Source organism: Danio rerio, chromosome 20 (genome assembly GCF_052040795.2).
Source record: "Danio rerio strain M-AB ecotype USA chromosome 20, GRCz13ab, whole genome shotgun sequence".
NCBI lineage: Eukaryota > Metazoa > Chordata > Actinopteri > Cypriniformes > Danionidae > Danio > Danio rerio.
Window position 1 is genome coordinate 9,373,127 of NC_141040.1, and position 244,374 is coordinate 9,617,500.

The 244,374-nt window shown below is 36.8% G+C and overlaps 7 protein-coding genes and 2 long non-coding RNA genes across 39 annotated transcripts in view; 5 read left to right on the forward strand and 4 right to left on the reverse strand.

The window, feature by feature from the left end:
* Positions 1–13,307, forward strand: part of kcnk5b (potassium channel, subfamily K, member 5b) — a 15,341-nt gene extending 2,034 nt beyond the window's left edge. The window contains 4 exon segments of the mRNA NM_200633.1: positions 2,139–2,250; positions 6,047–6,213; positions 6,305–6,473; positions 11,517–13,307. Of these exon segments, the coding sequence (NP_956927.1) occupies positions 2,139–2,250; positions 6,047–6,213; positions 6,305–6,473; positions 11,517–12,229 (1,161 nt within the window). The 3' untranslated portion in view covers positions 12,230–13,307.
* Positions 13,287–57,686, reverse strand: syt14b (synaptotagmin XIVb). Of its 27 annotated transcripts, none has more exons than XR_015517774.1 (11): positions 52,911–52,942; positions 40,043–40,090; positions 34,957–35,106; positions 24,472–24,612; positions 24,159–24,382; positions 22,715–23,152; positions 20,650–20,830; positions 20,431–20,487; positions 15,777–16,900; positions 14,667–14,750; positions 13,287–14,609 (listed from the first exon to the last, which is right to left on the reverse strand). XR_015517774.1 is itself a non-coding variant. In XM_087297287.1 (10 exons), exons 4-10 carry the CDS (start codon positions 28,635–28,637, stop codon positions 16,584–16,586), a joined length of 2,217 nt encoding a protein of 738 aa, XP_087153413.1. In that variant the 5' UTR covers positions 28,638–28,671; positions 34,957–35,106; positions 40,043–40,090; positions 52,911–52,942; the 3' UTR covers positions 13,449–16,583.
* Positions 35,154–38,223, forward strand: LOC147839033 (uncharacterized). Its single transcript, XR_015518167.1, has 2 exons — positions 35,154–37,754; positions 37,801–38,223. It is a non-coding gene; the product is annotated as an uncharacterized LOC147839033 (long non-coding RNA).
* LOC147839034 (uncharacterized) lies at positions 44,383–47,206 on the forward strand. 2 transcript variants are annotated; one of them, XR_015518160.1, is made up of 7 exons: positions 44,383–44,427; positions 44,989–45,061; positions 46,018–46,075; positions 46,165–46,258; positions 46,384–46,541; positions 46,637–46,732; positions 46,907–47,206. It is a non-coding gene; the product is annotated as an uncharacterized LOC147839034 (long non-coding RNA). The 2 variants fall into 2 exon arrangements; XR_015518159.1 differs by lacking the exon at positions 44,989–45,061.
* Positions 57,311–76,187, forward strand: nt5c1bb (5'-nucleotidase, cytosolic IB b). The gene is made up of 6 exons (XM_087298036.1): positions 57,311–57,497; positions 57,609–57,776; positions 63,775–63,904; positions 64,139–64,261; positions 70,154–70,338; positions 73,803–76,187. The coding sequence occupies exons 1-6, from the start codon at positions 57,375–57,377 to the stop codon at positions 74,166–74,168; spliced, it is 1,095 nt and encodes a 364-aa protein (XP_087154162.1). The 5' UTR covers positions 57,311–57,374; the 3' UTR covers positions 74,169–76,187.
* Positions 76,188–115,480: 39,293 nt separating this feature from the next.
* Positions 115,481–196,667, forward strand: si:dkey-174m14.3. Of its 3 annotated transcripts, none has more exons than XM_087297437.1 (7): positions 115,481–118,299; positions 135,861–135,889; positions 162,685–162,846; positions 175,110–175,176; positions 188,006–188,113; positions 188,229–188,309; positions 194,108–196,665. In XM_087297437.1, exons 1-7 carry the CDS (start codon positions 117,382–117,384, stop codon positions 195,488–195,490), a joined length of 2,748 nt encoding a protein of 915 aa, XP_087153563.1. In that variant the 5' UTR covers positions 115,481–117,381; the 3' UTR covers positions 195,491–196,665.
* LOC147839035 (uncharacterized) lies at positions 176,057–183,541 on the reverse strand. Of its 2 annotated transcripts, XM_087298034.1 has the most exons (11): positions 183,485–183,541; positions 183,309–183,354; positions 181,699–181,791; positions 181,460–181,624; positions 180,897–181,048; positions 180,665–180,801; positions 180,499–180,592; positions 180,013–180,336; positions 179,541–179,709; positions 179,281–179,402; positions 176,057–178,859 (listed from the first exon to the last, which is right to left on the reverse strand). In XM_087298034.1, the coding sequence occupies exons 3-11, from the start codon at positions 181,781–181,783 to the stop codon at positions 178,545–178,547; spliced, it is 1,563 nt and encodes a 520-aa protein (XP_087154160.1). In that variant the 5' UTR covers positions 181,784–181,791; positions 183,309–183,354; positions 183,485–183,541; the 3' UTR covers positions 176,057–178,544. The 2 variants fall into 2 exon arrangements, with proteins under 2 accessions (XP_087154160.1, XP_087154161.1); XM_087298035.1 differs by lacking the exon at positions 183,485–183,541 and having other exon boundaries at positions 183,309–183,359.
* A 185-nt stretch (positions 196,668–196,852) lies between the features above and the next one.
* Positions 196,853–203,256, reverse strand: rdh14b (retinol dehydrogenase 14b). Its single transcript, NM_001047190.1, is given in 2 exon segments — positions 196,853–198,240; positions 202,877–203,256. Coding segments are annotated over 2 exon segments (972 nt in total). The 5' UTR covers positions 203,231–203,256; the 3' UTR covers positions 196,853–197,622.
* A 932-nt stretch (positions 203,257–204,188) lies between these two features.
* On the reverse strand, positions 204,189–242,874 carry crip2l (cysteine-rich protein 2-like). Its single transcript, NM_001005968.1, is given in 8 exon segments — positions 204,189–204,707; positions 204,828–204,885; positions 208,917–209,011; positions 209,160–209,228; positions 214,267–214,392; positions 214,653–214,710; positions 227,786–227,880; positions 242,711–242,874. Coding segments are annotated over 8 exon segments (609 nt in total). The 5' UTR covers positions 242,754–242,874; the 3' UTR covers positions 204,189–204,642.
* Between the last annotated feature and the right edge of the window lie 1,500 nt (positions 242,875–244,374).

Sequence of the window (244,374 nt, forward strand, 5' to 3'; positions counted from 1 at the left end):
TGACTTTGGTAAACCAAATATAATAGTTTGAAAACACTGACAGACATTTTTGAGTATTTTTAAAGTACTGTAAAATACTTGCTTACACAAAAAAATTTCCGAATTTTGGTGAAAACCTTTTTTTCATGGCAAGATTGACATTTGTATGGAATTAATCCTATGAAGAAATATTTAACACTGTTAATCCCAATAGTTTTGTAGTTTTTAGCAAAAAATTAATGGTAAAACTTTATTCAATCTATAACTGCTGTAATGATATTCATATCTTTCAAAATAGCCATAAGCTGGCATGGCATTGATAACAAACATTACGCCATGTTGTTTTATATCGATCACTGCTTTTGATACAGTAGGCCCATTTTGCTAACTAATATTACACCAATAATGCTTTAATTTTGTACATTGTGCACTTTGTTTAGAGCCTCTTGAAGGAGTTTAGCCCTACCCACCCCCCAATTTTTTTTTTTTCTTTCTGGTGAAAAACTAATAATTTTTTGCAAAATGTTTGAATCGGGTTCCCAGGTACAAATAGGTTAGCACTTCCCAACATTTTTCATAATAACTTCCTTTTGTGCACAACAGAAAATAAAAGTGCAAGTATACGACATGCATATGAACTTTTTCTTTGGTTTGGTTGAACTAACCCTTTAAGTTTGATTTGAAACGTATGGCATCTTTCAAAACTGAATTAGCTGATTGTTTATTGTCACAATACAGGCGAGGCGATTGCAAAAAATGTCGAATCATATAGCCATTGCAAAAGCAATCAAACTTGAGTTTATTGGAGTGATGCAACATGATATTGCAAGAAAACCAGTTATTCAGGTTTGTCTTTGAGAGAGGGGAAAAAACCCTGCTACTTGTTACAATTATTACATTTCTGGTTTCATATTCTTAAATCATGTATTTTGTTTTTCACAAATCCCATAAAAAGTCACAATTCTAAAATATAAACCCAGAATTTGTTTATCTTTTGCAAACTTCTTTCTTAGAACTCTAATACAAGGAAACAAAATGTTTTATTTTATTTTTAGTTATTTAAGGAGAAAAGAAAAGTGCATTCTTAATGTAGTTTCAGAGACATATTGAAAATAAAACTCCTCTACATTCAGTTTAAGTTGGGTGTGTTTGTTTAGTCACTAATTTGGGCATTTAAATAGCTGTGTTTGAGGTCTGCGGAGATACAGTATGCTCACTGCAGCCATGCTGACTCTAACTAGCCTACATTAAGACAAGGGTTTATTTTGCTGATATCTCCAAAAACTCTAAACACTCTTCCTCTTTTCCTGTTGTTCTGGCTGTCTGATCTATTGAAGCCTGTTTCCGTCTTTTAGTTTAAAAGTAAAGTAATCATGAGATGAGGTGTAAAGTAAAATTGCAGTTTTGAGTGCAAAAAACATACAAATGATGCGTTTGAGTTTTAAAAATGACAACAACATGGAAAAGTTTAAATCATTTTGGTTTATCTGGCATCTGACTGCCTTTTAAGTATTTTTCCCAAAATAGTGCACTGTAAAAAGTGATTAGTTGACAACTTTTAAAGGGAAACTTTTTTTTAATTTTTTAATTTTTTTTTTACACATTTTAAAAGTCCCCTAGAGTTTTGAACTTGAGCTTTTACCAATTTGGAATCCATTCAGCCGATCTTCAGGTCTGACAGCTGCACTTTCAGCATAGTTTAGCATAAATCATTGAATCAGGCTAGGTAGCAGAGGTGTAATCTTTTTGTGCATGCTCAGAGTGAGTCTATTAAAAAAGTGGAGAGTTTCTTTAAACTATGAGTAAACCAGTTGCTTCAACCTATTTGTTGACTTTTAAAAAAAAAAATGAGTAACTCACTTCCTGAAAATTATAAAGTAAATGACTATGCATAATTATAAAAATCAAGTCAACTAAACATTCCAAGTTACAACAGGTTTACTCACTTTAAGTAAAGTCAACGTGACGCTCTTAAGGCAATGGCTTTACTCCTTTTTTAAAGTAAAGAATCTAATCTCTTTGAGAATTAGTCTTTTCTTCTCATTTTATTCATGCAGACATTGTGTATTTGACTTCTAGTGCCATGTGCTGAAATGTGAACATTTGCCATTTATAGTTGCATATTACAGTTTATAATTTGTTTCATGTTTCCACAACAGGTAGTGGCGGAGGCAACTGGACAAGGTGTGACTGTAACAAAAGAAGTACAATTCAACAATTGGAATTGGGAGAATGCTGTTATTTTTGCTGCTACAGTCATCACTACTATAGGTATGTTTTCCATAGAGGTGTTCTGACTTTTTTGTTGCAATATTGAATGTGAAATATTTAAAAGTCATGTGTAATATATAAAGAAAGGTTATTAGTGTTGCATTTTTAAAGTAGTTTTTATTTTGACAGTGTTTTTGTTATTTGCTGGTAAATTCAGTTTAGTTTTATTTGTGTGAGATGAAAACACTTCTGTTTAGTTATTCTAGTTTAGCAAAGGTAAAGGGCCATGATACCCCCCACTTTCGGTTCAGGTCTACCTCAGAATTTTTTCAAAAGATGCTTCATATTGGACATATTGGACAGGGAAGAATGAGGGGAGCGAACAACTGTTGACAACCGTGAGGAGACGCATGATTTTATAGTATACAAAGTGCAAAATGCAAAGAAATAAACAGTGATTTAATGCCCTGCTACATTTGTTACTTGTAATTTCATATACACACAACCACAATTCATATCATTATAAAGATAATCGTGTTCATATAAACACTATAAATGAAGACTTTTCCCTCAATCTCCGGGTCTAAATCATAGGTCTGAATGCTTTCTCAATGCTGCAGGTCTCTTGCCCTGTCTATTTTAACCATTAGCCCTGCTGGTAATCTAGAGGATTTAGGCAAACACAGCAGCACGGCGATTTGTCTAAATGTGAACGAACTCCTGATAAAAGACAACGTCCGTCATTTTCCAATTCTCATTCTGCTCTCCCGACAAATGCTTGCTGCACACAAACAGCTTTGCTGTATCGGCCCTGACAGCATCGCGGGGAAGAACATGCAACAAACCCCGTGAATCATGGAAACAAACACATACAACCCTTCATGAACAGCTAAATACTGTGTGCCATGGGTCGTGGGTCTGTGTCTCACAGCTTGGCACTGGCAGGTCTGTGTCTTGCCTTAGGAAAGCACGTGCTCTCATGAATAATTAAGAAGCCGGCTCTTCTCATAGGGTAAGAAAACTCATCTATGAATAATAATGAGAAACCGACGGGTTATCTCTGCACTTGCAGTTTGCGCTACGTCTCCGATTGTGATCCCGCCTTAAAAATAATTTTAAACCCGTAAGCTGAAATTAGCTGACAAAAGCTCAGAATTATTCAGTTTTTCCCACAATTAAAGCTGACAGGTGCTAGAATGGTCTTAACTGAAGCTTAACACACACAAATCTAAAAAAAAATACTTGAGGGTTTCGTGAACCCTAAAACACATTTCTAGTGTCAACCAAGGCAAAGTTTAGTGTTTGCAACGCTTACATTTCTTTAGATGCTACTTTTAAGTGTCACAGACTTGCAAAGGTCATTTTTCCACCACAGAATGAGTGCTTAATAACAATTCTGAAATTGATGATTCTTATTTTAGTTACTCTTTCAGTAACTTGTTAGTTAAGTTTCAGTTTTCTTTTTTATTTTAAATTTTTTTTCCTTTTTTTTTTTTTTTTTTTGTCCAACAGTTTTGGGCTGCATTTACCCTGCAGATCCTGATGGTGAATTCCGATTTTGTGACTGTTTCCGTTTTTTATTTCATTTCATTTTATTAGAATTTGTTTTATGACTTTCTTACATCATCTTTTAAAGGTGACTCGTATCCGATTGTCTGCATTTACATAGCACACAGCAAAGGTGCAATGTGCAGGAAAAAAAAGAGTGGCCGTTAACTGACGGCTGATAATAAAAGAGCACTCTTTTCTCCATTACTGTGTCCTCAATCTGTTCGCATTTTTTAGTTGTTTTGCTATAGTTTATAGCAGAAGAGTTCTTATTTGGCCTTCTTATTTTAATCTAGGCCTTTTTAAACCAGTATGCATCTTAATGTAATGAAATATCCATGGTGTGATTTCTGTTCATGGTGTATGCAATAGTTTTAGTTTATATTGGTTACGTGGCTCTCCCTCTCGCTCTCTCTTGTTACCATGCTTAAATACTTGTGCTACATGACAATATAAGGCTTTTTTTAAAAAAGCCTTCATGCCTTCTTATACATTATTAGGTTTGGGAATCTGCTGAAGTCTGTACTGAAATGTACATTTCAGTACAGCTGAAGTCTGTACTGAAATGAAAGCGTCAGACTTGATGTCATTCGCTAGGGTTTTTAATGACACGTGACTTGAATTGACAGGTGGAAATCTGATCTACCTGCTTACACTGCAGACATGAGGGCACAGATCTGATTCATATCAGATAAATTTCCACGTATGAATTGGAAACATGAATTCCATGTGTGTTTTTTTTTTTTTCCTGTTTACACGTACGTGGGCCATATCTGATCTGTGCCAGATGAGAGAAAAAAAAAACGGAATTGAGTCACTTGAAAAATAACTGCATTGTAAATGCAGCCTAGGCTTTATTTTAATTTGTTTTATAGAATAACATCGATAGCAGATAACCCAGTCGGCATGTAAACTTTATTTACAAGCAATTAACTGTGGTATTAATAATGTCACTGTTGAAGTAGTTGCTTTGTCTCACTTCTACTTGTACAACTTCCTAAAATTCTAACTTCATTAATAAAGGGTGTTTTGAGACACCCTATTGTTATAATTGTCTTTAACTGACTGTTTTGTCACTATTATTATTATTATTCTGTCACCTGTCATCCACATTTAATGCAGAGAAATCTGCTCATATGATTGCATTTTATGTATTTAACAGTTAATGTTTATATTATATCCATTATAATGTATTTTTAATCACTTTTTGTGTTTATTTCTAATCAAACCATCATGCAACTGGGTTCCTTTAAGATGCTCACATCATCATGCTGCATTTTGTGGCACATTCATTTTAATAGCAAATACTACTCATTACAGATAATTTGCAAATTGAGACACAGCAGATATTTTTCCTGCAAGCCCCTTTTCAGCTTAGGATAAAATGGAAAATTGCTAATTTTGCTGAATTTTCTCTGTTTATTCATGGATATAACCAATAAGACCTTACTGTCTTAGTTTACAATTTATATATATTTTTATTATTATCATTTATTTATTTATTTAGTTAATTCTAAGTTTATTTTGTGTGATTTTTGGCTTGTTTAAATGCCTGCTTACTCGCAATACTACCGACTTCTCACAAATTTGGCCTCTTTGTTCCAATCCTGACTTTATTTCTTAACAATTCTGATTGTATATTTCTCTGACTTGATTTATCAGAATTTCAAGTTTGAAACAGAAATTTAAGCTTACATGATGGAAACAAGCTTCTGTAGTTTACTAATAAATGGCTTTGATATGGTTAACAAATATTTAAGAATCAAGTTTTTGAAAGAATATTGGTCAGATTTTTAGATTCATCAATGACTTACTTTACATAATGATGTTGATTTGTCTGTGAAAATGTTACAAAATCATGTATTTTCTGGTAAATGAGGGTTTGGTCCCACTTTAAATTAAGTGGCCTTAACTATTATGTACTTGCATCAAAAATGCCTATATACAATGTACTTACTATGGTCATAATGTATTGCAGAACACTTATGGTGCTCTTGAGGTGGGTTACAGTTAGGGTTAGGGACAGGTTTAGTGATATGAGTAGGTGTAAGGGTGGGTTAAGGTGTGTGGGATGGTCAAAAGTGTTATTACATCTGTAATTACATGCCAGTATTAAATCAAGCATTAGTACAATGGAAAAACATGCAGTTACACAACATTGTAACAAATTATTAATTTCAGTGTAAGTACATTACATTAGTTAAGGTCACGTAAAATAAAGTGGGGCTAAAGATTTTATTAAATAATTCATATATTACTATTATTTTAATAGTAATAGATTTCCTAATTTTTTACTCTATGATTTCAGGTTATGGTAATGTTGCTCCAAAGACAACTGGAGGTCGTTTATTCTGTATCCTCTATGGTCTCTGTGGCATTCCTCTGTGCCTCACCTGGATAAGTGAGCTGGGTACATTTTTTGGCAGCAGGACAAAGCGTCTGAGTCAGTTGCTCCTCCACAGTGGCCTCAATGTGGTAAGAATATCATTAAGATCAGCGCCTTCACCCTTATAAACATGAAAAAGCATTTTTTAAAACATTGTTCTCATTTTCTCTTCTTTGACAGAGAAAAGTTCAGTTCATCTGCACAATTGTGTTCCTTTTATGGGGCTTCCTGGTTCACTTGATCATCCCAGCCTTTGTGTTCATGTTCTTTGAGAATTGGACTTACTTAGAAGGCCTGTACTTCTCCTTCACCACCCTGACGACTGTCGGTTTTGGTGACTATGTGGCAGGTAACTTTAAAATTGCCAAATGGATTTTTACATTTGTGCTGGGAAAAAAGGGAATTTGACACTTTAAAATGAAAACACTAAAAGTACTTTTATGCATTCAGCAACAGGACATAAAAACAAAACACATTTAATCATAGGTCTCAAACTCGATTCCTGAAGGGCCGCAGCTCTGCACAGTTTTTATTCAACCCTAATCAAACACAGCTGATCCGACTAATCTAGGTTCAAGACCTGATTAATCTGACTAATCTGTTCAAGACTAGATTGTGAAGCAGGTGTGAATTGGAGGTGGTTGGAACTAAACTATGCAGAGCTGTGGCCCTCCAAGAATTGAGACTGAGACCATTGCATTTAATCGTCAGTGCAATTTTTGAAGTTTCATAAACTTGTTTTTCTGCAGCCCAGATTCAAGGTGCAGTAGGTGATCTGCCAAAATGCTAACCGCTTAGCATATTATCTTTGGACGGCGGGGAGGGACTGTGATTCAAAGCCACGCCTCCAGAAATTGCAAACATGCGCACCACATCACAACAGCAGACAACCCACTAGTTCATGTCATTCGCCAGTTAGTTAGTGTTAGGCCGGGGGCGTGCTGGAATTACGTTTATTACTAAGCCACACGTACATGCTATTTCATAGCAAATATTCAGAGTAGCATGGTAAACAGTATAGAAAGGCTGTCATTGTTCAAAAATGACCCAATGTGAATATAAAAGCAACTTCAGCTCAATGAAGCAGACTAGTTGGAATAGCGCTATTTACTGATGTTTTGTAGTTAAACTAAATATAAATCTACATTATCGATGCTGTCAAAGGTCACATATAAAACTGAAAATAGTCACAACAATCTTTTCTCTGGGAGATTTCAATGGCTGAACAACACATCTGTGCATATAAGTCATTCACAACACACTCTAACATAAGCTTAGCCTGACTAAAATAGTTTTAAAACAGAACATTACCTGTCTAACAGTAATACTTCAGCCATGGTGTCGTCCTTCCTCCAGTGTGCAAAAGTAACTCCAATACTTATTCAGGATTTTCAAAAGTATCAATTCAGCATTTGATTTCACCTCGTCTGTGATTGTCTCGTGAACGTGCGGCGCTCATGCAGATGCGCAGAAGTCTGAATCTACATTTGCTGACAGACAGTTTAAGCTACAGATCGGAATTATGGGAGATGTCGGCCTGACAATATGTAATTGGATGAACATTTTTTAGTTTTATGTACGATGGCCAGGAAGTGCAAATTAAACAACATTACAAAATGTGAAACACTTTTACAGTACAAAGCTCAAGAAAAATTTAAATTTTGAAAAAACATTTTTACCTATCATCAGACACAATTACATAGGACAACAATTTTACAAAGGACGAAAAAGTTTACATTTTAGAAAAAAATTAACAAGACTCAAAACACTTTTACAAATCCTGAAACAAATTTACAATTACAGATTCCTTACGGAAAGGGAATGTACCACACACCGCACCGGGAGTGACCCGGAATGTACCACACACACTGGAAAATATCAGCTCGTGAGTGACTTTGTAGACACAGGTTTCCATGAGTCTACAACTATAAAAATCATGGTTTGAACAACTGCGATTAAAACATAGTAGAGCTATTCTGTGATAATATCAGCGTGAGAGTATGTAGAAACATGTAAACGCAAGTACATGGAAACAATCATAGCACAGCATTTGTTGACTGATAAAGATATCAAAACCTATCCCAAACTGTAGACCCGAGTAGCTCAGATAAGTCGGTTGATGCATAACCTTTTAACTTGGGTTCGAATCCCATTGATGACATGTCAATTATAATTATTTTGTTAATTTAATTTTGGATTATACTGTTCTGCTACACAGATATTAAGAATCAATAATGTTTACCCTGACACCAAGTAATAAAAATATTTATTTGGTATGGCCATGTTTTGTTGCTGTGAAAAAGTGACGAATCTGCCAATTTGCAAATGTGAATAGTTTACATCTGGAAAGGGGCCTCAGTTAACATGCAGTTTACTGTTAAGAGTCCTCAAGCAGATGTTTACATTGTGTAGGCTTGACATCATATCCACCATTATAGAGTACGAGTGGCCCTGGTTAAAATATTGAACACATTAATGCAGTATGTCTGCTGTTTCCGTCTGCTCCGGGTCCTTTATAAACTCCAAACACCGACCACACGTAAAGCAAAACTGCGTTAAGCTGCTCCTGTGTTTGCCACAAAACGGGCAAAACAACCCTCGACCGCAGTCCATGTTCGGTCACCATAAACTAGAGATCTGCGCGGGACTAAATTTTGAATCCCGCTCCCGCCCGCACCCGCCAGGTTTTAGCCCGAACCCGACCGCTCCCGCTTATATTAAGAATTGATTGTACCGCTGCCCGACCCGCCCCGTTTTCTGGCCGCCGCGCCCGGAGCGGGGGAGAGAGCGGGGGAGAACAAAACCGAAAATCCCCCAGCTATACAGTCCAGACAGCCTGTCTGTATAAACACACACACAGACAAATCTCTCTCTCTCTCTCTCTCTCTCTCTCATACGCGCACTAACACACACAAGCACCAAGCAGACACACAGGGGTTTGCTGTTATATCAACTCAAAGGCTTGTAATACCATGTATCAAGTACCAATGTAATACCAAAAGGTTTTATATAAAGGTATATAAATACTGAGTAGCGCCAGCTCCGGGCCGCAGCGCACATTACTCTCGGGCCGATTCCGGCGCCGATTGATTCGGGCCGGAATCGGGGCAGTGAGTTCACAAGCATCCGGAGTCCGGCAGCCGGAGCCGGGCTGAGTGATAAGTCTCCGGCAGGCGAGAATCTAGCCGGAACTGGCCCGAGTGTATTTTGCTATCTGGGAAAGCTCTCTCTCTCTCTCTCTCTCTCTCTCTCTCTCTCTCTCTCTCTCTCTCTCTCTCTCTCTCTCTCTCTCTCTCTCTCTCATTCGCGCGCGCGCACTAACATACACACACAAGCACCAAGCACACACACAGGCAAAGCTCGCTCTCTCTCTCTCTCTCTCTCTCTCTCTCATTCGCATAGCAATATCCACGATATTGCTAGACAGCCCGCTCCCGTCCCAAATTAAACCCGTTACCGACCGCTCCCGCGATTTATTTGAAAATTTATTCCCGCGCCGCAGAAATCTGGTCTGGTCCTGCGGTGCCCGCGGGACAACCGTGGGAATGCAGACCTCTACCATAAACTTTGTTTACACCATGTACTCCACAGCACAAATTTACCACACACGTCACTTCCGGTGTGTGGTACATACCCTTTCCGTAAGGAATCTGTAATTGTAAATTTGTTTCGGGATTGTAAAAGTGTTTTGTGTCTTCTTAATTTTTTTCTAAAATGTAAATTTGTTTCGTCCTTGGTAAAATAGTTTTTCCTATGTAATTGTGTCTGATGATAGGTAAAAACGTTTTTCAAAATGTAAATTTTTTTCGTCCTTGGTAAAATAGTTTTTCCTATGTAATTGTGTCTGATAATAGGTAAAAATGTGTTTCAAAATGTAAATTTGTCTCGAGCTTTGTAAAAGTGTTTCACACTTTGTAATGTTGTTTTGCATTTCCCGCCCACCGTATTTATGCCTCACCCAGAATATAAAAATACAAATAAACGAATTTAGATCATTTACTTTAATCTTTACTATTGGACTGTGAAGAGAATTTCAACCAGCACAACCAAAAATGTTTCTGAAGACAATCACCTACTGCACCTTTAATTGGAAATAAATGCCCAGCCAACATTTTTTTTTGTGAAATGTTCCAGGTTTCGTTGACCGTTTCAGATGACAAACTGACTAGAGAGAGCTGTCTAAATCTATTCAATTACAAATCATAGACAGTAAGTTGTTTTGTGGTATTTATTTGGTGTTGTGCAAAGAACTGCACAAAAAGAAAGCATTATTCATTAATAATGTCACAGTAAATGTCATTGGTGTGAAAAGGATGAAAAGTGGTTGGCATCATACTGTCTCGTGTGGTTGCTTGATACTGGAATTGGGTAACAATCGATACTGAAATGTTAAAAATGTCCATTTCTTGCTAGCATTTGAGCACGTTCTTAAATACACTGGTTTGTCATTGGGTTCACATGCCTAACAGAAATGACTGTGATTGGCCGTGAAGGTCATGAGTTCACCAAACTCACCGCTGTTTACCAAGTGTAACCACAGATTCAGGGACACTGGAATGTTTTAAAGCCGCGATTCATCAGTAGATCGCTCGGATGTCCACTTATAGACAAACCATCTGATCGACTTGACTTTAAAAACACTCCAGTGTCCCTGTACCTGTGGATAACCTCAGTAAACAGCGGTGAGTTTGGTGGACTGATGACCTTCGCGGCCAGTCACAGACATTTCTGTTGAGCACGGGAACCCAATGGCAAATCAGCGGTGTTTAAGAACGTGCTTAATAGCGTTTAAATGTTAGTGAGAAATGGAAGTATTTAAAACTTCAGTATCGATTGGTACCGGATTCAAGTATCATGACAACCCTACTGTCCCACTGCATTCCTTTTATCTAGAAGCTGCACTCAAATCTATATTGAGGTAAGTTTTTGCGATGTCATCAAAAAATGTAGGCTGAAACATGCATTTCCAGTGAGCTTGTTGCTTTTCTGAGTGCTTGTCATGCTTATTATACTTACTGTTTTCTATACAAACTATGACATTCTATTTATGTACATGAAAATGTATAGTTGACTGAACTGTCATCAAATTTAAAAGTCATTTAGAGGTCAGAAAACCTCTGCCTGCTTTTGGACCCCTGTGGAAAAGAGTTATAGTTTTAAAATACGAGTTTGATTGTCCTCTGTTAGCCTGAGAGTGCAAATCTTGGGTTGCGGTCGGCTCACACGTGAATCTACTTGCAAGTGCTTGATGCATTGCTTCCTGCAATTGTGACTCTGTAAACATATGCAGCTTAAAAACAGCCTCCACGTGGTGTAAAAATAGTGCTAGATAGGCAAATCAAACTGGTTAGTCTTGTTTTGAATAAAGATAAATCACTTTGTTTCCATACAGGGGTGGACCCATCCGTAAACTACCCCACTCTCTACAGATTCTTTGTCCAGCTATGGATCTACCTGGGCCTTGCTTGGTTGTCATTGTTCTTCAGTTGGAACGTGCATATGGTGGTGGAAGCTCATAAAGTTTTAAAGAAAAGGAGGATGAGACGCCACAGGCTGCCCACCGATGACGTGCCAGAAAAAAAAGAAGTGAAAAAAACACCGAAGCCACCTCCTCGCTCTGGAGTCATTGACATCTTTGAGTTCATGTCCGAGAAGGTCGAGGACTACAGCGATGTTATACGAGCTATCGGAGCAGACGAAAAGAGAAGGAAAAAGAAACAGGAGGAGGAACTGGCACGATCCAAGAGCTGCAGTGACCTTTTGCAAGGCCTGGTCATCCCGCTTGATCACTCTCCTCGTCTGCAACGGCGGTTCAGTGTTAGCGCCAACATGTGCATGGCCATATCTGATGAGTCTGTGGATGGCCTCAACAATAACAATTGCAAACAAGAGGATGACACACTAACTAAAGTGCGCCATAAAGACCAGAAGGTTAATCGAGAGAGAGCGGAGAATCCTGCACGTTGTGCATGGGACTCTAGATCATCTGATCCATCAATCTTTCAAAGTTCCACTGTTACCAACAGCACTAATAGAGGATCAAGATTCTCAGTGTCCAAAGTTTCAGAAGATCGTTCATTAGGGAAGAGGAAAAGCTTTGGTTGAAGGAGCTAGTGGACCAAAGCTGGACCAAAAACCAAAGCTCTCTGTGTCCAATGTACTGGAAGAGCATTTAGAGACTGATCTGGAAGATTGTAGAACATAACACTAATCTGGAAAGATTTCAGGAATGGTTCTACTTTTTATGAATGAGGGATGAAGATTCCCAGTGTCTAGAGTTTCAGATTTTAAACATTTTTAAATGTGACGTTCACTGATCATTTCAGAAGAGAAACCAAGACCTTGGAACATTGTTCCCATATGCAGCCAGGTGCATCCTTTTGTTAATGAAAGCTGCGAAAGCGTTCACTTGCTTTTCACAGTATCAAAAGACATTCAGGTAGCACGCAGGGCCTTGTAGCCGTCTGTGACCAAGATAAGGATATGAGGGTTGGCAGAGGAAATGATGCCGGTTTCCTTCCACGCAAGGACCTTCACAGACGTTGGACAGTTTGGGTGCGGTACTGTGGTTTTTAACCATGCTTATTTTTATTCTTTCTCTGGATTATGTTACCAAGATGACCTTTAGGCAAGTGGTGGGATATCTTTGGAATTAAATTATTGCACACCTCCTGACTGTGCAGTATATACTGAACAACAGACTATTTCTGTAATGTAAGGCAACTATCAACCAAATGAGTTGCAGGAATTACGATGACTTTTAAAGCAGTTTCCCAGCATCCATATCATCCTGCACCCAAACAATATTGGTGTTGGGAAGTCAATCAAATAGAACAATGTTTATAGTATTATATCTTCAGCAAAACTAGAAATGAAAGGTCATGTTGAGCACACTGCAGGGCAATATATCCCACATTGTGTTATTTGATTGTACTGAATGTCTTAAATGCTGTTGCAGGTCAGTGGTTTGGAAGCATTTAATCATTTGCCTTCTGTAGAAACGCTTAACCAGGCTTCCAGAGAATAGCCTTTTCATGAACGAGTGGTTCGGGCGATTGTATGTTACTTGATCTTATCACTTGACTGATTACAGATTTTCTTGAGAAGTTCGTCTTGGCTTCTTTATGTATTAGTTTGAACACTTGTTTTGCCATTTTTTTATATAATAAACTATTTTTTTACAGAATGTCTCAATCTGTTGTTGCCAAACCACATCCGGACGCTGACAGAAGTGATGAAATGTGACTAAAAGTACTTTTAATCTAAAAAAATATAGGTATGGGAGAATACATTTGGATGCCATTTTAAGTTTTTTTTTTTTTTTTGTTATAGTGTTCAAAGATTAAAAATGAACCTGAATCAGCAATAACATCTGCATAATGCACCATTTGCTTCCACAATATGAAAACAGATGACAAAAATGTTACATTACTCAAATTTGCATCAGTTCGATTTAGACATCTGATATATATTTAGACAGTCTTCAGCAGCCCTACATGTTGTACATTTTTGCATTTGAAATGTTTCGCAACATTGCTGGTGTGATGCACTCCTTACATCTCTTCATCAAACAGAATTATGTATGTGATCTTGCGCTTTGGTCCTATATTTATGCTGAGCATTTCTCTTGATGCTTTAGCCGTTACCATGCAGTGCATATTTGTATTTGCATAATTGCAAGTCAAGTACAAAAGCTAAACCTCAAGTAGTTTGAACGCTTATGCAACTGACAACAATGCAGTACAGTTGCAGTTATGCTCTGATGTGAATAAACAGTTGGTTCTGATGGCAGTGCCAATGGCAGTTTGTCAATGTTCTGTTAAATAGTCATAAGGCGTCTGTTCAGTTGGTCATCCATAATTCCACTTCAACACTGCAAAAAACAGCAGGTCTGCTATCCTGAGAAACACAGTCTCAACAGGTAAAAGGCACCTCCAACATGGAGGATTCCTCTGTGGTACAAATTTAGGTGCAGTCATGTTTACCCTCATGAGAAATTCTGTGGGCAGTAACTGGATAAATTAGCCTCCAAAGGGAGCATGAGCAACCAATGGACATCACATGAAAGGGGTTGTTCGAATCTGAACTGCTCAAAACTAGCCACTTAAAAGGGCTCATTTGGGAGGGGTGATGAACATTTTCCCCAAGATAACTCCCATGAGTCTTTATAGGGTTGCAGGGGACCAAAAAAACTATTGACTGGAATTCATGTCTGCGTCATGTGTCACAAATGTTATATCCACAAACAATTGTGAGTGTCTATCAATTGTACCCTTCGGAAATCTTCATTCCAAAAGAATCTTTTGAAGTGGGCAGTTTTACGCACTTTGGTTTGAAACAATTCTTCAATACGGCAGCAACAGTTGTTTATACTCTGAAGTATTCTTTAGAAAAGGGGCCACCATATTTGGTTCCGGAGCGCTGGTGTCCTGCAGCATTTTCCTCCAACCCTAATCAAACACACCTGAACAAAATAATCAAGGTACTTTTTGCCCCATAGACTTCCATTAATACACATGCGAATAAGGCAGACTGGAAACACAAGCTCATGCGACAAGTTTCACATTTTGCTGAGTTCTAAAGTTCAAGAATGGTGACCTGCGAAATTAGACCAGGGGTGTCCAAACTCGGTTCTGGAGGGGAGAGCCGGTGTCCTGAAAAGTTTAGTTCCAACCCCAATCAGACACACCAGGGCTAGTTAATCAAGTTCCTACTAGGCTTTATAGAAACATCCCTGCAGGTGTGTTGAAACAAGTTGGAGCTTAAATCTGCAGGACACATGCCCTCCAGGACCGAGTTTGGACATCCCTGCGTCAGAATGATAGAACAGGGGTGTCCAAACTAGGTCCTTGAGGGCCGGTGTCCTGCAGAGTTTAGCTCCAACTTCCTTTAACACACCTGTCTGGAAGTTTCTAGTATACCTAGAAAGAGTCTGATTAGCTGGTTCAGGTTGTGTTTAATTGCGGTTGGAACTAAAATCTGCAGGACACTGGCCCCCCAGGACCGAGTTTGGACACCCCTGTGATAGAAGATCAAAACATGATCTCTCTGTACAGAAATGTAAAATACAGAGCAATTGCTCACTTATATCAATGTCTAATTGTTCTGTCTTTGTGCAACGCCGTATAGCAGAATTTCACATGCTCAAACTTTAGTGCAGGGGTCACCAAACTCAGTCCTGGAGGTCCGGTGTCCTGTAAAGATTAGTTTCAAATCCAATCAGACATGCAGGTGTGTTGAGGCAAGTTGGAGCTAAAATCTGCAGGACACTGGCCCTCTAGGACTGAGTTTGGGCACCCCTGCTCTAGTGTGACAGCGGCATCACTAAGTAGACTTAAAATTTCCAAGCAGGTCTGTTGAGGCAAGCTGGAGCTAAACTGCATGACATCAGCCCTCCATGGCCAAGTTTGGCGACCCCTTCTTTAGAGGTAGGTTTAACCAACATTCAGGATGCAGCATTGTACCTGACATAATTCATCCCTTTAATGCCCTCAGCTGACAGTCCTCTGGTCAGATTTATGCCCTAAACTGCTAGTCCTAGAATGCTTATGAGTTTAGTACACCTTGCCTCAACCTTACTGCTTGGAAGTTTCAAATATACCTAGTGCCTTAACTAGCTTGCTTTGGTTTTTGACTAGAGTGACATGGTGGCTCGGTGATTAGCACTGTCACCGCACAGCAAGGTCACTGGTTCGAGTCTCAGCTAGGTCAGTTGACATTTCTGTGTGGAGTTTGCATGTTCTCCCCATGTTTGTGTGGGTTTCCTCCGGGTGCTCCGGTTTCCACAATAGTTCAAAGACATGCAGTATAGGTTTGGATTGAATAAACTAAATTGACCGTAGTGTACCATTGTGAATGGATGTTTCCCAGTACTGCGTTGCAGCTGGATGAACATCCGTTGTGTAAAACGTGCTGGATAACTTAGCAGTTCATTCCGCTTTGGTCCCCCTGGTGAATAAAGGGACTAAGCCGAAGAAAAATTAATGAATGGTTTTTGACTGGGCTTGAAGCTAAACCCCGCCTGACACTACCCCTGACCCCTGGCATAAGGGATGAGCCCTTCAGAATGAAACAAACTCTGGGGCTTTGAGGGTTGGAACACATAACGCTAACATTTCCCCACACTAATTAGATGTAAGATTTTAGTTTGTCAACATTTCAACACCCATATTTAATTATATACTACAATCCTTATTGTTTTAAAAGTGCTAAGCAAATTTATGGCCGCAGTATTGAGAGTGAACAAGGGATTTGTTTTGCCCTTACCTGCCCAAATTTCAGTACAGAGACTAACTTTAAACCCAGTTTTAGAATAGCCAATAGCCATTTACTCACCCTCATGCCACTCTAAATTTCAAATGACTCTGGAGTGACATGAGTCAGTAAATTAGGACACACCTTGAAACTTAGCAGTAACTCTTACTCAAATTTGTAAAACCACATTTTTAAACTGCTTCCCCTAGGAATCGATGAGTGTGTGCCAATGGCAGACTTGCTGACCCTCTGACTCCTTCATTTGAGTCCAGTGCTCCTCTTGCTCCTCTGTGGTGCTGTTGAGGCCCAGAGCCACCCAACCTACCCGCTCTCTCCTCTTCATGCTACTCCGGCGACTGTACACAGACACCTGGAGGGTGACCTCAGATAGCTGAAAAAGTGCCACCTGGAAGACAAATGTCTCTTTGTAGGTTGGGTTGGGCTGGCCACGGCAGACAGAGGTCTTACATTTAGACATCTCCTTCCCTTTGGAGTCCAGCATTGTAAGCTTCACATAAGTGTCTGATGGAAGGCGAGAGGAAAAAGGGAGTTAGCACCACCTGGTGGTGAAGATGATCTCATGCACTACCAAATGCATGTGTTACAAGCTAATACAAGAAATGTAATACTAGCTACATAACTTTTACTACATGATATTTTTAAAGTTGCAGGATTATATGATTATTTTAGTGTGCTATATTCTATCCCCACACTATAAACTCTATAACAGGGGTCACCAACCTTTATGAAACTGAGAGCTACTTCTTGGATACCGATTACACTTCTCAAATAACAAATTTGCTCAATTTACTTTTAAATATACTTCATGTTTTTGGTAATAATTAATGATATTAGACACTGATCATGTTAATGATTTTTACAAATATTATCAACAATGATTTAACAGGGTAGGAAATACCCTGTATTTAATGTATCAATGTGCAACACTTTATTTTTATATATCTCTGCAAATTTTAAATTTTTTTTAATGATAACTTCTATATTAGATGAAGCTTACTGGTAAGTGGCGCTTTGATGAGCTATTTTTAGAACAGGCCTGCGGGCAACACATGTTATCCCCGCAGGCACCATGTTGGTGACCCCTGCTCTATAATAAATACAATAAGAGTAGCATAGTGAGATTTTCCACCACAGAGACACTGGATTAATCATAATTTGCACAAAATGTAAACTTAATAATATTCTAGATTAAAACAAATACTGAATTAAAGCACATTGGCACATATGTGACCCCTGACCACAAAACCAGTCAAAAGTGTTTGATATTTTAAATTGATATTTGTGCATACTGTGAAATCTAAACAAGACATGTGGCTGGGATACAACTATTTGAAACTTTGAGAGTTAAAAACCCCTTGAGAAAATCATCTTTAATATTATCCAAATTTATCCAAAATTCTTAGCAATGCATATTACTAATCAAAAATAAAATTTGGATATTTTTTAAGGTTGGAAATTTACAAAATGTCTTTATGGGACATGATCTTCACTTAATATTATTTTTATTCATAAAAAGAAAAATTGAGTCCCAAAAATATTCCAACAATTTTGCCTGTGCAACTTAAGAGGTTTTGTGGTCCAGAGTCACATACTGTATTCATAAATGCATTTTGAGCTAGCCCTGAATAATTTCATGTGCAACAAAGAGTTTCCAGAGACTTGTGATCACATTTTGTGTTGCTGAAAACTGATCAGTAAATGGCTAAGGGCTCTATTTTGACGATCCATGCGCAAAATGCAGGGCGCAAACGCATTTAGGGCGTGTCAGAATCCACTTTTGCTAATGTAAGGACGGAAAAATCCGCTTTGCGCCGTGGCACATGGTCTAAAAGGGTTGAGCTTATTTTCTTAATGAGTAAACCAATCAGAGTCTCATCTCCAATTCCCTTTAAGAGCCAGTTCCATCGCGCCATAAGCGCATTTGCTATTTACTTGACAGACTTTGTAAGTGGAAAAACTAAGGCGTTTCACTAGCAGGAAAACAGTTAAACAGAACATCTGCAGCGCGAGAATGAGAGATAAGGCCTCTCATATCTACTTTCACTTTCGCTATCGTGGATAGGAAAACTTCTTGTATGTACAGACATCAATTAGCCTATGAATATTTAATTTTGTTTGTTAAGCGCAAAGATTTATTTCAAAACTATTTCTAAATTCAGTTCTAATTTCCAGCAAACGAATAAATAAACAATAATAACAAAGTGTGTTCAAAAACCTGAGTTATATCCAAATACACATGCTGTGCCCCATATGGTCTGAAATCTGACAGGTGGACAAATCTAAGCTTGTTTTTAAGAAAACAAATATAAATATGCATATAATAAATAATACTGCTACAATTAATAACATTATACAAAAGCAAATTGTTATGAATAAACTAAAAGAGCCCCCTGAGATGAAGAAGGCATGAAAGTATGGTTTTATATTCATGTAGGCTAGAAAATAATAGGTTTTGTAATATTTTAATCCTTTATATTTATATTCCATATATATATATATATATATATATATATATATATATATATATATATATATATATATATATATATATATCCCTAATATTTTAATTATTTTTCATTTGTAAAGATTTTTGCGTATTGCTCTACATCTTGTGTGTATTAAGCAGTGTGTAAGCGAGGCATACAACTAAAGCGTTCTGCGCTGGACAATAGACCGGCTTTGTTCCGGTCTATTGAAAAATCTAGTATAGTTTCTCAAAATAGCAACGCGCCAGCAATAGCCACAGAATGCATTCCTTTTTAGATCTGAACGCATTTGCTATTTAAACAGCATGGCGAAAAACGTCAAAATGACTCTTGCGCCAAGCTGAAACTAGCAAGCAACAATTGCGTCGCGCCTTGCGCCACATTGCGCCGGGTGTATGATAGGTCCCTAAGAATTAGCAAGGTGCCAACAATCAAAATGGAATTTTAATACATGACAGTTTGATGTCAACCTTGTAGTATGCAAATGGCACCAGATGAATAACTAGTTTGTATATAAATATAGATTTCAACACTGGTAATTTAACCACTCTGATATAAAAATGTCTCTAAAATTACTGTGAATTGTTAAATCCTTGAGGTCTTATGCTATTCTTCTCCTCTCTCTGCTCCTGACACTTTCCTGTCTATACTCTCTACGGTCCTATCATTTATACGTGAGCTCTTTGAATGTGGCGTGGTTGTTGGTGCCAGACAGGCTGGTCTGAGTATTTCAGAAACTGCTGATCTACTGGGATTTTCATGCACAACCATCTCTAGGGTTTACAGAAAATGGTCAGAATAAGAGAAAATATCCAGTGAGTGGCAGTTCTGTGGGCACTATTGCCTTGTTGCTGCCAGAGGTTAGAGGAGAATGGCCAGACTGGTTCGAGCTGATAGAACAGCTACAGTAACTCAAATAACCATTCGTTACAACCGAGGTGTGCAGAAGAGCATCTCAGCACAACACGTCGAACCTTGAGGCACATGGGCTACAGCAGCAGAAGGCCACACTGGGTGCCATTCCTGTCAGCTACAACAGGAAATTGAGGCTACAATTCACACAGGCTCACGAAAAATAAGTCTAATGACTCTCTCTGATGAGTCAGATTTCTGCTGCAACATTCGGAATGGTAGGCTTAGAATTTGGTGTCAACATGAAAGCATGGATCCATCCTGTTCAAGTTCCTTAAATTGGGTTGAAGCTAAACTGTTGAAAAGTGGTCCTCCAGGAAGTTGTCTGGACACCCCTGCTGTACATAAAAGCTTGGCCTAGAGCAAGGGCGTTCAAACAAGTTTACGAAGTGTCTGAAACCTAATTAAACCCACTTTAACCAGCTAAACTCTGCAACCCAGACAACCCAATGTAGAATACATTCTAAACAATTGTACCTGTACATATCTCTGCACATCTTACTGAAATAGTACAAATAGATCTGACTGAATAAACAATGGAAGTAAAATGTAGAGGACACTGGGAAAGCAAGGTAACGAAAAAGACTCTGTTATATGGGTGGTTTTGATCTTTCGGCATGACAATAAACTTACCTCTCATGATATATAGTTGCCCACTAATGAAGTGTTTTACACAACAAAACAGGCCAACTACAGGACACCGAAAAAGGAATATGACAGAAAATAGAGTGAAAGACAAAAAGAGAGTAGTTCAAATACAAGCAGAACACAGAAAAAGGAAAGAAAACATTACGACTGCACATGCATGAAATATGTTTGCTTGTAAGAAGATTTTGCAGGTGGATGTCTTACTGGGCAGTTTATCAGAGGCAGAGTTTTTAAAATGGCTGCCTTTAATAACCTCGGCGGACAGTCTTCCTGTGGTGGAGTTGTAGAGGAGACCCAGCAGAAGCTCCGGAATGGAGGATTCACCAGTGGAGCGGCAGGATAGAGCTCCTGCACTACGAGAGACACTCACAACTGATCCGCAGCCCTGAAGAACAGTGCATAACAGTATTACCATTTATTTAATGGTTTATGTTTGTTAAATCTATTGGCTAATAAGAAAGTATCATGCAAATGTGTTAAAAAATGCTCCTGAAGGGCTACTGTTCTGATTACCTACAACCCTAATTTAACACAACTTAACTAGCTAAACAAGGTGTTCAGGACAGCTACGTAAAGTAAGAATTATCCTTAAATAAAACTTGTATCAGAGCTGGAGCTAAGGCATAGAATGGGGTTTGTTAGGAATGGCAGATGCCACGGGTGTAAACCATAACTCAAAAGGACCAGGGTTTCTGCAAATGTGTTAGATCAGGAGTACCCAAACTCGGTCCCTGAGGTCAGGTGTCCTGGAGAGTTTAGCTCCAACCCCAATTAGACACACCTACCCCAATTAGACACACTTAAAGCAGCTAATCAAGCTCTAACTAGCATACTAGAAACTTCCTGGCAGGTGTGTTGAAGCAAGTTGGAGCTAAACTCTGCAGGACATCGGCTCTCCAGGACCAACTATAGGCACCCCTGCGTTGAATCAAGGTCAGATCATATTCATATCTCAAAGGAACCACACCACAGTTCTTTCAGAATTGGACAAGACCACCTTTAGCTAGGTCTTGGCACATTTGTTTGGTGTGCACCAGAGTTTTGTATTCAAACCTTCTTAAAAGATCCGCATCAGAGGGAATCAAGCTTGACTTTAATTTACCCACACTATTGTCGGTGTGCAGGAAAGAGGCCATAAAAAAGATTAGATGAAGCGCCTTCACACTTTTTCAGTTTGAAGTAATTCAGACCCTAATCGTTCATCACTTTTTTCAGTGTTAAGTAATTCCGACTCTAATCATTCATTGCACTTTTAAAATAAAGATGCGATAAGGAGGCAAAAAGGGTTTTCACAGAGATGCCATAGAACATAGGTCTCAAACTTGCCATAGAACCTTTTTTGTGTCAAGAACAATTTTAAATTCTAAAGAAAACTTTTCAACTTTAACAAACTTTAAAGAACCTATCCATCAATGATTAAAGTTCTTCATGGAACTTTTGATGCTAATAAAAAACCTTTATAGACTGAGGATGCTTTCACACCTAGACTTTTGCTTCGGAACCTGTCTCATTTGCCCATTTAGCGAGGCTGGTTTGGTATATATGAATCCAGCAATCGTGCTCGGATCCACGCCAAAACAATCGGTTCAAAATTGCCTGAATGAGGTGGTCTCGGCTTGATTGAAACGAACTCTGGAGTGGATCGATTGTAGAGAGAAAGCAATACTATCTGAGCCCGGCAATATCACAGTGTTTTATGGATATGTAATAGGCATACGGCTATATAAAGAGAGAATTACGAGTAGGGCGGGAGGTCATTCCAGACATCCCAAGTCTCCCGAAAGTTCAGGGAGTCTCTGTGCATTTGCGGTAGACTCCCAGATTCTGCCCACCCGCAAACGACTAATAATCTCCAGTAATCGCGCGTCTCCCTCCCAGTCTTTAAAATCTCACCCCTCTCCACCACATCCCTCCTCGTTCTTCAGACACGTCGTGCACATCCTGTCAGACACCACCAAACCATGCTGAGTGGGACCCTGCACAGTAAACCGTGAAACTTTGACCAATGTAAGGAGAGTTAACTCACACATGATCTGTTTTAGCTATTTTGGTCCGTTTAGAAACTTTGCCGTGTGAAAGCGAACCGTCCCAAGAACAATGAGCAACAATGTAACAATTGTAATCCCTGATTCGGAACAAATTAATCGATTTATAGCTGTTAAAGCACCCATAAAAGCAAGTAGGCAGGCTAGAGCTAAACCCTACAGGACATTTGCCTTCCGAGTGTAGGATTGGACATTGTTGAGACTATGCATGCACACACACTTACAGGAACTGATGTGCCTGGCTCCAGCGTGACGGGCAGTGCAAGCTTGCCCTGCAGATTGAGTTTGGTTAAATAGAACACCTTCTCCCCAAGGACCTTCTCTTTCTTCATGCGCCGCACACTGTAGAGACGGAACCGGACAGCATAATCCCCCAGTGCATCCTCCTCTACACACGAGAACCGGAATGTTTCTGTAAAAACAGGACAGGGGCCCTTCTGAACTCCTGTCTTGGCCCTCTGCTTCTTGGTGGGCAGTAGAACCAGGTGGACCTGCCAGGAAATGTTCCCTGTGCTTTTAAGTGTTGGAATATCTGTGGCAGCAGTCACTGTCACCGCAAGCCGTTGCTCGCCAGGGTCATATTCGAATGCCACATCCAATGTGCCGTATTTCCCCAGTGCCTCTGGTTCGTATGATTCTGGAAGGGGTGGGATTAAGCTATCCTGTCGGAGAAAGGGAAATACAGAGCAGGTGTGACAGAGGAAATGTTTTTTAGAATTTGTAACTTGTGTGCAAAAAAAAACAAAAACAAGAACAGATCAGATCTCTTGAGGTGCCTGTGTTGGTGACAAGGTGGTCCATTAAGTTATCTGCAGTATAGGGTGTCATATCCTAAGGAATCACAACTTAAGACACTTTTCTTGGTAAGAAATAAGAAGCTTTGCTAACTTTCCATATTACTTTTTAATCACCACATAATTGATATTGCTATGTAGATGGTCATGTTTTTAAATGTATTCAGTTAACATCAGAAAGTTGTAGGCATTTTAAAAGTGCAGTTTTAGCATCTTTTGTAAAATGATTGCTGTTTTTGCACTGTAGAGTAAGCTTTAAGGATAACAGGATATATAACTATTTGACTTTGACTCATCATCATATGGCACCTATTAAAGAAGCCAGGCTTCAATAAGAAGTTAACATCCAGGCTTCCGGTGTGTCTTCAATCACAGGCAAACTCAAAGGAAAACTTACCAGATGTGGCCAGAGTGAACCAACCCCAACCTGAGAATCCACGAATCCATCCTTGCTCCTCATATATAAAACCATCAGTGATATGACTTATTAATGTGACAATGAAATGATACTTTAATAAACAACTGAAAACCATACTTTACAGTGGTTTCTTAAAGTGGAGACACCAGTGAATGGGAAACAGATAAAAATGGGGGGAAATGCTAACAAGAAGAAACAGATGACAGGCGTCTCGGTTTATCATTTTGGCATTGCAAAAGCATCATCTATGATAAACAAACTTTGACTTAATTAAAACATCATGGATGAAAAACAAATATTATGTCAAAAACGTGATGTTGGTGATAATAGGTGTGGTGGAGAGCCCTCTTGGAAAAATAACAACACTGTTGGTGGATTTCAGTAGTTCCATTGGTGATGGTGGGGCCGTGATTCTCATAGCAGAACACATTTGAAACGACGGGCTGAGGTGCTCACCTCCGGGCCCAAAACAGCAGTGCTGTCGCTGGGTGCGTCCTCTTCATAGCCCTTATTCAGGTAACTCTCTGTGTCCTCAGGGTCTTCACTGCCCTCACTGATTTCACTTCCACTACCCTCTGCAGAGTCACTGCGGCCCCTTGAACCACGCTTTACATCATCTTTGTCCCGATATGGTGGAGGCTGAAGTTCATTCAAAGAACTTGAACCTTTTTTTCTTTTAACTGAATTGCGAGAAACAAATGAACTGTGTTTACATCCTGAACGTGGCACAATTAGGAATATTTCATCATTCACAAAGCACAATGTTTACCCAGCTCAGCCGAGGCCTCACTGCTGCAATCTTCATTCTCTTCATCCCTGTTTCTCCATCCACTCCTCTGCTGATGAGAGTCTTTGTGTTTTTTCTGTGTTTCATCTTCACTTTCTGATCCTTTTTCTGCACAGCCCCCATCTGAAAAAGAAGATCTACATTTAAATTCAGTTTCTATAAACAACCTATTGTATACGTCTTGCAGACCACTTTTTGTGGAATAGGAGCAAGAATCATTAATAATTCAGAACCTTCTTCCAATTTTAAACTCACATGCAGCTATTTTAAGACAAAACTGAAAGAACTAAAGAATATGAAATGACTTCATTTGCATCCCGTGTTTAAAAGTCCCATTTTATGTTCCAGCTTTAGGTTTATGTATGCGTGTCACAGTTCTTGCCTCTGTTGCACAGAGTCCGCAACACAAGATCGCCTCGCCCCGTCATATTTAATGAATTATTTCACTGTAATAATAATAATAATCATCATCATTAGGGCCTGACCAGCCACTGTGGCTATACTTGCGTTTCCAGTCGCAAAAAGGGAGCGTGCACGTGTTTTAAACAGTCGCGCACATCACAACAGCTTTTGGCACAAGTGATCATCCTCTCATTTGGTATTGACATAAATTATTTAAAGAATAAACTTACAAAGCACACTTAGAAATATAGCCTTGCAAAATGTATCTTGTGATGGGGAGGAGCGCAGGAAAAAAGGCAGTTTTTCAACATAACCCCTGGCCTTCTTCTTGACATCAGCGAAGACTGACATACGCAGGATAATTTTATCTTGGTCCACTTTTGTAGCGTTTTTATACACTTTTGTGAAGTTGAAGGCTACATCTTCCTCTAATAGTTTGTCGGCATGACACAGACCAACATTACTCTCATCATGAGCAAACTCGGAGCACTTCACCGGCGATGACTCTCTTCCCAGGGGATGCTAAGCTTGCGCAGAATCCTGAACATTCTATAAATGTTATATCACACTTTGTAAAGAAACTGGTCTGGCGGATATCGCGTTTTGTGAAAAAAAAAAAAAATTGTATTAGGCCTAAAATGTACATTCTTAAATGTTATTAATGGCAGGATTCACACATAGATTAAGGTGCATTTGAACAGTGATTTCCAATAATAAAATACAAATGTCAAAAAATGGCGTTTATCCCGTTTTGCAACCAAACTCTTCATATATACACTTCCATTGTTGAAGCACACAGGGAGTTTTACTGCAAAACAGCCACCATTTATTTTATTTTTTTTCCACATCTTTTGCTAAATCATTTTTACTATTTGAAAACTCTTCTAATAAATGCTTCATTTTATGTTGCCTCTATGTGTAAAACAGGATTTACAGGCTTTCTACAATTAACAAATTACACACTTTACATATTAAAAAGAAAAACACCAGTAAAGGCATGGCCATCACTGAAAATAACCAGGACTAGGACATCATTCTTGGAGCTCTCTGCCATATGATCCATAATTCCAATGCTTATTCCTGTTCATGAGCTTCTTCCCTCCCAAAAAGATAAGTTCTTGGCCTGGATCAATGCAAAAGTTTTCGATTATCAGGTGTTCCTGTATTTGAGTAGATTTGGAGGTCAACTTTTTAGGAAAGCAGTTATCCAGGTATAAGGCGGTGCAAGTAGGCTTCGTATCCCACAGAGCAAGGGTGTCCAAACTTGGTTCGCATGGCCGGTGTCCTGCATATTTTAGTTCCAACTCCAGATTCATTCATTCATTTTCTCTTCGGCTTAGTCCCATTATTAATTTGGGGTCCCACAGTGGAATGAACCGCCAACTTATCCAACATATGTTAAACCCATCTCTGGGAAACATCATACACAGTTATTTACACTAATTCGAACAACTTAGCCTACCCAATTTACCTCTACCGCATGTCCTTGGACTATGTGGGAAACCGGAGCACCCAGAGGAAACCCATGGGAACACAAGGAGAACATGCAAACTCCACACAGAAACACCAACTGACCCAGCCGAGGCTTGAACCAGCGACCTTCTTGCTGTGAGGTGGAAGCACTACCTACGTGGCCACTGCGTCGCCCCAACCCCAAATAAACACACCTAAACCAGCGAATCAAGCTTTTTCTCAGTGTATTAGAAACTTCCAGGCAGGTGTGTTGAAAAAAAAGTTGGAGCTAAACTGTGCAGGACACCAGGACACGAGGCATCTCCTCATTTAACACACATGATTCAACTCATTGGAAAAGACTGCACAACCTGGAAGAGAGGGTGGGTGTGACGTATCGAGTTACAGATATGGCGAGCCTCCAAGACCAATTTTTTTTTAAAACACCTCAAACATACAGAAGTAGTGGTTCAATATTGGCTTATAGGACACCCACAGCTCTGCTGCACATGAATACTGTACGAAAGGAATTCGGACAGACTACATCCTCCCAACAATGGGTTAGTAAAGTTGTCTATTCAACTCCTACTTCAGAATCTGGCAAAAATTAGTAGTAGGTCATACTATACAGTAGAGAACAATGTGATTTCACAACCACTGTAAGAGTGTAAATGTGTATGACAGAAAAGGGAGTTATTCAAATGGATACAGCTGAGGGTATTCTAAGACCAGGGTTGGGAAGCGCTACCATGCAAGACTTTTGTAAAGAGATGACTAACCTTCCCCTTGAAGGACTATTGTCCTGCAGAAATTAGCTCCAATGCATTTATCTAAAACAGAGCTAGGCAAGTTCAGTCCTGAGAACCGCAGTCCTTCAGAGTTTTTCTCAAACATGTAAGCAAGTCAAGCAAGTTCGAAAACTACAGGCAGGTGAAGTTTTTTAAGGCTGCGTAGAAACTTGCTACTACTGTCTAGATGTTTCTAGTGAGGCTGAAAACCTTGATTAGTTTGTTCATGTGTGTTTATTAATGCTTAGAATGAAACTCAATATAAAAGTGATACTGATGTGATAAATGACCCCCCCCCCCTTCACCCCCAGGAGCATGTTTGAGCACCTCTGCACTATTGAAAGTCTGTCTAAACCTGCTTCTTGAGGGCCAATGCACTGCAGAGATTACCTAGCTGTTCTAGTACATTCTAGAAGACCTTAAAACATCAATAGCTTTGCTGAATCTGGTGTGTTTAATTGGGATTGAGGGTAAATTCTGCAGGACAGTAGATATTAAAAAGAAAGAGAAAGATTCATAAATAAGACAGCCCATTTGTGTTTAGGTAAAACCTTGGAGATTTTAGGGAACAGTGAGGAACCAAAGACACACAACCACCTCATCAAAAGAGCAAAGCACAGCACAGCAAGTCCAGCGTACGGTCTCACCTTTACATTCTTTATTCTTTTTTGCCTTTGATTTTGCCTTTGAATTATTTGAATCCTGAACGCCTTCCTCTTGTTCTTCATCACTAAAAACTTTACCTTTCTTCTTTTGTGTTTTACCTTCTTCATGTGACACCTCGTCTTCATCTTCTTCAATTTTTTCACTACAGTTCTCTCCATTTCTGTCAATATTTGATGTAGATGTGTCAGGATCACCAGACATTTCCTGAGAATCCTGCTCTTCCTGACTATTACTTGTGTGCATTCCGTTAGCGTTTTCCTTGTGGTGGTCACCTTCTTTCTTGTGTTTGCCTGACAAAGAGGTACTCTCTTCTAAAGTCCCTACCTCTTTTGATTCTTGCTCAGTGTTGCTTGTTTGGTTGTCTGGGGTCTGAGATGGCTGGTTTGGGTCTTTCCTTTTACGATACCAACCTTTGGAGGGTGCATAACACCACTCCCACTCCTCCTCCTCAGCTCTCCTTGCTTCCTCCTGTCTTTCTTTCTCTCTCTGGATTTCCGCTTCATCTACTTCAATAGTCCACATGGAGTTCTTTTTTGATTTTCGGCTTCTCCGACTTTCACCATCACCATCTGCTTCCGTATCCTGCCGTTTTAGCTTCCTATCCTTTTGGACATCATCCGAAGAGCCTTCAGCATCCTTGCCGGATTTTCCATCCTCTTCTGTCTGTACTTTGTTGATAATTGTATTGACCTGCTCTGTTAGTTGGTCACTGACAGTGTATGTGACATCACTGACCGCAGTGGACAGATCATCCACAGCAGTCGAGACGGTGTTTGAGACGGAGTCCAGGAGGGAACTGACAGAAGGGAGGTTCTGTTGGAAGCTCTTGAAAAAAGCCATTGCTTTGTGTCTTTGGTGTGCTTCTGCTAATTGACTGCAAATTATGTTGAAAAGTCAGCTTGTATACATCAGTCTTCAGGATAGGTATTTAAGTAGGGCTGGACGATTAATCGAAATAAAATGCAACTGAGCAAAGCTGTGATTATCATGCACATCTTGTCAGGAAAGCATGGTCGTGAGATCAGTAATAAATCTCCTCCGAAGGCCAGAGGGGGCTCTCGTGCAAAAAGTCTAAACACCCATCAAGAAGAAACACAGGTAATGCCAATACGCTTAATTTATGCGGCCACATTTTATAACATGAAAGTGAGGCTGTGGTGGGAATAAACCCGGAAGTATAGGATCAGCACTGTAAACATTGCAACAACATGCTGTAGACTACAAACTTCCAGCTGTTGCCGCAATTTTAAAATGCAGTCATGGTGTAAACATCACTTGGTCCCACTTTATATTAAGTGGCCTTAACTAATATGTACTTACACAGGAATTAATAGTTTGTTAAAATGGACTTATTGTGTAAATACATTTATTTACTGTGTACTTATGCTTGATTAAATACATGTATGTAATTACATCTGTAATTAACTTTTGTAATTACATTTGTAAATACACTGTTGACCATCCTCTACACCTTAACCCACCCTTAAACCTACCCATGCCACCAAACCTGTCCATAACCCAACCTCTATCCCAACTCAAAAGCACCACAAGTGTTCTCAAATACATTATTAACACAGTAAGTACATTGTATTTATTTGTTGATGTAAGTACATAGTAGTTAAGGACACTTAATATAAACTGGGACCCTATTAAAGAGTGTCCTCCATGGCTTCAGTTCATGGCACCAGGTAAACACCGTGGGAGCTACCCTGCTTCAGCCTATGTAACCCGGTCAGCAATAAAACAATGCAGTCATCTGTAGCACACCGTCGTGTTGTGTGTCTATTTTCTGCTAACAATTAAGCACAGATGAGCGGGTTCTTAAACGCTGCAGATTTGCCATACTATTCACCAGGGCTCAACAGAAATGACTGTGATTGGCCATGAAGGTCATCAGTTCACCACTCTTCATCGAGTACAAACCGTTACAAGCACAGATACACAGACACTGGAGCATTTAAAGCTGCAAAGATCAGTCGACTGCTTGTCTGTGTTTGCACTCGGTAAACAGTGTTGGAGCTTCACAGCCAATCACAGTCATTTCTGTTGAGCACTGGTGAATACTATGGCAAATTAGCAGTGTTGCATTCAACAGCGCCTAAATGTTAGTGGGAAATTTTTATTTCAGTACCAAAATTCAGTATCGTGACAAGTCTAATATATACTGAAAGAATCAGTTCATTAACTTGAGTTTGATAAATGGCATCCAAAACACGAAAGATAACGTTAGCTAACTAGTGCTATTTCCCTTAACTTGAAAATTAGGTCTGATATCCCTTTTTATTTTCACTCTCCATTCAGAACAGACCTTAGGGTCACTTAAAAGGTGGTGGAATTCTAAATATGTGTCGCTTTCTTTTCACTGATAAGATATACAGCCAGATACACAACATTCCTGTGTGATACTTTCGGGTTTCTTCCCACAGCAGCCTAGATTTCGCTTTTTAAATGGCAGCCACACGAAATCAGTCTATAGCACTGCATTATGAACAGAAGATTTAACAGTTATCACTGATTTAGCACTATGAATAATCACTGTGTATTCATTGCTATTCTTTGAATAATTAGATGACTACGGAATCACCTTACCAAAGGATTTACTTTAAACACTTGACCTAAGTGATGAAGTGAGTTGGGAGTAGGGTTGTAACGGTATGAATTTTTTACGGTATGATAATCGTCTAAAACAATACCACGGTTTGACGGTTTCGCGGTATACGGTATTAAATAGTAATTCTCATAGCAAAGACCCTGAAAAGAATAAGAACACGTTTTCTGACTGAACAAAGGTTTTATTTCAACAAACTTTTGAAAGAACCATTTTAATAGAACTATAGAAGTCTTTTATAAAAATAAACTGAAAAATTTCCCATTTTAATAAATTAAATTAGAAGGAATAAACAAGCAGGGTCTTTTAAGATTAGACAAAAATAAACTTAAACTGTCCTTCCTTATAAGCAGGATAAATGGGAGACCAAAAGTGCAATACCAAGTTTATGGCTGTAAACATGTATTTAAAGCGTTGTTTTTTTCAGTCTAGGTTGTGATGAAGAAATGTAAGCATGTTGAGATTTTCAGGACTTAATCTTGACCGCTGAGGTGAGAGAATGTGTTCACTTGTACAATGAACAAATAAAAAAATAATAAATAATGTGTCAAAGTCCAAATAAACATGCTATACTATACTATAAATAGTTACATAACGAAACTAGATTCAATATGGAACATCCTTAGGTTTTTATGTGCCAGCATGGATATGGTTGTCTGTGGATATGGATTTGGATGTGGTTGTATGCAATGCAGACAAACAGCTGCACCTTCATTTGTGTCCTTTGAAAACAGCAAGAGCAGCAGTTCGTCTTTGCTAAGTCACTGTTTTGTCATGTTTCTGTGCTGCTGTGCATGCAAAAGTACTTAGTATGAGAATTTCATGCAAAACTTTTTTTTTTTTTTGCGTTTTATTTAGCCGCGCATAAATGTATGCCTATCTCTCATTCTGTGTGAACCAATCTGGGCATGGAGGAGGGACAATGCATCAATGTATCATGTCTGGTTTGTCCGGAGACACAGTGACGAGCGTTTCTGTCAAATCAGCGTTGTCAAATTTTGATGACGTAACCGCACTGATTCCGGAGCCTCTGAAAGTCCGCGAATGTTATGTGATCACTGGAAAGCTGAGATTCTCTTCTTTATGCCAATCTTTGAATTTTATGAATCGGATCAGCGGATCAAAAGTTATTAAACATTTAAGAGCAATACTTATTTTTAGCCGCGGGCGGCTGTCTCGGTCTTTAAGGGTTAAAACCGTTGATATGCAATTGTTCATGGTATGATAATCGTGCACGTTCAAATCGTGGTAGACCGTCATACCGGTATATTGTTACAACCCTAGTTGGGAGTAAAAACATCTCCATAAATGTGGTATTTTTACACGTAGCATATACTACAAAACAGCTGCAGTTCATGAAAATAGCTGTCTGTATCCCTGAATGATTATCATAATTTCACTATCATCAGTTAAAATTGATTTTCTATTTTGAACGTGATGCTTCAGTGTACTACAGCTCTGTTTAGTAAATACTGCTCCATCTGAAAGTATGATGGAGATTTATTAGAACTGGCTTTATTGACAAAATGCACATGAAAATTACCTTTGATTAATCACCCAGTCCTACTCATAAGCATTTGATTCTTAATAAAAAAGCATGACATACAAGTCTTGTAGAACTTAGTGAGCTTGCTTTAGCTTTAACCTCAAAAGCAATGATGTCCAAACTGGCTCCTGTTCTCTCATTGTTTACATTTCAAAGGTTTGCAAATCTTTTTTTTTTGCATGGATCAAGATGGCCAGAAATGGCAAAAAAAACAGTGCTCACTAATGCTGCGTTCACACGGACATGTAAATTTACATGTAAATAGATGCGTGAACAATTTGAATTCACTCGAGTCATTCGTGCGTCAAATTCGCATCATTCACACCTGAAATTCACTTCCCAACAGACACAGAGGCTTTACCCATGGGTCCGCCCGGTGACTCTAGTTTCGTTGCTAATCGGCTAACATGGATTTGATTGAAAGAGTAGCTGTGCTTTATGTGCTTTAGGAAGGCTGAAAAACAGCATAGATTTATTCTGCGCCGTGTCTGATTCCACTACATCCGTTCAGAGGTGCACCCAGCTCTGTGAGTTCATCAACTCCTCCAGAAACTGTATCTGGATGATGGAGGCTTTCAGTGGTGCTTCCGACTTCCCAGTTTGATGAACTGTTGTTCGGTGTCAGAGGGAGTAATTACCCTTGAGATGCCAATAACAGGCACTACGTCAGTGGTGCTCAACCCTGTTTCTGGAGATCGACCTTCCTACAAAGTTCAGCTCCAACCCTGATCAAACACACCTAAACCAATGAATTAGGACCTGAACAGCACTTGATAATTACAGGCATGTGTGTTTGATATAGGTTGCAACTGAAATCTGCATTAAAGGGCCATGAAACCCCCTCGTTTCAGCAGGGTGTTTTCACACCTCTACTTTGGAAAAAGTCAGAAAAGTGGGCGTGTCCAGCTCTGTTTAGGGGGGAGTGTCGGAGGAACTAAAGTGGGATGGTGTGGGAGTGTCTATTTGTGCACGTGCGAGTTTCAGAGTCAAAATACACACCCACACAGACAGGAGAAAGTGATGGTGTTTAACCTACATGGACATCTGTAGTCGAATTATTTGCCAAATTATTAAATGTTGGACTTTAACTGCAGTTTGGCTCTTTCATTCAGGGAATTAATTCATGCCTCTCGCGACAAACGTGATATTTGATTCGAGGAACTGCTGCAAGCGTGTATTTTTCATGCAATGTTTGATACCGCACGGCGAATGAGAGAAAAAAAACTCTGCATTTCCCGGAAACTTAGATGCTCTCGGCAGGTAGCATCAAAAAGCCGCGTGTGTTATTCCGGTCACAAAATGCGGTGCTAACATTTCTGCACTCAGTGCAATAGTTAACTTAATTCGATACGAACAAACTGAATAAACAAAGAGCACTGGTCGCTCACTTACCAAATCTGTAGAGACAGGACAATCACCAGCAACTAGAGCCGCGTCTTTATGGAGAGAATACTTCAAGCGAATCCAGATTTCAGCGTTTGCAGATGAGAACAGCTCTCAGGTAAACAATAATCCCCCTTAGACACGTAAGTTATTGTTGTCGAGCGCCGCGTACACTGTTAATCCACACGTGATCCAGATGAGCTCTCACAGAGAGAAAATGAAAACGAAACTTAACGGCAGCAAACTATAAAAGCAACACTTCACGCTTGTTTTGCCAACACAACGTGGCGTCTTAGTGGTGTAGACACGGTGACACTAATGAATATTAATGAAGTTGCCCAATAGAGCGCGCTGATTGGTTTGAACCAAGCCTTACTCATGCATTAATGTATCACACTGTAAGACGTAATAAGACTCACTCAGGCACAGACGCCCAGTCTGCACGCTGGAATACACGCTATTATGTCATGACCGTGACGCAGCTTCAAAAATTTGTTTCAAACAGGAAGTACAAATTTGCTTGAAATAACGCAAAAACAACCAATTTACACTTTTTAGTGAAATATAGGTGTCCTAATAGTGTTTTTAGCAGTGTGGGACACATATACGACTGTCAACAGCTCAAAAAATGTGTTTTGGTGTTTCGTGACCCTTTAAGGGCGATCTCCAGGAACAGGGTTGGTCACGCAAATATCCTTTAAAGTTCAGATTTTTTAGCTTGAGCGATATGGGCAATTCTCATGTTAAACGTGCAAAACGCTCAATAGCATGCCTCTTCATTCACACGCATGGTGTCATTCGTGCTGCAGATTGTCTATTCGCATCTTTGCATTGACTTAACATGTAAACCACTCGAGCTTGACACTTCATCCACGCCTAGTGTGAAGGCAGCATAAGGCTCAATACATCGCTAAATATTCTACATGCAGTCAAAGCTATTTAGACACATTATCAAAGTTTATTTGCTATAGTTTCGAAAATGGTTAACTGTCAGAACAAATTCATCTCGATATTGTCAGAAGACTTCCAACGGAAGGTGCACTATTGATTACAATAAACCAAAATGAATTCAGACAACCGTATGACTTTTTTTTTTTACCCAACTATCAATCCTTTGTTGGTTTGCCCCTTAGCTCTGTCAATGTCTCTCCATGTAAACCTGAATATCAATATTTTCCCAGACTCCCTGCAGCAGCTTTTTCAGTTTCTACTGATTTTTAGTCCATGGTATGCAAATTTTTGTGTGTAATATGTCAGCATTTGAATTAAATGGCTATTCTCACTTATATAAATGTACTAAAGCGTAAAATAGCGTATACTATACTGTATCTCATGTGGATGGATGACCACCAACATAGCATGTTTTGGATATCTCCTTTGTCTATCACAGGTCTTTCAATCGCTGCTAATGAGCTGATGAGCTGATGATCTGAATCAGATGTATTTGGTTAAGGAGACCTGGAAAAATGTGCAGGGCCGGTGGTCCTCCATTAATGTGGTTAAGAAACACTGTACTTTAGTGTCCTATAAATATCTCAAAAATGATATCCAGTGTCTGAATCATTTTGGGTTTCTCTGCATAACAAGTTTACACATGAATTGAAAACGCTCAAGGTGTTTACCTTGCAAGCTCTTGTCAAAACCTTCAAAACGTGGCAGATCACTTCTCGGGCTCTCCACTGAAAGCTTGCTGCTGAGGTAAAGAAAAAACAGAGCGATCACGGCCATGAAGACAGCAATGGAGGACAGGACACCTAGCAGCTCTGGAGATACTGGAGGAAAAAACAGAAACAGAGAAATAGAAAGCACAGGGTTGGACGATAAAAGCTGAGAAAGCAGAGGTCAGGAGTTGAGAACTTGATCTACCTAGATAAAAGATAAGCAATGGAGATTGTGGTGGATGCTATCATGAGTTACTCTAGTAATGATAGAGTAACAAACCTTCCAGTGCTTTTGTTGGATTGGAAAGTTGGCCTGAACATAAATATTGCACTAATCTCATGCTATTTAAAACAAATACTTCCAGACTGTTTGATAACCGTTGGAAAATGACCGTTCCATAAGACCACTACATGTAAGAGCAAGCTTATAAGAGCAAATTAGATACAACCTACATTGGACACTAGACTAAATGCAGTCTTTCATGAACAGTAATTAAGCTGTTTGTACATAGAGCTTTTCTAAGTAGTCTATGATAAGATGATCTGATAGTAAACCTCTTATGTGTAGCAGAAATCTGAACGTAAAGCACAGACTTTTTCTTCACCTCTTCAACACATCATGAAATACACATTGATCGTATAAACAAATCTATGCATAAAGGTCAGAAAAACAGCACTCAACACTTAAATATTACCACAACTTCCGGAAAACAACAGTCTGGTGACGTCTCCTAAATCTAACAATTTCTTCATTCAATCAGTGTATGGTTATCTATACCTTTATATCTCTTCTGCCAATGTTCTTTATTCCTCCGAGATCAGATTAATCCATGATATTTAAAAGGTTTTGCCCTCCATCTCTCGCAGCGAGTGAATCTATAGCGCTCGACTTCAATCTATCTCTCCCAGTGCTGAATAATTCACCAGTCTAAGGTAATTGGATGCCCCTTCACACTTTGTGAGCACAATACCATCAGACCTTCCACTGGAACCTTCCCTACATTCATTTTGAAGCTGGCTTGACGGGGATATAAGTGGTAAACACATGTCTGTATGCTAATTGCTCCATATATAGACCGAGATATTGCGAAGCTGAAAAGTTCTTGTGTGAACTGTTAGGATGTGGCCAGTTTTTACATTAAAAAAAATGCTTTGAATTACTCCAAACAGCATTTAGCTTGTATGTGTCAAGAACAATTTTTATATGTGCACTTAACAGTAAGCTTCTCAATTTTGCAAGTTACTCCATAATGAGAAAATGTAAGCAAATGTAAGTTTTCCAATGGAAATCATTTTCATTTTCCACATTTCACCCCAAATCTTTCACTATCGTCTACTGTTTTGTAACCAAATCTTCCCCTTTGCTCTGTGGCTCTGACAGAGTGAGACAAAGCCATGGTCATTTAAATATCAGTGGTTAAGTAGTTTTAGAAATTGTGTTGTTTACACATAGGTCTTCCTGCTCATAGTAATACGATCCTTTGGTGTTAATTAATAATGAGGCTTGTTTTTGTTCACCAGGCCTGATAGGTCATTCATAATTGATAGAAGTATGGGACAAAGTAGGTTAAAGAGATAGTTCACCAAAAATAAAAAATAAAAATTCTGTCATCATTTACTCACTCTTCCCTTGTTCTGCTTGAGTTTTATTTAACTCTGTAGAACACAAAAGAAGACATTCTGAAGAATGTTGAAAACCTTTAATCTGACTTCCATAGTATTTGATTTTCCAACAACGGATGTCTGTTGTTAAAATTTTCCAACATGCTTCAAAATATCTTATTTTGAGTTCAACAGAACAAAAACAAACTCAAACTGGATTGAAGGTAGGGATGGCTGACGTGAAACTGACGTTTCGACACAGTGTCGAGATCCCAAAGCGCAAGTGTTTCAAAACACTGCACCGAAGCATGATCTGAAGCACCCAAGTCACGTGACTAAAGTGTTTCGAAACACCTGTTCACGTGACTAAAGCGATTCAAAGCATGGATCAGCTTAGAAGTGTTTCGAGACCTGGCAAATCTACATTTGGCTGCCAAGGCCTGGGAAATTCCCCGTTTCCCCGTTAGTGGACTGTGCGTATGCACACTGTTACTATGCTTCGAATGACTTTTTGGGTACGAATCCCGACTTGTACAAATACTCCGAAATCATGGTTTTATGTATTTTAATCATGTTTCTGTTTTGTGTAGCCTAAATAAGATACAGCTGCAGTTACGCCATCAATTTAGCATAATTTTTGTAACACTAAAACAATAATTAATATTTTACAATACTGTGATAGTTGGGTTTAGGGTTTGGGTAGACGTTAATAAAATACAATAAATGGGATATTTAATGAATAATATAAATAATTCTTGATAACTTCAGGCCACAGTTTCTGATCTAGCAACAACCCTGTTTTAAGACCAAAACAAGACATATTTATTCACAAATTGTTTTTTCGGATATCAGACCAATGTTGAAACAAAACGATTCAAGAGCAAAGCATTACCAACTGGTATTAAAGCATTTCAAAATAGCTATATCAGCCTGGATTTAAACCCACCATCCCCGCATGGTAGTCAGACACCCTAACCGCATCACTAAATTTCTTGAAGATTCAAACATACAAAGTGGGGTTTAATACCTCAATCTGCTCAACTGTTGTTTGCTGAAGCTGTTTCAGTGCAATACACAAGAAATGACCACTAGATGTCACTGTAGAGGGGGGTTTCGAAACGTTTCGAAGCTTCGACACATTTGCTTCGACTGTTTCAGTGTTTCATGAAGTCTCGCTTTGCCCACTACTAATCGAAAGATGAGTAAATAATGACAGAATGTTTGGGTAAACTATCCCTTAAAGGGGTTCTTTTTTATTTTAGTATCTTCATATGCTACGCAGCAAAATCCTGAGTAAAATTTACTTAGTTTAGAGTGTTTTTGGTCCCTCTCTAAATTCAGTGAAAATTACTCAGTAGCAGAGGTAAAGTTAATGTGACAATAAAGAGATTAATTAAGTGATGACTGAGCCCTGATGATGAACACCTGCTGTTGATAAGCAAAAACAGAAGAGAACCACAAAACTACAACTGACTTCAAACAGCAGCAGCAAATTCACTTATTAGTAACCTGTTTGACTAACTGCTTTCACTTCAATGTCCACAAAAATCTTTATGCGATTTATTGAGAATGAACTGTTTAAGTTTTTTACGTTTTACAAAAAAAAAAAAAAATAACAAAAGAAAACTTTTTTACTGAAGTCACCATCGTGGAAAACAGTAGTCGCGTTTACTTGGGCTCTTTGACATGATTTCTAATGTTTGTGTGTTTTTTAGTTTGTTATGATAATTATAAAGAGGATGAATATGATCAGATCAAATGATCCTGCATTGATTCCTAGGGCGCTATTTTTCGGTCCTTAAAAGAGCAAAAGTGGATTCTGACACAGGCTTTTACACCCTGTGCTTTGCACTTTGCGCCTGGATCGTCAAAATAGAGCCCTTATTGTTTATAAGTTTATTTATTAATTTTCTTGTCGGCTTAGTCCCTTTATTAATCTGGGGTCGCCACAGTGGAATGAACCGTCAACTTATCCAGCAAGTTTTTACGCAGCGGATGCCTTTCCAGCCGCAACCCATCTCTGGGAAACATCCTCACACACATTCACACACAAACACAGTCGTTTTAGCTTTTGTAAGTAATATGTTTTATAATAGAATATGTAATGTTCAACTTCTCAATAATATTATTAAAGCAAACACAGGTGCCATTTACATATACTTGATTTGATTTATTTATTTTCAAACAAAAATTTAATTAACAAAAAGAAACACATTTCAACATGGAATGAAGCAAAAGCTAATGGCTAATAATTCTGACTTCAGTTAATATGGAAAGCGAGTGCATGTTTTTACCAAATATAATATTTGATTTTATTTTAAATGCATGTTTGTGTAAAACCTAGTTTAGAGCATCATTATGGGTGTTTTACGTTATAACTAATGTGGTTCAAGCGATTGACTTGTCACAGAGAAACTACAGGTTTTGGGAAACTACATAGTTCATTTCCCAATCGATGCATCATTTTATGATAGTTCAGCCATGAGTTACGTCGTTGTTTGGGAAACGCATCCCAGGTTGGTAAAAAGTAAAGCTGCTGTTTGTGGAGTTGCTCAATGATCCTCTGCTGAGACTTTGAGAGACTCAATGTGTTTCATTTCAATTTATTTAATCTAAAACTGTAACTGAAGGTAGATGTAGTTTTGGGTTTCTCTTCTGTTTCTGCTTATTAGCAGCAGGTGTTCATCATCAGTGCTCATTCATCACATAATTAGTCCCTTCATTGACTTATTAACTTTACCTCTACTGGAGAGTAACTTTTACTCAATCTAAAGAAGGTCCAAATACACTCTAAACTGAGTAAATTTTACTCAGAGAATTTTGCTGTGTATCTACAGTTAAAGTCAGAATTATTAGCCCCCTGAATTATTAGTTTATTTTTCCCCCTTAATTTCTGTTTAACTTTCTTACCTTAATTTCGGTCAAAATTTAATCAACACATTTCTAAACATAATAGTTTTAATAACTCATTTCTAATAACTGATTTATTTTATCTTTGTCATGATGACAGTAAATAATATTTTACTCGATAGTTTTCAAGTCACTTCTATACAGCTTAAAGTGACATTTAAAGGCTTAACTAGATTAATTAGGTTAACTAGGCAGGTTAGGGTAATTAGGCAAGTTATTGTACAATGATGGTTTGTTCTGTAGACTAACGAAAATAAATAGCTTGAAGGGGCTAATAATATTGACCTTAAAATGGTTTTAAAAAAATAAAAAACTGCTTTTATTGTAGCCGAAATAAAACAAATAAGATTTTCTCCAGAAGAAAAAATATCATCAGACATACTGTGGACATTCCCTTGCTCTTTTAAACATCATTTGGGAAATATTTAAAAAAGAAAAAAAATTCAAAGGGGGCTAAAAATTCTGACTTCAACTGTACACAACAGGTCACACGGCAATCTGTGCATGCTCTAACAGAACAGAAAGCTTCTCTTACCTCTTCTAGCACAGATGAGTTCATGAACACCACAGCTCCGCCCCCCACCTGAAAACAGGAAACAGCTCTTTTAGGAAAGAACTTGTGATGAAGAAAGTGCCTGCTGTACTGACTTTCATTGACGTCATAGCTATGCATTTACGTCACCGACTTGACAGTTCATATATTACACGCATGCTGCAGACAGAAAAAAAGAGCTGATAAATTGTTGCCAGTGACACTCCGATTAATGATGATGCATATCTCCCTCTTTCGTGCACATACTTTCAGATAAAACCGTATCGAAGAAGCATCGTTTTGTACACAGTGTGCTGGCAAGGAAAGCATTATACCTTTCTGGCTCAAGCTCTTCCATTTTCTTTCCATTAATATTGCCGCATACCACTCTTAAAGGTATAGGTCTCCCAAAAAAATCAGTCTTTATTTGTCATGTAATCAACAAGTCACCTTAATATTCTAACTTTTTTAAAACACAAACGTGACAAGTAGCAGAATATCAGTTTTGGACTTTTGCAATGAAAATGCATTCCCAAATTACTACTAGACTAAGATTAAGTGTTTTTCTTTACAGAGAGCATGATACCAGTTTCTCTCAGGCATTTCCACTGCTAATATGTGTTGCACTGCTCAAGCTCACACAGGGTTTTAATAGGTTTCATCAAGTCAAATTCAAGACTTTTTTAAGACAAATTTAAGACCATAATTATAAATAGTTGAATAAAGATAAAACAGAAATTCTTATTGTGGGCAAAAAACCTGAGCGCGAGAGGATTGAAGCAGAATTGTGTTCTTTATTACAATCCAAAAAAGAATTAAAGAACCTGGGTGTTATTTTCGATCTTAATTTTAAATCTCATATTAATCAAGTTACAAAAACATGTTTTTATCATTTAAGAAATGTTGCCAAAATTTGTTCTTTCCTATCTTTTGATGATGCTAAGAAATTAATACATGATTTTATTTTCTCTCGGCTTGATTAATGCAGTGCTATTTATACTGGTCTACCTAAGGGTTCTACAATGAAGTTACAATTGATACAAAATGCAGCAGCCAGAGTTTTAATGAAATTGAAGAAACGAGAGCACATTAATTACACCAGTATTAATATAATTGCACTGGTTACCTGTGCACCAAAGGATAGATTTTAAGATTCTTTTATTAGTTTATAAAGCACTACACAACATGACACCTTCCTACATTTCCGACTGTTTAACAAAATATAATCCAAACCGTTTGCTACTCTCTTCTAGTGCTGGACTTTTAGAATTTTATCCTGTAAATCTGATGTGATCTGGTGGCACTTCTTTTAGCCATTATGCCCCAAAAATTTGGAACTGTCTCCCTCTTGAAGTGAAAGAATCCCCCAGTATTCATGTTTTTAAAAAGCGTGTTAAGACACATCTTTTTAAAGTTGCGTATGAATAAACAAGTTTGTATGGTGTACGCATTTTATCTATTTTGTTGTAGGTTTATGTATGTAATGTATGGTGTGTGCTTGCATATGTAAGGACTATTGTGTGTGTGTGATCATGTGGATATATACTTATATACTCCATGAATGCTTTTATTACAGTATATGTGACAAGTTTATGTGGTCTATTTTAATGCTTTTGTTGTTGAGGCACTTTGAGTTGCATGTATGTTGGAAAAGTGCTATACAAATAAAGTTTATTATTATTATTATTATTAGAATGAATGAAAATTCAGACTTACACAAGGCTAAGCCCCAAAGATTTTTTAATGGCCAAGGTAAAACGTTAAAAAACATTAAAAACTAATGTTATTGTAAGGAAGATAATTTAACCATATTTATAAGTAAATAAAGTTAGTAAATAAATGTTTCTTACATCTTTTATTGAAATATATTTTTAGTGACTGGATGGGTGTTGGCCCGATTGGGCCGCATTACATGGACATAGTACAATTAAGACCCGTTTAAAATGATTTAAGACCTACAACACAATATTTCCCTGGATTTAAAAGTTTTTAAGGCCTAAAATTTGGTTTTTGAAATTTAAGGCATTTTAAGACTTTTTAAAACCCTGCAGATACCATGTTACAAGATTTTTATTGTCTTAGTTTAGTTATATTTCTGACCACGTAAATTATTGTTCTTTATTAAGACGCTTGTATTGTAATCCATTGTATTGCCATGTTTTTTGAAAACGGTATGGTAATCTGTAAAGTAAGCTTCTTGAATTCAATCATTTACGAGTTCAGCTGCTTAATCAATTTCATCAAACATGGTAAACGATTTTGGCATGAAATCTCACACCCCTTTTTAGATGTTTTGTAACACAAGGAGGAGATGGGGAGGTGGATGGATGCCAGAACAAAAGTTGAAACAGTGAAAAGGCTGATACTTATCCAAAATTACTTAGGAACTTCAGTTTACCCACAATTTGTTCACACTCAGGTGGTTCCAAACATTTAAAGGGTTAGTTCCAACAAAAAAATGTATTCTGTCATTGTTTACTCTTGTTGTGGAAAAAAGTTTCTAGTCTGCAAAATATTTTAAGTCTCTGAGTCAAACTATTAAAAAATGACAAAGTCTGACATCTCCGAAGTCCTTAGGCAAAGCAGTTTATTGTTACAGAATCAGTAACAACAGAGACAGGTTGTTCGAGTATCTGCCGAACATAGGCTTGCACACAGTTTAAATGGAAACACTTTACAATAAGGTTCATTAGTTAATGCATTTACTAACATGAACTAATCATGTACAACACATGTACAGCATTTATTAATCATAATTGAACATTTACTAATGCATTATTAACATTCAAGTCCATGCTTGTTACCATTAGTTAATGCACTATGAGTTAACATGAACTCACAATGAACAACTGTATTTTCATTAACTAACGTTAACTAACATGAACAAATACTGTAGTAAATGTATTGTTCATTGTTTGTTCATCTAAGTAAATGCATTAATTAACATTAACTAATGAACCTTATTGTAAAGTGTGACCGTTTAAATACATTTCTGTGTCCTAATACTCCACCCAAAATTTACAAATTACACACCTCTATCAGCTTCTCCGCTAATGGGATCTTAAATCTCTCAGGTGCCCGGCACCAATAGAATCTCAGGGTCTTTCAGGGGTCTTACCCATGTCCAGTTAAGGTCTTTCCTTCCTGTTTCAAAAGTGATGACTCAGCCAAAAAACAATGCTCACCAATATATCTTGTTTACTGTACAGTGAGCACTGTCCACTTGAATTCATCAAGAAACAATGAATTCCCCAACACTGCCTCCACTTGCTTCAAACCTGTTTCAGTTTCTTTTTTTGTTGAATTTATAAGACAATCTTTTGAAAATGCCAGAAACTGGTAACCATTAGCTACGTTTCCATTTTCAAAGAGGAAAAAATCGTCACTTGCTGAAAAACTGGTGAAAATATACAGTCAAGCCCAAAATTGTTCATACCCCTGGCAAATTCTGCCTTAAAGTAGGGGTGTAACAGATCATGGTTGATCCTTGATTCGTACGGATTACAACCCATGGTATGGAACACACTCGGCCCGCAGATTTTATATATTTTTTTTAACTGATATTTAAATCCTAATATTGTAACGATCACAGAGATATCGCCTCTCGCATAATTGAAATCACACGCATAAAAGCATTTAGGCTTTTCTGTAAAATGTAATAATGGAAGAAGTTGTGGTAGGTTATTCAGGATATGGTGGGTTTCTTACATTATTAAAGGTGTTTTCTGTCGCTAGTTTAGCCTGCATCACTGCATTCAGTGTTAACTGTACAATTAATCATTAAAAGATCAGGATGCCAAGACTCATTCATTCATTCATTTACTCTTCGGCTTAGTCTCCATTAATTCACCACAGTGGAATGAACGAGGCTCGGATCAGCGACCCAGTAACCTTCTTGCTGTGAGGCGACAGCACTACCTACTGCGCCACTGCGTTGCCCCTGTCAAGACTAACATTACATAAATTATAAATGATAGTGACTTGCATGTGTTTATTATTCCTTCAAATAGCTGCATTCAAATCTGAAAACGCAAAAATCAAGAAAGAGATTGAGTCTTTAGTCTTAAGTTACACTGTAAACCCTAATGCTGTAACTAATTAATTGAGTTGAGTTCTATTAACTTAAATCATTAAAATTCGTTTATCTTAATTAACCTTGATGAGTATTTAGAACTTTTTCTTATTTTTGAGTTTGAAAAAATTTAATCTTTCAAGTAAGGTGAACAATTCTGCTGGGTTTAATCTATACAAAATGTCTCTTTAAAGTTTCATTAACTCAAATTCTGTCAGCCTAGTGATTTTGCGTCTGACGTCATCCAGGTTCACGTACGTGCTCATGCTTCATTCATTTTTTTCAAGATGGCGGATCGGCCTCGCTTCACACTACAGTAAGTAAAATATTTACAAATCCTAGAAATATTAAATGTATGTTTTAATTAATATAATCACAGTAACAGTTCAATGTAATGTAGAGTTAATCAGGGTGCGTTTACATGTCGTACATTACAGAAAACATGTTTAGCCTCACTTGTTGCTAACTAACGTTAACATTACTGTTTAAAAAGTTAGAATCAGTGCAATGTTAGCGTTAGTTGTAATGTGTTAACTCTGAATTTTAACAGAGTGTGATAAAGACAAAAATATTTAAAATCGGCAGATTACGTTTTTCAAAAAAATTTAAATCTTGGCGCGAGTATGCCTTTTCTCAGCCTGTGCTGAAGTTGTCATGGAGACGTGCGCTCTCACAACCGCATGTCATGGCGCTGCGCCGAACTCCATCCAGTATGTGAATGTGGTATTATCTTCGCGATCTGTAGGCACTTCGGAAACGAAAGGCGCAAGAAACGTAACGTTAATCATAACTCAAATGATCTCAGCCTAAACACTTAACGGTATTTTCTGATGACGCGCAAAAACGTAGTCTCAAAACTTAACTCTGTCACACGCAGCTTGTTGCTTGCTGATCCATGCATGGGGAGAGCCTGACGGAGAACATTTAAGCTGCGCTCCTCACCTGAGCAGGTACAGAGCAGAGCTTCATTTTACACTACCACATTGAGGTAAAGTTGGTTTTATATTCATACATTCATTTAGTAACAACTTGTGACTCGCTCCATAAATTGTTTACCATGGTACTTTGTCTATTCGTTCTGAAATCACATGCAAGTATGACATGAAAACAACATTACACTAAATGCACTATTTTTTTTGACTGAACAATGTTGTACTTTGAAAGTCATTGGCTGCTAATATGATTTCACCATTAAGAATATGCAAAAATTACCTTTCTGAAATTATATTATTAAGGAGAAAGTCTGAATGTGTAAATATAAAACTAACTTTACCTCAATCACCAGCACTGATCAACACTTAATATTTCCTCGCGCTTAAGACGACATCTCTGCATATCAATGATTACCTGATTAATGCGATCAGTTAAATGAGTTTAAATGTCATTTAGGTCAAATGTATTCTAAAGGTATGATAAAAGTTTTTTTTTTTTTCAATCTATTTTTTAAAATGTCTACTCTGGAGAGAATATAAACAGCATAAAAAACAAAGTATGCATATCTATAACACATTAATACAAAATTATGTTATTAAATAAAATAATAACAAAACAAAATATTCAAGACGTGGTAAAGAAGACAGTTTTCTGATGTGCAAATTTTGTAGCTTAAAATATATTTATATCTTAAAAATATAAATATTTTAGTCTATATATTTTTACATCATTAGACAATAAGGTAAGTTTTGTTATTTCTAGCTTTTAAAATCAGGCCTTAAATTTCTTTGTCGTCCTATTCAGTTTTAGAAATTTCAATACTGTTTAAATTAAATCTGTGTTTATCGAATTAAAGCAACTAACATGATAATCAGCTCTATTGCTAACCGTTTTGGAGGTTAACGTTAGACATCAGGCAATTGTACTACTTCCACTCTCAGCTAAATGACACTGTGACTTTGTGTACATACAGAATTGAAGGTCAGGTGTTGCTGACTACAGAAAGGTTCTTAAATGGAGGCATGTGAAAGGTGGGTAAAATATTTATTTTGTACTACTATGCCTGGCATATCCAGATAAAATAAATATTACAGTGTATTTATCAATGATACTTTTGCAGCAAGGAAAGTGAAACTTCAGCTAGACCTTGAGTTCAGTTTACAACATGAAGATCCTGCTTTCAACATCTGATCAACACCTGATTTTCATCTGAGGTAAAAAAAATAGATAAGTAAATGAAACATAATAATAATATTAATACATTTTTTCTAGAATTGTATATTTTGTGGTGTGGGTTTGTTTTATGAAATTCTCTCTTGTTTCTTTTTGCTGTTTGCAGAGTACCAACATGTTACAAATGAGAATTTTCCCCACAAATTCTTTGCAAAACTGGACCACCACCTATTTCATTTGATGACAATTTTAAGGCAAACAGCATCCAAAACTGGCAAGACAGCAGATACCCTGGCTAATCTTTTAAAGGTTTATGATGAGCAGGTATGTTTGGGGTCACGTGTTAAAGTATACATTAAAATATAATTTGAATTATTATTATTTTTTTAATTTTTAAAAAATTGATTCTTGATTTCCAGGAACTGAATGATGTCAGTTCATGACGGACTACTGTTATCAGAGGTCTTTTGGTCTTGCTGCGTGAGCGTGACTTAAGATTCTTTAGGAACACCATGGTAAGACTTCATTCATTCTTTTCACAATTAGGCATGTTTAATGAAAAGATGAAAGTTTTGAAAACTTTTACTTAATAACATATTTGTAATCAAGAATAGTTGATGAATCATATAATATTGGCTCAGTCATTTTGATACTGTCCTTACATTAATATCCTTGAATTATGTTTTTAGATTGATAATCCTGCTGACTGAAGATGCTTTATTGGCCCTGCATTCACTGAGGGTCTCTGTTGTCCTGAAGAATGAATTGGACACCACCCACAGCACACTTCCAGACCTTTCTTGTCTTGTATGGATTAATGTATGCTCTTCACATAATATATAGTAAAGGACTTTTAACTTGTGCAAAAAGTTTTGCTTGGCATGGATGATGGAAAATAAAAAGTCTCGTAGCATGGAAACCTTAAAGAATGAGTTGATGTAGAGCTTTTTTTTTTTTTAACTTAATAAAGACTGTCTCTGGGGTAGTAACTTCAAAACATTTATTTACCTTTAATTGGTAAGTATGCATTTTATTATATAAAGGGATAGTTTGTCCAAATGTAAAATTCTGTCATTTACTAACTCTTCACTTGTCCCAAACCTGCTTGAATTTCTTGCTTCTGTTGAACACAAAAGTTAAGTAAAGCTGACAACCTGTAACCACTGACTTTCTAATAGGAAAACAAATACTGTGGAAATCGGTGGTTACAGGTCTCAGCTTTTTTTTTTTTTTTGGTCAAAAATAACCTTTTAAGTGTTCAACAGAAGAAAGAAACTCAAACAGGTTTGGAATAAGTAAATGACAGAATCATAGTTCAACCAAGACTGAATATATATATATATATATATATATATATATATATATATATATATATATATATATATATATATATATATATATATATATATGTAACGGGCGCACACATGCCACGTCGCCCTGGTCGCTAATTCAACCCAGCTGGACCATCATCAACACAGGATCGTTCACAGCTGGACGTCATCAAGTGGAGAGGCATATAAACCAAGCCCACGCAAGGAGAAGATGAGCTTCATTCACCCAATGACTCCATGCGCTAACGCTTGTCTCTCTGTCTCTCCACAGCAGACTTCAGCTCGTGACGATCCCACATCCGACTACTCACTGTCCTTCACTTACTTCCCGGAGCACCTCACCTTGAAGAAGAGCACCGTTTACACCCCATTCACGTTGTAAATAAAGCACCCTCCGGGGACTTGTCTGTAAACTTATCCAACTGTGTTGCTGTTTTCCCTCTGCCTCGCTACAATATATATATATATATATATATATATATATATATATATATATATATATATATATATATATATATATATATATATATATATATATATATATATATAAAATCTGCTCTCCGTTAAACAGAAATTGGGGGAAAAAATAAATGGGGGCGAATAATTCTGACTTCAACGATATATATATATATACAGTTTCTGTGTAGTTTACACTAAACGAGTCACTTCACAGAAAGTGCACTTATTATTTTTTTTAACGAATGCCTTAAGAGTAAGTTTTACACTTATTAATGTATTATTAAATTTTATCAAACTTATAGTTGTTTTTTCTTGAGGCTCTTATGTCTGATATCATATTTACATTGTGGGTAATTCTTATTAATTTCAGAATAGTGTTCATTTTCAATCTCTTTATGTCTAATAGTTTTTATCGTTTTAAGACATTTGTAATTGCATAGGAGACAAATTTGAAAGTACTGTTGGACATTTTTTTCTTTAACAATAAATGTCTAAAATGGTATTGTCTGTGTGTTTTAAATTACAGATTTATGGGGTTTAAAGATTAAAATAATGGCTAATTTTATTTGGGAAACTGACGATGGAGAAGTTAATTTTAAAAAATGCTATCAAAATGTATGAGCTGGGTGACTAAGTATGTAAAGGTGAGATAAATAATTAAAAATAAGTTAATTGCTATTAAAATGTATGAGCTGGGTGATTTAAGTATTTAAAGTTGAAAGAAATTAAAGCAATTAAGTTAATTGGTATTAAAATGTATGAGCTGGGTGACTAAGTATTTAAAGTTTGGAAAAATTAAAACAATTAAGTTAATTGCAATTAAAACGTATAAGCTGAGTAACTTGGGTATTTTAAGTTAGGTGAAGTGTCTTGCATGAGTACAACAAACTCAAAACTTAATGTTTCTGTTTACTTAAAATAGATAATTTCATAACTTAAAAAATTTGACGTAACTGATTACCTCAAATTTTTTGAGTTTTGTCAACTTATTCGGGATTACAGTGTAGTTATGAAGTTACAAACAGTCAAAAAACACAGAAATACTGAAATAGTGCTTTATAGTTCAGATAATCCACTGATGTTTATGTTAAAATCTCCATCATATGCAGGTAACAATGCCCAGAAATGAAAGTTGTAGGCAGCAATGATGTTAGTTAACCAAAAGGTGGTGACAACAACCAGCCATTAAAAATATTCATTCATTAATTTTCCTTTTCTTTCTTTTAGTCCCTTTTATTAATCTGGGGTCGCCACAGCAGAATGAATTGCTACTTATCCAGCATATGTTTTATGCAACGGGTGCCCTTCCAGCAGCAACCCTTCAATGGGAAACACCCATACACACTTAATCACACACATACACTATGGGGAATTTTTTAGTTTACCCAATTCATATAGTGCATGTCTTTGGAATTGTGGAGGTAACCGGAGCACCCGGAGAAAACCCACACAAACACGGGGAGAACATGCAAACTCCACACAGAAATGCCAACAAACCCAGCCGAGGCTCAAACCAGCAACCTTCTTGCTATAAATGATAGCCACTGCGTGACCGCGTCACCCAAAAAACAATATGACGCTGAATAATTCTTCAAAAATGACACATCTAGCAATGAAACATGAAGTTTTATAAGTGAATAACTGAATCATTTACTGAAAATGACACTAAAAATAAATATGAATTGTACAAATTATGACGTTAGCTTTCTACATTTATCATTATCAGCAACATGAGCGAATTTTTCTCAGTTTTGAATTTTTTACTATTTATTTTTATTCAGATGATTATTTATTTATTTTGTTTTAAATAAAATTACAGGTTTTAAGTTCTGTTTGTTAAAATTAAAAGTTTCTTGCAGTGATGTTTTTGTAATAAATGTAAAGCAAATTACATTTGTTTCTTCCCCTTTTTGAGTGATCCAAAAAATGTTCCGATCATTGACTAAAAAAACAATGTGATTCGAACTGTGAGAATTGTGATCCGTTACACCACTACCTTAAAGTATATGTTCAAATGTAAATAAAAGCTAATAAATGTATTTTTTTTCCCCACAATGATGCATCTTGTACATTGTCTTATGATCTTTTGGAAGACGCCAGTGTCATTTCCAGTTTATAAAAAATAGGGGACAGTGGGGACAGTTGCAACACTTTTTGCATTTCCTTCAGTTTCTCAGAGTGAACCCAAAATCTTAATATAATAAACCACATCTGTTGGACAAGAGCACAGGGATGGTTGCTACAACCCATAAGGACAGTTGGATTTTATTTTTAAAAAATGGGTAAACAGACTAAATGTAAATAGGATAAAATGTTAAATGTGTTAAATTGACCATATAAATACAGACTATCAAAAGAACAGGCAACAGCCAATAAATAGGGCCAAAATAAAAAATAAATAAAAAAACAACAAAAATATCTGAATCTTTACTAAACTGCTTCTTTGAACTTAATTTGAATTAATTCATTAATAAATAATTCATTCTTTTTCATTAAAAATACATTGAAACTGTAATTAAATTAAACATTTTTTGTACATTGTTAATATGGCAAGCTTTTAAATGAATTTTGTCATTCATTTTGTCACATGCTGTTGCAACTGCCCCAACTCTGTCAATCGTGATTAAACTGTCTATGCTATGTATATACACTAGCTTTACCGCTTGATAGCTACACCTATTTAAAGCTAATAAAACAGTGATTTAAATAATAAAAATGAATTATATTTCACAAAAAAAACAGATTAAGTAGTATGAGACATTTTCTGAACATAATAAACATAATAAAAATACTTTTTTTTTTTTTTTTTACCTCAAAGTGGGTTTTACCGAAGGAATAGTCACATATAGTTGATGTCTCTCAGATTGAAGGACGGTTTAACTGAAGATATGAATATCAACACCCTAGCTCAGTGGTTCTCAAACTGTGGTACATGTACGCAGGCTTACTTCTAGTGCTATGCGGAGGAATTGCTGAATAATTCAAGAAAAAAAACTAACACACTTTTAACCCTTCGACACGTACGATTACAACGATTTGATCAGGAAATTAATTTTTATAGGCTAAACTTTTTATTTTATTTTCATTTTTCTAATGTTTATTATGTATTCTATCATTTGAGGTTATTTTCCTTCCCTTGTAGCGGTTGAGGGTGTGTTTCATTTTTTTTATATCCCAATGTTGACAGGTATAGTTTAATCACTTGCTTCTCTGACATACATAGCCTACTCTAACGAGCAGTAAGCAGATCTAATTTCCAATTTAAATATGTAAGTCCAATTCATATATTTAAAATACAAGTTAATGTTTAGATTTCAATATAAGTCAAATATACATGCAACATATTTTTCTAAATTTATCAAACAGAGTTATTTATGAATATTATGACATACTGTATAACCTTTATTTATGTGGTCCAAGAAACATTTGCAGGTTTTAATGAATAGGCTACTTTCTAATAATACTTTACATTTTAGTACAGTAGTTTTCTTTTAACTTTTAAACCACAGAGCCATTTTCAAATAACTTTTAAAATCACATTTTAATTTAAATGTTGACGTTTGATCTTTTTTTTTTTTACCTAAGTGTATTAATGTTCAAACTGTTTATGTTTAAAGTGGCTGAAAATAATAATTATTCATAATAAGTAGAATTAATCTGCCATGTTTGTGAACTGTGCAGAGCGGTAGCCACTTAATTAGGCCTATTATGTATTTCATTACCAGTCATTATGGTGGTACTTGGACAGACATTTTTTTTTTTTTCTGAGGTGGTACTTGGTGAAAACAGTTTGAGAAACACTGCTCTAGCTCATTCCTGAATGGTGGAATGAGTCTTGTTGCAACTGACCCATGTTGCAACCCTTCCTACTCTCCCCTAAAAATAATTAAAAAAGGTCATTGGTTAAATAAAAGTAACATTAAGTCAGAATTTGCCAGGGCTGTGAGTAATTTCGTGCTTGACAGTATCAATTAGAATACAGTCAATTAATGTCTGTATTGATCAAAATCACATGATTCTGTTGATGCACTTGCTGGAATTTTTTCAGTAAATGTGTTTCTATCATGTAGTTTATCCACAGTTTTTAGATAAAAAGTGTATCCTACTTGTTGTAGTTGTGTAGTTATTCGTTATTTAGTTTTCTTAATAGTTTATAAAGTTGTTTTTTGCATTTTCAAAATATATGCACATCTTTCCATTATCGTTACAAGCATTGTTATGTAATATTCCAATCTGTGGGAATTATAGTAGGAAGAACAAATACGGAAGTGGAAACTTGCAGGCTTCATCCTTCAAAACATCATCTTTTGCATCCAGTGGAAGAAAGAAACTGAAACAGGTTTGAAACAATTGTGAATGGTGACAATTTTTCATTTAGGGTTAAACTAACCCTTTAATGGCAATTTTTTTTTCTTGTTTACTCATGTCAACACTAGAGGACACTCAGTGACTGTCATCTTGTACTAACAACTTCACCTGACGGGACAAAGACTAATGTGATGGAGACCTGCCAGGCTGCTGTGCACAATTGCGATTTCATAACGCGACGACAAAATACTACAAAAGCAAACTCGCACACTATTTGCCATTTCCTTTGTTTGCACGTGCATTTGACTTCATCACTGTCTAGCCTACTTGTTTATTTAATGTGTTGTTGTATTTAGCAGTCATTTCGACAGCACGTTGATCACTCTATGGCTAAGTCCGCATTGATGCAGTAACAAAATCATATGACCGCGTCATAAATGCACCTAAACTTACACTTAATAACAACACCGCTTGCGTTTCCTTACATTCCTCAGCGTCTCGCGCTAAACTACGTCCCCGCACAGTCAGTGTTATGTAATGTTAGCGATAAAGATCACGGTGTACTTTACCCACGCTGGTCAGTGATGCTACTCACCCTCAAACGCCATGATGCTGTGTGTGAATGGGACGTGATGAGGTGCTGTGGAGAGAAAGTGTTTCCACGCTGAGAGGAGGGGAGGAGATGATGTACTGGCCCTGGGACAGACGTGATGCTGCGGCGCGCGCGCGACACCGACAAACTGTAAACAGTGGCAACGCGCAAAAGCTATTTATATCACCGATTTTACATATAGCCAAAGTCTAAAATTATGAAATGCACATTTTCAACAGATCTGTGAAATCGGTCGGTTGATGCACAAAAAACAGATCAATCGGAAAAAGATCAATCGGTTGATGCATAAAAAAAGAACTTTCATATTTTAATTAGCCTTTAATTTCCAATGCACTTCTTTTGAGTCAAATGTTGATGAAAAACGTTTACAAGAAAGTCAAAAGGCATAACAATAATATTAAAATAATAATAATAATAATAATAATAGTTTTAATTATAATAATACATTAACAATTGTCAAAAATATTATTTAAAATACTTTCTGTTGACTTTTGCTATGTAGTGCTTCACATTAGTGTTCTGATTTATTTTATTACCGAATTATTTACTTATCGTTACTTTTAAAAGTAACATTCAGTATGTATTTACTTTGATCTCATATTATTTTTATTTATTTATATAATTTTTTTAATATTATTATTTTTTCTCAGTGGCTTTGGTGCATTTCTCACAACACTATTTACATTTGCACAACAGTTAATACATTTCTCACATGATCACATTATAGTAGCAGTTTCTCATTCCTTCCGTCAACTTGCGAATGCTTTTGGACATGCATCAATTGCTTTCATACAACTCTCTGCTGTTTTATAAAATTATCTTTTGCTTATGTCATGTCAGTCAAAATAACCTAAACTTGTGAATGCTGAATAGTCATACCATATAAAACTAATAGTCCTCATTTCATTACTTGAGTTATTACATACAAAAATGTTGAACTAGTTGTCAAAATCTGTCAAGCTAGTTTTATAAAAAATGTTTAATAATTTTTTTCCTAAAAAAGGTCTTCTAAATGGAACAATTTTAATGAATGATTTACAGACCTATTGTAGGTTCAGTTACAATATGTCCTGCAATATTGTTTACAGTTGTGTACAGCTCTACCCAAAGGAGGTTAATGTTTGTTGTAAATAAGGCTGTATTTATTCTTTTGCACAATGGTGTGAATAAATTAGAATTGTAAAGAGCAAATGCACAAAAAATGTTAAACATATTCAGTGTCTTATACTCAGATATCCTCACTAAATGCAGTAATATCTAACTTTACAGTAGTTTTCAAATGGCTGTGCAAATATAGAATAGCGCTGTCTTGAGCATTTTCAGGAAGTGTCACCAAAATCCGACTTTTTTGCATTGGAAAAAATGTACAGAGTAAACTGTCATATGATGAAAACATGACAACACCATTTGACTGTCTTGTTCATAAACAATGGTGTCAGGACTTTTCATCTTGATGACACAGACACTTTTGTTGACATCAATACTTGCTTTTGAGGAATGAGTTATCCATTTTAAGCAAGTGACGCGCTTTTGCAGGTTATCAACTAGGTTTTGCAGTTTGTACTAATTGTTTTGAGAAATGCATTAACTGTTGTGCAACTGTAAATAGTGTTGTGAGAAATGCACCAAAAGAACTGAGAAACACTGTATATATATATATATATATATATATATATATATATATATATATATATATATATATATATATATATATATACAGTACATACAGTTTTTCTCAGTTCTTTTGGTATATATATATATATATATATATATATATATATATATATATATATATATATATATATATATATATATATATATATATATATATACACATTTTTTTCTATAGTTATTATTTTTTTCGTCTAAACTTTTTAGACCACTTGCATTCTGCTTCACCTCCTAGGGGTTTCCGGACTACAACTCCTGCCCTAGATGATTAGTTACTGGACCAGTGACATTGCCAATGTGTAGTATGCACCCTCATGTAATTTTGTCAGAGATTTGTGTTATGCAGTCACTCTAATAACTGCTGCCATTTAAGTAGGATTTAAATACAGTCATTGGACACTGTCAATATAGGGCTCACTAAGTCACACTTGATGGTATTCTTTATAATGATAATAGTTTAAAAAATAATCAACAGCTGTTATTTGTCATTTTGGCAGTGTTTTAAAGGCTGACTGAAATAATGTTTCCTCAATTTTCTCAATTTAACAGAGCAAGGAATTTTTCACAGTATTTCCTTCTGGAAAAAAAGTATAATTTGTTTTATTTAGAAGTGAAAGACATTCCTTCATTCAAGACAATGAAGAGCACTTAAAATGACTTGAACCATAACATATTATGGGGCAACATTTTTATTGGGATGGAATAGTAAACATTGTTGTTAAAGTAAACATTGTTGACTTCCAAAAAAAAAAAAAAAAAAGGGGAGGACAGTATGCCATTGACAGATGTATAACAGGCTGTTATGTTGTAACTGTTGCCTGTCATGTTTTTGGAAAGCAAATTCTACCTGTGCGCTTTGAAGGACAAGAAGATCTTTAGGAGGAAAATTGCTTTGGAACAGGATGACATTTATTTTCACAATGGTACTGCAGTGCTAGATAGAGCTTGAGATTCATTGCTTTCTAGTCGTTTATTAATAACATCCCTAGTAAAACAGTGAATGCAGTGCAAAATAAAAGCCTCTGCTAAAACCCCGCACATCTCATCTCTGTTCTTTTATGGAGTATTATGATGTCTTTAGGATACAGTATAGGCTAAATTGCTATCAAAAGTCACAGTTGATGTTGCTGAACATAAATTTCATCAGATCAAGCTGATCTTGTAACAGACAGTGTCGTTCTTTACAGTATGGAAGAGAAAAAACTCAGTCAAAACTGGTTTGATCATCCAAATCAACAGCATGTTAGATCCTGTACCTGCCAAGTTATCAAAAGAGATGGGTCTTGGACTTGTACCTAGTCTAATATAATAATAAATTATTATTATTATAATACATTATTGTTACTTAAGTCATTAATCATTATATAGTCATTAATTTAAGGGTATTTTCCACAAAAACTGTTGTTAAAGAGATAGTTTAGGCTAAAAATTAACATTCTGTCATCATTAGACCTTCCACCCTTGACTTGACCCAAACCATTTTTTTCTTCTTCTTTTGAACACAAAACAAGAATGAAAAATGTTGGAAATATGGTCACAGATGGCTTCAATTGCATTTCTTTTTCCTACCATCCCAGCAGGCACAGGACATCAACTAGATGTCAGATATACGTTGTATACCCAAAATCGTGGGGATGCTGTATTTTTTTTTGGAAATGGAAATTGGGTTAATGCCAGAACCCAACGTCAGGCCAACGTCCAACCTAAAATCAGCCAAATATTAATGTCTAATTATACAGATTGACTATCAGATAGTGTCTATCAGACGTTGTATTTTGGTTGCCATACCTGATGAATAAATGTCAGTAGTTGATGTCAACATGTCGTTGCTTTAAGGTGTTGGCTCGACATTAAATTTTGGTCCCTTTCCAACAACCTAATATCAACATCATTGGATGTCAAATTAGCTTTGTCCTTAGACGCTGTATTGAATTTTGGTCTCCTGATGTCATGACCTATATCAAACCTAAAAATAACATCTTATGACGTTGTGTGCCTGCTGGGATGGACCTCAAGAGTCAAGGTTGAATAACTGATCAGAGAATATTTAATATAGACACATTACAAATCTGTCTTTTCGATCAGTTAGATGACACAGACCCCCTAAATATAATCATCCAAAATATTATTTGGAAAATATTTATTTATTTCAATTATGTTACATTACACTTCTATTCATTATTATTGATCTGCATTTGTTTATTTACGCATATATGCACTTATTTATTCTAATCTAAATTATGTAATATTTTTTTTATCTAATTTGTATTTATTTGCTTTAATCAAAACTTAATTTGTATTAGTTGTATGTTTTTGTCTTGATATACATTTTTATAATTGTAACCTAATAAGATCTTTATTTCTTGGCTTTTTATACTAAATACTGTGTTGTTAATCTTAAAAAAAAATATTGTTTGTTTTATTTATTCTTATATTTTATTTATAAATTATGTGTTCATTTTGTCTTTTTTTTTCATATGTTCGAACACCAGCTATAGAAGTTCTGTTCAGTTTCACCAAGATTATAGTTACATTGTCCATCAGAGTTAAACATTTAAACACTGCATAGCCTACTTAAAAAGGCAAACAAGGAAAAACATCCATGCTCACCGACACCGTTTATCTCAAGTGAGCACAAACCTCCTGCGTCAAACGGGGCGCCTCCTCCTGTGCTCAGCATCCAACCCGTACACATTTCCGCGATGTCGGATATCCAGCCCAGCCTCTAGGAAGTTCAACACACACTACCATTAACAGACCTCTCAAAAACGCACAATGAGCGAAATAAAAACGACAGAAGTGGCTTCAGCTGAAATAAAAGCAGCTCCGTCCGAAGAAAAAGACTGGGCGGCCGCTAAAGCGCATTATGAAAACTTGAAGTCTAAGAAACCGAGACCCGTAAGTAACGTAGCCTGATCTGTGAAGTTCAACAACACGACAGTTTGCGAAATAGCTGCTGACAGATGTTTGAGTTTAACTTGTGCTGTTTTTGAACGTGTTTTTAAACAGCCCAAGCCGAAAAATGCAGTCACTATCGCAGTTTCTTCCCGGACATTGTTTGACTTGACGGCGGAAAGGAAGATCTTTGAGGAAGAAGGTGTGGAGAAATATGTTCAACATCAGCAGGACAACGAGAACCAGCCCCTCAATCCAGGACCTGCCTTTCCTTTCGTCAAAGTGAGAATAACACTAATTAACATTAAAGTATACCACAGCCACAAAACTGTGTCCATTAGACTTAATTTTTTAACGTATTTTCCCTTTATTTAGAAAGGTTATATCTTTTATATTGCAAATAAATAACATGACAATCAATGCCAGATGTGTCAGCTCTTCTGAGGGTCACATTCCTGCAGATTTGGGCATCAATTTAAAGGGATAGTACACTCTCAATTTTACTCAGAAACATTTAACATCAATATTTACAGTTTTTCTCAGTCACTTTGGCGTGTTTCTCACAACACTAGTGAATTTTTGCACAACAGTTAATGCATTTCTCAAAACAATTAGTACAAACTGCAAAACCTAGCTGATAACCTGCAAAAGCGCGTCACATGTTCAAAATGGATAGTTCATTACTTAAAAGCAAGTATTCATGTCAATCAAAGTGTCAGTATCATCAAAATTAAAAGTCCTGACACCATTGTTTATGAACAAGATAGTCAAATAGCTTTGTGATGTTTTCATCATGACAGTTTACTTTGTACATTTTTTTCAATGCATAAAGTCTGATTTTGGTGACACTTCCTGAAAATGCTCAAGACTGCACTATATACTGTTTGCACAATCATTTGAAAACTACAGTAAAGTTAGACATCACTCGTTAGTGAGGTATCCGAGTATAAGACACTGAATATTTATGTTTTACATTTTTACTGCATTTGCTCTTTGCAATTCTAATTCATTCACACCATTGTGCAAAAAAAATAAAATAAACACACCCTTATTTACAACAAACATAAACTCCCTTTAGGTATAGAGCTGTGCACAACTGTATAAAATATTGCAGTACATATTGGAACTGAGCCTACAACACACACAGGTCTGGAAATCATTCATCCAATTGTTCAATTTTAAAGACATTTTCAAGAAAATAAAGGATTTAAATTTGTTTTATAAAATTTGCTTGACAGATTTTGACAACTAGTTCAACATTTTTGTATGTAACGACTCAAGTAATGAAATGAGGACTATTAGTTTTATATGCAATGACTATTCAGCATTTACAAGTTTAGTTAATTTTGACTGACATGACATAAGTAAATGATAATGTTATAAACAGCAGAGAGTTGTATGAAAGCAATTGATGCATGTCCAAAAGGATCTTCAATTTGTTGGAAGGAATGAGAAACTGCTACTAGGATGTGCACAAATGACTAATTGTTTTGAGAAATGCATTACCTGTTGTGCAAATGTAAATAGTGTTGTGAGAAATGCACTAAAGCGACTGAGAAAAACTGTAATCACCCAAGTGGTTTCAAACCTTTATGATTTTTTCTTAAAAATAAAAGAACATAAAAAATAACTTCACTATACTGACATTTATAATAATAATAATAAAAAAAAATAGTATGGAAGTCAATGGCAACAGGTTTCCTTTGGAAAAATATCTTCATTTGTGTTCATCAGTTAAATGAAGCTGAAACAGGTTTAGAACAAGTTGAGGAAAAGTAAAAGATGACATTTTCATTTGTGGGTGAACTGCTTCTATAAATAACACACCAGATCTGGCCAATCAAGTCCTTCAGGCTTTTTCAAACTGTGAAATCATGGCCCTTCTAAAAAATAAAATAAAGGTTCTTAAATTGAAGCAGTGCCTTAGAAATATGAATATGAGTTTTGAATCCCAAAGAACATTTCATTAAAATTTTGTTGATGGAACCATTTATGTCTTATTGTGAAGCCCATCTTAATGACTTCTAAAATAACTGTATCACTTTTTGTGATTTAGAAAAGATCTGTTCATATTAAAAGTTCTTCATGGAACTGTTAATATCAGTAAAAAGAACCTTTATTAAAATTTTTAACAATGTGTTAAATGTTTAAAAACACTATATTTTAAGGTGTCCTTGTTACACTTTCCATGAACTCACTTGTAATAACAATTAATTATTTTAGTCACATTATTTCAATGTAAAATTCACTATTTTAAGGGTGTACTCACACTAGGCATGGTTGTCTTGATTGGTGCCCAGGCACGATTGCCCTCCCCCTCCACTCGTGCTCACATTGCATTTTTTGCCTTCCAAGCCTGAGCATGCTTACATCATCGATGATGCAACTGCTCTGTTTAACAGAAGAGACTTGCTCTCGATCAGTACAGTGGATATTGCTTTCGTTATATTGTTTCGTATTATTTTAAGTCATTTAATATGCAGAGACCCACAGTAAACATAAATGTTTAGGAAAGTCATCGGGCTGCAGGTATTAGGAGGCTTCCTGCAGGTGGAAGTTGTTGTGCAGCGGGGTTTTGTATCGATAATATGACAGTTTAAGAATGATAAATAAATCCATATGAAATAGTCCCCTAAAAATTACATCGGGTCTTCAGTTTTGTACTCAGGCACACTTTGCACTCAACACTACAAGCATACTGTGCCAAAGCCCAACCTAACCATACTCTGGCACACCTCTTCCAACCGGGTCAGAGCCGGCAAACTAAACTGCTCATAGGTTAAATTCGGAGCACTCAAACTTGTCAAACGAACCGGGAAATGGGGGTCAAACGTGCCTCGGCACGGTTCAGATCCCCTACTATGAGTACACCCTAACAAACCATTAACTAAACCTTTTACCTCAATAAACTACTAATAAGCTGCTTATTAATAGTTAGTAAGGTAGTAGATGGATTTAGCTAAAATTAAGATAAGTTTATAAGTGCTAATAACCATTTAATACCTTTATAATAGGCAGGCAATAAGCCAGTAAATGGTTTGGATTGTTGCCTAAACTAAAGCATTACTATTATGCCTAATCTTCATAATTCATAACCATATAGTGAGTACACATCACTCTGTACACTGTATCAAGAACACCTTAAAATTAAGCGTTAACTAAATTTTTACATTAATTTTTTAAATTGCAATTGCAGGATGAGAGGGAAGCTCTGAGCTCAGGTAGGTCTCGAGAACTCTCCCTTGTAGATAAGAGCTGATGACAGAAAATGATTGCTATGAAGAGATGTGCTGCTGGATTAGAGTTTGATTGTAGTGCTAAATTTAGATTGATCAATTCACTTGTAGTTAGGGGTGTCACGATTTCGATTTTTAATCGAAATCGATTGGAATTTATGCTCAATTTCGATTATCGAATCAAAAAATAGAATCGTCGATGCTGCCACGCCCCCATGTTACGTCAGCTTGGCTTGCCAAGCGGGAAAAAACAGGCTTGTTGAAGTGCTTGTTGAACTGCAGATCCAGGAGACCCGTCGACAGAGCTTGAATCCTCTCCTCTTTCAATGAAGTCGACGGGGTGTTAGCATTTTGGATTTCCAGTGAGTTATGTTGACAACGTTCGTGAAAAAAACACAGTTTTACAAGCTCTGCTATGTACGTATTAGGGTTCGTCCGATAGACAACACCGGCATCGCGTAAACAAACATCGGGTAAACATCGGGTAAAACAAAGACCATGCAGGTCAGGTAGTTTAAACGGTAGGCTACAAATAATTAATTGGTCATTTATTAATTAATTATTCATAATCGAAAATCGAATCGAATCGTGCCTTTAGAATCGAAAATGTAATCGAATCGAGGATTTGGAGGATCGTGACACCCTTACTTGTAGTGCATGTTTTTGGAATGTGGGAGGAAACTGGAGAACCCGGGGGAAACTCACGCAAGCACAGGAAGAACATGCAAACTTCACACAGAAATGACAGCCGGCCTGTTATAGGACTAAAACCGGTGACGTTCTAGTTAGGGCAACCATGCCGCCCTATGAAGGGAAAGGTGGAGGAGTAGGGGTGGAAGAGGGGATTCTTTAAATCAAAGATGACTGTAGTGAGAAACCCCGGCTCTTTATAGTGGGTTAGGAATCGTCTGATTGGTGGATCATACATAGTAAATGCCGATCCATCCCTATTCAAGTCATAATCACGTGATTCTCTCGAAATTAGTTTAAAAATAAACTTCACTTCATATGCAGACAAAGGCCATAACGGTCTTGCGGTGGGAAATTTGTTTTTATAGTTTTCTCGTTTTTAATTATTAGAGTGTTTAGGTAAACTAAGAACAATGAGGTGTCATTAAAATAAACTCAATAAAATTAACATATTTTATTCACCAGACATGGATAACATCTTATAACAAGTCTTTATAGCACAACATTGCAGTTGTATTAAGTATTACTGTAGTGTACGACATACAGGCAGACAACACCTGTAATATAGAGGAAAAGAAAACAGCAGTCATAAGGGGATTAGCATTAGATCTGATTGTGATACTAATGTCATGCTAAAATACCTAGCTTAACATTATTTGCTTAATGGGAATATGAACAGAACAAAAGAAAATATACCCTGTCATTCAGTTTTTATTATATATATGGATTAGTTGCAGGAATTTGAAAAGGTTTCTTTTAGTTTGTAACAATAGACGTTCCTCAAACAGAACAGTGCAGCATGTGATCAAAAACACAGTTTGTAAAAAGGAGAAATATAATAATTTTATAAGTTTATAATAGGCTGTATAAACTGTATGTGTTTAAAACAGTGCTGCGAGCAAAAATAAATCATGATTAATTGCATACAAAATAAGGTTTTGTATAATTGAAGTACAGTAGGAGCACTGTGTATATTAATTATGTTTATAAAAATAAACACACATGGATATATTTGAGAAAATATTTGTATATACTGTATTTGAGAAGTTCAGTTGCAAAAACCTTTAAGTTCCATCTGAAATTTTTATCTAAAATAAGAATTTTTCAGCCTCCCTTGTTTAATGTCAGTTATTTCACTTAAAAAGCAATGAAAATAACCGGTTCCTTGCCATAAAAGTAAAATTACTGAACCTACTGTACACACAGGAGCCTGAAGTAAGTGCTTCGTTTAGAAGTAAATTTCAGACGGCATATCTTCTCTTCATTTAGATATAAAATATATATGTATATGACATAAATTATATCTAAATATAATATCTATGTAAATATTTTTGTTTTGTATAGTTTGTATGAGTGTGTATTACAAATCCATAATACATATATGAAATACATAATCACGATAAATCTTTGCCCAGCAGTAGTAGAAAAGATCATGACAATAACAATTTTATTTATATAGAACATTTTTACATCTTTCGTTGGCCAAAGTGCTTTCCAACAAATCAACCACAGACTAACAATAACGATCATACCTTCTAACAGCCAAATGCCTTAGAGCAGTAGTTCTCAAATTTTTTTCATCAAGTACCACCTTAGAAAAAAATTGTCTCTTCAAGTACCCCTAAAATGAGCAGTATTGAAATACAGTAGTGTATTAGGCCCAGTAAAGCAGCTACAACTTTGCACAGTTAAAAAAAACATGGCAACTTACCCCAGAAATATAGGCTATATGTCATATATGGCATACTATATACATAATTTTTCATAAATTTTGAAATATATGTAGCATGTACATGCCATATTTCATTCCTCCGCGTACCACTAGAAGGAAGCCCACGTACCACAGTTTGAGAACCACTGCCTTAGTATGAATAGCATTTAAGCTGATATTGGAAGATGCTTGTCTTATAGCCTTGTAGCCTTGGGGCTACAATGCAGAAAACATTTAAGTCTTGATTTGGGGATGCACAGTCGATCCTGACCGGAGGACCAAAGGGATTTGCTAGGCAGGTACAGTGTCAGTAACTAATGGAGGTAAACGGGAGTCATACAGTTTAGAGAAATAAAATCGAAAAGTACAATTTTAAACTCTAAGATGAACAGGCAGCCAGTGCAAAGACTGTAAGACTGGAGTAATATGCTCCATTTTGGACAAGTTGTAGCCTGGAAAGGACTGACTGGGTTAATCCAAATTAAAGTGAGTTGCAATAGTCCAGTCTAGATGAGCCAAAAACATGTCTCAATCATACTACTCTCGATTTACGTGCTGTGGTAAAATATGTTGAAAAGTAAATAACTGTACACAGGTTTTGGATTTGTTTATCATGAGTATTATTCTTGCGATGTGCACACAGGCACTGATGACTGTAAATGAGCGGCTGAGGGAACTTTATCCGGAAAGTGAAGAGCTCTTTGACATTGTTCTCATGACCAACAATCACGCCCAAGTTGGGGTGAGGCTGATGAACAGCATAAATCACTATGGTAGGTGTGCCATTTCTTCCTACACTAACATTGTGCAAGTCTTGAATTCTGAGCAACCCTTAGAAGTTTACAACTGAAGTTGAACTCATTGTTGACTTTACAAGTTTATTGACTAATTAGGAAGAAATTTGTCTTTGTGAATACACCAAGCAGTCAATATCAGTTGAAATACAGTCAATAATACACAGTGGAATCTTGTAATATGGTGTTAATAGAAAGATTCTCTTCTTCCAGATCTGACCATAGAGCGATTCTGCATGACTGGAGGTCAGAGTCCCATCGGCTACCTCAAAGCCTACATGACTAACCTGTATCTCTCCAGAGATTCCAAGAAAGTCGGGGAGGCCATCGAGGAAGGTAAGCTGATAACAAACTCACAGTTGTTACATGACTACTACAGCCTGTATGTTGAATGAAATGAAAGTGCCTCAGTTTTATGCTTTAGGTTGCTCGTTTTTATTTTTCTCAGCACTGGGGGTTTAGGGGTTAGTGTTCTCTCAGTGCTAGGTTGCAGCTGGAAGTGCATCTGCTGCATAAAAATCTATTCCAGAGTAATTTTTGGTTCATTCTCCCAATGAAATAGGGACTAAGCTGTAGGAAAAGTGAAGTTTTTGTTTTAGAGGTCTTCTACAATAGGTTTACTAGCACTGTGGTAAAAAAAAAATCATTTGATAAATCAATTCTGCATCAATCCTGAGATTTTCAAAATGCATTTCTGTTTTCTTTTTAATTGATTCTGAGGTCAGTTTTTAACAGAAGATGGCGCTCTAAACTAGGAAGAACAGTTTTGCATTCGGCTGTCATGTTAAGCCTGGTTTAAGCCTGATTTATACTTCTGTGTCAAGTGACCGGCGTAACCCACGGCGCAGGCAACGCGCGTGGCTGTGCATTTATACTTCTGCGCGCTGTCTCTGTCGGTCTGCATTAACACTTCCGAAACACTAGTGGGCAGTGAGGTGTTAATGTTCCTCTGTGTCGAGTTTCTTCTCTGCTGTTTTGCTTTTCCTGAACACTTCCGGGATGTACAAGTGGCTCAAACTCGCTCATTTTGAGGCAGGAACCGGCGGACGTGCAACAACTTTAACTATGAGGTAAACACAAAACAAAACTTTCCATCCGGAGCTCCTTCACGGGACTCCACACTTGTAAACAATCGCTACATTGGGTTCGCGCCATTCGCGCGGCTCTCGGTCCAGCCCAGACTCGTCAGCGCTACCAAGCCGACCAATCACAGACCTTACGCTACGCGTCGTTGCGACGTGTAGTTACATTTTTTGAGAGGTGCACGTCAGTGACGGCAATGGCCACGGCGAAGGGCTATGTTTGACGCAGAAGTATAAATCAGCCTTTATACTTCTGCGTCAAGTGATCAGCGTGAACCACGGCGAATGCCTTGCGCTTTTTCGTGCATTTATACTTCTGTGCGCTTTTTGTGTTCCTCTACAAGAACACTTCCGATGATGTTGTTTTTAAAGGCCTATTGGGCCTTTTAAAATGTAAAATAGTTACATTTCCTCGTCAGATCAGGCTGAACAGAACAGTGAAAATCTCAGAATTGATGACGAATTGATTTCTTGATCGTTTTGTTTTTGCCATAGCTCTAAGGTTTACACGCATCTATAGTCAAAAAAACGCTTTTAGTTTTTCAGTAACACATTTCACATCAACTCATTAGACAGTGAGTCTTAATTGATTTGTTTAAAGATTAATCCTTTCTAAACCTCTCTTTTCCACAAGAATCTGCTTTAATGGGTATATTGGTCGAGTCTGTTGTGATTGGTCAGGCAGGCTTTCTCACTCCTCAGCAACTGCACACAACTGAAGGACAGTAATGATGGCACTGAAAAAGCTACATTAGATGATCGATCCATATCTCCTTGGCATACATGGCTCGAATAAAAAATTTCTTAGTGTACATTTTTAATTTATTTATGATAACTATCAGATGCTTTTACTAATATATATATATATATATATATATATATATATATATATATATATATATATATATATATATGCTTTGCCTTTAAATCAGCATTAAAGTGATGGTTCACCTAAAAATGAAAATTCTGTCATTATTTACTTATCTACCACTTTTTTCAAACCTGTTTGAGTTTCGAGATGATGTTGGGGACAAAAGCCATTGTTCTAACTGTGGCTGCTTTTTTCTAACATTCTTCAGAATGTTATTTTGTGTTCAACAGAAGAAAGCAATTCATAAACTTAGAACCATTTGAGTGTGAGAAATTTATTAGGATATTCATTTTGGGTGCACAATTTTACAGTTGGAAATTGAAGTGGATTTATGGCAAAAATGGTCTCAAAATGAACGTAAATTCATACATACTTAAGATAAGAGATTCATTTCACAGCTTCAGTCATTGTAATGGGATTTTTTTCTGAAAGCATGCTAGTCATTCTAGAGTAGATCTTTTGTGTCAACATTTGCTTCTACTCAACATGACGTCAACAACAAAAGCCAAAAACAGCCTTTGAGGGTCAAAGCAGATGCTGTTTGTTGCTGAGGACCGAGCTGGCAGATGCAGTTTGTTATGGATCAGTAATGAAGTGAAACTGGAAATGCTGACAGCTCATTTCATCAGTTCAGAATACATTCTTTCATCTAGGACACAATCTCTTTACTTTGAAACTTTGCAGATCTTTTACAATCATAAACATCTACATTACACACTGCATGAATGTTGATATTGAAAAGAAAAAAAAACACAATCGGAGCACTTTAAAGGAATAGATAGACAATTCTGTTATCACTTCCACCCCCTTCAATTGTTCCAAACCTGTTTGACTTTCGTTCTTCTGTTGAACACAAACAAAGATATTCTGAAGGAAGCTGGAAACCTGTAACCATTGACCTTTCATAGTTTTTCATTTTTCATTTGTTTTTCCGGTCACTAATGTATATGGGATTTCAGCTTTTTTTAGAATACCTTTTTTTTGTGTCCAACAGTATAAAGCAACTCATGAAGTTTTAGATCCACTTGAGGGTGAATAAAAAGAGAGCAGATCAAATTTTTGGGTGAACTATCATTTTAGGGGTTCATAAATTTTTCTGTGGCTTAAACCCCCATTTATCAGGGGTTGCCACAGAGGAATGAACCGCCAACTATTCTGGCTTATGTTTTACTTGGCGGATACTTTTCCAGTCACAATCCATTATTGGGAAACACCCATAAACACTCGCACTCACACTCACACACACACACACACACACACACACTCATACCCTACGGCCAATTTTGTTTATTTAATTCACCTATAGTGCATGTCTTTGGACTGTGGGGGGCAACCAGAGGAAACCTACTAGAACACAGGGAGAACAAGCAAACTCCATACAGAAATGCCAACTGGTCCAGCTGGGTCTCGAATCAGCGACCTTCTTTCTTTGAGGCAACAGTGCTAACCACTGAGCCACCATGCCGTCCCCTTTTAATATCTAACCCTGTAAATTGCACACAACTTCTCAGATTGCATATCTCAAAGGCTGGAACACACTAAATAACTTCTGCCCAGAAATTTAGATTTAAAGTCTGAAAGAGTCAATGCTAGTTGCCAAATTCATTTTTTAGCTTAAGACGATGATTCCATCTGGTTGAATAATTTCAAGCATGTTGATTATTGAACACATTGTTTTTAATTCATCATGCATCTCCTCACTCATTCCCTCAGCAGCCATGTGATCACAAGTGTTTTTAAAATGTAGTCAACTTTAAGTTACGCAGTGTGTTCTAGTCTTAAGATTTATCATTTACAGTACACTGTAAAAAGCAGGGTTCCACATAACTAATTAATGTTGTCCCAACACAAATTGATTAAGTTAACTTGACACTTTTAACAAATTTATGTCGATTGAACATAAAAAATTAAGCTGTCCCAATGAAATCTCAAGAATTGATTTGTTTCAGCTCATTTTAAATAAGTAGTTTGAATGAGCAAAAAAATATATATGTATATTTTTGAGTGTATATTTTTAGTAGGGCTGCATATTATTGGAAAATCTGACATTATAAAAAAGTGCTTTTCTGCAATATACACTAACCGGCCACTTTATTACGTACAACCAACTGCTCATTAATGCCAATTTCTTATCAGCCAATGACATGGCAGCAACTCACTGCATTTAGACATGGTCAACACAATCTTTTGCAGTTCAAACCGAGCATCAGAATGGGAAAGACAGGTAATTTAAGTATATTTAAAGCTGGCATGGTTGTTGGTATCGGAAGACCAGTATCAGAAACTGCTGATCTACTGGGATTTTCACACAAAGCATCTCTAGTGTTTATAGAGTTACAACCAAGGTATGCAGATGAGCATCTCTGAATGCACAGCATGTCAAACCTTGAGGCGGATGGGCTACAGCAGCAGAAGACCACACCGGGTGCCACTCCTGTCAGCTAAGAACAGTAAACTGAGGCTACTATTTACACAGGCTCACCAAATTTGGACAATAGAAGATTGGAAAATTGTTGCCTGTCGCAGATTTCTGCTGTGACATTCAAATAGTGGGGACAGAATTTGGCATCAACAACATGAAAGCATGGATCCATCCTGCCTTGTGTCAGTCGTTCAGGCTGGTGGTGGTGGTGCAATGGTGTGGGGGATATTTTCTTGCCACACTTTGGGCCCATTAGTACCAATTGAGCAATGCTTCAGCCTACCCGAGTATTGTTGCCAACCATGTCCATCTCTTTATGACCACAGTGTACCCATCTTCTGATGGCTACTTCCAGCAGGATAACGCACCATGTCATAAAGTGTGAATCATCTCAGACATTTTTTTTTTTTTTTTTAACATGAAAATTAGTTCACTGTACTCAAATGGCCTCTACAGTCACCAGATCTCAATCATATGTCAATATGGACCACAATCTCTGAGGAATATTTCCAGTAGGAAAAAGGGAGTCCAATCCTGTACAAGTAAGGTGTAGCTAATAAAGTGAATGTATGTTGCAATAAGTTTACAATACCAGCAACTTAAATAGCTCTATTTGGAATTATTACATTTAGATTGATTGGGATGATTCTGAAGGGTGCCGATTCATGCATAAACTATAGTAAACAAATTAGAAGCATAGATAAATGCAACAGAGCAAAGGTAAAAGTGAAATAAACACTGCTTTATGGATTTTCAGACAATCTACCAGTATTCAGGTACAGAAATTGAATAGGCAATGTTTAAATAAAACTGCATCGTCTTCATTATGTAATAAGTTTACTACAATTTATTCTTAAAAAGTTACAAATAATACAATTTGAATTTTAAACTTTCTAGAAATACACACACAGGCCTTAAAAACACATGCTGATAATAAACTTTAACTCTAATGGTTCAGCTTTACAAATCTCATGTGTTCTGAACTGTGGCTCACTGTACTCAAATGGCCTCCACAGTCACCAGATCTTGACATTAGCATATCTTGCGATGTGACTATTGTGGATGACGTTGCATCAGAAACGACTCCCGCTTTTGACGTCTTCTTTGCAGGAATTACACGTTGTATGCATCACTGCAGCATTTGTACAATGCTTTAAATGAATGCTGTTTGTCTAACAAATTCACATAATAAAGAGCACGATAAAATAACGTTATTAACCGGTTAACTGTAAACGTTTCTGTTCAGAATGATTAAAGTTGATTTCGTTTTATTTTTTTTTTTTTCTGTTCCTACAAAATGTCATTCGTTTCAGTTTTTCGTTTTTGTTCCTTGAACCGGTTCAAAGCCCTGATGAAAAAAATATTCTTAAACATACATGGTAAGAGTATATTTATGTATGGGGACATTCATTTGGTTGTATTGTACCTTTGTTATTTGCAAAATAGTCTTAAAAATACAACTTGAAAAAGAACCGTGATAAAAATCGTGAATCGTGATTTCCCCAGAAAAAATCGTGATATACTTTTTCCATATCGTCAACACCTACATGTGCGCAATGCTATATTGATGCTGAAATGATATATTGTGCAGTCCTAATTTACAGTTATGGTGGCTTCAAAGAGTGTTCCTCATTCAGTAGCCAGTATTTTAACGTTGTGCATTAACCCTCCTCATGACTTACAAAAATGACCCGTGACCATTCTAACAGCAGGAACAAACCCTAAATAATATATATATTTTTTTTATCTTGAACAACATTATGAAAGTGATGTCTTTTCATGTGTCCACCAACGCTGTACACACATAGGGTATAACAGTAGGCACTGTTGTAATACTGTGTTTATTGTGACAGGTATCGCAGCAGCCACCATGTTTAAGTCTGATGTGGAGACTCAGCTGTCAGAGACACAGCTGCGTGTGGCGTTTGATGGAGACGCTGTGCTCTTCTCGGATGAGTCTGAGATCATAGTGAAACAGCACGGCCTGGACACCTTCTTTGAGCATGAAAAGCAGCATGAGAACAAACCACTTGCACAGGTACTGACGGGAATCACATGAACTTGGTGGAGCTTGTAAACAGTTACAATGTTGCTGACTATATTTGAATTTATGCTTGAAAGATAATACATCCAAAGTGCTTTGCATTTAACAAGTTTATTTTCTGAAGTGCACCAGTGTTCAGTGTGTCCAATGCTATCTTGTGTAAATTCAGAATGTTTTGATTTAGACTGATTTACATGTTCTCATTCATTTTAGTTTAATTTTCTCATCCCCCAATGAGAGGTAGGTTTTAGAGTCTGCTTTGGGAGCACATCTCTCCTTAAAAATGTCAAGTTTTTATATGAATTTGAATTAGTGACTTTGACAATACATAAAATAGTTACTTTTCTTCTTGCGGTCCGGCTGGGGTGTCATAATCAGCTGCTAAATTCAAATCTGCTTTTGCTTGTAGATTTGCACCGAACCTGAGAGACTCGCTTAGTTCTTTCTCATAAATCTCACAACGGTTTACTGATTTTTATCCTCATGTTTATAGTTTCAGATATTTAAAAAAATGCAGGTGCAGTTTATGCTTGAACGCGACAAACCATGTATATCATGTTGATGTATATTTTCAAGTCTGAAAAAGTCAGGGGTAACGATAAAGTGTTCAGCTAAACTTGAGGTTTAGTTTTGAGTTCTGAAAAGTGCAGTACATTTTTATTGCAGTGTGCAGGAACATTTAGGGTACATTTCAATCAGTTTTCTAGCTTCCAAGGTCATTCATCAGTAGGTCGTGTGCACAAACTCAGGCACTGGGAAGGACTGTAAGGAGCATGGTTCACTATACATTGGAACACACTGAGTGTTACGGCCCAAACTCAAAACTGGCTCGAATAACAACAACATTCAAGGTTTAAGCCGAACATATGGAAGACACAGACGTTTGAATTTTTAAATTGACGTTCCGTCAATACGTTTAATTTTCCATAAATCATATGTTTTCAAAAGAGACAAAACATTAACAAAAATCAAGTAGACAGTTAGGGCAGCTAAGGTAAACAGGTCTCTGACTATACTGCTTTAAATGGACAGATCTTACCTAACTCCCGTGAAAGGAATAAAAATAGGTGAGTCTTCCGGGCCACTGCTTACCTTCGCTAAACTAAATAAATAACAAAACGTGACTATAAAAAAAAAAACCCTACCTGCTACAAAACAAAGTATCAAAATAAACAAACTAGTTAACATATTACGAACTAAAAATCAAAAGATTAACAGGAACAAAACACTAAATGGAGCGGCATCTAGATGATCGCCTGGCTTGCAGAGCACCGCCAGCCAGACTGCCTGAGCGCAAGCCACCACCGGGCTGTGGGAGGGCGAGAGACTGCAAGACAGAGAGAGAGAGAGAGAGAGAGAGAGAGAGACGCCATTGCTGTCAGCCTTATATACTGGGAATCCCCAGTGACGTCACGGGCGTTATCCAATCCTCGATAAGCCGGCTAGAAACACTCCTCCTAGAACTCGATCGCAACAAGCACAAACCGGCAATACATAAATAGATTAATTAAATAACACAGACCTACGTAACACTGAGTCTGAACTGAGAACATCCTCATTGCACATCAACAAAACTTCAACTTTGAAACAACAACAGAACTAGTCATTTTCATATATGATGTTTATAAAAGTACTAGATTCTTTCTAGCCTGTCACGCTATGTTCGTTTATGTTAAAAAAATAATTGAATAACGAATTCTTTTTAGAGAAACGTCTCTCGATTGTCATTTTGTTGAATTATTCGAGTCATGTGATTCATATTTTGTGCTTTTGAACATCTGTTAAGGTTGCATTGTGTGTATTGATATGTATTGATATTTACGATGCATTATTTAAAAAAAATCTTGTTTGTCATTATGTTAAATGATTTGGTCACATGACTAATATTTCATTCTTCTGAACTTCATCGATACACTGTGAAGTTTATTTGTAAACTAATTTCGAGAGGATCACATGCTTATGATTGTTCTCAGCTGGTCCTGCATCAGCTCATGATTGATTCTCCAATCAGATGATTCCTCACTCACTATAAATAACCAGAGTTTTTCTTGTCTCAATATCTTTGTCTTGAAGAATCCCACCCTACCCACCCCTACTCTTCCTCCTTTCCAGATGGGCGACATGGTGGCCCAGTGATTAGCCTCTTAGTGGATGTTTGGAAGCACTAAATATGATTCATGTTACCCAAATCTGTTGTTGAATTTGATTGCATCTTGGGACCTTTTTTTGTGAATTTTGTGATTGATACACCATTTAAAATGGTTGACACCCTGATCAGTGCACTGACTACTAAAAATAATTCGTTATTCACAGCCATGTCACCCTGCAGCCCAAGACAGGTTACTCACTGAAGCTAAGCATGGCTGAGTCTGGTCAGTACCTGAATAGGAGACCAGATTTGAAAACTAGGTTGCTGTTGGAAGTGGCCAGCAGGGGGCGCTCAACCTGTGGTCTGCGTGAAGCATGATTTATACTTCTGTGTCAAGTGACCGGCGTAACCCACGGTGCATGCAACGCGCGTGGCTGTGCATTTATACTTCTGCGCGCTGTCTCTGTTGGTCTGCATTAACACTTCCGAAGCGCTAGTTGGCAGTGAGGTGTAAATGTTCCTCTGTGTCGAGTTTCTTCGCTACTTTTTTGCTTTTCCTGAACACTTCTGGGATGTACAAGTGGCTCAAACTCGCTCATTTTGAGGCAGGAACCGGCAAACGTGCAACAACTTTAACTATGAGGTAAACACAAAACAAAACTTTCCATCTGTAGCTCCTTCACGGGACTCCACACTTGTGACATGTAGTTACATTTTTTGAGAGGTGCACGTCAGCGACGCCGACGGCCATGGCGAAGGGCTATGCGTCAGCGCCGTAGCATACGCCGACGTTTTACGCAGAAGTATAAATCAGCCTTAAGTCCTAATACCCCAGTAAAAAGTGAAGGGGACGCTATACTGCTCAGTGAGCGCCGTCTTTCGGATGAGACGTTAAACCGAGGTCCTGACTCTGTGGTCATGGCACTTCTCGTAAAGAGTAGGGGTGTAACCTATATGTCCTGGCCAAAGTCCCTCTATTGTGACAAACGATAATGGTTTCCCAATCATCCTCATCCACCGAATTGGCTCTATCACTTTCTCTTTACTCCACCAAAAGCTGGTGTGTGGTAAGAGCGCTGGCGTCATTGTCCTGTGGCTGCCGTCACATTATCCAAGTGGATGCTGCACACTGGTGGTGGTATGGAGAGACTCCCCTCATGATTGTGAAGTGCTTTGGGTGTATGGCCATACACAATAAATGCGTTATAGAAATACACATTACATTACATCACATTACATTACTAAACCAGAGTGCTGATTGAGGAGTATCCATTGTTTTTTTTCACCTTTGAGATTATTAACTGACCTGCAATGGACAGCTGTCAATAATAGATCTTCAGACTCAATGCATCCCTTTATATTTCTTCAGGGTCCTTTAAAATGCTTCCTGGAGGCTCTCGGGAAGCTCCAGAAGAAATTCTATGCCAAGAACGAGCGTCTGAACTGCCCCATCCGGACATTCCTGGTGACGGCGAGGAGTGCGGCCAGCTCAGGGGCCCGTGTGCTGAAGACGCTCAGGAGCTGGGGCCTGGAGATCGATGAGGCTCTGTTTCTCGCCGGGGCCCCTAAAGGGCCCCTACTGCAGAAGATTCGCCCGCACATTTTCTTTGATGATCAGATGTTTCACATCGAAGGGGCAAAGGAGATGGGCACCATTGCTGCCCACGTGCCATATGGCATCGGACAGAAATATAACAAAGGGAAGCTGATTGAACCAGAAAAGCAGCAGAAATGAAGAAACATGATCAAACAGGTCAGCAGGAGTTCATTATGCTGTTGAGATAAAGATATCTACATGTACTTGTAATGTTTTTGTTCTTTTACCAACACTGTTGAAATGTGTTTTATAGGACATCTATAGTTTTGCTTGCACATAACCATCGTTAGTTTTAGCAATGATGCAGGAATATTATTTGTAGTTTGTTTGACAAGAAAAAGGGCTACTGATCTATCTATCTATCTATCTATCTATCTATCTATCTATCTATCTATCTATCTATCTATCTATCTATCTATCTATCTATCTGTCTGTCTGTCTGTCTGTCTGTCTGTCTGTCTGTCTGTCTGTCTGTCTGTCTGTCTGTCTGTCTGTCTGTCTGTCTGTCTGTCTGTCTGTCTGTCTGTCTGTCTGTCTGTCTGTGTCTGTCTGTCTGTCTCTGTCTGTCTGTCTGTCTGTCTGTCTGTCTGTCTGTCTGTCTGTCTATCTATCTATCTATCTATCTATCTATCTATCTATCTATCTATCTATCTATCTATCTATCTATCTATCTACCTACCTATCTACCTACCTACCCACATACCCACCCACCCACCTACCCACCCACCTACCTACCTACCTACCTACCTACCTGCCTACCTACCTACCTACCTTATACTGTATGTCAGTTGTTTTATATAAAAATTGTCTGTGTGCTATATTTATATGGAATATTGGAGATCAGGGTGCATATACAGCACGATTTGCTTAATACATTACTATCCCAAGCATTCTTTTTTTTTTTTTAAAGATGTCTAATAGATGTCTAATAGACGTCCTAACATAGTCGTCTTGGCTAAAACAAGGCTAAATTTGGGCTGTCAGTGAAAATCTAATGGACGTCTAAAAATAGACTAGTCATTAAATAAACAGAAATGAATGACTACACATATAAAGTCTGTCTATTTGATGACTAGTCTAGTTTTGGACTATTCTTAAATCTCTGTTAGATTTTTTACTTGCAGACAAAAGTTTACTCTTCTTTTAGCCAAGCTTTTTATGTTTAGATGTTTATTAGATGTCTATTAAACACAAAACTGTTTGCTGGGATAGGTCTATTTAAAAAATAGGAAATTAAGTAAATAAAAAAACGTTTTAAAATCAATAGAATAGTGTTTTATATGCATTGTAGATTTTGTCAACAGTGTAAAATATATTTTTAGGTAATACAGACTTGCACAATAATGCTGGAATATTCTTTGTCCAATGTGTCTATTAGACAAAGAAGGCTTGCCTTTTTTACTTTTTACACTTTTTATAGATTTATATCAATATATTGGGTTTACATTTTACACATTTATAAATTTGATTACTATGATAACAATTAACATCTGACTGTTCTGAGGAGGAAACATACTTTCAGAATTCATTAGTGGAATATTCATTATGATCACTGTTTGCTGTGCAATTCAGACTGATCCTCTGCCTATTGGGCTGTTTTTGTGGTTGCGAACTGTTACTGTTTTGAAATGTTCTCATCAGTGTTCTCCAGGGTTAATTTACTTGTTTTGCAAATGGCAGTTACATAATGTGTTGATGCTGCTCCACTTATATTAAAAAGATCAGAAACACTATTGATTGCCTTTAAGGTTATGTTGTCTGTCGCTGAATTTGATAATCGTTTAGTAAAGCTGTTGTATATCATGTCTCGGTAAGCTCCTATACCTTCGGTGTAATTGCACTGCAGTTTGTATGTTTACAAACATGATCAGGGCAGGTTCAGAAAATGACATTTTATGCTGCATTGGTTTTGTTTTGGTTTCAGGCTGCTTGGTAAAATTCAATTTCATACTTGTTAGTGGGATAAATAAAGGTTTGTAGGTGCAAATTTTTTGAATGTCAAACCTGTAATGTCCTACGAGTTTCTACTAAGGACCATAAATTGACATACTTAGAAATGTAAATTCCACTCTTTATAATACATTGGATGTATATGTCAACATTATTATGACTTTTTCTTTCAAATAATAATAAAAAAGTCTGCTGTACACAAAATAATCAACATTTGTTGTTTTTTTTGACAACTGATGTGAGCAATTTAACTCTTTGGGGGCACATTGAGGTTTTATCATCTCCAGAATTGAAGCATATAGGACCAACAAGATACCAAAAGTATAGTTTGTTGAAAAAAAACAAAAAAGCATATTAATATATCTTCAAAACATACCAACATTTGTTCTTCAGCAGTGGTATCATAATCATAAGAATATAATAATCATAAGAAACCGCAGTGCTATATAGCACCAGTAATGGTTCTTTGGGGTGGTTAAGGTGCTACATACAGTATCAGCATCTTTAAATGTATCGGTGCTATGTAGCACTCAAAAAGTGGTTCCCATAGGATAAAGTGCCAAAGAAGCACTTGTACTCTTTAGCACTTTTTAGAATGTACCTCTTGAGCTATAGGTGTGCAAACTTTTTTAAAAAATCAATCCAGTTTTAAATAGTCACCACATACACAATGCAAGAACAACTGCTGAAATCAATATTTTACCAATAGACATATCAGTCTACATAAATATAGCAATTAATCCCTCTGAAAATCTGATAACTTTTTTTCATAATAAATAATTGTGCATAATCCAGTAAACTTACTGCCACAAGTCTTATAAAATAGCTTTCTGTGATTCCTTTCAAATGTTTTACATTCAGCAACTTCTGACAGGAACTTTTTAACAATGAAAGAGGTTTGCGTGTTGTTTAGTCTGTTCCCAAATTCACAAAACATCCTAAGGCTAAAAGATTTTCCTAACTTGCAGACTTGTAAAAACAATGGGTGTGTCAGTCCAAAATTTTAGACATTTGCTCTAAAAGTATTTTAACAAATTGCTTGAACTAAATCAATTAAACGTTAAGGGTAGTGGAGAGGAATTACCAAGACCAAACCACAGACTATCCTAAAAGGTCTGTTTTCAGCAATATTAGCGTTTAACCACAATGTGAGAAATGTGACCCTGGACAACAAAACCATATAACTGTCTTTTTTTTCAGGTCTGATATCTAATTTAAGTTATTATTATTTTTATTTTTTACATTTTTGGGATAATGTAAGTACACCAGTCAGGAAAATATACACTAACTATAAGACAAATTTTACACTGTTAGCTATTTTCTGTAGAATCTACAGTAACTTACTGTAAATCAGTTACAGCAAAAATACTGTATTTACATTAACAGTATCATTTATCTTGCTCTCTCTCTATTGTATATCTTTATATATGTATTGTATTACTGTAAAATATATAGTAAATATAACTGTCCTACAGTAAAATACAGTTTAGATTACAGTGAAATACTGAGTATTTTATAAAAATGTTAACAGTGTATAACTTTTGCATTTAGGAGTGAACCTTTTTTTTTTTACTGCTATTTAGGGGAATACTTATGTAACATAAAGGCAGGTTTATCCTTCTGCGTTGAGTGATTGGCATGACCCATGGTGCCTACCTTGTGCGTAGCCATACATAATACTTCTGCGTGCTGTTTGTTTTGCTCTGCAATAACACTTCTGAAGCGCTAGCTGGCAGTAGGTTATGTAATGTTCCTCTTTATCGAGTTTCTTTCGAGTTTTGTTTTTTCTGAGCGCTACCTTATTGTCAGGGCCGGTGCGTCCATAGAGGCGACCTAGGCGGCCGCCTAGGACGGCAGTACATATAGGGCGGCGTTCGCGACACCTCCCTTACCACCGGCATCCTCAGATATATTTGCGCATAGGGCGGCAGAATAGAGGTCAGCGACACCTGCGCGTCCTCAGTTATATCCGCACAAAGGAAAAAACTAGTCCTCAGTTATGTCTTTACAATAAAAATGAAAAAAAAAAAAAAAATTCAATTAGATAGGTAAGGATCAAACTCAGGTCCTGCAGTGTGGTAACGCATCGTGCTGACCACTGGACCACAATGGCGCTATTGTTAAAAACATGTCTATTGACTACTTAATCTTTTTCTCCCCTTTCTAGATTTCTTATCAATTTATGTCAGATTTATTAATGTAGTGAATAATCTGATTTTCATTAAGCAGGTGTAATATTCATTAATATTAATTATTCGAATTCTTAGATTCACTAAGGTGCCGCTGTTTGGGGTCGAATAATAGTTACGTCATCATTAACCTGCAGGCTGCATTTTGCTCACGGGGCTGCGAGAAAATAAATAAAAAGCGCGGAGCTGCCGCAAAATAATTAATAAAAATTAAAAATAAAAAAATGAAAAAAGTGCGACTTCTGAGAGTGCAAGCAGCTAGGGACACCGGCCCTCGCGGCCAAAAAACGGATCGGCCCACCGGGAATTCTCCCGTTCCTCCCAATTAGCCAATCCGGGCCTGCCCGCGCATCCTCAGTTACATACGCGCAAAGGGCGGCAGAATAGAGAGGGCAGCGTCCGCCACACCTCCCTCCCTCAGCAGCACCCACACGTCCTTAGTTATATCAGCGAAAAGGACAGCAGAATAGAGAGGGCAGCGTCCGCAACACCTCCCTCCCTCAGCACCCTCAATTATATCTGCGCATAGGGCAGCAGAATAGAGGTCTGCAACACCTCGCTTCATTTTCATAACCGGTCACTTTCGTTTTTACATTGGGGTTGAGGGCGGCGAGATCGTCCTTTGCCTAGAGCGGCAGTTCAGCTTGCTCCGGCCCTGCTTAATGTACAAGTAGCTAAGACGTAAAAGTTTCCAGCTGGAGCTTCCTCATGAGACTCGACACTTGTAAACACTTGCTCCATCGGGCTCGCGGCTCTCAGCATCACCCACACTCAGCAAAGCTACCAAGCCAACAAATCACAGAGCTTGCAGTATGTGTCGTTGCGGCGTGTAGTTAAATTTTTTGAGAGGTGTGGGGGTCAGCGTTGGCATCAGCCACGGCGAGGTCTAGGCGCCCGCACGAAGACTGTGCTGGACCAGATGCGTGCGCTTATCGATGCAGAAGTATAAATCAGCATGAGTCAGAGTGATAACAGAGTTTAGGGTCTAAATGCAGTTGCTTAGGCAGGCAATGGTCAAACAGAAACAATATCATGAGTGTCATCCAATAGCATTGTTGTGGTCATAGGCAGAGGTCGGTGCAGGTAGAAGACAGGATAAATAAAGAAACAAGGCAAGGATCTAAAGGCATGGTAAGACTAGACAAAGAAAACGCTTACCAATGTTAAAGTTAAACACAACAAGACTCAGCAATGAGTGTGAGAGGTGAATTTCTAGTCCATGTAATCAGTCTATGATTCATTTCCATTTTATGTGTTTGTGCAATCAGGGAGAGAACTGGTGTGTGTGTGTGCGCGTGCGTACCTGCGTGCATGCGTGCGTGCGTGTGTGTGTGTGTTTGTGAGAGGTGCATGATGGGATTTGAAGTCCAGTTCCATGCCAGATTTGAGATTGTGAACTCTCAGTGGTAACAAATGTTTTATGAATACAGGCGCTATGGGGACTATCAGTCTCAAAAATAATACAGTTACAAAATAAAATTCATACATGCACATCTCAGTTCACATTTACAAAATCCAAATAGTAAATTTAAAACACATTTCATAAATACAACACACAATTTGTGAATTCAGAAGTAAATAGATATTTTCATCAAATTAATGCGATTTGTCCATACTTTTAGGGTGCTTTCACACTTGGTTCATTTGCCTGGACCGTACCCAAGTTCGATTGTCTCCCCCTGCCACCTCCTCGGTTGGTTTGTGTTCACACTGTCTTTTTTCCTTCTGAACCCCGGTAAGCTTGCGTCATCAAGCTGCTGTTTTGTTTACGGCCGTTGCTAGGTGACGGTCACGAAAGCAAGCGCCAAAATGGAAAGACTTCAGCACATGGGGGGCATTCAGCTTTTACTCAAGCTTTTGGTTTCAGACATACAGAAAGCGACTCGCGTCCATCTGCCGCAAAAATATTATAAACATTCAGAACATCACACAGTGTCTGCAGAAGCTGTTTTTGGAGGAGACAAGCAGACATCACTGTGTATCACTGTGTTTGCCCTATCTCAGTCCTGCGCGTGTCATCAAGGTACGAAACGTGACACACATAAACAAGAACGAACGTTATGAAAATGATAGTTTGTTGTACAGTTGGCGGTTCACTTCCGTGATTTGGTACAATTGCATTCACATCAGAAGTAAACCGTACCAGAGTTCGCATGAACCGGACTCTGGTACGGTTCACAGGTGCGCACCCGAGTTCAGAAGACACGTTCACACTAGCTAAACGTACCGTACTATGACGTCAAACGAACCTGGGTGCGGACCAAAAGTGCTAGTGTGAAAGCACCCTGAATCGTGTTTTAAACTTACAAATTGCATTTGAGTATTTTTGAATCATGTTTTGAATCTACGAATTTGATTTGTTTACTTTTAAATCGTGTTTTAAATCTACGAATTTGATTAGCATATTTTTAAATCGTGTTTTGAATTTACAAAATGGATTTGCTCTTTTATGAATCGTGTTTTCAATTTATGAATTGGATTTGTTTTTTATGAATCGTGTTTTGAATTTACAAATTGGATTTGCTTATTTATGAATCGTGTTTTCAATTTACAAATTGGATTTGCTAATTTATGAATCATGTTTTGAATTTACGAACTGGATTTGTGTATTTTTGAATCGCGTTTTGAATTTATGAATTAGATTGTGTATATTTTCAAACATGTTTTGAATTTACAAAAATTATTTGTGTATTTTTAAAAGGTGTGTTGAATTAACGATTTGGATTTATGTATTTACGAATTGTGTTTTTATCCTACAGACTGGATTTTGTAAATATGTATTTTGTTGTGAATTTATGAATTATATTTTGATCTGGCTCCATACAGGCCCTGGCCCATAATGTGTGGCATGTTCCATCAAAGTTTTATGAACTAATTTTGAAAGGAGCACATTGAGATGTTTTGAAGAGGCTAATTCATCATAAACAATCATTCACTCATACAGTACAATCAGCGCAGGACCAAACTCCTATAAATAATCAAACATGTCCTACTCCAAACATTTCTTCACCATCCCTTTAAACCCGATTCCTACTTAAATTGGAGCATGGACATTTTATGAGGCCAGGCTAGACAGACCCCCATCTCTCTCTCCTGACAAGTGAAATAATACCATTTAGGGTGTCTTTCAGAGTCCTCTCTTCAGACAGCATGGTAATTACTCATACTCCTTATTCTAAATCATAACTCATGAAATAATGAATGCCTGACCAAGGGTTACATTTCAAACACTGCAAAAGTCTCAGAAACAACAGAGTGACAAAAGCAGTGAAAAGTTTGAGCAACACAACATTTCTTGTCTCACTTTAAGCAGTTCTCAAAATGAGCACAGACTTAATGAAAATCCCTGTACTAATCAGAAGAGGGCACTATGAGACTTCAGTATGTTTGTGCCATTAATGCGAAAGCCTTTTATATCACCACAGAGCACATTCTAGTTCTTCAAAGGCTACATATTATGAAAAATCCTTCATGTTTTGTGAACTATTTTTCATTACAATTTAAATTCTATTGCAAAACAGTGCATATAAGCACTCCGGGCCTCAGACAGACAGCGTCCCTTCCCGGCGCCTGCAAGCGTTTGTCCATTCTCTTTGTGTTGGGCAACAGACCGCTCTCTTTATGAGCTCTGCCTGTCCTCCAGTTTCCATGGATACTTCAGCTCTGACTCCAGCAGAAGTGAGTGGGCTCAGTATGTTTGAGACATAATTAATGACAATGGATTACAGTCAGCGAGCACCCTGAGCTCCTGCAAAAAAAAAATAAAAAAAAAAAATGAAGAAGCTTAACCTCACATACACTATAATTAGTGTTCATGAAAGAGGACTAAACATAAAACATAGACTGACGGTTGGAGCTGAATTGTGCCATGCCTTCAGTCAGAGGTGATATGGTGATGTGTGTATGTGCCGGTTTGCACGTTCTGGGTATTGGGAGAAGTGTGACTGCGACACGCGTGGGTGTAAAATAGCATTAGAAAGTCATGCTCGGGAGCTCGGATGTTTCAGAGTGTAACCGAGAGTGGAGGTGAAACATGAATTTTAGTTTGGTGGTGACAGCGTATGTTGTGTTAAGAAACATGATTGGATTTGCTAGTCGCCAGATTGAGTCTTGTTGATAAGTCCCAAAAAGTCAACGTCAAGTCAATCAGAAATGGAAATTTCTTGAACCTCAAAATTATTTTCAAAACGATGAAACGAAAATGCAGGCACCTTGATGTCAAATTGAATGTCAAAAACACATACAAAAATAATCAAATCAATTGTTGTCATTAGTACGGTGGCAGAAAGCTTAATGTGCTGCAATTAAAAAAAACAAAGAGCAAGTACAAAAAACATCAACTTCAAAAAAGATCTTCATCCGTTTGACAGCACACATGCTGTCACAATGCATAGACATTTAAAAGAAAAACCTGCTGCATTTTCTCACAATGCAAACAAATTAAAACGTGCTGCATTTTCACACAATGCAAACAAATTACAAAAACGCACTGGATTTCTTGCAACACTTTCGAATCTAGGTTATAGTTATGGAACAAACTCACATTTCAAAGATCACCTTCAACTTTAATGAGCAGTTACGGCACAGCGGCGACCGACACATTTTTTTGGTCACCGTAAGCATTTCTGATCCGTTGCGATGTTGATGCATTGTGAGGAAATGTAGCACATTTTATTCATTTGTTTGCACTGTGAGAATGCAGTGCATTTAATTCAATTGTTTATGTTGTAGGAAAATGCAGCATGTTTTATTAATTTGTTTACGTTACGAGAAAATGCAGAGCATTTTATCAATTTGTGAGAAAATGCAGCACGTTTTATTATTTTGTTTGCAATGTGAGAATATGCAATTTGTTTTCATAATTTGTTTACGTTGTAATAAAATGCAGCACGTTTTTTATTTTGCTTATGTTGTGAGAAAATGCAGAATGTTTTATTAATTTGTTTACGTTGTAAGAAAATGCAGCACGTTTTATTATTTTGTTTGCAGTGTGAGAAAATGCAGCATGTTTTAATAATTTGTTTACGTTGTAATAAAATGCAGCACGTTTTTTATTTTGCTTATGTTGTGAGAAAATGCAGAATGTTTTATTAATTTGTTTATGTTGTAAGAAAATGCAGCACGTTTTATTATTTTGTTTGCGGTGTGAGAAAATGCAGCGCGTTTTATTAATTTGTTTACGTTGTGAGAAAATGCAGCATTTTTTATTAATTTGTTTGCTTTGTGAGAAAATGCAGCGTGTTTTAGCAATTTGTGTTGTGAGAAAATGCAACATATTTTATTCATTTGTTTGCGTTGTGAGAAAATGCAGCACATTTGAATAATTAAATACATTGTGAGAAAATGTAGAGCGTTTTATTAATTTACTTGCGTTGTGAGAAAATGTAGCACATTTTATTAATTTGTTTACATTGTGAGAAAATGCAGCACGTTTTATTATTTTGTTTGCGATGTGAGATAATGCAGCATGTTTTATTAATTTGTTTACGTTGTGAGAAAATGCAGCCTGTCTTAGCAATTTGTTTGCGTTGTGAGAAAATGCAGCGCGTTTTATTCATTTGTTTATGTTGCAAGAAAATGTAGAGCGTTTCATAAATTTTCTTGCGTTGTGAGAAAATGCAGCACATTTTAATAATTTGTTTTCGTTGAGAGGAAATGTAGAGCGTTTATTAATTAACTTGCGTTGTAAGAAAATGTAGCACATTTTATTAATTTGTTTACTTGTGAGAAAATGCAACATGTTTCATTCATTTGTTTACGTTTTGAGAAAATGCAGCATGTTTTTTTTATTTGTTTGCGTTGTGAGAAAATGTAGCACATTTTATTAATTTGTTTACTTGTGAGAAAATGCAGCACGTTTAATTATTTTGTTTGCGATGTGAGATAATGCAGCATGTTTTATTAATTTGTTTGCGTTGTGAGAAAATGTAGCACATTTTATTAATTTGTTTGCGTTTTGAGAAAATGCAGTGCATTTTATTCATTTCTTTGCGTTGTGAGAAAGTCCAGCATGTTTTATTCACTTGTTTGTGTTGTGAGAAAATGCAGCACGTTTAATTATTTTGTTTGCGATGTGAGATAATGCAGCATGTTTTATTAATTTGTTTGCGTTGTGAGAAAATGTAGCACATTTTATTAATTTGTTTGCGTTTTGAGAAAATGCAGTGCATTTTATTCATTTCTTTGCGTTGTGGGAAAGTCCAGCATGTTTTATTCACTTGTTTGTGTTGTGAGAAAATGCAGTGCGTTTTATTAATTTGTTGGCATTGTGAGAAAATGAAGCATGTTTTAATAAATCTGTTTGCGTTGTGAGGATTTGCACACAACTTTTCTTAATTAGTTGGTGTTTTTTGAAATCGCATGTGTTTTTTTTTTGTTTTTGTTTTTTGCTGCTCGCTAATTTCTCTCAGGCATCTTACAATTTACTACTATCAGGTCAAAATGACATCTAACTTTGACATGAAAAACCATGAGAAAAACTGACCTGTACCTTAGATGGTTGTAATGAAATCAATGTGTGCATTTTTAATTTATATATATATAAAATAGTGAAATACTCAGCATATATACTCCCATGATATTTGATGTGAAAACAACACAAAAATAATATATATATAATATATAATATATATATATATATATATATATATATATATATATATATATGGGATGTTTTGAAATATCATGGATGTATATATTTCACTGCAGTTCACTGTTTCGTATATATAAATTCAGACTATTGTGGCTGGGGTCAAAATGAACATTTTCACTTAAACACTTGATGTCTGTACTATTATGTTTTTTTTTACACAAGATGTTTAGGTCTATTGGTAAGATAAGTAGTTTTAGCAGTAGTTTTAGCTTTAGCAGTCTTTGGTGCATTATATGCCAATGTTGATTGCTCAAAAATGAGAAAAAGGCCATTGTTCTCTCCCACCCTATAATATACCTTCTTATTGTTCTCCTTATATCAAAATCCTAAATTTGTATTAATTTCAGAGAATTTGTTTGTGTTTTACTGGTTTTATAAATTTTTTTTAAATCTGATTAAATCAAATTTTATGAAAATTATGTACGATTTTATTGTATTATATTATATTATATTATATTATATTATATTATATTATATTATATTATATTATATTATATTATATTATATTATATTATATTATATTATTCATTCATTAATTTTCTTGTCGGCTTGTCATTTTATTAATCCGGGGTTGCCACAGTGGAATGAGCCACCAACTTACCCAGCAAGTTTTTACGCAACGGATGCCCTTTTAGCCGCATCTTATCTCTGGGAAAAATCCAAAAAACACATACACTAAGGACAATTTAGCCTATCCAATTCACCTGTACCGCATGTCTTTGTACTGGGGGAAACCAGAGCACCCGGAGCAAACCCCCATAAACGCAGGGAGAACATGCAAATTTTACACAAAAACGAGCCGAGGCTCAAACCAGCGACCTTCTTGCTGTGAAGCGACAGCACTACCTACTGCGCCACTGCTTCACCCCCTATATTATATTATATTTAATACTTAGCGTTATATTTAAGACTGAATGATTTTACAGTCTTAAGAACAGTTCATGAAAAGAACGTAAAGTTATATCAAGAAATGTTTAATATTTGTGTTGCAGACTTGTAAACTTTTTATTTAATTTATTTTTTGTACATTTCATTATATTTTTAGTTTTTAAAAGACAATTTTTTTATATTTATATGCAAAATGACTCACATTTGTTTTTTGACAAAGAAAATTATTGAACAGTGTATTCACAAAATCACAAAGAAATTCCTATATGTAGAACTGAATCATATAGCACTTAAAATTTAAGATACCAAAAGAAAAGTTTGTGATCTGCGCAAATAACTGTGTTTGTTAACTACTCAACAATTATGACTGAAATACTTTACAGCATATTACAATATAGTTAGCAAATTATATATATATATATATATATATATATATATATATATATATATATATATATATATATATATATATATATATATATATATTCTACAAAGAATAAACTAATCCTGGAGAAAATATAAATATCTTACATATAAAAATATGTAAGCAGATGTAAAAAGAGAATATAAAACTTATGTGTGTGAGAGAAAATAGAATTAATAAAATTTAGATGGACACATTTAGCTGACTTTTAATAGTTCAAACTGTTCAGTTACCAAACTGGTTTAAATCTGAAGCTGTTGTTGACACTTAAATAAAAGAAGATGAGGAAACATTGTGAAACAGATCTGAAATACTATTTCTGTGAGCCCGTGAATACCGAGTATGTTTACACTGTAAGCCAAACCCACAGAGAGAGCAGACTAGAGTTTTTTTTTTTTTTTTGTAATGTAATGTAATGAAATGCATTGAGGTCAGACCCGCCCTCGTCTTGCCTCTGGGACTCCCAGAGCACAATGCTTTCCAGGTCAACAGGAACCAAAACCAGTAGTCAGTAAAACACCATGACAGCATGTCTTTTACAGCGAGGCATTTAAAAAATTCATAAAAGAGTAACTGACAGCTTTAGTTTTCAGCACTTTGTGGGTTCTCCTGAATTAAATTTAAATCTGTCCCGTTGCGACACACTGAGTGTCATTCATGGAACATGGGCAGAACAAATATTAGTGTAAATTGTTCATAATGTTTTTCTGAAGTAGGCCGGGATTTTTGGATTGATGAGAGCATTCATATTTTACAAATAGTAGTTGATACGAAAGCAATGTATCCCAATATACATTTCTGGAGAGCGCCAAATATATCCCAGGAGGAACGCTTTTTTTTTTGTTGCAGTTTTTGTATTCATGAATCCACCAGAGGGCACTGTGTACGCTTTTTGAGATCTCAAATTTCTCTCCGATTGCAATTCACGCCTGCTGTTCTCAAGTAATTCCACATGTGGCCGCTGTCGAATGACTGACTGACCGATGCTCTCTCTTTCCTATACCCAACCAATAGTGTTTTCACAAGCACTGATTAAACAGCGGCCACACACTTCCCCAAACGACAGTGTTTTGGATAGCAATCAAGAAAAAGAAAAGCCCTTGCGGCTGCCTGATTTTTTTTTTACCATGTTTTCAGATATTACCACATTCTCACTCTGTTATTTACTTGTTTATTTTATTTTTTTGGTTTCTGTTTTTGTCTTACCTGCATTCTGGAATCGTTCTTCACCAGACTCGAACCCCGTCGCCATGGTTAACTCCTATAACATGGTTGTGTGCTACGTCTCCTTTTTTAAAATTGTAAAATTTTGTATGACGAATTAGCCACTAAACTGACAAAATGTAAAATACTTATGTTTCCTCATGAAATCAGGCTTAAATGTCAAAAGATGGAATTTAAACTTACATTGGAAGCATTTAACATTGAATAAAGCACATAATCTGTACCTGAGGTAATGTTTTTCATAGAAGTATATAGGTTGTTGTTCTGCTGTGACGTCACAAAACGGTTTTTAAAATAGAAATTCAGCGCATCGCTCTTACAGAGTAGGTTAAGACAAAAACACCTTTTAGCATGAAAAACATACTGCGGTGCCTTGTCACATGTAGTTAGGACATGGTGTTAGGCCAGGGATGGGCAAACTTGATCCTCGAGGGCCGGTGTCCCTGCAGAGTTTTGTTCCAACACTAGTCAAACACACCTGAACAAACTAATCAGTGTCTTCAAGATCACTTGAACTCTATAGGGCGAGTTTGAGCCACTTGTACATCCCGGAAGTGTTCAGGAAACGCAAAAAAGCAGCGAAGAAACTCGACACAGAGTAAGATTTACACCTCACTGCCAACTAGTGTTTCGGAAGTGTTAATGCAGACCAACAGAGACAGCACGCAGAAGTATAAATGCACAGCCACGCGCGTTGCATGCGCTGTGGGTTACGCCGGTCACTTGACGCAGAAGTATAAATCAGGCTTTAGTGTGGGTTTCCTCCGGGTGCTCCGATTCTCCCTACAGTCCAAATACATGTGGTATAGGTGAACTGAATAAGCTAAATTGGCCATAGTGCATGTGTGTGAACTAGTGTGTATGGTTGTTTCACATTGGCGGTTCATACCGCTGTGGCGACTCCTGATTAATAAAGGGACTAAGTCGAAAAGAATGTGTTGCCATGGAGACAGCCCCATGTGCTGATCAGCAACAGTTGAAGCCCTTCAGGAGAGGGGAAAATAAGCAGCGACAGAGGAAGAAACTTTTCTCTCTTCTCTCAAGCATGTCTGCCAAAAGCACAGGTTAGTCTAGACTCCATCCAGCCATTTATTATTAGACTTTTCTTTCTATAAGCTCTATGCTTAATTGAAGACTTAGCAAATTATTACAGCTCAGATAAATCATTTGTTTTATTTGATGTGTACTTAGTGGGTTAATGTACATTTAGCTGGTTCGAGCCTCGGCTCAGTTGGCGTTTCTGTGTGGAGTTTGCATGTTCTCCCTGCGTTCGTGTGGGTTGTCTCCGGGTGCTCCGGTTTCCCCCACAGTCCAAAGACATACGGTACAGGGGAATTGGGTAGGCTAAACTGTCCGTAGTGTATGAGTGTGTGTGTGTGAATGAGTGTATGTGGATGTTTCCCAGAGATGGGTTGCAGCTGGAAGGGCATCCGCTGTGTAAAACAAAAACTTGCTGGATAAGTTGGCGGTTCATTCCGCTGTGGCGAAGCCGGATTAATAAAGGGACTAAGCCGACAAGAAAATTAATGATTGAATGAATGTACATTTAGCCTGTTGTTTTTTAAAAATAAAGTTCTTTTGTCTTTTACATTATCTTTCTGCTGCAAGAACAACTGGCTGGATGTACATTATCACTTATATACAGCCAAGCTTGTAATTATTCATATGGCTGGGGTAAAAGTTCCTTGACAAGGGCCTTACAAGTCTAAAAAAAATGTGATACTCTTTATGTGTTACTGCATACCTGCTAACATTTGTCTCTGAGACTGGGAGGTAGGCGGTGTTCGGCGTTAGGTCTCTGAGAACAGGGAGAAGTAACTGTACTGTGGTGTTTGCAACTGTATTATGCACCAAGTTTTGGGCAGCCGCTGCAATTTGATACTGTACCAAAGTTGGCGACCCGGGGGAGTTACAGACAAATGGGATGCTTGCGTGAGATTGGTCTGAAATACAGGAGACTCTCAGAAAAAACGGGAGTGTTGGCAAGTATGCCTTACTGTCTTGGATTAATTCAACAAAAAGTGTCTCAGCTGTAAACAAAAACAAAACTGTGCCATCAAAATGATCAAGCACCACCAGCTGGACACTTTTTAAAAGAGCTGCTGCCGATTTGAAGCTGGCTTAAAATGCCAGACACACATTAATTCATTATTTTGCATTTACAAAATATACTGGAGCTAAAACCTAAACTTTGTGTCAGGGTGCATTTCTGTGAAGAGTTTGCATGTTCTCCCAATGTTCTCCCTCTTTCCACCATGTGGTTCAGTTTCCAACACAGTTCAAAGACATGCTCCATAGGTGAATAGAAGAAACTAAATTGTCTGAGGTGTGTAAATGTGTGAGTGTCTGGGTGTTTCCCAGCACTGTTTTTTTTTTTTTTTTTAATTTTGAAACAGTTTTTTCATTTTACGGTAAAACATAAGCTATAATAAATGGTGGTTCATTCCATTGTGGCGATCACTGATAAAGAGAATGAACCAAAGTGAGTGAATGAATAATCCCACTGCATTCCTGGACATATAACGTGATGCAGTTGGAATTAACAGGTGAGGATTATGCTACATGTTTAACTATTAAATTGAATGTTTAAAAATGGATCACACTTTATTTAGATGGTCCATTTGTTGAATTGAAATTGCATTGTATCTACATGCCAACTAATTCTCATTAGATTATAAGTAGACTGTTATGTTGGGGTTAGGGTTAGTGTAAGTTGACATGCACTTGCAAAGTTTAGTCAGTTATGTCTGTTGAAAGAGCAGTATCAACAGATATTAAGCAGACAGTCTACTAACACTCAAATAGACTATCAAAATAAAGTGTTACCAAATTGTGAATCATATTTAAGAGTTTTTGGAAACGCCTGTTTTACACACAAATTACTTAGAGCTTACTAGTATATTTATGAATGTTTCATGCATGAGGCCCATATGCTGCTTTATGGCTCACAAAAGCATCATGCCTGGTCCAGTAATACCATCCAAAGCACAAATCCCCACCCATCTGGGAAAGCCTGTCTTCTGTCTGTTATTATACAGACATTTCTTTAATGCATTTGTTTGCAACACATTCTTAGGTAAAGGCGATGCTGAGAGCGATGGAGCCCTAGCGGGGGGTAGTGATTTACTGTTTTAATTCTCTCTCTATCACTGTTTCCCACAGCAATACCTATAATAATTCAGCCTGCTGGGGTTTTTGGATGCAGACATCTAAAGATTGTGTCTGCGGATGATAAAGGAAGGATTAAATGTAGCACTGAACTAAAAAAACAGAAGAAGAAGCACACAAATAATGCATTAACTGAACAACCTTTATTTTTGTTTTTGTTTTTTAGAGCATTGCCATTATAGTGTTTGAAGAACGCAACGGGTTATAAAAGTAATTTTATTTTTACTTCATGTTCTTTGTAAAATATAAGACGAGATCTTTTGTTTTATTTCTCAGTATTAAATAAGCATTTTCTTTTTAGTTAAATGACCTGTTTATGAGTGGTAGGAGTGTAACAATAGATTAATTGATTAAATGGCTCCGCACTTTAAAATTTCAGTGTTACATGTAATAAAAAATTTACACCTACATACATTTTAAGTACCTTAATATTGACAATTGATTTGGAGTCAGCTTCATGACAAAATAGTCTCTCTTGATTATGAGGCATTGGTATTTAAGGGTTGAGTTCAATGGTTGGGATCAATTCCATCAAGGGAATCATTAAAAAAAAAAGAATTGATTCATTGATTCTGAGGAGTTGGGAATTCAATTAAGAGTCAAATCCAAAGGTATTTAGAAGAGTCCATCAAGAGGTGATGATTCTAACTGATTACATACCATTTTTGCAGTTTTTGTTTTCGCGAATCCACCAGAGGTGCTGTGTGTGCTTTTTTAATATCAAATTTCTCTCATGAGTGAATCCACCTGAGGCCATTGTCGACTGACTGACTGACTGATTTCCCAACCTAACCCATTCCCTAAACCAGGGGTGTCAAATACAAACTTGGTAAGGGCCGCACTGAGTGTTGTGAGTAAAGTCAGGGGCCATACACATTTTTTTATTATTTATTGGAGAAAATAAAAGTGTATTAACAACTGTATAACATCTCTTACACTTCATTAAACCACATTTATCAAAATAGTAAGGGTTTACATTTAATTTGTGCCACAGCAGGTTTTATCTCTATCAAAGCATAAAATAGGGTCTCTAACCAACATCAGCATAAAACAGAACAGTAGGCTTGCATAGAACAGTAATCTACCTTAAAAACAATTTCATCTTCAGAAAAAACTGATGAGAAAACAAAAAGCCAACAACCGATTTACCACATTGTAACAAGCAACAGATGGTTTCCGGTATTGAATAATTGAACTTGTTCTTTTAGCTTTAAAAAGGCAACCTAATCATGAAATGATTCATGCCACCTGTCGATGCCTACAACTAAACTTGTGGATTTCAGATGAAAAAAAAAAGGAAGCAATAGTTATTAGTAGGTTAATTATATTATTTTGATTATTTTGCTCCAAACAACCCTTGCACTCGGCTTACATGCCAAACCTAAGAAAATTAGGGATTTTTTTTAACTCTTACCAGACACCCTGCATCTTCCCCTGCATTCACCCTGCATGTCCTTTGCCATGGGTATTTTCCTTACAGAATAATATGGTGGTCTGTGAGGTGGGATCTGTGGGATGTTTTGGTCAGCTTCATTGTAGAGAACATTTACTCACATGAGTATTTCACCTTGGTTGAAATTGACGATATTCGCTGTCCACTTTGCAATTTTTTTGACATTGTGCTAGTCCCGGAAATATTTTACCTTGTTTACATTTAGTATAACATTAGGCTAATGTCTAAATTAGTGAGTAGGGTAGAGCGCAACAGCATCACCAGCATCTCAATATTGTAATTGTCACAGACCTAATATTTAAAGCGAGCATGCCAGTTGAACTTCATTACCAAAACAAGTTGTCGGGCCTGATTAAATGTTTTGACGGGCTGCGTAATTGACGCATGTGCCCTAAACCCAACCATTAAATGTTTTAAATAATCACTGACTAATCAGTGCCCACCCCCTTCCCTAAATCCAACTCACAGTGTTTTGAAAAGCAGTACAGAAAAACAAAAGCCCTCATCTGATTTTTACCACGTTTTCAGATTTTACCACATTCTCACCCGGTTACTTACTTGTTTATTTTATTTTTTGGCTTTTGTTTTTGTCTTACTGGCTTTCTTGAATTGTTCTTCGCTGAACTTGAACCCTGTCATGAAGGTAAATCTGATCTGCATCTCAAATCCTCAAATGTACGTGACAAGCCACTGGACAAACTGGTAACAGTGAAAAAGCCATCCACGTGGAGGTAAGCAGTCAGCTGATAAGCATGAAAAGGAACAGCATCATACTACTCTGTAGCATTCTTTTTAAAGACGTAATGCAATGAAAAGTTCCTCTTGCTACATAATTCCAGAAATCTACAGAATCCCCAGAAATATATACTGACTTGTTAAGTGTAACATTACGTAAAGCATCTTCCGAGTCCAATCGATATATAAAACTGTATAGGGAGACTCAACAAATTGTATTAATAAACGTTTACAAAGAGACTGTTGTGTAAACCATGATTTTATATAAAATTTACTTTAATGCGAGATATGACTAAAAAGGATCATAAACGAAACAGAACAAACTCCTTACGTTAAAGACTTAACAAGTGAATTGGGCTTCTGCTATATACATTTTTGGAGAATTATGTAGCTAGAAGTACGTAAGGCTGCATTTCGTCTTTAAAACAAACGCTATGGGGCTGGTATGATGCCAATACTTTTTTCGCTTACCAGCTTTCTCGCTTTTAGCAATGTCGGCGGACTTGAGACAAAGAGAGGTGTTGACCACGACAACAGGGTTTAGGTCCAGAGAAGAGCGGTTCCAGAAAGCAGGTAAAGCAAATACAGAAGCCAAAAATAAAATATACAAGTAAACAACAGGGTGAGAATGTGGCAAAATCTGAAAACGTGGTAAGAATCAGACAAGGGCTTTTCTTTTTCTGGATTGCTTTTTAAAACTGTCAGTTGGGTTTAGGGAAGTGTGAGGGCAGCTTCAATTGGTCCTTTGGAAAACACTATTGATTCTATTATTCATTCTCCAGTCTCTGGCTTAGATTAGACTAGATTGCAGCTCCACACAAGAGTTTTGGCCAGAGGAGAAATGGTAGTACCCATATGATCCTGATTTCACTCAAGGTTTTTTCCCTTCACTTTCGTTAAGTTTGGTCCTCGCCACTGTCGCCACTGGCTTGCTTGGTTTGGAGCTGCGCATCAATAGATTTGCTCTTCAGTGTTTAGACTTCAGCATTGAAAATTAAACCACAATGAAGTGAACTAAACTGAACTTCAACTCTAAAAACTGAACTTACAGTTTCAATTTACTAGATCTTCTATGCTAAGCTGCTTTAACAAAATCTACATTCTAAAAAGTGCTAGAGAAATAAAGATGAATTGATTCTAATTGAATTTTGGCTGAACTATCCCATTGACTAAAAGGTTCTTTGTGGAACCCAACACAGTTCTTCCATGGCCTTCCTGTAAAAACTTGCAATTAAAATGTTTTGCAAGTGCGCCGCAGAGAACACTTTATAAGTAAAGTTTATTTTCTCATATTTACAATCTGTGAATTAAAATTTGTCCCAGATTCCCAGACTTGCCGTTTTTCACTGTATCTCCCAAGCTACCAGGGTTTCCTGACGGTGAACGATTGGACTGTCTATTGAAGAAAACAGCGAGCACGTTTTTGCAGAGCCATCACCAATTATCCCCGCTTGTGCTGATGTAACAGGAATCAATTTCACAGCCACGAGCTCCCAAGGGTCCCATCAGCCCATCGTCTTCCTGTCAGAGGGTGCGGAGCTAAATTTGCCTGTGGCACCATCGGAATACAAAGATTATTAAAGGCATTTATCATAGTGGAATCTAATGCTTTCCACTTATTATGAAGTACAGTTCATATAATAGAGATCTGCAGGGGCATGTGGGATGAAGATTCTCTTTTTGTGGGCTTTTCCAGTACTTGGCTGCGAGATGGGAGCCCAGAAGGAGTTGTTTGCCTGAACGTGTACAGAAGGCTGCGCTTGAAGCACAGCACCAGGGGGAACTCATGGCTTTGCCCTCAAGCCAATGCTATATTTAGTAACGTCCACAGCAGTAAGTAGCACCATGAGCCTGGGTTGGTTTTCTGGGTAATTATGGCAGGTTTCTCAAAGGGCTCCGGCGTGCATCTAAAGAGTTACATTCTGTCACACTAGCTGTTTCCTGCTGGAGTGCCATTTTATTTGGTGCAACAATGAAAAGGCTTGAGTCAGTGCTAAAAAAACCTGTTATTTTCAGGGTCGGTTTATATCCGCTGACAGCATGAGGACTGTGTAGCACGAAAGGGTGTACAGAGCTAAATCCTTCGACCGTAATTGGGATGTCAAATCTTTTATTCACTTAATAGCCTTCAGAAACATTGTGATTTGCGCACATGGATCTTGCAGGATTGTCTGTGGTTGTGCAGTGTTAACCTTCATGAATGCAGTTTGCAATAAATGCATATTGTGATGGTTAGACACATTGCATACACCAGTGCTTTTGCATTAACTTGCATAACTTTCATGTTACACACAGAAGCTCAGCATTTGCTTGCAAAACGTTTTGTGTTCTGTATTGTCAAGCATTAAAATCTACTTTCTTTCTATCACCATGTCCATTAAGGCACTCTGGATGTATCTGCTTTAACCTTGCAGCGCAGAATAACTTACAACAGCTGGCAGATGGAGAAAAAGCAATACATGAAAGATATTCATATAATATTGGTATTTAAACTACATTGTAAAAATCCGCTAATTAAAAGTTGGCCATGTAGTGTATTCTCGAACTTTTCAGCCTGCGACCCCCAAAGTAACAATGTCAGTGACTCGTGACCCCCATTTTTCAAGGTGGTTATACTGTAAATATACAAATGTTGCACACACAACTACCCACATAGCAAAATACCTCTGACCCAGCTCTGGCCCAATCAGCTTTTGCTTGGCCTACATACTGCAATGAATAATGGTACATGACTGGATCAAACATGACGAGGGCCAAACATGGACCATATCTGGGCCAAGTCTCAGCCAAGTTAATAAGCCATAACTGAGCCTGAACTGGACCAGAAATGTTGGTGCGTCATGACTGCAATTGAAATTGATAAACCCATGAATCATTGTGTTTTAGGCACACTATAGGCGTGCTTTGTCTTGAAGTGACCTGATTGGTAGAAATTATTTTAGTTTTATTTGAAAATAATAAAAAGTTTTTTTTTTTTTTAATTTGGGTCAAGATAAGCCAAGCTTACATGGGCCACATATCAATTATTAACATCTGGGCCAAATGCTTCAATTTATATCTGGCCCAATTATTGTGTGCCACCTTAAAGACGGTGTCACCTCTGCCAAATCAGGGCCATGTTTATTCCACATGCTGTATGTCAGTGCTGGATAAAGGCCTGCTGTGCCAGATTTATGCCAAACCTGTGCCAGAATTCTTTGCTACCTGGGTATAGGCATATATAAACCTGAGCATATTAACAACACAAAAATGCAATAGTCTAATAAACATATAATGTTTTATAGTCATTTTTTTTAACCTAATTTGTTATTATTCTAAAAAAAACTGAAAGGCTAATGGCTAATTTTTTATGTTGTTGTTTGTTGTTTCCTTAACATAACTATTAACCATCTTCTGTGGGTTGTTAAAATTAAAATATGGTAAATCTATTCTATTAGTTATGGAAATCACCAAGCGACCCCTTGTCATTGTCCTGCGACCAACCAGAGGGTTCTGACCCCCCCTTTGAGAACCACTGATCTACGCTAACAAATTGCATTATGGTCATATTTATCTGTTCTGTTCATTTCATGACTGGACTTTGTAGTTTAACAAAGTGACTTTTATTGACATTTCAATGGTTTTAAACATTGACAAAACATTGAGGAAATAATGAATAAACACAGAATGCATTGAAATTATACAATTTATTGTTTCAAACTACTAAAAATGTCAATTAAATTGCCTTTAATCTTTTTTTTTTATGTAAGTATCAGTATGCTAGTCTTAAAGGTGCTGTATGTAAAATTTTTACTCTTCTAAAGCATATAAATACCATATTATGTGTGCAGATATTTAAGAAACATCCTAAGTGAACATACTTGTTTAACTGGAAAACAATGCTGAAGTCAGATATTCTGCTTTGAAAATGTTTTTTTTTTTTCTGTGTTGGAATGCTGTCTTTGTTTAGGTCATTTTAACCCGCCCATTGACAGTTATCCAATTATATTTCAACACCACAGGTTGCCTTGTTGGAAAACAGCGTATTTGATTGATTCATTTTGAAAGGCTCTGAAAGCATGCGTTCGTGGCCAAAATGTGACCTCCGGTGGACAGTATCAGACATCGAAGTGAAACAGATTCAGTTCCACGTGAGGTTATTAAAGGTGCAGTAGGTGATTGTCTTCAAAAACATTTTTAGTTGTGTTGGTTGAACGTCTCTTCACAGTCCACTTGTAAGGATTGAAGTAAATAATCTAAATGTGTTTATATGTATTTTTATATTCTGGGTAAGGCATAAAACAACATTTTTCTTCCAATTAAATATTGTCAGGCCGACATCTTCCATAATTCCAATAAGTAGCTTAAACTGTCTGTCAGCAAATGTAGATTCGGACCTCTGCGCATCTGTTCACGCAGATCTGCCATTTGCGCATGCCCGCCTGCATGAGTGCCGCGCGTTTACGAGACAATCACAGACGCGGTGAAATCAAATGCTGAAATGAAACTTTTGAAAATCCTGAATCAGTATTGGAGTTACTTTTGCATCCTGGAGGAAGGACGACACCATGGCTAAAGTATTACTCTTAGACAGGTAATGTTCTGTTTTAAAACTATTTTAGTCAGGTTAAGCTTATTGTGTTGTGTTATGAATGACTTATATGCACAGACGTGTTGTTCAGTGATTGAAATCTCCCAGTGAAAGATTGATGTGACTATTTTCAGTTTTATATGTGACCTTTGACAGCATCAATAATGTAAATTTATATTTAGTTTAACAACAAAACATCAGCGCTATTCTGTCTAGCCTGCTTCACTGAGCTAAAGTTACTTTTATTTTCACATTGGTTCATTTTTGAACAATGACAGCCTTTCTATACTGTTTACCATGCTACCCCAAATATTTGCTCTGAAATAGCATGTAAGTATGGCCTAATAATAAATGTAATTCCTGCACATCGCCGGCCAAACACTAACTAACTGGCGAGTGACATGAAATAGTGGGTTGTTTGCTGTGTGACGTGGTGCGCGCGTTCACAAATTCAGGAGGCGTGGCTTTGAATCACAGTCCCTCCCTGCCGTCCGAAGATAATATGCTAAGCAGTGAGAATTTTGGCAGATCACCTACTGCACCTTTAATTAGCAAATTATATAAATATTACAAGCCTAAACATTAGGCTAGCAGGTTACATTGTAATTCCGTGTCCTAACAACACGCTCCGTGACGAGATATGCAGTGATGAGCAATTTGGCTGTTTGCACAAGATGAAACACGACAGAAATTTAAATATAGCCATTTAGAAGCAAAGAATATGCACTTATTCACAAAACGGTAAGGTTTATAATCTATTTAATACATGTTAACCCTTATTATTTAACACATTGTAACCTCTTCGAAATTATTAAATGTACATGCATGCTGAATCACTCAGAAGTGTTTAGTATTTAGTTATTTTATTTTAAGATCTGAGGTGAACTATCTGCTGCTGCTTTCAGTATAAGGCAATAAATGTCATGTAAAATGGCATTCAAACTCACATTGTTAGCATTTAGCACTGAAGCACATGAGGTGTACCTGAGGTGATCATTGTCAGTTTTCTGTTGTTCACCTCTGAGAAATAGAAGCCGTTTTTAATATGTCAAGTCGAGGTGTTGGTCATAACAAAAATTTATTTTAATATAAAAAAAAATCACACGTTGTTGCTTTTATTTAGAACACGGTTTAAATCACTCGCTCCTGTACTCAATCTGGCAACACGCGCTTGTTTTGATCCAGGACTGCAATTCCTAGTTCAACCACTGGGTGTCAAACTTACATACTGCACCTTATGCTGCGTTCACACCAGACGCGTCACGCGCGTAAAGCGCGAGTGATTTACATGTTAAGTCAATGCAAATGTGCGAATATACATCCTGCGGTGCGATACGCGCGAATGACGCAAATTGCGCGAATGGCGCGGGGCGAATTGAGCGTTTCGCGCGAATCTCTCGATTTCAAAAATCTGAACTTCAGCGCACATTCACGCAGCGTTAACCAATCAGAAGCTTGCTCTTGGGGTGGGCGTGATTGTGACGTAGAACCTGTTGTCGGTGTTCCGAGGGGAATCCTCTAGCCTTCACGGACAACAGTTCATCAAACTCGGATTGGCTCAGTCAGAAGCACCGCTGAAAGCCTCCGTCATCCAGGTTAAGTTTCTGGAGGAGTTTATGAGCTCACAGAGCTGGATGCACCTCTGAAAGAATGTAGTGGACTCAGACACGACCCTAAACGTATCGACGCTGTTTTTCAGTCTTCATAAAGCACATAAACACTTTTATTTTTTTCATAAAATCCATTAGCCATTTAGCTATGAAGCTAGAGTCTTCGGGCAGACAGAAGCCCTGCCCATCACGCGAATCAGCGTCTGTTCTGATGTGAATTTGACATGCGAATGAAGCGGGGTTTGACGCGCATATGAAGCGAGTAAACACAAATGTTCACGCGACTATTTACGCGCAAATAGCGTGATTTATCCGCGCGTTCCGTGTCTGGTATGAACACAGCATTAAAGGATATTTTTAAGCAAGTGTGCTCCAAAAACAGACAAAATTCACATTACCAAGATATAAACATCCAAAGCTTGCTGCCACTTCCGCCTCAATGGATCAACGTCACCTCATACTTCAGTTTCTCATCAAATAACCAATCAAAATCTCTCTAGTAGTGCCCCACTCCTTAAAGTCGCTTTTCATTTGATGGGCTTAAGCTCAACCACCCTCATTGGCAGAGTTGTGATAGTAAAACAATAAATAAAACATCATTATTAATAAGTGGTTTATTTATAAACAAGTTTCGAGAGGATCACGTGCTTATGATTGTTCTCAGCTGTTCCCGCATCAGCTCATGATTGATTCTCCAATCAGACGATTCCTAACTCAGTATAAATAACCAGAGTGTTCTCAATTCAATATCTTTATCTTGAAGAACCCCTACTCCCTACTCCCCCTCCTTTCAAGATGTGTGACACAGCGGCCCAGTGATTAGCACTGTTGACTCACAGCAAGAATGCCTTAGGTTAAAGTCCCTACTAAACCAGATGACATTTTTGTGCGGAGTTTGTTCATCTCCCCGTGCTCACGTTTGTTTTTGCCCGGGTTCTCTAGCTTCCTCCCACAGTCCAAAAACATGCAACCTAAGTAGATTGAGCATACAAAATTGATACAAGCTCTTAGTGAGTACACCTCTCCTCAGTCATCCATGTCCGTCATTTAGCTAGAAACAAGCCGGGGGGACTTCATCGAGATCTACCTGAGCTCAAACTCTCCTCTCGCCCTGCAAATGGGAGTGAGCCCAAGGTTCAAATATCTCATAAGCTCAGTGCTCTCTCCCGGGACAGCATGCCAAACAAGCTTTATTATCAATCAATCAATCAGACAATACTGTTAGTGAAGTTTATTTTGCGCGGTGACACAGTGGGTAGTGCTGTCGCCTCACAGCAAGAAGGTCGCTGGTTTGAGCCTCGGCTGGGTCAGTTGGCATTTCTGTGTAGAGTTTGCATGTTCTCTCCGTGTTGGTGTGGGTTTCCTCCGGGTGCTCTGGTTTCCCCAGCAATCCAAAGACATGCGCTATAGGTGAATTGTCTGTTGTTTATGTGTGAATGTGAGAGTGTGTGGGTGTTTCCCAGTGCTGCAGCTGCATTCACTTTGTAAAGCATGCTGGATAAGTTGGCGGTTCATTCAGCTGTGGTGACCCGTGATTAATAAAGAGACTAGGCTAAAAAGAAAATTAATGAAGGAATGAATGAATACATGAAGTTTGTTCCTTGCCACTGTCACCACTGGCTTGCTTGGTTTGGGACTAATGAATTATATTTTGCATGTGATAATGTATAAAATATGCAAAAAACAACAACTAAAATGATAAGTGCTTATGTGGGGAATAAAAATCTCTGCTCTATTTTAAACAAGTAAAAACACATTTTTTCTCATAAACCCATGAAGTGAAAAAGTGCTCAAAGAGAATTTTTTTCTTTCATTTTCGGTGTCTTTTTGCACAATGAGAATCCCTGTTTCTGTAAATTCTGTCAACGCGATTATAGTTTGAAATGCTCTGTGTTCGATTGTGCTAAAATAGACTTGAGTGGTTTCTAACTGCTCTAGTTTGAATTGAACAGAGCCATTACACTCAACTGAATTGTTTGAGCATTATATTCGAACACCGCAGAGACATCTTTGCCTGTGTCTACTTCACACCTAACTCGCGTTCTCACTTCAGCATGTCTCAGGACTCTGCATAACCATTGCCATATACTTCCATTTGTATGAGATTTAATGTTTTTTAAAGTATGTTTTTACCCTGTGGTCTGCAGATGAAGCTTAATTATGCATTGAGAAGATATCCATCACACATATACAGCTAAAAAAATATATACAGGTGAAGCCAGAATTATTAGCCCCCTTGTTTATTTTTTTCCCCAATTTCTGTTTAACGGAGAGTACATTTTTTCAACACATTTCTAAACATAATAGTTTTAATAACTCATCTCTAATAACTGATTTATTTTATCTTTGCCATGATGACTGTAAATAATATTTGACTATATATTTTTCAAGACACTTCTATACAGCTTAACATTTAAAGACTTAAGTTAATCAGGCCAACTAGGCAAGTTAGGGTAATTTGGCAAGTTATTACGATGGTTTGTTCTGTAGACTTTCGAATTAAAAAATAGCCTAAAGGAGCTAATAATTTTGAACTTAAAATGGTGTTTAAAAATTTAAAAATTGCATTAATTCTAGCCGAAATAAAACAAATAGGTATATTCCAGAAGAAAAAAATATTATCGGACATACTCTGAAAATTGCTTTGCTCTGTTAAACATCATTTGGGAAATATTCAAAAAATAAAAAAAGTTAAAAGGGGGCCAATAATTATGAATTGAACTGTAGTATGCAAGCTGCAAGAGAAGACTAATATTACTAGCTGCACCATACTATTTTAGAGGTGTCAAAGCTAACTGTATTGCGGGATCAGTGTTTTTGTTTGCAGTTTCAGTAATTGAAGCTTGATTAATCTGATTATTAATACTTAATTTTACATAACTAACAAATGAATGCCAAATGACAATATAATGCATTTTGAAGACAAAGGGGACATTAAAAGTCTTTTTGAAAAGGCCAATGAGGCGTCCATTACAGTAATCCGCCCTGCTGCTGATAAAAGCATGAACAAGTTTCTCTAAGTCTTCACTGGAGACAAAGCATTTAATTATTGCAATGTTTTTGAGATGATAGTATGCTGATTTAGTTACTGCTATGACATTACTATTGAAACTCAGATCTGACTCCAGAGTCACACCAAGATTCTTGACCTTATTTTTTGTTGTTTGACCCCTCGAGTCAAGGTAAGCATTCATCTTGAGAACCTCATCTCTGTTCCCAAACGCATTGACTTCAGTTTTATTTTTGTTTAACTGAAGAAAGTTTGGCAGTTTTGAGGGTGTCAATGGTGCTGTAGTCATTAGGCAGTAAGGCTATGTAGATCTGAGTGTCATCAGCATAGCTGTGGTAGGAGATTTGGTTCTTTCTCATTATATGGCTCAGTGAAAGCATATAAATGTTTTAAAGGTTTACAGTTTTAAATAATTTTACATTTAACTGTGTAAATAAAATCAAACATTTTAATCTTAACTCAATAAGTGCAAGCACCAAAATAAGACATCGTCTCGTTTTTAAAAACTGCAAAAAATGCAGGCATCCATATGATTCACTTTTGTTATTCAAACAAGTAGGTGGGTGCTGGTCAATCGGTGCTTTTGAAAACACTATTGGTTGGGATTAGGGAAGGAGGAGGGGGGGTTGGTGGATCGGTCAGTCAGTCAGTCAGTTGACAGCGGCCTCTAGTGGATTTACGTGAGAACAGCAGGTGCGAATGGCACTCGCCAGAGAAATTTGAGATCTCAAATAACATACACAGCGGCATCTGGCGGATTCGCAAAAAGAAAAACTGTAAAAAAAACTTACCTCATGGGACCTATTTGGTGCTCTCCAAAAATGTATATAGAGGTAGGTAATCAGCATGAGCCTGGGTTGAAAAAAATGCAAGAATTGTGATTTTTCAGCTAATTTTTCATAAACTTTTTGAACAAGCAGCAAAAATGTCTTTGAGTGAAGGAACAGTTCAATTCTGTCATAATTTATTCATCCTGTACTCATGTACTATCCAAAAACAAACCAAATCTTTATTCTTTTAAAGAGCCCATATTATGGGTTTTTGAAAATTCCCCTCCATGTAGTGTGTAACACAGCTCTAAGTGAAGTGAAGTATCCAGCTAAGGCTTAAATCTGTAAGAATACAGTGTTTAAAACGTTCGAGGTTACGGAAGTAACCCTTCGTTCCCCGAGGAGGGGAACGGAAGTGCCATGAATGGGAGGATTCGGATCAGAAGCCGCTTATCTGGAGAGTATTGAACGGGCCAATGAATGAAATTAATTGGCAGCGTAAGCTTGCGCAGGTGTGCGACATCTGCAATCATCTCAGCATATAAGCACACCTGAAGCCAGCAGACGCCATCCTTTTAAGCTGAAGAGACTTTCAAACAGCTAAGGGACAGTCATCATGGCGACGGAATATGGCACTTCCGTTCCCCTCCTCGGGGAACGAAGGGTTACTTCCGTAACCTCGAACGTTCCCCTTCGGTTGGGGAACTTCAGTGCCATGAATGGGAGAATATGGAAAGCGCCATAATGACTGCACCTTACCAACACCCCCGATGAGGAGATAGTCAAGCAAGCGTGACGCACCCACATCATGGGGGGCGCGGTCCTCCAACGTGTCCCTGGCCCTAATTTATCCTACTTCAACAGAAGTTTTACGGATTTAGATATATTTTTTGGGAAGTCGTGAGCATCTAGATAATTCTAGGAAATACGACAGTACGTTGGGAAGCGTGCAATCCCGATAGGGAGGACGCTGCGGAGGCCATCCGTTACCCAAGGGGGGGATAGATGGCAGAATTTACCTATGGACTAGCCCTAAAAAGGGGGAGTACGCATAGCAAAGAGTGGTTAGCGGAGAGGGAAGACACGGGTCCGCCCAGGGGGGGGACTTAACCGTGGCGGAATAAGCATATGGGATCGCCTAGTGGGGATCACGCATAGCAGGCACCTATACCCAAAACGCGGGCTGACCAGCGGGCAGACCTACAACGTAGTGGGCCAGCAAGTGACTCCTCCGCTGAGTCAGTGCTGGGGGCCACGGAGGAATCTGCAGGGCTCACCTGACGGGGAACTTTACTGACAGATAAAAAAGGCGCACGTACCTCCGTGTTAGGGAGAATGGCGCAGCAAGCGTGTTTCAACACCCTACCGAGTTGTCTCCTCAATCACCAAAGGGTTACCTAATACCCTTGAGGAAACCGGCTCCACTCGCAGATTGTAAAACCTTGCAAATGTGTTGGGTGTCGCCCAGCCCGCAGCTCTACAGATGTCTGTTAGAGAGGCGCCGCGTGCATGCGCCCAAGAGGATGCAACGCTCCGAGTGGAGTGTGCACGTACTCCCGGGGGACACGGCTGACCTCGACTCGAATAAGCGAGTGAAATGGCATCCACAATCCAGTGGGATAATCTTTGTTTCGATACGGCACTTCCCTGCTGCCGACCGCCATAACAGACAAAGAGCTGCTCAGATGATCTAAAATTCTGAGTACGGTCCACATAAATGCGCAGAGCGCGAACTGGACAAAGTAAAGAAAGGGCTGGGTCTGCCTCCTCCGGGGGCAGCGCTTGCAGGTTCACTACCTGATCTCTAAAGGGGGTGGTAGGAACCTTGGGCACATAACCGGGGCGGGGTCTCAGGATAACGTGAGAGTAATCCGGCCCGAATTCCAGGCACGAGTCACTGACCGAAAATGCCTCCAGGTCCCCGACCCTCTTGATGGAGGCCAACGCAACCAGCAGAGCTGTCTTCAGGGACAGAAATCTTAGAGATACTGATTCGAGTGGCTCAAAGGGATCGGATCGCAGACTCGTGAGAACGAGGGCGAGATCCCAAGAGGGCATGAGAGGGGGGCGAGATGGATTAATTCGCCTAGCACCCCTAAGGAACTGGATGACCAGGTTATGCTTTCCCACGGTGCCGCCAGCTACCGCGCTATGATAAGCGGAGATGGCGGCCACGTAAACCTTGAGAGTGGAGGGCGACAGCCTGCTGTCCAACTTCTCTTGAAGGAAAGAGAGCACAACACTAATCTGGCAATTTCGGGGGTCTTCTCTGCGAGAGACGCACCATTCAGTGAATAGACTCCACTTCAGGGCGTAGGCGCGCCTCGTGGAGGGGGCTCTAGCCTGAGTGATGGTATTAACCACCGCAGTCGGTAGGTTACCTAAGTCTTCCTCGCGTCTAGGGACCACACGTGGAGGTTCCAAAGATCGGGGCGAGGGTGCCAGATGGTGCCCTGTCCCTGAGAGAGTAGGTCCTCTCTCAAAGGGATCCGCCAGGGGAGGGCCGTCGCGAGGAGTGAGAGCTCTGATATCCAGGTCCGGTTGGGCCAAAGGGGCGCAACTAGCAGAACCTGTTCCTCGTCCTCCCTGACCTTGCACAGAAACTGCGCGAGCAGGCTCACTGGGGGAAACGCATACTTGCGCATGCCCCGAGGCCAGCTGTGGGCCAGTGCATCCGTGCCGAGAGAGCCCTCGGTCAGGGAAAAAAACAACTGGCAGTGAGCGTTCTCGGGGGAAGCAAACAGATCGATCTGGGCCTCCCCGAATCGCGCCCATATCAGCTGAACAGACTCGGGGTGGAGTCTCCATTCTCCAGGGCGTAACAGCTGTCGTGAGAGCGCATCGGCTGCACGATTGAGCGTGCCTGGGACGTGAATGGCGCGCAGCGATTTCAGCCGCGGGTGACTCCAGAGGAGCAGACGGCGGGCGAGCTGAGACATGCGGCGAGAGCGCATACCCCCCATGCGGTTGATATACGCCGCCGCCGCCGTACTGTCCGTCCTGACCAGCACGTGTTGCCGCTCCAGCACCGGTAAAAAGCGGTGGAGAGCGAGGAACACTGCCAACAGCTCTAGGCGATTGATATGCCAATGCAGCTGGGCACCCTTCCAGAGGCCCGCAGCCGCATGCCCGCGACACACGGCCCCCCAACCCGTGTTGGAAGCGTCTGTTGAAACAACAACATGGCTGGACGCCTGTCCTAGAGGCACACCGGCCTGTAGGAACGAGGGGTCGTTCCAAGGGCTGAGGGCGCGGCGACACAGCGCAGTAACCGAGACCCGGTGTGTGCCCGCGTGCCATGCGCGTCTGGGGACCCGATCGTGAAGCCAGTGCTGAAGTGGTCTCATATGGAGCAACCCGAGCGGCGTGACGGCGGCTGCGGATGCCATATGCCCCAGGAGCCTCTGAAAGAACTTCAGTGGGACCACTAGTTTGCTGTCGAGCTCCCTCAGACAGTTCAGCAACAGGCGAGCGCGTTCCTCGGAGAGGTGCGCTACCATGGTGATCGAGTCCAGCTCCATCCCGAGAAAAGAAATCCTCTGCACGGGGGCGAGTTTGCTCTTTTCTCGGTTGACCTGAAGCCCCAGTAGGCGGAGATGCCGAAGCACCTCGTCCCTGTGCATAATCAATTGCTCCCGCGAGTGGGCTAAAATCAGCCAGTCGTCGAGATAATTGAGTATGCGAATGCCCGCGAGCCGAAGGGGCGCTAGGGCACCCTCCGCGAGTTTGGTGAAGACCCGCGGAGACAGAGAGAGCCCGAAGGGGAGGACCTTGTACTGCCACGCTCGACCCTCGAACGCAAACCGCAGAAATTGGCGGTGGCGTGGAAGAATGGAGACATGGAAATACGCGTCCTTCAGGTCTATGGCTGCAAACCAATCCCGAGGACGAACGCATTGGAGAATGCGCCTCTGCGTGAGCATTCTGAACGGCAGCTTGTGCAGACAGCGGTTCAAAACGCGCAGATCTAGGATTGGCCGTGACCCACCGCTCTTTTTGGGTACGATGAAGTATGGGCTGTAAAACCCACTCTCCATCTCGGCTGGAGGAACCGGCTCGATTGCACCCTTCGCCAGGAGGGCAGCAATCTCCTCTCGCAAGACAGGGGCGGACAGGGGGTTGACCCTGGAGAAATACACGCCCGTAAACTTGGGGGGCCGTTTCGCGAACTGAATCGCGTAACCGAGTCTGATTGTGCGTATGAGCCACCGCGAGGGGCTGGCCCGCGCTAACCAGGCAGGCAGAGCCCTCGCTAATGGAGTCATCGCTACAATCGCTGACGTACCAGCGGTGGGGCAGCGCGGAGTGGGTGTGCTGATCCGGGAAGCACGAGGGTCCCGCGGAAAAGCTGGAGGAGAGCGATTCGCTCTGGCTCCGCACCCTGACTCCGGAGAGGGGGCTGGAGGGCTGAGGGAAGGGAGACCGTCCCCCCAGCGCTCGTGAGCCACTGGCGAAGCACGTAGAGTCTGCGAGCCGGAAGGCAGCGCGTCCCGGACTGGCAGAACTCGTGCAGTCACATCCGGGGAAGGGAAAAAGTGCTCTTTTACTGATGTTTTGGTGGCACTGAAAAGTACCGTTGTTATCGGGGCCCCGCCCTCCAGCGGGGAAAGAGCAAGTTTCCTCTTCTCCGGATGGCCTGTCTCAGGGACGCTTCGCGGTCCGTTTACCGGACTTAACGGCGCCCTGGGCAGGAGGGGCTGCCTGCTTTCGAGGTGAACGCCGCGCCCGCTTGGCCGGAGGCGCAGGCGGGGGCGGGGCAGCACTCGTTGGCGGGCGCCCTCGGCGAGGAACAGCGGAGGTGGATGGCTCGGCGGGCGGAGCGGGCTTACGGCCACGCCGATAGATGACATTGCCCATCGCATCCGACTGCTCTTTCACCGCCTTGAATTCCTGGGTGAATTCACCGACGGTGTCGCCGAACAGGCCAGCCTGGGATATGGGCGAGTCAAGAAAGCGAACTTTGTCAACGTCGCGCATATCGGCCAGGTTTAGCCAGAGGTGGCGTTCCTGAACCACAAGTGTGGACATCGTCCTCCCCAGCGCACACGCGGCGGACTTAGTAGTCCGAAGAGCATAGTCGGTCGCGGTGCGCAGCTCATGTAATAAGCTTGGGTTGGACCCGCCCTCGTGCAGCTCGGCCAGCGCCTGCGCTTGGTAGCGCTGGTAGGTGGCCATCGCGTGCAAAGCAGAAGCAGCCTGGCCCGCAGCCTTATAAGCTCTGGCTCCGAGGGAGGCAGACAACCTACAGGCTTTGGACGGGAGGCGGGGCAAACCCCGCCACGTAGAGGCGCCGCGCGGACAAAGATTGACCGCGATAGCGCGCTCCACTGACGGGATCGCCTCATACCCCCTGGCAGCTCCGCCGTCAAGGGCGGTGAGGGCGGAGGCACTCGCAGCACGGGCAGAGAAAGGTGCCCTCCAGGACTGCGTGAGCCTACTGTGCACTTCCAGGAAGAAGGGGACGAGAGGCTTCGAAGGCTTCGCCTTCTGGTCCTCTACGTAGCACCCATCTAGTCGGTCCGGCCGCGGAGCTGGGGGATAAACCATCTCCAACCCCACGGCCGAAGCAGCCCGGGAAAGCACGGCTAACATGTCCGCTTCAGGATCCGATTTGACAGCGCTCACCTGCCCGGAGGGGGCGAGCGGGTCCGGATCTTCGTCGGACAGTGAAAGCCCACCCTCCGATGCCGCGGAGGACATCTGATCTCCGGTGTCAGCGAGTGTGAGAGCTACCATCTGGTTAGACGGATCACTCTCACCACCCGAAGCTTGGATGGAGCGCCGTGAGGAGCGAGAGGTCCGCGAGCCCGTGGGCGGCGGATTAGCTCCCGCTGAAACCCTCAGATCTGCCCGAGCGCCCGCTGCTTTTTTAGAACAGGAGGCAACTGGGGTGGCTCGCTCTCTTGCGAAAGTTAGCCGCGATCTTAGCTGTGCAACGGTCATGGCATCGCAATGACGACATGAACCGCCCGCGAGCACCGCATTAACATGCTGGACCCCCAAACATGCAATGCAGTGATCGTGTCCATCATCCGGAGACAGGAAACCCCCGCATCCAGAAACGCACAGTCGGAGCGCCATCCTGAAAAGGACGTGCTGCACGACTGTGTTGCTCTTTTAGGAAAGTTGCAACTATACGCACCGCTCTGGAGGACCGGACCCAAAGAACCGCAGGCAAGGGAGTAACCCAGCTCGACCGTCTGCCACCGCGAAGACCCACTCTGGACCGGGAGACACACTCGTTCGCTCTGAAGTGCTGATCAGCAAGAGGAACCCTCATCGACTCACTCAGAAAGGATCTGAAGCGAAAAGGATGGCGTCTGCTGGCTTCAGGTGTGCTTATATGCTGAGATGATTGCAGATGTCGCACACCTGCGCAAGCTTACGCTGCCAATTAATTTCATTCATTGGCCCGTTCAATACTCTCCAGATAAGCGGCTTCTGATCCGAATCCTCCCATTCATGGCACTGAAGTTCCCCAACCGAAGGGGAACTGTTGATTCATCTATAAAAGAGTCGAATCATAGTGCTTCAAACGAGTCGCCTTGATACCGACTCATTAGGTGTTTCGCCATGACGTACGAACGAAACAAAGTTTTTCACGTGCACGCGCAAACCCGGGAGATTTCAAACCTGAGGCCCCGCCCTCTGACGCAGTAACCCAGACACACACACACACACACCCACAAACACACGCACACCCACAAACACACGCACACAAACATGCCGGTCGATTGAAGTCACACTGCAGATGGATATATTGAGTCTCTACCCAAAGATGAAACATCAGCATTATAACCAAGCAGTTGGAAACTTCTGGAAGCTACATGCTACAAAGAATACTTCATCTGAGTTTGTTAAAGGAAGGATCAGTAAAGAGTAACTGATGGACGTCAGGATGGGTTTCTTCCTACATTTCTCAAGTGTAAGTACGTGCGGTTAAAGTTGTTGCCTCGTTTACTCTAGCTTGCAAATGTATTTAGTTGTGATTTGTTACTTGTAACCGCGTGTACTGTATCAGGTTAACTGGATATATTATCTTATCGCGTGCAAAGTCACGTTAAAAACGCGACGCGTGCTGTTTGTTTATGGAGCTCCGTGCTAGAGTTCTGCTCCCGCGATTTATTCGGAAATGTATTCCCGCGCCGCAGAAATCTGGCGCGGGGAGAGAGAGAGAGAGAGAGAGCGAGAGAGAGAGCGAACGAACGAACGAGCTTTGTGTACTTTGTGCTGTGTGTGTGTTTTTATACAGTCTGGACTGTATACTGGGTGATATTTGGTTGTGTTCTCCGCTCTAGCGGGACCGGGCGCGGCGGGCAGAAAACGGAGCGGGTTCTCAGGCTAAAACCTGGCGGGTGCGGGCTGAAGCGGGAGCGTTGTCATCCGGAGGTGTGTGTGTGTTTTTGTGTGTGTGTGGTATGGCGAGTACACGACTGTCTCCTTCGTTCGGTTATCCGTGGCATTATCCACTGGCCATAGTGTGGCAGCTAAAATCCACGTCTACACTATCGAGCGTGTATGAACTGTGATTACTTTTTAAATTGCTGATTAGCTATTGGCCATTTCCCTCTCTGACTGAAGGCAGTCGACCAATCGCGACAGACTGTCATCGGTCCAATCAGCGCAGATTAGCTCCGCGCTAAGGAGGGGTTTGGGAACAAATGAATCACTGGACGATTCATACAGGAGTCGCTGGGATAATTAGGTAAAAATAAATGCAGATTATAAGACCATGAAAGTGTTTTTTGACCTTGCATGCATATTAGACTGTTGTTGGAGACCCTTACAACCAAGATATGACCTTATTTCATGTATAATATGGGCTCTTTAAACACAAAGGAAGATATACTGATTAACGTTGGGGGAAAAAAAGCATAGTATTTTTTGTTCCTACTCTGGATGTCAATGTTTGGAACCACTTGAGTGTGAGCAAATGATAAGGAAATACAATTTTTTGGTTGAACCATTCCTTTAACCCAAAAGCATGCAATATATTAATTTAACCTCAGCATGATCTGTTATCTTGTGATAGTGAAAATTATGAAACCTCTGTTAAATTTATAGTTAACAATTTCAAGCTTTGCAGGCTTTATTTTGTATATAGCTTTCCCAGCAGTGTTAATGCTAATAATGATGAAGTGTGTGAAACGAGTCAGCAGTGATCAGCATCACTTTTTTATTGTGTCCTCTCTTCTGTAACAGTTCTGCTCAATAAAATTAAAATTACTTGAGAACAAGCCCTCTGTAATCATCTAGCTGTTTTAATGCCATTATTTCCCTCACTCCTTTATCAAAGCTCCTCTAGTCCTCTTCTCTCCTGCTCTCATTTAGATAAACATTGATTTACATAGCATCCCTGAATGTTGTTATACTCTTAGATCACTATTAAGCTTTAAGTCTGATTAAATACACATCAAAGTGAAAGTAATGTGTGTGCTGATTCAGATAAATGCATGTGAACTTGCAATTTTGAGACCTTTGAAAGAATATTAGTTTGGTACCACAACTTACAAGCCAAAATCTTTGTCTGCAGTCCAATTTTACTGAACTATTGCTTGCTTTTGCTATGACTTTTAACCACTAGATTTAAGTATTTAGTCAGGCAAGCCAGCTAGCATTTGCTACGGCTGTAGCTATTAGAGGACATATTCTGCAAATGGATCAGTAATCATATTCATAGAAAATTCAACTAAACAAAGATTAAGTGCATATTATATTAAACACAAACATATGAAGATGGTGTATGCGGTAGATGCAGATCTCATACAGTAAGTGAACTAACATACACGACAACAGTAGTATGTTGGTAGTTATCTAAAGTGCGCTAGCATAGTTAGCCAATGCTAGCAAGTGGACAGATACTCTTTTCAGTGGTGAAAATATATAACTTACTGAAAAATTAATTGAACATGTAAGCGGTAAAAGTTAATTGAATATGTAAGTGGTTAGCCATGCAACTACTAACATTAGCCTACAAACAAAGCTAAACACCTTTCTGGTAAAACTTTGTTACAGCTTGGAAATAGATTTAAGTAAACCAAATTTACAGTATACTTAAAAAAGTGTATCATTTACTATTGGCTATATATAAGGGAGTACAACTAAACGTTTGGGTGAAAGAGGAGTTTAAAAGCACTTTACTTTTGTGGTTATGTGCACTGAAATATAGCGTTGTAGTACTTACGGCGACCTGAGTTCCCACCTAGCAAAATTCATAAATCTGGCCCACTCCAAACACTTACATCCGGCCAACATACCACATGGAATGATGGCACTTGGGCGGTCTGCTCCTGTTTGCCAGATATGGGATACAATTAAGCCACAGCAATACCACATATTAGCCAGAATTCAACCAAATGAACCAGAACTGACCCTATTCCGGGCCACAGTTTGCTTTTATTCTGGCCCAGATCCAGCCTAAACCTTACACTTGCTGGGTGTGGCAAAGTAGAAAAATCTCAGCATACATTGCAGTATGAATACATTCTATAGCTTACTGATGCTACATTTTTCATTTTTTTGCTGTTGATTCTGCTGTTTATGATGACATTGTTGATTTTGTCACTTTTAATATCCTTTTTGTGATGTTTGTGAGTGTGTTCATTTTGTTTATTGTCACCGTTGTTGAGGTTCATGCGTTGATTAATGTTGTCTCTGTGAGCAGAAGTTAAACCATATACTTTTTTGTAGCTAAACCTTTATAAATCTGTGGCATTTGCAAGTGTAACGGAGGCCAGCTAGTAAGTGCTGTGCAAGTAAACCTCACTCGGACGCTAGGGGCCATGGTCTTTATCATTGTTAGAGCAACCGACTCCCATGCGGTAGGACGCCAGTTCGATACCAGCTCGGAGCGAGTTGGGTGGCGTAGGACCGGCGGGGTTACACAAGCATGTTATTACGTTACTTTTAATAATGGATTAAACATTGGTTAACATCAGTAATTTATATTGTTTCATCACAGGTTGTGCCTCACTTTATTTTATAGTTTTGTTTTTGTTTTTCCTTACTTGACTTGTTTGCTGTAATGAATAACCATTTCAAGCAAAGTTCTTAAAAGTTACAGCAGCCCAAAAGAAAACTTAAATTAAGAGGTTTAGGGCTATGATCCCAACTAAAGCAAACATTTTTCTCCATGATGGTGACTTTAGTCTCTGTGGTCCACATATGTTTCAAAATAACTGGGCCACATTTGCAATATCTTCTCTGGGCCGATTTAAGCTCACAGCCACATAAGCCAGCGCTTACTGTACCGAATATTCGCCAAAAGTGGCCCACATATGTTTTAAGATAACTGGGCCATATTTTCCATATTTTCTCTGTGCCACTATAAGCTAATGGCTGCATTAGCAAGAGTTTTAAGTGCCGAATATTAGCCAAAAGTGGCCCACATATGTATTAATATAACTGGGCCACGTTTGTCATATTTTCTCTGGCCCACATTTGGCTCACAGCCACAATAGCCAGAGCTTACTGTGTCAAATATTTGGCAAAATTGGCCCACATATGTCTTAAGATAACTGGGCCACATTTGCACCTATACATGTTTGAGTCACTTTAGATTTAGACCCAGATTACCCTTAAATGACTATGCCACATTTTTGCCAATTGTGGCCCACATTTATCCTCCATCATTTGGGCCAAATTGATCATTTTCCACATAGGCCACATTAGGCTCACATTCGGATTACATTTTGCCATAAATGCCAAATCTTTGCCTTAAATGGACTTTATATGAATTGGAATTTATGTGATCTCTGGGTTTGAATCTCAGCGCCAACTACTCTCTCTGCTCCCAAAACTTTCCTGTCTGTAACCTCCACTGCCCTATCTCAATAGGACTACAATTTACAGCCTGCAGATATCAATTTTACCCTGTAACTACGAAAAATTTACTGCCAAAAAGTGGCTAATTTGTAGGAATTCCAACCCAGGCTCATTCTGATTATGTGCCCTAATACACGCTTCTGGGAATCGAATTGTTTCTTAAACCCAACCAATAGTTTTTCAAAAGCAAAGATTGACCCATCCACATCCGTGAACCCAACTGACAGGGTTTTAAAAAGTAATCCAGAAAATAAAAAGCTCTAACCTGATTTTTACCACATTTTTAGATTTTACCACATTCTCACACTGTCATTTACTTGTTTATTTTATTTTTTGACTTGTGTTTTTGTTTTACCTGTTCTCTGTAACCATTCTTCACTGGACTCGAAACCCATCATCGCAGTCAACTACTCTCTGCATCTGAAGTCTGCTGATGTAGATGGCGAGCTACTGCACTGGAAAAAAATCCTGGTTGCCCTAAATTTTTAAGCTGAATCCAATTAACATTATGAGTCCATTGAACATATATTATTTTAAACTGACTGAAAACAGCTTGTGTAACTCAAGTTAGAACATGATTAACTTAGTTTAGTAGGTTACAATGACCTAAAAACATATGCTGTCAGGACTAATTGATCATATAATTTTTTACAGTGTGGACAAAATGGTAACAGCGGGAAAGCCGCCCATATGGAGATAAGCGGTCAGCTGTTAAGCACAAAAAAGAACAGCATCATACCAACTCATAGTGAAGGACGAAATGCAGCCATACCTACTTCTGGCTACATAATACTAGATCTCCAGAAATGTATATAGGGCTACATTTTCAGAATGAGCATATGTTAATGAATTCATATGATTTCACACCTATGAAAATGTATGACTTTTATAAGAAGAAATGCCCTCAAATCCCACACCTAACCATACACTGTAAAAATTAATTAGTAAGTAACGTGAGTAAACAAATTTAAAAGCAACAAGTTGAATAAGTAGAAAAAGCAATAAGTTGAAGTTAAAAAAACAATGTAAGTGAACCTATTGTAACTTAATAACTTATTTTTTATAAAAATGGCAATTTTACTTACTTATTTAAAAAAAAAAGTCAACAAATCTCTTTTACAGAATGCCCCTCTTTGTGTGATAAGCAAATATAAAAATGTACAATTTAAAAATAATTAGGCAGTACACTGCAAAACAAACCTTACTACTTTAAATAGTTTAGTTGAATCGAATAATAGCTTTGAGTATCTCAACTATGTTAGTCAAACTGGCTTAAAAAATTAAGTTACAAATAGTTGAAACCTGATTAACTGAATAAAATAAGTTAAAGTAACACAATAACATTTATTGCCATGCCTTCATGACCTTTGCTTTTTGCTCATACTACTTATTTAAAATGAGCCGAAACAATACAATTCTTATGGGTTTTCTTGCCGCAACTTAATAGTTTTATGTTCAATGCACTTACATTTGTGAAAATTAACTTAAGTTAACTTAATTCCTTCATGCTTTTGAACACAAATTGACTGTGTGGAACCAAACATGTTTTAGAGTGTGACTTTTTATCATATATTTTAGAGTGAAAATCTAAAAGTTATCAATTTTCATGGAAATCAGATATCTGGAAGCCCCCAAAATAAGTTAAAGTAACATAAAAATATTTGTAGTCATGGCTTTTTGTCATATGGTCTTTTACAATGTTACTCAAAATGTTGAATGATGTGCTGTGAATGGCATTCTGTTACATAAAACAGATCTCGGGGGCCTCAAAAATGCATAGGGTCTCATAATAGACTTACCCTGAGTTTTGCAGCTTGTTCAAAGTGTTTATATGAAATTGAGGTGAAGCAACACAATTCTTGAGCTTTTTTGAGACAGCTTAACTGTTTTATTTTCAACTCATTTAAATTTGTTCTTAATCAGTTTGTGTTGGGACAACATGAATGATTTATGTGGAACCCTGATTTTTTTTTTACCGTGCATTTGTTGGCTCCTCTGGACTCAACAGAGGCTCTGTTTTAGTTCAGATCATTTGTTCGGCCTGCATCTGGGCTGTTTTTTTGCATGAGAAACTCCACAGATGTATCATCGCAAAGGGCCATCTTTCATTGTGTTGAACTTTTGGCACACTTATTAGCCACACAAGCAGCCTAATTAAAACTAGTCATCAGTGACTCATTGCTTTGCCCTCAAACAGACGACAGAGGAGCGCCGATAATGTGTAATGGTGATATTATCAGGAAATAATGAATTCGCACCTAAACAACAAACATTCTCAACATTCTAAATGAAAATGTTGGACTCTCAGCGTTAAAAGTGGGTCCCTGCGAGGTTATCTGCTTATTTGTGATCAATGTGTGGTAATAAGCATTGGCCTGGAAGAAAGACGTTAAAAAACACACGCACACACACACCCAGTCTGTTGAGCTATCAATAGATGTCCTAATTAAGGGCGAACTTCTAAAGCAATTTCCCTCGTGACCTCACAAACATCACTTCATAAAAATGAGCTGGATTAAGTATGTTATTAAAGTAATTCATTCATAAAATGGATCTGCAGTGTAAAAGCAGTGTACTATATGTACTTGAATCAAAAAAAAAAACATGCAGTAATGTTTGCTTTAGTCTTTCCAATAGTTTTGCCTCCAGATAAATTATTTTCTAGACCTGCTGCTGGGGATATGGTATTTTTTTATGCCATCACAATGATCCGCCACTGCAAATCGGTATTTAATACACCAGTGATGGGTTTTATATAAGAGCAGCAATTGCCACCTCATGCCACCCTGGTAAATCTGGATATAAAGTCAGAATATGAAGTTGAAAGTTAACCTTTAATTCAACAATTTTATACAGGTAGCTATGAGCCACTTTTATGAAAATATTTGAAAAGCCTGTCTACCAAATCATATCATAATGAGGACACCCACACACCCTCACGACTATAAAAGGTTCATGAGTAGCTTAAAATATAAGATTACTTTAACTTTTTATGACATTTATTCATGACATTGAACTTGAATAATATTTGAAATTGGTAAAAATAATAATAATAATAATCACAATAATATGATAATATCACAATTTTGCTGCGTGACAATTGTGAAAGAAAGAATATGTCTGCTTTTACATATACAGAGAATACATATTGAGCTCATGTGTTGAAATTTGGGTAAAAAGTTTTTTAAAAAGTCATTTTTAACCCAAATGTTCTTATTTCATCTAATTAAATAGTAAAAGTTTTAATTTCTTATTTAAAAATTTAAAATGTCTCATTGCCATTGCTTTTGTCTGTGACCATAGTATTTTCATAATAAAAAAGAAACTATCAAAACCATCACAGATTTTTTTAATGACTTTCACTACAATTACTATTCATGTTTAAACATCACAAACATCACATTTTACACATTAAAACCAGTATATTTTATTGTTTCTCACTGGGATTTAGGGACAAAATCCATTAGGATTGATTGGTTTTAATATGCCACCAACAAAAGAGAAAACAATTCAGGCTGAGACCTTTGTTGTTTCTCTTCAAAGCAATATAATTTCCATTTTGAACAATAAAACCATTACAAATTATATGATGGTTTCTACTGTTGTTTGTTTCAGTAGCAGTGTATAATACTCTCTCATTTTCTGTTAGTAAACTCCAGTGGATTCTAGGTGGAAAAACTTCCACATACGTAAATGCCAGACAATGGACTGAATGATTCAGTGGCCTAAATATTGAGCTGCTAATGCAGATGGTGGGCAGTGATTGGGGCTAAACGCTTTAAAATCTGGGTTTCTGGCTCATTCGCTTGTGCAGCCATCAGATCCTGTAGGACATTTCCAACCTGCGGCTTCAGCCAACAGGATTACCAGGCTCCCCCGCTGTGATGGATCCCGTTTGCGGCATGTACCACCAGCTCCAGCTGAGAAGACGATCATGTAGCTCCACAACCTCCTCCAACTCGTCCACCTCACCCCAGATCTTCTATTCATCCCGGGGTTGTGTAGGCTGGTACCTGGCAGCTGGAAACAAGAGCTGCACGTCTCGCAGTCTCACCTCCAGTCCCAGCGGAAGAAGCACCAGCAATAGCAGTGGCTCACGCCGCTCCTCCAGTTGGGACAGCACTAGCAGCTCGGAGGCGACAACATGCTTGAAGCTGAACACCAGCAAATGTTATGAACAAGAGCAATGCGGTGAGCCATTGAGAAGCCTCAAACTCAAAAGCTTCCAGCAAGGGGCGCTACTGAGCAGTGAAAGAATGGGAGTCAATGTGACCTCCAGTCAGGACGTGTCGCATCCGGTAGTGTTACAGCATCAGCTGGAGCTAAAAATCGAAGCCAAACTGAAGTTCTCCCAGTTCCTGGATGAAGTAAGCAGCCGAGTTCTCCGTCCCACCAATCTGTTTGTGTCATCCAGGCAAACCGTATCTTCTAGATCCAGTTCTTCAATCTCCATTCGCAGCAAGACACCAGAACCTCAAACTGAGGATTCAGCAGGCCTTTCACAGAGCATCCAATCAGGGGAGGATATGCAGGAGGAACAAGGTGCACTAGAGACTGTAGGAAAAGCCTACCTGGAGACTGATATTGACTGTGTGCGAAGGGAGGATGAGATAAAGGAAGTAAAGATAAAGAAAGAGACAGCCATCATCTTTGAGGGCAGTGAGAGAAAAGAGGTTAAGGCTCCAGAATGTCATCTAAACCTCATCCAGAGGATGAGACCCGTGAGTCCACTGCACTATAGGGAGGAAAGCCCTTCTAGATACCCATACAGATCTGTTTCTCTGCCCCGGGACATCAATATGGTAAGGCACTTTTCATTTCATTTTCACTATTTTTATAGTTCCACTGCATTTTAATCAATACAGAGGTCAAAGAGATCGGGTACTCGCATCAAATTAAGTTTGTAAAAGTGAGTTTCTGGAGAAAGCACAATGAAAACAATGATTCATTGAATTTACTACATTTTTAAGGTATGTAAGTGGTTGCAAACATTCATTTATTCAATTTCTTTTCCGATTTGTTCCTTTATTAATCTGAGGTCACCACAGCGGAATTAAAAGCACATGTTTCATGCAGCGGATGCCCTTCCACCCGCAACCCATCATTGGGATGACTCATACACACTCATTCGCACGCATACATACACTATGGATAATTTAGCTTACCCAATTCACCTGTACCGCATGTCTTTAGATTGTGGGGGAAACACAAAGGGAGAACATGCACACAAACGCCAACTGACCCAGCCGAGGCTCAAACCAGTGACATTCTTGCTGTGAGGCGACAGCACTACCTACTGTGCCACTGCATTGTCTGGTTGCAAACAGTTTATATATATTTCTAAATTTAATGTTCAACTTGGGTGGCATGGTGGTGCAGTGGGTAGCACTGTCGCCTCACAGCAAGGTCACTGGTTCGAGTCCTGGCTCATGTTTCATGTGCTGCTCCGGTTTCCCCCACAATTCTAAAGACATGTGCTATAGGTGAATTGGGTAAACTAAATTGTCTGTATTGTATGTGTGTATGTCCTGGTTCCCACCTCGTAAAAATGTCAAAAATCAACATGTTGCGGCTAAATAAACAGTCCTGGGACTGTTTATCTGATTAAGGGACTATTTATCTGATAAAGTGTCACCAATGCAACTAATCAGAAGAAGTACTAGTAGTGCAACAAAATTAATGGGAAACTTGTTTTGTATTTTTAAAACTATGGATTTAATGGAAACCACTGATTTTACATCAGCCAGCCAGAGTCAAGAACTCAACAGCCCTGTAAAATACTAATAACATATAGATTTTATAAGTCATTGAAAAAACATCAATGTAAGGCTCACAAACAACATTAATTTAACACCTTTTATATGGTAACTGTCAAGTTTGACAGTGATTTAGCCTGTGTAGATCACTGGGGAACTACACATATGCCAATTTAATGAACTACAACTCCCATCATGCACCTCAGACACACCAATTCCTGATTCCCCCTGATTACTCACACACAGCTGGAGGCTCATGTTGGACTGATGGACCATATAAGCAGCACTCACACAGGCACATACTTTGCTGAGTCTTGTTTAATTTAACAATGCTCATGCTGCACATCAGATGCGGATGCAGTGTCAATTGTTCAAGTTGAAAAATTTGAATTTCAGTGGACATTTGCGCCTATTTAACCAATCAGGAGCTTTCTCTTGTAGGGGCGTAATTATGATGTAGTGCCTGTTGTTGGTGTCCTTGTGGAAAATTCCTTGCCGACACAGACAACAGTTCATCAAACTGGGCTTAGTCGGAAGCACCGTTGAATGCTTCCATCATCCAGGTATAGTTTCTGGAGGAGTTGATGAACTCTGGGTGCACCTCTGATAGTATCTAGCAGACTCAGACACATCGCCGAATGAATCTACGCTGTTTTTCAGCCTTCATAAAACACATAAACACAACTATTCTCTTATTAAAATTCATGTTAGCCATTTAGCAATGAAGCTAGTGTCACCGGACGGAAACCCTGCCCATGGCGCAAATCTGCATCTATTGTGAAGTGGATTTGACGCGTTAATGAAGCGAGTAAATTCAAAATGTTCACATGTTTATTGATGTGAGAGTAGCGTGATTTATTTGCGCATTCCGCGTCTGGTGTGCACACAGCATAAGCGTTCCCTTGTCTAGTGTTGCCGCGCTTTTGACTTGTTTTCACTTGTTTACTTGTGTATGATCTTTTGCCGCCTGCATCGACCACTTTGGCTGTTAACACGACTACACTTTTGGATTACTCTCATGCTTCTGTTTGCTCCTGCTTTGACCATTACCTGCCTGACTCAAAGTTATTAAACTGCATTTGGACACTCATCTCCATTTTCACCCTGACTTTCTATGTTACAGTATCAATATAGCCTCAAGTGATTTTCGATTTAATTTCTCCAATAGAAATATAGCAAAAGTTCCACAATCTGTTTAGAGGTTTGCAAGAACAACCTTCTCTGTTTCTCTGTAAGTACTTCTGCCATCCAAAAAAGAAAAAAAAAGAAAAAACCTTTTTCAACAGCTATCTCAGCAGACATTTTAGAGATATAAAGCCTGTGTAGGATGCGCTATCATACAAACCGTAACAGTAGTAAACAATACAGTCTGTCCCTGACTCATAAATACATCAGAAGGCATTGCTATTGAATCAAGCGTTTAGTCAAGCTGAGCCCTGGAAGGATAAGAGTATCACAAGTGAACCAGCGCACTTTATTACCCACGTTAAAGTAAAACCCAGGCACATATCATAGAGAGTGTTCCTAAAACACAGCAACCTCCCTTATGCTCTCGCTGCATGCATTGATAGTAGTACAGTACATTAAGGGGTAAACAAGATGCCAGCATAGCCCTAGTTTGTTATTGTGTGTTTACAGTTGAAGACACTGTATTCGTGAATCAGATCAATAACTAATCCGGCACAAAGGGAGCCAAGTTTCTCATTATTTTGTACGGACCATATACAGTATCTGCCAACTAATTGGATCGATTGTAGTTTTACGTAACAGCATAGTGTTGGTAAACATGTGTGCGGTTATATCATGTTGAGCTGATTGGCTGTGATTGTGCACTTTTTGAACGACTAATGGGATGTTATTCTGCAGGTGTCATTATTCCAGATGTGAACCTGTTAGCTTTTAAGTGCTTTAAACATGTTTACCTGTTCCATTCGCGAAGCATTCATTTGTAGAACACACACAAAATCGTTGCCTTAATTTATTATCTGATTAAAATTCAGTCTTTGCCGTCACCTTAGCAACTGCTTGAAAAAAAGGTGGGCGGTGAGGGGGCAGAGAGACAAGTCTGTGTGCCTGAGAACAGAAAGAGAGAGAGAGAGAGAGATAGTGTGTGTTTGTGTGTGTGTGTGTGAAAAGTGAGAAAAAGAGAGAGAGAGAGTATTTGTGTGTGTGTGTGTGTGTGTGTGTGTGTGTGTGTGTGTGTGTGTGTGTGTGTGTGTGCCTGTCAAATGAAACTCGCAGTGCTCCCTTGCCATTTGTCGGAAAGTGAGATTTCCAGTCGTTGCCAGAAACAATCTTCATTGGAAAGTGGAGGCTGATCTTTATATTAGTTGATTGAGTCAGTTTCCTGCTTTAATGGACACTGCAGATATAATAAGTGAACCTTGATGTCATCCGCTTCAGTGCCAGATTTTCATAGGAACATCTCTTAAACAGAACCTCTTGATCAGAAATGTATAGGTGATTATAATTATTTTTTGTTGTAGTAGTAGTAGTAGTAGTAGCACACATTTATTTTCCCAGTGTATTGATTGTGAGTGTATACACTAGGGCATTTAACGCTGATCTTAACTCCAGGTTATTGTCCTTCCAAAAACATCTTTGAACCTTTGGTGAAGTATTGGTCCCACTTGTATTTTTTTTTTAAATTTGTTACTGTGCTTAAAGGGTTTGTTCACACAAAAATGAAATCTCTGTTAATAATTACTCAGTCTCATGTAATTCTAAAATCAACTCAAGTTCTTTCCATTTATGTACTCCTATATGCATTTTTGGAGAGTGCAAAATACCTCCCAGAAGCTACGCTCTGTTTTTTTTCCTGTTTTTTAGCGAATCCACCAGAGGGCACTGTGTACGCTTTTTTCAGATTTCAAATTCTCTTGCTCCTTTTGCCACTAGAGGCCACTGTCAACTGACTGTCTGACTGACTGACTGACCAATAACCCCACTCACGCCCTTCTCTAAACCGAACCGATAGAGTTTTTAAAGGGTCACGAAACACCAAAACACATTTTTTGAGCTGTTGACAGTCGTATATGTGTCCCACACTGCTAAAAACACTATTAGGACACCTATATTTCACTAAAAAGTGTAAATTGGTTGTTTTTGCGTTATTTCAAGCAAATTCGTACTTCCTGTTTGAAACGAATTTTTGAAGCTGCGTCACGGTCATGACATAATAGCGTGTATTCCAGCGTGCAGACTGGGCGTCTGTGCCAGAGTGTGTCTTATTACGTCTTACAGTGTGTTGCATTAATGCATGAGTAAGGCTTGGGTCAAACCAATCAGCGCGCTCTATAGTGCAACTTCATTAATATTCATTACTATCACCGTGTTTTCAGGACAGAGACGCCACGTTGTGTTGGCAAAACAAGCGTGAAGTGTTGCTTTTATAGTTTGCTGCAGTTAAGTTTCGTTTTCATTTTCTCTCTGTGAGAGCTCAGACTCACGTGTGGATTACAGTGTGCGGCACGCGCGACAACAATAACTTACGTGTCTAAGGAGGATTATTGTTTACCTGAGAGCTGTTCTCATCTGCAAACACTGGGATCTGGAATCAATTGTAGTATTCTCTTCATAAAGACGTGGCTGTAGTTGCTGGTGATTGTCCTGTCTCTACAGATTTGGTAAGTGAGCGACCAGTGCTCTTTGTTTATTCAGTTTGTTCGTATCTAACAAACTATTGCACAGAGTGTAAACACGTTAGCACCACAACCAAACTTTAACCTCGTGTAGGGTTTTTACCGCATTTAGTGACCGGAATAACACGCGCGGCTTTCTGACGCTATGCCGTGTGCATCTAAGTTTCTGGGAAATGCGGAGGTTTTTTTTCTCTCATTCGCCGTGCGGTATCAAACATTGCATGAAAAATACACGCTTAGAGCAGCTCCTCGAATCAAATATCTCGTGTGTCGCGAGGGGCATGAATGAATTCCCTGAATGAAAGAGCCAAACTGCAGTTAAAGTCCACCATTTAATAATTTGGCTAATAATTTGACTACAGATGTCCATGTAGGTTAAACACCATCACATTCTCCTGTATGTATGTGTGTGTGTGTGTGTGTATTTTGACTCTGAAACTCGCGCGTGCCCAAATAGACACTCCCACACCATCCCACTTTTCTTCCTCCGACACTCCCCCCTAAACAGAGCTGGACACGCCCACTTTTCGGACTTTTTCCAAAGAAGAGGTGTGAAAACACCCTGCTGAAACGAGGGGGTTTCATGGCCCTTTAAAGGAACTGATTGACCAGCACTCATTCACTACCCTAAACCCAAACAAATTTTTCAAAAGCAATCCAGAAAAAGAAAAGCCCTATGCTGATTTTTACCACGTTTTCAAATCTTCCGAAGTAAGCAACAAGCCACTGGGCAAACTGGTAACATCAGGAAAGCCATTCATATGAAGGTAAGTGGTCAGCTGGTAGTGCTAAAAGGAACAGCGTCACACCACCCCATAGCATTCCTTTTAAAGACGAAATGTAGCCATACGTACTTCTGGCTATATACTTCACGATCTCCAGAAATATATATTTTTTCAGAATGAGCCTATGTTGTCCAAAACCCTGAGAAACCTTTGTTCATCTTCAGAACACAAATGCATATATATCAGATTGAATCAGAGAGCTCCCTCATTCTTCATAGACAGCAAGGTTTAGATTTGTTTGCTATCGTCTGCTAAACAGAATGCTATCAGGTTACAAGAATACAGTTATGTGCAACAACACAATCTCACAGCAATTCTGAAATTTTTTATTTAATGGCTAGTTCCTGTAAATTCGTCCAATCTCATTTGTTTAATTTAGTATGATTTGCTTATCCCTCAATGACTTTGGTTTATGGGTGTGGTTCTGTTTGAGCCTTCTTTTTAAAATTGTACAGTTTCGTACGACTGAACTTATATTCATTTGTGCAAATTAGCCACTAATCGGACAAAATGTCAAGTAGTTATGATAAGGCTGGATATTTTCCACTCAGTGTCAGTATATTGCGCACATTCATGAGCATGTTTATTTGTATTTTTCTGGACTGTGGAACTCGGAGGATGTCTATGGATCTAAAATATGTACTAAACTTGTATTTAAATGACAAACGAATGTCTCAGGGGTTTGGAATGCCACGAGGGTGAGTAGTTATTAACACCATTTTCATTTATGCATGAACAAACTATTTAAGTACATTTTTTTCAAGTATCTGCACTTGAACTGAGAAATTCCATTTTATTATTAACATTTTTATTTCAATTAAGCAATCCAAAGCTTTTCCTTTTCTACACAGTATTTAAGGGTTTTTAAGAAAAACATCGATTCTGGGAATCAATAGCAGTATTTGTGAACTAGATTTTTTTTTTACGTTACTTTGTTAAATTGATGAATTCTACAAATCCTATTGCATTTTTTCTTAAGAAAACTCACTAATTCAAATGATCCAGTTCAGGTGAGTCTCCAGCTAACGACCCAAATGATCTGTTCACAGTGATGCTGCATTGCATTCAGTTTTCTCCATCACTATTTTGGGTGTAGGAATGAACCTTTTTGAATGGAATACAGCATGTGACATCAAACAACTTCCCTGCAAAAAGGATCACAGGGACTGAAGTGTCCATCAGTTGTAGCCTTCAAAATACTTCATTTCAAACAGCCCTTCAAAGTGGCCAGTCTTGAGAACTTGAGCTTGGAATGGCACTTTAATGTGGCAGCCATGTGTGTTTTCTCTCTGACGTGCCCTTTGGAATACAATTTACTCACTTTGGAATGCACTGTGAATCTGCAGTTAATGAGTCTCAAGTTCACATCAATTCAAATGATCTGTTCAGAATGACTGTATAGTTAGCCATGATCAATTCACATATTGTATCTGGTCAGAATAAGACTCCAGTTAAAGACCCACTGTTTCAGATGATACAGTCAGAGGGAATCTTCATGTAATGATTTGCTGATTCACTTATTCAAATAATACAGACCAAGCAAGCCTCCAGTTGTGTGCTGGGTTCAGTAAATGACATTGACAGTACATATGCAAATAAGGACATTAATCCAGGTTTGTGAAAGTACAGTATGTACCTACTGTGGCTCAGCGGGTGCTATCAAAATATTATTTGTTGTTGATGTTTGTTTTGGTCTAATACGCTAAGCAGGCATTAGAACGAGAGGGAGAAAGCCTACGTGTATGTGCTAAGGGTTTAACTAATGCTGTTACTCAGCCACTTTTACAGTATGTTCTCATTATAAATTATATACTATAATATGTTTACAAAGGGCAGCATGGTGGCTCAGGGGTTAGCACTGTTGCCTCACATCAAGAAGGTCACTAGTTCAAGTTTCTGTGTGGAGTTTGCATGTTCTCCCTGTATTGGTGCGGGTTTCCTTCTGGGTGCTCCAGTTTCCCCCACTGTCCAAAGACATGGGCTATGGGTGAAGTGAAGAAAGGTAGTGTAAGTGTGTGAATGTGAGAGTGTATGAGTGTTTTTCAGTACTGGTTGCATCTGGAAGGGCATATAAAACATATGCTGGATAAGTTGGCGGTTCATTCTGCTGTGGTGACGCCTGATGATAAAGGGACTAAGCCAAAGAAAAATGAAGGAATATGTTCACATTAAAATGAGTGAGATACACTGAGCGAAATCAAACCTTAAACATTAAACACAGGCTCATTCTGAAAATGTAGCTCTTCATTCCTGGGGATCGCGATCTATGTAGTGAGTACGTACAGCTCCATTTCGTATAAAAACGAAAGCTACAGGGTGATGATGCCATTTCTTTTCACACTTACCAGCTGATTTCTTACCTTTGTGTGGACGGCTTTTCTGCCGTTACAAGTTTGCCCAGTAGCTCGCCATGTACGTTGGTAGACTTGAGACGCAGAGAGGAGTTGACCACAATAATGAATGTCAAGTTTGGTGAAGAACGATTCCAGAAAGCAGATAAAACAAAAGCTAAAAAATAACATAAACAAGTAAATAACAGGGTGAGAATGTGGAAAAATCTGAAAACGGGGTAAAAATCAAGCGAGGGCTTTTCTTTTTCTGGATTGCTATTGAAAACTGTTAGTTGAGTTTAGGGAAGGAAGTGGGCGGATAAGTCTGTGCTTTTGAAAACACTATTGGTTGGGTTTAGGAAAGGAGGAGGGGTGGGTTAGTCCAGTGGTTCCCAACCTTTTTCTTAGGGGCCCCCCCCATGAACATATACAAACATTGGAGCCCCCCCACCATTTAAATACACACGCACGCACACCCATATATATATATATATATATATATATATATATATATATATATATATATATATATATATATATATATATATATATACACTGAATGTGTGTGTTTGTGTAATATTAATATATAATATGTATAGAAAATATAAATTAATCAGTTTTAACTTGTCTTGGCCATCAATAAAACCAAAATTTAGGTAGTCTTTGTCATACTGTCTAATCTTTTTCTTTGCCTCTGAAGAATCACTGCATTTACGTTTCTCTGCCGATTTTGTTTTGATTTTACCTTTACGACACGTTGACAAGCACATTGCGTGAGTGAGCAAAATTTAAATAATTATTTAAAGTTATTTATTTTAATTATTTTTACTATTATGTTGGAATTTTAAGCATGTGTTTTGATATATATACATTAAATATATACATATTTAATAGTAAGGCTGCTCGATTTTGGGAAAAATCATAATCACGATTATTTTGGTCATAATTGTAATCACGATAATTCAAAACGATTATCAGTTAGAGTCAATATTATTAGCGCTCCTGAGAGTTTTTTATTTTTTTTATAAATATTTCCCAAATTATGTTTAACAGAACAAGGAATTTTAACAGTATTTCCTTTAATATTTTTTCTTCTAGGCTTATTTGTTTTATTTTAGCTAGAATAAAAGTAGGTTTAAATATTTTGAAACCAATTTAAGGTCAATATTATTAGCCCCCTTAAGCAATAAATATTTTTGATTGTCTGCAGAAGAAACTACTGTTATACAATGACTTGCCTAATTACCCTAATTAAGCCTTTGAATTGCACTTTAATCTGAATGCTTGTATTTTGAAAAATATCTAGTAAAATATTATGTACTGTCATCACAGCAAAGATAAAAGAAATCAGTAATTAGAAATGAGATATTAAAACTATTATGTTCAGAAATAAGTAAAAAAAAAAAATCTTCTTTCCATGAAACAGAAATTGGGAGGAAAAGGGTTGCTAATATTCAGGAGGGCTAAAAATTCTGACTTCAAGTGTATACATACAGTTATTTTCCACCCTGCAAAGGAAAGAGAAATAAATACAATAGAACAAAAATATTAAACAAACCTTGCTTTATGCATCTTCACTGTAAGAAAAACACTTTAGCTACAGCAGTCCTTTAGTTAAGACTAGTGAGGGATTTTCTCGTTGTTTGATTAATAATTATAAAAACAGGCGGCAGTAGGAATATTTCTCGCTGTCTCTTTGGTTTCTCTTTCACATGTCTTTTGATCCTCAACTCGTTTGTTTATTACACAAATGATGGTTAATATAAATAATCACTAAACATCGCGTTTTGACACCTATTTGACCATTAAAGCGCTCACGTTAATGACTTTAGATGTCTGCGCTCCTCTGCTCGTCTCAGAGTGCGAATGAGAGCCAATGCTGACCGGCCGCATGCTTCTGGCTGCGTGTGCGTGCTGCACACACACATAAGCACGCGCTCCTTCGCGCTTTTTAGAGCAACAGGTGTACAACTGTAAAGGTGGCGGTATATGATGCAGTAATCCTTTATCTCGATTAATGCTTTTTTATAATCGTTTGAAATCGAAATCGGATTTTCAATTAATTGTACAGCCCTATATAATAGTGGAGCATTTTTTGCCTTTTTCTACCTCAACACTTATCCTCTCCCGCGCCCCCCTTGTGAACTCTGGCACCCCCCTTAGGGGGGCGCGGATCCCAGGTTGGGAACCACTGGGTTAGTCGATCGGTCAGTCAGTCAGTTGACAGCGGCCTCTGGTGGATTTACGTGACATCAGCAGGCATGAATAACACATTTGCCAGAGAAATATGAGATCTAAAATAGCATACACAGCTGCCTCTGGTGGATTGTCGAAAAAACTAAAACTGCAAAAATCTCCTCTGACCTATTTGGTGCTCTCCAGAAATGTATATAGTGGTATGTTTTCAGAATGAATGGTCGTTAAATAGGGGTTATATTTAGATATTTCCTAGACCCAATGTCCCATGTATCATAAAAACCACCTTCCAAACATTAAAATTACAAAGTATGCACACTATGTTATTTCTAGCACAACAATCATTTCTGCCTCTTAATTGTTTTTTCCAGATATATTTGTTACCAAGGAGACAACATTGTCTGTGAAAAGTGTCAAATCTGAGAAACGAAAAATCAATGTTAAATTTCACTTGCAAACTGAATGGTTTAATCAAGCTGCAAATATGCAAGAAATCAGAAAATATGAATTAAATGTGCACTAAAATGTCAGCTTTTCATTTTTTTGTCTTACAAAAACAAATATATATATATATATATATATATATATATATATATATATATATATATATATATATATATATATATATATATATATATATATATATATATATATATATATTTTTTTTTTTTTTTTCTATCATTATTATTTCTGTCTCATGTAACCAAATATAATTCCGGATGGGGCAGAAATAACTATAATTATTGGGAAATAAATGTTGAATTTATTGTTGTATTGTTTTTTTAAAAACATAAAATACCACAAGTTAAAATATTTTATATATGTATATGTGTATGTTTGTTTATTTATATACTTACTAATTTATTTAGATAGCTAGATAGTGTTTGTGTTAATTTTGAGAAATTAAAAAAGGCATTCACTTGGTATAGACATTTAATATCTCACATTTATAATGTACAATAATGACAAATCTAATAACTCTCTGGACAAAAACAGATGTTAGTTTTTTGTATGATAACAATACTTCAGAAGTGCTTATGAATCAATACAAAACTGTTTATTCATCTATTAGAATATTTTTAGACTACATAAAAAAACATGATACAAAGATACCATTTACTTAATACATTTGTTATCTATCTATCTATCTATCTATCTATCTATCTATCTATCTATCTATCTATCTATCTATCTATCTATCTATCTATCTATCTATCTGTCTATCTGTGTCTGTCTGTCTGTCTGTCTGTCTGTCTGTCCGTCCGTCCGTCCGTCCGTCCGTCCGTCCGTCCGTCCGTCCGTCCGTCCGTCCGTCCGTCTATATGCACACACCAGTATTTTAGACTGTTTCAGTTAATGTATGAATAAAACTAAACATCAAATAGCAGATCTGCCATCCAATAATTGCAAGAAGCTTCAAGTTTTGTTACTTCCTATAAATCTTAATTTTAGACTCAATTTAATATGGTGATTAAAACAATGAATGCTGTTTTGACTTCTTTTTGAGTGTGGCGTGACAGATCAATATATCGACTCTTCAGTTCAATCAGCAGCAGAGCACGAGTGAACATGATCGATCATTCCTATTTACTTGAACAACACATGAATGAACATCTCTCTTTGCATGTAAATGCTCGATAATAAGTGTCTCATCCATAAAAAGGTGTCAATAAAAAATGTCACATTCACATTTAAATCCATTGCATTTCCCTTAGACAAGCCATTAATTTTCCATTATAAATAATGATAATTGAATTCATATTAAGACACAGCCACCATTTGTACAGTAAAACACTACTGTTCATTTGCCATCTTTTCTGTGTGACCAGACAGGTGGTGATGAGAACCAATGCTCATCACCAACAGCTTTTCCACAAGCAGAGAAACATGCTAAAATTACGGTGTTATTCACACAACTTCCAAACACTATTACAGTAACACAGAAGAAACTAAAATAATGCAATGAACATTATTTACCAAAATTAGATGTAACACACTCCAATGTACATCGTGTGATGAGATAAACTCAAACAATATCATAGCAATAAGGATAAAAGTAAAGTGGTGTACAGGGAATTCTAAGAAAAGTCAATTCAGGGTTATTTACTGTTTATATTAAAGTCTCTGTGAACTGGAACTTGCTAAGAGTTTTAGTTCATGATATTGGTGTCAATCCAGGCTTATTGTAGATATTTACAGTGGTGGGGACATTGAAATATGGAACTAGCTCGCAGTTTTTGTTTTTGCAAATCCACCAGAGTCTGCTGTGTACACTTTTTGATGATCTCAAATTTCTCTCACGCGTCCTCTTCTCTTGTAAATCCACCAGAGGTACACAATATACACTTCAGCCAGCCAGGCTAGCTTGCTGTCAGCTGACTGACTGACCGACTGTCCTTCCCACCCCCCCTCTTCCCTAAACCCAACCGACAGTGTTTTCAAAAGCGATCTAGAAAAAAAAAGTTGTCTCGCCCACATGATTTCAGCACTTCGTTTTCAGCCTGTTGTTTATTTATTTATTTTTTTAAGCTTTTGTTTACCTCGTTTCTGGAATCGTTCTTTGCTGAACTCGCGGTCAACTGCTTCTCCCAAGTCCACCGACGTATGCAGAGAGCTACTGGGCAATCTGGTAACAACACAAAAGCCGTCCGTATGGGGATAAGTGGTCAGCTGGTAGCGTGAAAATTAACAAACACAGTCATAACGCACCGTATCGTTAATTTTAAAGATCTGCCTCTGGCTACATTTTTCGCAATCTCCAGAAATGTGGACAGGGGTACATATCCACAATGAGCCTGTGTTGTTTAATGTACTTCCAACTGAATCTGAATACTTAGTAAGGGCGGAGCTTTTTGTGCATAATTACACTCATAGCAAACTAGGGCTGTACAATTAATCGAAAATCCGATTTCGATTTGAATTTAAGCTTCTAATGTTTATGAAAAACCATCAATCGAGATAAACGATTATTGCATGATATACCACCCCTTTTCCAGTTTTACACATTTGTTGCTCTTAAAAGCGCGAAAGACCGAGTGCTGCTGCTGTGTGTGTGTGTGGGGCGCGCACACATACAGTCAGAAGCATGCAGTCAGCCTTCAGTCTCATTCGCACTAAGACGAGCAGAGCGCACAAGTCTAAAGTCATTAGGTTTAAGACTAAAGGCACTTTAATGGTCAAATGGGTGTCAAAACGCTGTGTTTAGTGATTATTCATATTAACCCTCATTTGTGTTATAAATAAATAAGTTGAGAATCAAAAGACACATAAAAGAGATACCATTAAAGTGACAGTGCGCAATATTCCTGCTGCCGCCTGTTTTTATCATTAATCAAACAACTACAGGACAAAATCCCTCATTGCTCTTGACTGAAGGACTTTTGTAGCTAAAGTTTTTTTCTTACAGTGAAGATGCTTAAAGCACAGTTTGTTTCATATTTTTATTCTATTGTTTTATTTCTCTTTCCTTTGCAGAGTGGACAATTACTGTATATATGCAGTTAAAGTCAGAATTATTAGCTCTCCTTAATATTAGCAATCCTTTTCCTCCCCAATTTCTGTTTAATGAAAAGATTTTTTTTCTACCTATTTCTGAACATAGTTTTAACCGCTCATTTCTAATAACTGATTTATTTTATTTTTGCTATGATGATAGTAAATAATATTTTACTAGATATTTTTTAAAATACAGGCATTCAGATTCAAAGTGTGATCCAAGGGCTTAATTAAGGTAATTAGGCAAGTCATTGTATAACAGTAGTTTCCTCTGAAGATAGTATATTGCTTAAAGGGCTAATAATATTGACCTTAAAATGGGTTTCAAAATAGTTTAACTTCCTTTTATTCTAGGTAAAATAAAATAAATAAGCCTTTATAGAAGAAAAAATATTAGAGGAAATACTGTTAAAATTCCTTGCTTTGTTAAACATAATTTGGAAAATATTTAATTGAAAAAAAATTCTCAGGAGCGCTAATAATTTTGACTTCAACTGATAATCGTTTTGAAAAATCGTGATTACAATTATGACCAAAATAATCGTGAGTATGATTTTTCCCCAAATCGAGCAGCCCTATAGCAAACTAATGGAAACAAGGGGTATGGTTAAAAATAAGTCATCGAATCCTTGAAACTGACATCAACAGAGAAGGTCCGCCACTCTGAGAAGGACCTGTATTGATTAAAGAGTACCAAAACAAACTTATTTTTTGAGCGGATTAACTTCACGGACTAAATGTAAGAGTAAACTTTAAGAATAACAACATGAGCTACCAAAATAAACATTGTAAGTTTTAATTTCTCACAGACTTTAAGAAGCAGGTTATAGAATTTTACTAAAGAATTCAACATACATTTGCAACATATCGCAACAACAGCGCAAATGGCACTCGCAAAAGAAATTTGAGGCATCAAAAAGCAAACACACTGTAAAAAAAAACCCTAATTCTTAAGAAAATATCTCTAAATTTTCTCTGACATTTTTGTTTTTATACAGGGAAATTACAGTATTATTTTTACAGCATTTTTTCTGTTATTTGAAATTATATTCAAAGTCCATGAAAAAATTACAAACAATATCTTTAAATGAACAGCTTGACTGTGATTTTATGTACTATATTATTAATGACAAATTACAGTAATTTACGTTTTATACAATAAAATTGGCATATTATTTAGTGTTTTTTCCTGTTTTTTTTAAGTACATTTAAAATAATTTAAAATTAAATTAATAAATTGTAATTGCTTGCTCTATAAAAAAAAATTAAAAAGCGTAAAAAATTTTTTAAAAAAGTTGAAATGACTGGCAGCTACGGCTGCCAAACAAAAACCATAAAATTACAGAAAAATTTCTTTGTTGAAATAAAGTGCAAAAAATAATAAATCTACAAAAATTTTCATTTAAATGTTTACAGAAAAACAGTTATTTTACAGACTTTTCCTAGATTATTACGATCAAATCCGCTCACATGCACCAGTCCAGATTCCGCTGAACGAGCGAGCACACACACACACGCACACAGTCGGAGGATCATTATGAACTGATTGCATGGACTTTAAAAGCAGCACAGATGAACGCACCAATTGCAAAGTCTTGTTATACTGCTACTGTGAACATTATGATGTGTTTCTCTTTTTTTGCCTTGCTTTGTTTGTTAATTGTTTACGTTGTTTGCTGCCGGGACTGACCATTTGCCTGTTATTTGACCATGACTCTGTATTCCTTGCACACATTTGTTTCCCCCTGTGTTGACGGTTGCTTGACCATTTCTGTGTAATAAACCTGCATTTGGATCTACACTTTGTCAGTGTCCCCTTCACGTTACAGTTCCATTTCATTTAAGATTTGTAACTGATCCATATAACTTAAACCTCTACATGTTTTACATAAATACTATTCAATAAAATGTATTGACTGTAATTTTAAAGCTGTGAGAATTGTAATCAATTGTCTCTCGTTTGATGTTTTTTTCCAGACTTTTTTGATCCAAAATAAAACTGTTAAATTACAATCATGAGCATGTCTTGGCATTTTATTAAAGGTGTTTACTCGTAATGATTTAGAGAAAAATCTTTTAAATAACATTGCTTTCTCTTGAACTTTTCATGCAGTCACTTTATTGATGGTGTTCGATCAGAATAATCTAGGAAAAGTCTGTAAAATAACAGTGTTTCTTTGTAAAACTCTTAGTGTGTAACGTTATTGAACGGATTTGATCATAATAATCTAGGAAAAGTCTGTAAAATAACAGTGTTTCTTTGTAAAACTCTTAGTGTGTAACTTTATTGAACGGATTTGATCATAATAATCTAGGAAAAGTCTGTAAAATAACAGTGTTTCTTTGTAAAAGTCTTAGTGTGTAACTTTATTGAACGGATTTGATCATAATAATCTAGGAAAAGTCTGTAAAATAACAGTGTTTCTTTGTAAAACTCTTAGTGTGTAACTATTAAACGGATTTGATCATAATAATCTAGGAAAAGTCTGTAAAATAACAATGTTTCTTTGTAAAACTCTTAGTGTGTAACTATTAAACGGATTTGATCATAATAATCTAGGAAAAGTCTGTAAAATAACAATGTTTCTTTGTAAAACTCTTAGTGTGTAACTTTATTGAACGGATTTGATCATAATAATCTAGGAAAAGTCTGTAAAATAACAGTGTTTCTTTGTAAAACTCTTAGTGTGTAACTATTAAACGGATTTGATCATAATAATCTAGGAAAAGTCTGTAAAATAACAGTGTTTCTTTGTAAAACTCTTAGTGTGTAACTATTAAACGGATTTGATCATAATAATCTAGGAAAAGTCTGTAAAATAACAGTGTTTCTTTGTAAAACTCTTAGTGTGTAACTTTATTGAACGGATTTGATCATAATAATCTAGGAAAAGTCTGTAAAATAACAGTGTTTCTTTGTAAAACTCTTAGTGTGTAACTATTAAACGGATTTGATCATAATAATCTAGGAAAAGTCTGTAAAATAACAGTGTTTCTTTGCAAAACTCTTAGTGTGTAACTTTATTGAACGGATTTGATTGTAATAATTAAGGAAAAGTCTGTAAAATAACAGTCTTTTTCTGTAAACATTTTATTGAAAATATCTGTAGATTTATTATTTGTTGCACTTTATTTCAACAAAGAAATTTTACCGTAATTTTATGTTTTTTTTTTTTGGCAGCCATAGCTGCCAGTCATTCAACCTTTTTTTTAAAAGATTTTTTTTTTTTTTTTTTAAATGCACAACAGCCTCTGGTGGATTTGTGAAACAAAAACTACCGTATAAAAACTTACCTTCTGGGACATATTTGCCGCTCTCCAGAAATGTATATAGCTGTACGTTTTCAGAATGAGCCTGGGTTGGAAGCATTTGTACTTATTTTTAACAGTGAAATGACATTTAAAGTTTCCAAACTGACCATAATGTACAAACATAACACATTGGCTTCATGATTTTTACACATTGGCCCATGCCATATCGAATAAGCTTGAGCGTATTATACTACGCTAAATCACCTGCATCCTGTCTGGTGTTAAATTAACAGGACTGCTGGAACGGCCCCTGGTCACTGCTGCACACTAAATCTGAATGAGAATGTGAATTCCTCTGACATAATCTGACTCTTGCATTATTCATGGAGTGGCAGAAAGACAGACCGAGTAGGAAAGAAAGCTGTGGCACGCAGTGGATCTGCGAAACCCGAGTGCCTCCCCATCCCTTTCATCAACAGATGAGCCCACCTGTTTCCCTCCTCAACCTCTCTCTCGCTCTCACACCATCTCCCTCTCTCTCTTTCTCACCCTCGGTCGTTCTCTCCACTCTGTTGTCTGTTTTCACATCCTGTGGATCTTTTCGATGAGTGAGTTTCTTTCGTGGAGGAGAGAAAGAAGAAGAGGGGGCGGCGTGTATGATGTTGTGTATCTGCATTCTGGCTGCGACTGTGCTTTCCATTCGCACTTAATCTGTCAAGATTTCTCCCCTCCTCGCACATGAGAACGATGCAGAAGTGTACTGGCACTGTTGGGTAGAGAGAGAGAGAGAGAGGGAGAGGGAGAGAGAGAGAGAGCTGTATGTGCTTCAGACTGCGCAGTGATGTCTTGGCAGCTTCAGGAACCAGGCGCATGTTCGTTTCAGTAATCTCCTCTTCTTCCTTTTCTAGGCTTCGGACGAGGAGATGCAGACCATAAGGTAAGGAGCTTTCTTCGTTTTCTGTCCCTCCACCCCTGTCTCTTTTTGCCGTCAATTCGTGATGCTCTTTAAAGCGGGACTGCAGCAGGAAAAACCCTCGTGATGATGTAGGAAGCAGGAGTTGCCCGCGTTCTCCAACACAATTAGGGGGGTTTATATGAGCTCCTGCTTCTCCAAGAAGGGTCAGTTGTTTTGATTGCGAAAGTGTAATAGTTAAAATGTGTGTTCTAGATTATATGCAAACTGATACATATTGAGTGTTTTCCCATTGAAGACCTGTAGATAAGCCTGATAATCCCCAAAGTGAATGCCACCTTTCTATTGGCTGAGCATGTGTTGTCATCAGATCGTTTTTTTTTTTTTTTTTTTTCCGCCTTATGGCAAAATCCGAGATGGGGCTTTGGAAATTATTTATGAATGTGCTAAGTGTTCACTGCCGCTGCTGTAGATTATATTATAGAACCCATGTGGGGGGAAAAAAAGGTATGACTCAAGCTCTGTGCGGGAGGCTGGACGGATTTATTGGGGGTTTCCCCTCCTTCACATGCATTATTAATAGATTACAGGGCAAAACAGAAAGGTTTCAGGTCATGTTGATGGATTTCAGGCTGCCTTGACTTTATGTTGCTGAGAGAAATTATGGATAAATGTGTTTTCAAGGACTCTGTGTTAAAGAGGACTTTTATAGTGGATTTTTGTGACTGACTGAAACAGTGGAACATTTATTACCTATAATATTTTCTGTTCAAACATGCGTGTCTAGTCTATTTATGATTAAAAACAAATAGACATAATATCTGTTATTGACTTAATCATACATGTGTAATAGGGATGTCCCAAGCGGGTTTTTTGCCCTTGTGTCATTTGATTTAGAGTATCTACCGATTCTGAAACCCGGTCCGATACCTCAATAATACATGAAGAGAGAATAAAGAAGAGCAAGGAAACAAATGCAGGATGTTTCTTATGTTTTAATTTGATTCACCATTTTTTAACATTCAACAACTCTGTTTGTTTGTTGAGTTAAATGTAGTCTTTTTCTTTCCACCTCTTGCAATCCCAAGTTTACAATGGCAATCTCAGTTTGCAATGGCAATGTTGTCGTCATCAACTTTTTAATACTTCCAGACTGCAGAGGTTTAACTCTACTGCATTATTTTACTGGGGATTTTTTCCGCTGTAAAATTCGTAAAATAACAAGCGTTAAAGACAGATATTTACTGTAAAAAAAAAACACATTAAATGACAGAAATGACCTTAAATATGAATTTCCGGTAAATTTCTGTAATTTTTTTAATGTCTGTTATTTTACAGTAAATTTCTGTAATTTAATGTCTGTTATTTTGTGGTAAATTTCAGTAATTTAATGTGTGTTATTTTATGGTAAATTTCTGTAGTTTAGTGTCTGTTATTTTACGGTAAGTTTCTGTAATTTAATGTCTGTTATGTTATGGTTACTTTCTGTAATTTAATGTCTGTTATTTTACGATAAACTTCTGTAATTTAATGACTGTTATTTTACGATAAACTTCTGTAATTTAATGTCTGTTATTTTACAGTAAATTTCTGTGATTTTACAACCATTACTTTATGGCAAATTTATGTAATTTAATGTCTATTATTTACAAAAAATTATGTAAATTAATGTCTGTTATTTTACTGTAAATTTCTGTACTTTAAGGTTTGGTATTTTATGGTAAATTTCTGTAATTTAACATCCATTATTATATGATTATTTCTGTAATTTCACAGGCGTTATTTTACAGTAAATTTCTGTAATTAACATTTGTTATTTTACGGTAAATTTCTTTAATTTTGCAACCATTATTTTACAGTAAATTTCTGTAATTGCACAACCGTTATTTAACTTTTTTCTGGCACCCCAGCTATCGGAAAAAAAAACTTAATCGGGAGGTAACGTCCACTTCTTATCAAGTCTTAAACTGCATGTTCTATCACGTGATCGCATCTGAATATCCCTAATGTGGAACTATATTAAATGCAGTATTTTGTGTGGAATCTACTATACAGAGATGTTTTGAAGTTAATATTGCGCCAAAAATAAATCTGTCATTTCAAGTGATTATATGTGAAGGGATTGGTGGATACCTTTTTAATAATAGTGCCATAGCTGCTGCCTTCCCAGCAAGCATTTTTTGTTTTAAAAAGATGTCTAATAAATGTCTAATAGACGTCTAAACACAATAGTTTTGGCTAAAACAAGGCTAAATTTGGGATGTCAGGGAAAATCTAATAGATGTCTAAGAATAGGCCAAGACTAGACTAGTCATCAAATAAACAGAAATTAATGACTACACATATAAAGTCTGTCTAATCTGTCTATTTGACGACTTGCAGATGTCTGTTAAATTTTCACCGACAGCCCAAGTTTAGCCTTGTTTTAGCCAAGCTGTCTATGTTTAGAAGTCTATAAGACATCTTTTAAACACAAAATTATTTGCTGGGTTGTGTGGTATAAGCATATGCAAACTACAGTCTGAATCGTTAGGTCAGCAGTGATACTGCAAAGGTGATGCGTGAGGTGCTGATGAACAAAATATGCAAACATAAGGTGAAACACCAATTATGCTTCCAATTTATTGCAAACTGCCAGCGTGGCCTTGACCTCTCGGTGCAGCAAATCTGATGTAACACGCTGAAATCACGTCTTCTTGGTGCTTTTCTCTTCTTCCGCACAGAAAAATGCACTTCGGGTGCATTCATGTTAATTTTATGGATTATATTTCAAAGGACAGGAAGCAGCTTTTGTGCAAGTAAACGCATTATTTTATTTGTTTAAAAATAAATTCAGAATAAGTGTAAAAGATAAGGATTTTCCATTATTAATTAAATGTGTTGGGGTAGTTCACCGAAAAATTTAAATTTTGTCATTGTTTACTCACTGTTCACTTGTTTAAAACCTCTTTCGAGATCCTTCCATCTGTTAAACACACAAAAAGATATTGTTTTTTGTCTTGAAATTTTTATTCTTGCAAATAGCATTTTACATTTTAGAACAACCCACTAAACAATCCCCAAATAAAACAATCAACATCTGCAAATGAATAAATAAATAAATAAAATAAACAAAATAATAATCAATAAAATAAATACAAATACAGAAAAAAATATATAATAACAAACCAGATACATACACACATATATATTCACACCTAAGGTTTTTAAGTGATTAAAGAATACAATAAATTGTTGCCATTTTTCAAAAAACTGTTTTCCTCTACCTCTGATAATGTATTTATTTTCTCAAGTTTTAAAAAGAAGACCAAATCTTTGAGCCACAATAAAATAGAGGGGGGTTGTGGGGAGGTCCAAGAAAACAGTATTCTGCGCCTAGCGAGAAGAGATGCAAAAGCCACAATGTCAGTGTGTCTCCGGTTTAAAGGTTGACACTGAGAGGGAACACCAAACGATCGCGATTAAAGGGCAAACAGCTAACTTGACCCCCAGAACATCAGAAACAATTTTAAAGAAAGTAATCCAATAATTTTGCAATTTGAACAAAACAAATGACTAAGGTTACATGGTGAAAGTTTACATTTATCGCACATATCTGAAATATTGAGATACATTTTGGAAAGTTTGGCTTTTGAGAGATGAGCTCTGGTGAGATGAGTCTAGCGCATGAAGTGGAGGCGCACATTGTCCAATACTGCACTCCAGTAGTCATCTTCAAACTCTAAGTCAAGTTCCTCTTCCCAGGCCTTGATAGTTTTAATGTTATGAGAATTATCCTTTGACAAAATAATTGCAAATATTTTAGAAATGATCCCTCTCTTAAGAGCATTTAGTTTAAATACCTCTCTTCCCATGGAGACTTTGTAGGCAGGGAGGGAAACTCAGAGAACAGAGAGGAAGCACAATGTCTAATCTGAAAATAACGAAATAAGTAGAAGGGGTGCAGATTAAATAATGATGATAATTCAGAGAAATTTACAAACACATTGTTAATATAAAGATCTTCAAAGCATTTCAGACCTTTCTTTTCCCAAAAAGAGAATACAGAATCTAAGAAAGGAGGAAGAAAAAGATCAGTATCATGTATAGGAGCCATAGTCGATGCAGAGGTACATTTAAAGTGACACCGAAGTTGACAAAAAGATATTTTGAAATATTTTGACTTCCATTATATTATTTAGTCTTTTTATGACAGTGGTTACTGTTTTCAGCATTCTTCAAAATATCATCTTTCGTGTTCAACCGAAGGAAGAATAAAACCACATGAGGGAGAACAAACGATGAGGTAGTTTAAAATTTTTGGGTGAACTTGTCCCTTTAAGTAAAACTAAAAAAAAATATATATATATTCATCAACAAATGTAGCCCTGAAATTCACATTATCACAACACATATAGATGTTCACTGTGGTTATTTTGCAATTATGGTTCTCATTAGATTCTCATTAGTGTTTTAAAGCCATTAAATTCATCCAGTCTGGTCACAATCTTTCTTTAATATAAATTAGTGCTGGTAAAATGTATTCTTTGATTATCTTTCTTCTTTTTTGTTGTTGTTGATTTGAGTGTAAAATAATTTATAAAAATAAAGAATTTAATGTCATCAATTTCAAATTAGATAATATTGTAGTTGTGCAATATGACTAATATTAATACTATATGAATAATGGTTGCTGACACCATTTAAAAGTATTAATGCAGCAAAAAATGACTTCTGTTTATCCAAACGCACAGCTGGTCTGCAAAATATCCCCAGACTGTTTGTTTCAGCCATTTTTTTTTTTTTTTGTGTGTGTATTTCCTTCAATAGTTGAACCATATCTGCAATGACGAGGCTGAAAACAGTCCATGTTTCAACCTTGGTCTCTGATGTTCTGTCTGTTCTGAATAATCGTTTATTAACATGTTTCCAATCAATCGACGTTGCTTTTTTTAACGCATATGCGATGTGTTTTTTAACACATATTGCTGTTGTAATCCTGCAAAAGCCTGCATGTTCAGAAATGTCTACATGCCGTTCAACCTAAGATGAAGGCTCAGTATTTTAATACTAGCTGTTTTTTTACTGTGCCCTTGTCTTGTTACACTTGTTTAATCCTTTTATTATGTTAGATTTCTAGGAGCGATTGCAGAACAACATTTTAATTAAATATACAAAAATAAATAATCACATTATGAAAAAAAAACAAAAAATTAATAACAGTTATCTTTTCACATTAATGCTTCATACTCAAAAAAAAAAATTGCAAGAGCAAATTTATTTTAAAACTGTATTTAATAACTTTTTATTTATATATTTTTTACCTGTTACAGTATATGGATGTTATAAAAATGTGTATATTTTTTGGCAATAGACAACAATACTCTGTGGGTCAAAATTTTAAACTTTTATGCTAAAAATGTTTTAATATGCATTACATCTGAACAACTTTAAATCTAATTTTCACATTATTTTTAGATTTATTTATAGACTTTTATTTAGTAAATGTCCTACCGTAAATATATCAAAACCTCTTTTTTTAATTTTAGCAAAATCTTAAAAATATTTATTAAAGATCATGTTCCATGAAGATATTTAGTAAACGTCTTACCGTAAATCTATCAAAACCTCTTTTTTGAGTTTCATATTACTATTTGTTGATAAGTATTACAAACTGAATTAAATCGGTACAACTTTAAAGCAGATTTTCTAATTTTTATTTTATGCCAAAAATCATTAAAATATGTATTAAAGTTCATGATCCATGAAGATATTTAGTAAATATTTTAATGATTTTAACATTAAAGTCTATAAAATCTAAATTAATTAGAAAATCAGATTTAAAGTTGTTGCAATATAGTTCAATGCAAAAATCCTGCAGCAAACACCATTAAAATATTTATTAAAGATCATGTTCCATAAAGATATTTAGTAAATGTCCTACCGTAAGCATATTAAAACAATTTTTTTGAGTTTTATATTACTACTTTTTGATTAGTAAAATGCATTGAACTAAATCGGGACAACTTTAAAGCTGATTTTTTCATTATTTTAGACTTTTATACACTTTTATGCTTAAAAATCATTAAAGTATTTATTAAAGTTCATGATCCATGAAGATATTTAGTAAATATCCTATCGTAAATATATTAAAACATTTTTTTTTTAGTTTTATATAACTACTTTTTGATTGGTAATATGCATTAAATTAAATCTGAACATCTTTAAAGCTGGATTTCTCATTATTTTAGACTTTTATACCCTTTTAAACTAAATGTCATTAAAATATTTATACTCAATTCACCTATAGCACATGTCTTTCGACTGTGGGGGGAAACCGGAGCTCCAAACAAACATGGGGAGAACATGCAAACTCCACACAGAAAAGCCAGCAGACCTAGTCAGGGCTCAAACAAGCAACTTTCTTGCTGTAAGGCGACAGTGCTAACCACTAAGCCACCGATTAGCCCCGTATTGCCTTTTTGTTACTATATTAATTAAAGTTATTTTTGAAGTGTGATGTGAAACGCTGTATGACCCAGACATGTTATTTGAGAGATGCTGATATGGCCTGTCAAGCATTATTAGCTTTGAAAGCTTCAAGCAGCAGGCGATAGGCATTGATAAAAGCCTTAACTCAACCGAAACCTTCCTCCGGGATGCAGCAATCCATTGTCATTTGGTGCCATGACAAGATCTTGTCCCAGCAAACTTTCTATCCTAGTTTTCAAGCAATCTTCCAACAAAAAAAAAAATAAAAAATTAATCTAAATCCTGCAGCAAAAAAAAAAAAAAAAAACTCCCGGTTGATTTGTAGGGCATCATGACACATTTTAACATGGCCCTCAGGGCAACGTGTTGCTGCTGCTTCCTGGAATCCCATTCCAGCCATCAGATTTCTGTAGCTCATCCTCAATTCTGCCCGGATCGACTGTCCCGATTCTTCTCCCTTTTCGTTTATCTGCCATCTGCAGGCCGCATAATCCACTTAAGCCATAATTATTCCCCGCTGTTTGCAAGTGGGTGGCTGGTGGAAGGAGGGATGATGTGAGATTGAAAGTGAGAGATCCAGGGTGAGAGACATCGAGAAAGTAACAACAAATCAAGTCTGCGCAGATAAATGACCGTATTGTTCTGCTGTGCACTTAACTCCGTGCACGACGTATTGTTATGCATTTTAGATTACGACATAATATTTACTGAGAAAATTGAAAAAGTAAAATGCAGGGCAGGACTTGATTGCATCCACTGGGAATTGAGCGCAAAAAGTGGGCGTTTTGTGCCAGAAAGGAGCCAGACCTGAATGTATTTGTGGAGGAGTGTTTCCGTTTTGACTTTTGAGGAGGCTTCACCGCCAGGAATGTGGAGACTGAAGGTTGTATTGTGCAAAACAGAGTAAAATAATACGCAATCGGGTATTTACCCTTATGTACTGTAGCACTCACTGACGGTTGATGTTAAACAGTTGCCTCTGTATTTCATTTCTGCCCAATAAAAGAGCGCTTCAGAGGTATAGTGTGCAATATTTATCGTCTAAAATAATGTTTTCTAAAAATGTAATTGTTGTTTTTAAGAATGCGTCTGCTGACATTTGAATGCTGCACAGCACTCGCTTTGAAAAAAAAAAATAATAATAACAAAATGCTTCTTGAAAATCCAAAAACACAGATTGTGTGATGAAAATGGGTATATTGACCCTATAAATAAAGCATTGTTTATTTATACATAAATATTTATCAATATATTACACTCTCAAAAATAAAGGTATAAGAGCTGTCACTGGGTTAAGACCTTTTCAAAAGGTACATATTTGAATCTGAAGAGTCTATATTGGTACATCAAAGGTACATTTTAGGTGCATTTTTATGTAATGATATGTACCTTTGAGGTACCACTAAGGAGTTTTAGGTACAAATTTGTACCTTTTGAAAAGGTACACTGAAAAAAAGTGTTGCATGCAAAACTGTTGCAAACAATTTATTTGTGTTGAATTTAAACAAACAAATTAAAAGTAATAATGTTCAACTTAATTTGTTTGTTTAAATTCAGCCCAAATATTTTTTTTGCAACAGTTAACGTAAAAAAATTGAGTAAATCCAAGGAATCATCTTTGAATCATTTTTTTCAGTGTACTGCCCCAGTGACAGCTCTTGTACCTTTATTTCTGAGAGTGTACTGTATTTTTATTGATACTACACTCTCAGAAAAAATGGTACAATGATGTACCAAAGAAGGTACAAACCCTTGTCACTGGGGCAGAACCTTTTTATGGAACTGAATTGTATCTTTTGAAAAATAAACAAATTTGTACCGTTGCAGTTTGTACCTTTAAGGACATGATTTGTACCATGGGAAACCAAAACGTACCTTTTTTTTTTTAAAAAACCTGCAGAGACAATATTGTTTGCTCATCAAAGGTACAAATCTGAATTTACCACCATAGTGACAAGACACTTTGTACCTTATCAGTCAAAAATTCTTAGCAAACCTTTATTTCAAATGCCTTAAATGTTTAGATTACAATACATATAGTTGTATGTTTTACCAGTTGTTTTGTATTATTGTTTTATAGAACCTAATAATTAGTGTTTATAAGTTTCATTAAAAATATGCTTTTAAATGATGATTTTTCTTTAAATATGGAAATTATTCATAAAATCACTTTGCCTTTCCATAAATATTTAATTTCAGAAATACTGTAATAAAGAAGGAGTTGTTAAACACTTTTGTATCTTTTATAGGAACAATTGAGTACCTTCATTTTAAATGTACCAAAACAGTATCAAAAAGAGGTCTTTTCTGTACCAAATAAGGTACAATTTTTACAAAAGGTACAAAACTGTTCCTCAGTGAACATTATTTGTACCATCATGTACCTTTTCTTCCGAGAGTGTAGGATGTAAGTCAGTGGTTCCCAAAGTGGGGGTCACAGAATAATGGCAGAGACTCACTTGGTGATTTCCAAAAGTCAAATAAATGTTATTAAACTATCACTATTACAATATTTTGAAGATAAAAATAGTCGTTTTTAATAGTAAAAAACAACAACATGAAAATAAAAAGCCATCAGCCTTTAAATTATTTTCTTCATGGGTTTACATTAGATTAACAACACAGCAATAATGTTAACTGTAGCAGATTTATTTTATAGCATCAGGTTAAACTTTCTGACACATTTATGGCAATCAAACATTAAAAATAAATGTAGGCCATGACTGAACATTTAGAATGATCTGAGTGGCGGTCTCCAAAATTAAACCTAATCCTAAATTTAACAATCGCACAGAGATCGCCTCTCGCGTCATTCGAATCACATGAAAGCATTTAGGCTTTTCTGTAAAATGTAATGATGATGAAAGAAGTTGTGGTAGGTTATTCAAGATGTGGTGGGTTTCTTAGGTTATTATAGGTTTTTTTTTCTGTCACTACTTGTGTAGCCTGCATTAATAGTTTAGCGCGCATTCAAACGCACTAAATTTATTTAGCTAATTTGTAGCTAAATCAATTTGTATGAATTCTTATGATCTAATTCATACAATTTAGTATGATTTGCTCATCACCCAATGACGGTGGGTTAGGGGTGGGGTTGGGAGCAGACATCCAAAGTTGGGAAGTCATTTCTGGGGGATACAGAGTTGATTTGCGGGAGGTAGCGAAAGAGTGGGTGGGGATGAGTTGCGATTGACGTACCTGAAGAGCGGTGGGGGTGAGTTGCGCTCGACGTACCTGAAGAGCTAGGAGGAATGGGGTGGAGAGAGGTGTGCAACGTATTCAAGGACTGAGCAGGAGATGCCCGATTTCCGGGAGATTATCATTCACTTATGGGCATCTGGGAGTCTCTATGCGTTTGCGGGACTTGGGATGTCTGTGGGTGCCACGCCTCCTTTTTAAAATCATACGTTTTGAACTGTACGAATTAGCCACTGAACGGACAAAACCTAAAATACTTACGTTTTCTCATGAGATCAGGCTGTGCATTCAGTGTAAGCTGCATGTTTAATCATTCAAGAGATCAGGATCTCAACACTCACGCAACATAAATTATGAATGATGGTTATTTGCATATATTTGCAAATAAATACTGGGAGAACAGTTTATAGTATAGATAAAACCACTGATGTTTATGGTAAAGATTAAAATCTCCATCATATGCATTTAACGACACTCAACAATTAAAGTTGTTGGCAGCAATTAAAATAGTTAACAAATAGGTGGCGAGAACCACCCATTAAAGATATGCCACTGAATAATTCTTCAAAAATGACACATCTAGCAATGAAACATGAAGTTTTATAAGTGAATAACTGAATCATTTATTGAAAATAAGACAAAAAATATGGGTTGTACAAATTATAACGTTAGATTTTTACATTTACATTAACAGCGGTAGTAACAGTTAATTTTTTTTACAGTTCTGAATATTTTACTATTTATATTTAGCTCATTATTTCTGAATAAAAAATAGTCAAATATTCAGTACTGTGAAAAATTCACTGTTACTTCTACTGTTGCTGATAACGCTAAATGTAGAAATCTAATGTTACAATTTGTACAATATATATATATATATATATATATATATATATATATATATATATATATATATATATATATATAAATTGTACAAATATATATATTTCATATATATATATATGAAATTCAGCTAATTATTTCTGGAGACGCGGTGGCAAAGTAGGTAGTGCTGTCGCCTCACAGCAAGAAGGTTGCTGGTTCGAGCTTCGGGTGGTTCAAAAGGTCCAGAATTTGTCCCGTACACAAACTTATTTATCTTATTTTGACTGCTATGACATAATAAATTGTGAAAATAACCATCGAAGAAGGCAAGCAGAATCCTCTTTTCGCTGTCCCTTCAGCGTGAACAAGAAAAGTTAAATGTGCTGGCCAGTTTGTGTTTGTCTAATACATGACAATAGGCTAGTTTTTTATTTAAAACTTAAACAGCATCCTTTTTTAAAATATTATATGATGTAATAAAGTTGGATTTGAAAAATAAGTATTATTCTTCTGTTCTTTTCTTTTAAATCTTTAGGAAATGTTTTGGTACATCAAAAGGTGTGGTTGATGACCATTCAACAAGCCAATCCGACAAAAAAATGGTGCTTAAAAATTATTTATACCTCATAATTAAATAGAAAATGAGGCTAATTGTTGCAAAATTGTCTATATTTTAAGAAAAAAGAACCACCCTTTTCACCAGGTTGGCTATGGGCCTGAAATATAACAACATTTGAGCACACACTCTTAAAGGAGTCATACAGTTTTGTCTTGTAACAAACAAATTTTCTGTCAGTTTTAGTACTCAAAGTGAGTCACAAAAGAGTCAAGCTTTAATAAATTGATTTTAACCAAGATGCTAATGGTCTAATCGGATATAAAGATTTATGCTAAGCTAAGCTAAAAGTGGCCAATCAGCTGAATGGATTTAGAAATGTTAAAACTCAACTGTTTAACTCTAGGGCACTTGTTAAATTTCCCCCCAAAAAAGTGGAGTCTTCCTTTAATACCAGTTGCTATTTGTTTTAAAGCAGCTGGTCCTTAAATACTAGCTCCAGCTCAGGACCAGTTTAAGCCATGCTTCAAATCATACCTAACCAGCATGTGCTGACTTTCTGATTTTTCAGCTAAATGCTAACAACGCATTAATACCAAACAGTGTCTCCCATGGTTTGACTGCTGTTCGGTTGATCCATAGGCTTCTATGTGTGTATGTAGTGGATCATGGGCTCTGTGACTCTGCAGATGTGTGTGTGTGCGTGTGTCTGAATGAGGGGTTTTCCTGAGGGATTATCTCTCTGCGTCAAGAGGCACAGAATACAAAGTGGAGATGAGATGAGAGTCGTTTCACACCTCTCTTTTTCTGTCATTCTCGTTCCTTTCTTCCGTCTCACTCCTGCCCCTCTAATCTTGCAGCTCCACTTGTCTTTCATTCCCTCCCTCGCGCCTCTGAAATGTCAGCTTCTCTTTCTGAAAGATCAAATGCGGCCAATGCAGCGGATGCAGCCCCCCGTGCTATAAGACGCATTGACTTGCGTGGCCTGCCGTGGGAGTGTGTTTGCCCCTCGTGATGTGGTAAATGTTCGTGGGTGAGGATTTAGGGAGATGTGTTATATTGACACCCTGTGGTGATTCAGACGGGAAAGAGAGAGAGAGAGAGAGAGAGAGAGAAAGAAGTGAGTGCGCGATGAGTCATAGGTGGGGGAAACCAAAGAGAAATGCATAATCAGTTGTCGCAAAAATCTCTCAATTCTCAGCTTGATGGACTGGATGGAAATAGACAACAGGGAGACTGGAAAAATTAGGTCTTTCATTGCAGGTAATTGTTTAAAAATATATATGAAAAGATGGGAACACCAAAGCTCCAAAAATATCAAATATATATTTCATATATTATTGCTAGTAGCTTAAGATTTATTTATTTTGTCTGACCTGTTAAACATGTTATTTATTAATATTAACAGTTTTTTTTTGGTGCTTATGAATATTGCATGTTACACGTTACAATGCTGTGTTAGCATTTTTAAGTAAATGTATTTGATATTTCTGGAGCTTTGGTATTGCCTCCTCTTCACATATATTTTTGTAATACTTTTTGTTTTACTGAGCACCTATTTAAAAGTAATATGCATGTTTTTGTTAAAATGAATGGTTCAAACAATGTATAAAAATAAAGCATTTAAGTAAATAATTACATACAGTTTAAGAAAATGTGTAGCATTTTCTATGAATAGGATGAAATTTGGTTTGCCATTTTAACTGTCCCACTAAGAAAATCTATTTTGGATTGCACATTCTAAACTCATTGGGCTCTATCATACACTGGAAGCAATAAGGCCTAGATGTGTTTGGTGCAATTTGTTGCTATTTTCATACCAGCACAACCCAAATTTTCACGTTTTGCACCACAATGTTTAAGTAGCAAATCTATTTGCGCCACTTTGTGGGCTCATGGGCGTGCTGGTCTAAAAAGGAGATGTGTAAAGGCTTATTGTTGGCGCGCTACTATTTTAAGGAACTAAAATAGACTGCACCATTGACCATCTAAAAGCTGATCTAAAGTCCAGCTCAGAGCGCGATAATTATTCACCTACAGTATGTGGGTCTTACACATTGCTTAATATACAGAGGATGTACAACAATACACAAAAATTAAGGGATTTAAATTTTATAAAAATTATTGAACATAAATATAAAAACCCCTGCCTCCATACCTTATCTCAGGGGGCTTTTTTAGTTTATTCATAACAATTTGCATTTCTATGTTATTATTATTAGCAGTAGTATTTATCATATGAATATTTATATTTGTTTTAATAAAAACTAGTTTAGATTTGTCCACCTGTCAGGTTTTGGAGATGCATCATCATATATAAGAATACTTGGATATAACTCTTAGATATAACAATTTTTTGAGCACACTATGTTATTATTGTTCATTTGTTCATTTGCTGTAAACTAAACTTAGAAATAATTTTCAAAAAAATCTTTGCGCTTAACAAACAAAATTAAATATGTAGTTTAATGGATGTCTTCAATGGAGTGCGTACAACACCGTTGCCTTATCCACAAAAGTAAAGGAGTAAAGAGTAAAAGTAAAGAGAAAGTAAAGAGGCAGAATTTAGGAGGCTCATTCTTTATCATCGTGCTGCAGATGGTTTGTTAAACTGTTTTTTCACTAATGAAATGTTCAGTTTTCCACTTACAAATTCAGCCATTTAAAAAGCAAATGCACGATGGCGCAAGTGACTATTAAAGGGAAACATAATCAAAATAAAACATTCTTGAATACTATACTAACTTTTTGAAATATGCTATAAAATATTTCAGATTCTCATTTAAAAATCTCATTGATTTTTGTTAAGCTACAATGCTGTGTGTGTAAACCATTATTTTCATTCATTTGTTTTCTTTTCGGCTTAGTCCCTTTATTAAACCGGGTTTCACAACAGCGGAATGAACCGTCAACTTATCCAGCATATGTTTTTACACAGCGGATGCCCTTCAGCAACCCATCTCTGGGAAACATCTATACACACTCATTAAAAGTCACACACTACAGACAATTTAGCCCAACCAATTCACCTGTACTCCATGTCTTTGGACTGTGGGGGAAACCGGAGCACTCTGAGAAAACCCACACAAACGCAGGAAAAACATGCAAACTCCACACAGAAACGCCAACTGCCCGACAGGCGACAGCGCTACTTGCACTACTTTGCACTAAACCATTTTTTAAAACAGTCAAAATATGGTCAATTATTGGGTAGAGCAAACAGTCAAAGGGTTAAAGCACCAGAGTTTTTTTTTTTTCCAATTAGACACGGTATGTTAGACTGTCTATCAAACAGTAGGAGCTGCAAGCAGTGTCAGTTAAATAAACCTAAACAAAATGAAACATTTTCATTGTGTAGTAATTAAAAGATGAAGAAATGTAATAAAGTAAAATGTTAACAAAGAAAATATTGTTATATATCAGTTATAATAAAATAGCTGGGTCTATTAGATACAGGAGCAGGAGATATGTAGCAGATTTACTCTACCTAGAACTGTAATCCACAAGGCACAAATTAATCCATCAGCTTCATGAAAGTAAAGTCGATATAGGACAAAATGAAGAATCCAACTGAGGGTTTCATTACATGTCTACCTTAGAGCCTATTTAGTGCAAAGCTGCAATCTTTAACCAAATGAACAAAAAAATAACAGTTCAAGCTAATGCTCTAGCTTTGCAGGTTTGTAGTTTTTTTTTTTTTTTAAATGTACGGCAATATGGAAGAGGCTTCGAAATGCTGAATGAACTGCTTTTGTTGGAAATCAGCTTTGCAGTTTAGGAATCAACTGCGCACTGGATAACCTTCAGCACTTTTGTACTTACACGTTAGTTCTGGGCTAATATATTAATTTTTTAAAATAAACAGGAAACCTTTTGTTTTGGTAGGGAAGTCCTTGACAATTTTGTGCTAAGATACAGAGCGAAGCACTTCTCATTCATTTCTTTGGTCTCCTAAACAAGAGACTGACTGTTTCACAGAGAGTCAGTAAATGTCATAGTGATAGGTTAAAAAGGCACTCTCGATCTGAGTCACGGACTTTTCCATCTTTCAGATTCTAGATCAGATTAAATCTCTGGCTAAATGAGGAACCAAACCAGGCACAGGTGAACATAATCAGTTAACCTTACACATGTACAATCACGATCAGTAAATGTTTCTTTAACATTTTATAATTTAAATTTTGTATGATGGCTGTGGTTGAGCTAAAGATGTGCATAGTGCTTGTCACAAAATAAAACTTATCTGTTTCTAATCAAATACTGCTTGTTTTCTGTTGCACACTGGTTTCCATGGGGGACGGCAATAATATGTTACACATAATATGGTAATGTGCGTTATTCACAACACATAGTCATAGTTCAACTAAAACATTTACACAATTGTTCGTCAAGTTTAACAGCCACTTAAAGAAGTTGATGAATGAACGGGTTGTAAATCCAGCAGCTCTAATCACTCAAGAGAACATTTATCACCCATGATAGATCAACTAATATTGTCATTATTACGCTGTTTAAATTATGAAATACCGTTACTGCACATATTTGAAAATCTAAATATTGGACATTTCACAATAAAATTATAATTAAATTAATTAAAGATGAAAAACAATACATGATTAAAACATTCAGTGCAAAGTGATACTATTTTAAATAATTACACATAAAAAATAATTAAAAAAAACTTGTGCTGGAGAGTCAGTTTAAGCATGTAAAACTTATTCTGGGAAAGGGTTGAAGCCCCCAATCAAAACATCTTTATCTAGTGCTATAAATATGTTAGATTTAAAATCAACTAACAATATAATATGCTTAAATCAACAACAATCTGACATTTAAAAAATATAAGTATAAGCAATATAAGCAATAAATAAATTAAAATATCTCACTTTTGCCAAAAAACATGCACTGTTTTGATAAAATCACTTTGTGTTTTAGCTTGTTATCTTCCCTGGAATACATTTTTCAACGGCTTTAGAATTTTACTCTGATTTAGTTTAATTTAACCCGTACACATTCACAATCACACCGGTGTGATCAGTAAATGTTGCAGTAACATTTTCTAAATGAAACTTTCTATGATGGTTGTGATAAACTTTTCTGTGTTTCTAATCAAACAATACTTGTTTTCGGTTGCACGCTGATGTCTATGGGAAACGGCAATAATATGTTCCACATAATCTAGCCATGTGTGCTATTCACAACACATACATAGTTTACTCACAGCAATATCTTAATTCGGAATATGCATTGTATCTGGAAACAGATGAAACACCATTTTAAGATAAAGTCACTTTCTCTTCTCTCATTGCTAAGATGGGACTTTTACGCAATAGAAGGAAATGGGTGCACATACTTTAAGTAGATCTTTTTGCTGATGGAAATCTAGCTTCATTTAAGAAATTACAGCAGAAATTTTAATTCTCTCAGAATCTTTTTTTTTTTTTTTTCAGATTTTTACAGATTAGGAATTACATACTTGCCCATTTGTCTTCAATGGACAGTACATCTCCTTCAGTCATTGACAAATGCCTAGAATGGTGTAATGTTAGTAAAAAAAAGCATTATCAATAATTTATAAACAACTACATTTTGGGGAAATTTGGGAGGAAATTTGGCAATTAGGTTTATAGGATATTAATAAACACTCTATTAATTCTAGACATTGCCTTATTCAATTTAAAATAATTCATAGGTTACATTATTCAAAGAAAAAATTACATAGAATCTTCCAAAATATTTCACCTCTTTGTGACAAATGTTATTCATCAGATGCGGATCCATCTCACAGCTTTATTTTTTGTTCTAAGATACAGAGTAATTGTAATGACATTTTTGAAGTTGCAACTACAACTGGATCCAATGCTTTTAATTCTGAGATTCTCTAAACGAACTCATTTGTTGTCAAATACACAACATAAATTGCTCTCATACTGCTTAACTACTGCCAAGAAACTACTGCTATGGTTTAGGGAAAAAAGGAATCCCCTACATGTAAACTGTAGCTTGGAGAAATTGCCTCATTTGGAGCGAATTAGATACTATTTGAAAAGAAAACTTGAACAATTTGACAAAATTTCAAACCTTTTATCTGTTACCTTGAAAAAAACCCTCTCATAATAATGCATAATTTCTGTAATATTTTAATATGCTCTATCATCATACTCTGTTGTTCAAACAGGTCTTTGTAACAAGTTTGCTTGTCATTTGGGTGTTTCTTTTTTATTTTATTTATTTATTTTTTTCATTTGCTTTTCCTATGTTATATATATATATATATATATGGACAAAATATGTAAACAGAATTATTTTCCTTTTGAATCTGTGTTTTCAATAAAACTTATTTGTCAAGAAAACATTTACTCAATTGTTCTCCTAGTTTAACAGCCACTTGAACAAGTTGATGAATCAAAGGGTTGGAAATCCAGCTGCTCTAATCTCTCAACTGCCCATCACCTGTAATAGATCAACTAATATGGTCATTATCACATTGTTTAAATTATGAAATAATATAAATATTGGACATTGGACACAATAGCTGAAAAACAATGCATGATTAAAACATACAGTGTGAAGTGATGCCATTTTAAGTAATTACACATTAAAAAACTTGTGCTGGTGGGTCAGTTTAAGCACTTAAAACTTACGTGATAAAGCCCCTATGTAGTCAAACCATTTTTGTCTTCTTTACCTCAGACTTAAGATTAACTAAAATCTAATATGCTTCAAAACAACGACAAATTGACATTTAAAAGATATAACCATGAAAAAAAAAGTAAAATCTCTCACTTTTACCGATAAAGATGAACTATTTTGATGAAATCATGCTGTGTTTCATCCTTCCTGGAGTAAGTTTTTTAACAGCTTTAGAACTTTATGTATTCTGATTTAGTTTCCATGGCAACTGGCAACACATCAATTTAAGAAGAGTAGCCGATTTTACATTCTGATTTGAAATTCTGGCAGTTCTGTATCAGTTACATCCTAAAGTCTGAACATCTAAATCCTATGTAGGCGGTACTCCCAGGGGCACAGAAATAGAAATCCCACATTGGACCATACTGCTCAAAGGGTTAAAGTTATACAGGGGATATTAGGAGGAGAAACTGTTAGCATTACTTTCATACAGTGTCTGTCATATGTGGTTTTACTAAACTCAGCTGTTCTAGGCTGTAAAATACACAAAGAGCTATTGGCTATTTGTAAAAAGGAGAGTGGCTGGCTATTTAATATATATATATATATATCTTCTGTGTTTCTAATCAAACAATACTTGTTTTCGGTTGCTCGCTGATGTCTATGGGAGACGGCAATAAAATGTTCCACATAATCTAGCCATGTGTGCTATTCACAACACATACATAGTTTACTCACTGCAATATCTTAATTCGGATTATGCATTGTATCTGGAAACAGATGAAACACCATTTTAAGATAAAGTCACTTTCTCTTCTCTCATTGCTAAGATGGGACTTTTACGCAATAGAAGGAAATGGGTGCACATACTTTAGGTAGATCTTTTTGCTGATGGAAGTCTAGCTTCATTTAAGAAATTACAGCAGAAATTTTAATTCTCTCAGAATCTTTTTTCTTTTTTTATCCAGATTTTTACAGATTAGGAATTACATACATGCCCACTTGTCTTCAATGGACAGTACATCCCCTTCAGTCATTGACAAATGCCTAGTTACATCCTACATCCTAAAGTCTGAACATCTAAATCCTATGTAGGCGGTACTCCCAGGGGCACAGAAATAGAAATCCCACATTGGACCATACTGCTCAAAGGGTTAAAGTTATACAGGGGATATTAGGAGGAGAAACTGTTAGCATTACTTTCATACAGTGTCTGTCATATGTGGTTTTACTAAACTCAGCTGTTCTAGGCTGTAAAATACACAAAGAGCTATTGGCTATTTGTAAAAAGGAGAGTGGCTGGCTATTTAATATATATATATATCTTCTGTGTTCCTAATCAAACAATACTTGTTTTTGGTTATATATATATATATATATATATATATATATATATATATATATATATATATATATATATATATATATATATATATATATATGACTCAGTTGGAATTTCTGTGTGGAGTTTGCATGTTCTCCCTGTGTTCGCGTGGGTTTCCTCCGGGGGCTCCTGTTTCCCCCACAGTCCAAAGACATGCGGTACAGGTGAATTGGGTAGGCTAAGTTGTCCGTAGTGTTTGAGTGTGTGTGTGAATGTGTGAGTGGATGTTTCCCAAAGATGGGTTGCAGGCAACTGGAAGGGCAACCGCTGCGTAAAAATGTGCTGTATAAGTTGGCAGTTCATTCCACTGTGGCAACCCCGGATTAATAAAGGGACTAAGCCAACAAGAAAACTAATGAATGAATGAATGAATGAATGAATGACATCAAGGAATTTACTTCCTTTTTACACTAATAATATTTATAGGGACATATTAGAGAACATACAGTTCTGTGCACAACACCAAATAAATGTTATAAAACAACTTAAACCCAGCCAAAGTCTCTTTAAGCAAGTCACTCTGTGGCCATCTTTGAAATGCCTCTCAGGCAGTATGATTGGGCATTCTGTCTGAATGGGGAAACATCAAACTCTCCAAAGCTGTTTGCCAACCTCATTTATGGTCGGTCTGCATATTATCATACTCTGAATAATGCCTCGTCTGTTGTGTTGGTCTTCTAAGAAATTCCCAACTTGGTCCTGATGGTGAATCTCCTTCAGAATTGATGGTGACTCTTTGTTTACAAGTTTGTGGGCGTTTAGGTAGTTCCTGCTGTTATCTGATGTGCCTTTGACAGGACGAACTGTACCTTGCGTTCGTTTCATACAAATTACAAAACCAGAAAACATTCATTTTCAAGTGTAGTGTGTAGTGTGGTCATTTAAAAGTACACTGCATAAAATACTTTTCTTGCTTAGATTTTTTGTCTTGTTTCTAGTCTAAATATCTAAAATTTCTTATATCAAGAGGAATTTTCTAGACAAGCAAAACATATCGTCTTGCTTTGAGAAAAAAATATGCCAATATTAAGTGAGTTTTTCCTTAAAACAAGCAAAATAATCTGCCAATGGGGTGAGCAAATTAATCTTGTTTTTTCTTTTGACTTAAGATTATATTGCTTACCCCATTGGCAGATTATTTTGCTTGTCTTAAGAAAAAACCCACTTAATATAAACATATTATATCTTAAAACAAGACAATATGTTTAGCTTGTCTAGAAAATTCCTCTTGATTTAGGAATTTTTTGATATTTAGACTAGAAACAAGACAAAAAATCTAAGTAAAAGCATTTTTGCAGTGTAGCGATTTCAAGCTTTATGGGGATGCATTTCTTATTTATGTGAAGCAAGTATTCGCTAAGACTCCTGTGTTTTTGTTGCCCACATAAACTGTCATGAAAGCACACGTCTGGTTTGAGCTTCTCTCCTGGAGAATCGTCAGTCTATAGCGATCAATGATTGGCTCCTGTACTAGTAGGCAGGGCTTCATTAGCCATATTGACTGTTACACTTTTCCCCATTCAAAACTATACGAGTGACACGTCTTGTGTATTCTTTTTGACCCAGCTAACAGGCAATGTTCTAAGAACATTTAGTAAAATTAGAATTCTTAGAAATCTTTAGAATCATTAGAATCTTGTAAATTTCTAATCTTTAAAAGTTAGAACATAATGTCAATGAAATGTTGTTTTTGGAACTTTCTTGCAATGTTGATAGAAAAATTTTCTTAGAACCATTTTCTTGGAACATCTAAAGTACGCTATATGTTCTTAAAGCATGTTTTCATAATACTGATAAAAAAAACATTCTTAGAAGATTGCTATAACGAGCCGATTCAAATGTTATCACTTGATTGAACAGACATTATCAGTGGTTATCAGCTGATGGATAGAGACCTCCTGCCTCTATTGGTAGGCTCAGAAGGCTGCTATCATCCATCAACATGGTTATCAGCTATAGATCACATACAGCTGCAGCCGGAAGTTAACGAGAATTATTTATATTATTGATTACCCATTAATTGTGTTTTATAAATGTCTATCCCAAGCTCAAACCAAACTGTCATAGTAATGTTAAAACAGAACTGGATCTGGAGTCTTGTTTATTATCTGATTAACCATGTGGATGAATGATAACCATTTCCGGCCCTTATCTATAACCACTGATAGCGCCCATTCAATCGAGTGATGACGTTCGAAGCGGGTGCTTTAACATGGAGAGAAGGTTTTTTAAAAACATTTTATATACTGTTCTGAGAACAGTAATACATGAGACTGAAATTCTGTGAAAATGTTTTGAATAATGTTATTAAAACCAAAAAATATCATTAATACATCGTTTAAAGAATTACATCACTTAAAAAATAACAAAAGAACATTCAAATAACATTCGATAACTCAATTGAATGTGAAAAGAGAAAGTTTTTAGTTTCTAAAACTCCTGAAATATATAGACTGGGGTACATATTTCCAATGGAATTACACATTTGGTAACAGGATTGCAACAATTACAGACCTCCCAGCAAATGTATAGAATAAACTAGCTCATCTAAGTTAGATCGACAATGCTGCTCTGAATTTTAAGCACCTACATCTCAAACTTTATAAAAGTTTCAGGTCTTGGTTGGAGCCCTATTAGCAGAGAGTGTCATGAGTGTGCGGTATAAATATTCCCCGAGCCTCGGCGCTCTATAGATTAACTTGGCACGTCTCACACATAAGGCTCTGCATGTGAATGTTCTTTTGATGAAGTCGCAAGCTGTCTCATTGCGTTCCCACCTTAATTCATCTCGTTGCTTGCGAAATCACCTGTGTGCGGGACCTCCAGTCATAGCGAAACATCAGTACAGTGCCATCGGCCTAGAGAGGTTAATTATGCCTGTCGCCGTGCTCCAGTTTCATGCATGAAGCTTCAAGTTGGATGACACGTCCTTAATTTGCTGTCGCTGTTATTTTGTAATGTGATTTCGAGCACCATCCGCCACTCTCTTTGCTCTGTTGGCAGGATCTCCAGCGGTCTGTCAGGGCTGCAAGGGAAAAATAACCTCAGACTCGAGCAGGAATAAGTGGACCCCCCTGTTAGGGAGCAGAGAGTTAACACACAAACCTTCATGAGAGGTGGCCTACTGCGAAAAACCATGAAAAAGATATACATCGGGAAAACGGCCCTTAAAACCTCTCGAAATGGTTGTAAACATCAGAAAAAGAGGTAAGGTGCTCTCTTAACCCCGTCGTCCGCCCACCACCGTCATCTCATCCACCATGTGCATCTCCGTCGAGTGCTGAACCCATGATTTTGTAACTGATTGGTCAATCATGAGTGCCGCCGCTGCAAGTGTTGACCAATGAATGTGCTATTGGACTCACTACATAATCATCTGCTCTCCAATGCACTTGTGACTATGGAAGTGTTATTGGTTTGCTAAATGAGGCTGTTTGAAGAAATTAGCAAACTAATACATGAGCCAAACACTTGTCGATAGGCAACAAGTGGAAGCAATTACGTGCTGTCATATAGAGACTATCAGCAGTGTAGAGATCTTTTCTCATTGTGTTTGTTCTTATATGGCAATTTGATATGTGGAAAGACACTTGAGAGAGTTTATTTGTTGCTTTATAATGTATCTCGATACGGTTTCAAGGCGGTAAATTGGTGTATTTGCTCAGAATATAGCCAATTATGAGGTAAAGCTTAATAGACTCTTTTCATAGTTCCATGTTTGCCAGCATTGGAAGTTGTGGTAAACTTGGGGAACCGTAATTGGACGATTTGCTCTGTTAACTAAACAAAAACTCCAGGATAGTTTTTATGATTTTAAAAATTGTGTGGGGATAATATTGGTCAATTTACTGTCCCACCCATAGACGCTTCATTAGAAACACTTTGCACTTGCAATTTGATGCAAAAATGATAGAACACAAAGAATAGATTTACAAATGATTGAAATAAATTAAATAATTTTTTGAGGATTTAAGATGATGACGGCTGTTCAATGCATCATCACTGTATTGTGAAAAGGTATCTATTGAGTTAATATGAAGCCAGACTGGTTTTAAATATAATACTTTTACAAAATATAACTAAAACATCCACAACTCAATTCACATTTACAAAATCCAATATGTAAGATCAAAATTCAAATTCATAAATACACAAATCCAGTTTGTAAACTCAAAATACAAAGTCAAAAATACACAAATCCAATTCGCAAATTCAAAACACGATACAAAAATAAGCAAACCCAATTCAAAACACAATTGATAAATACACAAATCCAGTTAGTAAATTCAAAACACAATTCAAAAATACACAAGTCTAACTTGTAAGTTTAAAACTCGATTCAAAAATACACAAATCTAACATGTAAATTCAAAAAACAAGCTATAAATACACAAATCCAGTTTGTAAACTAAAAAAAACAAGTAAAAATACACAAATCCAGTTTGTAAACAAAAAAACAAGTCAAAAATACACAAATCTAATTCGTAAATTCGAAACATGATACATAAATGCAAAAAAAAATTTGTAAATTCGAAACATGATTCTAAAATATACAAATATAATTCGTAATTTCAAAAAAACAATTCATAAAATACACAAATTCAGTTTGTAAACTCAAAATGCAAGTCAAAAAAACACAAATTCAATTTGCAAATTCAATATACGATTCAAAAATACACAATTCTAACACGTAAATTCAAAACACGGTTGATTAATACACAAATCCAGTTTGTAAATTCAAAACGCGTTTCAAAAATACACAAGTATAAAACGTAAATTCAAAATCCATTTCATAATATATACAAATCCAGTTCATTTAGCTAAAATATTTATTTTTACTTCACAAATTGTGTTGCATTTATGAAATTTGTTTTGAATATACAAACTAGATTTTGTAAATGTGAATTCTGCTATGCATGTATGAATTTTATTTAATAAATTTATTATTTTTGAGACTGATCTGGCTCCATAAGTTAAGTGTTCTAACTTAAAGTGTTGTAATGTGTGTTTTTGTGTGTGTTTTTATTACACTTTATAAAACTATTCATTGAAGAAAAAATGACTTGCCTGTTTGCGGTTTTAGCTGTTCTGACATCCATATTTTGATTAAACACTAATCTCGCTACATTCATTCATTCATTCATTCATTCATTCATTCATTCATTCATATGTTACCTTGTTCTTGCTGGAAACTGATGACAATTAAATTTGAAAATTCATTCTGGTTAATTCTCATCTACATTTCCACATGTGAAAGTAAATGTCCAATAAACAATATTTTTATACAAATTCAGCTAAAAAAAAATAAAAAATTGACAATTTGTCTCTTAATTTGACTTATTTAATTAAAATATTTATTATAATTTATTTATATACACTACCTGATAAAAGGCTTGTTGTTGATCTCAGTTGTAAGAGCAACAAATAATAACTTGACTTCTAGTTGATCATTTGGAAAAGTGGCAAAGGTAGATTTGCATTCCAGTCATCACAAATACTGCAGAAGACCTATTGGAATTCGTATGGACTCAAGATTCTTACAGAATTAGTCAAGTTTGGTGAAGGAAAAAATCATGGTTTGGGGTTACATTTAGTATGGGGGCATGTGAAAGATCTGCAAAGTGGATGGCAACATCAACAGCCTGACGTATCAAGACATTTGTGCTGCCCATCACATTACAAACCACAGGAGAGGGCAAATTCTTCAGCAGGACAGCGCTCCTTCTCATACTTCAGCCTCTATATCAAAGTTCCTGAAAGCAAAGAAGGTCAAGGTTCTCTAATAAACTGCTTTACTTAATGAAAATTCATCTTACTTTTAACTCAAAGCAAATTCCAAAAACTGTACTTGGTGGTATCAGTATCTTAGATAAAAAAAAATGTAAAAACTTCCATATTAGAAAATGTCTAATTCAAAATAGTAGTTGTTTCCCGAAAGCCATTTTGAAATGGGGAAAAAAAAAAAAAAATTCTTTACCTTTTATAGATGATATTTGGTCAACAAGTAATAAGTTTTTACCCCCAAATAAGGTAAAATAAACTCATTTCAAAATATTACACAGGTATTATCCCTGCAATATATTTATTAATAAAATTAAAACTGATATTTCACCATAATGTTCTTTTTGTAACACTGAGCCTGAAAGTCTTGTACACCTTTTTTGTACTTTTCTGATTATTTTTGTAATTTTCTGATGATTTTTGGAAACAGGTTTCAGGGTTGATTTTGATTCATTTAGCAAAATAATTAATTTTGACGAATGCATGATTCTTTTTTTTTTTTTTCTTTTTGAATTGTAAAACTGGCTATGATACACTCGATAAGGCATTGAAGTTGATAATTTTTTTTTTATGAGGAAGTTTCACATACACAAGGCAAAAGTAATGTCTATTACTACCTCCTTAAATTTTTTTCTGTAAAGATTTAAAAATATTTTATAATTCTTTAACCTAAATTCCAAGAAACAAGAAAGCTATAAAAACCTCACTAATAATGAAAAAATAAATCTGTAAAATCTTATAATTTAAATATGATGGATCCCCTCATAGATATGTTACACTTTTTTGATTCATGCATGTTCTGCATCACTAAGTTTTGTATGACTGTTACATATGTTATCATATAATCCAGTATGCTTGTCAGTTATATGCTTCAATAAAAAAAAAAAAAATAAATAATAAAAAAGGTGCTACAGGACTGGCCAGCCCAGTCACCAAACATGAACTTTATTGTGCATGTCTAAGCAAAGTGAGACCTTACTGTCTTAATTAAATAATTATAAATCAAGCCATGATCATATTTTATATTGGTAAAATAAGCTAAATCTGGAGGTCTTTGTCTTTTATATAAGCCACTTCTGATACCAAATGATCAACTACAAGTCATTATTTGTTATTCCTAAAACTTGGATGGGCAACAAGGCTTTTGTCAGGTAGTGTATAATACAATTCATAATAGAATAGTATAATTTTGTAAGTGGAATCCAGCAGTCAGGCTTAATGTTAACTTAACGCCATGATGATTGTGTATTGTGACAGCACAAGTGACATTTGTGTGTGAATCTCTTTGTGTGTGTGTTCTGCTGCACATGTGGCCTCATAACAACTAGCATGTGTTATCTTGCCTGTATGCTGTCTTTTAAATCCACGTGTGCATCGATTACCAGTACAACATTTCAGATTTGTAGCATTCTCATTGGTCCAAACACGTGTCTGATAAGACTCAGTTTGTGGAGTTGAATGGGCCAGCTCTATCAGCAGCCAGGAAAGTCATTTACGTTCTCCCCACATGTGTCCATCAATACCAGACCATTATCAGCCCTCAGCGGCTCTCTCGCGTACCATAAAAAGCAGCGTTTGGTTCCATCCATCTCTCTCACCCCATCCCCGCCTGTGTGCTTGATCTATAAATAGACCGTCTCTCTACATGGCATTGGTCATGTGACTACGGATCAATGTGGGAAACGGGGAAAATGAGTGTTGGGGATTAAAAAGGTCAGTGAGAATGATTTATCAAAACACCGTTGAGTGTGTTCGGATTACACTAAATATGACTGGCTTGTTGTTTGACAGTTATCGATTATGCCGAAGCAAAATATAATATGCTGAGATTCATCCTCAGCAAACGTTCAATCAAAACAGTTGTTTTTGTTGTCACATTCCCATTATTGATCCAAAGTCTCTGTCTGATCTATGAAGATAGATTGAGGTGTGTTTTGGTCATATGAAGTGAATGTAATGGTCTGTCTGCAGCTCTCTGCAGGAGCAGAAGGAGGACCTGCGCAAGCGTCTCTCTTACACCACTCATAAGCTGGAGCTGTTGGAGCGGGAGTTCGACTCTACAAGGCAGTACCTGGAAACAGAGCTGCGCAGAGCTCAGGAGGAGCTCGACAAGTTTACAGACAAATTACGCCGGTAAGAAGAGTGCTCACAATAGAGTTTTGCATCCACATATGGTTACTAACTGAGCAATTTATCAAACAGGATAATGGACCTGAAATCTTCTACAGCCCAATTCCCATTCTTATGTTATGGAAAAGGACATACATTTTTCATGCAAAACAGTGCAGTGCACTCTCAGAATTTTACTTTTAGGGTAGCAATGTGAACATTTAAGGTACAAAAGTATATCTTTTGAAAAGGTACTACCCCAGTTACTGATTTTGTATGTATTTTCGAGTGTATGTACTGTAAAATCCCCAATTTGCAGTGCTAAATGGAAATTTAACAAAGTGCTTTGGCATTGTTTTGAGCAAAGTGTCTGAAAAAGGTTATTCCAGGTTGCTTCTACCATTAGTTTATTGCAAATTAGACATGAAGGCCTTTTTGGACCTATAACTACTGTCATCACAGGAACTGGGAATTAAATTACCTCCACTGCAGTGTACAGAGGTAAGAATTTCGGTAACACTTTATCATTGCTGGGGAGTAACTAGTTACATGTAACGGCGTTACATAATTTAATTACAAAATAAATGTAACAGTAATTCGTTGCAGTTACTAAGAATTTTTTTTATTATTAAATTACAGTTACTTATGAAAATGTTAAAGATTATTAATTATTATTAATAAATAAATTATTATTATTACATCTTAAAATATAAAAATTCTGGGATATGTTGAATTAATCTGTTGCTTTGCCTGTTTTTGATATGCACGATGCCTTCTGCTAAGGCCATTCATATACTTTTGATTGGTTTTCCGGTTTGAATTTGCGGCACTCCACGTCTATCAATTACGTCGTTAATCCTCTTTGCCATCGCTACAAGTAGTCACGCTACTAGCTATGCTATTAATCAAATTGTTTTTCAGTAGCAAAGTTATTTTATTAGTCAAGTAGCGGAGTAGCTTCCACACAAGCTAGATTTACCATTCACGGATCAATAAGTGACAGCACTGATATTCACAGAGCTGTGAGGCCGGTGTCTAGCTGATGAAAGTAAATCCTTATGATGGCAAGAATGATGATTTCTTCTTCTACCTGTTTTTCGGGGGTCTAAAACTCTGGTTAGTGAAGTCGCCAACCAGTTAGGCTAACACGAGAAATTTGCTTGATGGAAAGATGACTGAGGGAGAGGAGGTCAATATATGTAGTTTACTATAGTAAAGGCTAAAGCATACTATGGTAATGAATATTAGTTCACGATAGTTACCAATGATACTATGTTGTGTAATTCATTAAAATATCCATTAGAAATTTAAAAGCAATCAATAAGTAATCGGATGTAATCAGTTACTTTACTTTTATAAAAGTAATTGAAAAGGTACAGTACTTATTACATTTTAAATAGGGTCATTTTAATCTGTAATCTATTACTTTCCAAAGTAACCTCCCTAACATATGCACTTTATTTTTGATGGTCCCTATTGAACATTTTGTTGATTAAAAGTTGCATTGCAACTACATGTATTAGTAAACTGTCTGCTTAATATTCGCTGATACTATAAGAAACTTTGCAAGTGCATGTCAACTTACACTAACCCTAACCCCAACCTAACAGTCTACTTATAATCTAATGAGATTTAGTTGGCATGTAGATGCAATGTAACTTAAATTCAACAAAATGCTTTTTCAAGAGTTCACACTTAGCTGATGATTGTTTATAAAGCTTGTTTGGCATGCTGTCCCGGGAGAGAGTCCTGAGCTCATAAGATCCTCGAGCCCAGGGCTCCCTCCCGTTTGCAAGGCGAGAGGGGAGTTTGAGCTCAGGTAGATCTCGAGAACTTCCCTGCTGTAGTAGCTACTGAACAGATAGAGATTGCTCTTAAGTGATAACCATTTACTAGGAGCATGTCTATGATGCCGATTTGGATTAGTCAATTAACTTAGGTTGCATGTTTTTGGATGGTGGGAGGAAACCGGAGAACCCGGGGGAAACCCACGTGAGCACAGGGAGAACGTGTAAACTCCGCACAGAAACGTCGGCTGGCTTGGTAAGGACTAGAACCAGTGACGTTCTTGCTGTAAGGCAACAGTGCTAACCACTGCGCCACCATGCCACTCATTTAGGAAAGGAGGAGAAGTAGGGGTTGAAGGGGAGATTCTTCAAAACGAAGATGGCTGTCATACGGGACTTGGGGTACTTATAAGCCCCTTTCACACATACAGACCTTTCCGGAAAATTACCGGCAATTTTCCGGAAAGGTTGTATGTGTGAACAGGTCCTTTTTGAAAATACCGGTAAATTCGTTCTGGCTATTTTCCGGAAAGAGAAGTTGTAACATTACCGGCAATTTGCCGGAATGCTGCGCTGTGTGAACGCAGAAGGAAGATTTCCGGAATAAGCTCGTGCACGTCTAGAACGTGCTGACGTAAGACTTCTGCTTTAGCCAATCACAACAGTCAGACGCATTTACGTCCGCGCGGTTTGTGAGAATAAAAGCCTTTGAATATTTTTCCAGACACATTTAGCTGCTAGAAGTTAGTCAGATCACGTTTATATGTTCTTCTTAATGCCAACTGTGCAAAATAATCATCGATAAGATGCTTATGCTAAGCCGTTGTTTGTTTACCTTCAAGCTTTGCGTGTGCCTGTGAAACAGCCTGTGAGCGTCAGCACACGCACATATTATGAACATCTCGACATGCGAATATGATCCAGTGAAAGTTGTTTACAATATTGATCATCAAAAGAGTTTGTAATTTAGTCAAATGTTTACAAATACAAGCGCAGCCGTTTAAAGCTCATTTGTGGTGAATGATGTCAGAATTTACCGGTATTTTGGAATGGATGTGTGAATGCTCTTTTCCGGAAAATTTCCGTAACGTCCTCGCCTGTGTGAACAGCGCTTTTTTTTTTTGAATATACCGGTAAAGTCGTTCCGGAAATTTTCCGGATATTTACCAGTATCACTGTGTGAAAGGGGCTATAGTGGCTTAGGAATCGTCTGATTGGTGAATCATAAATTGAATAATGCGGGGCCGGCTGCAAGCAATCATAAGCACATGATCCTCTTGAAATTAGATTAGTTTTTTAAATAAACTTCACAAAGGGACCATCAAAATAAAGTGATGCCAGAATTTCGGCACTGAAATATCCCACTTTGAACTCAAAATGTTCCAGTTTGTCTTCATAGTCATGTTTTCATCACATGACATTCAAACATTTTATAACAGTTCTTATTATTGTGCCTATCATGCCTGAAACAAAAATGGTTTTCTAGCTGTTCTTTGAATACAGCTAATTAACAACCAAAATAACATTCTATATTGCACTATCATCTCAAAAATAGATTTTTTAGCAGGGTTCCCACTCATTTTGTACTATAAACATACTTAAAATGTTTATTTATATGTTTTACAGTATGTGTAACTGCATTAATCTTACAGAAGCAGAACTAGCTGTCAGTGATATAAAATAACAGGATTCTGCTCCGAGTTCACAAGTTGGCATTCTTGATATTATTTGTACGTAGGAAGCAGGAAAATCCCAATTCTGTGCTGTCTGGATTGTAGCACAAGAGTAGGCTCAACACAATGAAAAGTGACTTCAGTTTACATTGTTTGGGCAAATGCATGCCATGAAACAGTGGCACAGTATTTTAAAGTGCTACAAGACATGAAAATACAAAAAGCTAACATGTGCTCATTTTCAAACCACCTTTGCACTTTTAAAATTAAAGTACTGGAATTAGTGGTTAGAATAACAATCTTTATCTTGCACAAAACATTTCCAGTGCACAGGTTTTTGTTGTGTTAAATTATTTTCAGCGCTAATTAACATGCTTTTTAGACCAAGAGAACGATTGTGTGGCGAGTTAAGCCATTTGTTTTGTTCACTGTAATAATGGAAGAAGGAAGCGGAGAACCGACGCAGTTTCAAATTATTAATAATAACAGATTAAACAAAAACAAAGGTCAAACTGAAAGCAACAGTCAAATAATAGGTCCGGGCCCAGTCCTCTCTCAACTAGCACTGGCAAATCTCCTCCTTTTAGCTTCCAGGCCTCCTCCGTGAGACTCGAGGCAGGTGATGCCTACAGATGTCTCTGATTCACTCATCACATTGACCTTTAAGAACTGTTCACTAAAATTATGCACTGAAATTATACACTGAAAAAAATTGCTTCTTTATAGCTCATTTCCACTGACTGGTATACTACAGTAAGATTTGGGTCGGTATGGGTCACCTTTTTCAGGCTTGCATTTCCACTACCAAGGGTACCTTTTTGGTTAGCAGAGTGTAGGCTATGACAAAGTTTCAGTCGACGTCATTTTCGCTTGAGAAAATGTCTACAGTAAAGCTGTACGGGTAGCTTACATGTCATATGAGAAGCACTTTTCACAAAACAGATGCTTTATACACAAATACTTCTGTATAAATGTTTATTACTAACTTTTTAATGAACATGATTGGATTGTAACTGCAGATCAATGACATTAGCCTACTGTAACGTCTGTAATTGTATTAAATAAATAAATAGATAAATGCAACATATATTCAATTAAATTCTTCAGCTTTATTTGTATAGCGCTTTTACAATGTAGATTGTGTCAAAGCAGCTTCACATAAATGGTCATAGTAACTGGATCAGGGTAGTTCAGTTTTTAGTGTTTAAGTTCAGTTCAGTGTGGTTTGAAATCATTACTAAGAGTCCAAACACTGAAGAGCAAATTCATTGATGCGTAGCTTTACAGATCCTGAACCATGCAAGCCAGTGGCGACAGCAGAGAGGGAAAAAAAACTTTACCAATAGAAGAGTGAAGAAAAAAAACCTTGAGATAACCAGAATCAGTTCGGCATGACCATTTTAATTTATCCACTGGTCAGAAGTCTTGTGCAGAGCTGCAGTCTCAGCAGTGGAGGCTGGAAGCTATGAACACATACAGCCCCTTACAGTCTCTGATATGCTACCAACTACAGAAGAACTACACACAGCATACATTTAGTCCTTATTAGGTTCAAAAATACAAAAAACAGCCTTCAGTCAGATCAAACCTCTCATCTGTGTCTTTAATCTTCAGCCGCACATGTAGCCTCTGTTAGAGTCATTCCATCATACTAAGTTCATAATAGTTAAACAGTTAAACATGGCAGTTTGTTCACGTTTGCTGAAAAAATAATGTGCTCCTTTTTTTCTGTCTTCTCCTTTGTTTTTTCGTGGGTCACTCTTGCGTTTGTCAGTTTCTGACAGGATTGGGTTTCAAAAGCACGTCAGTAACCAAGCGCATGTTATTACCATCAGCTCAAGAAGTTCGTTATTTCAGATATAGACGCCTGGCGAGCGCAAGCAAAAAAGCAAAACTGCTCGGGCTTCAGACTGGCTTGTAAAAAACTAAGGGGCACAGGGTAAATTTGCTCTTCTTTTTGGATTTGAGGCTGTTCATCAAGATGACGACAAGGTTTGTTTGAGCCCGGGTCAACCATGGCATGTTTTTATATGTATATATATTTACGCTGTAATCTCTCTTGGCTGTGTATTTTAAACATGGTAGTTCTTTTGTTTTCATTCTGGCTTGTCGCGTAAGCGAATGACGTATCTTTGTAAACCAATAGCGTTCAGCTGAGCGTCAAGTGGTACGGTGTGGTATGCCTTTTTACAGTGGAAACGGCCATAAAAGTGTACCAAACCGAACCGTACTTTACCGTACCACTCAGTGGAAACGGGCCATTAAATAACCCAAAATGGTTTTTCAATGCGCAAAAGGGTTCGTTTAAAGGGTTTGTTCACTTAAACATAAAAATTCTGTTATTAATTAGTCGCCCTCAAGTCATTCCATTTGCCTGAGACTTTCTTTCATCTTCCGAACACAATTTATGATATTGTAAGAGGGTTTTTTTTAGTTGTTCTGTATCTTTAGTCGCGGGTAAAGAGGTCCATGAAACTAATGCATGCATACACAGTTGTAGAACATTCATTCATAAATGAATTATACACAGAAGTTACAGATGGTTCTGCCGGCTCTGTCTTTCCTCTCCCCACTTAGAACTTTGCATGTCCCTCCCGCGCATTTCTTTTTTTCTTTTTTTTTAATTTAAACCCAGGTTCTGCAGGTTGCAATGTTGCTAATTTTGCTTGCCAATAATAAGCCAATTGTAATCAAGTGTTTTGGTTCAATTTGGAATTTCCCTAACCAGCGCAGAGCTTGGGGAACCAGAGTACTCCGGCTGCGTCTGAAGCCGCATACTTCCATAATATATAATACGCTAAAATCAATATGAGAGCTGAGTAGTATGTCAGAATGTATAGAATATCAGTATGCGAGAAGTACCCGGATGACTTACTACTTCCAGCGAGATTCTGGAGTGCGCATCCCAAGCATGCTGTGCTATCCCATGGTGCCTCGTGAGAGAATTCATGAATGGGAGGGAAGCAACGCAACTGACGCAGGTAGGTCACGTGACCATGATAAAATGGCGGATGTAGTACGTCCGAATTCCATTCATACTTTTCACATTCATACTGTATAGAACGTACTTTTCTAACGATTTTTCGGAGTTTCGGACGCAGCCTTGCCTCCCCTCCCACGCATTTGCATTTCTTCCCATCATTACGCTCTTGCGCCAGTTCAAGCAACCACCACCATAATATTTACAGAAATTAATTGTACATTAATGCATCTCACAATATTTTAGATGGAATCAGAGAGCTCTATTAACCCTCCTTAAACAGCGGAGGTCCCATGAACATTCCAGAAAAGGAACTAAAAACGTTGCCAAACATTCCATGTGACTTCAGTTGAACACACACACACACAAACACACAGAAAACGGTAAAGATGACAATGTCCTCCACATCAGTGTGTGTGTTTACTATTGCCAATATGACGTTTGTGTGTTGCGCTTCTTACTCTAAAAGCAATATGTTGTACTACTCATAGTAAACACACACACTCATAATGCACTGGATAAACTGATTTACTGATCTAAGTCATATATTGGATGGGAGACCACATGGGAAAGCTAGGTTGCTGCCGGAAGTGGTGTTAGTGAGGCCAGCAGGGGGCGCCCAACCTGCGGTCTGTGTGGGTCCTAATGCCCCAGTATAGTAACGGGGACGCTATACTGCTCAGTGAGCGCCGTCTTTCGGATGAGACGTTTAACCGAGGTCCCGACTCTATGGTCGTTAAAAATTCCAGGATGTCCTTCGAAAAGAGTAGGGGTTTAACCCCGGCATCCTGGCCAAATCTGCCCACTGGCCTCTGTCTATCATGGCCTCCTAACCATCCCCATATTCAATTGGCTTCAACACTGTCTCCTCTCCACCAATCAGCTGGTGTGTGGTGTGTGGTCTGTCGCAAAATGGCTGCCGTCACGTCATCCAGGTGGATGCTGCACGCTGGTGGTGGATGAGGAGATCCCCCCCATTGTGTAAAGCACTTTGAGTGCCCAGAAAAGCGCTATATAAATGTAAGGAATTATTATTATTATTATTAATTATATTTATATTTATTTTATTTTGTGCTCTTGGAGCTTGGAAATATTACAGTTAGACCAATAAAGTCACATGGAATGTTTTGGGTTGCTTTTCTAGACTTCTGGTTGTTGTCTATAAGGGAAGAGGTATTTTTTTAACAATTCATTGTGCTCTGAAGATAAACAAATGTCTCGGGGTTTTGAAACAACACGAGGGAGAGAAATTAATAGCAGAACTTTCATTATTGGGTGAACTAATCCTTTAAGAGTGTGTCTGTGGTGTTCTGTTCTTTGCAAAGCCTTGATGATATGAACTACAAGCTGTTGTTAGCAATTTTATCTCTTAGCCATCCTAAAATACTGCCAGAAATTACATACATCATTTTACAACTGATCAAATGATAAAATAGTGCAAGTAATCAGGCAAAACATTATCACATCCCTCAGAAAAACATTCGGAAAATGATCAAATTTGGTGTATGGAAGTGTTTCTGAAGTGGAGATTTAAGGGTCAGCACAAGAGACAAATAGATATAAATAAATACATATGAATAACCCCTAAAAGTGTATTTTGGATTTTTTCTTTCAATTAGACTGAAAATAAAACTCTCCATGAAAGCCAAATGCCACAGATCTATAAATTGGCAGTTGCTAGAAAAACTGTTAACTTTTTAGTTTAAGTGGTGAGCGAAATAATTTCCTCTCCCATAACTTCAAATGTTTTGAAGCATGTTTCTCTTACATGTTACATTAAACAAAAAAGTACTGTATGTCTGAATTTCTCTTTTTGATAAAAAATAGGGGGGAAAAGCCAGATTACCTTCTACTTCTTTTATGTTACCTGCAATGTGTGAAATCGACACTGCTCGCTGCAGAGCCACTTGAGCTTCAGCAAGGGGGAGCTTGAGCTCCAACTTCTCCAACACCAAGTGACATCACCTGTAGAAGTGAAAGGAAGGAGGAGCTGGAGCTTAAGCTCCCCCTTGCTGGAGCTCTGCAGTGAGCACCACTTGGTGAAATCCGGATTAGAATGCCTAAAATTGAACGTCAAAGTATGAAGTGCTTGCTACTTTATACATTGCCTAGGTATTCTATACAATTCAGTGTTCCCGTGCGGCAAAGTATGTAACTAATCTACCCCTGCCATTTTTCTCACCGCTGACGCTGGTGGTGGCGCTTGGGTCGTTGTTTGATGATGGTGATTAAAGCAGGTGTGTTGAATGTTATTATTAGACAAGCGTATTACTGGTACAAGATTCCACAACCACATCACAGACAATATTGCCATAATTCTTCTCATGATGTCAGTGTATGTTATACAGCTGAGATTCTTCACTAATTCATGAAATATAAACGTACAAGACCAAAGTGTCAAAATATTAAGTGTTTTTGTGTGAAAGAGGAAAATGAAGTACAATTCTTAGTGCCATTCCAGTCTTACCTATATAGGTGTACTGTAATGAATACTTCAGTTCTGCTGTCATTGTTTTTCCGGTAAGAACATCATGTGCTTTATTCCATATTTCTTCCACTTTAAAATACGCAATGATCAATAAAGGTTTTCATTATGCTCTTTTGACACTGTGCCTAAATGAAACTATGCCTAAAACCATCAGGCATAATATACATTTCCTAGGCATTCCATACAATACTGGAATTTCATACATTGAAAATAACATGTACATTTCTGAGGTGCACATTTAATGGATACTTTAGTGCCCACTGGAGAGTTTCTGTTATTGGCTGTGAAGCAATGCAACTAGACCATGTGACTAATAGCAACAGTACATTTGTGTAAAAAACCATCATTCTTGTTCTCAAAGCTCTGGCTAAATTCACGATTCTGTGCTAACCTGAGAATTGTTTTTTGACAAATGAAGAGTTCAGATCCAAAAACCATCTGAAGTTTTCTTCTAAAATTAGTATTTGTCTCATACTCCTATGTTTATGCTCATTTATTTCATTTTGAAATTAACAAAAATGACTTATTCTTTGTCATAAAAGTAAAAAGACTAAACTCACACAAAATCCTTTCAAGAGTTCACACTTAGATATTGCTTGATGCTTTTTGCAGGTTTGGCAAGCTGTCCCAGGAGATAACCCTGAGCTCGGAGATAATTAAGCCCAGGGTTTCCACCTGATCAATTAGGATGTAAGGGGGTCAGAGATCAGGTAGTTCTCATTCTTTCTTCCCTAGAAAGAATGAAAAGGAGGAGATGGGGTGGAAGGGGGGGATTCTTCCCAAATAAAGATAAGGCAGTAGTGTAAAATCGGTCTATTTATTATAGGCTTGGATTAATCTCATTGTATTATTGCTGATAATTAATTAGAGACATGCGTAATCAGTCAAATTATGTGCTTGAGTTAGTAAAACTTCACTGAAATAATTGCAGATGTGGGACCTAAACTCAAAATTGTGGTTGAAAAGTCAGACTTGTTCAAATTGTTATATAAATTCAGTACAAAAGAAGTCACAATAACTTGAACAGGCTTTCGAAAACATTTACTGAATATAATATTTTCTCACCCTTAATCTATTTGAAAACAGAAAAAAAAATTTGGCATTGTAGTGTCACATTATGTCTTTTGTTTGTTTTTACTTTGGAAAAAATATGCACAACTGTTGAAATAAAACATTGACAAGGTCTTTTTCCCACAGTGCAATGGGTCGTAGGCAATTTTACAGTTTTTACAGTACACACAAAATCTTCTCTTGTCACGCAATTTCTAAAACATCTCACTTAAAATGCAAAACTACACCTCAAATCTCCAAAACTAGAAGCTGTTTCTCAGCCTTGAACTCAGTTTTAAATAGCATAAAACACTTTTTACATAAACTCTACACACAACTCTCTACCTAAAACACACACATCTAAGAGGATTTCACTTGATTTCCTTTTCCAAACACAAATGTCAAAATGTTACACTTATTCACCATATCAAACACAAACACATGGCTCAAATGTGGAAACCCCTAATTTGTTAACTGATCTCTAATCAATTACTGCTTTACTCTAGTAAAGGCCTATAAATAGAACAAAGGCTGTTCTGGTCCAAAAACCAACAAACAAACAAATCAAACAAAACTGGTTTTCCACCCATCCACTATTTGTAGTTTTGAATCTACCCCATATTCACTTTTTCTAAATTCTAAATTTCTCTAGAAAAGAATTGAGAAATTCTTCTCAGCCTGGCTCTGTAAAGTGTATGATGGGAAACCCTTTATATACACAGTGTTTACATGGTATATCCAAACATTTACTATTGTGAAAGAAGTGTTTGCCATTTGATGCAAATGCTTCATGGCTTTTGTGTTTGCAGTTTTGACAGTTGTATGTAAAGTTTTGAAAAATGAAGACATTGTTTTGATAATGTGTGTGAGCAGTTGGAAAAAAACTGTAAAAATAAACCTGCATGGTAATGCACTTCAAAAAGTACTATTGTTAGAAAAACAAGGCACTATATCCTCCTGAGATCCCGCCCATTGAAAATTCAGCCTTTTTAATGTTTTTTTTCTATTATTATTACATATATATTTGTTTATTAAAGTGTCAGGAACAATACATTTAGCTTTCAAAGCTGTTAACTTGTTTTTGTTTCAAAATATCATCCTTTTTTAAATGTCCACTATAGTGGACACCAGGACCATCTTAATGTAGTTAATGACTGCATGTTGTAGAAGGCAGAACTGAAGCAGAGAGGATTCTTCATAAAACAGTTGGGGGAGACTCTGATTTAAGCTGCGGTCACACTGGGCTTTTCCTCCCATAGACTTTTATTCATACACACATGTATGCGTCAGACCGGAAAATCAGGGTCATGCGTCAAGGTTGCTGCGGTGCAAAGTTCTAGCTTGGTGAACTCTGACCTGCGAAATCGCATCAACTGACTGCGTGAGACCAATCGAGGATCAAAACATGACCTCTCTGGACAGAAATTTAAAACATGGAGCAATCGCTCGCTTTATTAAATGTCTTATAAGCTTGTTTATTCCTGCCCGTTTTTGCAGCGCCGCACGACAGAATATCCCATGCTTAAACTCTAATCTGACCATAGCTTTAGAGTCGGACAATCAGACAATTAGAGGATTAAAGACAATTAGAGAATGACAATCAGTTTTAAATCGCTTTTAAGTTCAATTTGTTTTGGATTAACATCACTTTTTTGTTTTTGTTTTTATTGAGTTCGGCTCTATTTCAGACTAAACTGTTTCAGGAATTTCAATACAAAAGGGAAAAATGGCTTTTGTTTTTGTTACATTAATGTTGTATTAATATCCCTTTACAGCCTTATCCTGTACAGTTTTGTTGTCTGAGTGGCGGTCCTTTCAAACTAAAATGGTCCTGTGGTCTACTACAGTGGACATGCTGTAAAATTAAAAATAAAATGTAAAAACTATAGATTTTTTTTTACCCAAAGGATGTAGGAAATCTGGAAGAAAAAAAAACATTTTGTTTGGGTCTCAGGAGAATATAACTTTGTGTACTGTTTTAAAGGAATAGTATGCAAATGTTTCACTTGTGCCTTTTGTGGATGATGCCAGGTGTGTAGGAGTCAGTAGTACAGTTATAGCTTGCCCATGTGTTGGGCTTCTCAAACCATTGTATATATGTGTATTAAGCATGAGTTTTGAATTGATATCACAACAGAAGCCATAATAAAATGTGGAAGATGAACAGGTGCGCTGGCAAGAGTTTTGGCAGCAGACTTTAAAAAAGCAGCTTTATCTAGCAGATGTCTAAGCAAACAAGGAAGCCGTTTAAGACCTTTCTGTACACGCTGGATCTGAAGCAAGACGTTTTGTTCATGTGTTTCCCACAGAATACAGAGCAGTTACTCAGCACTGCAGAGGATCAACCAGGACTTAGAGGATAAAATCCACCGAAATGTGAGTGCGCACTTTGGCAATACACTCCAAAATAAAAAAAATAAGGTGCACATGCACCCCTTTTTATTTTGATGTGCGAATGGTTTTGTTCACATGTGTTTACGAGTACTCATCTCGCTCTTTAAGTGTTTTCCCTTCTAAATGGGATTTCAGGAGAAAGTGTTTACGCCGCTGTCCACATATGTGTGTGCGTGCGTGTTTTTATAATGTGACAGATTGGTGAAAGTGTTAAACATGTACAATAGCGCTGAATTCACTAAGAGTCTATTTGAATATCAATACAGTGCCACTGGTGCGCCTGACGTTAATTATAGTCCATTACAACAAGCCCGTCCGCCTTCATGTGACAGTGTGATAGTGAGTCTATTATATGCCGCAAATCTGCATCACAGCCTGTTTGTTAATTTGAAGTCGCAAACAATTAAATTATAATTAGCCTGCCTGCCGCAGTACATTGCGTGACCATTACATGTCTGTATTAGGAGCTTACACAGCAAATTTCGAAGTGTTATTTTCACTCTCAAAGTGTGAAAATTAACACTTCTTCAGTGTTTATATAGGTCCACACTAAATCGAGTTAAATTTACACTTGAAAAAGAGTAACTTTTTTTACACTTGCATAGTGTTAAAAAAAGCACTGTTAGTGTTAATTTAACACTGCGTTTTAAACTCCCCTTCCATATTTGCACGGAATTAATGTGTTAAAACTACACTCTCAGTGTTAATAGCTTAACACTAACAGTGCCCTTTTTAACAGAAATAAGGTTCATTGTAGTGTTCATATAGACTTAGGTTTTTATTTAAATGTATTTTAGCCATATAAATTGTTTTCTGCATAACAGGAGAGTGCATTGATCATTTAAAAAAAGTCAAAACAATGTACAAGTTGAATTTTTTTTATTTTTAACAATGCATCTTAAATGTAAGTTAAACCAACATAAACAAAGGTACAACATATTCACTATTATCTGATCCATATGAACTCTGCAGATCAAATGGCCTGTAGAACTTCAATTCACTTGCTTTTATAAGTTCACCCAACTCACAGTATCTCTGTACTTTAAATGCATGATGATGCTCTGAGAAATGTTCTGTCAAAAGCTTGTCAGCAATGAAATATACGGTGTTGTTAACTAAAAGTATTTTCCGAATCTGACTAAATACAGGAATTTCATTCTCAATTTCATTGCATATAAGGAGGTCCAGCCTATATTCAGTCCCATCAATCTTAACCCAGTTCATGGAACACATGCTTGTTTCTATGGGGTTTTGCATCATTCTAGCCAACTTCTCACCTTCATCAATTTCATCCCAACAGAATTTTTTCATTGGGCCACACTCAACTTGGTTTAAAGGAGTTGTTTCCCAAAGATAGCCAATTGACATCTGATGATTTTTTGCGAGAGATTTTGTAACATTTTTGAAATTTTTTAACATATTTTTAAAAACTTTGTGTTTTGCCTCAAACCTCATACTCCACATGTGCACTAACGGACCAATTTTTCGAATGCAGGCAGGGTAATGCGTCATAAAATGATGTTTGGGCAGCAAGTTTTTGTGTGGGTACAACTCTTTGAATAATTCATGGTGTTCAGATATCAAATATTTTAAAAGAACAGTCATGCCTTCTGAAATGCTAGGGGAAAACACTAGATTTAAAATCTGAAGTAAGAGCAAAAGTAAAAGCCAATTCTTGTCTCCAATAGGGACAACATCACCAAATAGTAATGGAATGTTTTTGATGAGACAAAGAGTCCGATGCTATTTCCGCTGTGCTCCAAGTTCACTTTTGTAGGACGATTTTTTCTCTCCAAATATCCATAGTCAAATGAATATATCCTAGACAGCAATTCACTTTGGGTTACAAATTTTTCAGACAGATTCTCAAACAGCAGTTTCATTTCAAATTGTGCAACTGCTTCAAGGAGATCATGCATCACATCAACAGAATAGTTGTGGCACACATGAAAATACCGTAAACTATTCAGTGTTGAGCTCCTTTTGAGGCCATGTGTTGACTTGAGTTGAGGGTCAGATTCCAACTCTCTGCAGTGCTGTTCATAAACAGCACGATCACGCAAAACAACCCTATGATCATCCTCACTGTAAACAAACTGCACATCATCTTTTTTAGTCAAACATAAACGACAAAAGTAGTGGCCACTAAAAGATTCTGTAAAACCAAGGATTGAGTGCATCCCCAAGTTGTCTCCAGTGACTTGACATATTGTGCCATAAACTCTTCTTGTGGACATTGGCAATTCAATACCATCTGTCTCTAGTATCTTTATGTCTCGAATCAGTGGTTCCAGGATTGGATCAAACCCATACCTTTTCAGGTCTTGTGCATGAAACAGCGCTATCAAATGTATATTCATGAGTCTTGAATTCACTTTTGGGGGCAAATTTCTCACTACAAAATAAAGAGCACCAACTTTTTGTACACCACGTTTAGAGCCTAGAGGGTTTGCGGTTTCAAATTCGTCAAAGTACACCTGGATCTGTAAGGCATTTGGATATTTAGAGAACAATGGATGATTATGGAAGTAACTTCCATCACAAAAGTCTTCAAAATGTGATGTCTGTCTTCCTGTAAATTCCTTTAGCAGTTTACATACATCTGCATTTTGACACATGAATTTCATCGTTTCCAAAATTGGGACATAAACATATGTGTCTTTTACTGGGACCTGATCATAAAATCCTGTTGTTTTGTTTCTCCTATTGTCATATCTCATGCCAAGCATAATTTCTACAGGATCTACAACACCCCATTTGTCAGTGAAATAACTAGCTCTTTTAGTTTCCGTGTTAAACAGGGTAAAGGGGTTTTCAAAGTTATCCATACTATTTTCGACTGCTGATCTGTCAGGGTTATTAAGAGGAATTACAGACATTACATCTTGACGAGTTTGGTTATGTAGTTCTGTGGTGAGTTCCTCAAGCTCTGAAACAACCGATGCTACCAAGCTATTGGCTACTCCGCTGCACTGTAGTTTGGCCACAATAGATGCACATATATCTGCCGTCTCTCTCCTTGAAACAGTGAAATTATTCTCAACAGTCTCAATGAGATCAACTTGGGGATCACTCTCTCCAACAAACAAAGAACTTGATTGATCGGGACAAACATTTTGTGCTAACATTTCACTGGAAGGTGAATTACATGCTGCACTAACATCAGTAACATGAGTGCTGTTCAAATGCTTTCGAAAACCAGAGTATGTACAGAACTGTCGACAACAGCCTTCCTGTGCACATAACAACTTAAACTTCAGTGAAGGATAAAAACTGTGTGAGAGTCTTAAATGAGAAATTAAAGAGGTGCTGCTTGCATGCAAGCTTTGGCAACAAAAACACTTTAACATTTAGTTTAAAATCTTTGCACGCAGTTCTTTTACCCTGGGTGACTCGCTGGTAAGTCCAACATCAATGTTGTAGACTGTAGTCTGCAAAAAGGTGAAGATGTTGACAAGTGCTTCCTCATACGTCAAGTTGAACACGTAGTGGATTTTAAAGAGTTCATCAACGGCACTCAAGGAGCTGGTTCCTGCACAAGGAATGAGATGTTTGTCCATAACCACATAGAAATTGTCGATCCTCCCCTTGATCCTTCCTGTTCCAAGTAGATATGGCTGGTGGCCTTCCCTCTTACTGAGATGGCCTTCAATACTGGTGCAAGACTGCATTAAAACAAAAAACAACAATAAATGCAGGAAACCAGTTAGGATATTTTCATTCAACTTTTGTTAATAAAAAAACACACTAAATATAAAACCAAACCACAAAAAAAAACTTCACCCAAAGTGCAAAAATAAAAAAAGTCTCCATATCCCTCATTGTGTAGTAGTGTGAAACGAAATTAGTTATTTTTTACCACAAAGAATTAAAAAAAGATTTGAATACACCAAGTCAATCCAAGATATAACTTACTTTCTTTATCACAATCTAAACGAAGAATTGTGTAAAAATCCAAGTGCTGCAAGTTAACAGCATTTAAGTGAATGCACACATTTTTATAAGTTTAAAAAAATGTAAGTGTGACATTATGGTTAACAAAACTAAAAATAACAATTAAAAGACTTAAAGTCTTGTGAATTTTACCTTATGGAAATGCACAAGTCTTTCAACGGCCTCTGTTGGACTAATCTTAGTCCTCTTTCTCCCTGAAGAAGGAGGTAGGAGATGCAACAGGAGTAGGACAGCTGACATATCACTATCCCAGTCTGAATTAATGATAGTAAAACAAATAAGACATTAATATTACAATACAACATGCACACATATGTTCTTAAGGCCCCCAAATACAAAAAAAAAAAAAAAAAACTAAAGCAAATTTAAACTACAAAATCCTCAAATTGTACCATTTTCAGATCCTTGTCCCTCTGCTGAATTGATAAGACCACGAATTTCTGCAGTTGAAGTTAGAGATTTGGCCTCATTGATGATCTTGTGCTTAAATGAGGTCTCCCATCTCTCAAGCAACTTGTTGGATGTTTCAGCATTGAACAGCAAACCAAAGTCTTGATTTATCTATAGAAGAAGATATTAGATTAGAAGCTGACTCGTCACACTTTAGATTCTAACACCAAAGATTTTTTTGTTGCTTGATAAACTTATAAGTCATGATCATGCACAAATGTAAATGTTTTTGACGTAGTTCTGAAAACTACTACAATGATGTTTAAGGGGTAAGTGTTAGCATGTATCAAATCTGTGACTAAGGCCAAATAGCAATAATGTGCAGAATTAATTATTTACACTTGATAAAAATATATATATAAACACTCATTAACACACAAACACATTTAAAACCAAAAAATAATTCATATTTACCAATCCTTTCACATCCAAAAATCTTGGAAAGATGTTGAGGATGTCAGCTGATTTTTTAGGATCATGCACCAGTTCTTGTCTACGCTTAAAGGTTTCCTTCATTTTTAGCAAAACTTCACTTTCATCAGCTGTGTGGACAAGAAAAGAAATTGCCTCCCTGCATGCATCCCCTTCAAGTTGTTGCCCAGTGTCTATCCTTCGTTTGAGACTTGGTCCTCCAACTTCAGATACCTCCAAGCGAACACGTTTTGGGTTCTTCCTTGATAAAGTTTTAAGGCGCCAGGCAATGAAACCTGTTCCCTTTTCCGGATCGTAGAAATGTTCCTGTAAGAGACAAGAAAAAACATTTAAGATGTGTATAATCTTAATATATAATACAACATTTAACTGTATGACATAAAACACTAAATAAAAAAAGCTACAAACCTTTAAATAATTAAAACAGACGAACATGTTTGTGTTAAGTATACTAAGACAAATTCTTACATAGCCTTTTGCTGAAAACGGGTCTCTCAGGCTGGGAAAGAGAGAAATAATACCCAAGGCATAAGTCTCCCGTTGCTTGCGGGTGGGAATTCTCCTAAAAATCAGTAAAATACTTGATTAAGGACAGTACTTAACCTGCTAAAACAATGTTTTAATGAAATCTTACCCATGAATCTCTGTCATGTGACTGACAACAATATTAACCAGTTGCCGTCTAGTGCTGTGCTTTAAAGTTTTTGTGGCCTTGTATTCATCAAGCACTTCATCACCACCAGATTGCTTTTCCAAAGCATCTTGGACAATCTGATAAAGTGACCACAAAATGTAATATTTGTGAAATAATAAAAGTGAATTTTTATATCACCAAATTAACTATAACAAACAACATATGCATATACCCGTTTTGCCCTTTCAGCATCTACCATCAAGCACCTGCTGGCCCTTGTCATTTGATTCTGCATTGGTTGCTCTGGATCATCATGATCCGTAGAAGAGAGTGAAACTGTATCAGTACATGTGCTGGCTGTTGATGATCTTGTGGGTGAAATCACTGAAAAAAAATTATAAATTACCCTTTACAGTATATTTCTTTTATATTTCCTTAAATCAATATACCTTTTATTTCTATGTTATTAAACAGCGCTTTACAAATAGCCTTTACTGTACAATCATTCTAAATGTTTTCTTCCTTTTTAGACAGACTATTTTGACCAACTTTTCATCACTCGGCATAATGTGAACTCACTGTTAGGTTCAAATATTAAACCAGACAAATGCGTGACAATATTCAAGAAATATATAAAAACCCTTAATTTCTGTACACAATTCACTGTACAGTAGGCTCTTCTATGGGTTTTACAGTTCTCTTTTAAGTCTTTCTACTTAATTTTCCCTGTTCTAAACTATAATATTGCAAAATAGAGGGCTTTAAAGAATGTCCATAATTTAATTGAATATTTACCCTCAGGCAGGCCAGCAGACATATTTTCTTCCAAGCATCTTACAGTTAAGCATACATGTGGACTGCTTTCCATTAACTCGTGGAAGATGTCCTCTTCTACATTAGTGTCCGTGTCATCAAAAACTTGAAGATCTGCAGTTGTTGGTAATCCAAATTTGCTTTTCACTGAAATAAATAAATAAACTATAGACTCAAAACTTTAATAAGCACATTTCTGAACTGCACAATTTTAAACTTACCTTCACTGATAAAATATTGGAATGTAAAATCAGTAAGCAATTTTACATATTTTTTCACTCCTTGATATTGAACTTTCACCAACATGATGGAAGCTGTATAAAATACATATATCACTTAATTAATCAAGAGAACCCATCTCACAAACTAGACATTAGTAAAATGAAATCACTTTTATTTCAATGTGATATAGAAGCTGGTGTTATTATAATTAGTACATAGAGAACACATAAGTTTTTTAATCACATTCAATTTTTTGATTGATTTTTGTTTTATTTTTTGTATTGAGGGTTTTGAATACAATGTATAGTTAGACATTATAGTTAGCAAAGTAGTAGTATAGAAGAATTATAAGTTACGTCTACAAAAGCACATTGATTAAAAACACGAGAATAACAATGTTAAGTCTAACTTTAAGGAGTTCTTACAGTTCTACTTACAAATGTCAGGTCTTCATACAATGTAATATTATATTGAACAGCATCACTTTTGCATATTTATACTATGCGACTACCTTAAAATCGAAAACCGGTGTCTCTCGTTCGTCTCTTCTGAGTTTAGCTGCTTCGATCGTTCTCACTGGAGCTTAGCTTCCTCTTATGGCGAAGATATCACTATTCGACTCGTGCTCATCATTATCAGTCCTTTACACAACAGTTCTGTCAGTGTATTGTTACAGTGACTGAATAAATCGAAATACTGTTTTGCCTTCAACCAGACGGCGTGTCAGACAGGTTTTAAAGTAAGCAATTTGTGGATTTGTGTTTACTTGAAAAAGCGAGCCGTTCAAATGATTCAGTTCGGTTAAGTGAACTGAATCGACCGGTTGAAAAGACTCATTTATGCATCATCGGCTATCCCCTCTTGCTAACAATCGAGACTAACTCTTTTACAGCGACTGTATTTTTGCGTACAAATCGAAATACAATTTTACTTTGAATCAGACAGAGTCTCAGACAGGTTATAAAGAGAGCGATTTGTGGATAAGTTTTCAATGTTACCGAATAAGCGAGCCGTTTTAAATGATTCCGTTCGATTAATTGAACTGATTCGATCGGTTCACTAATATGAGCCGGTTTAAAAGATTCATTTGTAATCCGGCTACCCCTCTTGCTAACAATAACCTCTGTTTTTACAGCGAGTCTATTTTTACATGTTTTAAATGTAATATGAAAATCAGATCTGTTCACTTGAAACGTATATTCGCTGTTTCATGTAAAAGAACAAAAGAAAGCGAGTGCATGCTGCCCGCGACTCCATGCGGCTCGCGCCACAAATCACTGAACATGAATAATTTAGTTCATTAACTTGTTACACCGAAGCTATGAAGTTCAACTAAGCCTTCACAGACGCCGCTTTACAGCTATTTTTTTATAAAGTTAAATTCTAAACTACATAGGTTTGGAGAATGTAAGATTAACGGTGCTAACGTTAAATGCTCATCTGGCCATTCTGCGTTCATTTCTAGCGCACGTAGGCTAGCCACAACAAAGGGAAACACGATGACAGTTAAATTATCAGGTTAAATTAAGTATAACCGCAAATTTCTAACAACGCAAAACCCCGAATCAAATGCAAACACTGGTTCAAACTGTTAAATGTTTGTCTTTACCTTTATTTTCCTGCTAACCAACTTGTCTCGTGGCTCCCGTGATTGTCTGTCGTGTAAAAATTGACAAGTGGTTAAAATTAGAACTTGAAAACCCGGTTAAAAATGTACAATAGCTAGTTAAACATGAAGCAAGTGTAGAATTGTATTGAATATTTGTGATTAAATAAATTGTATACCTGTTTGAAAACTGCTCTCCATGTGCTGTCCGCCATTAATCAAAAAGGAAGTAAAGTGAAGCGACCGGAAATGAAAATAGCACTTATCTAGTGTCAATTATATCAACTCGCTGTAATAACACATACTCTGACCACAGAGTTACACTGCAGGTGTTTATGCCATGTAAATCAACTCAACAAGTAACACTTTTTAACTCAAAAAATTTAACACCTTAAAAACAACTCAAAACAACACTGGAAATTTTGCTGTGACTACTAGTAGGCTATGTGAAAGTAAACAGGCTTTTTTAAGCAACAGGTTGCGTCCATTATGACGTCAATGATGACACTGAAGGTTATGGGTGCAGGTATGAAAGGAAAATAATCTGATATCAGCCTTCTTTTGATATTTCTTTGAGTAGGCCTATTAATTCCCATCTGACACAGGAAAATGCTACTGTAGAATGGCTTAAAGTCTGCTGAAAGCATTTCCTAAAAGGATTTGTGAAGGCTTTGTTGAAGCGTCATGAGCCAAAATCAACCTACAATCTATGAGGAGAATCAATCGTATAATAAAGTTTCATTTTAAGCAAAGTACATAAAAATCCAAAATAATATTACAGTAATTAACAGCTTTAAGCAAGGTAACAACTCATTCAAATTAAAGAATTGTGTAAGACAAACAAATTAAAAGTTATTCTTTAAGTTGTTCATTTATTGATTTTCTTTCAGCTTAGTTCCTTTATTCATTAGAGGGTAACCACAGCGGAATGAACCGCCAACCTATCAAGCATATGTTTTACACAACGGATGCCCTTCCAGCCAGAAATGGCACAAACTTACCTGGCGCTCTAGGCAAATGACTAACGTGCCGCTCTCACCGTGTTTATGCCGCCTTTTACGAGTTTAAATTTACAAGTTAGATTTGTGTAGTTTTGAATCGTGTTTTAAGTTTACGAATTGACTTTTTAGTATTTCTAAATCGTGTTTTTAATTTTACGAATTGGTTTTTGTGTATTTTTAAATCGTGTTTTTAATTTTACGAATTGGATTTGTGTATTTTTAAATCGTGTTTTTAATTTTACGAATTAGATTTGTGTATTTTTGAATCGTGTTTTGAATTTATGAATTGGATTTGTCTATTTACACATTGTGTTTTAATCTTACATACTGGATTTTGTAAATGTGAATAGTATAGAGGATGTATAAATTACATTTTGTGTAAATGTATTATATTTGAGACTTATCTGGATCCCTAATTATATATGTGCGGGCGCAGTCATTTGAATCTTTTTTGGCTCAAGACTTCCGGTCTCATTCACTTCCATTAGTTTGTAGAAATTAAAAACAGCTCATCATGCTGCTTGATGTTGCAAGCTAATATTTTTTTTTTATAATCTCCTACTTAGTCTGCATAGTCATGATCACACTTGTTTGTGAAGACCATTTTCTGTCGATTATTATTTCTAGTCCTTTCTCCTATAGGCAACGCAAAAACGAGCACACTTCCATATCACAGAATAAGGTCAATACATCAGGGATGCAACAGAGTGTGACATGGATAAAAAGCTCATCACCTTCATGAACACTGGCCTCATTCTGACACTGAGGAACTGTTGAATAAAGTCATTATTATTTATTTATTGTGCACAGAAAAGTATTCTCTTAACTTTGCCAAATTCAGATTGAACAACTGAAGACAAATGGTCGGTTTTTGGACTTTGAAGGAGTAGGGAGTCTATGGAGGTCGAGGTCTCAGGGGTTTGGAATGACATGAAGAACAGAATTTTCATTCTTGTATGAACTAAATCTTTAATTAGCAAATAATAATAATAATAATAATAATAATAATAATAATAATAATGTTTAAATTGTTTATTGTGAAAAAACAAACACTATATCAGTACAAATAGTTACATATAATTATCTTTGTTGCTTTTTTTCTAAAGAGAAGAAATTATATATATATATATATATATATATATATATATATATATATATATATATATATATATATATTTAAACGGGCAAAATAATAATGATAATGATAATAATAATAAAAGAGGAAAAGAAAAATTCTAACAAGAGTAATAAGTGTACAGAAAATTACAACCAACTATCACAATCAAATGTTCAGATACATTATCAATGTTAAAAGTAAATATTTACAATTAAACAGTTTGAAATAATATTAGATAAAACAAATAAATTAAATTACTACAAAATAAATAAATTTAAAAAGGAATGAAATTGCATCTATTAAATGGAAGGCAATACCTTGAGAGAGTTAAAGTAAGTTATAAAGCATAGCCACTTTTTAAAGAAATTAGTTTTCCCAGAGCATTTAACCTTTTCCAGCTTTAGAAAATGCATGGGATCTACAAGCCATTGGGATGTAGTTGGAGGCTAATTTGATTTCCAGTGAAGTAGAATACGACGCCTGGCTAATAGTGAGGCCAAAATATCTAGTTGTTTGGAACTGAATTGGGACCAAATCTTTGGAACCCCAAAATAGCAACATCAGGGGATGGGTCTATATTTACCTGCAACACCTTGGACATAATTGTAAAATAATTAATCCAGTAATTCTGTAACAGAGGGCACATGAAGAACATATGACTTAAACTACACCTTGCTGCACGACATCTGTCATCGATATTGGGAAAAATTTCAGATAGCCTGGTTTTTGAGAAATGGATTCTATTAAAAATACATTAAATTGTATAAAGCTAAGGCGAGCACAAATTGTTATTCTCTGCAGCGCACCAAGCCACCATTCTTCCTCAAAACAAAGCCCCAATTCATTTTACCAAGATTTTTTTAATTTGGTAAGAGAACAATCATCCAAGCTTAAAATGCACCCATAGATTTTAGAAATTTGTGATTTGTCTTGCGGGTTTAGTTGCAGTAACTCTTCCCATAACTGCAGCTTAGGCAGAGATGGGTAATAATTATAATAATAATAATAATAATAATAATAATATAACAATAATTATTATTTTATACAGACCTATAAATAAACCATTTTCAGTTTCAAATCATCTCTACTCTTGCCTATATGAACAAAAATAGTGGGGTATTTTATTTCTGCTGGTATAGCGACTGTGGCTGAAAATGTGTTGACCAAACATGGCATCAAAATGGCTGCTTTTAATCAAGAATCTCTAAAAGTGTGATAATCAGCATTAGCTGTTTCCGTCCAAAGGCACAAATTGAAAGTGCACAAAACTGCAATATCAGATAAAACATTTGTGAATAAAGCATCATTTCCATCCAATGAGAATAAAACTGGCACCAAATATCAAAAAGAAAAATGGAATTTTAAGAATTTTAATAGCCTTATTAAGAAAAAATATGCCAAAATTAAGTGCATTTCCCCCAAAAAACAAGCAAAAATAATCTGCCAATGCATACCTGTCAACATTGGGATGTTAAAATAAGGGATATGCCCACCATAATAAGGGACCTCACCCCCCCCCAAAAAAAATTGTTCATTTGGAGCTGTTTTGTTGTTAATAAACAAAAAAGGTCAGTAATGTTTTGTATTATTTTTATTTACAAACGAAAAAATAAATATATACATTGGCAGCAAATACATTAGCAGTTTATAATAAAGTTATCAAATCTCATTAGCTGTTCTTTCACTGTATAACTTACACATTTTGATTAAAGAGCAACGAATGAATCTCTTATTTATTTAGATTTTTTTTCGTGTGATTACATTAATTAACAGATGTGTCACTTTTAAAATGCATACATCTAACAATATAATGAAAGCATTCGATTGCTTTCCTAACTGTTTATGCTCATTTAAGATGAAATTAGTTGTGTTTGGAAAAAAAAAAACACACCAAGATTGACATCTTTAGATGTTATTATTATTGATTATGTGTATATGTCTGTTTAAGGACGCAATTTGACTGTTTTGAGGATTGCATAGAAGGGGTGACGGCACCTGTAATGAAAAGAAAGGGAATCGCACTGTTTTTATATTTATTTCAAAGTGTTTTCTTGCCTAAACAAATCGAAGACACAGAACAGACTCATATTTAAGAGCGAGGGGCGGCCCCTGGTGGTTCGGCGGTATGGGTTTTGTATGGGGAGGATCGGCTCTTTAATGTCTACTTGCCACCCTTTAGAGAAAGACTGAAAATATGGGAGAAATACAGGAAAATACCTTTACGGGATGATAGCTGGATAGAACTGTAAAATATGGGAGAATCCCAGAAAAAATGGGAGAGTTGACAGGTATGCCAATGGGGTAATCAAAATAATCATGTTTTTCTTTTAGACAACTGATTATTTTGCTTACCCCACTGCCAGATTGTTGTGCTTGCTTTAAGAAAAATTCTCACTTAATTTTGACAATATTTCTTAAAATGAGACCTAATTTTTAGCTTGTCTAAGAAATGCTTATAGATTTAATTTTTTTTAGATATTTGGATTGGAAAACAAGACAAAAAAATCTAAGCAAGGAAAGCATTTTTGCAGTGTATCTGTCATTTTTTTTCCTCACCTGAAAACATTCTCCTTTTCATCTAGTCCCAGCACCACGATGATGAGAAACGGGCTCTCAGTCGTGAAATCATCGTTCTTAACAATCATCTCATGGAAGCCAAGATGACCATTGAGAAGCTCAGAGAGGACAATGTAAGAGAAATAATGACTATGTGATTTCCCTTTGCACACAGAGGCTTAGCGGCTACACTTTGGAGGATGGTTTGCTTTAGATTACCTAATGTTCCTTTTCTCCCGCTCTGCTCAGGACTTGTACAGAAAAGACTGTAACCTTGCTGCACAGCTTTTGCAGTGCAATAAGTCACATTACAGAGCCCAGTTATCCGAGGTAAGTTAACAAAAACAGTTTTGTACATTTTCTGACTGCACTGGTTAGTCCTGATACGTGGTGCATTTGTATTTCCCTAGCATATGCATTTCCTCCTGAAATCAGTATTGAAGTTTTAAGATTATCTTTAAAATAATATGCTCCAAAACAAGGACACAATTCTAATTTAAAAGTTCACCAATATAGTTATGGTTTTGTTTTGATGACATCATCCTACATTTCAGCTTGCCAGTTTTTGTCCAATCAAATACTCACTATTAGTGTTTGATTTCCGCTATATTATAAAAATATGCTAAAGGTAAGGGCTAAAATAATTCACACAGTTACTATTTCTATGTGTTTAATGAGAAATTGTTCACTAAACAGGGAAATAATAATTCAGACAAGTGTTATAATGCTTTTCATTGGAGTGCATAAAGTCTGTTTTCTTGTTAGTGTCATGCAGTGGTGGAAAGAGGACTGAAAAATCATACTCACATAAAAGTACCATTACTTGCCTAAAAATGTAGTGCGAGTAAAAGTATCTGTAGTAAATATAACTCAAAGTATTAGTAAAAAGTAGCCCTTTTAAAAGTAGTGAGTATTACACTGTTAACAGCTGATGCGATAACATCTAATTTGTGGATGTGTGCAAACGTAACATTCTGTAGTGCATCTAGTTAATGCCCAGACACAACACCATAAGGTGTTAATATTAGGTTAGATTTAGACTGTGATGTCAGGTGGCAAAAATTCAACATCTAGCCAGCGTCTAAGGATGTTTTTTGATGTGCATTATGATGTCAAATGATGTTGATATTTGGTTGATTTTAGGTTAAGTTAGAAAGTGACAAATTCAACGTCGAGCCAACATCTTAAACCAACTTCATATTTACATCAAATGATGCCATTTATTCATTAGGTATGGCAACCAAAATCCAAAATCTGATAGATGTCATAGTGGTAACGTCCACACAACGTCAAGCTGTAATATCATTAGACTTTGATATTTGGTTGGTTTAGGTTGGAAATTGACGTTGGCCTGACGTTGAGTTCTTATTTCAACACGATTTTCATTTCCAGTCTGACGTCATGTTGACATCTTGTGCCTGCTGGGTGTTTAAGGCCATTTCGATTATCATACAGTAAACATCTGTTATCTTTTCATCAGAGACATGCATCTAAACAGTCTCTGGGTCAATGCGTGTAAAGATTTTGGACATCTTTTTGGAGACTTTTGGTGCTTTCAAACAGTTTGCAGAAATTATAAATCTCCCATGTCTTGAGGTAGTTCATTATGAAGTGATTTACCTTCTGTGTGCGCTCTGATTGGACAGGAATCACAGGACTGATGTTTCTAATCCCCATAGACAAGAAATAATAACGTATAGTGACTGCAGGTTGAAGCAAAGTAGTGGAGTAAAAGTACAGATACTGCACTAAAAAAACATACTCAAGGGAAATTAAAAGTACACATTTTCAAAACAACTTAGTAAATTACAAATCCTGAGAAAAACTACTCAATTACAGTAATTTGAGTATTTGTAATTTGTTACTTTATACTACCTAAGGGGAGAATCTGGTTGATTCAGTTTGGTTATGTTGAATTTCATGGCACACTGAATAAAATATTACATATCTTTTTAATAAACATTTCGCTACTTTTGATAAGATACTATTAAGTGGAAAAAACTTTTTTTTAAATTAATCCATGGTGTGACAGTATGAAATAATTAAAAAAACACTTCTTGGAAGATTATGTTAGATTATGATAGATTTTTATGTTTTCTACCCAAAATATTTAAAATGAAATATTATCTTGGGGCTTTTTTTGTTTTTAAAATGTTAATCAAATGCATAACTGCCAACACTCTCGTTTTTCCTGGGAGACTCCCGTATTTCAGACCTATCTCCCACCACACTCCCATGTTGTTATTTTTACCAGAAAACTCTTGTAATTTCATCCCACCACCAGTCCTCAGCTTTTTGGTACAGTCTGTAACACCCCTGGGTCAGCAACTTTGGTATAGTATCCAATGGCAGCGGCCACCCAAAACCCAGTGTTCTGACAATTTTTTCTACCTTTTCAGATTGTCCTACCTCCCATTTAAAAAGTAGGTACACTGTAAAATAAAATTAGTTTTATGTTACGTAAAAATAAATAAATAAAATAACAACGGTAAATTTAAAGAAATTATTTTAACATAGCATCCGTTATTTTACAGTAAATCTCTGTAATTTAATTCATTTGAATCATTTTGATGACGCAATTTGCTACCCACCAGATTTTGCTACCAGTGTAAATTTTAATAATGAGTAGTGTGATTTGAAACTAATATCGCTCTAACCTACCTAATCCCTAACCCCAACCTTTCAAATACAGTGTTGGTAGCATAATCTGATGGGTACACTCTCAGAAATAATGGTGCAATGTTTTACAGACGAAGGTACAAACCCTTGTCACTGGGGCAGAACCTTTTAATGGAACAGGATTGTACCTTAATACAAAGAAACATATTTGTACCGTTGCAGTTTGTACTTTTGTACCATGGGAAACCAAAATATACCTTTAGTTTATGAAACCTGCAAATACAATATTGTACCTTCAAAAAAAAAAAAACTAATCTGAACCATAAAGGTAGGGCCACAGTGACAAGACACTTTGTACCTTAACAGTGTCGAAAATGTTGACCAAACATTTATTTAAAATAAATTTAATGTTTAGTTTACAATACCTTTAGTTTTATGTTTAACCAGTTGTTTTGTTTTATGGAACTTATTAATGCATGTTTATGAGTTTCTTTACACATATGCTTTTAAATGATGATTCATGTTTTAATATGGAAATTGTTCATAAAATCACTTTGTCGTTCCAGTCATATTTATTGTCATAGATATGGTAATAAAGGAGTAGTACCTTTTTTATGAGAACAATTGTGAACCTTCATTTCAGTTGTATCGTAAAAGGTACCAAACAGTATCATAAGAGGTCTTTTCTGCACCATACACTCTCAGAAATAAAGGTACGCGTGCTGTCACTGGAGTGGTACCTTTTTAAGAGGTACAAATTTGTACCTGCAAGGTTCATATTAATACCTTAAGGGCACATATTAGTACCTTAAAAGTACAAAAGTGTTCCTCTTAAAATTTTTAGGTACTAATATATAGGTACCAATATGGACCCTTTAAGTACAAATGGGTACCTTTTGAATAAAGTTCCACCCCAAGGTACAGTTTTTACAAAGATACAAAACTGTTTCTCAAGGAACATTATTTGCACCGTGTACCTTTTTACCTGAGAGTGTATGATAAAATGTCAGGACACCAGTCCACAGTACAGTTACTAACCAGGTTCTGTGTACTCATACAAACACACAACGCCACTTGTCTTCCCCTCCACCCTCGGTCTTCCAGAGACAAATGCTTGGCAGGTATGCATTTGCATGTTGGTTCTTGCTATTGATGAGCGTTATTAATAACAATTAGCAATAATATTTGCAAATAATCCATTATTTGTAATTAATTTAGTGCTTGAACTAAACAAGAGAATATTTGTAAAATGATAAACCAAATTCCCTGAATTACAACAAAATCATTTAAATAATTTAATATAATTTTGCACAAATGTTGTATCATTTTTAGATGGATTTTCTTCTTAGGGTCAAAATAAAATGGTTTAAGAGTCAAGGCACATATTTGATACAGTGTTATGAAATTTCTAATATACAGTAACTAAGAGTGGACAACAAATTCTGAAATATAATTGCATGTCTGTATAATAATAACAAAAATAGAGCATAAAGGAACATTTAGACCTAGTCTCAGGGTAACAGTTATTTATAGTACAACATCTTGTGCACATATATATGTCTTCATATAGCCTATATTATTGATGTGCTGTTTCCAAGATACAAAATGTCATCTGTTGAAACCCAACTAAGGGGCCAGATCAGTCTCAGAAATAATACATTTTCAAAATATAATTTATACATCAACACAATTCGCATTTACAAAATCCAACATGTAAGATCAAATCTTGACTCATAAATACACAATTCCAATTTTTAAATTCAAAACACGATTCTAAAATACACAAATCCAGTTTGTAAATTAAATTTTTTTTAAATTAAAATAAATTAATAAAAAAAAAACACACAAACAAGTTTGTAAATTCAAAACACGATTAATAAATACACAAATCCAATTTGTAAATTCAAAACACGATTAGTAATATAGACTAATTGGATTTATTTAGTAAAAATATTAATGATTTTTACTTGTGAATTCATAAAATATGTGTTGTTTTATGAATCATGTTTTAAATTTACAAATTGGATTTTGTAAATATGAATTGTGCTGTGCATATATGAATCCTATTTCTTAAATGTATTATTTTTGAGACTGATCTGGCCCCATACAACTGCCACAATTATTATTTAAACACCATATAATTGAGGTCTGAACCTGCATATATTAAAGTACCAAATCATGATACACAATTATTGTTATTTAGTGAAATCAGCAAGGCAAAAATAGTAAATCAAGTTCTTGTTTTTTTTTAAATAATGAAGTTCTGTCCAAATTAAGAACAAGAGATTGTTCTGGCAGGACAAATGTGGGGGTGTTTAAGTAATAATAGTATTTGCCAATAAACCTGGCAATTTATTAATCTGCTCCAAGCCTTAAGCCGGTCCCATGATGTCTAGTGCAGACCTTGTGTTGGCATGCTGCCTGCTGTAAAAACCTGTTTATATTTGGCAGATACAGCCGAATGGAAACATCAATGCGTCTTATACAACGCGTTTAGGGAATTAGCCCTTTCATATTGTTTTTTTCGAAAATGCCAAAGAACTGGCACTAAGCATTCATTAAAACAGTCAGTCAGAAAAAAAGGTCTCCTGCGGTTATGAAGAAAAACTGAATTTTTGTATGACCACTGCAAGATTTCTTTAAAAGCAGCCAACAAAAGCCTTGAAAGCAAGAACACTCGGGTCAACAGATGTCCTGCGAGTTACTGTAGATATCAAATGAGATTTTTTTTTAACAGGTATCAACCCTTTTTCATTTTTTAAGAACTACACTTTTTGTTTTATCTTTGCTCCTCTTTTGCTTCTATAATTAGCCATGTTCCGTTAGCTAATTAGCTGCAATTTACTTTCTTCTTGTTGCTATGGTGAAAGAACGGAGAGGTAAAAAGAGTTGTGATATTGGACTGATGCCTAGTACTCTGTGTGTGGTGTCAGTAGCAATGAAATCTGTGGTTCTTCCCTCTGGCCAATTTTCACTAAATGGAAAAACTAGAGCCATGTACTTGTGTAGACCATTAGCACAGACTTAATATTGGCTGTTAACAATATCTTTGGATGCCTGGGTTTACTGAGAGCTTCAGTTCCATTCATTTTTTGTGTGTTTTTCTTACTGCCTGTAAGGACACTGACCTGACTAAAGCTTTTATTCTCCCTCTTATCCCTATCTGCTTTCTCTGTGGGTGTGATTTTGCCAAGTAGGATGCAAACCTGGATTAGCATCTATGTTGATCCTGGAACATCACTCCTGTTCGAAAATGTAATCCACACCTAATTCCTACCCGTAATCTTAACGCTAACTGTGAATTATTCTCGATATCAAAGAGGATTAAGAGTTGGTAACAATGATATAGAAGCACATAACCCCAACTGTAAGCCTAAATACATAAAGCACAGATGTTGATCCAGGAGCATGTCTTGGTGTATTCACATTAACATTTCTCCTCCTGTGTAAGTCTTTCAACTCTATTGTTTATTGATTCCATCTAATGGATGTCTGGTTTTCTCTCTCAGTTACCTGCAGAGTTTCAGGAGCGTGTGAGCTTGCACATGGAGGGTTCTTCCCTCTGCCACTCCCCATATGCCGACACAGTGCCTGCCTCTGTCATTGCTAAGGTCCTGGAGAAACCAGAAGAGGCCTGCAGCAGTCAAGCCTCTCGCTCACCCAGCCCACAACCCCAGGAACGCCAGGGCTTCCTTGTGGGCACCAGCCTTGTGGGTAGCACTGAGCGCCTTGGCCTCCGAGCTACTTACAAGTCAGACCTGTACAGCAGTGACACAGCACTTTATTGTCCTGATGAACGGAGACGTGAGCGCAGACCCAGCATGGACCTCCATGGACAAAGAAAAGTTTACGAGCCCCAGAACTCCACGGATAGCAACCCAGAAGAGGGATCAATGTCCCTACAGCCTGGCTTCTCGCAGGACCACTTCCGAAAGTTTACAACCTCTCTGGGAGGAGGCTCCAGCTCTTACTCCAGCTTTAGTGGAGGAGGATCGGAGGACAAGGGTCAAGATCCTCAGAGTAGTGCTGCATCTTCTCCACGCCACCCTGCCCTTTATATGGACTGGAGGGATGGGGGTGAATACGAGCACAAGAGCGATTCCTCCTGGGAGCGGGAGAGTCCAAGCGCCTTCACGAAGGCACATGCTTTTCAACCGCCTGAGACCAGCCACCATCAGAATGGTAGCTCACCCATTTACAGCAGAACAATGTCCTCCTGTTACAGTGAACCTTATGAGCCCCTGCCACCTTCCACCTCTCCAAGCATCACCTATGGTGACAGTCGCCGCGGAAGTGCTTTTGCTCCTGAGGAAGAAGAGCTGATTGGGCGGTGGAGGCAACTCAGCGTGGAGGATCTGAGTGCCCATTCATACCGCAGCCCTGGGCGGGCATCACCCTACAGTTTCTCAGAGCAGCACTTCTCTGTCCGGCCTGCAAAAATTCGCCTTGGTCCACTCTACAGTAGCTTCCAGGAGGGTACTGATGTATACCATCATGCTGGGGTACTCGACCCCTTCTCCAGCCCAAGCCCTGACTGCAGCCCAGGTTTACGACAACAGCAAAGCCAACCACACCTGTACCGCTCCAAGGAGGATAGCCAAGAGTCTGAGCATAGCCTCTACAGCCCCAAGGATGGTGGGGTGGCAGCTGGGGGCCAAGCAACTGAATATGTTGATGTAAGTCCAAATAGCTCAAATGAGTCACTGGACCATGGATCTCTGGAAATGGGTGCTGAACTGCAGCATTATCAACCCGAGAGGCACAGCGTGTCCCCTCAGGGAACCACCCCACCGCCTCCTCCACAACAACTGTACCAAAAATTTGGCACACTAGGGCTGTCACGTAAGGACAGTCTCACCAAGGCACAGCTCTATGGTACTCTACTAAACTAAGTGTGGGGTTTCTTGGTTACTCTTTTTTGCAGCTCTATGGTACTAAGAGCAGGGTTTCCTGGTTACTCTCTTTTGTTGGTAGGTTTTGAATGTTAAGCTACAGTTTGAGCCAAACACTTGATGGGATTTTCTGCTGAATCTTTTCATTCCATCAGCTCTCTTATCTTTTTTTCCCTCTCGGTTTCTGTATCTGTTAGTGTTTTCTAAACATCAAACATGAATTGCTCATGTTTGTACAGTTGATATGAAGCTCGGCACTATTTGTATAGCCTATTTTGAAAGTTTATTAATGGTTCTGTGTGGTTTGTGAGAAAGTATTTCAAGTGCATTAGGTGGTTACGGACTTTTGGAAACAAGTCTTCGAAGAGAGAGAAAGAGATTAATTTTGTTTTACCAAAAGCCTTCGGCTCGAAAGGGTTTGTGAATGGACAGCACATGCTATGTAAAAAGAATTGCAAATTTTGACAAGAAATCTGATCTTTTATTATTTAATTTATGAATAGCTGTATTTATTGTTAAGTATGCTATATCTATTATTGTTTAATAAATGTAACACTATGGGAAGGTTGAACAATCTATATAATTGTAAATTATTTATATTGCTATAAATAAGGCAATCAGCACAATTATACAAGCTGCAAACGATTAAAGATGCCTCAAATGATTAAAGTCATGACAAGGATTTGAGATTTCATGACAATCCATTGATGGATCCTTCCAGAGGTTTGTGAGCAAGACCTTGCGCAAATATTTGAGAATAAAGTCTGCATGGATTCATATTACCCTAAGTCAGCCCTTCAAGATCAAGTCTCAGCCAAAGCGATACTTCTAATCTATTTCTATTCCACATAGGTTTGATACAGCTCAAATCTATTGCTCTATTGCACCATCAAACGAGTACAATATCTTGGAAGCACTGGGCATTTTATTAAAGTCCTGATGTGTTTTGTTGGGCGATGGAATTTCTGAGGTGATTGTTCTTTTCAGTGTTTTCTCTATTTTGTTCCTCAGTGCTGTAAGCCCCCCCGCCCCCTCCCTCAGGCCCTCTCTACCTCACGATTCAATCCCTCTCTTCTTTCTTAATCAGCTGGGATCCTGTGTCAGTTGACACAATGATGCATGACTCTGTTTCTTGTTTTGCTTTCTATATCTAATAAAGCACAATAGTTGCACCATGTCCGTCTCTTTAGCTCCCTTTTGTTTCTTGCACTGCTCCTGTCGGAGAGCCAGGTTTGCTGCTGAGGTGTATTGAGGAGAATTTATAATTCAGAATTCTGTCTCCAGTACGAAATGTTTCTTTGTACAGTGCGAATGACAGCACACAAAAGAAGGACCTTGGTCCTCCTCCACAAAACAACCAACCATTTTTGTCCATTTATTCAATCTTTAGAGTATATCCGAAGCACTGCATTTACAATCAAACCATATCATGTTAGTGCGTGTGATTAAAGACTGTAGTTAGTAAACTCCCTACAGCACCGCAAATGAAATATATCTAATAATGGCTAATACACAGCAATTTATAGCAGAGGCAATGCAAAATACACAGCCAATATGCTGGCTCCTTTTTTAAGTCCACTATCCGCAAAGCAACAGCCTACTTGTTTCCTTTTTGATTATGTGCCAACTCCGGAATGGCACAAACATATTTAAATATATCGTGAATAAGTCACAGGGTGGCAGTTTACTCCACGGCATTATGAAAAGATGAGATTCTGAGAGGCTGAAATGTAACTAGTTCACTTCATGGATGAATAGCTCTGCTCAATTAATTGCAGAACAACAATCCGCACTTGGTTAATCTACGTCGAGATATATGCAGTGGTCCTCTGTGTTCTTGTTAGCACGGAGCCACATGTTTCTTAGGCACGTTGCTGCTGTCATTTGTATTCAAGGGATATGTTGGACTCGATACTTTCCGGCTCTCATTCACAGAGAAGAGTGAGTCACAAGCCCAAGGCCATCTCTGAAAACACTGCAGCAAAGATACGGCGAACAGATGGACATTTTAATTTCCTGTCTCTTATCCAGTAAGTCCCTCAGGTACTTGGCCAAAAACACAACCCAAAAAGAATCGACTGCATTGTTTTTCCAAGGCTTAAAATTGCCACAAATGTGAAGGGATCTTTCTTTCACCTTCTAAGGCCCACCATGCTTTCACTCAGGTCCCATAGCCGCTTAGCCGCATGGTCATCGGTGGCCTTAGAAAGCAATTGTTCTTCTTCGCAATTAGCAAAGCATTTTCCAGACACACCTTCAACTTCAGGCGAGCATGCCAGGTAGAGTGGGGTCTGAGCACCCTCCAGTGGGCTTTTAAAGAACAACCAGGAGACCAGCCAAAAAAGAGGCTTAATCAGCAGGGGGATGTTGACATGCCGGCCCAATCTGGTTCTTACGATACCCGGAGTGAGGGCGTTTACAGTTACCTCAGTGCCATCCAGCCTGCGAGCCAGCTCGCGAGTGAAAAGCAGGTTGGCAAGCTTGCTCTGGCTGTAGCAGAAAGATTTGTTGTAGCTCTGTTCGCTGTTCAGGTCCTCAAAGTTGATGCTCCCATACTTGTAGAGTTTGGAGGAGACCACGACGACGCGGCTGGGAGACGACTGCTTCAGGAGGTCCAGCAAGAGGTTGGTCAGAAGAAAGTGACCCAGGTGGTTCACTCCCAGTTGCATTTCGAAGCCCTCTTCTGTTTTACTGTAGGGACACTGGTAGAGGCCAGCGTTGTTTATAAGAACATCAATCCTTGGCTCCTCCTAATTTAAAAACACAATGAAGAGTTTAGGAGTTCTGGCCACAATTTTTATACTGTACAGATTACTTTAATGTGGTCATGTCATTATCCCATGAACATTTCCTTCTTGTTTTCAAATTATTTCATAACTGTAACAAGAGTTATTTCAATCATAACTTAATGTTAAAACTGCTATCATAACATTATGTATCAATATGGGGCACTTTTTGGATTCTCAGAGGCTATATAAATTAAAAATGTAAAACAGGAAATACATTGGGACCGTTGTTTTGTTTACATCCCTCAAAATGGTCTATAGACTGCATAAATGCAACACAGAAAACGGTCCCACTTTATATTAAGTGTCCTTAACTACTATGTACTTACATCAAAAAAATAAATACAATGTACTTACTGTGTTTATAATGTATTTGAGAACACGTGGTGCTAGAGGTTAAGTTATGGACAGGTTTGGTGGTATGGGTAGGTTTAAGGGTGGGTTAGGGTGTGAGGGATGGTCAACAGTGTATTTACAAATGTAATTACATACATGTATTTAATCAAGCATAAGTACACAGTAAATACATGTATTTCCACAATAAGTACATTGTAACAAACAATTAATTCCTGTGTAAGTACATATTAGTTAAGGCCACTTAATATAAAGTGGGACCCAGAAAACATTGCTTACATATTTTTCTCTTAGGTAAGGCAAGATCTTCTCTTATGGTTCATATTTAAAGAGAAAATGTTCTTAATCCATTATAAAGCTTTAAGCATTAGAATCGGAGCTCAGTATCACCCGATCACCATGACAAGAAATCAGTACTCAATATCAGCAGCAAAAATCCTGATCTGAGCATCTCTAGCTTTGACCCAACTTGGCTGTCAGAGCAGCAATACTCCTCCTGTCTTTACTAGACTGATCTTGGTAAGTCAGTAACCGCACCCTTAGGAAAAAGAAGTATTCTTAAATAAAGGTCAAGTATAAAAGTATACTTTATTTCGTAAGTAATTACGCCCAAGATACCCTGCAGTGACAAGAGCTGCACACTTTGTGGATAAAAAGATATAAAAAATAAATGCTAATTTTTAGTTTGTACAGTTGAAACATTTGTTCAGCATTCCCTGCTGTGTTGTTGTTATGCCCCATGTTCAGCATAATTGCTCAAGATGATTTACGGGTAGTCGTGTCAGGAATCTGACCACAGATAAGCATGTTGTCCTCGGAGAAAAAGGCTCAGCCATCACATTAAAACAGGTAAGCTGTATTTTTATGTTTCAATGTAATTAATTAAGAGTGAAATTGGATAAATTGGGGGCGAGTGTGTCCTAAAAGTTTGAAAACCCCTGGCATAAAGCACATAATTGGCTCCTGAGGTTATCATTGTCATAGCAGTCTATGTTGGTGTTCCAATCGCAAAAATAAAAACAATTTGGGATAGAACAAAATTAATTTTAACATAGAAAATATATTTTTTATAGTGTGTTGCAGCATCGCAGTGTTTAGTTATGTTTGAGGGTAGCAAATAGGTTTGTATTAATTTATAAATGCATGTAAGTCAACAGCGGTGACAGTGAAGGAAGCTATCACATAAACAAGTTTCTACACGAGGTGTCCTTCAAGTAATGCAGACTCACTCCTGCTTCATACAAATGCAGCTGTTTTGCCCCTCTGTTATATTGAGCAGCTGTATTGAAAATGAAAACAGATCATTTATTAATTGTTCTGTAATATTCATTCATTCCTTTTCCTTTGGCTTAGAAACTTTATTTATCAGGGGTTGCCACAGTGGAATGAACCGCCAACTTATCCAGCATATTTTTGCATTTGCAGCGGATGCTCTTCCAGCTGCAACCCAAAACTGGGAAACACCCATACAAACTCATTCTCACACATGCGCTACGACCAATTTAGTTTGTTCCTATAGCGCATGTCTTTGAACTGTGGGGGGAAACCGGAGCACCCGGAGGAAACCCACGCGAACATGGGGTGACCATGCAAACTCCACACAGAAATGTCAACTGGCCCAGCAGGGACTCGAACCAGCGACCTTCTTGCTGTGAGTTGACAATGCATACCACTAAGCCACTGTGTGGCCTACTGTAATATTGTAACTGTTTTTCTCCTTCACCGTATGGCTCTTTTGTAGACCTTATTTGATCAGATATTGAACAGGTAACAATTTAAAATTACTACCTTTAAAGCAGTGTTTCTCAACTGGTGGGTCGCGACCCAAAAGTGGGTCGTGGAGTGTGTGGTCAAAAAAAACAACAAAAGTGTAACTTTTTTAATAAAAACTTATTTTGACTTTTTTTTTTTTTGAAATGCGCACGTGACAACTCTACCGTTTGACATGTGAAATTTCATTTAATTATAGCAACAAATATGTTGAAGCGCAAGTATGACCATGAATATGTAAGTATGGATTTACATATATTGACGACAAAAAATCCTCAGTTTGTCATAAGTAGGCCACACGGAATCTGTGCGCGCAGAATCCCGCAGATTTTCAGCAGAATCTCGCAGATTTCTGCAGATTTTTAACCCATCATTAATTCTGTTTATTTACTTGAGTAAATGTGTAAATCTGAATTTCTTCAGTTTTTATTTAGTAATTTATTACTTTTTATTTCATACATTGAGGTTTTAGTTATGATACTCTGCTGGATATTCCCAAAATAATTCCGCAGAAATCCGCAGATTTTAACCAAAATTCTCTGCAGAAATAACAAAAAACGTTAGCAGATTCCATCTGTCCCTGGTCATAAGTAGTGAGGTGCTCTCACAAGAGAGCACGAAACCTAAATAAAAACGACATTTAGAAACGGTTTTATTAACAGTTCAGTTTAGTTCATGGTAACTGAACCTTTCCTTACCCTAACCACTGTTTACAGTTTTTTTTGTTTTTACTTTGTAATATTTCTAATTTCTATATTGTGATACATTTTGTTAAATGATAGCAATAAAATATAGTTTATTTGTAGGTCTTGGTGATTTTCTTATGATTTATCTGTCACTACTTGTGTATGTTAACAAATAAATACTAATTATTTATAATTCCAAAAATTGTATTATAGTTCCTAAAAATTTGTGTCGTGGCTTGATGACCATGTCAAAATGTGGGTCCCATGGCCAAAACGGGTGAGAAACCCTGCTTAAAAGTTTGCATTCAGTGAACTAATAAAACATTTTGGTCCCACTCTATATCAAGTGGCCCTAATTCCTACATGCCTAATTTAGATTAATCATTTGATACTTATTGTACACATACACTCTTTACACTGTACTTTTTAAAATATTTTATATTGTATATTTTAAAAATCATCTGTGTGTAAATAGAGCTGTAATTACTCATTCATTCATTCATTTTCCTTTGGTTCGCCACAGCGGAATGAACCACCAACTTATTCAGCATATGTTTTACACAGTGGTTGTCCTTCCAGCTGCAACCCAGTACAGGGAAAATCCATACACACTCATTCACACACATACTGTACACTTTAGCCATTTTAGTTCATACAAATAATCTGTTGAGCCATCCATTTTACTGTACTGTAATTTTTGAGTAAACTGTCCCTAAACATACCCATTATACCAACAAACCTGTCTCTAGGGGTATCCCATAATACGTTTTGTGCAATGCAATACATTATACTTTTTGACGCAAGTATCTAGTAGTAAAGGCCACTTAATATAAAGTTAAAACAATATTCAAAATAATTATTTGGAATCCAACTGTTTACTAATGTAATATTAAAAAGCTCACAAATGGAAATCATAATAATAATAAAATATATATTCCCTAAATTCATTCAAGCCCCTTTAATTCTATAGGCCTTTGTTGTTTTGATATTGTGTAATCTTAATCTGTGATAAGAATAACAACAACAATAGGGAATTGCATTAAAATGTTCTTTTCAAACATGAAAGACTAATGCCCTGCTGAAACATCCAGCTTAAACCAACCTAGGATGTTTAGCTGGTTTTAGCTAGTCGACCAGCCTGGTTTTAGAGGGGTTTTGGCCCCTTCCAGGCTGTTTTAGCTGGACAGGCTGGGAGATGACCAGCTACAAACTGCTTGTCCAGCCTAGCCAGGCTAGAAGCCAAGCCAAAACCAGCTATGTCCAGCTTAAACCAGGATGGTCAAGCTGGTTTAAGATGGTTTTAGCTGGTCACTTTCCAGTTTGACTAGCCAAGACCAGGCTGGAAATGGTCAAAACCCCTCTAAAACCAGCCTGGTTGACCAGCTAAAACCAGCCAACCATCCTAGGCTGGTTTAAGCTGGATTTTTTTTTTAGAAGGGTGTTGTTTATGATGACAGTGGTGATTAAGTTCCTAAAGTAAATATCTATAGTTACCAAGCTTAGAAAGATTAATGAAATAGCATCAAATGTGTCATATTTTTTCAGGACACTGGATAGCTCACTTACCAAGAAACACGTGCTCACTGCTTGACCTTTTTAGAGTTGCACAACATGTAGGCTAACCATTAACATAGCATATAATGGTTGATTAGTTTGCTTATTCTGCTAATTGCTAAATTTGTTCTATAAATGTGCTATTTCTGCGTTATTGATATGTTATTTATGCAATTTTAACGTCTATATGACCCAAACACATGAACTGAAAGAGAATGAGAGAGATGTAAACAAACCCTGATCACTTCCTCGCAGAATCTGCGCACAGACTGGAGGGACGCGAGATCCAAGTGTTTGATGACGATTTCTCCCTGACTTGCACCGGCCTGATTCTTGATGTCCCGGGCCGCGTCCTCCGCCCTCTGCCCGTCCCGACAAGCCATGATCACGCGGGCCTGCAGCTTCAGCAGCTCCGCCGCGGTCGCCTTCCCGATGCCGCAGTTCGCCCCGGTCACGATCACGGTCTTTCCGCGCATCAGAGCCGGGGGGTAGCTCATTAATCTCAGCGCTTTCCGCCTGAATATGATCCTCCGGGCGATGAAGAAAACCCCACCGCCAAGGACAGCGGCTAAAACCACCGCTGCCGACATCAGTGCAGGAGTAGCGGCCGTTGAATGACAGCGCGCGACGGCGTGTGTGTGAGCGTCGTGGACCACATTACCCAGAATGCATTGCTTTGTTATTGTACCGCAGGCCAACTTCTTTATCACACGAAATGCGGTTGTACTTGATTACTATCATTTATTTTCCTGACGAGCATATTAAGTTAAATGTTTGTTAATGTGATGTTTACATAAGTAGATTCATGTCAAGATTATTTTAAAGTAACTGTATTTATTTTTAGATAAGTAAATAAGCATGTGTATGTAATGTTAGCCTAATGCTAAATAAATGCTATAAATAATTGTAGTATAGCCTAAATATATACACACCGTGTTTATTTATATGTGTATTTATTCAATTAAATAAAACTAAATAATCTTCTTATTGATTTTATATAGCTAATTTTCTAATTTATACCTTCATCAGAGTTCCTTAGCGACGGGTTGCAGCTGGAAGGGCATTCACTGCGTAATACATGTGCTGGATAAGTTGGAGATTCATTCTGCTGTGGCGATCCCTGATTAATAAGGTGCTTAAGCCGGAAAAAAAAAGAATCAATGACCTTTACCAGATCCGTGGTTGATTTCCTATGACATTTTTAATGGCATTAAGATAAAAAAGATTCGATTTTTGACAAACACAGACTTTTAAAATGTTTTATTCAAATGTTATTTGCATTTTCTTTGTAGCCTAATTAGTTACGAAATATAATAGCATTTCTGAATAAAAAATTTTTATTTTACAATTTATATATGTGTAGGCTATAAACATTTATGTTACATGTATTTCTAACCATAAATTCATTAAAAATATTTGCTTGCATTTCTATAAATTTTTCAGTTTAATATTTTTTTCGTGTTTTAGAATAATTTTCTTCTAATTAAACTCAAAGAGCTCGAAGAGTAATGTGTACGCCAAAAATGAAACGAAAAAAAAACATTTCAATACACTTGACAATACTTTTTTAATTAGAAATACAAACATATTTTGAATACATAAACATGTTTTAAGTGCAAATTTCAGAAAACATATGCTGTACGTTAGTAGACTATAATATATAAGTGCGCTAAAATGCTACACAAAACTAATCGTATATCAGAACTAAGGTCAAAAATTCTGAACTAATGTTTTTCTGTACCTGTAATATAATGTCACAGTCAAAAACAAAAACTACATTCTTAAATATATAAAAACCATATATAAATACAGCAAAAAGGCTAGACACGGATTCATGTTAGTAAGTATTAATACTAGCTCATTTCAGTAAGTATGTAAGTGGCACTCGTAGATACGTAGATAAATATCAGTTCAGACTCGTGTAAGAGAGGATGTGGATTAAAAGTAAGCAGAGAATAGGATTGATCTAGGATTGTTAATACTGCTGGTTTGATCGTGGTTCTTACGCCTGGCCCTCAGTGTTTGGGTCCTCATATATGTAACTGCCGACACCTCCGGTATTAACTCCTAAACAAAAAAACATCAAACTACTGTCATCAATATACATCATTTCAATTTTTAGAAGTGTCTTCTGCCCAACAAACTTAATCGTGTGTGTTTTTATATAAAGAATGAAGCAAAAATTACCTTTTGGTCCAAAGAGAACAGCGTAACATGGTTTATGGCAGTAGGGCTGGCCGTCGTGCTGTAGTTTAAAACAAAATCCATGTAATTATGCTTGTGTTATTGTGTCATTGTGTTATTTTGTATCTAGATGTATTACACAACAACAATCTGGTATTATTGAATTGTACCTTTGTGTAGCTTCGTCAATAGTTATGGCTAGATAGGATATGTACACTTTTTCCAGTTAACAATACAGATAGACATTGTTTAAAACCTAAATGTGGTTTATAAATATTCGAAATGTATGTTTTAAGCAGCCTAGTGGAATATTTTAAATAATTTAAAGTCTTATATCAGTATGTCGATGTACTTTCAACTGAAACTGCATATTGAGTAGGGGGCGGGACTATCTTTCATGAATCATTCACTGATTGCAAACTAATGGTAGCTAAGAGGGTTTTAATATAGATTTGCTATGTAAGCCCTCAGGTTGACATCTACAGAAGGATGCCCTCTCCAAACACGGTCTGTAGGCTTTTATTGAAGATTACCAAAACAAACCTGTTTTTACAGTCAATTTATTTGCATGGATTCATTATTCACGTTAAGAATAACATTGTGAGCTAGTAAAATAAAGGTTGTACATTTTGATTTTCAATAATAGCATATTTAATTTTTTTTAAAACCATTTCAAGTTATTATTATTAGCCCCTTTCAGACTGTCTACAGAACAAACCACTGTTTTAAAATGACTTGCCTAATTACCCCAATGTGCAGAATTAACCTAATTAACTTAAGCCCTTAAATGTCACTTTAAGCTGAACGCTATAATCTTGAAAAATATTTAGTCAAATGTTATTTACTGTCAACATGATGATAAAGATAAAATAAATTAGATATTGGATATTTTTAAATCTATTATGTTTAAAAAATGAGTTGAAAAAAAATCTGCTCTTTATTAAACAGAAATTAGAGGAAAAAAAAAACGGGGGCTAATAATTCTGACTTCAACTATATACAGTTGAAGTCAAAATTATTAGCCCGCTTTGAATTTATTTTTCTTTTTAAAATATAATTTCCAAATGATGTTTAACAGAGCAAGGAAATTTTCACATTATGTCTAATAATATTTTTTTTCTTCTGGAGAAAGTCTTATTTCTTTTATTTCAGCTAGAATAAAATTAGTTTTTTTTTAAAACACTATTTTAGGGACAAAATTATTAGCCTCTTTAAGCTATATATTTATTCGATAGTCTACAGAACAAACCACTCTTATACAATGACTTGCCTAAGTGCCCTAACGTGCCTAGTTAACCTAATTACCCTAGTTAAGCCTATAAATGTCACCTAAAGCTGTATAGAAGTGTCTTGAAAAATATCTATTCAAATATTATTTACTGTCATCTTGGCAAAGATAAAATAAATCAGTTATTAGATTTATGTAGATTTATGTAGATTATGTATATATATATATATATATATATATATATATATATATATATATATATATATATATATATATATATATATATATATATATATATATATATATATATGCATATTAGGGCTGTCAAAATTGGCGCGTTAACGCACATGGTTAATTTGAAATATTTACCCCGTTAAAAAAAAAAAATAACGCAAATAATGTAGTTTTTTTTTTATTTCCTGTTGTGGCCGACGTGTGTTCAGGGCCGGCGCGTCTATAGAAAACTATTAAAACTATTATGCTTAGAAATGTGTTTAAAAAAACTGTTAAACAGAAATTGGGGGAAAAAATAAACGGGGGCTAATAATTCTGACCTCAAATATATATATATATATATATATATATATATATATATTAGGGATGGGAAGATTAACCGATATGTATCGATACGCGGTCATGCGCGTGCACGATGCGAGTGCATCGGTAGAGCAGCAGAGGATGAATGAAATTTTGGAAGCAAATCGAGATGCATCGGTTTTTGCGAGATGCATCGGTTTTTCCAAGATACAGCTTATATTTTCAATATAGAATGTATTTTTTATTTATTAACAAGTGTTGTCAACCTGTTTTTGGCGCATAATTTAATCGACCTACTTAAAGTAAGCCTAACTGATTTGCGGATGTGTACACTTACACTACAACTGTATCAGGTGTGCGGATGAAGCTAGTGGTGCGCCCTCAGAAAGCGCGAGAAGCAAAACAAACATTTTATTCCCCACTGAGTTTTAAATCTAAAATATGGCAACATTATGGATTTAAGGATGGACGACATGACAGGACAGATGCAATTTGCAAAAGTGTGCCACGCATCTGTAAAATACACAGGCAGTACGACTAATCTGAAATCTCACTTGAAGCGGCGCCACTGTGTTGTTGTGAAAGCTCCATCTTCCAGTGGACCTCTATTCTGCCGCCCTATGCGCGGATATAACTGAGGACGCGCCGGAGTCGCGGACCTCTGTTCTGCCGCCCTATGCGCGGATATAACTGAGGACGCGCGTGTGTCAGGGACCTCTATTCTTCCGCCCTATGCGCGGATATAACTGAGGACGTGGGTGTCGCGGACCTCTATTCTGCCACCCTATGCGCGGATATAACTGAGGACAAGCGGGCGCTGATGGAGGTGTCGCGGACATAACTGAGGATGCGGGTGGTAAGGGGGGGTGTTGCGGACGCCGCCCTCTCTATACTTCCGCCCTAGGCGGCCGCCTAGGTCGCCTCTATGGACGTGCCGGCCCTGTTCATCTGCAAAGATATTCAGCCTAGTGTCACGGAGAACGAAGGTTTTGAACACCTCCTCCTGTTAATTTTTATTTAATAATAATAATAATAATATTAATAATAATAATGATAAAAATAATTGGGTGTCACGGTGGCATAGTGGGTAGTTTGACCACCTCACAGCAAGAAGATTGCTGGTTTGTTATATTTTTATTAGCCTGTTGTTTACAGTGACAGTGATGTTTCAAAGCAGCATAACACTGCTAGTTCACAACCTTAAGTTTTGAATATTCAGTGGCAAAATATATCTTTGTAAAACTTGTTTTCATAGTTGAAAAGTTAAATCACAATTCTTGTTGTGCAATGCTAAACCTTTATGTTGAAAGAGTGCAAATATATATATTTAATATATATTGCACTTATACATTCTGTTTATCTTGAAAATACTTAAATAATATGTGCTATAAGTTCTAAAATGGCCCTCTACTGTAAACTGACACTCTGGCTCTGAGAGAAAAGCCAGTTTGTAAAAAAAGTCTTGGTTTTGCTTTTTGGTTAATAAATAATCAATCAAACTCATTCAATGGCACAGCATCCTCTTTCACATAATCTCATAAACTTGATCTAATTAGTTAGTGCTGAAATATCGCATCGTATCGTGATATGGGTGTAAATCGTATCGTGTCGCATCGCAATATGTCACAAATGTATCGCTAATATATCGGATCGTATTCTTTGTATCGAGATGCGTATCGGATCGGCATTATAGCTTAGATGCCCAACCCTAATATATATATATATATATATATATATATATATATATATATATATATATATATATATATATATCCTTTCATAATTCTACATAAAAGCCCATTTAAACTTAAAAATTACCAAAAATGCCTGAAGAGACATAAGTAACATACATAATAATACACAGTACTACAGTAGTAAAATATTAAAAAATATAAATACTAAAATACTACTATTTTATTATATGAGAATCCCAATCAGTAAACAAGTGAAGCTGCAGTGTTTTATCACTGTGTTCCTCACCCAGTGTTGGACGGTAGCGTTGCTACTAGCTTAACTTTCTTTTTAGTACAGCATATTATTTACAGTAAATGACTGAACTGAAATATTATGCCTTATATGTTTCATTAACGGTTTTATTAATCACTAAGATATGACTGACTTGGATTTAAGTTGCTTCGATTTAAAAATGAAAATTGTAAAAATAGCTTATATGTAGCTAAACTTTTTGCCATGTAGCTTTTAGCTTAGCTTGCTACATTTTCCCGGAGGTAGCTTTTAATGTAGTTAGTAAAGCTACATTTTATGTAGAGTAGCTATTAGCTTAGCTCACTACATTTTTCAAGTAGCTTGCCCAGCACTGTCCTTACCTCCGCATGGCTGCCCGCAGCCAGAGTCTTACTGCACCTCTCGCAGCGCAGGCAGGGTCTGTGCCAGTCTTTACCCAGGGAACTGACCTTTTCAGCTGCAACACAAAGAGAGAAACACAGGCCCCTCGGTAAGCATCAGGCAACCTCCAGAAATGCTAATGCATGTCCTGCCACTGCCGAGCACACAAGAGCCGGCACAAGTCCACATTTGGTGAACTTTAATGTCTGAATGTCAGTGCTTACCAAAGTACACTGTTTTGTTGCACCTTGGGCAGATGTTCGGCTCACCAGAGAACGAACTGAAACTTGCAGCTGTAAAACAGATGTAGCAAACTATTATTCTCACATGTAACATTCATTGAAATGATAACAGCATCTCTTTAAGTGTAAAACGACTAGAATGTTAAAGGGATGGTTCACACAAAAGTGTAAATTCTGTCATCATTTACCCTCCCATTTGAGTTTGTTTATGTTATGTTGAACACAAAAGAAGATACCTTGAAGAATGTTGGTAGGTCAAACAAATACCATGGAAGTCCATTTTTACAGGTTTCCAAAATTCTTCAATATATAGTAAAAGAAAACAATATATTGTTTGTTTCTGGCTGCAGCTGTATCCCTAAAACCAACTAATTCATTCTACTGCTGTGTGGTTGCTAAGATCATGTGAATGGTTGCTAGGCAAAGCAAGGCAAGTTTATTTATATAGCACATTTCAAACGCAGTGGTAATTAAAAGTGCTAGGGCGTTATTCAGGAGATTTTTCATCAACTGGTTTATTTAGTAAAGTTTTGTATAGTGTTGTTTCAGATTAATGGAAAGACCTCATCTCACTCTTCGCCCAACATAAAATGTTAATTGTGTTCATTTTTATTGAATTTTATATATTTACAACAATTAGGCTACAATACAAGACCTCTCTCTCAAAAATTCTTACATTATAATTAAAGTGTATTCCTGTCTCATCTAGGGTATTAAAAAAATAAATGTTTATATATATATATATATATATATATATAGATTTTTTAAAACATTGATTTCTTAATATATATATATATATATATATATATATATATATATATATATATATATATATATATATATATATATATATATATATATTGTTTTTCCCCCAATTTCTGTTTCACGAAGATAGTTTTTTTTCAACACATTTCTAAAACATAATATTTTTAATAACTCATTTCTAATAACTGATTTATTTTATCTTTGCTATGATGACAGTATAATAATATTTTAAAAATTTCCTTGCTCTGTCAAACATAATTTGGGAAATATTTAAAAAAAGAAAAAAATGCAAAGGAGGGCTAATAATTCTGACTTTAACTAAATATATATGTTTACTTATTAATTAATTTATTTATTCTATTTCTGAAAAAGATATCCGAAATCCCATCTATCTGTAATTTGTTAATAAAATGAAGCAAGAACTTAACACCTGGTTATATGTTCAGAAATGTGTTCTGAACTTGTATGCAAATTAGTGCATATCTAATTAGACAATGAATCATTTGCATATTCAGGCAATGTTTGCAATTCTTAATGTAACATGAACTAAATCTGTTGTGATAGTCATTCATTCTGCTTCGGCTTAGTTCCTTATTTATCAGGGGTTGCCACAGTGGAATGAAATGCCAACTATTCTGGCATATGTTTATGCAGCGATTGTCCTTCTGGTCACAATACAATACTGGGAATCTATTGTGATAGATAAGTGCATTTATTTATTTTTTTCCCCATAATTCCCCTTGGTTGTCCTGCCTTAAATGGCCCTATTATGCTATGTTAAGGTTCCTATTTTAGTTTTGAAGGTTTCCTACAATAAGATTACATTTATAAAAGGTCAAAAAACAAATTTCTCCTAATATCCATTACAGTATCAGCTTTTTTTTATTACAGTGTCTGAAAAGGTTTGTTCAACTCCACTTTTAGACACACACTTGCAAACTTCCTTTCCCTTGTTCCCTCTGGGGAATTCCCACCACCATTTTAAGGTGAGTTCCATATGAACATACCATAAATCCTTCAACTTTGACAGAGGGAGCGAGTTTGCTTCATGTGTCCACTCCAGCATATACACTCACCGGCAACTTTATTAGGTACAACTGCTCGTTAACTAAATTTTGTAATCAGCCAATCTCATGGCAGCAACTCAGTGCATTTAGGCATGTAGACAAGGTTAATATGAATGTCTGCAGTTTAAACAGCATCAGAATGGGGAAAAAAAGTTAATTTTAGTGACTTTGAATGTGGCATTGTTGTCGGTGCCAGACTGAGTTTTTCAGAAACTGCTGATCTACAGGGATTGTCACGCACAACCATCTCAAGGGTTTACATAGAATGGTCCGTAAAGGCAAAATTTTCAATGAGCAGCAGTTCTGTGGGCATAAATGCCTTGTTGATGCCGGAGGTCAGAGGAGTTTGGCCAAACTTGTTTGAAATTATAGAAAGGCAACAGTAACTCAAATAACAACTGGTTACAACTAAAGTATGCAGAAGAGCACCTCTGAACACACATGTCCAACCTTGAGACTGAGGTGCCACTTTTGTCAGCTAAGAACATGCAACTGAGGCCCCGTTTACACTAGTGCGTTTTAGTTTGAAAACGCATAAGTTTTGCTACGGTTACGCCATCTGTCCACACTACGCCGGAGTTCTCGAGCGCCGAAAACGGAGCTTTTCGAAAACGCTGGAGAGGCCGTTTTCATTCTGAAACGCTGCTGCTCCGTCTCAGTGTGGATGGGGAAAGACGGAGACATCTGAAAACGGAGGCGGGGCTGCAAACGTTCGCCTATCTGATTGGGGCTTTTCCTCAATATTAAGTAGCCTAACACACACAGTTCAGTCTCGCATCCTCTTCTTGTAAGTTAAGACTTCGCAAGTTTGATCAAGGCTGCAGTCTCCCCCTTCTCAGTTTGATATGGAAAACATACCGAGGACACGGGTAAATCTTCAAAGGGAACAGTGTACTTTATAACTTCATTCACATCACCTTGGCTACGTTGTTTCACTTTCTCAACAATAAAATGTAAACATGATTTAAGGAACTGCCTATTTTCTTTTTAATATTAGCAACTTAACAGACAGCAGAAATGTTGAGGCGTCGTGCTGCATATATGGGCGTCATCTTCACTGTGTGGATATTTATAACAAAACGGAGCCTATAACAACTGCCTCCTTTCAATTTCAGTGAAAATACGAAACACACCCTCTCTTTTGCTGAAAATCAGTTTTAATAATCGATAATTATAAAAGTATAACATACAATAAGTTTATACATTGTAGGAAATAAAGGCAAGCGATCAGTCAATGTACCTGGATTAATCATTAACTTATCTTTGCGCTTAACCAAAACATGTTACTCGTGAACAAGTAACTTAATAGATTCCAACGACCAAAGTCAGGGAATTGGCCTATGTCGTTAGATAAAGACAACAACATGAATGAAATATCACGTTTAGCAAATATAGTGAGATTAGATCCAGCGGGAGATGCGTGATGAGCAGTCCGACAAGCAGAGCTCTCATCTGGGTAGAAATGCTGGAGCGCTTGCCCGAGAGTGTGTGTGTGGTCACGTGATGTGCGTTTTTAGCGTTTTGGTGTGGACGGAGAGCAGTTCAGAAACGCTGGGTAAAACGCGAGTGTGGACGCGGATTGTTTTCATTCTACAACGCCGTTTTAAAACTAAAATGCACTAGTGTAAACGGGGCCTGAGGCTACAATTTGCACAGGCTCACCAAAATTAGACAATAGAAGATTGGAAAACATTGCCTGGTCTGATGAGTCTCAATCTCTGCTGCAACATTTGGATGGTAGGGTCAAAATTCAGAAAATAAAAAATTATCCTGCCTTGTATAAATGGTTCAGGCTGGTGGTGGTTGTGTAACAGTGTGGGGGATATTTTTTTGGCACACTTTGGAAGTTAACTACTTAAATGTCATTGACAGTCAACAGATCGCAATCCAATAGAGCACCTTTGGGATGTGCAGCCGACAAATATGCAGCAACTGCTTGATGCTATCATGTCAATATGGACCAAAATCTCAGGATTATTTCCAGTACCTTGTTGAGTCTATACCATAAAGGATTAAAACAGTTCTGAAGGCAAAAGAGTGTCTAACCTAGTACTAGTAAGGTGTACCCAATAAAGTGGCTGGTGAGTGTATATGTCCCAGAATGCACTGCAATTGTGTCATCAGACAGCGCAGTTCCCAAGTGCTCAAGGGTTTAGGGTATTCAATATAAACCCATTCAGATTTTTCACCAAAAGTGGACACTTTTGTAATGTAACCAATGACCTCCATCTGAGGGAACGAGGCGGGGGGAACGTTAGGGAGTAGAGAGCATAACAAATTCCACTGGTATTCCCAGTTTCTCTAAACCCCGCCTTTCTAAGATTCAGATGGCCCAATCTGTTCTGATATATCTAGTATATGTTTTGTTATTAACTATATAACGAGAAAGAAGCCTTTAATGGGGTAGAACATTTACATATTTGCTCAACTGGGGTTGAAGGGAGCAATTTGTCCTTAACTTTCTTTTTTAACTTTCTGTATGAAACGTCAAACACACACGGGTGCTCCTGTCAAACCTCCACTAGCTTTTCCTCCATTTCTTGGGTCCAAATAAACCCGAAAATGAGCTTTTAACTACTCCCTCGACCTCCCGCTGGCATGAAGGTACACACACACAAGTGAATGCTGCTCTCTTATTGACTGTAGGCGATCGGCGATGTTAGTTTCAGCAAAACACATTTCACACGGCATGATTTGAATCGCCGACATCTTGAAATATGTACCAAATATCTCACAGGCATCAGCGACTCATCGGCGATTCTCTCAGATCGCGTCTTTGATAGTTCATACTGTGTGATTGTTTCTCATGTGTGCAAGCACTGATTTGCCTGTGATTTCAGGCATTTGTCTGCGATTTCTCAAAACCTGTCAAAATCTGGGCTAAAATTATGCAGTGTGAACTCGGCATTAGTCAGCTTTACAACATTAATTTAAGTTCATAAACTTTGGAAGTGCAAGAGTCAATTTGGTCGTGCCAAAAAGTAGGTTTCTAGCATTCTGCAAATTATCTTCTTTTGTGTTCAACAGAACAAGGAAACTTCAACAGATTTGGAACAAGTGAAGAGGGAGTAAACAATCACAAAACGTTTAGTTTTTATGAACTATCCATTTAAAGCTGAAATTATCAACTCCTTTCAGGCACTTTAAATGCAACATGAAAGGTAATGTCTGAAACGTATAATTAAAACATAATTACAGAGATTTGATGTCTGTGATTTTCTTTACAGTAGTACAAACTGTATCTCAGGCAAACTCACCTTTCACTGGGCCTCTAGTGGCCTTTTTCTCTTCAGTTTTGGGTTTGGTTTCCATGGCAACAGGAACAGTGTCATCGCCAACAGGTGTATCATAGACATATGATCCAGCCCCTCCGATGTTTACACCTACACACAACACAACACAGTACAGTCGCTTCTTTTCTAATTCTAATATACGGTTGATATTTAAACAGTTCAGTGCGCAAGAACTTTAAATCCATGTAGCAATAACCCACATCTGGAGATCAGAGATAAGCAAAGAAGCTGCTCATGTGTGTCTGCCTCATTAAGAAATGGGTAGCATCAAAGAAAAGCGTGTCCTACTTGCTGCCAGCCCCACAAATTAGGAAGAGACACGTGTAAGGCACTAATTAGATGCACTGTACCTTTCGGTCCATAGAGGGCAGCGTAGCATGGCTTGTGGCAGTACGGCTTCCCATCATGCTGTTGACAGGGAGTAAAAGCACATCAGAGATTAATTAGGCCTCCGGTTCCTGCCATCCTTGTCTGCTGTCATCAAAAATTAACATAGCATGCTGTTCAAATATTACAGCACAAAATATTCGCAACAAGAGCAAGCAACTGCACCTGCCCTGAGAAAGAGTGGTCCAAGTATTCGTTACGAAAACTATTGGTTTACTACTACTATTACTAGTTTTTGTAGCTAGGGCAACGATAACCCCAAATTAGCCCTGTTTAGCTACAGTTTCCACGTTCTAAAACTGTGTTTAAAAAAAAAAGAGTTGCTAAAAGACCTGGGAAGAGATGATGCCAACTATCGAGGACTATGAGGACAACACAAACACTTAATACACAAATAGAATTTATTGAACATTTACACATGGACATAACTTTTATGATATATAACTGCAGGTTAACTAAGGTTAACTATGTTTATATAGACTATTTCAATGTGGTGATGTGATTGGCCCATGAAAATTTCCTTGCTTGTGGTCAAACTATTTCATATCTGTAACAAGAGGCAATTCAATCATAACTTGATGTTGTAACAGCTGCTGTACCATTAATTATCAATATGTGGAACTTTCTGGACTCTCAGAAGCTATAGACGAATTACTAACCAACGTCACACATGACGTCACACAGGTTCCCAGTTGCAAAAAGAGACCGGTTGCAATAGCAAACATGTCATGTTGTGCAGCAGGATGCCAAATTCGAAAGTACAAAAATAGAAAATTTAACATTTACCGTACACCACACTGCTTTAATGCCAACCGCAAACATCTTTGGCTAAAAGGGAGCTGAATGAAGTGACGACCTAATTAGAAATGTTCGACTCTGCAGTTCTCATGTTATATCAGGTAAGTTCACACTATGCTGAATCATACACATTACTCGTTTTTGAATGCAATGATAATTTTAGCAAAAACAGTTACATATGGTTAATTAAACTGCGGACACTTAATGCTCAGAATGAAATGTGAAAGTGTAAGTTATTAAGGTAATGTGGGTTTTTTATTCACACATTCATTCAGTGACAACTTGTGAAACACTTCCTATATTGTTTACCACGGCACTTTGAATATTCAGTCCGAAATAGCCTGCAAGTGTGACTTGAAAACAACATTAACGCTGTTTACTTGATTTAACAGTTTTGTACTTTGATATTTATTGGCTGCTAATATGATGTTGCTATTAATAGTTTGCAAATAATACTTTTATGAAATTAAATTGTTAAGGAAAAAGTGCGAATATAAAACCAAATTTACCTCTATGTGTAAATTTACATTCCCTGCCGTACAGGTGTAGTTCATTTTTTCCCCTTGTTTTTGTCTAAGTAGAACCTCGTTTTTTAGCACTACATAGTGTTGAATATGGTCATCATGGAACAATATTTCTTGCACATGACCACACAAAACAAAAAATTGTTGACATCCAAATACTTGTAGGCATTTAACTTCTCTCTTGTAAAATCACTTGGAGTTTTAATGAGATGTTGGCGGTTGTATATTTTGGGCTTAAAAAAGTTGTATATATTGGGCTGGATGCTTGGCCATTTCAGCTTATCAAATATCTATTGCGAGGGTGTTATCGCAAATGGACCTGTCAGATGAACGCCACTCACTTTAACGTTAATTTTACTGTGCTTATCACTGGATGTCAAGTTGTTATAATATGCTGAAAGCATTATGTAAATTATATATATATATATATATATATATATATATATATATATATATATATATATATATATATATATATATATATATATATATATATATAATGTGTAATCAATATTACTTATTTCTAAGACAACAACAAACTCTGTGCCACATCGGGTGTCATTCCCTCACTATAAATGCTAGCACTCCCGTTTTTTTCTGCCACATCGCTGTTTACAAATTTGTCTATAGAAATCAAAAATGTAAAACAGAAAATACATCAGGACCATTGCTATTGTTTACATCTCTCAAAATGGTCTATATAACTGTTAAATATATATAACTGTTAAAAGATATTAGTTACTACACTATACAAATAAATTTGAATTGAATTGAACATAACAATTGTTAATTTTCAAAACTGACTTTTAAAGAGTAATCCAGAAACATATTTATGTTTGACAAGTTAGCTGCAATGTTTAAATTTAGTACAAATTTAATCTCCTAAAGACAACTAAAATTGTACAACACAGATGAAACAGTAGTTCACCAAATTCAAAAATCGCTAGATTGTCAATACAAATGGAAAAGAATAAACTGTGCAAACAGAATTAAATCTATTTTATTGATAGGTTAAATTTAAAAGAAATGCATTTGGCTGAACTTAGGATTGCTTTTATAATTCAACTAGAGGAAAGTTCACCCAAAATGAACAATTCTATCATCGTTTACTCACCCTTCACTTGTTTAAAACCTTCATGAGTTTCTTTCTTCCTCTAAAGATGTTGTGAAAAAGACCATTCACTTCCATGGTATTTCTTTCCTACAATGCTCAAAGCTCTCATTGTCAACATCTTTAAAATATTGTCTTTCATGTACAACTGAAGAAAGGAGTTCATAAAGGTTTAGAACAAATAAGGGTTGTAAATTTTTATTTTTTTATTTATTTTTAATGGTTATGGTTTTTATTTGCAAAAAAAAAATAGATTACGTGTTTGCATCAAAATTTGTAAATAATGCAAAATATGAATTACATTGTCAATAAAAAAGATGAATGATCACGTTAAACTACTTAATTGTATCACAAGTGCACTCTGAAGTTTACCTAATTGCATTTATTTATGTTAAATGTTATGCATTCAAATTTAATTGTACATAAAATGCAGCTAAATCAGAAAACATTACATTCAGTTTATTTGATCATTCGTTTGATTAATTTGTGAAAATTAAAAGATTTACCAACTATATTTCAACAAATTGTTGAAATGAGAAATGTAATAAATCATTTTAGTGTGCATAAAATAAGTGTATTTCTACTTTTTTGTATTTATAAATCATAAATGTAGAACGTCTGTTTTTTTTTGTTGGGTTTTCATATGATATTGTTGTACTTTTTAAAAACATATACAGGCCTTTTAAGCACATTAGAAGTGAACATAAAACACAATTAAAGTGCCTTTTTTTTCTCTCTAAACTCGTAAATGAGGTGATATTTGTAAAGTCTCTTTAATCAGCACTAAAGTTTCAGTATTATTACTCAGAACAAACTCTGAAATGAACTTTCAAATTTGAAAATTTTCATCAATGTAAACTTGCTAACTTGCCATTTTTACAGCCTCTAAGATTTTAAGTTTATATATATATATATATATATATATATATATATATATATATATATATATATATATATATATATATATATATATATATATATATATATATATATATATATATATATATATATATATATATATATATATATATATCTTTTATTACATTTTAAATTTATAGTCCTCAGGGAAATTTATATGGGCTCAAAAACAAAATGTCCTTCCCCAAAATGTCCTCCAGCAGAACAGATTCATAATCTGTTCAGTGTCAAACAAACCTTTTTAAAGTCAGACTCGGCAGCCATGTTCATAACTCAACGTTCCAAAAAGGCCATTTTTAGAATGGTCACGCTAATGTAAGCTAACATTTACCTTCCTTCAGCCAATTCATTCAACACAATCGATTCATTCAGTGACATCTGAATTGATAACATAATAAAGATATGACAGAAATAGTAAGAATAAATTCAGCAAGTACTTTATTTATAAGCAAATAAATATTTACCAAAACCACTTTGATCTAAACACTGAATCTGTCAAGAACGACATGAAAAAATACCTGTAAATAGAAACTTAAATGGTAAAGTGTATTAACAGTATTTACAACACTTTGTCGATTAATGCAACAGCATACTAGTATTAGTGAACTGATAATCCAGTAAATACTGTATACTTTACTTTTTGCTGTAGTGCACTGTATAATAGCCTACAGTTGTAAAAACAACCTAAAGTATTGGGTAATTTACTGTATTTGTTGTGTTACCACATCAATAGAAACACCACAGCAGATTAATTCAATTAATGTACTATAGAAATGTTTATAAACGCTACAGTATTTACCACACATTACTGTAATATTTGTTTTTATGTCTTGAACACCACTCCTTCATGGTAAAAAAAAAAGAAAAAAGTTTACAGTTCCTTTATTATTCAAGTATAATTGTTTTCTGATGGTTGTGATATTTAAACAAGATTCTTGCTCAAGTAATACTGCTTAAAAGGGTCACGCCATGAGAAATCAACTTTTCTTTCGTTTGACATATAAGTGTTTTGACATATAAGAGGGCTTTGTACCATTAAAAAGAGCATTTATGTAATCAAGCTCCAAAAACAGCTTGTTTGGCTCCTGTGGGATTTGTGAAATCACACGGGCAAATGCATTTGGGTCACAGACCAAAAGGGGTTTCAAGCATTTAAATGAATATACATTACCTTTACATCTAGCCTTTTTCTATCCTGTATATTCAAATATGTCCTGTTTATCTGTTTTTTTTTTATGCAAAACATAACGACTACTGTACACTTTTACCATTATTTACAGAAGACATCGACTAACATGTCATGTACAGTTGAAGTCAGAATTATTAGCCCCCCTGAATTATTAGCATCCCCTGATTATCCCTGTTTATTTTTCCCCCAATTTCTGTTTAACGGAGAGAGATTTTTTCCAGCACAGTTCTAAACATAAAATTTAAGGTGAAATTGAAAGGCTTAATTAGGTTAACTAGGCAGGTTAGGGTAGTTAGGCAAGGTAATGTATAACGATGATTTGTTCTGTAGACTATCGAGAAAAAAAATAGCTTAAAGGGGCTAATAATTTTGGCCTTAAAATGTTTTTTAAATATAAAAAAACTGCTTTTATTCTAGCTACAATCATAAAAATAAATAAGGTTTTCTCCAGAAGAAAAAATATTATCTGACCTACTGTGAAAATTTCCTTTCTCTGTTAAATATCATTTGGGTAATATTTAAAAAAAGAAATAATTCTGATTTCAACTGTATGTGTGTGTTTGTATACAGTACTCACCTACATAGGAGCCCACATTAAAGTCATTATTTTCTCTTTAAAGACAACCACACTTATAGCCATGTTATTGTAACATTTTTGTGTTAGAGCTGCACAATTTTAGGGGGGTTATATTGCAGTATTTGAAAAGTTGAGATGCAAAAACCTCTAAGAAAAATTTTCTCTAAAATCTGCATTTTTCTTAACCTCCTATGTTTATGTTCAGTTACTTCACTTTAAAGGCAATCAAAATTTGCACTAAGAGTAAAATTACTGAAACTACACAAAATAGCCTGAGATAAATGCTAATTTTAGCTGAAAATTTCAGATGGCATTAGATTTTTGCATCTAAACTCTTTTTTTTTTCCTGCAATATATTGCGACCTGAATATATTTTACCAGATGGCTGGAATAGCTCTATTTGGAATGAGAATTCCCAATTCCTCACCTAAGAATTATAAGGTTCTATCAAACATTTTTGTCAAAATTGAGTTATTGACATACATATTAAATGACAACTTATTTACATTAAGGGATTTTTTTTATAAGTCAAGGTAGAGAAGACAAGAGGTTGGATCCAAATGCAATTTTTAATGAAAAAGATTTGTGCAGGTAAAACAAGTTAAGTAAAAAAACAAGAACTCTGGTATCATGAAGGGCATCAAAAAATGCAAAAACAAAGTGGTGATAAAAGTATAAATAGTAACAAAACAATCATCAAAATATAACTAGAAAAACTATAAACAGGCCACCACTCCCTGAAACCATACTGACAAACAAAGACTCCACCTTGACTGGTGTGTGCAATGTGTATAAATAGTCCAAACAATTGATGATGACGATATTCAGCTGTGTGTGAATAATGGTTAATGGTGACTGGTTTGTGCAAAGGCATGCTGGGATATGTTGTTCCTGATTGACGTGTAGTATGCAAGCGATCTTTCAGGAACAGATCGCTTGTTATGTGACAAGTTGTTTACATTTTAAGAATTTTTATTTAAAAAACAATGTTACACACTTATTGTTTGCTATGGAATGCAAAAACATAGAAGCTCAATATCTCAAAATCCTTTAGAACGCAGATAGAACCTTATAATTAAAAGGTGAGCAATTTTAGATTGATGAACAGTGAAAATGAAAAAAATCTAATAATTAAAATATTCAAATAAGTTAGTTTAAGCATAACAAAATAATAATATTTACTTTGACGTAATGAAAAAAAGTTTTGGCAACTCATATTTTTTTGGATGCCGCCCATCTCCCATCTATCTGTTCAAACATTTTGTGTCCCATTTGTTGTCTGTAATTGTCAATATATTTTTGTGAATATTTATTGTTCTTTCTACATGTTTTGCACTTATTATTATCTTTGTAGATAAACTCACTTTATTGCATTTAGTTAGTCTTGGTATTTGTCTTTCACTTATTGATATTGTGTGCTCGCTTATGTTTCATCCCAAAATAATGTTACTCTCCTTCATCTTCCCTGACCATCTTTATGTTTTTAACAATTATATACAGTAAGCAGAACTCAAACTAAAAAAGGTATATAATTAACTCTATTTTGCGATAGCTCAAATGTTTTAAGTTCATTTAACTTATTTAATCTAGTTTTTGTCTTTGGTGATCAACAACATATTATTTAAGAGATTACACACCAGTACACTTAAAACTAAAGGCTCTTTATTGACATCGGTTAAAAACTATCAACTCTATCAAAAGTGTTCATAACAAAAATGGCACATTATTCAGAGATCAGAGCGGAAATCCAAAAGTTTGCTGGAAAATTTGTCTTCAGCATCTTTATCGTCACTCTAACGTTACATTCATTTAAAAATAATCATTGATTTTTAGACAAACTTTAATTATCTTTACATATCATACATATCTTTGCAATGTAAAATTATTATAAATACAACCAAGCAAAGATACAGATTAAATAAGCAGTGCTTTATATTATTTCCAGTAACTCTAACAGTATCAAAGTACAAAAAATTAAAGAATCAAATATAAAAACACCATATCGTCAAATAAATTACAAATAAAATGTATCTGATCTGCAATGTTTACTTAAAAATATGTTAGTTTATAAGATTTTATATATATATATATATATATATATATATATATAAAATCTTATAAACTAACATATTTTTAAGTAATCTTCTGTATATATATATAAAAATATATATATATAGTTTTTAGAAATAGGTCAATATTTTATTTAAATTGCTTCCCAAATTGTGGCTATAGTATGTATGTTTGTTCGAAGAATTTTATTTATTCATTCATTTTCTTTTCAGCTTAGTCCCTTTATTATGGGGTTGCCACAGCGGAATGAACCGCCAACTTATCCAGCATATGTTTTATGCAGTGGATGCCCTTCCAGCTGCAATCAATACATTCATTTTCTTTTTGACTTAGTCCCTTTATTAATCCAGGGCCACGACAGCAGAATGCACCCCATCACTGGCAAACACCCATACACACTCATTCACACACATACACTATGGACAATTTTAGCTTACCCAATTCACCTATAGCGCATGTCTTTGGGCTGTGGGGGAAGCCAGAACACCCGGAGGAAACCCACACGAACACGGGGAGAACATGCAATCTCCACGCAGATATGCCAACTGACCCAGCTGGAGCTCGAACCAGTGACCTTCTTGCAGTAAGGCGATCATGCTACTCACTGCGCCACCGTGATGCCTTCAGAATATCTTACAGCAGATTGTTTTGTAAACAATTTTGCAGAGAAACTTATTGAAAGATGAAGCAGCCATCTGTACCAGATCTGACAGAAGATCCATCACAATCCACGAGTAAACAATTTCGCAATCCTCTGCCAGGAAATGATGGATCTATATAAATAATGCTTTCAAACACAAGCGCAAGGGGTTGAGCTGTTGAAATTTTTCTCATGGAAACTGTTTCAACCAAGCTGATATGAGCGGAAAACATACTGTATCTTATCTTAAGTTTTATTTTTGATTAATTAATAAAAGATTACACATGAAGGACAGCAAGGGGCAGCACGGTGGCTCAGTGATTAGCACTGTCGCCTCACAGCAAGAAGGTCATGAGTCCCGTCTGGGCCAGTTGGCATTTCTAGAGTTTGCATGTTCTCCCCGTATCCACACGGGTTTTCTCCGGGTGCTTCAGTTTCCCTCACAGTTCAAAGACATGCGCTATAGGTGAATAGGATGAACTAAATTGGCCATAGAGTATGAGAGTATGTGTGAATAAGTGTGTATGGGTGTTTCCCAGTACTGGGTTGTGGCTAGAAAGGCATCCGCTACGTAAAACACATGCTGGAATAGTTGCCAATTCATTCCACTGTGGGCATCCCTGATATATAAGGGACTGAGCTGGTGAAAAATTAATGAATTAATGAAGAAAGACTGCCAGTAATCCCACCCCTAACTGTCAGAACAATGCATCTGTATGAATTTATGCGAACTAGCCTCTAGTCTAGTTCAACGAAATGTTTAATAACTACAACACTCCATGAATCTGTGTTACAACCGTGGCTGATTACTGAATAGCCTCAAAGGAGACACTACTTAAAGGTGCAGTAGTTGATTGTCTTCAGAAGCATTTTTTGTTGTGCTGGTTGAAAGTCTCTTCACAGTTTAATAGTAATAATTACAGTCAATGATCTATGTGTATTTATATGTAATTTTATGTTTTGGGTAAGGCATAAAACAAAAAAATGTTCATCGTGCCGACATCTCTCATAATTCTTATAATTCCGATAAGAAGCTTAAACTGTCTGTCAACAAGTGCAGATTTGAAAAACTGCGCAGTCGTTTGTACGCAGCTCCGCCGACCACCGCGCGTTCACAAGAGAGAGCATGCGCGCGCGATCAGTAAAAACATGCTGAATCAAAACTTTTTAAAAGCCTGAATCAATTTTTGAGTTACCTTCGCATGCTGGAAAAAGAATGACACCATGTCTGAAGGATTTCTCTTAGACAGGTTTCTGTTTTAAAACTGTTTTAGCTTCACCCAAAGCTGATGTAACGTTAGATGTTGTTGTTACAAATGGGTTATATCTTCACAGAAGTGTTGTTCAGCTACAAAAATCTTTCGATGAAAGATTGATAAGACTATTTTCAGTTTTATAAGGAACTTTTATACAGCATCGATGATGTAGATTTTAATTAGTTTAACAACAAAACACAAGTGAATACCGCTATTCTGCCTAGTCTCTCCCTATATTGTTTACTATGCAACTCTGAATATTTGCTCTGAAATAGCATGTCAGTTTGGCTTGCACGCCGCCGAACTAACACTAGTCGCTTTTAACACATAATAGAGGGTTCTTTTGCCGTGTTCGTGCTTCAGTAGGCGTGGCTTAAGACGGCAGGGGAGGGACTGTGATTCAGAAATTTATGCTAAGCTGTTAGCATTGTGGAAGATAACCTACTGCACCTTTAATAATGATTGAAAGAGAGTTTAAATTTTTATTTTTTTTTTATTTTTTTTTGCAGTATATGATATTTAACTTAAAATTTAAACCATAAGTAAACCTACAAAAACATATTTTACTTAAATAAATTTTAATAAATTAAAATTTTAATTTAAACAAAAAATCCATCTTATTGCACCTTTATTTATGAATTTGTAGATTATAAATCAATATTGTGAACATATTTGATGTAAATTTTTAAATAAACATATTCAAATATTAAAATGTTATAGCAACTTGCTTTTCACTAGAAAAATGCACAGCTTGTAACTGATTACAGTACATGTAATCTGGATTACATTATTAGATTACAAGAACATACCACTTTATTGCATAATCAGATTACATTCTCCCTGATTATTCTTTTTTATCTTTTAAATTTCTTTTTATACAAATGATGAATGGGCCTCACGGGGGCGCAGTGGGCAGCACAATCGTCTCACAGCAAGAAGGTCGCTGGTTCAAGCCTCGGCTAGGTCGGTTGGCATTTCTGTGTGGAGTTTGCATGTTCTGCCTGTGTTGGTGTGAGTTTCCTTCGGGTGCTCTGGTTTCCCCCATCGTCCAAAGACATGCGGTATAGGTGAATTGGGTGAGCTAAACTGTCTGCATGTGTGTGAATGAGAGTGTATGAATGTTTGCCAGTATTGGGTTGCAGCTGGAAGGCCATCTGCTTCATAAAACATATGATAGATAAATTGGCGATTCATTACGCTGTGGTGACCCCAGATTAATAAAGGGACTATGAATCACAAATAATGAATATTAATAATAAAAACTTTCTTAAAGGCACAGTTCATCCAAAAATGAAAATTCTCTCTCCATTTCTCATATTCAAGTGGTTCATTTCATTTTCTATTTGGCTTAGTGCCATCATTAATCAGGGGTCACCACAGCGGAATGAACCACCAACTTATCTAGTATATGTTTTACGCAACGGATGTCCTTTCAGCTGCAACCCATCACTGGGAAACACCCACACACTCTCATTCACACTCATATACTATGGCCAATTATCTTACCCAATTCACCTATCTGGAAACCGGACCATCCGGAGGAACCCACGCCAACACAGGGAGCACATGCAAGCATCAGACAGAAATGCCAACTGAAAAGATTTGAACCAGTGACCTTCTTGCTATGAGGCGACAGCACTAATCACTGTGCCACTGCACCACCCCAAGTGCTTCAAATGTATTAACAATAATATGAAGAATGCAGCCACCAAGTCCATAGTAGAAACCAAAAATTACTATGGAAGTCAAAGATGTCTTATTTCCAACATTCTTCAGTATATCTTCCTTTGTGACAAAGAAACTCAAACAGATTTGGAATGATGACAGATTTTTAATCAGAGTAAATTATATTTAAAAAAAATAAAGGGTTTCCATGAAGAACCTTTAACATCCCAGCAGACAAACAATGTCATAAGACATTAATATTAGATTAGATTTAGGTTGTCAGCATCCAAGGACAACGTTATTTTGATGTCCAATAACAACGTAAAATGAAGTTGATATTTTGTTAATTTTAGGTTGTGCTGGAAAATGACCAAAATCCATCGTTGAGTCAACGTCTTAAACCAACATCATACTGACGTCAAATACCGACATTTATTCGTTAGTTATGGCAACCACAATCTAACGTCTGATAGGTGTCATAGTGGTAACATCCACTAAAGATCAAGCTGTAACATCTTTAGACGTTGATATTTTGTTGTTTTTAGGTTTCGTTGAAATGTAACCAAAATGCAACGCCTATGTGATGTTGGACATTGACGTCGGTCTGATGGTGGGTTCTAACGTCAACCTGACTTTTATTTCCAAACAAAATGCAACGTCTATCTGACATTAGGGTACAATGTCAATCCAACTCACGCTCATTCTGAAAACATACCAATTTAAACATTTTTGGAGAGCGCCAAATACGTCCTAGGAGCTAAGTTTTTTGCAGTTTTTGTTTTTGCAAATCCACCAGAGGCCGCTGCGTACGCTTTTTGAGATTTTTAAAATTTCATATATGCTGTTTCCATGTATATCCACCAGAGGCCGTTGTTAACTGACTGATTGACTGACTGACTGACTGACCCACCCTTCTCCTTCTCTAAACCTAACCAATACTATTTTCAAAAGCACTGAATGACCCGCCCACTCACTTTACCGACAGTTTTAAAAAGCCATCCAGGAAAAGAAAAGCCCTCACCTGATTTTTACCACGTTTTCAGATTTTGCCACATTCTCACCCTGTCATTTACTTGTTTATTTAATTTTTAGTTTTTTGTCTTACCTGTTTTCTAGAACTGTTTTTCACCGGACTCAAACTCAATCATCATGGTCAACTCCTCTCTATGTCTCAAGTCCACCGACTTACATGGCGATCTACTGGACAAACTGGTAACAGCAAGAAAGCCGTCCATATGGAAGTAAGCGGTCAGCTGGTAAGCGTGAAAAGGATCAGCGTCATTCTGCCCCATAGTGCATATTTTAAAAATTAATTGCAGCCATACTTACTTCTGGCTACATAAATTATGATCTCCAGAAATGTATGTAGGGCTACATTTTCAGAATGAGCCTATGTTGCATCAATCTGATGCCCTGTTGACGTCTTCTGACTGCTGGGATCAGTCAAATATTTCCATTTTACAATAAAAGTGAAAAGAACCCTAGTAGCAAAGAATTCTGGCCCAGATTTGACATAAAGCTGGCACAGCAGGCATTCATCCTGCACTGGCGTACAGCATGTGGGCCAAACATGGCCCTGGTTTGACAGAGGTGGCACTGTCTTTGAGGCGGCACACAAGATTTGGGCCTGATGTAAAACGTATTATTTGGCCCAGATTTTAAAAATTGATTTGTGGGCCATGTGAGTTTGGCCAGTCTTGACCCACTTTTAAAATACATTAAAATAATTTTTGAGTAAAGAATTCTATGAATCAGGCCACTTTGAGAAAAAGCATGCTCATAGTATGCGCAACGATTCATGGGTTTATCAATTTCATTGCAATCATGACACACCAACCTATCTGGCCCAGTTCAGGCCCAGTTATGAGTTATTAACTTGGCTGAGGCTTAGCCCAGATATGGTGCGTGTTTTTCCCCTGTCTGGAAGCCAGAATTGGTCCATTCATGTACCGTAATTCATTGCAGCATGTGGGCCAAGCAAAACCTGATTGTGTGGGCCAGAGCTGGGCCAGAGAAATTTTGCTATGTGCTATGAGTTTTTTAGGTAAATAAAGGTCAATGAAAAGTTATTTGGGTAACCCAAAATGGTTCTTTTTTTCTATGGCATTGCAGAAAAAATACACTTTTTGGGAAATTTTTTAAGAGTATAAATTGATCTATGCTTGACAATTTTGCAACAAACTAAAAAAAATAAAAATTATTATTTAAATCAGAGTAATCCAAAAGTAATCCAAACACATTACCTCAAATAAGTAATTTAGATTACATTACAGACTCAATGCATTTTAGTAGGGTCTTTATCTTCAACACTCTTTTCCTCCATTTTTTTGTCTTTTTTTTTCTCTCACCTCAGCATGTCCTCCTGGATTCAGGGTCTTGTTACAGCGTTCACACTTCAGACAGAATTTGTGCCAGTCTTTCCCCAGAGATGTCACTTTCTCCGCTACAAGACACAAAGAGATTTATCCCATTTACAAATCACCGTTCATTTGAAGGCGTACATTAGGACGACTGCTTAAAAGGCTCTTTAAATGAAAGTGTTCAAACTCTCCCCTGAAGCAAGCAGCTTCATTATAATACACGAGCTGAAACGACTCTGCAGAGACTCTTACTGTAATGGTGCCTGGGAAAAATCGGAGCTTTTAGCAAATGGTGGTTTGAGTCTCGTCAGAGGAAAAATGTCCAACCAGCCCACCGAAATGACTTTATCCATTTAGTCTGATGTTGGCTTTTAAAGGGATAGTTCAACAAATAAAATAGAGATTCGGTCATTGTTTAATCACTGTTTACTTGTTACAAGTCTTTTTGAGTTTTTTTATTATTATTAATCTGATGAACACAATAATATATTTAGAAAAATGTTTGAAATGCAAGTATGTAAAGTAAGACGAATGATGTGGAAAGATGTTTGGGATGGGAAAAATAATAAGCTTGTGTTTTATCCCACTCCATTTCGATTAATGATGAAATTAATTTTGTTAAAGATTTGTTTTAAGTGTATAATTTTTTGTTCAAAATTAAATCAAATTAAACCAGTAACTGTTGACGTCCATAGTATTTGTCCTACCATGGAAGTTTATGGTTACAGGTTTCCAACTTTCCTCAAAATGTCTTCCCTAATGTTTGGGACAAGTGAAGGGTGAGTGAATGATGACTGAACTTTTATTTTTCGGTCAACTATACATTTGTGGAACTCTTAACCCTTTTACAGGGGGTCGTAGTGGCCTGGTTGATCTGGTGTCCATAGTTTTACACTCAATTTCAAAGTTTGGTGTCATGAACACAGATTAACAATTTTTTTTGTTAGAGTAAAAATAAAACTATGAAATGTTTTATAAATATATAAAGGGTTAATATGTATTTAAGGGATAATTCACCCAGGAATGAAAATGTACTCACTTTTCACTCACCCTCAAATAGTTGCAACCTTTATGAGTATCTTTCTTCTAGTGAAGACAAATTTTGAAGAAAGCTGAAAACCTGTAACCATTAGGAAAGACAACTATAATAAAAGTCAATGGTTACAGATTTCCAACATTCTTCAAGAAATATATTCTTTAGTGATTAAAACAAGTGAAAAAAGAGGATATGATTACTTTTATTTTGGGACTCTTTAACACTTTTAACAGGGACCAGTAACTGCCAGCTTTACCTTTTGTAGTTTTTCATTTAGATTCAGAATTTGGAGTCATGAACACAATTAACTTAAATATTAGTCAAAGTAAAAAGAAACATATTAAATGTTTTATAAATATATAAAGGGTTAATGTGTATAATTTAAGGGAATTGTGATATTTTGAAGAAAGCTGAAAACCTGTAACCATTCACCACTTCCATATAGAAAAAAAACAAATACTATATGTCAATGGTTACAGGTTTCCAATTTTGTTTCCAATGCAAAATATCTTCTTTTATGTTCAACAGAAGAAAGAAGAATGATTTGGAACAAGAAAAAGGTGAGTAAATAATGGCAGAATTTTCATGTTTGGGTAAACTATTCCTTTAAGTCCACTCAGAGATTATGTGAAGCCTAATGTCCATCTGTTTACTGTCACCTATGGCAAGCGGTTTTAACATTTAATCTGTAAATCATACTAGTATCTATTTTTAGTCTACTAGTACATATTGTTAGATATAAGTACAGTACTTTTCATTTGCTACTAGTGTTTATTTTTTCGGTAGCAGTACCTTTTTTAAAGACAATGGTTATTAGTCATTTTAAACTTGTTCTTATTTTTACAATTTGGGTTCCTATATTATTCATTAACCACCAGTACTTACTGTATTGTTCAATACATTTTGTTGCATACTACCAATTAAATAGATACTACATATTTTAACAGTGACTATTAAGGCAAGACAAGTTTCCTAATATAGCACATTTCACACACAGTGGCAATTTAAATTGCTTTACATAAATAGGAATCAAGAGACAAGTATAAGAAAATAATAATAATAAAAAATAAAAGTGATTAAAACAGATTAAAACAGATTAAAATGTGTAGCACAGTGCTCATTCAGTAAAGGCACAGCTTAACAGATGTGTTTTCAGTCTGGATTTGAACGGACCTAATGTTGGAGCACATCTGATCATTTCTGGAAGCTGATTCAGTAGCTGAAAGCAAATTACCCCTGCTGTGACTGAACTCTTGAAATTTCTAACTTATATGATTCCAAAGATCTGAGTGATCTGTTAGGTTTGTATTCAGTGACTATACTGTATCTGTAATATATTTAGGTCCTAAGCCATTTAGTGATTTATAGACAAGCCATAATACTTTAAATCTATTCTGAATGTAACTGAGAGCCAGTGTAAAGACCTAGGACAGGTATGATGTGCTCTGATCTTCTTGTTCCAGTCAGAGTCCTGGCTCCAGCATTTTTGGATGAGCTGCAACTGTGTGTCTTTTTGGGAAGGCCAGTGAGGAGGCCGTTACAGTAATCCACCCTGCTGCTGATAAAAGCATGAACAAGTTTCTCGAAGTCCTGACTGGAAACAAAGCATCTAATTCGTGGGATGTTTCTGAGACTATTAAGTATTCTATTGCAACTACTTTAATAATTTTGTGGAAAAAAAGAAAATAAATACCATCGACTTCTGTAATTGAGCTACCATTTTGCTTTAATTAATATTATAAGATTTTATTTTATTTTTTTCTACTTAAGATTTTGATTGAGCTCAACTGTGGCTAGTTCTAACATAACATGAGTTAAAATTCAAAATAAAAATTGTTACTAATAAGTAAAATAAATAAATAAAAACCAGTGCCTTTTAAATGACTAATATAATCTATTAAATAGGTATTGAATGAGTATGCCCATGTATTTTTTGTGCCAATGTATTATTTATGCAGACTCTAATGAAGAAGAATTACTGAAACAATATCTAATAAAGGGCGACGTAGTGGCGCAGTAGGTAGTGCTGTTGCCTCACAGCAAGAAGGTCGCTGGGTCGCTGGTTTGAGACTTGTTTCTGTGTGAAGGTTGCATGTTCTCCCTACGTTCGCGTGGGTTTCCTCGGGGTGCTCCGGTTTCCCCCACAGTCCAAAGACATGTGGTACAGGTGAATTGAGTAGGCTAAATTGTCTGTAGTGTGTGTGAATGAGTGTGTGTGGATGTTTCCAGGAATGGGTTGCGGCTTGAAGGGCATTCGCTGCGTAAAAACGTGTTGGATAAGTTGGCGGTTCATTCCGCAGTGGCGACCCCAGATTAATAAAGGGACTAAGCCGACAAGAAAATTAAAGAATGAATGAATATCTAATAAATGTGTACTAGTATCTAATACTATAGTATCTATAAAACTAGTATCTAAAATAAATACCCTAATAAATAATAATTACTAAAATAAAAGTAATAATATAATATAATATAATATAATATAATATAATATAATATAATATAATATAATATAATATAATATAATTTAATATAATATATATAATATAATATAAAATAATATAATACCGTATAATATAATAAAATATAATATAATATAATATAATATAATATAATATAATATAATATAATATAATATAATATAATATAATATAATATAACATAATATAAAAAAATATAATATGTAAAATTGAAACACATTAGCGAAACTTAATGTAATATAACAGAATACCTCAATAACAAATCACATCAGAAGAAAAAAAAACTTTTGTTACTAGTCACTAATGAAAGAAGTCCTAGTATTTATTTAGCAGTACTATAGATCTAGATCAGGAGTAGAGCTGCACAATTAATCAGAATTATTCGTGATCTCGATTCGACACCATAGACGATCTGAATACCGCATTTCTATGATTCTATGATTCATATTTTCAAGTTCAGGAGAGAAGCAAAGGCGGCTGCACGAGTCTTTTCATTGTTTCACATACATTGCTCAGCGACATGGACACCTTCAAATGATGTTAACGAGGCACATACTGTATTCATAAGGTATAATTTACCTAAAAATGTTATTTCTGTCTTTATGTATTGCTTAATTTGCGGCCGAGAAATCAAACGTGACATGAGCTGTTACCACAGAGAGGGCGGGCGCGTGCACTCTACTTAATGATAGACGCGCGCACGTCTACTTTAGTTAACAGAACCTGCATAGGCTGTGAGTAACAGGTAATAAAGTAGAAAATAATATTCAGTTTGTGGCACAGAGTGATCGTTTGAGAAGTGTGATCTTTATTTTAAGCAAAAAAACTATGATTCTCATTTTAGCCAGAATCGTCCAGCTCCAATCAGCAGTTTCCAAACTCAGTCCAGGAGGGCCAGCGTCCTTGATAGTAAAGCTCCAACCCTAATTAATCACACCTGAACCAGCTAATTATATCTAGTTAATATATCTAATAAGAGCTACTAGATATACTAGAAACTTCATGGCAGAAGTATCTAGAAGTACTAGGATTTGTTAATAAGGACAAGTATGAATAAATACTGCCTAATAAAAACATACTACATTTACATTTAGTCATTTTACAGACGTTTTGGTCTAAAGGTCAACAAGAAGAGGGGATACACATAAGAACTGTTTGTGCTCAGAGAACTTAGTTCTAGAGTTAGGGGAAGGGAGTGCTTTTTAGTTTTGTTTTGTTTTTTAGAGAGAAGACTACAGATGGTTTGTCAAGCCCACTCACCTTTGCGAAGCTCACCTCATAAATGCACATATTAAGATCTAATTAATAAGTACTAATGTCTATTTATTCATTCACATTCCTTTAGCTTAGTCCCTTATTTATCAGGGACTGCCACAGTGGGGTGAACTGACAACTATTCTGGCATTTGTTTTATGCAGCAGATGACCTTCCAGCTGTAACGCAGTACTGGGAAACACCCATACACTTTTACATTTACACACACACCCATACACTAAGTTCATAATAAGTTTAAAATAACTAACCCATTCCCAGTTTATAATAGTCCAAAAGGCAAAGATAAACATGGTAGTTTGTTTATGATTCAGGTTGCTAAAACACTTTTGCTCCTGAGTTTTGTCAGGCTTCGCCTTTTTTTCGCGCTTCACTCTCGCGCTTGTTCTTTTCTTCCTGAATGGATTAGATGACGGAGACACTTCAATAATCACGCACACGTTATTATCATCAGCTCAAGAAGTTCATTATTTCAAATTTAGACGCGATCGCAAGCTTCTGGAAGAAAGCGAATACCGCTCGCACTTTTAGACGAGCTTGTAAAGCATCAACAGGACACGGCAGATTTTGTTCTTCTTGGCTTTGTGTCTTTCCATCAAGACGACAAGGTTTGTTTGAGCTCAGGTCATCCATGGCTCATTATTATATGCATATAGTATATCCATGTAATCTCTCGGCTGTGTATTAGAACATGGCAGATCCTTTGTTACATTCTGTCTAGCTCCACGAGCTCTTGATGTATCTCTGTAACCAATCAGCGTTCAGCTGTGTGTGTAGCTCCACCTTTTGGTGCCCTTTCTCGATTTTGGAACCTTTTCGAAAGAATGCCGAAAAAGTGGTACGGTACTTTCATGACTGTCTGAGACCACCAGATGGCACTGTAATTCGATAGTGAACTCTGGTGGTGAACTACAGTTGCTAGAACTACAAGTCCATACATCCCACGTGCATACACCTGGTTTCCACTTACACTGATTTGCAAAACACAGCTGTCTCCGTTTCCTGTTGATTTCATGGACTATTTATTCACTCTTCACCCGTCGTTGTCTTCCTAGCTTAGTAAGTCTTGTTTGGTTTGTTGTTCCTGAAGTCCTGTTCTAGTATTTTCTGCCACAGTTTCTTGTTTCGTTTGTTTGTTTGTTACTTTGTTACTTTATATTTTGTATGTTTAGTTTTTCTGTTCCTGCACGATTTCATTAATAAACTGCACTTGGATCCGACACCTTTTGTCTCCGTCCCGTCAACAAACTGTGACAGGTACGGTTTGGTTCTGTACGCTTATTGACAGTGAAAACAGCCATAAAAGCGTACCGAACTGTACCGTACTGTACCACTCAGTGGAAACGGGCAATATGACCAGTATAGTTCATGTGAACACGAGGAGAACATGCAAACACACAGAAATGCCAACTGGCCCAGCCAGGAATCAAATCGTTGACCTTATTACTGTAAGGTGACTGTGCTGCCACAAATAAAAATTACTGATATCTGAAAAGTACTGATATCTTTCTAAAAAGGAAGTAGTATCTAACAAATAAATTAATGGAACAGATACTAGCATCTAAAAAAAGGTACTGGATAATCGGTTAAATGTTAAAACGCTTGCCACACTGTCTCACAGAGGATGTTGGGCAGATGTGAATGACGGTGAAACACTCTTGTGAAGTGAAAGGTTCTTATCAAACGTGACCTCATCATATCAAGGCTGGAATATTCCAGGCACAGGCCTCGGGGACACAGAAAACCATAACGAAGCACGTCACGTCACTGTGAGTCCGGACTGAAGAACAGCACAACTTTCCATTCGGGGATGTTTTTTGTGTTTATTTTTCTGTGTTCTATTGCAGGATGTTGCCTCAGGGTAACAAATCCATTTTCTTCACTTAGCAAACACATGATGCATATAAAGCAATAAAACAGCTAATAAAGAAGGGATGACTTTGAATAAGCCAATGAAAAAATGGGTTTCCTTTTATTATGTTGCGCTATAGTGATTATATGTTTAAAAATAATCTTTTTTTCTTTCTCTGGATTGGTACACCATATGAAAGATGCATAAGGGTCAAACATGAGCAGGGATTTTAAGCATCATGTATGCATACTGTTTATTGTATTCATTCATTTTCCTTCGGCTTTGCCTATTTATTCATCAAGGGTCACAACAGCGGAATGAACCGCCAACTTATCAAGCAAATGTTTTACACAACAGATGCCCTTCCAGCTGCAACCCATAATTGGGAAACATCCATACACACTCATCCACACATTATAGCTAATTTGGTTTTCTCAGTTCACCTATAGCACATGTCTTTGGACTGTGAGGGAAACCAAAGCACCCGGAGGAAACTCAGGCCAACACATGCAGATCATGCAACAACAACAACTCCACATAAAAAAATACCAACATAACTGACCCAGCTGGGAATCGAACCAGCGACCTTCTTGCTGTGAGGCGACAGTGCTAACCAGTGTTTGCCTAAATATCACAGCGCAGCAATATAATATAATTTACTTTTCATTTCAGTTTTTGCCACTATGCTTTAAATGACTAGGTTTCCACTCGTTCGTAAGCAAGACGTTATTGTAAACTTTAAAATAATTGTAATACAAATTACTATGAACACATATTATTTTATATATTTAACAAGTATTTGTTAGAATAAGTATGTTTTATGTTTTCAGTTTGACAGAAAAGAATCAGTTCTAGTAAACGGTGATGGTTTGTATACTTGTATCGCAATGTTTGACCATTAAAGTTAATCCCAGTTATTCACAAAATGTATAAGGGCACCAACTGTATGATGAAAATCATCTTTAGTAAGCTGTTTGGACAGAACTGTGTGTAGGCATAGTGTGTTCACAGTCCTATTGGAGTGATATAAACACAATAAGTCTCTTTTTTTACTTTCCTAATGTTAAAATAGGATAAAAATCCCTTCCATTTTGAGGCCCACCGCAACATGACGTAGGACTGCGGTTCCCTTGCCCACTGATTTAACTGACAGCCGCATATTATCATGTCTCCAGTAACGTTTATAACCATATCCACAAGACAGGACGTGCACAAAGCACCTGGGATTAAAAGATCTGTTCAGCTCTCTGTGATCATCAATCATCATCAAATGTGATCAAAAATGAGTTTTACATGTTTAAAACATTCTGCATGTTTGTAATGAATTACAATGATTTTACCACCTGTGTGTCTGTGTGTGTGTGTGTGTGTGTGCGTGAACTTTGTAACAACATTGTGTGTGACTCATTGTTACAGAAAGACTTAAATTAACTCCACTACAAATGCATCAAATTACCGTAGTATTTCTCACAAACATTATGTGAGATCTAGGGATGCTCAAAATAACCAATTAACTGTTAAACTGATAACTGACAAACAACATATGCCAGTTCTTAAAAGGATTTAGTCAGTGTTTTCGTTTTGTAATGTAAATTTGCCATTTAAAAATCTAAAATAAAATATCTATTTATTTTATTCTTATTATTAAGTTTATTATTTATTTCTAAGCTGTTGGAAAGACTTCAGGTGCATGAAGATGTGCTGTTTTGTTCTGTATGCTGCTGTTTGCATGTTAAAATAAATTAGTATTTTAAAACGCAATATTTATTGTGTCAAACAAAATAGACACATCAATTATTATTTAAAATTAAAAAATATTTAAAAATTAATCTGACCAGTATTCGGTTAACAAGCAGAGGTTGTCGGTTGGAAAAATTAACCGAAATGAGCATCCTTAGTGAGATCTGCTTCCTTCATGTCTGTCACTGTGCTGTTTATCTAATGCAGCCGAGGCGGAGATTGAGGCACACTCTGACAGGCACATGGGAACGGTGGGGAAGGAGAACTAGCATTAAAAGCACAGACAACAAAAACAGCTACATAGTGTTCAGAGCAGAAAATCCAATTTTCTGAAAGCTATAATAAATAATCTGATAAGTGTTTTGAGCTGAAACTTTACAGACACACTCTGGAGACACAAATAATTTCTTTTAAAGCTTGAAAAAATGGTGTAAAATAAGCGCCCTTAAAACAAATGCATTTACACAAATTAAAAGTCCTTTTGATTAATGACCTCTAACAAACTGCAGCTTTGGGGCAAAAGTCCTTTGGCTATTTCAGTGAGTAAGAAAAACACATTTTGAATCTGCCAAAAAACAAATATGCAGTTGAAGTCTCCTGTGATTTGTGTTTAATTCCTTTTCCAAAAATGTCCCAAATTACGTTTAACAGAAACGAATGTTTTGCTGTTTTTTCTATAATTTTTTTTTTCTCTTTTGGAGTAAGTCTTCTTTATTTATTTTAGCTAGAATAAAGCAGGTTTGTTTTTATTGGTTTGCTGCTACGGAACCAACCACTGTTATACAATAACTTTCCTAATTATCCTAACTTGCCTAACATAATTAAGTATTGAAGTTACACTTTAATACTTTAAAATAAGCAAGATGATATTATGTTCTGTCATCATGTCACATCACGAGTTACTAGTAAATTAGTCTTTAAATTATGTTTAAAAATGTGATAAAAATCTCTCCATTAAACAACACTTGGGAAATATGTTTCAAAGAATTACATTTTCTCAGGAAGGATAATCTTTTTAAACCTTCAATTGTATACTGTACTTTTATAATACATTTATTTTCAGACATTACATCAAAGTATGGATGCAGTAAATGACATTTCATTTAGTTTTATTTATTTATTTATTCATTCATTCATTCATTCATTCATTCATTTTCATTTCGGCTTAGTCCCTTTATTAATCCGGGGTCGCCATGAACCACCAACTTATCAAGCACGTTTTTACCCAGCAAATGCCCTTCCAGCCGCAACCCATCTCTGAAAATTATTTATTTATTTATTTATTTATTTATTTATTTATTTATTTATTTATTTATTTATTTATTTATTTGTTTGTTTGTTTGTTTGTTTGTTTGTTTGTTTGTTTGTTTGTTTTGTCCACAACCATAATTAAACCCATGTTGTGACATATTTATTTTATTTAAATCATTAAAGCTGTCGTTTTACTTTAATTTATAGGATATAACGTACAGTTGAAGTCAGAATTATTAGCCCCCCTTTGATTTTCTTTTCTTTTTTTAAATATATTTTCCAAATTATGTTTAAGGAATTTTCGCAGTATGTCTGATAATGGTTTTTTTTCTTCTGGAGAAAGTCTTATTTGTTTTATTTTGGCTAGAATAAAAGCAGTTTTAAATTTTTTAAAAACCATTTTAGGGTCAAAATTATTAGCCTCTTTAAGCTATTTTTTTTGCTAGTCCACAATCATTATTATACAAAAACTTATCCAAATTACCCTAACCTGCCTAGTTAACCTAATTAACCTAGTTAACCCTTCAAATGTCACTTTAAACTGCATGGTGTCTTGAAAAAAAACAATTAAAATATTATTTACTTTCATCATGGCAAAGATAAAATAAATCAGTCAATAGAAATGAGTTATTAAAACTATTATGTTCAGAAATGTGTTGAATAAATCTTTTCTCCGTTAAATAGAAATAGGGGAAAAAATAAACAGGTGGGCTAATAACTAAGGGGGCTAAAAACTCTGACTTAACCTTTATGTCACTGAATAAAATCAAGTGACAAATAATAAATATGAAACTGCTTAGGGTTTATATCCATTGCAATTTTGTGGTTTAGTTATTATGCATGCTCCCTCTATTTCTGCTTTGTTTCCATCTCTGTCTTTCTCCTTACAGACAGACATGCCCACACAGCCAAAAATTAGCAAGATTAAAAACCGAATGTTTTTGTATTGCAGACAAATACATGTGGAGCTGAGCAGACTAATTAGTCCTCAGCTCGAGACTTGCTGTTCTGCTTAATAGCTTCATGAAGTCCTTTTAACCTAAGTATCAAATGAGCTGTTTCCATAGTGAGGATATGCATGGCAAACTACAATCTGACAGAAAGTTACAGAGGTCGCAAACACTGCAGAAACAAAAACGAAAAAGAGTTTCACATATACTAACAACATAAATGAAGGACATAAAGAACAGAAATGTTTTTAACCACAGACTGGAAAGAGAAAGTCCTGTAAAATGCTTCAAGGATCAAATTTACTGCTGTTCTGTTGATTTGTCCTACCTTGTCAGATTGTCCTACCTCACATTCAAAAAGTAGGTAGCACAATTTGACGCAATATGCCACCCGTCAGATTTTGCCACCAGTGTAAATTGTAATGTGGAGTATGGTATAAAGCTGTAACAACCAACTAACCTACCTAATCCCTAACCCCACCTCAGAACCAAAATGTAAATGCAGCGTTGGTAGGATAATCTGACACTTGGTTAGCTTCAGCAGTTAGCAAACAGATGCTAAATATCTGCTAATAGATAGCACTTAGAACATGTTTCTCAAGTAAAAGCCATTTAAAAGCAGCTGTGTGCCTTTGTTGTACACTTAAAGGTGTGATGATGTAATAAAAATTATGTATGAGTCACATTTTAATGCAAATGTTTGAAGGTTGTAGTCTAACTAAACTTAAAGGGCTCTATTTTGACGGTCCAAGCGCAGAGCGCAAAACGCAAGGCGCAAACGCTTTCAGGGCGTGTCAGAACTCATTTTTGCTAATTTAAGGACGGGAAAATCTGTTTTGCGCCGTGGCGCATGGACTTAAAGGGTTGAGTTTATTTTCTTAATGAGTTATAGGTGTGTTTTGAGAATAAACCAATTAGAGTCTCATCTCCCATTACCTTTAATAGCCAGCTGCGTCGCGCCAAGAGCGCATTCGCTATTTACAGGACGCAAAGTAAGTCTTAGTGGAAAAAATAAACATTTCACTAGCAAACAGTTAACAGTTAACAGTTTTTTTTTTTTAACAGAAAACTGTTAAACAGAGCATCTACTCCATGAGAAAGAGAGATAATTGATTTACTTTCACATTCGCTCTTGGATAGGGAAACCTTTATGCACAGACATCTATTATATTATTAATCTATAAATAATTAATTTAGTTTGTTAAGCGCAAATATTCGTTTCAAAACTATTTCTAAATTCAGTTCTAATTTCCAGCAAACTAATAAATAAACAACAATAACGAAGTGTGCTCAAAAACCTGAGTTATATCCTAAAACACATGCTGTGCCCCATATGGTCTAAAATCTGACAGGTGGGCAAATCTAAGCTTGTTTTTAATAAAACAAATATAAATATGGATATAATAAATAATACTGCTAATAATAATAACATTATACAAAAGCAAATTGTTATGAATGAACTGAAAAAGCCTCCCGAGATGAAGAAGACATAAAAGCAGTGATTTTTCATATTGATGTAGGCTAGAAAATAATATGTTTTGTAATATTTTAATCCTTTATATTTATATTCTATATCTATTCTTATTATATCCTATATTTATATATCCTTAATATTTATATTTTTTCATATGCAAAGATATTTGCCTATTGCTCTCTTGTGCGTATTAAGCAGTGCGTAAGCAAGGCGCAACTCTACGCCAGAGTTTAGACCGGGTTTGTTTTGGTCTAATAAAAAATCTATTATAGTTTCTCAAAATAGCAATGCGCCAGCAGTCCGCCTCAGAACGCCTTCCTTTTTAGACCAGAACGCCTATGGGCACACATATGAGCGCAAATGCATTTGCTATTTAAACAGTGTAGCGCAACACCTCAAAACGACTCAAGCTGAAACTACCATAAGACTATTGCGCCGCGCCTTGCGCCACATTGCGCCAGGTGTATGATTGGGCCAAAAGAGATAGTTGCAGCCCACCATACTTACTGTAACTTACCTTCAAACCTGGGTTTCTTTCCTCTGTTGAACACAAAAGAAGACATTTTGAAGAATGTTTGTACCCACTGACTACCACAGTGGAAAAAATACATATGATAGAAGTCAGTGGGTAATGGTTAGCCAACCAACATTATCGCAAAATATCAAATATAAGAAAATATGTGAGTAATTTAGAATTTTATTTGAATATTAAGGGAAATTAATGCTTTCTTTTGGTGAAACAAAGCTGTTAAAGAAATATAATACCTCTAAAGTTAGACAGATGAGCATAATCAGTTTTGATCTACGGATCTGGCAGATGCACTTTTAGCTTAGCTTAGCATAAATCATTGAAACGGATTAGACCATTAGCATCTCGCGCAAAAATTCAAATTAGAGTTTTGATAGGGCTTCACAGTAGCACAATCACCTCACAGCAAGAAGGTCACTGGTTTAAGCCCCGGCTGGGTCATTTGGCATTTCTGAGTGGAGTTTGCATGTTCTCCCCGTGTTTGCACGGGTTTCCTCCAGGTGCTCCGGTTTCCCTGGTATAGGTGAATTGGGTAAGCTAAATTGGCCGTAGATTATGTGTGTGAATGTAAGAGTGTATGGGTGTTTCCTTCCAATGGGTGTTGGGTTGCAGCTAGCAGCACATCCTGCATAAAACATATGATGGATAGGTTGGCGTTCATTCCTCTGCGGCGACCCCTGATTAATAAAGGGACTACGCCGAAAAGAAAATGAATAAATAACCGAGTTTTATTAATTTTCATATTTAAAGCACCTGAAAATAACCCCCTGCTAGTAACTAGGTAACAGAGCTGTGTAATATTATTAAGCCCGCTGCATTCATGGCAGGTTAACCAATTTCCTCGATTTTACACAGGAGTGAGAGAATAGTTTTTATAGTTCCTATACTTTCAGCTTTTAAACAGGAAAATAATCGAAGCTCTTTGGTCATTTTAAACGAGATGTTAATAGTCTAATCCAATTTGATCTATGCTAAGCTAAGCTAAGTGCTCCTGCCAAACTCGGAGATCATCTGAATGGAAACGAAAATGGTAAAACTCTAGGGGACTTTTAAAAAAAGTCTATTTTCAACAGGAAAAAGACAGGGAAAAAATAGTTCCTTTAAAGCCTCATGAGAGCAAGTAATAGCCAAAGTCAACCTAGATTCTCACATTTTAATTACTTTAGTGCTCAGTGGGAGTCAAGTTAAATCAGCATATGATATTAACACGAACAAATGCTAATTTGCTAATCATGCATGTTGATTTTCTGCTTTAATACATGATTAGAGTCATAATGATTAACTTAACCCAGTTCTTTTACTTTGAGATTATTGACTTATTGAGCCCTGTAGGATTTCACAGGATTGTATTTTAGCTAACAGATGTTAATGATAAATAATAAATTAATATAATGATTAATTACACTGTGGGGATTAATGTCAAATGACACCTGCGGTTTAAAATCTTTTCCATCTATTAAATTTAACCAGGGGGAGAGAGAGACAGAGACAGAGAGAGAATCTCAATGCATCAAAACATCACAGGAGGCTTTTTTGAGAATGAAAGAAGAGCAAAGACCAATAAACATTAAATATATAAGTATATTGACTCGATGAGAGTGTCGAAAGCATTTACCAGATCCATAAAATAGGTCAAATCTAATTAATTTCATCTATATTCATCAGTAGTTGGTGCATTACAGTTTGTAGTGGTTTGAAGGATCAATCAATGAATAAAACACTTACTAGGCTACTAGTTATACACATGAAAAACATAAAAAGCTGTACAGCCCACTGTTGTTAAGCTGAAATGCATTGATGTTTATCTTATATGTAAAGAAATTTGGATATTAAAAATATTCTTGCTTTAATGGTGTCATAATGTATCCCACAGTCACACACACTTTCATTCATTCTTCTGCATTTCATGCGCCATGCATTATTAATTCAGACTTGGTCAAACTGTCTCTCGTATTCATTTTTGTTATTTCCATGAAGTGTTTAGCAGCGCACCGGCTCAATAATCATGCAATCTCTAATCTGTGCAGATACAATAGTTTCATTAGCGTCTGTAATGTAGCGTCACATGGACGAATATTAATCATAAAGCATAATTAATTTAGTACTAAGAATACCGCGTTCAGGCTAGATTAGCCGGCTAATTACACGCAAGCCTGTGTGGTCTGCAGCCGCTATTCATAAAGCACAGCCTTTTACATGTAAACCATAATTAAAGTAATTTCAGACACTACATGACATTTGGGCTGCAGACGGTCGTTGATGAAATCATCCGGCGCGTGCATTGTGTTATTGGTACTGCGAAAAGAAAGGGGAAAAATGAATGACTTACCAAAATAAACTGTTTTTTCACATTTGGGACATTTTGATGCCATGTTCCTCGCCAAGCAACGGTTTCCTCTGATTTGAGTAAGTTCTCTTTTATTTCAGTGATTCAGTAAAGGAGCCTCGCTCGTTCTCAGAGATGCTCAAAGCGCGAGCGCATCCTCTGTTTGTGCAGACCCGCCCTCGATGACGTCAGAGTGCGAGTGAATGTGCTAGCCCTTTATTTCATTAAACTACTGATGTCAGCGCGAACACACACCTCCACAGAGGTGCACAACACACACATAATGAAGCCAGTTTCTGAAAATATCTATCTATCTATCTATCTATCTATCTATCTATCTATCTATCTATCTATCTATCTATCTATCTATCTATCTATCTATCTATCTATCTATCTGTCTATCTGTCTGTCTGTCTGTCTGTCTGTCTGTCTGTCTGTCTGTCTGTCTATCTATCTATCTATCTATCTATCTATCTATCTATCTATCTATCTATCATCTATTCATCCAACCCAACCAACCTAACCTCCTATCCATCCATCCATCCATCCATCCATCCATCCATCCATCCATCCATCCATCCATCCATCCATCCATCCATCCATTCATCCATCCATCCATCCATCCATCCATCCATCCATCCATCCATCCATCCATCCATCCATCTATCCATCCATCAAACCAACCTAACTATTCATCCATCCATCCATCTAACCCAACCCATCCATCCATCCACCCATCCATCCATCCATCTAACCCACACATCCATCCATCCATCCATCCATCCATCATACATTCATATATCCAGTGATGGGTCAGATAGGCGATGGGATCTATCTATCTATCTATCTATCTATCTATCTATCTATCTATCTATCTATCTATCTATCTATCTATCTATCTATCTATCTATCTATCTATCTATCTATCTATCTATCTATCTATCTATCATCTATTCATCCAACCCAACCAACCTAACCTCCGATCCATCCATCCATCCATCCATCCATCCATCCATCCATCCATCCATCCATCCATCTAACCCAACCATCCATCCATTCATCCATCCAACCTAACCATCCAACCATCCATCCATCCATCCATCCATCCATCCATCCATCCATCCATCCATCAATCCATTTAACCCAACCATCCATCCTTCCATCCATCCTTCCATTCATCCATCCATCCATCCATCCATCCATCCATCCATCCATCCATCCATCCATCTATCCATCCATCCATTTAACCCAACCAACCCAACTATCCATCCATCCATCCATCCATCCATCCATCCATTGAACCCAACCAACCCAACCCATCCATCCATCCATCCATCCATCCATCCATCCATCCATCCATCCATCCATCCATCCATTCAACTCACCCAACCCAACTACCCATCTATCCAACAATCCACCCATCCATCCATCCAGCGATGGGTCAGATATCGACAAACCCAACTATCAGGTTTTATTTAAATGTAATCAAAAAATTAACTCAATTTTAGGTTTGTCTATATTTGACTCAATTTTGAATTATAGATAAACTGGCATGCAAGTGTCTGCTTTAATGAAATGAAATGAAAAAAAAAATGAAATTTAATGAAATTTAAATTAAATAAAAAAAAAATGTGTGAAATAGTAACACTTGAAAAAATGCTCGGTTA

Bases quoted from the DNA above. Each gene is read 5' to 3' on its own strand.
- LOC147839035 (XM_087298034.1), bottom strand. From the start codon at position 181,783: ATGTTGGTGAAAGTTCAATATCAAGGAGTGAAAAAATATGTAAAATTG. The intron at 180,593-180,664 runs GTAAGATTTCAT...ACTGATTTTTAG, and splicing joins CACATGACAGAGATTCATGG to GAGAATTCCCACCCGCAAGC. The intron at 178,860-179,280 runs GTAAAATTCACA...GTTTTAATGCAG, and splicing joins GACTTGTGCATTTCCATAAG to TCTTGCACCAGTATTGAAGG.
- syt14b (XM_087297287.1), bottom strand. From the start codon at position 28,637: ATGGCTTTTTTCAAGAGCTTCCAACAGAACCTCCCTTCTGTCAGTTCC. The intron at 20,488-20,649 runs GTAAGACATCCA...GGTGTCCTGTAG, and splicing joins TGCCTCTGATAAACTGCCCA to TTGGCCTGTTTTGTTGTGTA. The intron at 16,901-20,430 runs GTAAGTTTATTG...GCCTTCCATCAG, and splicing joins GCAACTATATATCATGAGAG to ACACTTATGTGAAGCTTACA.
- si:dkey-174m14.3 (XM_087297437.1), top strand. From the start codon at position 117,382: ATGGATCCCGTTTGCGGCATGTACCACCAGCTCCAGCTGAGAAGACGA. The intron at 175,177-188,005 runs GTGAGTGCGCAC...CTTTTCATCTAG, and splicing joins AGGATAAAATCCACCGAAAT to TCCCAGCACCACGATGATGA. The intron at 188,114-188,228 runs GTAAGAGAAATA...CGCTCTGCTCAG, and splicing joins AGAAGCTCAGAGAGGACAAT to GACTTGTACAGAAAAGACTG.
- nt5c1bb (XM_087298036.1), top strand. From the start codon at position 57,375: ATGAGCGAAATAAAAACGACAGAAGTGGCTTCAGCTGAAATAAAAGCA. The intron at 57,777-63,774 runs GTGAGAATAACA...ATGTGCACACAG, and splicing joins CTGCCTTTCCTTTCGTCAAA to GCACTGATGACTGTAAATGA. The intron at 70,339-73,802 runs GTACTGACGGGA...ATATTTCTTCAG, and splicing joins AGAACAAACCACTTGCACAG to GGTCCTTTAAAATGCTTCCT.